Below are 266,165 nucleotides of genomic sequence, written 5' to 3' on the forward strand. Positions count from 1 at the left end.
TCGCTCCCCCCACCAGCGGAAGCGCCCGCGGAGCACAATGCAGCACTGAGGCAGCGCCGCGGTGGAGGCTGCAGCTCCTTGGCAGCTGCAGCATCGGCCCGGGCTGGGAGGGGGCGGCTGAGGGAAGCCAGAGGGCTCTGAGCTAGAGAGCCGGACCCGGCAGCCCCGGCATGAGAAGCTGAGCGTCTCGGGCGCGGTAGGCTGACAGCAGCACCATGCAGGCGGCAGCGACTGCGTCCGTGCCCTTCTTGCTGCTCTGCGCCCTGGGGACCTGTCCCCGGGCGCTCTGCGGCCGGGCAGGTAAGTTCGCCACCCTCAGTGGCTTCGGGATGTACCATTTTTCCGGGAGTCTTCGGAGCTCTCGGGCTCATTGAAAAGGGGCACCCCCATTTCTCAAGTGCGCGGGGAGATTTTTTTTTTTTTTTTTAATTTGGAAGGGTGATAAGAAGGGAGCAAAAATGCATGTATGGGGGCGCGCGGATGCACTAGAAGCCTTGGGTCAAATGCCTGTTTTTCTTAAGAGGACTGGGGAGAATGGGAAAGGGGTACCCTGCCTTTGGGCCCCAATCCTGGATGCTCTCAGATGAGCTGGTCCAAGGTTCTCCAGCTGGTGCCTCTGCGTCCTTCCAGATGGGGTCCGGGAGGGAGGAGGCGGTGGAATTTTCGTGAGGGAGAGATGTAGGACCACGGGAGGGACGAGTGTGGGTCAGAGTCTTTATTTTTGCCTTTTCTCTCCACTCCCTTCTGCCCCCCTTCCTGCCTGGAAGGAGACGCCTCTTTGACGGAGCTGGAAAGGAGGAACGAAAACCGCTTCCTGGAGCGCCAGAGCATCGTGCCACTGCGCCTCATCTACCGCTCGGGAGGCGAAGACGAAACTCAGCACGACGAGCTCAACACTCGGGTGCGGGGCGACCACGGCGGCCGGCAGGTGAGAAGCGCGGTGCAGGAGGTGGTCCTTCGAGCGGCCTGGCCCACCCGCGACCTCACGTTTGCTCTTGGTTGCCCTGGAGACGGGTGACTTGGGTGAAATCAGCGCAATCCTAATGAGAGTCATGCAGAAAGAAGGGGGAAAAGGGACTAAAAATAAATTTAAAAATAAATAACCGAAAGAAGCACTGCTGAGAGCTTTGCTTTGCTCCATGGGAAGTAGGGTACTTTGGGCGGGATACCTCCAGCAGAGCAGTAACCTTAGTGAAGGGGCGGGGAGGGAGTAGACCCTCTCATTTTAGTCAAGCAGAAAAACTTGCATAGGGGAGGAGATTATATATGGGCAGGTTTGCATCATCATTGTTGTTTAATGCTGAAAGCTTAGACTTTGTAATGCAAGATTGGTACTGTAAAAGAATGAGGGGGGGGGGACGGGGGAGGCATTCCTAAGAAACCCAAATTGTAAAAATAAGTTAAACTTAAGTTCTCTGATCACTTAGATTTGTGGAAACCAAAGATTCACCACTACTTTCTACAAAAGGGGTCCCCTCCCCGCCCCTTTCTTCATTAGTAGCAGTTCTCTTGGTGTAATTAGGGCTGTTTTGTTTATTAAGCATCTAAAATTATTTTTAAAAACCTAGCTTATGATTGTATCTGTATTTAGATCAATGTCACATATCCACAGATATGTTTGAAAATTATTTAGAATTTATCAGCTAATTTTAGTAAATATTTTGGGAGCTGTGTAAGTATTTTTGAATTTATAGCTATAAACCTGGCAGGCAGTTCACCCAATTGTAAGTACATATTAAGATAGAACTTATTCATGTAGTTGAAATTTTTTTAAAACTTCACTGAAGCAAAGGCAAACTGAACATTTTCACGTGCTTAAATATACTCACCAATACTTTAAGATATATCTGAGTGAAGTGATATTTATATTGACTTATCCATATATGTAAACTATGTAAAATTAGAAAAATATTATTTACATCTGAATTTGTAGCCAAATGCTTGATTCTGTTAAAATTTTGTCAATATACGCTAAGACATTAATCTAAGGACTACTGTAATATCCATCAAAGTTAGATTATTTTAGTAGAAGATATACTATTCCAAGTCGTTTTAATGGAGTCTATTATTTAAATTAATGTTTGGTAACTGCCTATTTTCCATTTTGACTTGTTTTCATTGGAAAACTGAAAGAGAAGGGAGCATAGTTTCTTAATCTTATTTTTCAACTAATTAGTATTTTTGTGGAGGAATATTCTCATGCCAATTTGCAACCTTTGATTATAAAAAATATCAAACACACAAAACTAGACAGAATAACATAATGAACCCCCAGTTTCAATGTTTAGCAACTGCTGTTTTATCTCTACTCTCTACTTATTCTTTCCCCTCGTGTATTATTTTGAAGCAAAGATTTCAGTAGTATACCCCTGAAAGGTAAGAATTCTTTTAAAACATGTAACCCTGACATTATCGTATTTTAAAATATTAAGAATAATTTCTTACCACTATTGAATAGCCAGTCTTTCCAGAAAAACTTCAAGTATCATATACGTACATGTACATATATGTGTTATGTGTGTATATATATTATATATGGGTATATATATATACCCATATATACATATGTCACATTTGTCTATTTGAACAAGGATCCAGTTAATGCCTAGAGACCACGATTGGTTTATTTATTTATTTTTTTAGGCTTCTTTTAATGTGTGATTTCCTCTCTCCATTTCTTTTTCTTTTTTTTTTTTTTAACGTTATTTATTAAAGACTTGAAGTCTTTCACCGTGTAGTTTCCCACAGTCTGAATTTTGCTGAGATATAGCTGTGCTTTAGAACAAATCACAGAGACTTTCTGGGAGAGGAAGGACAAAAGGAAGTAGAGATACAGAAAAGCCACAGGATTGAACCTGAAAACTCTGAGTCTCTGCCTCAATGCTGGTAATGCTGTCTTCAGTAACTTCTGACCTACTGTGTGTTGGTGAAAGACCAACATTTTGAAAAACAAGCCAATCCTTTTCTCACCATTTATAGGGCACTACTTCTGCAGTTTTTTGATTCATAGACCTGTCCACGTTGGTCAGAAAATACCTTGGGCCCCTGCAGATTTTACTTCTTAGAACAATAAATCTCACAATTGAGAAGAATGACTCTTGCCTTTTGGTGAGGTGTGAATAAATTGGTAGAATTTAGGTTAAGCACCATGACTACATTATTAATTCAAGTTAGAAGTGAAAGTTTGTATTGTCATCAAAGTAATTATTACAATTAATTATTATAAGAAATTGTCCCAGTGCTTGGCACATAGGCCACACAATATATTTTTTTCTTAAAAAAGTTTTTTTAAATTGTAGTTGAACATAATACTTGTATTTTGTTTTGTTTTTATGTCATGCTGAGGATCGAACCCAGTGCCTCACACAATGCTAGGCAAGTGCTCTGCCACTGAGCTACAACTCCAGCCCTCACACAGTATATCTTGTTGTCTGCATCACTTGGGGACCCATTGCAGTTCATCATGTTCCTTAAACTACTGCTGAAATCATGGTCAACTAGGACTGCACCTGGCAGTTAGGATTGCAAAGACCTATTTGACATAGGCCAACTTATACTACAATTAGGAAACTAAGAAGTTTTCTTGCCCTTCTAGTTTTCTAAGAGTTGTCATTGGACCTGAAAAAATAAGTTGGTTTTATATGGCTCTTGCTATTTCTTTGGTAATTAAATAGATATCTTTAGGTATCCACAGATATTTTTAGCAATTTTTTTATGTGTGTGTTGCAGAAATAAAATCAGGATGACTTTTTTGTGAGCTCACAAAGTTTATATATAGATTTTTCAATTTGTTTATTTAAAAGACATTTATTTACATGGGCTCCTGCTTTGCAGCAATTTTTGTGCAAGGCCCTAGGACTTTACAGATAAAAGACACAGTTCTAGCCTCTAAGATGTTCACAGACTAGTGGGAAGATGAATGAATGAATAAGCAATTCCTTTTGCTCTTCCCCATGGTTTTCTGGAAGTGATCAAAGATGGCTGTGAAAATATAGAAGTCCCAGCAATAACCCAAGTAAGCAGTCAGGGTGGGCTTTTTGGAGGATGCACTGTCTTAGTTGTGTTTTGAGGGGGAATTAGTAATTGGCTATTTTAAAGGGAGGGAATGGGTACAGCCAACTGAAGGGAGAGCAAGGACATAGGAATGTGAAGTCTGGACTTGTCTTTGTGAACTGCAGATGGTTAAGGGACCAAAGAGACAAAAGAAGAAAGCAGGGAATTGATGCTGTAGCACTTTCCTGACTTACTGAGGAATGTGGACTTAATCCAGTAGGCTGTCCAAGGATTTCAGTAAGGAGCATTAATTGGTTAGATTCATGCTACAGTGGGATGGTCCTGTTTGTTAGAAATGAATACTCTTAATTTCAAAGAGTCAATGAATATGATTGTTTACTTTTACTCATTGTTAAATACCAGTTCACATCATCATTAAGCCTCATAAGAACTTAGTTACTAAATATACTGAAAATACTGTAGAGGGAGTTAATGTTTGTAAAGCACTTAGGACAATGCTGGGCATATAGTAAGTACTCTGAGTCTGTTAAATAACGTTAACTCCCTCAGGCTGCTTGAGTACTATTTAGAAATTTTATGACATCACTGGAATGCAAAATGGTGTCCTAGTTACGGGAGTGTAACATTTCAAGAAGTGAGTTGCAAATTACCCAAATTTACACGACTGAATGGAACTGATTTGTCCTAGAGAGAACAGACCTTATAGGTCATTTAAATTAGTTCAGGTATCACTTAATACGATCAAGCAATTGACCTATGTATTACTCAATGATTCATAAAACTCCTAAGAACTATGACAGAATAAAAACTTTAATTTTATTCTTATTGTGTCCTTGTTTCAGTTTTCAGCCCTAAATGGGAACAATTTTTATTTTGGAAGAGATTTAATTTTAGTTCTGTTTAAATGCTGACAATTTGATGAGTGTGAAATAGTGCTTTTGTTGATGAGTCCATCTTGTAAAACATTTCATTTTAACATAGTCAGTTACTTCAAAGCACATTTTATTTTTTATTCCAAGTGAGATTATTACCTCATGCTAAAAGCTTATTATTCCATAAAGTCCTAAAAACAGTAGTTAAAATGATTACACTTGACTGTGGGTAACCTTGCTGTCTTCAAGGTTGTCTACTAGTTTGAAGTAATTTCAATCTTGGAAGATGGCACTAGAATAGTCTTTCTTCTGTCTTGAAAGTATTTATGGTGAAAGAATTGCATGTGTTAGATAAAAAGATAGAATTTTTAATTTTTTTAAACTGGTTACCCATTTGGGCAAGATATCATCTACTTAGTCTCACTGATGATTTGATATTGATAATCTTGTAATTGCTATTTTATAGAATATAAGCACCTTAATGATTACTCTTTTTTTTTTTTTTTGCCTGCCAAGCATCACAAATTTATTGTAGCAACAAAGATAGGTTATTTGGTAGTTTATTTTGTTGTGTAGTCACCTTATAAATTATGCATAATTTGTTGTATACTCATATGAGTATATTTCTCTACAAATAGCGGACATTATTTTTGTCAGTGAATTAGGCGGGTCACTTTTTTTTTTCCCTTTCTTCCTTTAGAAAGTGTTGTACCTTCTCAAATAGTTGGTCAGGTGCCAAGGACATAGCTTTACAATTTATCAGAGTTTTGAAAACCAATAATGACTGGAGAAAATGCAAGACGATAGCAAGATTGAAAGTAGAAGGTGTGCTCTATTCTGTTTGAATATATTTATATATATATTCCTAAGCATGGATGAGCTGTACTTAAAAGTGTGCTGTTTCATTTGGGAGCACTGAGTCAGCTTGACAGTAAATTGTCTGCAATACTGCTTCCCTGGTGGTAAAGAAATCCTAGGAATTACAACTTTGGTGGTATTTTGCAAAGATAACACAAACATTTTTTTAATTGTATATTTGTTAAACTAAGCTGGATATTGATTAAGGTTTGCTACCAATCAAAACTTTGTTATACTGCCATAAATAGGACAGGAACATTTCACAGTACATTTTGGTTCTCCTACCAACCTTCTTTTCCAAGAAAGTCAAAATCAAAATTACGAAATTTCCTTTAAGTCCTGATTCAAATTTACATAACTAAGTGGAATTGAAGAGTCCTAGAGAGAAGAGACATTATAAGTCATCTAACCTAATTTAGGAATTACTTTGTTTCTGCTCTGTGAGATCCCCCCCAAAAATATACATTTTTTGTTATCTTTGAAATTCTATCTAGTAATTTTAGTGTGCACAAAAGGAACCAGTTTTCATCACTTCTTAACTGCTACACATGGAAAACTATAAATGTCTCTATGAGCTTTTGGGTTGATAAAATTTGTTCCTAGTTTTATTCACTTTCTCATATGGCAAAGAATGCCAATTTTACCAATTAGAGTCTGTTTTAGATGTACATGTAGAGAGACTGTCTTTTTAATCTGGACACACTGAGAACAGGAACCTGTAAGGTCAGTATTGTTTAACAGTTCTGTGTTAGTCAGCTTTGCATTGCTGTGACCAAAATACCTGACAAGAACAATTAAAGGAGAAAAAAGTTATTTGGGCTCATAGTTTCAGTGGTTGTGTCCATGGTCAACTGGCTCCTTTGCTCTGGGCTAAGGAAAGTTGCTATCTCCCTAAAAGCAGAGGAGACAAAGAGAAGGAGGGGCCAGAGGGATGAAATCTAATCTCCAACTCCCAGTGACCCAACTCCTCCAGCCACACCTATCTGCCTATAGCTACCACCCAGTATAGTAGTTCTTCCAAATTATTAATCTATAAAATGGATCAATCCACTGATTAGGTTATAGTTCTCATAATCATTCCACCTCTGAACATTCCTGCATAAACACAGGAGCTTTGGGGACAAACCTCATATCCAAACCAAAGGAAAAGAAGATGTTCATAAAAATGGGGTGGGGAGAGAAAAGGAAGGAACCTTGAGGGGAATGATGGAAGGTAGAAGGAAAAAGAAATCAGGAAAAGAGAAAAATATTTGTAATAGAATTTCTATATATGTTATACACTAAAAAATTAATATGTAGTAATTTATGTGGTGACTTTATGTGCCAAATAGTCTTCTTAGTGCTTGATGTATGTGAACTCATCCCATCCTCAAAAAAATCACTTATGATAGGTTAATAACTTATCTGTGAAATCGCAAAGCTGAGAGGGGATTTGAACTCAAGGATTTCAACTCCAGTGCACCAGTTATATGATCAACCACTGTGCTACACTGGCCAGTGGTAGAGGGATACTGACAGTTCTTCAGATGTCATTTAAGACATTTGGATGTCTTTGGCAATGGGATCAAGGATTCCTTATATCAATTCCATTAGAACAACATATTTCTTGCAGTACTTGAAATACACACACACACACACACACACACACACATACACATTGAAGTTTCATTCATTTTACAACTTTAATATATGTATATATAATAATATGTATGTATGTATATATATAAAAAGTTGTATTATATATAGTTTTCAAGCTAGTAAAAGTGGAAAATTCAGAGATATTTGACATTTATAAGGTGAAAAATAACCTCTTTAAAGACATGTAAATATTCGATGGTTACATTCTTTCATTAAAAATCAACGTTTTTGGTATTCAGCAGTCAACATCAAAGTTATATGTACTCTTTTGTGGACAAAGTTTCATAAACAGAAACTTTAAATGCTAAACAGGGATCCACGTTCCTATATCCTTCATCAAAAGAAAATATACAAAATATGTTTTGTGGCTTTATAGAATTAGAAGCTGGAAGGTCCCAAATGTCAAGACATCCAGGTCACAGAGATACATAGCCTTAACCAAAAAATGATAGGTTCTGTGAATATCTAATTGGATGTGTTTAGTTTGGTAATAAAAGCACTAGAAAGAAAAATAGAAAGAGTTGAAAAAATAAGAATTAACTTTTTTTTAAAAAAAATATTTTTAGATGTTGATAACATTTATTTTATTCATTAATTTATATGCAGTGCTGAGAATCGAGCCCAGTGCCTCACACATGCTAGGCAAGCGCTGTACCACTGAGTCACAACCCCAGCCCAAGGATTAACATTTACCAGCTACCAGGCACTATGGAAGTGATTTCCATGTATCATTTCTCATTATGAAATAGACACTATTATATCCATTTTAAAAATGAGGAAGCTGGGGCTGGGGTTATGGCTCAGAGGTAGAGTGCTCACCTGGCATTCGTGAGGAACTGGGTTTGATCCTCAGCACCACATAAATATAAAATGTGTCCACCTATAACTAAGAAATAAATATTTTTTAAAAATGAGGAAACTTAGGCTTAGAAGCTAATTAAGCTGCTCGAGGTCATAAAGCTAGAAAATGGTAGAACTGTAAAAAGACTCTCAAAGAAAATGTTAGAAACCAACATCAAATAATCTTTTTGTAAAATCTTTGCAACTTATTTAACATAACATTTCTCATTCATCTCTATGTTAGAACATTCTTAAATAAATAACATTATTTATTTAGGAAACTGTTGACCCTGCCCAGGACTCTTTGGCTAACTTGCAATTATATTACACATAATTAAAATAGAGTTCAACATGCTATATTTTTAAGATATAAATACGTCATGTAGAACATGACTTTAGACTTCTTGCTGCCCTTTACTTCTGATTACATCATTTGAATTCCCTTTAAGATAGAAATATGTTTTGTTTCCAGCACAAGCTATTATTTGTAACTTGATTTTGAAAATAAAACTCAAAATGCTATACCATGATCAGAAATATCAGTAGTTTTAAGTGGAAAGAGAAGGAATAAGGAATTTCCTTATTCCTCTTGTCCCCAAATCAATTAGTTGTCTGCATTGAAGAGATTTTTCAGGATCATATGTATCAGCAAGGGTAAACAAAGACTTTTCTTCTCCTTTTTAAAAATTTATTTTGTACCAGGGGATTTTAGCACTTAGCCAGAGTTGCCCTTTTTGTTGCATTTTTTTGTCCGAGATCATTAGATAACACTTTGAAGATGAGAAATCAATGATACTTTTCTTGAGATAGGTCTTGAGAGCTCTCATTTTGCAATGGTTTTAAAATTTCTTACCCAAGGCAACGGAACTCCTGGGTGACAGTTTTGTTAGACCACATATTCTCTTGGCACTGCCTCATCTCTCTAGCCTTTACCTTTAGTGGGTCAATTTCTCTTCCGATTTTTTTTTTTTTCCAATTCACCTTTAAAATAGGCTTGTTGGCGAGAAATTCCCTTCATATCCTCCACTAGTAAGATTAGGTGTTGGGGCCAGACTGCTACAGGAATTTTTGCTATCCTGGTCATAGTGCAGACTTTTCTCTAAGGAGTTTCTCTTTCCTTGGATTAAACAGCAAGATGCTGCAGAGGGAGCTGCTACTTGACAGAACCTGATCCTGAAGGTTTCCTTAAATTCTCTAGTGGTTTTAGAATGCTTTTAGAATATCCAGTCAGGGGGAAGTCTATCCAGGCTCCCAGCTGTGGATCCTCAGCAGGCATAAGGGAAGTCAAGGTTATGCCCCACTTGGTGCTATTAATCTAGTTCAGACTGGAGAGTAGGGAAGATCATCAGAATCTGAGCAGGAGCAGGCTTTGGCCAAAGGCTCAGGGAAATCGCAGATCAGTTATGAGAGAAGATACTAGTCCCACTGAGCTGGGCCAATCCAGGACCTCCTGTCTGAACTAGAGAGAGCACTACCTTAAAGAGTCTGAGGGACTTTCTGATTTTTAATCTTAACCATTTAGGATTTAGTGGTTGGTTCCATTTTTGATCCATGTTATAGGTTTTTTAAAAGGAAACTTGTCTTTAGCCAGACTTGCTCTGATGGTCCCTGGGATTGCGTTCATTTCCCCATGAATTTTAAGTGTTTTGTTCAAAGGAAAGAAACGGAATTATTCAGCATAATGGTAAATTTGAAAATGCATATGTTAAAAAAATTCCCAGCATTCTCATTCAATGCTCCCTAAAGTTTTTTTTTTTTTAAATATTTAGCTTTTAGTTGTCGTTGGACACAATACCTTTATTTTATTTATTTATATGAGGTGCTGAAGATTGAACCCAGGGCCCTGCACATGTTAGGCAAGCGCTTTACCACTGAGCCACAACGCCAGCCCCTCCCTAAAGTTTTTCCTAGAATACCCATGGAAGTATTCCTAACTACTACTAAGCTGCAATTCATGCCAAATTCACCTTGAAAAGAACTCATAATCTTTGGGGGGGGAAAAAGGACTGGAAAGAAAAGTATTCAACTCAATAATTACAAATTTTCAAAACTCCAATTTATAAAGACTCTACATTATTTCAACATACATTTATTTAACAAATACTACACACTGTTGAAAATAGCCTATTGCTCCTTTGAAGCTCCTTTTCTCCTCTCTTTTCCCTCTTTCCTCCTCCATTGTCCTTTCTCTCTTTCTTTCTTAATTTTCCTTCTCTTCCTCCTTCTTCCTCTTCCTCCTCCTCTCAGTTGGTCTTATTAAAGTTCTGCAGGGTGTGGGAGAGGGATCTAAGGGGCCCATTCTGCTCCCTCTTATGTAATTCCGACTCTAGACACTATGCCTTTCCTGAGTTGGGAGATGAAGCCTAAATCAATTTCCTTACTCATGCAGGAATTTTTTTTTCTTTATTTTTTTTAGTTGTAGTTGAACTCAATACCTTTATTTTATTTGTTTATTTTTATGTGGTGCTGAGGATCGAGCCCAGCACCTCGAACATATGTGCTAGGTGAGCACTCTACCGCTGAGTCACAACCCCAGCCCCAGGAGTTTTTGATTCTCTAAAAATTAAACTAAATTTGTATAAAATGAGCAGTAGAATAGCACGTGGTATTTGTTAAATGTATGGTGTATGAATGAAAAGTCTTTGCAAACTGGAGTTTGGAAAGATTTAATTATTTAATTGGATATTTTTGGTATCAGTCTTTGCCGAAGAGTGAATAATTTTCAAGGTGACTTTGATATACCCTGCAGCTTATCAGAGTTAGGAATACTTTGATGTGTGTTCCAGAAAATCTTTAGGTATTGTTTAATGAGAACACTGGGTAATTTTTAAAACAAATGCATTTTCATAGTTACCATTATGGTGAACACTTTGGCTATTGTTTCTTATGAAAAGTTTTTATTGACTTTGATAGAAATGTAAATATTATTGAAGATGATGAAAATTTGACTCAGGACTAAAAAAAATATTGTACTTTTTATGATCCTGTATGGATGGTTAATGTGTAATTAGGATATTGCTTTCTAAGTTATTTCCTCATAAAAGTGCCTTTTAAGTTGGACAGATACTGAGTGGGGTGGGTAGGTAGAGGAAATTCATGTTTGTTGTCACCAAAGGTGGAACCATTTCTGAATGAGTAGGTAACTAGAGGTAAGACTATTTTAAAATCACAGTGTACATTTTTGTTGACCCTCAGGATGCCTTAAGGTAAAGGGGCAGGGGGATACTGATGTTGAAATACTAAGAATTCTTATATGATGTACTTTCTGAGATAAGTTGAGAACAGTGTTCTTATAGTTCTTAATGATCTTGCATAGACAATGTTCTTATGGGTAATGAAGAAAAGCACCATTAATTTGTAATTTGAACCAGTTTAATTTGAAATCACTGATGTGAGTTGTTTAAATATTCTGATTGTGAAATCTTGGAGTTTACAGTTGTAGAGTATTGGGGTAAAAGTATTTTAATTTAGTTGCACAGAAAAACATGGAATGTAGTTATGGACCCTAGTCTTCATTTTTATTTCTTCCCATCATTGAGTGCAGACAGTCTTATACACAACGAATAGTCAACAAACAAATGTTGGCTGAATGGGATAGTTTATGCCATGCCATGTAGAGGGCCTTGTTCCATTTTTGTGCTCTCATATGCCTGATGTTACATTAGACTTTCCCTGGTTAGTTATTTCTTCACGTCGTTCTTCATCTCTTTATTCCTCACCTCTCAGTAAGGAAGGCTCTGTCACTCTTGTGTAGTCCTTTTCCATTTGTCATTTTCCTGTGAACATAACTTCTTATTTCCTCTGACCTTTGGTTTATTTTGTATTTTTCCCCCACTCTATTTCTGTCAAGTGTCTCTTTCTCTTAGCAACTGAAGTAAAAACAAGTCTCCAGAAGTTATTTACATTCAGTGTTGGGAACCATCCCTGTTGCACAATGCTGGACTTAACGTATTTTGGAATTTGGAAAATGTGGTATAGTTCAACAAGCTTTCCATTTTACTACTTACCTTTAAATCATATTTTGTGTGTTTTTTTCTTTTTCTTTGATTCCCCTTGCCCCTTAATTATTCTCTTCATTGGGTATGGATTGAAGTATCCATTCTGTTCTTCACTGCTGAAATAATCTCCTTTCTAATTTTTAAAAAAATTCTCATTGCTGCTAATCCCCTGGGTTTTAAGTTTTGAGTTATTTTGAGTTATGTACCTAGTCTATCCTCCTCACTTGGTGAGCATGACACTTTTCAGAGGCTTCAATGGTGATCCATTGCTACAGGATGGTGATCCATTGCCACACTGGTACAGGGTGCATATTTAGGATAAAGGAATGACAGGCATTTTTACACATACACTAAAAGTAGAACTTGTATCATAGGCTTGGCATAAAATTGTGTATGCTTATGTGTGTGTTAGGGGAGGGGGCTAGGGCCCTTACAACATGGGTGTTACTAGATTGTGACCCTATGACAGAGACTGCAATCTTGGCGTGTGTTTGGTCATTCATATTCACCATTGCTTATTCATTGCTTAGTATTGTGCCTGACCTACAGAGGGTACTCAGTAAATATTTATGGTCTGTTTTATTTCAATTTTCTGTCTCAAAGATGTAGAGTAAAAGTTTTTTTGTAATCATTTATGTTAGTGATTTTATTTACTTTGGAGGTATTTCCCATAGTTATAATACCTCTTTCCAAGTGGAATATTCAAATCTTTTTTTGGATGGGGTGAAGAGAAGCATGGTGCTCCTTCCACAGATGCCTAATCTCTGAACTCTTTCTTCTTCTTTACCTCACATATTCCTGTTGGTCCAACAGAGATGCTGAGTCTTTAGTATGCCCAGATTCTGTGGGGATCCTTGGATAGTGAGTGTCTGCACTGATGTAGCTGTCCCTCTTCTTGGAATCTGAGGCAGGGTTTATTAGGAAAGGCAGGGCCGTAGTGATAAGAGGAGAGAGCCTGCCAGAGAAAGTGGCAGGAACTTGGACCATGATTGGCATACTGACATTCCACCACCTAACGCTGCCTTGCTGTCTCCCAGCAACTTTAATCACTGTGACAAAATCATCCGTGTCAGTTTATAGCCCCGTCTCTCCTAACAAAAATAAATCCTAGATGTTTAACCTTTGTGTGTGATTTTATTCACCAGGCTTTGTCATTTGCTGCCTGGAGCTGCATTTTCTTTAAGACAATGATGTGTGTCTACTGAGAGAGTGACATGTAGTGTTCCTGATGGACCTGAATTCATATGACATATTCAGCCAATGATTTCCCTTAATATTTATTTCTCATTTTTTAAACTGTGATATTGAACTAAGGACAACATCTTCTTTTATTTCTAAGCCCTATATAACTGTTGCCTAATATTTGTTTAAGTTTTTCTAATTTTTATCTTTCTTTTATGGACTAACAAGTTAATGTAAAATATTTTTATTATTTATGTGAATTAATTAAGTCAATTATAATGCTATTTTATAGTTTTATAATATAAACATACTATATAATAAAATATTTATATTAGTTAAATATTTGTTAATTATAAATTTTCCTTATAATATTAATTGATGGTATAAGCTAATATAAAACATTTTCTATTTTAAAATATTTCTTGGGAGGTTACCCATATGGGATTCTGGGAAATCTCTATGCTTATAAAAGATCTGTACATGCTGACTTAAATATGAATAAAGCACCAGTAAAGGTAGTCCTTTTGGGGCTGGATTGTGGCTCAGTGGTAGAGCACTCACCTAGCATGTGTGTAGGCCCTGGGTTCAATCCTCAGCACCACATATAAATGAAAGTATTATGTGCAACTACAACTAATAAATAAATAAATATTAAAAAAAGAATAGTCCTTTTAGTATAAGTAGTTTTAACCATGTATACCACAGTATAAATAAGGATCTATTTTAAGGACTTATTCTAGGGAAGAGGCCCCACATCAAAAGTTGAAGATCATGAAGTTGTCTGACAGCAAAGAACTCTGAAACTGTTTTTATGACTTCAGCTGACTTGGTGTAATCTCAGGAATAAAAAAATTCATGTTTTACTTATGTGTATTTAAAAAATAGCTTTATTGAGATATAATTTGCATACCATAGAATTTATCCATTTTAAAATATCTACAATTCAAAGATTTTTGTTGTATTCAGAGATTGTGCAACAATCACTACAATTTCAAAGCATTTTTATTACCTTAGAAAGAAATCCCATACCAACCTCCCCTGTAAATAGCACCTGTAGGCAAACACTAATCTACTTTTTGTCTCTATAGATTTGCCTGTCTTAGACATTTTATGTAAGTGGAATCATGCACTCTCTGGTCTTTTGTAACTGGCTTCTTTCACTTAGCATAATACTTTCAAATTTCATCTATATTGTAGCTTGCATCAGTACTTCAGTCCCTTGAATTACTGAATAATATCCCATTATTTATTCATTCATCTTGATGGACATCTGGGTTCTTTCCATTCTTTGACCATCATGAATGACACAGTTATAAACATTTCTGCAAAAGTTTTGTGTGGATGTGGGGACAGATGGACAGACACACACACATACATACACACGCAAAATCAAAATATGTGTCATGAAACAGATCTTACCCGTATTATATGCAGTAGAATACTTTTCATTCTACTCCATTCTGTTTCATTTTCTAAAATATCCTGATCATGGTATATTAAAGTGATTTCAGAAGCTCTTCTGTGAAAACCAAGATTTGAAATGTACTTATGCAAACAATAATGATTTTATGTTGTTTTAAAAATAATAGTTTATTGATATATAATTTGCATACATAAAATTCATTCTTCTAACTGTGCAATCCAGTGTTTTTAATACAACTTTAATAAAATTTACAGTTATTCACAATACATTGTTTTTTTTTTCTTTTCTGTCTGGCTTCCTCATTTTTTTTAAATATATTTTTTAGTTGGAGATGTACACAATACCTTTATTTATTTGTTTATTTTTATGTGGTGCTGGGGATTGAACCCAGTGCCTCACACTCTATAACTCTGACTGAGCCACAACCCCAGCCCTGGCTTCCTCTTTTTATCATCATATTGTTGTTGGTGCCATTATAAACTAGTTGTGCTCTTAAATCCATTTATTCAGCTTCTTTATTTTATTTCTATGTGGTGCTGAGGATCCAACCCAGGGCCTTGCACATGCTAGGTGAGCGCTCTACCACTGAGCCACAACCACAGACCCACCAGCCACAACCACAGACCTCCTTATTTAGCTTTTTATTAACATGACTCTCTGTCTTGTGTTGGGTTAGCCTTCAGCTCCATGGAAGAACTTCCCTTTTCTTGTAGTGGATTTTCATATTTAATAAATATTTCAACACTTAATCAACCATGTGTTCCTGAGTTTCCAACAGTTTTCAACAAACATTCTTTCCAAAATATGTTATTCCAAAGTTAGTTGTTTGTATAATTTCTCCTTCTCAAGAAATAATTGGGTTAGAAGAAGTCCGTATGCTTTTATTTTTAGCATCATATGTTCATAGCAGAAAGTGTTCAAGAAGAAAAAAGCTCAAGTGCTGATAGTCTGAGAGTATTGTTGCTGATTCTGGTGGGAGTGATGGTGGTGGTGGTGGTAGGTGGAGGATTCATGGGACATCTCTTCTTCATTGGGCCATGGGTCAGTTTTAGTCCCAACTTGATGAGAGAAACAGCTATACTTTCCTGTGCACCTTTGGCCCTTTGTACAGTTGCGTATTTCAGTTATGTTCAAGCTATTAATCATGCCTTTTTTATAGCTTCTGTTCTCTGCAGTGTGTTTTCACTAGAACTAGAGATTCTTGAATTCTCTTTTCATTATCCAATTTGAATAATGAAGGAACTGAGGGGATTGGCAAATATTTAATAGAACTTGATTCTTGTTCCTTTTCTTATAAAGCCTAAAACTTGCCAGCTCTGTAATTAAAAATTTTCTATTTTTTAAAAAATTTCAGGTTAAGACTCAAAAACTGTTTTGGTCAATCTGATGCAGTGTGTGTGTGTGTGTGTGTGTGTGTGTGTGTGTGTAAGGGGGGATAATTATTTCCTGTAATTTGCTTTAGTTCATTCCACAAATATTTGTTGAGGGCCTACTATGTGACAGGCATTGTCCTTGGTCCTTGGGATACATCAGTGAATTAAAAAAAAAACCCTTTATTTATTCTGTGGCCCATATTCTAGCAGATAAACAGAAACATATTAAATGATGAATTATACAGAGTGTTAGCAGGTAAGGACTAAGAAAAAAAATACAGCATGGTAATGAGGATTAGGAGTGTAGGGAAGAATGAGGGCAAAGATTGTACATTTTTTTTTTCCTCCAATGCTGGGGCTTGAACCCAAGGTCTTATGCATGCTAGGCAAGCACTCTACCAGTACACTACACTCAGGACTTGGGTTGTTATTTTTAATAGGGTAGTTCATTAGGCCAGAGAAGATCACATTGAGAAAAATACTTGAAGGAAGTGGGGAATGAGCCCTGTGGGTATCTGAGGAAGAGCATTCCAGGGAAAGAGAAACCAGTTTGATGGCCCCAGGGCCAGAGTGTTTCAAGAATTAATAACAACTTGACTACTCCAAAGAAAATTAATGATAAAGGTCTTATTGGAAACTGTACTTGTGGGGAAACATTGGAATCATCCATACCTGTGGCAGTATTTTTGTTTTCTTCCTATAATTTCAAAATATTGGCTTATTTCACCAAGGAAGACCATACAGATTTTCACTGTGGTGTCTGCATTTTAATTCTTATTCCTCCTCTTTCCACAGTCTCACAATGCAATTCATTTGCGTCTTTCTTTGCAAGACAGTATTACTTTTGTATTTTTAGCACATACATGGTTATAGATTACTCTTTTTGTGTGGTTGGTGGGTATTTTTAGTACCAACCTTCCATAAAGCAGCAGATACTTTCTGCTATGCCTCAGAGATGAGCCGCATACCTCCAAACCATCTCTGAACATATCCTGTTTCGCAAATGGAGCAAATAGCCCTAAATTACATTAAGACAGGGTTTTGTTAGCTAAGAGGAAAAATAAGATGATACAGCATTGGAACAGAATACAAATGGATGTTAAGAAACTGTTTCAAGAACCTTATAAAGTAGGCTCAACAATCTTTGTTCAAAATACTTTTGAGTTAGATGTTCGTTTCCTCATAAGTAGGAGGAAGAATGAATCATATAACTCTTTGAAGCTCCCTAAAGCTCAGAGTTCCATCCTTTTCCCTCTGTACTGTGGATAACACATATTTCAAGGTATGTGGCCAAATGACTGCCAAACTCACTAAAAAATGTTGGCTGAATAAGATTAATACAGGAATGAATGCAGGTCAGAAGTTTCTAAGGAGAATAAGTAGATTCTTATAAGCATATACCTATAAGGGTCGAATTCTAAATGACAGCAGTAGTGCTTATAACTGCTGGAGAAGTAACTAGGCAAGAATCCAATAAAATAGTTTAACTGTAGGAAAGCAACCTTTATATATAGTCCTGAGAACTATTTCTCATTTTTGGCTAAGTACTGTTTGCAGGTTAACTATTCTCATATTGTTGTTAGATAACAGTTGTTGGAGTTGTTTTGAATTTATAAGTGACCACATACTTTGTGTCACAGAAGGTGCCAATTATTGGGAAGACAGTCATACTTGGTACTGGGTTGAGGGTAGAAAGTGGTATAGCTGAAGGGCATGAACCTCAATAGGGAGGGATAGAGGAATTGTCACCTGAAAGTGACCAAGGAAGCAAGAGCAATTCTGACTCCTGATTACAATAAGAAATTCTGTTCGCACAGGCTTTGACTTCTGAAGGGTAACATCCCTAACATCTACGGAACTAGACCATTCTATGTACTTTACATCTATTCAATCTTCATAGAAATCCTCAGAGGTTGGTACTCTTGTTGCTAATTTAATGAATACAGAAACTGAGGCACAGAGAACTAAATAACTTGCCCAAGATCACTTAGCTCAGCAAGGAATAGAGCTAGGCTTTAAACAAGGAATCTGGCTGGAGAATGTAACATTTTAACTACTGTGCTCTCCAGCTTTTCTTAAGTTATCATTACAGTTTAAAACAGAGGGAAATCCTTCTGAACAAAACAGTTGAGCAATGGACTAGCCTTGTACAACAATAGCATGTCTTTCCAGACAGAATAAATCTGTGGGTAGGGATCTGATCTTCTTTGGAGTCTACTTTGGCTCTCCTGGAGTCCTGTACATACAGCAGAGGTTCAGGCTTGGTGGGGAGAGGTATAGAGCCCTCTGGGAAGGCCAGAGAAGGACAAAGAGGACAGCTTGGTGGCAGTTTGCTGAGAATGCTGGTCTGGGGAACATTTGAGTCAGAAGTCCTTGCCAGGAGGCAGCTTCCCAAAAACCCAGTGGGGGTGGTTCAGAGAGACGACCTACACACTTTTGAGAAGTGAATAGATACTCTTGGTGGGGGGAGTGTTAAAATAAATGAAAAGTGATCTCCATGAGGTTTTATTCATTTTTCTCAAAGCAACATTTTTTAAAAAAATCATAAAACACAGAAAGAAAACTGTGCTTGGCTTTTTTCCTTTTTAAGGAAATCAAGATGTCGTATAAGAATCCTTTCTTTAACTCAGCATGTCACAAACACGGAGGACTCATTAAACTGCCCTCATTTGCCCCCAGGAGAGGCAAGAACTAGAGAGTTTAGTTTATTCGTCTTTGTTTTAAAACACATCAAGAGCACAGAGACCTGGGTCACATATAGGACAGACAGAAAATAGTTGTGGGCGCCTATGTGCATGCAGTTTTGTGAAGACTGAGTGAATAAGTGGAGGAAGAAAAGGAGACTCTGATCTCCCTTGTGTCTCCAGGGTGCCACCATTCTGCCCTAAAGAGTAATGACTTCTTAGGATTTTATTTATCTATTCTTTCTGTTTTTGGTACTGTGGGGGATCAAATTTTGTCAGCCTTTGACAGAAAATATTTTCTATTAAGAGTTGAGTTCACCACTGGGCACAGTGGCGAATGTCTGTAATCCCAGTGGACTGGGAGGCTGAGGCAGAAGGATCTCAAGTTCAAAGCCAGCCTCAGCAAAAGTGAGGCACTAAGCAACTCAGAGAGACCCTGTCTCTAAATAAAATACGAAAAAGGTTGGGGATGTGGCTCAGTGATCCAATCCCTGGTTCAATCCCTGGTACCTCCCCCCCCGCACCCCCCCCCAAAAGACTTCATGCTAGTGAAGAAAACAATGGTGAATGTTTAGTCACTCACCATTTTTGCTGCTGTGATTGAAAGACCTGGCCAGAACAACTGTAGAGGAGGAAAAAATTTATTTAGGGCTCACAGTTTCAGAGGTCTCCATCTGTAAGTGGCTGGCTCCATTTCTTAGGGCTCAACGTGAGGTAGAATATCTTGGTGGAAGAGTGTGGCAAAGGGAAGAAGCTCACATGATGGTCAGGCAACAAAGAGAGAGACTTTACTTGCTATATACCAAATAGCCATGCCCGCAATGTCCTACCTACTCCACCCATCCCCTACCAGCCTTCAGTTACTACTCAGTTAATCCCTATTAAGGGATTAATTCACTGGTTGGGTTAAGGTTATCACAACCCAATCTCTGAACCTTCTTGCATTGTCTCACACGTGAGCACTGGGGGGACACCTCGCATCCAAACCATAACAATGAGAATAATAATTTGATTTCCTTTTTGTATTCAAATATGAAGTTGTAACACTAAATAGAAATCTCTAAGAGTATGGGATTTTCTCACTTATCTGAAGTATTTCAGAGCTAAGTGTAAGTCTGCATCTGATTCTGACTTTATATCACTGGATATAATTAGCATGTCTTAGGTCTAAAGATCAGTGAGGATCTCTATTCTACCTCCTTCATTTAGAGCATCAGTTCTATTTCTGGCTGTTCAGAGTTGGACTCATTTGACTACAAAATTTGCTTGTTTCAAATAGTAATATTCTTCCTCGTTGTAGTTAACTATAAGCTTTTGCTGCCATAATGTATGCACCTGTGCACACGTACACACAAGCATTATTGGTTGTACAATGGATAAGGTAAACTGATTTCTAGAGTTATTCTGTGTCTCATAATAGCATCTCTTTCTTTCAGAGATGATTAAGAATGAGAGTATCCACATACCAAGAAATAAATAAAATTTAAAACTTCATCAACAACGAATAAAAATGTTTTTTTTTAAAAGAATGAGAGTATTTAAAAAAAATTTCACTTTTTTAGTGTTTAGTACTAAGATTTAATTACAACTCCATATAATTATATATGACATGAACTTTTTATGATGGGATAATAGGGATCTAGCTTCATTGAATAATGGAAGTATAACTAAAATTACTATTTAGAATCTCCATTATCTTTATGAACAGAATAACTTCCTTATTTTGATACTTCTTAAGAGTTTTTCCTTGTAAAATTTTTGAAAAAATTATTCTTATTGATTCTATTTAGATTAATATGTTTTTGAAGGTAGAATCCCAGAAAAAAGACTATGTACCAAGTACATGTAAAAGAATTTTCTTATTTGGTGTTTATTTTCTTTCTACCATGCATCATGGCCAAAATTCTTTCAAGTTTTTTATAATATAAGGGCAAGAAGTTACACTTAAAAGCACTTAGAGATGCCAGCTAGTAGTATGTGGTCACTCATTAATTAAAAACTCGGGGTACTGATTTATGTCATACTTCATTTTAATAGCTTCTAGCTATGTTCTAACCAGTGGGTGTATGTAAAAAAAAAAAAAAAAAAAAAAAAAAAAAAAAAAAAGCTCCTTTGTTTAAGACAAGGTTTTCTCAGAGCTGGCTGGTAATCTGATCTCCCTCTCCCCAATCTCTTCCTCCCACCCCTCTTCTTGTGAATATCCTTTACTTAGAGACCAATCGCTTTTTCTTCTTAAGCCGAGGTTTTGCTGTTAGAATATTTTAGTTAGATTATTTCCTGAAGGTGTTCTTGGAAAACTTTTGCACAACTGACATGTTAGTCAAGAAAGAATGTGGTCCTTTTAAAGTTTATTGTATGTACAAGCAATAAGTTCTAGAATTAGGGAGTTCTAGTTCTAGGAGAGAAAAGATCTTCTAACCCAATGTGAATTTTGTTTCCTGGAGAAAATGCTATGGAATCCGTACAAGCCTACTGTTCATTATGTCATTTTGTTCAGTGGTATTTCTGATTTTTCTTTCTGTACATGCTTGGTGTTGGCCCTTTAGTGGAAATGAGCCTTCACTCTCAGACACCTCTCATATCTGTAAGCAAGATGAAATCAAGTAAGCAAAGAAGGATCCATTGACATAACAGGACTGGGTGAAGTAAGTCTTGATGTGAACAACTCACCATTCTTAATTTTATTCTTTGGACTTGGCCTATTTCTGATGTTGCCTCCAGGACAGATTGTGACCCAGCTGGCAGAGACAATTCTGATTCCCAAGTCTGCTTTTAAAATTGTATGATTTAGCGCTAAGCTGAATAGTTATTCATTGGAGAGTATGGTAGTTTAACCACTCATCTTCTCTCCTCTACTTTTTTTTTTTTTTTACCTGTCTTTACTTAGCTTTTTGTACTTCTATATTATTCTCTGCAACAAGCTTTTTTATGCTCTTTTCACTGTAAACAAAAGTTTAAAAGTATTTTTCTCACAGTATTGTATAATTATGACTATTTTCAGTTCACATATGGGGACAAGATGAAGCATAGAAAGTTTTCATAACTCCACTCAAATATCAAGTCAATAGCAGGGCCGGAAAGAGCTCTCAGTGTGTTTCTCCCAGGCCTTTTCTGTACTAAGGAAGGGTATCAGTTTCCCAGGGCTGATTCATCTGAGAGATTTTGTGTGTGTGTGTGCTGATTTCCTTGCATCCAAGTATTGGGGTTCTTTATACTCAGATTTAATTACAGCTCAACATAACTACATATTTCACTGTTCTCAAGCCACTACGTATCTTAAAGTCTGCTTTGACTTTCAGGATTAGGTGAGTAAGCATTTTTTTGTTCAGGCCTTAAATTGAAGCCCTAGTAATGGGCAGTTAATGGCCAAGATGATGGAGAGACTGATTTATCAGAAGATAGCTGAAGCATAAATAGGTAATGAGGCTGCCTGACTTCCTGAATGGAGATGAGAAAATAGGCGCTAGTGTCAGTGTTGGCATTCTCTCTCCACTTCTGGCTTATTGGAGCAGGGGCCACTGGAAAGCAGGGGCATTGGCAGCCAGGAAATCACAGAATCTTGGGCTTTTAGTGCCCTCAGAACTGGAAATTTGGCAAAGGGAATGTCTCTTAAGTACTCATCTTGTTTAAGGAAAGCCAGTTTTTTATAGTATGTGTGGCTTTACATAGTTATATCCTGGGTATTAAGATCTATACAACACAATCTTTGTTTTGGGGTAATATGTCCCCAAACAAAGACAATAGATTTTTGTTTACCTCAATTATAAGGCTTTTGAGTTTTTTTGTTTGTTTGTTTTCTGCATTAACTAAAGTCAATAGCAAGAACTGAAACTTGGAGGATAAGTTGGAGAATTAGTTCTACTAAGTGAGAATTCCCTGAGAATTGGTCATACTTTAGACTAACATGGATAGCTCTTTAGAGAATATCATGGGAATTACAATTTCTCTCTCTCTCTCTCTCTCTCTCTCTCTCTCTCTCTCTCTCAAAAAGTACATCGTGTGTGTCTCTGGGAGACACTATGCTAAGGTACTTATAGAGATGTTTGAAAACCTATTGGTCCTCAATTTATCTGGGAAAGTCATCATAGTAAATTATTTTTTCCTCCTTTTGGCTTTCTCTCACTACCTTACCCCCCCACACCTTTTAAAACTAACTTTTTAGTTGTAAATGGATACAGTACTTTTATTTTATTTTTTAAATTTTTATGTGGTGCTGGGGATTAGCGCCTCTTGTATGCTAGGCAAGCGCTCTACTACTGAGCCACAACCCTGGCCCTCTCTCTCCCCTTTAACAAACAAACAAAAAAGAAGAAGAAAAAAGAAAAAATTAGACTTTTTCTGTTTTGGTGAACTCAACAACAAATTCAGGTAGTAAATTGTAAAAAAAAAAAAAAAAAAAAAACAAGATGCAGAGGATCAGGCAAACTTGTGAGAAATATGAGGACTTCAGTAAGTAGATCAACAGTAACAGTTTTCAAAGTTAAACACATTTGGTCAGGTCATAAACAGTGAAGAAGAGGTCAGAAACTATCGTTTACTGAATATATACCATTGCAAAGACCTTTATATTCATTTCCTATTTCTTTTAGGATAAAGAGTAAATTTCTTAGGTTGTTTTGGGATGGGGGCTTTTCAATTCATAACCACACCCTAGAATCTCATGGGTGGCTTTTTAAAAGACATTGATGCCTGGGATCCACTCCAGATCCACCAAATTAATCAGAATCTGTGAATTGTAGGTCACTGCATTAGTACATTAAAAACAAAAATATTATAAGCAAGTCCAACATGCAGCCAGGATTGAGAACGGTTGGTTCAGAAGTTCTTTAATGTCTATAGTTCTAGTTTGATCATCACAATAGATGCCTCATTTTTGCTCCCCTCAAAAATTTAGCATTTTTATAGTTTCCTGACTGGGCTACTGTTGCAATGGGCAAAAGTTGCGACTTATGCATTTGAGGGGGAGAAATAAAGAATGTTCATGCACTTTTGCCTTTTCAATGCTTATTCACTCAAATCACTCAATACAATTTCACTTAATAGGTTCTTTTTTTTTTAAGAGAGAGAGAGAATTTTTAATATTTATTTTTTAATTTTTGGTGGACACATCTTAATTTTTTTTTTTTTTTTTATGTGGTACTGAGGATCGAACCCAGCATGCCAGGTGAGCGTGCTACCGCTTGAACCACATCCCCAGCCCACTCGATAGGTTCTTAATCAAGAAAATGACAATCCTTAATGCTAGGCACTGTAATGGATGTAATCAATTCACAGCAAACAACTCTAGATTAATTCTAAGCACTGCAAACACAATGCCTCTGCGTGCTAAGCTCAAGTGTCAGATCAAAAGTCTCAAGCCTTAGGCTCTAAGTCCAGCAGATGAACACTCACTCAGACTCTGGTGATCAGTGCAGGAACCAGGTCAGGTTTCTCCTGGGGTAGAGCTGACAGCCGGCTGGTTGAGGAGAGGGTTGTAGGGAGAAGTTGTGGCTCTCACCAGGGTCAACATGTGGCTGTAGAGTTTGAGAGCAAGAAGCAGATGTAAGAAGATGCAGAGGATCAGGCAAACGATGAGAAGAGTTGGGAAGTCAGTCCAGGTCCTCATCAGGCTCTCCAGCATGAGGGCATCAGTGTCGGCTGGCTGAATGTCTGTTCATTTGCTCCCTCATTTATACTAAATTTTGGAACTTCTGATCACCCTTTTGATCCCTATCACCTGCCATTGGGTTTCTCAGTGATGTCATTTGCCCTGTGGTTAAAGCATCTGGTTGGTGGTCCCCACCTTGATTTTTTTCTTTCTTACTGATTTTTTCTCCCTTACTGGGGTGAGGACAACATGCCAGAGACTTCAGGATGGGAAGAAGTGACTTATTTATGCCTGAAAGCCATACTGGAGGGCTCTGTTAGTTGTGCCTGGTGAGACTGCAGGTTTCAAACTGGAGTTTAAAATGGAGTTGCTTATGCTAAAGCCTAAGGCCTCAGGCCCTCCTTATAGCTAAGTTGTTCCTTTTACCTGGAGTGCTTATCTCTGCAGTTAGTCTGAAGGGACCAACTCTTCCTTCTCTAACCCTACAGTTAGGCTGCTGTTGTATTTTGTACCTAACATACCTATATTTCACTTATACATGTTTTGTAATAATTTGTTAATAGCTTCCCTTTTTAACTATGTGAGTGTCCTGGGTGTGGAGACCTTGTATAACTGTTCCTCTATCCCTGGGGCATGGGCAGATCTCTACAAAGGCAGAATGGACTTATTTGCAACTTATTTGTTACAACAAATCTACAAAGTGTATCATTATTTTAGCTCTTCAGAGATGAGGACTTTCAGTGCAAAACATCAAACATCTAGCCCCAGACAATTCTACTTGTAAATGGAAAATCCAGAATTCAAACCCAATTTAGCTCTTTGAAGTTCATTCTTTAAAGACTGTGGTTTTGTTTTGTTTCTTTTTGTTTTAAATACCCCGCTGCCAGGAGCTTTTCCGGTTTTTGTAATAGTAATGCAGATGGTTGAATTTTGAAGAACAGTTGAGCTAAAGATAATGTGTAAATTAGATGCAATATATGGTAGAGATTATGAAAACTATAGGGGTGATTGAATTGACCAAATTTAGAGGAAAAAAAGGAAAAGGTATTTAACACAGTTATCGATACAGAAATGTGCATAAAAACCACTTATGTTTGTAATGTATCGTGCTAATTTCTGTATTAGGTAGATAAGTTGGGTAGAATGCTATGTAGTACAATTCTTTTATGAGATTTATCTTGTATCTTAACTGACTAGACAAGGGAAAACTATCTTGCTCTTGTGGCCACAACAAATTCTAGCATGAGGAACAGTAGTCTTCGTACACATCTGATTATCAGTCTTTTAGCTCTTTTGTCACAAGTTCACTTAAGGAGATAGGGTAATTACAGCAAGCCTACAATAATATATTTTTTGATATAAAAGAGGAATAACATTCAAATGGTAACTTGCTATTAGTATTTTTTTTCCTATCAAACTGAAGATATTAGACTTCCAGGAATTGCATTTGTATTTTTTTAAGGGGAGGGGGAGAGTTTTTTAATATTTATTTTTCAGTTTTCGGCAGACACAACATCTTTATTTTATGTGGTGCTGAAGATTGAACCCAGCGCCCTGTGCATGCCAGGTGAGCACATTATTGCTTAAGCCACTTCCCCAGCCCGCATTTGTATTTTTTAAAAATTAAGTTGTAACCTTCAAATGGCAAAGAAGTGTTTAGGAAACAGAGTAGCTAAAGATTTTGTTACATAATTATACACTTCTGCTGCAGTCTGGCTGGGCACAAAATCATGAGGGACTCACAGCCTTGTAGATTCAAACAGCAATTCTTTATTCCCGAACTCAGACTGGCACTCTACAAACACGTTCTGGGGAAAAAAATCCCCAATACTCTCTGAATCCCACGAGAACTCAACGGGAACTCAACGGGAACTCCAGGAGTGGGCACGCCTGAGGCACCAGGATACGCCCTATTCCCAGCAGGGTACACCTTAAACCTGGAACCGCCCTAAACCCAAAGAGAGCCCTAAACCCTGATCCGCCCTAAACCCAGATCCGCCCTGGTCCTTGAGCAAGGTCACCTTACATGCAATGTCACTGCAAACGTCCAAGGCAAGTCCATTTCCACGAGTCCTTCCTCTAAGCAACATGGGGTACGCTGGCAAGGAAATTGTCATACCTTCTTGGCTAATGGCTCTCAGCACACTTCTTTTCAATAATGTTAATTACTTTTACACTTACCATGTTGTATAATATGGTAATACCTGTACTCTGTTCATGTCCATTGATTTTACTGGGGTTGGAGTTAAGAAACCAAATTACCTTTTCTTTTCCCTTATGTCAAAATTCTGATTTATTTTATTTATTTATTGGTACTGGGCATTGAACCTAAGGGCACTCAACCACTGAGACACATCCCCAGCCCTTTTTATATTTTATTTAGAGGCAGAGTCTCCCTAAATTGCTTAGGGCCTTGCTAAGTTGCTGAGGCTAGCTTTGAACTTGAGATCCTCCTGACTCTGCCTCTTAAGCCTTTGAGATTACAGGCATGCACCACAGAGCCTGGCTAAAGTTCTGATTTGATCATGAATGTTTTAGTCAACTTTGCTTTGGGAAAAACAACAACAACAACAAAAATAAATAAATAAAATAAAATAAAATAAAAACTGGTTATCAATAAGGAAGTCTTGAAAAGTTTCTTTTTGCTCTCTGGGATATGAAGGTTGGCCCTGGTTGGTTGACTCCAGAATATGCAAGGAAAAAAGGACAGGTTGCCAAGAAGCTAAGTGCATAAAGAGTTTGGGGTTATATTCATATTTAAATTTCAGCTACTGCCATGAATAATAAACAGGTCTCAATCTGGGGAATGTATCAGGTTCTTCTGGTTCTAAGATTCTATGATTCATTTTTGAAATTAAAAATTAAAATTAATCTTATGTAATTATATTTATTAAGAGCTCTTGCCATCTGGATAGTTATTTTATATTTTCCCCTTGAATCTTTTGTTGCATATCTTGTGTAAATGTCATTTACAATACCTATGTCATTTTTTTCCTTAAAAAATGGATTTCTTTCTATGGTGTGTGTGTGTGTGTGTGTGCGTGTGTGTGTGTGTGTGTGCGTGCATGCATGTGTGTGTGTGTATGTGTTTTCCAGTCTGTGTATTGAACCCAGGGCCTCACACATAACTTCTCAAGTACTCTAACACTGAGCTATACCTCCCAGACTTTTTAAAATTTTATTTTGAGATAGGCTCTTGCTAAGTTGCCCAGGCTGACCTTGAACTTGAGATCCTCCTGCCTCAATCTCCTGAGTAGTTACAATCATAGTCCTGTACCACCATGCCTGGCTCCATGTATATTTTTTTACTGTAGTTCTCAATTTCTAAGGGTGTAATGGTAACATTATTGATTTTTTTCCCCTGATGAAAACAGTTTTAAAGATTGCTTTTCATGTTTGGTTTTTCTTCCAATATCCCTTAAAAATATTGTTTAGAGCATTTTCATGGCTCAAGTGATGATCCTATTATAATAATTACTCACTAGAACTCAGTAAAACCTGCAAGCACCCCTGAGTCACAGATTGAAAGCCAGGAGTTGCAGTCTGATGGAAGGGCCTGCCAGCAGGCAAGATGCCTGCTGTCACCATCTCTCTGTCCTTGGAAATGACTTTTGCCCACATTTGCCTAAGTTTTCTTACTTGTAAAATAAGGATGTTGTATTATATGAGCTCTAGGGATTTTCTTGATATCATTTTGATACTGAAGTATTGGGTGGTTTTAAAAATCACAAATTATTCCTACGTAATAATTTGAAGGAGTATATTTTTACAAAATTTTATTTCCCATATATCCTTGAGAGCCATTACTATTTGTGTGTGTGTGTGTGTGTGTGTGTGTGTGTGTGTGTGTGTGTGTGGCGGAGGGCAGGTAGGGGGAAGTAGGAATTGAACCATTGAATTCAGGGCATTGCATGTGCTAACCACACTCCTCCACTGAGCTGCATCTCCTGTCCCCATCATTAATGTTTTTCAACATTCAATTTTAAAGTTAGTAAGTATTATAATTTTTCTTTGGTGCTGCGGTGTGGTGGTGCATGTGTATAATACCAGTGACTCTGGAGGCTGAGGCAGGAAAATGACCAGTACTGGGCAACTTGGCAAGACCCTGTCTGAAAGAAGAAGGAAAAAAAAAAAAAGGAATAGAGATATAGCTGGTGGAAGAGCACCCCTGGATTCAACCCCTAGTACTAGTATTCAAAAATAAATAAATATATTTTTTAAAAAGGAGAAAATGAAAGAAACATAGAATTTTTCTTTGATAACATGTCATACTTTTTTCTCTACTTCCCAAAGGAAAATCTGATATTATACTAATTCTTTCTTCTCAAATATTTTCTTTTCCTTTCAACTAAAAAGGCAATGTGTAAGATTAACTTTCCAAAAACCATTCTGGCTCACTTTAGTGGAATTGAATAATAATCTGGGTTGTTAATGCAGCAGAAATTCAGTGTGATTCTCTTTATTATTTCTCCAAGTACCATGTTTCTTCTCTTTGGTTTAATTATAGACTGGACACATGGGAAAGTAATCAATGAAAGTCAGATTTGGCTGGATGAGGTGTGACTGTATCTCCCAAAGGTTTGTGTGCAGCAAGTGTGGTCCCTGGTGTGGCAGTGTCCAGGTGGTAGAACCTTTAAGTGGTAGGGTCTGGTGGAAGGTAATTAGGACATGAGGCCACTGCCTTCAGGAGGGATTGGTGGAGTTCTTTTTTTTTTTTTTTTTCTTTTTCTTTTTTGGTACCAGGAATTGAACCCAGAGGTACTTAACCACCGAGCCTTTTCTTTTTTCTTTTTAGAGACAGGGTCTTGTTGAGTTGCTTAGGGCCTTGCTAAGTTGCTGAGGCTGGCTTTGAACTCATGATCCTCTTGCCTCAGTTTCTGGAGCCTCTGGGATTACAGGCATGTGCTATTGTGCCCAGCGATTGATGTAGTTCTTGTATGACCAGTCGGTTTCATAAGAGTGTATTTTTATAAAGTGAGGCCACCCCATACACTTGACCACTTTTGTGCATGGTTCCTTTTCTGATTCTTCACCGTGTTTTGACATAGTTAATGGGGGCTTTGCCTAGATAGTATGCCATTTGAACTCTGCAGCCACCAGAATTATGAACTACATAAATCTCTTATCTTTACATACTACCCAGTATTGAGTATTTTGTTATATCAATACAAATAAACTAATACTACGGGTAAGTCCTATGTTTGAGGCTTTATCCTTGTGACCCCACCTAAGTCATTTCTGTTGGCATGGGTGCCCTGGTTTTAACAAAGCTGTGGAGGAAAGTGACATTGAACACTGGTGCAACCAACTCTTTATTTGAGCTCCTTTTCTAAATGTTCAGGGACAGTGCCTATGAGCTTATATTAGTTTCCTATTGCTGCTATAACACATTATCAGAAACTTGTGACTTACAACAATGAAAATTTATTATCCTACAATTCTGGAGGTCAGAAGCCTGAAATTAGTCTTATAAGGCTGAGATGAAAGTGTGGACTATACTGTGCTCTTCTGGAGGCTCTAGAGAAGATTTGTTCCTCACCTCTAGTTTCTATAGGCTGCATGCATTCCTTGACTTATCACTTCTTCCTTATTTCACTCTGACCATTACGTCGTCTTCTCTGACTGTGACTTTCTTACTTCCCTCTTATAAGGACCCATTTTATTAGATTGGGCCCCATCCATATAATCTAGGATAAGTTCTCCATTTTAAGGAACATAACTAACACATTTGCACAGTCTCTTTTGCCACATGACATATAACATGTTCACAGGTCTAGGAATTAGGGTGTGGGCACCTTGCAGGGCATTTATTCTGTTCATTTTAGATCCCTTCTAATCATTAAGGCTGCCCCTGGAAGTCACCTCCTCAGAGAGGTCTTCTAGGACCACCTTAGATGCCATCTTTCCTGGGCATTCTTGACAGCATTACCCTATTTTATTAAATCTGAGAATAGTGTATTTTACCTTCTAATTTATTTTTATTTAATTGTTCACTTTCTATGTCCTCTACTAGAAGGTAAGCTTCTGCTCTGGTGAGAAGAAACATGGCCAATCTTCTTCACCACCTTTCCCCCCAAAATCTTAATAGTTTCCAGAAATTGGTACACTTCCAGAAGTTTGTGAATGAACCCATCTGTGTACAGTCTGAGGAAGCCTGCCTTACTGAAAACTATATTAACATGCCCCTGTTCATTTTTCTATCAATAATGCAAGGTTCGGGCTGGGGATAGTTCAGTTGGTAGTTAATGCAAGGTTTTTTTGTTTGTTTGTTTGGTTATTTACTGATGGCAGTTAAGCTAGCTGTCAGTATATTTTCTTTTAAATTTAAATATATGGGTCTGTCCTTGGGACATGATTGAGGCCAATAAAATAAAGCTGTAAAATGGAGCTGGAGGAAAAATAAAATAAAAAAATTTTAAAAGAGTTCACTTGAAGTAAAATGGGTGGAAATGGAGGACATTATGTTAAGTGAAATAAACCACAAATAGAAAAAAATTTGCATATTCTGTCTCATATGGAAGCTAAAAATGTTAATTTTAAAGTAGAAGAGAGTAGAATAGTACTTACTAGAGGTTGAAAAGAGGTGTAGGAATGGTGGGAAAAGCTCCGTAAACCCAATAAGCCAAAACAACCATTTACCTGTCCAAGATTTTTATTAGTAGCGGGGGAGAGATATAGAGAGAGAGGAAGAAGAAGGAGGAGGAGGAGGAGGAGGAGAGGGGAGAGAGAGGAGAGGGGAGAAGGGGAGAGTGAGAGAGAGAAGAGAGAGGAGAGGGGGAAGAGAGGGAGGGTGAGAGAGGGTGAGAGAGAGGAGAGGGGGAAGAGAGGAGAGGAGGAAGAGAAGGTGAGAAAGAGAGGAGAGGGAGAGAGAGAGAAGAGAGAGGAGACGGGAGAGAGAGAAGAGAGAGGAGACGGGAGAGAGAGAAGAGAGAGGAGAGGGGGAGAGAGAGAAGAGAGGAGAGGGGGAGAGAGAGAAGAGAGGAGAGGGGGAAGAGAGGGAGGATGAGAGGGAGGGTGAGGGAGAGGGAAAAGGAGAGTGGGGGAGAGAGAGAGAACGAATAGGGTGTTGATATTTATGGGCTCAGTGCAGGATGAGGAAGAGCAAGACAGGTGAGCTGTTACTTCTTCATTGACTGAGAGTTCGTGCCACTTCAGGGATTGGAGGTGTGCCATTCAAAGTTCGCGCCATTCACAGGGATTGGAGGTGATGGTTCGCCCACCATTCAGTGTGTCATGGACCTGAGCTCCTGGAAGAGAAGTGCTTTGGGTGCCATCTTTACCAACAAGAGGAAGGGGATAATAAGTACCAAAACAGGGCTGGGGATGTGGCTCAAGTGGTAGCGCGCTCGCCTGGCATGCGTGCAGCCCGGGTTTGATCCTCAGCACCACATACAAAAAAAGATGTTGTGTCCACCAAAAACTAAAAAAAAAAAAAAAAAAAAAAAAAAAATTAAAAAAATTCTCTCTAAATAAATAAATAAATAAGTACCAAAATAGGTAGGAGGAATAGATTCTAGTGTCCCACTATACAGTAGTCCCACTTTATAATGATAACCTATTATATACTTTATTAAGAACTAGAAGAGAGGAACTCGAAGGCTCCCAACATAAAGAAGTGGTAAGGAACTAGAGATATAATTACCCTAATTAGATTGGTGCACATTTTGTAAATATTTTGAAATAATACACTAAAACTCACGAACTTGTGCAATTATCACATGTTGATTAAAAACAGAAGTTGCCTGTGATCCCAAGACTTGAGAGGCTGAAGTAGAAAGATTGCAAGTTTGAGTCCAACCCCGGCAACTTAGCAAGACCTTGTCCTAAAATAAAAAATAAAAAGTTGTGGGCTATAGCTCAGTGGTAAAGTAGCCCTGGGTTCAATAACCAGTACCAAAAAGATAAAAATTAAAATAATAAAAAAATAAAAAGAAGAAAGAGAACTAGACAGAATTAGTAAATACCTTGCCAAAACAGAATGTAATATTACCTTGATCTGAGCTCTAATTATGATGCCCTGGTAAGTAGCTTGGGCTTTCTGCCCTCTTCACCACAGATTTACAATGCTCGCATTTGTAATTCAAAGGAGACTGAGATAAGAGCTATAATAGTCATACAAGAAGAATAAAGGAGGAAGAGATTCATTTTAATTGAGACATCACTTCTGGTAAGCAGAGCTTTCCTCAGGCTGTTCCCAAAACATGATCCAAAGAGCTTTTAGGCAGAAGGAACAACATCCATTGACGTGGCATTAAGAACAACCCTGATGGAAAGATGGTATTTTAGTATGCAGGTAATTTATAGCTGTGCCCATATTCATTGATGCATCCAGGTGATATATAAAACAATTCTAAAGTACCTAAAGCTGGTCAGTAATGAAGCTGTGATGTGACCGTGACCTGAAATGAGGAGGAGGAGGAGGGAAAGAGGTCGGAAAGACTTCATAGAAGAGAAGTATTTTTTAAAAATAAGTTTTAGGGGCTGGGGTTGTGGCTTAGCGGTAGAGTACTGGCCTAGCACATTCGAGGCCCTGGGTTTGATCCTCAGTACCACAAAAAAATAAATAAATAAAGTAAAGATATTGTGTCCATCTACAGCTAAAATATAAATAAATAAATAAATAAAATTTTTAAGAAAATAAGTTTTAGTTGTGATGGACACAATACCTTTATTTTATTTATTTATTTTTCATGTAGTGCTAAGGATCAAACCCATTGCCTCACACTTGCTGGGCAAGAGCTCTACCACTGAACTACAGCCCCAGCCCATGGAAGAGAAGTATAGACTGAATTGTGTCCCCTCAAAATTCATGTGTTGAAGATGTAACCACCAATGTGATTGTATTTGGACATAGGGCCTTTAAAAGGACATGATTATGGTTAAATGCCATCATAAAGTTGGGGTCCCTAGTCCGATAGGATTGATGTCTTCATGAGAAGAGGAAGTGACATCAGATATGTATGTCCAATAGAAAAGGCCATGTGAGTACACAGTGAGAAGAAAGCCAGGTGCAAACCAAGAAAGAGCCCTCAGGAGAAACCAAATCTGTCAACACCTTAATCTTGGACTTCCAACCTCCACAGCTGTGAAAAAGGAAATTTTTGTAGTGTAAGCCATCCAGCCTGGAGTATTTTGTTATGGTGGCTACAGCAGATATTAGAAGGAGGAACTTGACCTAGGTCTTAAAATGGGTAGGGCCGATTCTGGGAAACTGCCTTGCTGAAGGGTTTGGTTCAGAAAAGTCTTCAGTAAAAAAGTTAGAGGCAGAAATCTGGTAGTTATTACCTTCTTGGTTTATATGTTCCTTATGCCTGCTGCATTTCAATCCTTTGATTTTCTTGTAATTAAAATGTTTCTAACTAAAAAAAAAAAAAGGGAACAAAAGCCATTGAAAAAGTTGGAATAAGCATAGCTTTTGACCTACAGGAGAGAGAACTCAGTGTAGATGGGGTGTAAGGAGGTGCTTGGGAGCTTCTGGGCCATTATGCCTGGGGTGAGTTGGGGACGTAATTATGGAGGATTTTGAAATTAGGGGAAAGAGTTTTGTATTAAGAAAAATCTGGTGTTGGTTAGGAAGAGTGAGGGGAGAGTGAGGAGTTAAGGTTAATGGCAAAAGAGGCTAAGAGGTATTCAGAAGGCTCTTCATCTTTGGGGTTTTATGAGAATGGGGATATGTTGGGAACTGAGGTATAACATTCTTCCACCCCAATCTCTTCCAAAAGCTTGAAACAGAAAAATTATCCTTTCTTTCCAAAAAATCTTCATCATTGTTAAGTCAGCTCTCTCTGCTCACCTAATCCCATAGTTTACTGCAAAGGAAAACCTAGGGGTGGTTGAGGTTCCCTTTTTGCCCCACTGAGTTCTAGGATGTGTCTTCTATGATGTGCTAGTTCTCAGGAGCAGCCTCACATACTATATACATACAGTTGTCATTGATAGTTTTTACAAAGTCTAAAATAATATTTGTATGTTTTTCTCCTTATAAGAGTTATACATGTTTATTTCAGAAAATTAGATGCTATAGAGACACATAAAAATTCCAATAGTTCATAGTCCTATGGTTTAGATATAGCTTCTATTAGTATTTGGGGAGTCAAACAGAATAGAAAGTTTTGGCAGGGTGCAGTGGTCCCTATAATCCCAGCTGTTTGGGAGATTGCAAGTTTAAGGCCTGGACAACTTGATGAGGCCCTTTCTCAAATAAAAAGGGTTTGAGTTGTTTCTCAGTGGTAGAGAATTTGCTATCATGTCTGAAGCCCTGGATTTGATCCAGAGTATGGGGGCAGGGGAGAGAAGATAGTTTTCCTTACTCATATTCACTGAATATGTATTCAGTGAATACACATGATCACTCAATATATTATTATTATATTATTGATGACATTATATATTTTTAGAGTGCCCATGTGATTCTCTGTGGGAGTTTATAAGATGGCATAGAAAACTGATTATTTTTATCCAAGAAAATTTTGATGAGTGATATTTGCATTAGATGTGCAAAGGTTCATATTTTTTCTTAGGAAGATGTGGAAACCTCTATGCAATTAGGTTTGGTAAATTTGAGCTGAAGTATTATTTTTATTTTATTTTATTTTTTAAAAATATGTATTTATTTTAGTTTTAAATGGACCTTTATTTTATTTATATGTGGTGCTGAGACTCAAACCCAGGGCCTCACACATGCTAGGCAAGTGCTCTACCACTGAGCCACAACCCCAACCCCAGAAGTGTTATTTTTAAAGTATGCATTTGAGATATGATAAAAAGTTTGTAGAGGTTGTATCTTTGTCCGTAGATCATATTCACTATATACTTCACTCTTGAATTGAGCATGTTTTCATTTTTGAATGTAAAAGCTTAATTTTAGAGCAGCTAGTCATTCAATATAGAATAAGATTAATGAAGTAAAGTCTTCTTAGAAAGGGAATGTTTAATCACTTGAGACAAAGTAGAAAAGTAGGGCACTTGGCTTCCTTGACTGGGTGGTAGTTCACTTCATATTGGTGAGTACTTGGCTTCTAAGAAGGTGCAAATTTTGCTTTAGTATGCTTTCCTTTACTCTCCATGTTGAACTGGCTCTCTCATTGTGATATTGTAAACCTTTTTGAACAATCATAAGCAGTACTACTCATCTGATTGCTGTGGCTAATGAGCACCTTTTATCTTTTTGATATTGCAGTTGACTCATGTTGACCAGGCAAGCTTCCAGGTTGATGCCTTTGGAACGTCATTCATTCTTGATGTCATGTTAAACCAGTAAGTGTTTGTTGAGCTGCCCTCTCTTTTGTGAGACACACATTGAATCTAATTTCCTATCCTTCTGTGAAATTTTTTCTTACTACATTTTAGTTATCTATACCAATTTAGTACTGCATTTAAAACTGTTTTATCTATTGACGAGAAAGTAGAAAATCTGGTCAATAATAAGAAATAGATATGCATTTGAAATGGCATAGCTGTAACAGATTTAAGAATGTACAATGGAGGCAAGAGTTATTTCAATATTAAATGAGAATATATATGAGTTTTCTATGAATGACAGATATTAAAATAATACTTTGGGCATTAAAATGTCTTTCTGAATAACAGCAGAAGAGATAAAAGTATACTTTTTGACTAATGATTCAGAGAATCAGCTGTTTGATCTGTGATGCTAAATAATGCCTGGTGTCTATTTGATGCTTTGATACAGGGGCATGTTTTGTAGAGGCGTAGAGTAGTAGAAATATTCTGTATTTACAGTATGATTTTAGAAATAGTCAGTTGTTTACCTAGAATTTTAGACTAGAAGATGACTTTTTACCCCCTAGTAGTGAGGATTGAAACCAGGGACTTGTACATGTTAAGCAAGTGCTCTAGCACTGAGCTCCATCCTCAGACTTGGAGGAGGCTTTTGATAGATAACTAGATTTAATCTTTTTCACTAATTTTAAAAAATGTACTCAATTTCCTATCAAAAGCAAATGGGGAGAGGCCAGGGTTCTTCCAGGCCTGAGTTTCTGGGCAGTGATGGATCACAGATTTACTAAAAGCATCTATACAACAGCTCAGGAAGACAGCTTTGAGGTCAGAAGATCAGACAGGTAGACCAAGAGTGAGAACTGGAACCTAAGCAGTCTAGAGTGGGGAACCAGCTATACTGAAGACTGTCAGTTTAATTTTTTAAATGATGTAAGAAGCATAGCTTGAACTTCTCTGAATAAATACCAGCTACTCGTGACCGTTTAAATTTAAATTAATCAATTTAAATAAAATTATCTGGGTGCAATGGCACATGCCTGTTGTCCTAGCTACTTAGGAGACCAAGGCAGGGGGAGGATTTACTTGAGCCCAGAAGTTCGATGGACAACCTTGCAAGAACCTGTCTTAATTAAAAAAAAAAAAAAAAAAAAAGTAAAAATTCTGTTCTTCACTTGTCATAGTTCAAATGTTCAATAGTTATGCATGGCTAGTGGCTACCTTACTAGGTAAGATTTGAAAAGCTGGGTTCCTAAGGTGCTCCATTTCAGTGTCTCTATCCCATATCTCCTTTGTATTCATTATTATTAAATAGTCCCCTTGTTTTCTGGTTCCTGACCCAAAGGAACTCTTTTGACTTTTTGTACTCATAGGAGTGATATTTATTCATGTCCATTCTGCTCAAACTGCCTCACTTCCTTGGAGAAATCTGAGTCCAAAAACTCTCTGTTCTCAAGGAGAAACACATATGGCCATACTTATCAGAGCATGAAGCTTGGAATACTGAGGGTGAAGCAAGAATTTTTTTCCAGATATTGGCAGGAACTTGTATTGGACATTTTTCTTCTTATTTCGATGCAAATTTGAAATTACCAGGAGTATAGAGGATAAAATAATGTCATAAATGAAGTTTGCCTAGGCTGAGAAATATGCAGTATGTTGCTTTTCTTTGCTGGGGTTCTAAACAGTGGTGAGTAGGCAGGTTTTTATTTTTTTATTTTATGGTTTCAGTGTCTGTCATTATTGTGGTTCTATTGGTTAGGAGCTTGAAGGTAAAAACTGAATATTATCTTTAAAAGCGTTTTGTTGTTGTTGTTTCCTCCTTATGAAACAAGTCTAACACTGGGGGACAAGTAGATTTTTTTTTTTTTTTTAACCTCGAGAAAAATTAAATAAGTCTATGTGTAGCAGGATTTCAGTTGCAGAATGGATCCAATAATACTTATTTTTAGAGTGGAATGGAAGGAAGAGTATCATTATATGATAAGCTTTCAGAATGTTTAATAAACAAGATTATCTACAACCAGATTATACCAGAGTTCAACTTTTGGTTGTAATCTCTACAGGAGGAAGATAAAAAATGTGAAAGGTTAAAAAGCAAAAAGTACAGCTGGCTCTTGTTTTGTCAGAATGATGAATTTTTCTTTATTGGGTCATAATTATGAAATTTCACTCTTTAGCACAGATATATTAATAAAACCAAACATATGGCTTGACCTGGCCTGGCCAAACTAGTCCTGAGGCTACACTGGACCTTTCCAGAAGTCTGCAAGGGGTGTTGTGCTTTATTGTGAAACATTCCTCTGGGGGAACAAAGAAGAACTCCATAAAGACATTTAACTATAGACCCTGAGAAATTCAGGCCAAGTCTTTTCCTATAGATCTCGCTCCTGTTTTAACAAAGTTGAATAATTAAACTGCCCCAAACAATGAAAGAATATTGAAAAAAAAAATTTCCCTCAATCCTTTTATAAAAGTGGCCTGACAAAAAACACAGGGAGACACACCCCACAAAGATATACACCCTCCTGTGGACTTTGGCTGGTTGTTTTATGATGCAAAATATACAAGAAAATTATGAAGAAGGAGGTCATCATTTATAGCCTGTTTTTTTTTGAAAGACAAGATTGTGTTGTGCAGCTCTCAGATCTTGAATGATCCAACTCCAAAATTTTAACTGTATTTTACAGATTCTCACCCAATCATTTTCTCATTTCAGTCACAACAATACAGTTTTTCTCTCCCTCTATAATCCTTATAGCAGGCTCCCCCCAAAATACCCCTCATTTCACAGTGGGGATGGGAAAACAACTAGGGTAAGACATGATAGCAGACCGGCTGACCACGCAGAACGGGAGGTGTTATGGAGACAGTGGGAAGAGTGGGAGAAAAGCAGGAACAAGGTCAGGCAAAGAGCCCCCAGATTCTGTTAAAATGGGCAAGTTCAGGCTGGTCTTTCAATAAGGAGAATCATTTGCCAATTAGTCACCTCTGCCCGCTTTTCACTGGGGTCTTGAATTTGTAGGGAAAGCAGGAATCAAAGTGGGTAAAAGGGTATAAATTCAATTGGAATTGAAAGCTAGCTCTGAAAGAGTCTCCTTTATTTAACCATGCTCTATTTGCAGTGTGGTTGATGAAGATGATAAAAATAAGTGGTGAGGATAAGAGTATAATTAAATGATGATGTTACATGATGATGATGAATAACAATAGATCTCTCACTGTTATTAATAAATCTATAACAGAGTATCTTGCTGCTCCACTACATTCATTGTGATGAATATTTATTTATTCAAATGTACATTTAATACAAAATTTAAGACAAATTCATGTTGACTAGTTTGCTATCCTTATTTTCATTTTGAATATACATAAATACATATATATACATATATACACAGTTATCCACACATGTGTATGTACATGTGTCTATACACTTATGATGCACGCAGACATGTGTACACATATATACACGTTTTTTATGTCCCTACCTACTAAGTGCCTAGAGCTCTTGTAGACACTCAGCACTCAGAAACAAGGAAATAAGATCCCCATTCTTGGGGAGCTTGCATTTGGAGTGACAATTAACATGTTAAGTAAGGTAATTTTGAGAGTGACAGTGTTGTTAATAGAGTGCCTGGCGTGGGAGGTGCTATTCCAGCATGATTCTCAGGGATAGGCCATCTCTAAGGAGGTGTCCTTTGAGCATAGTGGGCCTTCAGGTGGAGGAAGTGGTCCTCAAGCCCTGAGGTAGGAACAAGCTTAGTATGTTTGAGGGACAGAAAGATGGCTTCCGGAAGGTGGGACAGAGTGAGCCAAAAGGGTTATTAAATGAGGTGGGAAAAGTAGAAAAGCCAAAATAGCTCGGCAGCAGAAAGACTTTGGATGATAGTCTAAGCAGGGGCTATTGATTTCTCCACACTCTGTTGCATTATTCACTCCTTCCCTAACTGACTTATGATCATTTATTCATCAGATTCGGTTATTCTATATTTTAATGTTCTTTTCAAAGCAATCTCTTCTAAAGATCTATTCATTGATTTGGGAGCCTGGTATTATACTGTTTATTCATTGCTTTGCCATGTGTTTTAATAGCTGGTAGGAAAAAACCTCACTTTCTTTCTTTTTTACACTTTTCAACATGAAAGAACCCAATGATGGCTATAATTCTAAAATGGCATCAATACAACAAATACTGTTTGCATAAGTATTAACTGACTATACTGAAAAAAGATTAAGTATATAAATATAATGTTCTCAATTTGAAATATCACCAAAATAAATAGCAGATGTTTATAGTGAAAGATGCAACTGTGAAGTTTTCAGATTCAAATACCGATTTTTTAAAAATTGCATATATGGAATACCTAGAAAATAGGTTTAATTGGAACCTATAGACAATTTTATAATATTCATGAGCAACAATTTTTAAAGACATAGAGGGCTATTTTAATTTGGAGTTTTAACATCATTTCCCTTTAATGCTTTTGATTATAGCATGATCATAAACCAAAGATTCAAATGATTTCAAGGGGTTGTTGATACTATTTAGGCAAAATTTTTCATGCACCAGTACTTTTAATATTGTGTCCATCAAATTATAACAACAACACAACAACAGCAACAACAGAACCCACAACTATACACAAGATGTAGCCTGTTTTCATGAATAGCACATTGTATAACAATACACCAAGTTTATATTCCATCATCAAGTGTGGCGCTCTCATTAGTTCACTTTGTGATAGATCATTAAGAGACTCTTCAAATCCAATAGGTTCATCACAACCACTCAAAATATCCAGTGAGAGATTGAGCTGGAAAGAAATGGAAGATGTTGAACCTGCTGCACTGTTGAGAATTCCGTGTGTCATTTAGTGGAGAAAATTGCCTCGGTCTGGCTGGGCACAAAATCACAAGCCACTCACAGCCTTGTAGATTCAAACAGCAACTCTTTATTCTTGAACTCTCACCGGCACTCTACACGCACGTACTGGGAAAATCCCACCTCCACCAGGCTCTGCATCCCATATACTCTCTGAATCCCACGAGAACTCAACGGGAACTCAAGGAGCAGGCGGGCGCCTGAGGCAGCGGGACACGCCCTATTCCCAGCAGGGTCCACCTTAAACCTGGAACCACCCTAAACCCATGGAGCCGGTGCCTGAGGCAGCAGGATACTCCCTATTCCCAGCAGGGTCCACCTTAAACCTGGAACCACCCTAATCCAGCAGGATCCTCCCTAAACCCGGATCCACCCTGGTCCTTGAGCAGGGTCACCTTTCTCAAACATTCATGCAATGTCACTGCAAATGACCTGGGTCCAAGGCAAGCCCATATCCACAATGGAGAGTCCTCCCTCTAAGCAACATTGGGTAGGCTGACAAAGAAATTGCCATGCTTCATTCCTACTTGGCTATGGCTCTCAGCAGAAAATACACACTGTGTGTTTCCCAGTATAGAAAAATTTTTGGTTGAGTTGAATTTTTCCTTTTTTTCTGATTACTAATAATTAATAATAAATATTACTAATTCAAGGGGATGATTGAGTGAAAGTTCATTTTTCTTCACACAAGAACAACTTTCTGAAAAAGATCACGACTTTGAAAAGGCCCTTTTGCTGAGTGCAGTGGAATACTGTCCTTTAGCAGAAAGCCACGTCCTCTGGTATTATCTTTAGTCTGCTCTGTTAACAGCCTCTCAGCCCCTTGTCATCAGTTGTCTTTTACAAAATTATCATAGGTATTTTCTCCTTTTCTAAAATGGAAATTCAAAATAATTTTCATCACTTCACCTTTAGAATTTTTTGGACTGTTGTAAATCTATTTTTAATTTGGAAAAAAGAGGGCATTTTTTTACACTATTGACTCTTTCTATCCAAGATTGTAGTGTATTTTTTAAAAAATATAAGTATTTTATATCTTTCAATAAAACTTAATATTTTTGTTTTTATAGGCTTACACATTTTATGAAGCAAATTTTCCTGGAAGTTGTTATTTGTTTTTGTTTCTATATGGATCTGACATTTTCCCATCATATTTGTGATTAGTTGTTGGCGTTATATAAGAAAGCCATTGACTTACTGAATGTTCTAAATATTACTAATGGCTTTTGTTTCTCTTGGATTTGACAATGACATTATAGTTTGACAATAATGTGAATGGCAAATCATGAGAGGTTTTTAATTTTCAAAATGATACTTTTTATTACTATTTTTACACCTTAATGTTTATTCTAAAAGTTTTTAAACTGTGTATTCAGTGATAATAGTAATTTTGTCCTGGTTCTTTTGAAGACAGAGATATCTCTAGTATTCATTAGGTAAAATGTAGATTACTGGTTTGCGAGAGCTAGTCCTTATTATGTTAGTGCTGCATCCTGCATCTTGTTTATTAAGTTTTAAAGGAATGACTATTTGATTTTATTAAATGACTTTTCAGTCAATTAAACTGAGCCGATTAATTTTCTTATTTAACTGTTACTGTGATTTATTATATCAGTGTTTCCCACTATTAAAATTTATTCTTAACTGCAGAGAATAAACTCTGCTTTGCCATGTTGGATATCCTATATGTCGCTGGCCTTCTCAGTTGTAACTTTAAAATGGAATCTAACTTACTGTTTTTATCTAAATTATTATGGCTCAAGACCCTTCTGGTCCTTCTACAGTAAATTACTTTCATCCCCAAGTGTTTCCCTTAAGTATTTCTGAGATTTGGTTTCTAGCCTTTTATCTTGCCCTTATATTGCTGCCACTGACAGATAGCCTGCAGAGACCACATGACAGCTGCTCTTCTGGGTACAGCTGCCCTTCACCAGTGATGGCTACTAACATCTGCCACAGTAGTTACTTCAGGAACCTACACACTCACACACATCTATGGGCCTTCTTGTGGAGGGTCAGTGTCATCACGGGGAGAGCAGATCCTCTGCTCAGAGGCAGTCAGAGAAAAGGGCAAGCCCTTTCTTTTCTTCATTCAAGGCACTTTGCATACTGTCTCAGGGTGAAAGCAATGGGGACATCTATTTTCAGAAAGCAAAGATAGATGATCTGACTCCTGTAGCTTGACAGTACCTTTTCCAAAGCATGGCTTATTCAAGTTTAAACCATCACATGTGTGGCCTGTCTGAAGTCCTGATCACCAAATGTATTTCCTTGTCACAGTCTTCCTTCTATTATGAGATGAAGAATAAATCTGGTCACATAGCTCTCATGCTCAGGCTCTGACTCCTAGTTTTCTTATCTAATGCTTAGAAAAGGTAAGAGAGTGTTTTACAAACAAGCGTGAGTGACACAACTCTACAATTAACACCTTGAGGCAAGTGTAATTGATTTTCTGTACTGGTTCAAGCTTTCCCAAGGGTTCAGAGAACTCCCAGGGTATACTATTGAGACCTGTCATGAAAAAATCAAGGAATACTCAGTTGCAAATTTTAGTTTCCATTGTAGAGTGCTGCATTTTAAGGCAGTTTCTTGCTTAAAATTTTAAGATTCATCTCTCCAGGTACTCTATTTCTAACTGTTAATTGTTATATTATTTAGAATTTTTGTATGTATAATAGTAAATGAGGTTAGTACTATTCTTTGTTTTGCATCATATGTTAAAAAGATGTTTAAAATGAAATTAAAATTAAAATGAAATTATTTTATGTCTTTATAAAAAGTTTCCTGAAAATTTTTCTTGTGTAGTATGGAAATTTATATATCTAAGTGCACATTTGTATCACACACATACACACACACACACACACACAAAGTACATGTACTGTTTCAACTGGTAACATGAAAAAAACTAGCTCTCATAAATAAATAGTCAACATTCTACTTAACAATGAATTCTAGAGATATTCATACTATCAGTATAACCAAGACAAAAATGCGGTTATTACCAAGTAATACTGTTCAGAACTAAATATATTTATGCATGTTTATATTTTAAATGTAAATATTTTACATATACATGTATATATGTAAAGATTTAAACATCCTTATTTTTATCTTGATTAGTCTAGGAACCTTTTTTTGGGGGGGGGGCACCAGGGATTGAACTCGGGGGGCACTCAACCACTGAGCCACATCTCCAGCCCTATTTTGTATTTCATTTAGAGACAGGGTCTCACTGAATTGCTTAGCGCCTTGTGGTTGCTGAGGCTGGCTTTGAACTCATGATCCTCCTGTCTAATATTTGATAAATAGTTTTTGTTATGGTTATTGATGCATTCAGATTTTCTATTTATTCTTAAGCCAGCTTGGGAAATTGTATTTTTTCAAGCAATTGTCCATGCTATGGAGAGTTTCAGCTTTATTATCTGATAGAAAATAATTTCTAAAATTTATTATGATGGTGTTATTATTTATCATTATATTATTAAATATAACATCAAATGTAACATACAGACTTTTAGGAACCTATCTATTGCATAAAATCAATAGTTTTGATTTTTAAGAATAATTTTATTGAAGTATATTTCACATTTCATAAAACTCACTCATTTCAAGTATACAATTAAATGGTTTTTAGTGATTTTACTGAGTGGTGCTATAATCACAATAAATCAGTTTTAAAGCACTTTTTTTTCCTCCAATAAGATTTCTTATCCCCCTTTACATGTAATCTCTATTTCTATCTCCATCCCAGGCAATTACTAATTTAGTTTCTAAGTTTGTCTTTTCTGGATATTTCTTTTAAAAGGAATATAATATACAACATCTGTCATATATATAAAAACATCTGTTCCTATGTCTAGCTTCTTTTAGTTGGTACATATTTAAAATTCCTCTATGATGTACTATATGTCACTTGTTCATTACTTTTTATTATTTCATTATATAGAGATATCTCCTTGTAACTATTCATTCATTTGATCATGGCCATTTAGATTTTTTCCCCATTATTTTTGGCTGTTCAAATAATGTTACTTTGAACATTTGTATGCAAGTCTTTATGTGGATATGTTTGCATTTCTTTTGGGTAGATTCCTAGAAGTGGAATGGTTAAGTCACATTGTAGTTTTGTGTTTAATTGCTTAAGAAAAATGAAACTTTTCAAAGAATACTTTTGACTTTTTTTTCAATGGTGCTGGTAGCTGTTTTTCTATAAATGCTATGTCAGGTATAAATAGTTATTAAGGCTTCAGGCTTTCAGTTTTATAATCATTGTAAGGATGGAAAGAATTCCATAATTCTCATGGCTATGATCTTATGCTGTGAAATGGATACTGAATTTTTGAAACTTTTTAAGGGTTAAGATTCTACCATTGACTGAATATCCTAAGAGACTTTATGTATACCTCACATTTCTTTACACCTTAGATGAAACATGTTTCATTTAGCTCAGTTGGTAGAGTGCTTGTTCTAGGTTGACCAGAGGTAGTTATAAATTGTGAATCCCAAAACTGGGCTTCTGCAAGTCTAATAACTCCCTCTCATAGGCAGGAAATCTTTTTTTTTTTTTTTTTGCCATACGATTTATTTTTATTTTTTTAGTCATACATGACAGCAGAATGTATTTTGGCATATAATACATACATGGAAAGTACATACATCAATTCTGCTGCCCTTCCTATCCCCCCTACTCCTCCTCTTCTCTCCCATCCTTTCTCTCTATTCAATCTAATGTGACACACTTTTTTTTTCTTTTTCTCATCCAACATCATATATGTATTCTGTATAACAATGAGGTTCTCCTTCCATCTTCCATGAAACTCCCCTTCTCCCTCTTTTCCCCTCCCACCTCTCTTCCCTACTTAGTGGTAGTCTTCTTCTCATGCTCTTCCTCCCTATCCCATTTTGAGGCAGGACATCTTTTGAGCTCAGCTCAGGGTTGCCTTGGTTATTATTGGGATGCCTTTGGCTGCAGAGCCCAGAGCAAAGGGGAACTGGATTGGAAGGTACTAGAAAGTCCACTAGAAATGCCTGGCAAACAGCTCAAGAGTCTTCTAAGGCAAAGACCACTACTAAAGCTAAGACCTGGAAAACTGTTTCTGAAGAAGTATCTAGAAGGAATCTCAGAGGTTTTCAGACCCCATGGGCTGGAATCTTCTATAGGGTTCAGAAGGCTGGACTCCTGGGTGGGGAGGATATTGTGCAAGGCTGCAGTCAGTCCTTTCATAAGGATAGACAAGAGCTGAGCAGGGTAGAGTCAGACCCCTGTACATGCTTATGTTATTGGTTAGCTAAATGCTCTGCTTTAGGTTTTTAAAGTATAGCTTTAATACAGACATGCTGTCTTTTTAAAAAAAATATTTTTATTAGTTGTTGATGAATTTTTTAAATTTATTTTTTAGTTGTAGTTAGACACAATACCTTTATTTTATTTATTTGTATGTGCTGCTGAGGATTGAACCCAGGGCCTCACATGTGCTAGGTGAGTGTTCTGCTGCTGAGCCACAACCCCAGCCCTGATGAATTTTTTTTTTACTTATTTGTATGTAGTGCTGAGAATCGAACCTAGAGCGTCACACATGCTAGGCAAGCACTCTACCGCTGAGCCACAACCCCAGCCCCCAGACATGCTATCTTTAATTTGATTATTTAATATGACCTGTCAATGTCTTTTAGCACTACCTGCTCTTTTTTTTTTTTTAAGGGAAATCTGGAGATTATAGCACACTTATAAGCACATTATTTAAATTATAAATAAAAAATAATTATAGTATTATTTAACATAATCAAGACTATTTATAGTTCTTAGTTTTCCAAGGAAAATACCAAATAAAGCCATTTTTATGCTTGAAAAGTGCCGCAGTCTGGCTGGGCATAAAATCAGGAGCCACTCACAGCCTTGTAGATTCAAACAGCAATTCTTTATTCCCGAACTCACACCGGCACTCTACAAACACGTTCTGGGCAAAATCCACACTCTCCACCGGGCTCTGAATCCCAAATACTCTCTGAATCCCTCGAGAACTCAACGGGAACTCAAGGCGCCTGAGGCAGCAGGATACGCCCTATTCCCAGCAGGAATCATCTTAAACCTGGAACCTCTAAACCCGGAACGCCCCAAACCCCCATCCGCCCTAAACCCAGATCCACCCTGGTCCTTGAGCAAGGTCACCTTTCATGCAAAGTCACTGCAAATGACCTGGGTCCACCATGGAGAGTCCTTCCTCTAAGCAACATGGGGTAGGCTGACAAAGAAATTGCGATGCGTCATTCCTACTTGGCAATGGCTCTCAGCAGAAAAGACTGATGTATATTTTTATTACAAATTTATCAATGAGTCAAAAATTTAATTTTCTAGATACAGTCAATATTTTTAGGTGCATCAATGAAACTTGTAATGAAAATAGCTGTTTTTACATACTTAACGTAGAAATTGTTTTCAGTTTTTATAACAATTAGGAGACATATTAAAGATCATATCATCAGTTAATTGCTATTTTCCTTTCAGGTGTCAAATGATTGGATCTTGCTCAATTGTCTACTGGTGGTAGGAACATAGATCAACAACAGGGAACTTAACCGGCTACAGTGAATTGAATTCCCTAAACATTAATGTAATTTAAGTTTATGACAATGGCTATTAAGATATTGGGTATCTTGGGGCTGGGGAAATAGCTCAGTTGGTAGAGTGCTTGCCTACCATGCACAAAGCCCTGAGTTTAATCCCTGGCACCATAAAAAAAAAGATATTGAGTATCTTATAAAAATAAAATATTGGGTATCTTTTAAAATCTCTACAAGGTAGACTGTCTAATTTGGGCAATTGAAAACGTGTTCTGTAATAGCTGTATTTGTTTTTTAGTAAAAATCTTTGTATTAAAGTGAGGTATAAGGTACATGCTTACCCCAGGTGATACCATCTGCACAGAGCTGACTTGTTGCTCTTTGTCTCTGAAATATTTTCCTTATTATGGGTATATCAATCTGTTACCACACACTGTGTATATAAGTATATTCTCTTATACTTCACTTGTTGGCACATCTTCTCAGCCAGTGAGAACTGGTATGGCAGATTGTACTGTACACCCTTGTCCCATGAGCATTGACTGTCATCGTTCTCAAGCATGGAGTGTGACCATGTTATTCTCAGTTGACTCTTATTTTGTGTAAAATTGAACCGTTTTGGCCTAAAATGATATAGAAGTACTAATGCTAGATATACTGCAAAGAAGCAAAGGTTAATATCCTAGTTATTTTTTTAATATTAATTTTTTAGTTGTAGTTGGACACAATATCTTTATTTTATTTATTTATTTTTATGTGTTGCTGAGGATCAAACCCAGGGCCTCGCACGTGCTAGGCGAGCGCTCTACCGCTGAGCCACACAACCCCGGCCCAATATCCTACTTATTAAAATGAAAGTTTTTCAAAGGCTCAAGACTCCTTCTGGAAACTGGTAGAGAATAAAAGTCAGTTTGAATTTCCTCTTAGGAAATGGCCATGGAATACATAGGATAAGAATCCACAGAGAGCAAGAGACGGTGCCATGTTTTGAGGTTAGGAAGGGGGTCATACACACCATTGCAACTTGGTGGCTTGGTCACAGTTGTGTGAATGGTACTATGAGGAACTTTAGCTAAGTTACTGTCATAAAGCTATGGGATTTTGCAGAGAAAGGCACTGTGATGTCCCTCCGTGAGGACCACTGAATAATAACCCCATGTAGGGCCTCTTCATTTAGTGTGCTCCTATTTGCCTGGCCACATCCCTGGCACTCAAGGATAAAAAACTGGAAACTTGATATGGAGGTGTGGTTCAGTAGTAGAGCTCTTGCTGAACATGCACTAAGTTTACTGGGTTTGATCCCCAGCACTGGGGAAAAAAAAAAGAAGAAGAAAAAGAGAAAGAAATTTGTTTTAAGGTAGGTTATATATTAACATTTTATGAAAAGGTATTTGCATTTTGATACAAGTCATATTTGCATTTCTTGTTTTAAGAAAATCTTATGATAATTTGCTACAATAATTATTTCACCTTAACTTAGGTTCATCCAACTCAGAGAAGTTGGAGAAGTGGGGCCTGTGGAAGCCTCGAGTTTATCCTTTGTCTTGCTCTTGTGTTTTTCTCTGCCTTAGATTCTTAGGGGGTCAAAAATGGTAGAAGCACCAGGTGACTCTCTTAAATTCAAAAGCACATATGAGTGGGGAGGTTGCATGGGGGCAGGGATGATGGTGGAATGAGATGGACATTACCCTAGGTACATGTATGACTGCACATATGGTGTGATGCTATATCGTGTACAACCAGAGAAATGAAAAGTTGTGCTGCAGTTGTGTACAATGAATCAAAATGAATTCTGATGTCATATATACCTAATTAAAATTAACTAATTAATTAATTAAAGAGTAATAAAAAGAAACACATATGGCCACTTTTCTTTAGTCCTGGTCTAGAGAGTTTCTCCACTTTGTTCTTCCAAAAGAGAAACTATAGTCACAGAAACAAAAACATGGAATATGTCCCTAAAACAATTGGTTCATTATGTTCTATCTGTTCAAGGGAAGAAAAATTTGCAGGTGAACAATTAATTCTGTATGCATATGCTTTATTGCCAGAGTCTAAAGTCAAGATTTATGCCTAATCAGAGATATTTCCACATGAGTTTAAATTTGCTTCTGTACGGTGAAATGTAAAATGTAGAATAGTTAAAAAATTTATAATATGCTGTCATGCTTTCATTTATGATTGTGCTCTTCAATCAAAATATTATTTCTGAGCCAGGTGTGGTATGCACACCTGTAGTCCCAACTGCTTCGATGGCTGAGGTGATAGGATGCCTGGATCTAGGAGTTCAAGACCAGTCTAGGCAATGCAGCAAGATCCTGTCTCAAAAATGAAAGAAGCTGAACACAAAACAAAACAAAACAAAACCCTAACATTATTCCTTAGATGAAAACTATAGTTATGACAAATTTCCATGTATATAGAATAGAAATAGAAAAAGGTGTAAGGGTCCGGCAAAGCATCGGAGGAAGAGACCACCAAGAGACTGACTTTATGCAATAAGCAGGAGGGAGTTTATTGAGGATCCAATTGAGGCTCCAGGCAGGCTCGCTCAAGAAGGGAGAGCAGCCCAGAGCCCAGAGCAGAGGTCAAGCAGTGCTTAAGTACACTTTTTGGGGAGGGCGGGGGCTTTGTATACATCAGAACAAATCATCATGAGGCACGGGAAAATTGAACAACAACTCTGAAACATGATTAGTACATTCATTGGTGGGAACAGATTGGACGGGGGTGATTGGTCACTCCTAAGTGGGGTACACATTCAAACTGATTGGTTTAGGTCCTGCAATGCCTACATGCCAGGCTTCACAGAGTCCCAAGTTATTAGACAACCCGGGAGTCAATGGAAATATTTACTGGGCAGTTCGGGTATTGTCCTAACAGCTACAGTAATTTCAAGTTTTGGGGGTAGCAGAGGAATTTAACAATACTTGGTCTTTTACTTTTTAATCCAAGCCTTGTAGCTTAAAAAACTTTACAATGCCCGGTCTTTTACACTTTAACTCAGGCTTTGTGGCTTAGAAGCAGCTTAGAAATTTTACCCTTACAAAGGAAAGTTTAAATAATTTTTATTCAGACTCATTTTTGTTAAATGATTAATAAAAGAAATAAAAAGAAAGGAAAACTGATACGAAGAATTAAATTTAAAGTAGAATTTATATGTTCAGAGTTCAGTACAAATTGGTTCAATCTTTCATATATTTTATATTTAGAGCATTCAGCATTTTATAGTCAGAGTTCTTACTGATGACCCTAGTACAGACTAAGATCCTGAAATATCTTTAGAAATAGAAGCAAAAAAACTAAACTATTTGTGTACATGTTTATTATTATTGTATTCACATGTACTATTACTACCCTCCTATATGCTGGTTGATAGAGAATTCATAACATTTTGTTTTCTTTGATACTGTTTTTAATAGAGATGATAAGTAATTTTAAAAAGTGAACTATTTCCCATTTAAATGCATTTGGGCTGGTTGCTGCTTAATGTGTGTGGCTTGAAACTGGAACGTATTGGAAGAGAATTTGTTTTAGGCTTCTTTTAAAAAAAAAAAATCTTTGTTTTTATTTATTTATTTTATGTGGTGCTGAGGATTGAACCCAGTGCCTCACACATGCAAGGCAAGTGCTCAACCACTCACCAGTTCATCCACTGAGTTTCTGTAGAGCACCCACCACATGCTGGACACTCCGTTAGGTTTGGGGTTTTTTGTCCTCAAGTACACGGCAGCCTGGTCTGGGTAGAGATACAAACAGTAATGGATGGGTTGTGACTCAGTGGTAGAGCGCTTGCCTAGCACGTGTGAGGCACTGGGTTCAATTCTCAGCACTGCATATAAATAAATGAATAAAATAAAGGTCCATCAACATCTAAAAAATATTTTTTAAAAAAGAAATAACCACCAGACTTCGGTGATAATCATTTCAATGATTTTTCTTTACAGTTTTATCATCCATATTTTCATCACTAAACAGAAAGGTACCTTTCTCTCTCCCAAAAATTTAAAGATAGAATGGAGTTGCAGATTTTTATGCAATATTTACATTCAAATGAAGTTATTAATTATTCTTTGTGATGCTCAATTGTTCCCAAGTTGACTAGTGGGAGCCTTTGGTTTCAGTGCCATTTTGATTTGACCCATTAATCCTTAAATGCTTCTTTGCTTTCTGAAACAGCAAGAGAGACTTCTTGGTTTTGGAGACAACCAGGTTGGCTTTTTATTTTATAATTGACTTCTAGTTTCTTACAGTGATTGGTTTATAAGCTGATTGTGGTCTTCATTTTGCTGTTTCAATTGTATATCATTATCTTCTCTACTTATTTCATAAGAAAGGCCAGATGACAGCCTTTACTATTTCTTATTGTTAATCAAATATTGAACCAACAGGAAATTTCAAAAAAGCATTTCAGTTCTTTGACTTTTGGGAATATTGCCTTACACTTATTAATTAAATTGATCTCAGATATAATTCCTTTTAGAATGCCATGATGGTTAGCATAGGTGGGGATCAAGGTACTGATCAAAATTTTAAAGAAACATTAGAATTCTAAGGAACAAGTTCTTACTATCCCCAAGATTGAAACACTCTTGAAACCCACAAGTGAAATACTGAATGTCCTTTTCGCTCATAATCATATGACATTTGATCAGAGATCTGTAAGCCCTAAAGTTACTCTTGACCATGTGAAGAAACATGTTGTTTGGTGACCTAGATACAAAATGATAAAAAGCTGTAATTCTAATGATATGACCTAGGGAAGGAATGAACAATTTTGCCCAATAAAGGACTTCAGATAAAGCTTCACAAAAATGGAATGTTTTTCCCTAGGTTTTAAGCTGTGTGAAATTTTGCTAGGGCAGTGGTTTTCTAAACAGAGGAAAGAGAACAATGATATGGTGATACTGCCCTGGGGCAGAGTTGCATGAAGCTTAGGGAGCTGGGGAGGGCTGGGAGATAAACCTTTCTTGTTATTGAAGTGAGACTGAGGTCTTGATTGCCCTATTAAGGACTTCACTTCATTGGTAATGGCAGACTGTCAGTGTTTTTAAGTGAGTTTTAGAATCAGTAGTATTTCCAGAAGGATAACTTTGATAGCAGTATAGAAGTTTGATTAATCATTAAAAAAATGCCTGGTAGGGTCTGAACTATTTAATAAGCCTACTTTGATAAGTGTTTTTTGAGTCACAATTTAATTCCAGATTTCCATAGGTAGTATTGCTTTTTAGATCTACCATAAATAGTGATTTTACTTATTTGTGTTATGAACTTGTTTTCCTATAGCACATTTTGACAATGTTTTGGTCTGAAAGGAAGAGAAAAGTCTGACTCAAAGAATCCTGAACAAAATGAGATTCCTGTCTCATAACTGCGAATCTAGACCCCAAGGGTAACTCCAGATATGTTCCTTTGCCAGTCTTCTGTCCAGAAAAGATGAAAAGACAACCCCCCCCCCTTTCTCTGTCTCACTGTAGGAACCAGACACCTTTTTTATTAAAACTTTTGAAACCTTATTGGCCATAATTGAGTCAATCATCCCCCTCCTGAAGGAGGAGGAGGAAATTCAGCCCTCTGCTGACCTAACTCTGGACACCCTAAACCAATAGCTCAACCTTTGGCAAAGGGAAAGATGCCTTTAGGATTAGTTACTGCTAACTGGGACCACCCTGGAGCTGGGGTAAGTTCACCCAGCTCCACCAGAAGAGAGCATCTTGGTCCAATCAGTTTCTGCTAGCTGACCAGTCAGAGTTCTATAGCTCTAGAATATGGAGGTGATGTTGGAGAGATAACCAACAAAGTCTGACAAAGAGAATTTTGGATAAAGGTGACCTTGAAAATATTAATGGACTTGAGCACTACTGTAATATTGCTGCCAAGTTCATTCCACAGACTGGCTGAAATGAAGAACCCTCTATGGACTAAATATACATCCTTTACACTTGATCTAAGAGGAGTTCCTGTTATTAAGAACAGTGAGTCATGTGACAGTAAAACTGGGGTTTTTAATTGAATTCTCTAATCATTGATCATCCATCTATATCTTATTGTTCACATCCACTGAGATCCTTAAATAACATGCGTTAACATTTTTTCATTTTAGTAACTTTTGCTGTAAATAATCAGATTAGAAATATTGAATTTCAGGGTGCCAAGAATAGTTCTGGGCACCCTGAAATTCGGCCTTCTACTGACCTAACTCTGGACACCCCGAGCCAATAGCTTTCCTCTTTGGTGAAAGTCAGTATGCCTCAAGCCATTCTTGTCTGCATTTAGCCCTTCCATCACTATACTGGCTATGTGCATTTTTTCTGCCCCTGAAGTGCAGTGTGGTCCCCAGATACCTTGGGATTGTCACAATTTTAATATGAAGCCATGGTTGAGATCACTAGGTTAGCAACACTTAATCTCTGATAAATTAATCCATTGTGATGTGCTGGCTAGTTCTAGCCCCCTTCTTTGTACATGTATGTGACTTTTTAGAGATATTCTTGTCTCTTTTGGATAATTCAAAGGATTGACTATAAAACAGGGTATATTTTTAGGACAGGTAGGAGGATAGGGTAGGATTTTGAGCACCATGATACCTCTTCAACTTTACTGTTAAACATACACATACACACCCATGTTTGTGTCTTCCTCAAAGGATGATTTGAGCTCATGAACTCATATTGACACCAGACTTCTCTGAGAGATCCTGGACACTCAAGCAATAATATTTAGGGAAAGAACATAAATGAAATTATTAATAATGTTAGCCATGAAATCTTCAATATTTTGATATGAATATCATACTAAAAATAACCCTTATTTTTTTTACAGAAATTATTAATTAGCACCTAATGAAATTATTAATAATGTTAGCCATAAAATCTTCAATATTTTGATATGAATATCATACTAAAAATAACCCTTGTTTTTTTTTTACAGAAATTATTTTGTAGTTTGTATTAATTGAAGTCTCTTCCACAGTTGTAAAAGTGGTTGGTTGATTGTCATTCTTAAGCCAGGTTGTCTGTGGAGATCTGGTATCATTGTTGTCACTTAAGTTACCTTCCCTCATTGCTTTCGGCCTCTCTGGTTCTAATTTTATGTGAGTCTAATTAATTAGCTCTTTTTTTTTTTTCAAATGTGCTTTTTCTGTCTCTGTTCATACCCTGATTCCACTACTAAAACTTGTAGTTCAGAGTCTAATAGACAACAAAAGCTCAACATAGGTGACAGAAAGTGCCAGTTTTCACTTTGCCATTTTCATGTATGTATGTATGTATGTATGTAGAGTACGGGTGATTGAACCCAAGGATGCTTTACTGCTGAGCTACATCTGCAGTCCTTTTTTTTTTTCAATTATTTTTTTATTTTGATATAGGGTCTTGCTACCTTGCCTAGGTTGGCCTCAAACTTGTGATGCTCCTCCGTCAGCCTCCAAGGCATGTTGCACCATGCCCGCCTAGTACTTTGTATTGAAATGTGCAAACACACAGACTTCCTGAAGTTCATCATGAGTAGATATTCTTCAAAGCCATAGTAGTGAAATGGCTTTGAAATAGCCCTTCCAGCAATATTTTTTTAAAGGCCTTTTATAACTAGCAACACATGGCTATGGATATGAATACAAGAGGATTTGAGATAAATAACAGATGTTGATATATCCCTCCTTCTGCAAAAATTATCTTGGGGATCACAGTGCTAAAATGGAATGGCTACAGTTCTCCCCCGTGTATACTGTTGGTTGCTACTGGGCAATGTTCAGAAGGTCTCTCTCTTTTTTTTTTTAATTCAGAAGGGCACTTCTCACTGGCCATACACTTGCTGCAAACCTGCCCTTCCAAGGACATTTACTCTTCTGGATGAGTCATCCTGTCCAAACAAAGTTTTCATTGTATCTTCCTCATTAGCTGAGTTGCTAACCCAGTGATCTCAACCATAGCTGCATATTAAAATGATCTCGGGAGTTTAAAAAAACAACCAATACCTGGGTTCCACCCCAGACCAACTAGTGAAGTGTCTTCCCAGTGTGATCCTTGGACCAGCAGAGTCATTTTAGGAAATTGTTGGAAATGTACATTCAAGGTCCTCTCCTACATGTACTAAATCAAAATCATTGATGGATGGGACCCAGAAAACTATGTTTTAACAAGCCTTTTGGCTGATTCTGATTTATGCTCAAGTTTAAGAACCAATGATCTCATGTTTTTTCCTCCTAACACTCACATGGTACAGTTTCTTCTCACTATCTTAATGTAGTCCATACCTCAACCCTATGCCTATATGCTACTCCTCCCCTTACATCTAGTCCATTAGAAATTTTTTTTGTTATAGTTCAGTAATTAAAAACTATTTCACTCATTCTAATAAAAATAATATCTTCTAGAAATCTTGTTAAAAAACCAAGACCATTTTTTCCCTTTTTAATCTGGCCAATATGAATTAGATCAAAGAAGATTCCTACTGGACCTTATGTTGCTTCCTTTGAATTGAGGTGTTATATTCTTGAGGTGGAAAATTGTGGATCAGCCATTCAGTTGGTTACCAAGGATTTATTTTGAAATAATAGGGACATGACCATGGTACCAGGTTATCATGGATTTTAGATCCAATAGTACATACAAATTTCCAGAATCTATAATATAATAGTGGAGGAAAGGCAACACAACAGGAGACTCCAGGTAGGAGATTTTGCTGGTTGGTTGACTAATGTACTGTTTTCTGCATGTCTTAGTTTTAGCTGCCATAACAAAAATACTATAGACTAGGTAGCATGAACAACAGAAATAAATTCCTCACAGTTCCAAAAGCTGGCAAGCCCAAGGTCAGTGTTCTTGCTTATTTTGTCCTTGGTGAAGTCCTTCTTCCGATTTGCAAATGACAGCAATCCAGGGGTACTTTACCACTTTACTACATTCCCAGCCCTTTTTTATTTTTTATTTTGAGACAGTGCCTCACTAAATTGCTGTGGCTGGCCTTGAACTCATAATCCTTCTGCCTCAGCTTCTCAAGTCACTGGGATTACAGGTGTGTGCCACTGCATCCACTTGTATGTGTTCTTATATGGCCACTAGTTCCAACTCACTCTCATGACCTAAGCACAATCCAAAGGCCCCCCTCCTCACACCACTGCATTGGAAATTGGGATTTCAGTATGCGAATTATTCGTTCTGCAACACTGAAGGAAATATTATTGGTACACGCAGCCTCACAAGGTCAGTGCAAGGGTTTGTATGAAAAAAAAATAGTGTATAAATTCTGGGGTCACCTAGGCATCCTGTTGTAGATATTTTGTTGTGCCAATTGCAGATGTTTTATTAAATGGTCCATACAACCAACAGAGAGGGAAGGTAGTCAAGTGGCTACTTATGGACTCCATAGTCAATCAGCCTGTATTCAAATCTATTTCAATTACTAGTTGTGAGACCGTGGGCAAATTAGTTAATTGGTCAGTGGCTGGATTTCTCCACTTGTAAAATAGGGATGGTAACAGTGCCTGTTTTATAGGGTACTTGTCAAATATAGTGGTTAATACATATGAAACATAAAATAAATAAATTGTTCTGAATCTTTTCTGTATATTTCTGAAATCTCCAAAGCTCTGAAAATAAAAATTTTATAAATTTGAAGCAACATATTTGGCATTGAACATGGCATTCAACTATACATGTATTGGTTTTGTATTACTGCTGTATTGTTAGCCACTTAAACCAACAAATTTATCATCTCACTGTTTCCATGGGTCAGAATTTTGGGTACAAGCTGGCTTGGCCACATTCTCTGCTTAGAGTCTCATGGGCCTAAATCAAGGTGTTGTTCAGGATGTGCCTCTTTCTAGAGGTTCTGGAAAATAATCTACTTCTGCATGTTTGTAGATTGTTGACACAATTCTGTTCCTTGAGATTTTAGGATTGCAGTTCCCACTGCTTTGCTGATTGTTGGCCATGGATTGTTCTTTGAAGGTTGCTAGAATTTCCTGGCTAGTGGTGCCCTCACTCCACCTTCAAAGGCAGCAGTGGCTGTTTAAGTCCCTCTCAGACTTTGAATCTCAGTCCTCTTCTTCTGGCTTATTTCTCCTCTGCCATCTTCTCCCACCAACTTTTATGCCTTCCTCTTCTGCTTTTAAGGACTCATGAGATTATATTTGACCCACCCAGGGTAATCCAGGATAATCTCCCATTTAAAAAAAAATTTTTAAAGTTGTCAGTGAACCTTCATTATAAAAAATTTATTTATATACAGTGCTGAGAATCAAACCCAGTGCCTCAAATATTCTAGGCAAGCGCTCTACCCTTGAGCCACAAACAACCCTAGCCCTGGTCTCTCTATTTTAAAGTCAGCTGTTTAGTAATCTTAATTCTGTGTGCGAAATTTCTTCATGCAGTATTAGATCAGTATTGAATAACCCAAGAATGGGAATCTTGGGGGACATCTTCAGACTTTTGTCTAGTATGATACATTAGACTATTTGTATTCTTTATATCAATTAGCATGATTGTCATTTGGCACAGAAATATTAGTATGTTTGATTGTAGTTGTTATCCTTCACTGTGCTTGGGGCATTAAGTGACACGTGATATATGCACATGCTACCTTTCTAAAATTAAATAATTTCTAACTCCAAAATACATCTGGCCCCAAGGGTTGGTGAAGGGATTGTGGGCGTGTTATAAAAACTTGCTGGTGAAAGATATTTTTGAAAGCATTTATATTTATATTTTAAAATACTGTGAAGTGGTACATGTGTAGCACTCACTACTTGAGAGAAAGGATGTTAATTTGTTCTCCAGATTCGAATTTAGAAAACTGAAATAGACTTTGGAAGAAAGGTTCATTATTTTAAAGTCAAAGAAGGCAAAAGATGAAAGTAACGTTTACGAAACATTGTACAATTCACGTTACACACAGTCAAAATGGTGGGGTATGTCCTTAATTTAATCCTCATAACCAAAGAAGCTGTTATTTTCTCTATTGTGCTGGGGTCAAGAATCAGGGAGACTAGTTTGTATAGGGTCAATATGTAGAAATGAAATTTGAATTTTGTGCTGACTTCAAAGTCTACTTACTTCGTCAAAGAATGGTGGCAGATCTGCGATTCAAACTCTAGTCTTCTGTCTCACCCTAAAAGCACCCGAATAGCCATTTTAAAAACATAAATCTGTGTTTACAAGTGTCTTTTGAAATGTTTAAAGCATTTAAAAACTTCTGGCAAGGGAAACTCATGATGCTTGGTCTGCTACCAAAATTAATTTTCAATTGAATACTTTCTATTGGATAAATCTTAATTAAAAATTATTTGCCATAAAATGTCATGTCTCAAAATGACAGTTTACTAATTTAATAGCCACTAATGAATCCTGGAAATAATGGTGCATTAACATTGTTTTTTGGGGGGAGGGTTCAGGGATTGAACCCAGGGTCACTTAACTACTGAGTTACATCCCCAGCTCTTTTTATTTTTTATTTTGAGACAGGGCTAAGTTGTGTAGGGCCTTGCTAATTGATGAGGCTGACTTTGAATTTATGATGCTCAGCCTCCCAAGCTTTTGGGATTACAGACAGGTGTGTGCCACCACGCCCAGCAATAATGCATTTTTGATACTGGAACATTTATTTAGATTCAGTCTTGTTAAGTAATGCCTTATTTTATTTTTTAAAGGTATCTAGTTGGCTATTCCTGCTATACAAAATATTCTCTTTTGAAAAATAAACAGCTCTCCTGCTGCTTTATGTTTAAACTCCTCCTCGATGTTTGGGTCTCTGTTTTCTCTATGTAGTAAAGTGTTGACAGAAAGCAAGAGTACAGAGAGATAAAAATATGCATCAATTAGAACAGCAAATCACAGTGTGGTTTTCAAGCTAAGTATTTTAGTAAGGGCATGAGAAACACAGCTGTAATAAGTGTCTGAATAGGAATTTCTTTTGAATTGTTGCTAAAATTGAACCTTATTTTCATTTTATAGTTGTCAAAGGGGATCAAAAACTGGAAGAGGCATACATATTCAGGATCATGCATCATTTTGAAAAATAAATGTGAAATGAAGATTCATGATGTTACTAATGTCTTCATTCTGTTCTTTTTATTTTGTTTTTATATCCACAAAGAAAATAGTCTAGTTTTGCATTATTCATTATGATAAATTATAAAAAGTCTTGGTTTTGAAGGACCAACTTCATGATCCCCCAAAATATATTTCAGCTTACATGACTTTTTTTTTTTAACAAAGATTACAAATGAAGCATTGAGATAGATGACTATTCCGAAGATGACTTGAATATTTGTCCATTTAGACTAAAGCTTAGGGAAATTCTTTACTTTTAGCAGTAATAAACACAAATAAACACAATTTTAATGGACTGTAGTATGTCTGAGCTAAAGGAGTAGAAAGGCATAAAAGAAGACCATGCCTTTGTTTTTACCCTGACCTTAAGGAAGGTGATTATCCATCTCTTTCATTTGCTGTTTATTATTTGTTTTTGTTTTACAGACAGCATTCCAGGTGGGACACTGATGGTATTATCTTGCAATTGCTTCTATTTTGGGGAATCAGGATTGAGATTGGTTAGATTTTATGTGATAACCTCCAAAAAGGTCACTTAGTACTCTGATGCCTGCCTGTCTTCTCAAAAGGAATAAAAATAAATGAAGAAAAATAATGTAGAAATTTTGGGACAAGACAGCATGAAAGGCAGTGGAAAACCAAAAAAGTTAATATTTAGGAATAAATAATTCCTTCTTGTGTATATATCTAGTGTACCATTGTCTCTTCACAAAGGTGACTAAAACTCCATTTTTATGTCTGTGTGGTATACTCATTCCAAAATGGAAAAATGAGATTTTGAACTTTAATGCTAAATTGATGTATGGTACACTGTATACTGCCACTTTATGTTTTTTGATCAAGCTTACAGTATTGTATATACTGAACATTTTCCCATAAGTGGTGGCCTAATAATGTCTGTACTTCAATCAACCAGCCAGTAAGTCCTATAGAGTCTAGCCCTTAGATGAAGAACTAGAAAGGTGCAAGGGCTCACACTGGATAGTTCTATAATATATTTACAGAAGGGAAAAATTATGACAGAGCAGGGACTCAAAAGATGCAGGTTTGGGCTGTTGCTCGTAACTTACTAGTTATATAACTTCAGCCATTGCCATTATAATCTCTCTGGGGAGGAAGGGGGTCAGTTTTCTTGACTTTCAAATGACAAATGTTCTTGTTCTATTTGACCTAGAAAAGTTTTTGTGAAAATGTAATGTTACCAACTGTGCCACATGTGAAATATGATGTGTATGCAGATGACATGCAGATGACAACATTTTAACTCAGATTAGCAAAGGAAAGGATTTATTGACTCATGAGTGAGATCCAAAGTAGTACTGCTTTTTAGTCTACAGTTCCCTGTTGCTTGACAGCTCTTAGTTCTGCTGTGTTCCATCTTTAGTTTCTAACTCAGTGTACACTTCATGTGCCCTCATGTTCAGCCCAGTAGGGAGGACTGCCCTCCTCTGTCCTATTATCTCAGTCTCCTCTTGAACCAGCTCTGATGGAGTCACAGGCTCATTGCTGGTTCAGGCACTGTAGCCAGAAAATATGATGCGGCCATTGGCTGAGGCCAGTGTGGATCTAGGTCTGAACCCATCCTTCCCAGACCAGGGAGCTCAGTGGGGATGAGGGGTAAATTCCCAAAGGACCTCAGGACATACTTTACCAACATGAGAGAATATTGTGCCAGGGGTTGGGAATTGAGCTCTGTGGCAGACAGTTTGCTTAGCACATGCAAAACCCTGGGTTTGAACCTCAGCACTGAATAAAAAAAAGAAAAAATAAATAAATAAAAATTAAAAAACAAGACAACCAGAGAATATTATGCCAGAACAACTTGCCACTGAACAAGATGTTTTTTATTCTTTTTCTCTATGCAGAAAACACTTAATGGCTTAAAAAGAAAGTAAAGAAATAGTCGGTTGACATTCATGGAAGTCAAAAAGGACCAAATTTCAAAGAGATGTTATTTAATAAGAAAGAATAGGGGGAAACCTCCAGAAATTTATCAAGGACAGATAAGTACAATGATCTGTGCGAGGCAGAACCTTCTTCTTGAATATTTGACAAGATTGTTTTCACTTCCTTTTTGATCCTGACCCAAGATGTAATTCATTTACAAGGAGGTTATTCCCAGGCCTAGGAACAGGATTAGTAAAACTTCATCCTAGATAAAATAAGCAAAGCTAATTTGTTAAGTGTGGGAACTTTTAGTTAGAACTAGCAATTATTTTTTTTTAAGTAGTGTACACATTATTGCCAAAAAAGTAGCTCTACAAATTGTGAAAATGATTGTGATTTTCGGTGCTAAGTGGGGTCAGAATGAAAAGAGTCAAGGAGAGAAAATTATAAAACTCTAATAAAATTTTGCTCAGAAAAGGTGAACAGCTGCAGAAGGCATGTCGTTGCTGCCCCTCAGGAAAACAGGGAGTCTTAGGAGATTTGGAACAAACAAACTTAGAAAAGATTAAAAAGGCGGAAAGTTAAAACAGCTCTAACCCAGGAAAGAAATTGTCAATTTAAAATTGCCTTCTCAGTTCCAGTAACTTTATATGCATTTTCTATCTCTTTTTAAGCCTTAGGATAATTCTGTTTTACAAGTGGGGAAACTCAGAGGAATTAAATAACTGGTCCAGGGTTCTATAACTGGGGCCTCAGTTGGGAATCAAGTGAATTGGCCATGCTGCTGCCATAACTCAGGTACTCTGTGGAATTTCTTGGGAATTTCAGTGAACTTTATTCTTTGAGTTTTTCCCTCAAATTTGATATGTCCTGAGAATCACTTTTCAAATTATTCCAAAAGATGGAGTTACATGATAGAGTTAAGTAAGGTATTGTGAAATATTTAGCTATTTCAAATTTGGGAAACAAAGACAAATTATAGTCTCCCAATGGAGGATAATTTTGTTCCTTAAGAAAAGAATATTTTGAGTGAAAAGGCAACTATTTTCAGAAAGCTTAAAAAAAACTTGTCACTGTTTAAGGGCAACTGTTATTCCTTGAGATGGTTTTAAATGTTCCTAAGAAAATTTCTAAGGTCAGAGAAGTGTGGGGGAAAGTTCTGCATCATGCATGCCTATTGGATCCATATCCAAGTGCATGGAACCTGGGAAATTGCCCTTGCATTGTGTCTCCTGTGAGCACAAGTGTCACCCCTGGAGGACAGGCAGACACTGGCATGAGACTGCAAAATAGTTAGGAGGGTCCGGAAAGATGTAATTTAGAAAAGAGTTGAAACTCCCAATGAAGGGAAACTTTGACTTTTAGGTCTTTGAAGTCCTAGGCGGCTGTTCCAATTTTTTAAATGATGAATACACTTACTAAGTACTTCACTTGCATTAGTGTATTCAAAATTCGCAACAATAAACTGAGGCACGGAGAGATTCAGTAAATTATGTAAGGCCACTCATGGAATATGTGATGGATCTAATAGTCTGTTTAGGGTCAGAGTTTATACTCTTAAGCAATACATGTTCTGCCTCTCAGATTAAGAACTTGGGTGCTCTTGAAAATAAAAATGATCTTTTTGAAAAGATTTTTTTCTTATTTTTTGGAAAGAGTGCTGAGAGTTCTTACTTTTCTAGAATCTTGCCAGTGTAGTTTGACTTTTTATGGTACCCTCTGTTCACCCATTCCCTCATCATTACATTTGTATATTATAGAGACAGGAGATTACCTCAATTGGCTGCCAGATTGGCGTTGCATCTTGTTCTGCATGAAGGGAAAAAAATCAGCATGTTCTGGGCAAATGTCAGAGAAGAGAAAATCAGTCTGGGTGGGAAGGCCAAGTCTGCATTTGGACAGGTCATTTCCCACGTTCGATTAAAAGTCATCAACCAAGAGTTATAGTTCAAGGCTTTGGAGACTGTGGGTAGTGGGCTCAGATCGATTGAGAATTCTGATGTCAGCCCAAAGGTTGTTGGTGACAAGGATGACTAGGAATCAGGGCTCAGAGAAAAGAGATTGAATAAGGGGGCAGATTTTTAACTTACTGCAACACAATTCAGTGTAATACTAGGATCTGGATGCAGGTCCTGGGGAGGAGGGGACATTCTGGGCATTGCAGGGGTGGAGAAAACTGTGTGGATAAGCAGATGGTTCCTGTTGAGTAGGCAAATTCTGGAGGCTACTGACCCAATGCTGTAACCATTACTGTGATAGACACCACTTTTAAACTATTTGAATTTCAAGGGAGCAGAACAGTACACTTTTTTAGACCTAAATTGTTTTTGTGGACGTTCATCTTAATACATTGATAGGCTCAGATTTTAGTTCTGGGGCTAGGTGGATAGTAAGGACCTATTGTACACAGATGCTGAGGTGGGTGGGTGATGGGCTCAGGCAGAGAGGGATGCTGAATTTGCTACATGACCTTTATTTGACTAATGTAGGCTTATCTTGGCATTTTACTAATATGATGCAGGGCTAGCTCTACAGTTGGATGCAGGTTTTGTAAGGCCTGAGAGTTACATAATTTTAAGTGCTCTTTTTAAGGAGGAAAAAAATGTAAAATTATAATTACAATGTTAAGAATAGATGTGAAAATTAGTATTAAATAATAAAAGAAGTAATACATTTTCAAAAGCCAAAAAGTAAGAAACTGTATAAAATCCATAAATATGACATTTAAAATTTAGTTTCCTAACATACTAATTCTTCATTTCAATCTACATTTTGTGATTGTTTACTTTCTAATCATCTCTCTTAATGCAGTGATCATTCTGAAATAAATTTTCTATACAGAGAATATGGAGATAATTCAATTTTTTCAGGAGCATACTTGTTGGAAATTTATTTTCCTTTATTGATAGTTTAGAAAAAAAACATCTTTTAGCTTTTCACCTTGTTATGCCTCTTCAATTTTGTTCTGATTTGGTAAAACCTTTATTATAATGAGCTCTGAGATTCGATGGCATTTCCAGTTTCAGGGGAAGAGTGACTGATCATCAATACTTTGAATTAATGATCCTCATTAAGTGGTTTGTCCTCAGTGTCCTCATTTGATAGCATACTGTGATGTTGTCAGTTTCAGGATAAAACCAGTACAAAATGTAGATCTTTTTCTAGTATGTTCGTATGATTTAAGTTCTTTTCATAATTAGATTGTTAAGTCACAAGACAATTCATTATTTGTATTACTTCTTGATGAATTGCTGCTTTTGGTACAGTGAAAAAAATCATATCACTTGCTTCTCTGTGTCAAAATAATTTCAGTTGGTTTTGTGACTGTTCTTTATCAGGTTTGTTTCATATTTCATTAAGTTTTATCTGAATTTTCTTATTTTTTTAAAACAAATTTAAAAAAGAGAAAAGAAAGTTCCTTGATATATATATATATGTGTGTGTGTGTGTGTGTGTGTGTGTGTGTGTGTGTGTGTATCAGATATCATAATTTTTTCACTAGTTTTATTGAAATGCCCTTCTAAATTGTATTGAAAATGGTGTATTTAAATTTTACCAAATATGGAATTTTCATCAAATAAGAAGATTATGGTGCATTTATATGGAGTATATTTCTAATAAGAAAACACTCTGAATTTTGACTAGACATCAATGGTATGGAATCCTCTGCTTGTTATTTTACACTTGAGGTGACTGGAAAAAATTTCCAGACTTGCTTTTATTTTGAACTTTTTATTTCCACTACTTATATCCTTCAGTGTCTGGCATCACCAGGCACATCACTATGGCAATAAGACTTTGGTCCTGTAACTTCCTTTTACTTTTGGTCCTGTTGTATTGACAGTTGAGTCAGCATAGAGGGCTGGAGGAGTATACCTGGATACCATTCCTATACCGCTAAGACAAATAATAACTGTAAATGAAAAGTGTATAAACCTTGTATTTCCCTAGATCTGATTGTTTGTTTTTATGCCTAAAATGCCTACAGCCAGCTGGGCACAGTGGCACATACCTGTAATGCCCGCCCCTTGGGAGACTGAGGCAGGAGGATTGCAAGTCAAAGCCAGCCTCAGCAACTTAGTGAGACCCTGTTTCAAGATAAAAATAAAAAGGACTGAGGGTGTGGCTCAGTGGTTAAATGCCCCTGGTGCAAAAACAGCAAAACAAAACAACAACAAAAAATTCATCCCCATAGCCACCTTAGTGACTCTAGAGGCTGAGGCAGGAGGACAGTAAGTGGCTGGGGATTTAGCATAGAGGTAGAGAATGTGCCTAACATGTGGAAGGTCCTATGTTCAATCCCCAGCACAAGAAAAAAAAATTCATGGAAAGAAGAAATTTTAGCTATATCTGAGCATTACTTATTTTATTATTTACAGACTATAATTCTATATTTACTATATTTAGACTATATTTACAGACTATATTACTTACTATTTACAGACTATATTTCTTGAAATTGAGTCATTTTAAAAATACTAAATAACTACTTTACCCTCCTAAGGAGTATCAACATCTGTGAAATCATAGATTTGATATATTAACCACATTTTTTTCCTTATGTATGTTATCATGGTTCCTTGAATAAAAAGTCTCCAAAATCATCCTGTGTTCAACTAGTGGTTCAACTAGTCCCCACAATGGAAAGAACTGCTATAAGCAACTGAGTAATATGTAACTATAATACTGATTTTTGTGAATTCTTTTAAAAATTGCCTAGTTAAGCATGAAAACATTTCCCGCAGTAGGATAGGAGTAAACTTGGACTTTTTCTGACTCTCCATTGGAGTTAAAATATAATGAACCCTTTTGCTACTTATATCCTAGAAAAACTCACTTTTCTCTCTACCTCCCATCATATACTCTTTTACAAGACTATATCATTATATCATTCTTTAGTTCTGTAAGTCAGCTGAGAAAGTTTTCCTGGCAGGAGCATTACCAAGAAGTTCTACATTTTCTGGCTATCCTGGGCTAAGAAATTGCTGCATCAAACCCAAAGGTTGTTTGAGAGCCTCCTGTCAGCAGGAAGTAAATAGGACTTGAAATATTATTAAGTTCTCATTCTATTGAGGTAAGTGGATTTTCAGTGATCTGCAAATGCTGATCCTCAGACTGGCTGCCGCTGAATCATTTGGGGAACTTTGGCATAAATAATTCACAGTCCAAGCCCCACATGTAGAAATCCCAAGCAGATCTAGTAGGGAAGGAGCTGGGAATTTGCAGGTTTATAGATTCCTCCCCTCCCCACAATCATTCTGACATGAATCATGACTGTGACTGTGTCCATGAATCATGTACTGTGTTCTGGTCAATACAGTGATTATTGATCTAGGGTAGAACCGTATTTAAGAATTTAATATATGCTGTGACTTTTTTCTTCTCATTCTAGATAAAGTAGCAAGGATTTATTTTTTAAAAAGAGACATGTATGTAGATACTGAATATATATATCATTTTTTCTGAAGAAGTATAAAAGGAACTTTAGACACCATCTTGGAGCCATGAAGGGTTAAAGTTGGTTGAATATATTTGACTTGAACTTATTAAACATTAATTATGAAGCATATAAATTTTATATTGCTTTTAGAGAGGTGGGAAGAAAGTAGTAAAATGCCTAAATAATTTTCCCATTTCATGCTATATTATAGCAAAATAAAACAATTGTGAATTCTGTCTCTGCTCATGTAGCTAGTCTGTCTCCACCATTCCTGATGCCCTTGTTGTACATTTGGAATCAATCATCACTGGCATGCATAACTGTAAGCATTTGGTTTCAGGAAAGAAGTTCAGAGAAACTAAGCGGTAAAAGAAATATGGTTAGATCAAATAAAAGAGTTGCATTGATGAAACTGGAGGAGGAAATGGAATCAGACCTCCAACCATCACATTTCATCATAGTACCTTAATTGTCTTACCAGAGTCAGGCAAAGTCCAGGAAATACTGAAAGCTTGGCTTTGGACACCAGGCAGCTTGGATGTTTCTTTAAGCACCTGGTTGCAGCAAATGGTGAAGTTTAATATTCTCATGTTTTGTTCTTATCTAACTAATCCTGTCCTTCATTTCACTAGAGTGAAATTTGTAGGGCAGAGCAGAAACATTTATTATGTTTCCCATTGAATTTTAATTTTTATCCAAGTTGTGTGTACATTTTTAATGAATTTTAAGAGAAAGTTGTGTACTTTCTCTTCCCAAGAGGTAGCTGCTTTTAACTTTTTTTTTTTTTTTTTTTTTTTTTACTGTTTCCTCAAATATAATAAATGGAGAAGGTATGATTGGCCTTGAAAATCTCTATTATGCTTTTCACTAAAACTGTTTTCCAAGTTATGTTCACTAATCATTTATCATCTTAATTAGTTTGTATGATTGTTAAAAAATAAGGAGTTTTACTCAGACATAAAGAAGAATAAAACTATGACATTTGCTGGTAAGTGGGTGAAACTGGAGAATATCATGCTAAATGAAATAAGCCAGACCCAGAAAGTCAAGGGTTGAATGTTTTCTCTGATACACAGAAGCTAGTCCAAAATAAGGTGAAAAAAAGAGAAATCAAAAACCCCACTGGGGGGGAGTAGATTCCATAACACAAGGGAGATCAGTGGGGTAGAGGAGGGTGTTGAGGGGGAGGGAGGAGGAACAGTGGAATGACTGAACTAACTTTCCTATGTACATATATGAATATACCACAGTGAATTTCAGTTGCTGTCTCACCCCGAAAAACAGGGCCAGAGAACAGCAAATGGTTTGATTACAGGGAAGTTTTTATAGCACAAAAAGTTATAAAAAGGGGGTTGTCTTGGGAACTTAGAGCTGACAGGATTCAGGCAAGTGTAATACAAGGGTAGATAGCAGGTTTATGATCTACATGGTTTAACATCTCAAGGTAGGGAGCAAACTCAGATTCTGACTCAAAGTTAATGAGGAGCAGCTAGGATTTCAGGGAGGGTTCTTATTTGGTCAAGGAGAGCCCAGCACTGGTAAGTTCAAAGCACAGGCAGGAATCCCAAGCAAGTTTTTAAAACATCAAATTATGATCAGGCCAAATAGAAATCTTAGTATTTTACAGTAAAACAGAAATGAACTTTTCATGACTTTGTGATGAGATGGCTCCCAATTTCAAGATGGAATTAGGCTGTGTTCATCAGTACTGGGCACTGATTGTAGCAAATTACATTTCGTGCTTGTATAATTATGTCAAAATGAACAATAATATTATGCATAACTAATAAAATTAATTTAAAAAGTAAGGAGTCCTGGATTCTGTAAACAAAACTAGTAAGTGAAACTTGCCTGGACAAGGGTATGGAGCCTGGACATCTGTGCTCTAAACAGCCTCTAAGTGATCCTTATGCAAATTAAAGTTTAAAAGCCACTTTCCTAAAGCCTCCTGATTTTTGCCAGGAAATATCATATTTTATAACTCTGTCTTTCTATTCATTTACATGGGTTACAGTCCTACCTAACAAAGATTACAGCTTTCACCAATAATATTAATACAAGCAAGATAAAATAATAAGTTCACCCCACCTAGAAGAGTGAGAAATCACCCTAGAAACTGAAGTCTGAGTCCTGGACGTGCTTATTTTATTGGATTATTGCTTCTAAGCACTTTAGTGGAAAGACCAAAAAATTGTGACTTACTTTTGAATTATAATTAGGAACATCATAGTTTATTAAACTATCATGTATTTTTTTCTTATATGAAAAATCCATACTTCCTAAAAACAGTAACAGTTATTTCCTGCCAATTGTAAAATTGCTGAATAATACTTGAAGTCAACATTGTATTTCTTTAGATACTTAAGAGGAAATAGATATGATGTTCTGAAGTTTTTTTTGTTTTTTTTTTTTCTTTTCTTTTTGTGATACAGAGGATTGAACCCAGGGCCTTGCATGCCAGGCAAACACTTTACCACTGAGTTTTATCCCCAGTCCTTTGAAGTCATCTTAAATGCTTATTTTCTCTGTTTAGTTATATTACCAATTTGCTATATATGTAGATTGGTTTCAGTTTGTTTACAAATAAGGTTGGCATTTTTATTCTTAGATTTAATTTAATTTTTTAAATACGTAAGACATTTTCAAAACTATATGAAATACATAAAGTATACACTCAGAGAAGTTTCACTTACACCTTTTCCCTCTATCTAGCTGCTACTTCCTCCTCCCTTATAAGTAATCATTTTTATCGATTTCTTTCTTTTCATTGTTTCTTTTTACAAATGCATGAATGTAGGTGTATAAATTCTTGTCTCTCCTCGTTTTGTTTTTTCATAAAACGTGCAAAATACGTTTGCTCTGCATTTTCTATTCACACATATATCTTGGATGTCAAGGAGAGCCCTTGCAAACTATCACCTTCTCCCTAACTCCCCAAAGATTGAGAGGTTGAGTTAATAGTTTGTCTTGTTCTTAGGTCCTCTCTTGTTTCAGGTTTCCAAATTGAACCTTTCACTAACAAAGATTTGTCGTACAAAGTATTTTTTATACCCCATTTTAATGAGTAGGGTTTGAGAAATCACACAGTGTATCTTATTTATGTGCAAATGTGTACATACATGACCCAACCAAGGTTCATTCAGGTGGCCAAGAAGGAAACAGTTTAACCTTCTTTTTGTCCGCTGAAAAGATCCAGAAGTAGCACCCAGAAGCCACCATTTTACTGTTGTTTCATTTTAAGATGCCACGGTGTCTTTTTCTATTTTTTTCCCTCTCTCTTTCTTTCTTTCTTTCTCCTTTTCTTAAAATATTGTTGATGACTGTTGCAGAGAAGTGTCATTATTTGACTCCTCTGTGAGGGACCTTTTGTTTTGTGGGTTAATTATATTAGGTGATCTAGATTTTTCCATGTCACTATTCTACCAAATTAGAATATTTATACTGACTAGTGCTGAAAAACAGTATAAAAGAAGCCAAATCTAACTGAGGAAATGATTAGGATTTAGGTAGAAATATAAAGCATCTGTTTCTTTTCCTTATTTGCAACATTCCTTGACAATAAGGCACACTGTAAAGAAAGAAAGCAGTCTTTCCAAGGAAAGATTTTCCAGTTGAACTCACTCTCCAACACTCCCAAAGGTATGTTCACTTCCTGTTTTCCTGCCTGAGGCACACAGAGTTGGAGTATGAAAACCCCTGGAGGCCAAATATATTTTAAATGGTTCTCATTATGAATTTTTGTTTCTTAGTAATAAGGATCTCTACTTTTTATATAGTAATCCACAGAAATCAAATTGCATGATTGATTTTCAAGAAATCACTAGACATAATGTTTACCTAAAGCTTTAGACAAAAGTGGTCTCAATACACATTCCTTTTAATGGGTAGTTTATTAGCTCTGTGGTTTTTTTTAAAATTTTTATAGAAAACAGCTTACATTTAGTTATATTATCAAAATATGTATCTCATGGTATATATCATGATATACCTAATGATTTTTTTCTAAAATATATAAAAGTATATAAACTATTAAACCAAGAAAGATTAGCTTCAAAATTGTTTTGTTTTTATTTAGTGAAATAAACTCTTTGAAGCAGTTTAGTGTTGACCTAGGAAGACCGTCCATTAACCCATTTTCAATTTATCATGCTGATTTTGATGTTTTTAAGGAAGTAAACTTATTTATTTCTAAATATATGTGAATATATTTCTTTTAAAAAAGATTAACTATAAACTATGAAAACTAATATTCTGTCATCTTCCTTCATACAGATAAAAATAGAATATTAAATTTTTGAACTTTTATAAGTGTTCACAAAAAATGGTGAAAACCATCTCTTACATGAATAGTCATTTTTTTCTAGGTTATGCTAATGATTAATTAGAAATGACTTTGCTAATACACCTGTGACTTATTGTAATTTTCACAACCAAATAATCGCTTCAAGGCAACATATATTTTTCAAGATTTAAATTTTGTTTTGTGTTCATATAATACATAATTTAAAAATGTAAAAAAAGAAGTGAATCAGGTGCTGGGGTTGTGGCTCAGTGGTAGAGTGCTTACTTAGTATATGTGAGGCACTGGGTTCAAACCTCAGCACCACATAAAAATGAAATAAAAATATTATGTCCACCTATAACTAAAAAATAAATATTTTAAAAAAAGTGAATCAGGCAAGGGCTCAGCAGAGAATAGATGACATTCAAAATAGGATTATACTAGGAGAGTTTATGTATAACAAAGCCATTTATAAAAACATGGAAATAAGGACCCTACCACCAACACCAACACCCAGGAATAATCATTACAGATTAATTAGAGATAAGAGGGAGTGAATATTGGAACTCAGAGTATGAGTTCTACTATTGGTTCAGTGGCCCTTGTGAGACGTCACAACTTTCTTTGGAGATGTAGCCAACTCCAGGGACCTAGAGCAAGTACTTTGTCTTCACTCATCTCCCTCTTCCTGATCTTCTATTCTATTTTCCACTGTCTAGTGTCTTACTGTGTTTTGTATTGTTACAACACATACCTGAGACTGGTAAGTTATAAAGAAAAGTTGTCCTGTACTTCTAGAGGTTCAAGAACATGGGCCTGGCATCAGCTTCTAGTGAGAGCCTAAGGGCAGATAGCATCAGCATGGCAAAAGCTTCTAGGGAAGAGATCACAGATTGAGACAGGAAGCAAGAGATAAGGAAGGAGCCAGGTTGCTTGTTTAATAACATCCAGTTCTTGTGGGAACTGATGACTTGTGTGAGACTCAACTCACTCCCTGAGACCAGCCTGACTCCCTTTGTGAGGGTTATCATGACACAGTCACCTCACACTAGGCTGCACTCTTAAAGGTCTCACCACCATTCAAAACTGCCACATTGGGGAGCAATCTTTAACATGAGTGTTGGCAGTGACAAACTACTTCTTAACTACAGCATCCAACACTACCAGAAGCCAGGAAGTGGGGAATTGTTTGCTCTGAACCCTAAAGGTCAGCCCCTTAGGGAATAGGGCAGGGTGGCAAATGGACCTTGAGGGCCAAATAAAACTCAGCATAAAAGATAGACGGGAAGTCTCTTTCCTGCTTGGCACCTCCTCCATGAAAGCAACCAACTTACCAGAATCTTCTGTAGACCTTAATCCACTCTTATTTTGTAAATAAACTGAGGAGTGGAGATTATTTTTATAGACTTTCAAATTTGCCTAATGCAAATCTTGTTGTTGAGAAGGAGCCCCTGATGCATGCCAGAGGTTTGCTGAGGGTCACTCGAGACCATATGACACATATCCTGTTCCTGTGTTCTGGGTGCTCTGTATGGTCCATTTTGGCCTTAAAAGTACTAAATAGGTTAAGTTTTCATAATACTGCCTTGTGTTTCCTATTAGTAAATTTGGCTCAGAAATATATATTGGCTCAAAAAAATATTGGCTCCTTTCAGATAAGCGATTATAATATATTTTTCTTAAATGGACTTTTCAGTGGTTCTCAAGCACAGTTTCCTACCCTGCTGTTCACAGATGAACCCTGAATTTCAGGAATGATGAAAATTACATTCAGAATGTTAAATATGTACACATGTGCATTTTCAGGAGTGTGGGGCCATGACTTTCATCAAATTCATAGAGGTCTTTGAATCATAAAAAACTTGGAAACATTGGCCTGAAGAAAGTTTAATTAAGTTGGAATTTCTTTTTCCTCTCATTACATAATTTTTAAAAATATTTATTTAGTTGTCAAGAGACCTTTATTTTATTTACTTATATATGGTGCTGAGAATCGAACCCAGGGCTCACACTTGCTAGGCAAGTGCTCTACCACTGAGCCACCACCCCAGCCCTCATTATGTATTTTTAATTGTGACCTCTGTTTTCTTAGATTTCAGAAGGCTGGACCAAGTGATTGACACCAGACATTTCATAACATTAAAGTTCAAATGTTCTCAATCATTTGCAAACTACAATTCTCTAGTGTAGTAGGTTCATATGTGTTAAATGATTATTGAAATATAAAATTCTGTGGTCTTTGTCATGAAATCTTATTAAGACCAGTTAATAAGGTGATTTATGTTCAATGAAAATATGTCAATTGAACAGAAAACAAGAGCAAAATGTTCTGCTTGTGTGATGGAAGAGAAAACTGGGGTTAATAAAGAGGTTGTACATCATTTTTTTCAACAGTGAATGGTCCAGACATTTTATATTTGGCTGTTGAAATTTGTGATTTTTTTCATATGTGGAAGTAGATGTGATAAATTAAACTAAGCATAAGCATATTTAAGATTTTTTAAAAAGATTTTTAAATAACATTTTTATCATAAATTATTGTCATATTTTTTATTCCTACTTTATATACTATCTATGGCCAGATATTTTTCTAAGAAATTATAATTTCATGTTAAAAATCATTAAGTTCAATATATGATATTCTAGCAGCACTGAAGGAATTTTTTTTCTCTTTTTTATAAGACACACATAAAATTTTTTTTATAGAACTGGAACTCAATATTGAACCCAGAGACACTTCACCACTGAGCTAGATCCCTAACCCTTTTTATTTTTTATTTTGAGACAGGGTGTCACAAATTTGCTGGGGCTAGCCTTGAACTTGTGATCCTTCTGCTTTTGCCTCAAAGGTAGCTGGGATTACAGGCACATGACTCCACACCCAGCTCACAAAGTAGCTGTTGGAACTATTAGTGGAGCAGTATAATTTTTAGTGTACTTTATAAAGCATTGTTAGGCTCCGTTAGAGGAATCAACTCTTTAAATCATCATCTCCTCCTCCCCCCCCTTCTATCTTGCACTTCCTCCTCCTTCCTCTTTGCTTTCAAGTATCTGAAACCGAACTATCTTTTTTTTTTTTTTTAAGAAGAACCATTTTTTTTCAGTTGTTGATGAACCTTTCTTTTATTTACTTATATGTGCTACTGAGAATCAAACCCAGTGCCTCACAGTGCAAGGCAAGCGCTCTACCACTGAGCTACAACTCCAGCCGCTGAAACCTAAATATCTTAAAGAAGAAATTTATTTATTTTGATTTAGATAAGTTAAACTCAGAGCAATGGAGGTGGGGACCTGGCCTGGTGCTCTACCACTGAGCCACCCCCCCAGCCCTCATGTTATGTCAGGTCTCTTCTTTATTTCTTGACTCTACTTGTATCTGTGTTGGCCTCATTCTCTCTTAATTCATTTTTTCTTCAGGTGAAGAAAGACATTATCACCATAGAAAGCATAAGACTTATCATTCTCTTGCCAAGGAAGAGAACTTCTCTTTGTCACTTATGAATAAATAAAGTCCAAAAATGAGAGGAGTTGGTTGGTCTGGCTTGGGTCACATGTCTGACTTGGGGGCCAATTGCTATAGTCAGCAGCTCATCCCATCATTACCAACCCATTCATGAATTTCCCAAAGCAAGGGGAGGGTTGCTATTATCAGAGTAAGGGGGTAAGATTGCTGGGCTGGCCCATGTCCAGCATAGTGCGTTAATATGTACAGAAAATGCTGCTGCAAGATTACTAGCTACAAAGCTGTCCTCTGTGCTCTGTAAGCTAAGAATTAAACTGCTTGTTCTATTTTAACTATAAAAAGCACAAAGTCTAAAAAAATATGGATCTGTTTGATTTCCATATGTTCTTGGTCTCTCGGTAAAAGAATTTCAAGTAGATAATACTTAAGTATAATCTTCACCTAATCTTCAGTATTGTAGAAAGCTTTTAAGTTCCTGACTAGCTGGCAAAATTGAATATGAATGCAAATGAAAAATAAGTAGCACATTACATTTTATGCTTCTGGCACATTTGGAAATAATTCCTGCGTGGGCATTTTGAATACAATAGACCTTCCCTGCTTATTTTTCCATCCAATTCTTTTTATTTTTTCCTTTTGGAAATTGCTTAAAACATTCACTAAAGAATGAACAGTACCGAGAGTGAAAATTGATAGCAAGGTTTATCGTCTCTTCTGAAGTTCAGAAATCCTCTAGGGTGAAATATCTTTATTCTTATAACTCTTCTGATGGGAAATACCCTCCAAATGCATTCTTCTGTTGTAGCATTCTAATTAGGGCCAGAACAGACACTAAAAGAAATAAAGATGTAAAATAGTTCACACAATCCCAGTTTCAACATAGCATTTCACTTTATCACCACATTTATTATAATTTATTATTCTTTGTGATGCATTAACAAGATATTAACAGAACAGTCGGCTACATAAACAACCGGCACAGGCCAAGCCACGAGGAAGCTTCCTTACCATTCCTTTAACACTTCACTAGAATAGATAATACTGTATTTGTGTCCTTTTCTTTGATGTAAAACCTGTGTAAACTCAGTACATCCTTAGTGCTTGTTGACTTTAATAACTTTTCATTCTTCCTTCCCACCCAAGCCATGAGGAATCCATGAGTTAGGATAAAATGAAAAATTCTCTTGATCTATTCACCCAGTTTTGGAGAATTATTTTGTGAAAGATACCTGCAGTTTATAACAATAACAGAAATGAAAAGAAAATAAGATGCCTCCTATATAATCTTGCCCTCCACATAAACAATTGACTTTCCTCTTCTTGTTTCTTCTTCTTTCCTAATAGTGATGAATGCATTCTATGTCATTGTGAGCATAATGTAGAATATAGTTAGAATTTTTATTCTGCCCTTTGTAGTTAACTGTTATATAAATATTTCTATATAGTCTGCATTCAAATTGGATTCATAAACTCTTTGCTGATAACTGTGTAAGTTGGTAAATGTCTATGATCCCAGGTACTTGGGAGGCTGAGGCAGGAGGATCACAAATTCAAGGCCAACCTGGGAAACTTAGACCCTATCTCAAAAAAACAAAAAAACAAACAAACAAAAAAAAAAAACAAAAAAAGGACTGGATGTGCAGCTCAATGGTAGCGCACACTTTGATCCAATCACCAGTACAAGGGGGAAAAATCATTTGCTTATGTTCTATAATTTATGAAGGAATTTCCCTGTTTTTGGATATTTGTGTTATTTTTTGGTTTTAAACTTTGTGAATGATGCTCTTGTAAATATGTTTGTGCATCAGAACCTCTTTTTTTTGAGAATTATTTCTTCAAGAAAAATTCTGAATAATGGAGTTATTTCATCAAAGATTAAAAGCATTTTTCATAATCCAGTTTTACAGTAAATTTGAGATATTTTTTGGAAATATGTGGCTACCACATTAAAATGTATTTTTTTCCTTAAAGCTCACAAGAATGTAATTTTTATTCTTCATGAAACTTTTTCCATGTGTTCTTCCAAATCACTTGTTATTAGTCTGTTCTCATGAGGGGAAAAAAATGAAAACCTAAAGCCTAGGTTCTTAGTTAGATTCATTTGAGAGAAAGAAAACAGTAAGAAAATGTGTTGCTATTACCTTTCTATCTAATTCGTTTTGGGTCCATATTTTAAAAAATGCATATATATATATATATATATTTACATTCATATTTTTAGTTGTCAATGGACCTTTATTTTATTTATTTATATGCGGTGCTGAGAATCGAACCCAATGCCTCACACATGCTAGACAAGTGCTCTACCACTGAGCCCCAGCCCCATCCCTTGGGTTCATCTTGATGTCTTTTATCCTTTTTATTTTTTTTCCCCTATAGAGAAGGGCATGACTGTATCTATTTGTTATCCTATAAACCCAGCCCTGGTCAGTGAAGAATGATGACGGATATCTTTCTCTTTACACAAAGCTTGGATGGTTACCAGTGCTCTCCCTAATGTAGATATTCCCACACTCTCGGTCCTGGGAATTTTTCATAAAATTAGATCTCTTTAATTTTCTATGATCATAAAATCATATATAGTCCTCTTTACAACTTTCAGTGGGAAACCTTTTGTTGGTATCCAGAGAAGTGTAACATTCAGAAAAGTAAATGTCGGACAGCTTGGAGAACCAAAGGAAAAGGGTTCATTCTGAACCTGAACCTTATAAGTAGTTTTTCGTACCCTATGGACATTGTGACTAACTGGCATGAAAATATTCAGGAGTTGTGAGCTGCTTAATTGAAAGTATTGGGAATTCAGTGCATTTGTATTTCTTTTCATATCTCTTAGACTTAGCTGGTTCCTGGCAAGTCTGACCTTTAGTGTTCTCCACATTCTATATATTCTACCCGCTCTAGGGGAGATACAGACTGTGAAAGACACAGTCCATGGCTTACTTTGACTTAATCTGAAAGTTATTAAAAATCAGTTTATTCTATTGAGAAATTTAACATATGACATAAATTTCTGGATTCACTGCCTTGTAAACTACAAAATGTGATGAAAACTCGGACTGCAGTTTCCATGTATAAGCAAACTCTAAAAATAAGTCACATAAACAGAAAGGTGCATCATTGTTATTTTTTTTAGTAATTATGTATACATATTTCTTGATCCAACTGGAGAGCTCCATGGTTTTCTAACACTGTGGATCTATAAAGATTTGTGGCCATTATCATCAGATTTATGACAAAGAATTTTAAATGGGGAACAAAATCCTTTAGGGTTACTATAATCTGGTTCTGATTTTGTGTCCACACCTTTTCAGATATTGTAAAATTTAAGGACTAGAACAGATAATGAATTATAATTTAAATGTTTTTCATTTTTCATATGTGTGTGTGTTTTCTCTTTTAGGATGGTCACTGGTGATTGCTAGCAGGTATTTATTACCCATCTAAAAGAGGGTTTGGAAAAGAATGAGTCACTTTTCAATTTCTTACTAGTTTCTACTAGTGTTATTCTGCTGCATCTGCTTTTGCTCATGTTATGGAATTTGTTTTCAGATTAGCTAGTTCCTCCACTCAGAGTAGAATCAAGGAGTCATCTGGTTCTCTTCCAGGCTCATTCTGTTGGCAGAGCTCAACATTTCTTGTGGCTGTGTGACTGAGGCCCCTGTTTTCTTGCTAGCTGTTGGTTGGGGACCTCTGTAGCCTCCTAGTGTCACTCTCAGGTTTTGCCCCATGATCCTGGCAGAGGCAGTTTGTTAATATGGTGGTGGCTTTTTCCGTAGGCCAAGAGGAGAGCTTTTCCTGCTGCTTCTCACCTGATTAAGCTAGGCCCTCTAAAGGTTATTTTCCTTTTTTTTTTTTTTTTCTTTTAAACTCAATCTACTAATAAGAGACCTTAATACATCTGTAAAGTCCATTTTCCTACAAGATGTAACTTAATCATGGGAAGGGATCCCTTCATCTTCAAGGTCCTACGCACACTGGAGGGGAAGGAATTATACAGGATGTATTCAGTGGGCGTGAATCTTGGGGGCTTTCTTAGAATTCTGTTTACCACAGAACAGATGGAAGCAAGAATGGTGATGAGTGTCATTATTTAAGTGATAATGTTATACTTGTAATACAGGTGGTGCTAGTAGTGCTAGTTTGGGATTTTTACATTATGTGTGTAATTTGTGAAATTATTAATTTGTGAAATGTGTGCATTTGTAAAAAATTATACTAATTGTATATCCCTATTTACATATATATTTTAAAACATATATATATATATATATATATATATATATATATATATATATATAAAGCATTTTACTACACATTTGTTTAGATGTACACACTGATTGCATCTTTTTTTTTTTTTCTTTTGGTGGTATTAGAGATTGAACCCAGGGATGCTCCATCACATAGCTATGACCCCAATCCTTTTGTTTTGTTTTGTTTTGTTTTGTTTTTAAACAGAGTCTTGCTAAATTGTCAAGGCTGGCCTTGATCTTGCTATCCTCCTGTTTCAGTCTTCTAAGTTGCTGGGATTACAGGGATGAGCCATCATGCCCAGCCACTGATTGTATCTTAAACTGATCTTTAATACTTCTTGGCAAGAATTTCCTACAACTCAACCATACTTTAATGTGAAATTTAATTTTTTTTTTTTGCTGGTGCTTGCATGGGATTGAAATCAGGGCTTGAGCATGTTAAGCAGATGCTCTACCACTGAACTATATTTCTAACCCCTGAAATTTAGATTATTTTTGGAAATACTATGGTTTTTATTGAGAAATACATGCTATGTCTCTTTTGGCTTATGGTTGGTTATAAAATTCTGGACAATTTTACATGCTGTTCCTCCCAACCCAGGTAAGATGGAATGTAAGGTGACTGATTTCATCTGCCTTGCCAGATAAGCATAGTTGCTTCTGGTGAATAATCAGATCATGGCTTTCATCCTACTTCATTCTGACCTTTGGAAGAGGATCATTCTTCTTTTTCTACATTGCGTGTGTGTGTGTGCGTGTGTGTGTGTGTGTGTGTGTGTGTGTGTGAGAGAGAGAGAGAGAGAGAGAGAGAGAGAGAGAGAGAAAGAGAGAGAGAGAGAGAATATGCCAAACCATATTTCGAAAATGCCGTCTTTCTTAGGAAAAAAATCTGTTAAGAAAAGACAAAAATGTAGGTATTTTATTTGAATAAACAGAATAGTGTTTCAGCTCTGCTGTCCTAAAATATATTCATAATAGCATCTGTTTCTCTGTAAATATAGAGATTTGTTGTTAATTATTTTCTGCTAGTGTTGCTAAAATTGGTAGAACTTTTCTTTGAGTCATTATCTGTTTTGTATTCTTTGCTCTACTATATAAAACATTTCACAAATCTAAGAGAAAAATTTTTTCAGAGGAGAACTTTCCCAATATTTTTCATTGATTTTGCATGGATCAGGGTCTATTGTCAATTCTGGCGGGTTATTTTAGGAGGCTGTAAGAAAGATTCATTCTTATTTCCATCCTAAAGAGGAGGGGATTCAACAATTTACACCATTAAAAAAATACGATATTAATAGGAACAAAAGAAAAAATGAAGTTTATTTTAATTGTAATTGATCAGGTATTTAGTTGATGTGAAATTAACTACTGACCCTTGAAGACCGTTCTTGTTTGGAGCTGCTTATTGCTAGTGAGACTGTTTTGTGGAGCATTCTTTTATAAATGTGTCCACAGGTTGCTGTGCTGTAGGCTGTCTAGCTTTGCAGTTGATCTAGAAGAGGTTAAATTGAAATTTGAAATTAATATCCTTGCCTCTACCCACATACACATTCAGTTTTCACTTCTTGATTGACTTAGTATTTCTGTTCTCTTAGGGAAAAATAAAAGATTCATGGCTCAGTAGTGATGATATTCACCCTCCACCTCAAGTCTGTCTCGAGTTTGTTGCAGTCAGGGTGACATTTCACCCTTCATTAAGGGAGCTTTGGTGTTAGACATAAATGCATAAGGTAATGTCTTGTTCCTGAATGTGCCCCAAAGTGCCTCTATCCTAAACCCAGGTGTCCTAGTTATCTTGTCTGTTATTGATTTTTCTTCCTGTCTCCTGGGCATTACTAGATCAAAATTTGAACATATTTGTAGCTTTCTAAGAAAAGGAATATACCATGGCTGTAAAATATATCATTTGTTTCTGGTACCAAGGAGGTGGATGAGACATATTTCCTTGCACAGTGGTCACTTTCCAAGTGGCTGACCTGTTTTTTTCTACTCATGAACATAAAATTAAAAACCATTCTAATATTCATGGTAAGGTTTATACCATTCCATATTTAGAAACTTTGTGCTTAGAAGTTAACGTTCTTTTCTTTTTTGAATCTGTAAAACAGCTGACTAAAGATGTAGGCAAAATATTTAAGAAAAGCATTTAAATGATTTCAGATATACCCATGCACATCCACACAAGCCCATATGTGGGTGGAAATTGTGAAGAAGTTTTCATCAATATGCATGCCATTTACAAGTGCAAGAGATCCCAGGGAAAATAATTTCCATCCTTAGCATCAAAGTACTTCTTTTTATCTATTTTTATGTGTGGATATTATATAAATCAAATATACTATTCTTGTCATCTCTACAATGTGGTCTATATTAAATCCAAATATAATTTCTTTTTGAAATTAAAATAGGAGCTGGGCATGCTGGTGCACACCTATAATCCCAGTGACTCAGGAGGCTTTGGTAGGAGGATCAAATGTTTGAGGTGGCCTCAGAAATTTAGTGAGGCTCTGATCATCTTAGTGAGACCCAGTCTCAAAATAAAAAATAAAAAGGTCTGGGGATAGAAGTCAGTGGTAAAGTGTAACTGGGTTCAATCCCTAGTACCAAAAATAAATAAATAAATAAAAATTAATAATAATGAAGTTAAAATAGGGACGCTAAACAATATGCCATTTGTTAAAAAGCAAATATTTTAATGGTTTTCTAAGTGATTATTTTATTGGTCCTTAGAACTCACACTGTGGTCATATTTTTAGTAAGCTATTGGTAATTCATTTGTTTTAAGAAAGTAATTTTAAGATTAATTTAGAAGTTACTTCTCCCTTTTATATTTACATATTGTTCATGACTATGATGATGATGGTCTTTTTAGGAAATTTATGAATTAACTTGTAGTTTACTCTTAGTGATAATACATAGATGAATGGGTATGTGGAATTTTCTACCAAAATCTACCCTGAGTTGAAAAAATTCATTTTAAACTCATCTCATGGAGGCATTTTTATCATGGATCTCCTTTGCTAATTCTCTACCTACTACAGTTAGATTAATTTTTTTAAAAAAATTGTTGCCTCCCTTTATCCCCAGCTTTATTAAGATATAACTGACACAATAAAATAGTATATATTTATGGTATACAACATGATATTTTGATATATTATGCATTGTAGAATTATTTAATCAAACTAAGTAATATATCCATCACTTGACATATTAATATTTTTTATGGTGAGGACTTTCAGCAGTTTTTGAGTATATAATACACCATTAACCATAGTGACCATATTGTACAATAGATCTGTAGAACTTGCTCCTCTAGTCTAACTGAAATTTTGTAAACTTGCAACAGTATCTCTCCATTCTAGCCCCCAATCCCCACCCTCAGGCCCTGACAATCACCATCCTACTCTTTCCTCTGTGAGTTTGACTCTTTTAGATTCCACATATAAGTGAGGTCATTTGATATTTGTCTTTCTGTGCCTGGCTTTTATCCTCCAGGTTCATCCATGTTGCACATGTCACAGTTTTTCTTTTTTTAGGACTGCATAGTATTCCAGATATACCATATTTTCTTTATGCATTTATCCATTGATGGGCACAGCTTGATTTGGTTTCTTGGCTATTGTGAATAATTTTGCAGTAAACATACTAGTGAAGGTAGTTTTTTTTTTTTTTAAATACACAATACCTTCATTTTCCTTATTTATTTTTATGTGGTGCTAAGGATCGAACCCAGGGCCTCACATGTGCTAAGTTACAACCTCAGCCCAGTTCAGATAGTTTTTGACCTATCGATTTCATTTCCTTTGTATATATACTCCAAAGTGGGATTGCTGGATCATATGGTAGTTCTATTTTTTTTTAAAAAATATTTTTTCAGATGTTGATGAACCTATATTTTATTCATTTATTTATATGGAGTGCTAAGAATCAAACCCAGCGCCTCACACATGCTAGGCAAGCGCTCTACTACTGAGCCACAACCCCAGCCGGTAGTTCTACTTTTAACTTTTGAGGACCCTCCATACTGTTTTCCATAAGGAATGCACTAACTTACATTCCCACTAACAGGGTACAAGGGTCCCCTTCTCCACATACTCTCCAACACTTGTTATCTTTTGTCTTTTCAATAATAGCCTTTTTAACAGGTGTGAGGTGATACTTCTTAGCAGTTTCAATTCTTAGCATTTTCAATTTCAAGAATTTTCTCAATTTTTTTTTTCATGTGTTGTTGCCCATTTGTATGTCTTCTTTAGGAAACTGTCTACTTCTATCCTTTGCCTATATTTAAATTGGGTCATTTTCTTGCTGTTGAGTTGTTTGAGTTCCTTATATATTTTAGATATTAGCACTTTGTCAGATGTATGGTTTATAAATATTTTTTCCCATTTTGTAGGTTGTCTCGTAACTGTAATTTTTCCTTTGGTATGCAGAAATATTTTAGTTTAATGCAGTCTTATTTGTTTGTGCTTTTGGGATCATTTACAAATAATCCTTGCCCAGACAATGTCAAGAAGCTTTTACTCTGCTTTCTTTTACAGTGTCAGGTCTTTAACATCTTTCAGGTCCTCAAAGTATTTAATCTGTTTTGAGTTGTCTTTTTAAAATAAATGACAAAATGATTTTATGTTATTTCCTATGAATTTTATATATTTGTGAACAATGAATAGACTACTAAATATTTCAATTATTAATAATTTTATTAAAATAAGTTTTTAATACTTTCACTTATTTATTTTGGCAGGGTCTTTCACAAAAAATGTGCAACAATTACACATGCAGTGTACTCTGTTAATAAATGGATCAAATAAATAAGTGAATCAATGTATATATTTAAATAAAATTATGTGTACATATAAGAGAAAATGCATTTTTTAAAGATGAAAAACACCCAATTGAGTCAAATGTATGAAAGATGATATATCATGAGCTCTGTAATGTTTTGAACAATCAATAATAAAAAAAAGATGAGAAACAAAATCAGGAATAAAGGAGAAATAAAAGAAATAAAAATGGAAATTTATTGAACATCTTAGTATTTGATTGTTCTGTACTTTATTTAATAAGTAACTCTTGTATTTAGATTTTTAGTATTTTGCTATTATAATATGAATATTCTTGTTCATACATTTTAGTGTTGGCTTTTTTTTTTCTTCCTGTATTGGGTATTGAATACCCGGGCACTCTATCACTGAGTTACATCCTTAGCCCTTTTTATTTTTTATTGTGATACAGGGTCTCATTAAGTTGCTTTGACCCTCGAGAATTTGCTGAGGCTTGCTTTGAACTTGCAATCTTGCTGCCTAGGCCTCCTGAGCCGCTGGGAATACAGGCATGCGCCTCAGTGCCAGGCTTGGATCTTTTCATAGGAAAGTCATTTTGGTGACTGGGAAGAGATCCTTTATGCAACATATGATTAATCTACCTTCTATAAAGATCATATCAGTTTATTCCAGATTAATCTGTGTTCCTGAGTTAATCTTTTAAAATAATTACTATAGGTTAAAGTATTTTTCTTTTAATATTTCTTGTTCTTTTATTTTTCACCCATTTTATTGATGCATTATAGTTGCATATATTTGTGTTGCTTATTTGTACATGAACACATAGAACAATAATTTGACTAATATCATCCCCCAGCACTAATCCACTTTATATTTTGATTCTGAGTATTAATTGACCATTTTTAGACATTTTATGAAGTGTTTGTGTATTCTTCCCATTTTCTATTAGAATGTTCACCTTTTTCTTATTGAACTATAAACCCATTATGCATTTAGGATATTAACTACTTGATACACCAGGTAGTTTCTAGAAACACAGGAGAATATATAATAGGTAATTTACAGATATTATATCATAGTTCATGATCAAATAATATTTATTTCCAGATTTTATGGCCACCCTCTATATTCTATAAATAATTCTCTTTTCTACTTATCTACCAGTATATTATTTATCATTAACTAAGTTTAGTGTTATATGTCAGAGGAACTATTTAAATTTTTATGTAGCCAAACCTACAGTGATTTTTTTTTTGTTTTGATTTTGATTTTAGAAAGGCCTTTCTCATCAAAAAAATTCTTTTAAAATTTCTTTTACTGCTTTTAAAGTATTATCTTAAATAACTGATCATCTAACCCGTTTTAAATTTCTGTAGGTATTATTGTGCAGTAAGTCTATCTTTATTTTTTCAAATGGTCTGCCAGTTGTTCTTGGAGAAGGCCTTTACTGAACCTTTAATGGTACTACCAGGTTACACGTTCCTGGGAAATCCCATAACCTCTCTGAGTCTCAGTTCTCTCACCTATAAAATCAGGAGTAAGAATATTTTTCATCTCAGATTGAAGTTCATGTGACACAAGTGTGCTACCACTGAGCCACAACTTGCAGCCCTTTGAATTAGCTTCATTTGTCCTTTGCTTGCACTGTCAATAAATGACCTAATCCCTACATCATGGACTATGCATTTTCATCCTTTAGTCCAAACACCTTTCTTATGACAACACATACTAAAGGCCTAGTCGGTGTGTTTTTAGATAAATTCATGTCAGAATTTTAGAGTTGAATGGGATCTTTGCAATCATTTAGTCCAACATGTTCACTTCATTAACAAAAAAATGTGTTTTAAATAATGTTCCAAATTCAAAAATATGTAGTTCATTATTTTCTATAAGGAAATAAAAAAAAAAGAAACCATGACTCTTTTTCCTCTGGGTTTAATCAATCAGTATTGTAGTGCTTAATTGATAGATTTTTGTTTTTGTTGTTCCAGGGATGGAACCCAGGGCCTATTACATGCCAGGCAAGTACTGTACCACTGAGCTCCAGTTCCAGCACTTTTTAGTTTTTATTTTGAGGCAGGGTCTTACTGTGTTGCCCAGGCTGGATTTGAACTTGTGAACCTCCTGCCTTAGCTTCTCACGTAGCTGGGATTACAGGCTGTGCATCACCATGCCTGGCTATATAGGGATTTTATAAAGGAATATGCTGTTCAAACTCAGTAAATATCAAGGACATACTTTTGTTTCTTTTTTTAAAATATATATTTTTTTAGACATTGATAGACTTTTATTTTGTTCATTTATTTATATGCGGTGCTGAGAATTGAACCCAGTGCCTCAACATGCTAGGCAGTGCTCTACCATTAAACCACAACCCCAGCTCTATACTTTTGTTTCTTTTATTTCTCCTGTTAATGCAACCATCCTCTGTCTTCAAGACCTTGATTCCCAGGATCTGACCAAGTTTGAAAACACTGACAGAGAGTCAGGAAGCTGGAAAGCAAAGAAACATAGTTTTTAACTGATAAAAGTGTTATTTGTGTTTTCTTGGTTTGTTCCCACATCCTATGGTTATCTCTCCTTGAGATAACCCAGTTTCCTAGTCTCTAGCCTCTAACAACCACAAATGTTTTACTTGCCCTTTGGATTGCCAGTCATCTTCCAAGACTTTAGCAGCTCTCATACCATTTCTCACCACCCAGGAATCTGCACGTAAGAAAAACCCCAGATGACTCTGAAGTATTTTGAGAAACTTCTTTTTAGTCCTGTGCAATCCCTAGTTCTCATGTACATTTAGTTTCATTTCATTGCAATTTTTTAATATTTATGGAGTCCCTGTTAACACTTATAGTTTTGTACTTCTTGGTACATCTGCATAGAATATTCATAGGTTCTTTCTTTGTCATCATCTTTACTTAATAGCCTAGGACAGTGCTTAACTTTTATTAAAATATTCCTCCTCCATGCCTAATTCATTTGATACTGAAATCTAAAATTAGAGTGATAACCAGAGAGTGCCATGGAAGGATGTATCAGTCACATAGATATATCTTACGTCCTTTTCATTTGGATGTTTGTATAGATTATATTTTGTTTCAGAGTCTCTTCTTATTCCCCAATAGCTGATCATGAAGCCTAACCATTATGTGTTGATTTCCTCTCTATAAAAACATAATTTGAAATTTATGGATGAAAAGCAGCAATGAAAACACTGTTTTTCCTTTTGTGGGGTTGGTGGCTGAATTTAGATTGAGAAGAATACAATGGTTCATCAGATAATTGTGAAAAGAAGTGCCAAATACAAAGGCCTTAGATAATCAATCCTCTGTCTGGAGTGTAGACATTCACAATTGATGTATATGACACTTTCTCCCTTTTGTTCCTATCTTCTTTAGCATATTGTCAGATACAAAAAGTTCAGTAATTTTCTACCAGAAAATTACTTATAAAAGGTTTTCCTAAAGATAATATTGTAAAAGCTAAGAGAATAGGACAGAAAGGCGTATTTAACTTTTATGTTTGCAGTTTTGATGTGACTATTAGCTCTTAGAATTTAGAAACTGATTCTAGGTAGGTCATATTGTCATGATCCTAATTCATTTTCTTTCCATTTGTTGCTCATTGAAGCTGGGTTGAGGAGTGATTGTGAGGGAATGAGATGTTTTAACAAGCTTTTAAAAATTTGGACAGCCAGATGAGCTGCCTTCCACCACCTCGTATTTTGTTGTAGGGGAATTGAGCCCAAGACTTTGTAGGCAAATGCTCTATAACCAATCTACATCCCTAGCCTTAGGTGCCTCTTTAATGTTATCACTCTAGGAGAGCATTGCATTTATGACAATAACAGTTCCATTGCTGATATCCATGTTAGATCTTTGGGGGTTTGCTATTAATGTCTATAGCACATTTTCTGAACTGTTTTAGTGATAGAATAACATCAGTTGGGTATATTTGAGTTTCGGAAGCAGCCAGAAAGCCATCCAGAATCATCTTTTTACTAGTATGAATGATTAGCCTGACTAATTATGGATTAAAAATTTCTAATCTGAATCTGTAACCTGTATTTGTTACTCACAAGATATAGTTAGGAAATAATGAAACTGGTTTTCTCATGTGTCACTTTGTCTCTGAAGGCAATTCCAAAGGAGAAATTTTAACAACGTTTTGAGTAATTATAAATCACTGGCATAAGTGAAGATGATCTCAAAATGACAGTTTGGAAATTGGCAATACTTAACTGACTGTTCATTTCTGCTATGTTTTATAAAAGCCTATTTCATTATTTATTGTAACATTCTGGTAGTGTGAAGAAACAGATATTTTAGTAGAACCAAAATAAAATTGCTTGACTTAGTATACTTACCATTTGTTCATCAGCGTAATTATAAATTGACTGATATCATCTAGAATTGAAAGATAGGTAAGGAAATGACATCTAAATGTCAAGTGAAATGTGCGAGGGCAGAAGGTCACCTTTTAAGGACTGCAGTATTCAGATAAATGGTGGAATGTAATTTTCTTATCTTTGGTGTCCATTTCATGCCCATATTACCTATATTTCCTTGGATCAGGTTTAATTCCATAATTTCCCATCTTAAAAAATATGCTTATGATAGAAAAATTAAACACTTAAAATGAGGGTTGGGGTTGTAGCCCACTTGCCTAGCAAGGGTGAGGCACTGGGTGCGATCCTCATTACCACATTAAAACTAAATAAATAAAATAAAGGTTAATTAACAAAAAAGAAATATGAGTCTTAAAAAGAAAATGACCTGGTATTTCTGATTAGGCATGGCAGACTGAACTCTTGTGTATATTTTTGATCCTTTGTAATGACAGTGAGATTACAGTCGCTCTCTCAGGAACAGATAGAGTCATCAATAAAATTTCAGAATCTCTAACAAGAATGGATAACTAATAATTGATTTAACAGAATGGGAAATGCTGTGTTCAAATTTCAATAAGAAACCGAAAAAGATTCTAGAAAACGATTCTAGCAACAGATAACTCAGAAAACTGGGATGTGAGGTGGGTCCAAAAAGAGAAGCAGATTATAGTAATTTTCAAAGATATTAAGCCCTAAAACTTTGTTTTAAAATCAGAAAGCTGACAGTTGCAGTTGTTTTATTTTGTTCTACTTCTATAAACATATGGGAGAAGAGAAAAGTGCCAATACTACTTTTTTTGGCTTAACGATTATTTATGCTTCACAGAAAGCAGAGATATCTGTTTAAATATTATTAATAAGGTAACAAATTATTAAGGAAACCAAACAGAATTCCATACTTTTTGATTTTAGAGGATATGCTTACTTTCAGAGACACAACATATTTTCATGTCTGGATTCTGAACAAGCATCTGTTGTTGAAAATAATGATGTGAAGCCTATCCTATGACGTATGTTAGTCCTTGCTCTCTTGTGGTGTAAGGGAAGGGACATTTTCTTTTCATTGTGATATATTTCCTTTTCCCTGCAGTTGGAAGAACCTATAGAGTCAAAGCTGAATATTGTAATTCCACTGACTAGAAACAAAGCAGGCTTGAAAAACATAAAGCTTATAATATTGAAATCAAGATGTCAGAAAGAGAATTTTAATAAATAGCATATCGGACATGTAATGTGTTACACCTGAAGTTTGAATCTTTATAAGGGGCAGATGGAAGCCCCATTCTCTTCTGACCATTCTCATGGAAGGAGCAGGAGGATTTCTCTCTGAAAGAACAGCCCGCCTCTGGATTGGGGATATAGACAGCAAGGGGAAAGTGTTATGCTGAGAACAGGTGGGTGTAGCCATGTCTGCTGGTTGAATCAGGGGCCCATAACCCTTGAGCCTAGTTTGGTTCTCTGAATGTTGCCATCAGGCTAATTCCATGCAGCCAGGAGGTAGGAGGCTTACTCTCTGGGCAAAATGATTAGTTCTTGGGGAAGAATGCACAGATACTGTCATTCGGGATTTTCCTAATGACGTTTTTGTCCCCTCTAGAAAGGCCTGCCTATCCACAACCTTGCTACTCTTCACTTTACAGGCAGTAGCTAGTGCTTCACTTTGAACAGTGAGAGCAAAGGATTACCAGAGATTTAAGGAGAACATCTACAAAAAAGAAAGAGGAAAGAGAAAACAGAAGAGAATTCAGTTAAAGAAAAGAAAACAGCCTTTAAAAATCCTGACCTGTAATAACATATGCAGAGAGACAATTACTGCATCTGTGAAACAAGGAAATGGTATTAAACATGTAAAGGAAAAAATAATTCGTAAAAATAGTTTAAATAATAAAACATCAGTAGAAGTGTTGAATGATGTAGTTGGGGGAGATAAGTCTCCCAGAAAATAGGACAAAAGATTAAGAAATGAGTCAGTGTGGTGCCTACCTATAATACCAGTGACCCTGGAGGCTGTGGCAGGAGAATGGTAAGTTCAAGGCTAGCCTGAGCAATTTAGTTAAACTCTGTCTCAAAATAAAAAATAAAAAATGTTGAGGGGTTGGGGTTGTAGCTCAGTGGTAGAACACTTGCCTAGCATTTTATGTGAGGCACTGGGTTTGATCTTAGCATCACATGAAAATAAATTTAAAAGAAATGTTGGGGCTGTAGAGTACCAGTTCAATTTTAGGGGAAAAATTAAGAAAAGGAATAGCGGAGAGAAGAGATAAAAATGTTGAGGATCAATCTAGGAGATTAAGTATCTGATGAGTAGGAGTCCCAGAAAAACAGTAGGGAGAAAACAGAGGAAATTATCAAAGAAATAATTTAAGGAAATTAATATAACTAAAGAATATGACTTTTTAGATTGAAAGGGCTAATTGAATGCCTAGGACATTAAATGAAAGAAAATCCACACAAAGGCATACAACTGTAAAGTTTGAGAATAGTAGAGAGAAAAAAGACAATCAGAAAAGTTTCTAGACAGAAAAAACGGATCACATTGGAAGGATCAGAATCAGAATAGGTCAGACTTTCTTAGTACTACTAGAAGCTAGCAGACAGTGGAGCAAGACTATGTAAATCCTGTAGGATTTCTGTGCCTGAAAATCCAAACCATCCATTAAAGTGAATGCTCAAAAACTATATGTGCAAGTGCTAAAATAAATTAGCAGTGTGCATTCCTTATTTGGAAGGTACCAGAGACTGAGTTCCAGCAAAACAAAAGGGAGAAGGTCCAGAAAGTTGAAGATGTAGGATACACACAACAGAGTTCACAGTGAAGAAAGCAGCAAAGGGAATTCCTAGGATCATGATGAAGAGAATTCTGTAGGGTGAACATCAATTCTGATGGCTGAACAACTAGCCTAGAGAGCAGTTAGTCCCTATGTGAGCAGGAGGATGGGAGCTAAGGAAAAAAAAAAAAAAAGGAGGGGGGATGTATTTGCCCATGTTGAAGAAAAATTATTTGTAGAAAAATTGGGGGCTAATTTGGTGGCATATGTATGTATGGCACCAAAACAGAAGTCTATGGAAGTAGGAAAATATACATGTTGGAGTTGGGTTTTGTGGTCAAGAGAATGAGCCTGGGGTCAGGTTGTCTGAACTAGGATCCTGGCTCAACCACTTACTACCACCTGCATGCCCTTGAGGAAGTTACTTTTACCTCTCTGTGCCTCAGTTTCATCACTGTATGGAGATACTAACAAGACCTTCTTAACAAGATTGTTGTATGGATTAAATTGCATGTAAAGCAGCTAATCACTTATATCAGTATTATTAATAATAGTAGTTATAGTAACAAGGGCTCAAAAATTTTAACCATGATTTTCATTATTACCTAGTAATTTTAAAATGAAAAAAAGAATTAGAAGTATAGGCTTACTTCTTTTTGATAAATGTGGTTATGAATACTCCTAAGAAACTGTTTAAAATAAAAAAATTTAAATACCTGTTGTGACACCAGATGTGACATTTATGTACTCTTGAGAGCATTTCCTTCAGTTATTTTTTTTCCTTTGTATTGTTTCATTCACATAATTGTTATATTCTCACTCTATAATTTCATGTTCTGCTTTTCTTTTTACACTTTAAGAGGCATTTTCCCTGTTAATATGAACCCTTATTAAAGAGTTTTTATTAACTATGGTATTTTCCACTAAGTGGCTGAAAAAATAATTTTCTCAATAGCATTGAGATAATGGCTTTGTGAAATACATTTAGAAATTTATTTTTCTTATTATCAATGCAGTATATGTTTATTATAGAAATTTTAGATAATGTGCAAAAGTAAGACAAATAATATTAATATAGTGGTAATTTTGCTACTCAGAGATAAGCACTAGTATCATTTTAATGTATGTCTCTTTTGTTTTTCCTTCACACGTATATGCTTTCTTTTAAAAAATGTGGAACTCTTCTTAAGAAGATATTGTCTTTTAGTATCTTCTTTTCTATGTTAGTTTTAGCAGAATGCTGAATTGTAATTTTTTGTGCCTTATTTATTTAATTGCTTCTTTGATGTTGTTTCCAGAGTTTCTCTATGATAATGTTTTATTGACAATCTTTATAGCTAAACATCTGTCTATATTCAAAATTATTTTATTTGGTTAAGTTCTCAGAATTGCAGTCTTAGAAAGCAGAAACTTACTAAATATATATTGTCAAATTGATCTCTGTAAAAGTTTTACAAAGCTATGATCATAATGTTAGTAGATGCTTGTGGTTCCTCCAATAGCCTTGTCAAAGCTTGGTTTTGGAATATTTTGTTTGAAAACGTAATAAAATCTCTCCTACATTTATTTTCTTCATTAGATTCTTGGGTGCAAAAAATATCAGAAATTTTACACTAAATTTTGAAAGCTTTCTTTCTCAAAGGAAGGCAATAATTAACTCTCACCAAAGGACATAATAATGCCTGTTAGTCTGTAGTCTTATTAATGGTGGGAGTGTTGTGTTCTTCACACAGATGATAAGGCAATCATTGACAGATAATAGATCTTAAGTATTGCAATAAGCCAACCGTGATATCATGATGGCTCAGGCCAAGTTGGTGGCAATGGAAATGGTTTTATTCTGGAAACATTTTGAAAACAGAGTTGACAGAATTCTTTGATCAATTGGATATGGAATGTAATAGAAATTGAAGAGTCAGTGATTACTTCATAGTTTTTGGCCAGGGTATGAAACAGTTGTTTACGGAAATGGAAAGATTGTAGAAAATCTTGTTTCTCAAGCAAGATCAGGAGTTCAATTTGTTTATGTTAAGTGTGATATGCATACATATGATAAGAAAGAGGAGGTGTTGATTATAGAGTTGGATATGTGATTCTGGTGTTGAGAGTATTCTAAGTTAGAGATATAAATCTGAAGACCATCAGTATATAATTATTATTTAAGAGAAAAACATTAGACAAAAATCGCCATGGGAGTAAATGTGAAAAGAAAAGAAGACTCAATCTTGGGGAAACACAGTCTGGGGAGATGAGAAGAAACCAGCAAAGGAGACCGAGAAGAAGCAGGAAGAGAAGTAGGGGAAAAATAAGGAGAGTGTAGAGCCTGGCAGGAAATTTAAAGAACTATTTTCAAGAGAAGGGAGTGATCAGCCATGTCAAATGCAGTGTCAAGATGAGGACTAAGAATCCATCATTGCATTTAACTGAAGGGGCAGGTAATTGGCAACCTTTTTAAGAGCAGGTTTGGTGAAATGTTATGATGAAAACCTGATTAGATGGGTTTGAGAAATAAGAGAAGTGAGAAAGGAAAGATATTGACTATGAGCAGTTCTTTCTGGTGGTTTCAATTAGTGGATGGAGGGAAATGTAGTAGTTGGATAGGGAAATGGTGTCAAGACAATAATTTTGTTTTTCTATTTTTTTTTTGTTTAAAAAGAGAGAGAATTTTTAACACACACACACACACACACACACACACATATTTAGTTTTTGGCGGACACAACATCTTTGTATGTGGTGCTGAGGATTGAACCCGGGCCGCATGCATGCCAGGCAAGTGCGCTACCGCTTGTGCCACATCCCCAGCCCAATTTTGTTTTTCTAAATGGGAGAAATAATAATTTATATAGCAATAGGAAATGTCTAATGGAAAGGGAGAATTTGATGATCAGGCGAAGGTAGAATTTCTGGTATATTATCTTTGGTAGGCAAGAAAGCGATGGATGTGTTGCAAGAGCAGAGTCTGGAAGTGGTTGGGCTTTGGAGAATTTCATGGATAGCTAATTCCCAGTAATAGGAGAGAAGACTGAGAAGGAGAGTGCAGATGCATGTAGGTAGAGAGATGCAGTAGCTGTCGTCTGTGGAATGTATCCTTTTCCTCAGTGCTCTAGGAAGCAGATTCATCTTCTTAAAATGAATGGGGGTGGGGTAGTAGTTTGAAGTTTGAGAGAAGACATGGAAGACACAGTGAGAAGTGAATGCTCCAGTAAGATGGGATGTGATTGTCAGGCAGCTTTAAGGGACTACTCAAGTTTAGTGTCCATTAGGATATAGTAGCCATGGTTTTCCAGACGATATGCTGATCTTCAGCTTCATTTAGTTGCACTGAGCAGGTGTGGAGCAGGTAACAGTGTTTTAATTGAGATTGGTTTGGCTGGATGAGTATCACATGTTAGGTGATGGGTAGAGAGGTTTGCAAAGCAATGAATAGTACTTTAAGCTGAGCAAGGAAGGGAGTGAGATAGGAGGGAGGTGAGGCACAGTGAAGTGGACGTATGCTCAATGATTTATGGCCAAATAATGAGAGACTGGAGATTAAGAATATGGTCGGTGAGAATATGGTTTTAGGTAGATGAAACAGAAAGGAGAAGGTCATTGAATGAGATGAGCTGAACGTGCTGTAAAGCCGGAATTGAACAAGTCACTCAAGTACATGTCAAAATCATCAGTAAGTGCAATAGGAATAGTGTTGCAGAGTGTGATCATAAACCAGGAACCAAATTTTTAGGAAATAAAGGGAAGTAACTAGGAGTCTGTGACAAGAAGAATGGATGATAGGTAGGTCTGATGACATGAGATGTATAATCTGATGATAGGTATAATCTGATGACATGAGATGCAAAGTAGAATAATTTTTAGTGGAATGAAGGAAAATAGCACAACATGGCAATAAAAAGAAAAGTGGGTACATCTTCTGCCATTAGACTCCCATTAGAAGAAGCTCCCTTAAGTGGGGGCTGCAGACATAACAGTATCTGCAAGCAAAAGCTGATTCCCAGAGTAAGACGATGAAGGAGATACTCAAAGAAGAGATTGGAAATAAGGGATTTTGCTAATTCTCATGTGTGAGTTCCAAAAAAACATTATCAAAAGGTATCTGGAGGTTCTGAATTGTGGGAGAAGGGGGAAGAGCTGGAGATGAGGGTGACTTGGGAGTGTAGCTTTTTACAGTGACAGACATAAACTGGGATAAAGGCCTTGATTAGATTAATCTTGACATTTAAAGCAGATCAACATGACGAGGCTGTGAGTGTTGGTGGTAGGTAGGTGGTAGGTAGGTGGTAGGTGCTCTCTTGCCAGGAACAGGCAGAATTTGGGACTCCCACTTGATTTCTGCTCCGAGGGTCATGCAGGTGGGTGTGGAAGCAGTTTTGCTTTGAGCACATAGCTCTTTTTGATTTCTGGTAATGGAGTCTGACCAAGGGATATGGTCTTACTCCCAGAATATGGATGTAAAGAAGAATGAAAAAACAAAGATATAAAGATGCTTAGCAGGTAGTTAGTAATTTATAGAGAAATCTTAAGGCTAGTTCTGTCTTGCTGAATCCAATTTTTAAATAATTAAAATTATAATAATTATAAAATTTGGTGAATATAAATAATTTATTTGAACAACATCCCCAAAGCTCAACATTTTTAAAATACCAAAATCTTTTATTCCTCAGATACTCATAGGAAATCTAAGTCAATTTTGAAATAAGTCCATTAGTTTTCTTCTTTGAAAGTTAGTCCTTGACTTAGCTGTGTTGGAAAGGAGCATGTCCCCCTCTGTTGAGAATCTACCTTGCATTTCACCAGGGCTCCATTCAATTGGTTTGCTGTTTTATATTCCATGGTTCCTTTAGCCTTCTAAGTGGTAATGAGTCACAATGTTCAGAATATGTCAACGCATCATTGTATGTTAATAAAATCTTACTAGACTCTTTGTAAACTGTTAATTTGATTATACTTTCATGTCCTGATGAAATTTAAAAAAAACATATCAGAATAAAGCTAGGAGATTCTGATTTGTAAGGCTGGGGGTACCCAGGCTTTTTATTTTCAGTATTGTGGTTTTGCTGCAAAGCCAGGCTTGGAAACCTTTGTTTTATTATGAATAAGTAGGCCATGAATAAGAGCTAAGACCAACAATGGTGCTCATTACAACTCTTACCTAAACAGGTACACTCAAATTCCCCGAACCCAAACATTTACACACAAAAAGCTCCCTGACAAGTTTCATCAAATTGTGACTTACTCAGTAGAACCTAACTAAAATAGCCTCACCTTGCAGAATAGGGTGTGCAAAAAATCCTTTGTATGTGCATAAATAATCAGGAAAGAAATTTTTGTGTTTACAGATTGGAAAGTAATAAAATGAATTTTTCATCCAAAACCTAAATTGTGGATAAGCATTTGTTTCTCTTTTGTCATTTCAATTTAATTTAGTTTAAACAAAATAGGAATTTTAAATACCAGTTATTACACACTGAGGAAATAGATAACAGTTTTGGCACAAACAGAGCTGAAGGATGGGTGATTAATATTCAGTGGTATGAAGGTCCACAGACCTTTATCCATTTTCTATAGAGAGGATCTCAACAAGATATTACTTTGCCAAAGGATCTGCAGGGTTAATTCTTGATTAAAGAGAGTAAGAAAAAAAAAAAAAAGACGATGAACTGGTAGTGAGTTGGGGGAGAGGTACATAGAATGGAGAAGAATTTTTTCTTTAAAAAAAACAACTTTCTAAACTAAAATTTCCTTATTTTCCTTAGGTAAAAATGAAACTTGGATTTATTTATTTATAGTACCGGGGATTGAAACCAGGGGTGCTTTACCACTGAGCTGATAAAGCCCTTTTCATTTTTCATTTTGAGACATGGTTTCACTAAGTTGACCAGACTGGCCTCAAGCTTGCAGTTCTCCTGCCTCAGCCTCCTGAATAGCTGGGATTATAGGTATGTGCCACCAAGCCCAGCAGAAGTTTGCATCCTTAAAGCTTACATTTTATGAGTTCTTTTCTTTGATAGATGTTTCATTTGTGAAAAGCTTAATAAAATCTTTGATATTCATTGTGACCCATGACCTATGGGATTTTTCCTATTTTCATGGGATGGATGATAATCATAGTTGAAATTTTTATTTTTTAAAAATTTATATTGTCCCCAATAAATTACATTAAACATCTGAAGACTGCTCCAAGGAAAACACAGCAATATTTTTGTGCAATATAACAACCATTGAATGTTAGAATAGGAAGGCAAAATCAGCCTATTGCCTTACAGTGTAATATTTTGCATAGTTCTGTGGGTTGACTGGGTAGATATACTTCTTGCCGTTTTAGCTGATGCACTGTTATGTCCGAAAGATGTGAAATAGCCTCCATCACATGGTTTGAAGTTGTTGCCAGCATTTATTGGGAATTCAAGTGGATTGTCAGCTAGGGACTTTGGTTCTCCTCCAAAAATACATGAATCTTTGTATGTGGTTGCTTATGCTTTCTGACAGCATGGTGGTTGGATTCAAAAAAGGAGAGTTCCAGATCTTAGATGTTACATAGTATCATTCCTGCCTCTTTGTATGAGGGTCAGCTCAGTTTCAAAGGGAGGAGAAATGGTCTGTACTTTGCATGAGAAGAATGACAAAGGATTTGTAGCTGTCTAACATCATCCATAATCCATCCTTTGGCCACAAATTATTCACATTTTTCACATATGCAGAATATACTGAATTCCTTCAAAGACCCCTGAAATATCTAATTTCTTTCTAGCATCAGGAGCAGACCTAAGGTTCAGGTTTTCATCATCTGAATTTGGTCCAAGTGTGAACAAGACTATTTGCATGGGGAAGGGCAGGTACAGTAAAGACCTTTGAAATGAAAAGATAAGTTATCTATTCTCCACACACTCAAAATGCAGGAGTGGGAGGGAGAGGATGACTGCATGAGATAATACTGTTCCAAAAGGGTGGAAATAGGAGCTACTAAGTAGTCACTGGTTCAGTGAAATTCTGATATTGAGACAGGTAAGTCTCCAGTTCCTTCTGTCTCCGGGAAAGGGAATGTGAATTGATTAAGGCTTTGTTCTGCTTCCTAGAAATGGTACTTTGTGGTTCTTGGCTCTACTCTGAGTCACAATATCTTTCCATAAGAAATGTCCCAGGCTTCAAGTTAAATAACTTTCTAGATTTGCTTTCGTGACTTGTAGAAGGTTTGAACTAACTGTTCATTTTGGTCCAAGCTATTGGTGGACCCAGTGATCTAATTCTCTTAAAAACTTGGCCAGTTTCATGTGAATCTCATTTGTATTTACCCTATTAGTTAAAACTATATATGCAAGTCTTTTTTGAGCTAGGCCCCTCTCCACTCTTTACTGTGAATTGAAATTCTATATGATATCCTTCAAGAATTTCAATTCTTGGAACCTTTAAGATTCTCAAGGGCCCTGGAGATGTAGCTTATTGGTAGAGCACTTGCCTAGCATGTGTGACCTCCTGTGTTTGATTCCCAGAAACACACACACACACACACACACACACACACACACACGATCCTTAGAAACCCTTTTGTCTTGCTGAGGAGGCAGGTCTTATTAAATTTAAATAAGACCTTATTAAAAAGGTCTTAGAAATTCTTTTAGATAGATGATGTGGTCCAGATGAAACAGCCCTATGTCTTCCCAAGGTCTTAGGAAAAGGCTATATAGCCACATCTTTGACTTGACTGGACTTGGACTTCAGGGGACATTTTGTTGGCAGCACCTTGGACTTAATCTTACCTCTGAAGCTGTTTCTTTGAAAATTATTGCAATATCAGGTTTTGTTGTTGTTCATTCATTAGTTGCTTTCTTATGCATTTTATTGTGAATATAATAAATGATATGTCCTCCTTAGTGCCTCACTTCAGAAGCACATGATTTTGGTTTGTTCCATTACTGGTGATGTCACTGTGAGGATTGTTTGGTGAAGGTGGTGTCCCCTAGTTTTCTTCAAAGTCGAATTATTACTTAAAGATACATTTTTTAATATAGAATAGAATACTAGGATTTGGTTAGGAGAGTTATGCATCAAATATGTTGTGTCTGAGATGCCTGTTCAACATCCTAGTAGAGACTGACTCAGAAACAGGGGTGTAGATAGATTAGAAAGGTGAGGCAGTGTTCATCTGTTCCCATTTTCCTGTTGAATATAGAAAAGCCAGGTCATCATTAGGGGCCAGTGATGTAGGACCATTCTGAAGATTGGTGGAGAGAGATGTTCAGAAGGGTTTTCTCAGAGTAAGAGATTAGAATGTAATGGGCTTATGGGCAAAGTTGTATTGAAGAATCTATTTATAACTAATTGAACCTGTGATGGCCCAGATGTTCTGTTTCTTGGAGTTAGACTTTGCTTTATATAAAAGTTAAGTTTACCACACTTGACGTTTAGTTGCATTAGTACAACGGAAAGGGAACAGGAGGGAATAAGGAACTTTCTAGTGTGTGTGGCTGGGCAATTACCATTATGGATCCTGGAATGTAAACTGGCTTACGTGGAAAAGAAGAGATGAATGGCAGTGACAAAATGGTAGTAGGGTCATTGGTTATTGATAGTGCTTATGTTCTGATTTAATACCATACCAACTTTATGATGTCAATTTTAAACATGGCAAATTGTATTCATAATAGCTAAATAACTTGACCAACATTATATAGCCAGTAAAGGGCAGAGGTTTTAGATGGAAAAATCAAATGCACTCCAAAACTTTTGTATTGTACTAGCTGCCTCTGATTCATGAGTTGCTCACTAGACAAAGGATAATCATTATTATGATCGAAGATGTTTACATTGTATTTGTTTTGCTTATTCCAGGCTTCTTATGGCATGTAAATGAAAATAAAGTGTTGGGAGGGGTCTCGGAATACATTTTTAATTTAAAACCATCTCTGCCTTTAGAAAATGAGTAGCCTTTAGAATTTGATTGAAAATGGTTTTATTTCTGTCTTTCAAAGGTCACAAGCATTCACACATATCAATCAGTACTGAATAAGCTGTTAGCATGGAGTGAATTCTACCTTATCCACTTAGAGTGAGGTAAAACTTCTATGCTAAGGAGATCCTCTGTTTTTCTCCACTTAACATGACATAAGAAGATCCTCACTGAACAATACATAATGATGTTCTAAGGAAAAGAAGAGCAGGTAGTTTTGATTTTATCTACTTCAGGAGGCTTCAAGAAATTTACTTGTGTTCTCAGACTTGATGGAGGTAAGGAGGATTTTATGGTTCAGTAGAAGGAACAGTGGCATTTTAAATAGGAGGTTTTTCAAGCCTAATAATTAAAATAACAATACTTAGCATACTTTCACAATACTGCAAACAAACAAAACCAAATTGCAGGGACTGTTTTTGGTTTAAATTACATGGAGCCTTTTCTATCAAATCTTGTAGATATAGAGGCTTGGTTGAAATAGCTGCATAATTCCCCAGCAGAGTGTTTTTCTTTGCTGTAATTACATTCCTGCAGTGACTCATGCTCTCTTAATGCCTAGATTTTATAATTCAAAGGACAATGTTCCCTTGAAATTTGAAAACCTGGAAGACTTGAAAATTGTGTTTTAAAAAATTATTATTGCTATTACTACTGCTACAACTGCTATCCTCTGTGGATTTTTTCACTTGGGTGGTTTTGATTTCATTTATGCAAGCTCCATAATGGGGATTTACTCTTGTGACAGTGAGGGGGATAGGATCCCAGGTATGCCCAACAGTAGGGATAGACTGTTTTGGGTTCCTGGACTTCAGCTGCAGAGATTTGGGGCCTTCACTCTGCTATTCACTCTTTCTGCTTCTCTTTCTTTTATCAGCTGAAAGTTGTTCCCCTCACCCACCCTGCATTTACTCTTTCAGATTCCCCAGAGAAGGAACCTGGCTGGGCGTGCTAATAACACTGCCTCTTTGTGGTAGTGTTTCTCTCCCACTTCTGGGGCAGTTGTTTCAGACTGGTAGCAAGGCCAGGGGACTGTCTTTTGCAAAAATCTGGCTGCCACCTCTTCCCTTTTGGCTGTGGGCTTGTTTGGGGTCTGGGCTTGGTTAACAGGGTGCATTGTGGATGCTATAGCAATTACTAGTTTTGTTAAAGGCAAATATTTACTGTTCTGCTTCACTATTTTGTCAGAAACCTTTGAAAATTTTTGAAATATTGTTCAACTCTCTTGAGAAGTCAGGATGTGCAGAGGAGGCCAGGGAGCTGAATCTTGATTGTTCAGAGACAAATGTCCTTGTTAAAGAATTGGTTTAGGTGTGGTCATGTAATGTAATTCTTGCATAAGATACTAGAGAAGATAAATGTTATGTGCTTTGTGTTAAGTGTTTTCTCATTCTTTCAAAGAAATACCAAGACTTTTTTTTAAAATCATGGAATATTTAAAAAAAATTAAGTTGTAGACACAATACCTTTATTTATATGTGGTGCTGAGGATTGAACCCAGTGCCCCTCACATGCAAGGCAAGTGCTCTACCACTGAGCCAACCTCAGACCTACCATGGGATATTTTTAATCTTCATGAGATGTTTTCAATTATAACAGCTATGTTATAGGTCATGAGAACAGCCAATTAAGAGAACAGGTCAACCACTGTACTGATTAATGCCAGAGCAGAAAGTTGAACATATTCTTGGTTACATTAATTGATGCAGAGCTACCACATGAGCCAACCCTTGAAGTGTCCTGATGTGGGAAACATACTTTGATGCAATGATAGCCTCTTGGTATGCTACCAGGAGAGCTCTCCCAGAGGTCAGGAGGCAGAAAACTTCCATAAACCAAATTCAGATCCTCAACTCACAGTTTGCTAAATTAACTTAAGCACACTGTGAGAAATAAGAGGAAAGAGATGGGCATATCCTATATTCAGGATAGGGTATAGCGGGATAAGAAGAAGCATGCCTGCTAATCCTGGAGTATACAGTGTTCATATTTCCTGTTTCTCTGCTGCACCTGTCTTCCCTGCTGATAATGTGGTTATGAGGATCAGAGTTGAAGTTTGTTCAAGTCTCAGAGATAGCATGTGCCCTGAACTAGTGGCACCAACTCGTTGTATCTGAAAGACACAGGACAAGTATGCCTGCTCAGCATCTGTAGCATGCCAATTAACCTGACAGATACTCATGAGTTTTATTTGTGATTTTTGGACAGAGACCATAAGAGACAAGAATGAATGTTAGCAGTTGCTTTTAACCAGAGTGTTCTCCCAGTGTAGAGTTAGTTATGTCTGGAGACATTTTTACTGTAATGACTGGGTGTGTTGGAGCTGTACTGGTATCTAATGTGTAATAGGAAGTCTACTTCTACCCTAAATATAAATATACTATAATGGTAAATGTATTGTAATGCATAAGATGGCCTCCCAAGACAAAAAAAAAAAAATTATCTGGCCTAAATGTCAATAGGTCAGAAATTGAGAAACCCTTGGTAGCCCTAACGGGTGATAGAAATAAGACCTCAAGAATATTGATTGTGCACATTTAGGGTATCCTGGATGTTAAGTGTCTCTTGCTTATTTAGTATATCATGAACATTTATTACCTAGGTGTCTATTGGATATATTAGTTTTCTCTTGACCATCCATTCCTTTCTGTAAATGGGTAATACATAGGAGATTTTACTATGAAGTAATAACATCCTATGAATTCTGCCCACATCTAACAAAATTTTGCTTACTAAATACTCATCTATACTTAAAATGTTTTAAAGATTTTGTCTATAATTTTTATAAACTTCAAATATATTCATCTAACAGAACAGAATATTCTCAAATGGAAATTCATATTACACTTGCCCTGGAATTTCTAACAAGAAGATGATAAATATCTTGATTGTTTTAGCCACTTTTAGTTATGTTTTCAGCAGCTTGAAGCTTATAGCATCCTGGCTGGGTCCATATAAAGTTAATATGAAAATGTATTCCCGAGAGCAATGAAGCATGGACTTAGACTATAATTATAGGTTCTCTAAATGGTAACATAAGCATCAGATTCTAGAGCCTTATGGTGCCTGCATGAATGTAATGCATGTTTGCACATTCCAATTATATTTCAAGCAATTGTAGGCGTGGTGCTTATCACGATGGGCCTATGTGCTCAGATATTAACTTTGTTATGATTGTGACAATTTTGGCTGAGAAACCTACAGAGAATTTGAAGAAAGATTTTTTTAGTTGGCTCAATGACTATAAATAGAGTAACATTAGAAATGTATTAACTTCATGTATTTTTATTTATTGATAACAATTTTTAATTAAAATACTGCTTTAAAAAATTAAAGACTTCTTATGGAAAGTGTGTCTTGTGGTACTTCTCTTAAAGGGAAAATTTTTCACATATATGGGATTAAAGCATATTAAGGTTCTATGAGTATTTAAATTTATATAAGAAGGTATTGTTTAGAAGAGGCTTAAAAAGAAAGTAATTTTAAACTGCTTATGGTACATTCCTTTTCATTTCTTTTAATTTTCCCCTCTCTTTTTGTGTGTGATGGAAACTAGTGATTTGTCAGATAAAAGTATCACACGTAACTCATAAAGAAATGGTAAGATATGGTAGTCAATTAAAAATTTTTGATAAAAAGCTGAAGTTTGAAAAAACAAGAATAAAATGTCTTTAAAATAATGGTGTGCTGAAGCTGTGTGTACTCTAGTCTGAGGCAGGAAGGAGGACCCAGGATTCCCGGTCAACCTGGGCAACTTAGCAAGACCTCAACTCAAACTAAAAAGGGTTGGGGGTATGGGTCAGTGGCAGAGCGCCCTGGGTTCAATCTCTAATGCAAGGGGAGAAAAAAGGTGTGCTTACAGTAGTTTCCTAGAATTACTGCCTGGACCCAGGCAATATGCTGATGGGCAACTGGATCACAGGTGGGATAGCCAGTTCAACCTCCTCTCCTTTTAGAAATCCTGGGTTTCTTCTTTCTGTTCCTATAATGTGTTGATTTTGTTTTAAAATATAGTTAGAGAATTGTTAAAGCAGATGTGTGTGAACTTGATCCTGATTTTCATAGACTTTACCGGTGCTCTTTTGTCATCTTTTCTTCTTGTCATTGCAGTGATTTGTTGTCCTCGGATTACATAGAGAGGCACATCGAACATGGAGGCAAGACTGTGCAAAGCAAAGTAAGTGAATTTTCCTTCTTTTGGAGGAAATTTTGAAACTCTTCAATACACTACTGCACATGATTTCAATTTTCAGTGATACATCTGAAGGATGGTTTTGAGGTTTGAAAATATTTTATTTATTAATAAAGTTTTCACCCTTTTGGAAAAAATGAAACTTTCAGTTATTAGAAAAAAATTCTTAGCACACTGTCAAAATTATTATAGTTATATTTTGTAGGATTAATATAGTTGCAAGTAGTTCTTTTTAGATTATGTCACAGAAAATAATTTCTGGAATTTGCTTTTAAGGTTAACTCTTGAGAATCATGTGGTGAGGGGCTGAGGTTGTGGCTCAGTGATAGAGGGATTGCCTAGCATGTGTGAGGCACTGGGTTCAATCCCCAGCACCACGTAAAAATAAAATAAAAGTATTGTGTTCATCTACAACTTAAAAAAAAAAGCAAAGAAAAGAATCACGTGGTGAGATCTCAGGTGCAGAATAGGTGTGTGGCTTTGCATTTGTGTGTGAAAGACTTTCCCCAAGTAAAGTGTAAAATCATTAGACCTACTAGATGTTTCAGGGAATTTAAACTCCTTGAAAGTATATCTCAGGATACTGGCTATAACAGGTAAGGTCTGAAAACCTTAAAATACAAGTAGAAGCCTCTTCCAAGGCAGAGAATGTGTTTTTCCCCAGGGTAGTGATGGACTAATGGTGTACGTTAGGACATAGGAGACCAAGAGCACCCATGTGTAGAGATTCTGTTCAGTGTGAGGTTGGCCAAGTGTATATTTGTTCTAAAGTGTACAGACATTCTATTCTACCTTATCTGATAATATATCATTTGTCCAAGTTTCTTTTGCTGAATACAAATTTGATACATCCTTATTTAGAAAACTTGTAAGTAGAGAGGTTAAATTTGTTTCCATTTTGTTGCATTTCCTTTTAGTGTTTTTTGTCTCACATATTTATATTTTTTTCATAGTACCATATGTATCTATAATATTATATCTTGCTTGTTTTTTAGTAAATGCTGTAACATATTGTGAACATTTTCCTGTTTTCATATAAAGCCTATGTTCACCATTTTCCTATTTACCTATATTATGATAAAACGTTTTTTATTCAAATTGAATTCTGTTATTGATAACCAATATAAATTACATTTTTCTATTTAAGCAGTACCAGAAGAAATAGAATTTTAAATTATTTTTATATGTTAACAAGAATAATTCTTCTTCGTCGTCTTCTTCTTCTTTTGTGGTGTTAGGATTGGACTCAGGACCTTATACATGCCAGATAAGCACTGTACCACTGAACTCTACCCTTAGCCCATGAAAACTATTATGGGAAATGTCAAACATACAGAAACTAAAATATAATGAACCCCCCTCACATCCATTTCCAGCATCAGCTGCTATCAACATTACAATAACTTTGTGTATTTGAAAGCAAATTTCAGACATTACAACATTTTGCTAGTAAATAAGTCTCTACCTGAAATGCTTACAATCAGAGGTGTTTCAAATTTCATGTTTCTGAACTTTGGAATATTTGCATAGATTTTTCCTGGTTGAGCATCTCTAACCCAAACTCCAAAATCCAAAATGTGATAAAATATGAAACTTTTTGTGCCTTGTTTTGATGATCAGGAATTTTTGGATTCGGAACATTTTGGTCATGGATTTTCAGATAAGGTATGCTCAACCTACATTATCAATACATTTCTAACTGATACAGAGTTAAAAACAAAACCTGTTTATTTTTACAAGTGACCTAAATATAATAATTAGGCTAGTCCCTCCAGAAAGTTATTCCAGCTTAAGGATAATTGAATGGTTGATCTATATCACTGCCTTCCTGCAGAAAAGAATATCAGATACTTCTAGGTAGGACATAGGAGAATGGAGTAATTTTGCTTATAGTTTGAAAAAAGTTACCTAGAGTTAGAGTCTCTGATTCCTTTTGTTCTCATCCCTGTTTATTGGATTCACTTCTCTTATTTGTGTGACACTGTTTTTCTAAATGCAGTTATCTCTTCTTGCTTTGTTGAAGAGGAGAAAAACCAGGCAGTTTCCTATCCATTTCTATCTATGTCTATCAGGGGAGTGGTGGAATGCAAGTATGAGCATGTAGGGTGGATCCAACAAACAGCTGTCTGCCTTCCTTGCTGTAATATCCTTTTTAGGAAACTCACACTTAATCAGCACATTGTACCCTGCTCTGAGGTTGTAAGCCTCCATGAGTATACATACATACAATCCACAAAGCACTGACTTTATTGCACAGTCTGCTGATTTTGCAGCCTGAGAAGTGCATTTTCTTTGTTGATGGTTTTCTCCACCCTTTAGCCTATCAAATCAGGAAAATAGTAAATAGGAACTTAATCCAAACCCTTGTGCCAGAGGATATTTCTCCCTTTAAAAAAACAACTTTGATTTCACCCATCACCTCCATGTGTTTCCAGTCCATTTAAAAATCTCACTCAAAAATTTCCCCTGGGTTTTTTCCAGGAACCATATTGAAAGTGCTCAATCCTGCTCATAAAATCCAAAGCCAGTAGTCAATTACTTCCCTGCTGGTCTCCTCATGTCGTGCCCTCTGTTCTTAGTTCTCTGGGATGTTTCCTTTTTTTGTGGAATCTGGTTGAGTTCTCCTTTTTTTTGTTAATAACTCAGAATTCCCTTAAACTTTTCTTTTCACTATTCATTATAAGTTAAATAAAATTATAACATTTCATACTTTTTTCTTTACTTTCTCTCTACTGCCTTTTTAAAAAGAAAGCTTTAATTTTTTCTACCTTTTCTTTGCTTTCTGTCTTAGTTTGCTATGGTTGCCATAATAGAAAAATAGGAATCTGTTATCTCATAATTTTGGAGGTTAGAAGTCTGAGATCAAGGTGAACGGGGTTTATTCTGGGCTTGTGTATTGTCTTCTCTTATGTCTTTTTATGGTTCTGGGGGTAAGGACTTCAACATAGGAATTGGAGGGGAAACATAATTTAGCTCACAGAACCTTAAGAGACTTACATTTTTTGTTGTGTGTTTTTTTTTTTTTTTTGGTCTCCATTGTTGTTTGTTTTTTTTTTGTTTTTGTTTTTTTTTGTTGTTGTTGTTGTTTGTTTTTTAAAGTTGACATTTGTCTTAGGACTGAGGAAAATGAAAGGGTATATGAAATGAAAGATAAATTTAGAATTTTTGTGTGTGTGTTGGTTGTCATAAACATGGACATATATGTCTTGAAGAAGCAAAATTATAGTCAAAATCATCATGCCAAATTTAAACAGTGGCCAGAAGCCAGTACATTAAATGGTTCTTTTCAAGTGCCATAAAATTTTTGTGAAAACTCAGATGTAGTGCATTTGATTTAAGGGTGTGAGTGTGAATGCAGGGAAAGAAATACATTAGCATAAAAAAATATGTAATAGATGCTTTGCTGAATCTTTCAGATTATAGTTTTATTTTTAAAATATTTTCAGTTGTAAAAATACAACACCAACACAGAAACTCATGTCAAACAATGTATGGGTTGATTAATTAAAAGCATGCACCTGTACATCCTCTGTCCAGTTAAAGCCATAGAGCTTGGCCAGCTTTGACACCTGCTGCTTCATACACCCAAGCCCTGCACCTCCTGTGACACTTGCAAACACCAATCTGATTTTATGAGTATCCCCTCCTGTAGAGTTTTATCATTGAGGTATATATCTTTTTAATTTAGTTTTGCCTGTTGAGGTTTTATAAAATAGATTTTAAAATTTATCTTTCTTTTTTGTAATTTATTTGCTGAAGAAACCAGATTGATTATCCTATGCAGTTTCCCACAGTCTAGATATTTAGGGTTGATTTCACTTTTATATTTAGAGTAAAATGAAATACATTTCAGTGATTGTTCCCTAGCCCATGTTGTCCCATCCTCCCAGATATCATATTTGCCCAATATCCTGTTTGTGGGATGTTTATATATGGAAAAGATACTATAATGCCCCAGTGTTCTATTTAAAGGACAATCTGCATTGTCATTCTTTTTTTTAATTTTCATATTATTTTATTTATTTTTAATTAAATTTTTAAAATTTATATATGATAGCAGAATGCATTACAAGTTTTATTACACATATAGATATAGAGCACAATTTTTCGTATCTCACAGTATATTTACACCAATTCTTGTCTTTATACATGTACTTTGGATAATAATGTCCATCATATTTCACCATCATGCTGCCTCCCTTTCCTTCCCACCTCTCTGTATACATACATACAATCCAAAAAGCACTGACAATAAAGTCACTGCAATAAAGCACATTCTGCTGATTTTGCAGCCTAAGAATTGCATTTTCTTTGTTGATAGTTTCTGCACCCTTTAGCCTATCAAATCAGGGAAATAGTAAATAGGAACTTCATCCAAACTCTTGTGCCAGAGGATATTTCTCCCTTTAAGAAAACAACTGTGATTGGATTATAGTTTGATTAGAGTTCTCTAGCCCTCCCATGCCCGCTCTCTTTATCCCACTATAATCAGCCTCCTTATATTATAGAAAACATTCAGCATTTGTTTTTTGGGATTGGCTAATTTCAGTTAGCATTATCTTTTCTAACTCCATCCATTTACCTTCAAATGCCATGATTTTATTCTCTTTTATTGCTGAGTAATATTCCATTGTGTATTGTATTAGCATTCTTAATGATAACAAAGGATATATAAGCTTTAGATTATGATTTGCAGCCTATTTTTTAAATGTTTATTTTTTAGTTGTAGGTGGACACAGTACCTTAATTTTATTTTTATGTGGTGCTGAGGATCAAACCCAGTGCCTCATGCATGCTAGGTGAGCGCTCTTCCTCTGAGCCACAACTCCAGCCCTGATTTGCTGCCTATTTTAATGTACCCGTGTCAGTTTCACTGACGTATTTGCAAATTTAGAAACTTAGGACTCAAGGGGTTAACAACAATTTGTATTACCTACAGGGTTTTATGTTTCATTGGTCAGATAGGTACACATAATGCTGATTAAAAAGTTTTATTAAAACTTTTATTTAAAAAAAATTCTCCCAAGCTTACAAAGATAGTCTTTATTTATAAAGAAGATAGATACTATTTGTTCCTTTATTAAGGCATATTCATAATCTCATCTTTCATTTATATTTGTTTCACAATCACTCAAAAATTAAGTTCTAAATTTACCCTTCTATTTAGGGAGAAGTATTATGTGTTTAATAAGGACTTTAAAAAGAATTAACTAACCCTAACCCTTAACTAATAAAAAGCCTTAACTAATCAGAATCCTTTGGGAATGTAGTTTTTATTTTGATTGTGGACATCTGTGGCTCTAATTTATAAGACCAAGGAAACTGGAATTGGTGAATAGTGGCAACTGAGCCTAAAGCATGCAGTTTTCTGTTTCATATTTAGCTAGTTTTTATGTCTAACAACTGAAAGCTGCCTGTATTCTGGTTATTTGAAAAATTTGAAATTTCTAGTTATATAGGCTCAGTATTATAATACTACTAATAATAACAAATAACATTTATTACTGAACAATGTGGTAGGCATATCTGTATTCCAACCTCAGAACAATCTGTGATTATAAATGTAACTATTACCCTACTTTACAGAAACCAGGGCATAGAGAAGTTACATAGCTTATAGAAAGCAAAGCAGCAAGTAAGTAGTGGAGCTGTATTTTGAATCTTAGATTACCTAACTCCAGAGCTATGTTACATAAAATAGGATAGTTGTACAAGTTGAAATGTATTATATTTGTCCCTTCCTTCCTTCTCTGCCTTCCTTCCTTCTTTTTCTTTCCTTATTTCTTCCTTCCTCTCCCTCCCTCTCTCCCTCCTTTCTTCCTTCCTTTTTTTCCATATTAGGAATCAAACCTAGGTTCTCATATGTGCTAGACAAGCCCTCTACCATTTAGTTACATCCTGAGCCCTTTCTTTTCTTTTCTTTTCCTCCCTCCCTCTCTTTCTTTCTCGTCTTTTTCTTTTTTTTCTTAAATATAGGAAGATAGCTCTAGCTAAGTTCTGGAGGCTGGCCTAAAACTTGCCATCCTCCTGCCTTAGCCTCCCAAGTATCTGGGATACAGGTATGTGCCACCAATACAGTTGCTATTTATTGTTTTTGTATACCCATCTAACTCATTTTGGATATTCCCAATAATTACTTCTTTATAGCCTTTAATTCTAAGACTGAATAGTCTGTTTAAAGACCCGTCAGGTATATCTCTCAGATTTGATTATGCATTAGGTAATTTTTCTGTAAAGTCAGTTGCTTTGGGCAAAAATGATAAAGACTAACACCCATGCAAAGCCTGTTGTTGTTCACTGAATGAACATCGTGGGGAAATGGCCTTAGTTTTAGAAGGCTGGGAGAGAAATGGTAAATTCTTTTCATATGCTAAGAACATTCATTGATGGGGAGGGAGCATATTTTCTGGGGGTCAAAAAGTAAAACTTGATGTCATTGTAAAGACATGATTTATTATGTCACCAATGAGAGATCATTTCCAGTCATCAGTAGTATTAGTTTTGATAATATTTTTGTTAAATTATTTGATCTCTGATAATATCAAAAGTAATGGTCACTGAGTGCCTATTTTTATTAGTTTGAATTGTTTCTAAACTACTATGCATGAGCATTCCAGCTTGTCTCTGGATTAGGGTATATCTTAAGGTTGATAGAGACACTCATTACATAATACTGACTTTGGCCTGCCCATTGACTGGTTACTCCATCATTTGATTGCAGTGCACTCAGGAATCATTGTCTCAGAATCTTAATTGTGTTCATAGTGGCAGTAGAAAGATGGATAAGAATCTGAGTGTGGGTCAAGGTTGAAGTCTGGAAATGGGTTAAGGAATTGAAGAGAATGATGAGTGTTGGGGAGCAGGTGTCAGAGGAGAAAGTGTCTACTTAGGGGTGAGAGAGGTTATTGTGACTCCAGGGAAACCTTTTGTTCTAATAAAACGTAGTGTAATTGACATTAAAATATTTTGAATGGAACTGAAATGGCCATTGTCATTTCTGGTAACAGAGTAATAGGGCAGTTGATTTAGAAGCAAGGAGGAAGCTTGAGTTTTTCTGCCGAAAGGTTTTTGTCCTGCTGCTCACATCCATCTTCCTCCCCTGAGGCTGCAGTACCATGAAAGATTTCTAACTTAGCACAACACCATCTCCTGGCTGGCTCCTCTGCTTCCAATGGTGTCTCCAAATCCCCTTTGAACTCATTTCTAAAGTCAGATTTCTTCCTTCTTAAAAAAGTGATGCCCTTTTAAAATTTTGCCTTCATCTTTTTTGTTTTCCACAATAAATGTGCCAATGACAGAAAAAACAATACTATAGAATATGAATGTAAGAAATCACTTAGAAAACTTTAAATATGTGACTATCAAAACAATAAATAGTTCAGCAACTTTGTAGTTCCTATAAACCTCAGTGCATTGACAGAAAATTTCTTGTGATCTCTAAACATACTCAAGATTTGTCTTGTCTTTTCTAGATTTTTCTACAAGGAACACTCAGATAATTCAAAAAGGGTACTATGTGTTAAAGAAATAATATTTCTTAATATATTTTTAAGATGTTTTATGTGTTAAAAAACACCACAAATAATTATATGTTTGATATAGTGTTGTGGATGCCTTTCTTAAGTAACAAATGTTTTCAGTTGGTCATTTGTGATAGAATTTAGTTTATGTAAGATGTAGGTTAGGGATTGCATTCTGCATCTTTGCTTCAATTTTAAAATAACAAGATCTTTCCTTAGCATATCCTTTTATGAAAGATATTTTTCTCAAATTCCATTTCATATGTATGAATAGTACAGAAATGCTTGAAATGTTTCCTTTTTTGGCCACACAAATGGAAAATTAGCTATTAAACTGTCAAAATTGTCTCATATATATTTATTACAGCAGGAAAGATGAACAGAGTTAGTCTGCTTTTGTTTATCCTGGATATTGAGTTTCCTTATTGATTCTCAAAACTGCATTACTATACAGAATCTTTCTATAAAACAAGACAAGTAAGTGATTAAGAAGGAAAGAAAAACCAGGCTTTGATGTGCAGTAAATTTTGCTGCATACATTAATACAGAGCCATCTATACCATTGCATCAGCAATCAGTCTTCTAAAGTAGAGACCTGACCTTTTTTCATGTAGCATTTTAGGTTATCTTTTTGTTTTGTAGGCTGCCTTTGAGATGAAATGCAAGCAGTAGTCACTGTTGCCAAGTAATCTATACTAAGGCTTTTTCTGTCTCATTTTTCCTATTTTAATTTTTTTAGAACAACTCAGCAGCAGCATTTTTCTTCCAAGATGACTTTCTTATTTACAACTTTACCTTACATTTGAGAAGGATGCTTTCTATCTTGAGTTCTCACTACAGTAGCTTTTCCAAGAGACTCTTGGATAATACTTAGTCACCTAGACAGGAGTTGAGTCACGTGGCCTGGGAAGATGATTTTAGAAAGGATTTTTTTTAAATAGATCTATTTATAGAAGTTGTCACTTAAGCTTCTAATTTTATCATTAAATTTCTAATTCAAGTTTCAAGCTTTTTCCTTGGCTCCAGGGAGATGGGGAGGCCTCTAGCCAAGTAGAGAAACTCAGTGATGTGCATTTTAAGGCTGGCTGATGGACAGAGTGTCAATTGAAGACCCTCAGTTAATCCTTGAAGGGTCTCCTGCTGCCATGGTAACTGAGATTTTTATTTGAAACAGCTTTATTTAGATATACACACCATAAACTGAGATGGCTTTTGGTCTCCATTTTCTCAGTTACGGGAACATAGATTCTTTAACCGAGTGTGTAAATAAAGTTGTTTAAGTGATCCCAAGTGATGAATAGTGATGAATGAAGCAGTGAGAGAGAGATTTGGCAGATCTGTATGTTTGATTCTGTATTTTTTTCTTGCTGCACTTTCTGAGAAATTTAGGTTAATGGCTCTTACCACTGGGCATGAACTCTGGGAGCAGAACCTCTGGTGCAGGATAAAGGGGAACTTCAGGAGCAGGTAGTACAGGATGTGGTATGCATATCCAGGTTCCTCTTTCCAGGAGAGAAAACTTGAGATGGCATATCTATGCACATGGTTTATTTTTCACTAATAAAATCATGTTAACCACTAATAAACAAGTTTTAAAATTAGATGACTTGGAAAAACTTCTTTTCAAGTCCATTTCTTTAAATAGTTTAACCCTGATTTAATGCCTGTAGATTATTAATAAAACTAGAATGATTTAAAAATATGTATTTGTCAACATATCTACTTTATACATGAACAATTTATTAACTATGCTAGACTAGCTCTAGATTTTATTATATTTTAATTACTTCATTAGCTTGTAACTACTGTCATAAAGTGATTTTTTAAAGAACTTCAGCATATGAAGATCCTACATAAATGAGATATAGACTTTCATATATATATATAAATATATATAGACACGTGCATGTATATACACATGTAGACACACATATACGCACACATAAAGTAAATTAAATCTTATGGTAAGTTAATATGAAATTATGAAATTTTGAGGATGGTCAAGGAATTCAATTCCAGGAGCTTTTTATTTAGAGATGACCAAGCAATTGCAAATAGGGCTAGCACAGGAAACCTTGTGCTCTGTGTCCTGTGGGTTTAAGCTTCTGCTCATTTTTAAATAATTTCATTTAAAATAGTGAATTTTAACATAAGGAGGACTCAATTTCCTGTTACTAGTGCAAAAGCCATGATATTTTCATAGAAGTGTTTTAAATTCTGAATAAAAGTCAAGCTAGTAAAACCATATTTTTATGGTTAGTGTGTGAGAGTCCCAGGGAGAGTCATAATTGCCACATAGTCCTGCCTTTTCTTTTGCTGTCTATTAACACAGGCTCTGAGAGTAAGTCTTACCTTAGGGGCACATAACTGCTATGCTGCTACTGGTTTAATGCTAGTTGCTTGGAAGAGTTAATCTCTTCCTTCAAATCCAGACCCATTTTCTTTCCTTAAGGCATATTTTCTCCAGTGAATGAAAGACTCATCTTAATGGTAATAAAAAGAATGTAATGACTTGCTATATTTCTGAAGTACATCATTCCGGAAATTTTGTATTTTTACAAATTGATAAATAGTATATCCCTGTAGTGCTTATTTTTATTACTAGGGATTTCCCCTTGACACACTCTTGACCTCCTAGAATCATGTGATATCCTGATAGGATCAATATCAATAACTGGACTGAAGAATAATAAAAGTACTTGTAGTAGCTGGAGCAATAACAAACACACATAAGGTGCTTAACTGTGTGCCAGGCACTAATCTAAGTGTTTCACTTAAGTTAAATTGCTTAAACCCCCAGGAAGTTTATGCTAGAATTTGTTCTGTTATCCATTATAATGTACCTCTATGGAAAAAAAAATTATAATAGCAAAGGAATTAGAATGCTAGTATTTTAACAACAGCACCCACAGAAGTTGCCATTTGAAATTACATCTCCTTTAGCAGTTGTTTTTAGTAAGTCATAAATTGAAGGTGTGATTGGTTCAGATGAGTCTCATTTATTCCAATGTAAAATTTCCATTATTCCAAACAGGACCAAATGTCTTCTAAAGATGCCCTGATATTTTTTTTTCAACTATTTACTGTTCCATTTATTTTTAGTCCTTTGTTCTCCATGGGAATTGGATTGTGCATTGTGCATTACAGGGGAGCTCTATGGCTTCTAAACTATTACTGTTTGAAATATGTTGTTCTCTTACATATGGCACACATATGGCTCAGTTCTTATGCCTATCTGATGCCTATGTATACATTTATCTGCATCTGGAGAAAATGTGTAGTTTTATAGGCAATAGTAACTAAGCCAAAAGATGGAATCATCCTGCTAGAAGACTAAAAGATATTTGGTTACATCCTTGTCAAGGTGCTTTAAAATGCCCATCCCCCTACTTCTTGTTCCTTTTCACCCCCTCCCTTGCCTTTCTCAACACTCTTTATATAGGAAGCGAATATAAGAGCTACACAAATCTTATAAACAAACTGAGCAAATGTTTGTTTCCTCCTCACTTGTAGCATTGGTTATTCTAGGTATGTCTCCTAACTTTACTTTTTGTCCACCACTAGGCATCTGTGAATTTAGAGTCTCCCTGATGAGCTTACTGGTGTGTGCATTTTCCCCCTGGCAGGCTCAGGCAGACATATGCTCCTCTGCCATCTTGTAATCAGTGTGGTTTCAGGAAGGTCTCATATTTCATTATTTAATTCTTTTTACATTATAGGAAAAAAATATTCTTTGGGGATTAAGTAAATTTTGCTTTCTCTTGGGACTGAAGCAAGGTTGCTCAAGGTCCATCATCATGTATAATGCATCAGCTGCCCTAATGGCATTGTGAAGATTCCAAGTGGTCTTAACTCTGTAGCCTGCAGAAAATATATTGGCCCATTACCAGTTGATACAGGTCAGGCATCCTAGGGCTAGGAGTAAGGAAAAATGAAAAGTGACAGCTGCTGTCAGCATGGGTTCTGTTCCTGAGCTCCGTTTGTAACCTATCGAGTAGAAAGGCCCTTTATTTTCTTTCTGGTATAAGATTTTTACCTCCAATTAAGTTTCAAAGTTATTTCATCTGTTAATACTCAAGATGTTATCTATAGAATTAAAAGACATTTTCAGCTACAAGTTTTTTTAAAAATTGAAGTGGCACTAATGGTATTTCTATATATAGAACTAATTATAATAGAGTATATTTTCTATTGTAATTCTAACTATCAAATCAGCTTTTTCATGTCTTTGCAAGTCTACTACTGCAATTTCTTTTTAAAGTCAGGGTGAACTGTATTTATAATTGATCAGCAAGTTGTAGAATGTTGTTTTAGATAAGTTTTAACTGGTTTAAAACAAACAGACAAAAAAAAAAAAACACAGCTTATTCCTTTGGTGTTATCCTAAACTACAGCTATCTTCTTGTTTATTGATAAAAATTCTTGCTTTCCAGTGAATAAGTAGCTATAATAAAAATAAGAGCAGGTAATAAAGGCCAGAGAATAAGTATCCTTGGTATATTGAGTGGTTTGAGTGTTTATTGCCATTTTATGTGTGGGATGGTAATTGATCAGGACTACATTTGACATTTTATTATAGCAGTCTTTTCTTTGCACCTATGAGTCTTGTCTTTGCACCTACGGAGGTATATGCAGGTGGGCTTGATTATCTCCAGAGGAAACTCCTAAAAACTCAGGCATATGGAGTTAGAAAGCTATCAGTAGTGATTTGTGGCAGAATAAAAACAAGCCAATACTCTCAGATACATTATTTGTGTTTTCCACCCTCATTCATTCAGTAAATATGATTTGAATGCTTGCCATGGGCCAGGCATGGGGATATAGGTGCTAACAATAGATGATGCAAATTTTGCTTTCCTGAAACTTGTCTATTAGGAGTGGCACACATAGTACAAATAATTGCCAAAAAATCTTATAAATTACAGAAATAATAAGTTCCCCAAAGAGAAATACACATTGCTCTAAGAGCATCTGATGGAAAACCTGACCTATTCTGGTTGGTCAGAGAAGTCACCCAGTCCCCTGGTCCTGGGAATGGAACTTTGGGCTTTGTGCACGCTGCATACATTTCCCTGTTCCGAAGACATTCTTGATGAAATAATATTAACTCTGAAGTTTGAAAGGTAAGTAATGGGCAGGTGAAATTGGTGTGGAACAATTTCTCAGGCAGTGGAACTAGCATGTGCAAAGGCCCAGAGGCCTTAATGCTGGATCTTGGTGCAGGAAAACAATAGAAAGAAACCAGAGAGGGGGAAGAGTCAAAGGTGGATCAAGTGACACAGAGGAGGAAGGATAAAAATAGGATTGCAGTGGTGCAGCCTGAAGGATTAAAACTGTTCATGCCTGTGGACTGCACACATTGGCTCTCTGTTTTCTCTTCTCTCAGTAGTCTGAAAATCTGGAAATGTGTCTGTGATTGTGTCTAGAAGGTAGAGAGCTTGCTCTGTGATTCTGAGGGGGGTCATAGATGTTCCACATGGCAGTTAGAGCTTCAGGCTGAGGATGTGCCATCTCCTTAAGACTGTGCTACTTTGCTCATTGAGATAAAATAAATAAAGGGCTTCTTGAGAAGCATGAACAGATGGGACCAGTCATTTCTTTTGTTTCTAAGTCTAGGACAAATCTATAGTTTGGAGGCAATAAAGCTTAGATCTAGACCAAGAATATTGTTAGGGCTCAATGGACCTAAATTCAGTCCTGACTTTGCCAGTTCGTGTTAGTGTGGCCTTAGACAATTTATTTATGCCTCCTGTGTTTCAATTTCCTCTTTTAATAAGGGAGCAAAACAAACACATAGCCAGAGCTTGGGTGTGGGAAGCGCTCCATAAATATCACTTCTGATACTTTTAGTGAGGTAAAGTGGCAACTTGAAAAGAATTTCTGGCTAAGTCTTTGGTGGCTTCTGTCAATTTTTACTGCTAACTTCTGAATCTGATCATGGCACAGGGGATATGTCAGGATCATCAACAGCATCCCTCAATCTCCACTTCATAACAGGACAGACAGTCTTCTGTGCCCTTAGACTATAAATTGCATAAGATGTTACTCCAAGAGAAGCTTATACTATATGCATAGTCAGTATTTAGCACGAAGTGTGTACCTAGAAGATAATAAATATCTATTGAATGAAAAAAGTAAGTGAATGAATGAACTCAAGCATTAGTAAGTTGGGTGATATCTCTGTTCACCCAACAATGTGTCAGTGTGCGGGGAATGTCCAGTTTTGGACAGGTCTGGGAGGATATTTTATTTCCCTTGCAATGATTAAAAAAGGATAGTGATTTAAACAGGAAAAATAAAAACCAAATAGTGATCCTTATGCTCACCTGATGCTAAGTTATCTTTTTTTCTGTATGGAAACTCATATTTATGTTTCTTTCGCTCTTTAGGTACTTTAGAGCCACTTTTAAATCAACGTTAATTCAAGTAATAAAGTACCAGCAATTTATTTATTTATTTATATGTGGTGCTGAGGCAAGCGCTCTACCACTGAGCTACGAGTCCCAGCCCTGTAATTTACCTTTATTAAATATATATATATTTATATTTAATATATATATATATATATATATATATATATATATATATATATTATTTTAGTTGTAGATGGAGACAATATTTTTATGTGGTGCTGAGTATTGAATCCAATGCCTCAAACGTGCGAGGCAACCACTCTATCACTGAGCCATAACCCCAGCCCATACCATTGATATGTTTTTATAATTCTGAAATATTTAAACATATAAAATTATATAAATGTCAAAAGATATCCATTTGTAGATTCAACGAATGTTAGTATTTTGCTATGTTTGCTTCCTGTCTTTTTTTGTTCTATTTTGTTTTGGTGCTAACACACATACTTCTAACTAAGCTAAGACCTCAACCCAGGCTTGAAATTCTTTGATGTTTATAAAGTCAACTTCTGAATCAGCCTATCTCCTATACCATTTCCATTTGGCTTTATTCATTCTTTTATTTTGTCAATCTTGTTAGACTTCTTTCATTAAATTTTTTTTCAAAGCACCATCTTTTACTTTACTATTGTTTATAATAATTTCTTACATTTGTAATTTCCTTTTTTTTAAGTTAAAAATTATTATTTTTTTCTCTGTTGTTCTTTGGGGAACTCATTGAGTGAAATATTTAACTTATTACCAGTCTTCTTTTTTTCTTTTTAAAAATCATTTTCTTTTCTGTAAATATTTAAGAATATAAAATTTGGTTTGAAGTAGTTTTTTAGCACCATCCAAAAATTTCTAATACATAGATTTTTTTTTCATTGTTCAGGTATACAGATTACAAAAAAACTTATTCTATTACTTTTATGTGACTCATAAATTATTTAGATTTTTAGAAATAATGTTAATAGTTTAAAAATTTTTATATTTAGCATTTAAAAAATTTTCAAACATATAAACATCTTTTGTAGTTTCTAATTTCATCTCTTTATGGTAAATGCAGCCTACAAGATATTGATTTTTTTGAAGTTGTCCCTGTTCTTAAGAAAAAAAAGGTTGATTTAAAAAAAAAAAATTTATATAGCTTGCAAATCATAGTCTGGTTCTACTTCCTCCTTCATTTTAAAGGAAAGATAACAGAAATGATGCATGATCAACTTATGCCTATAGAAACAGCTACTGAAAAAAAGAGCACTTTATTTGTTATGCTTAGCACTATTATTATTTTTAAATCAGAGAAAACCTTAAATACCTATTCGCCTTCCCTAAAGGACGTTGTTTTGGCCAACTTTTGCATCGCTGTGACCAAAATACCCAACATAAAGATCTTAGAGGAGGAAAAGTTTATTTGGGGCTCATGGTTTCAGAGTGGCAGTTCATGATCAGCCAGGTTCATAGCTCTGGGCCAGAGATGAGGGAGGACATTAGAGGGTGACAGAGGGTGTAGCAAAGAAAAGCAGCTCAGGACATGACAGCCAGGAAGCAGAGAGAGGGAGCTCAGCTTACCAGGAACAAAATATAAACCCCATAGGCATGCCCTCAGCGACCTGTTTTCCTCAACCACCCCCACCTGCCTACATTAACCACCCACTTAATCCACATCAGTGGATTAATCTACTGACTTGTTTATGGCTTTTGTAATCTAAACATTTCATCTCTGAACATTCTTGCATGGTCTTACACAGGAGCTTTTGGGGGATACCTCATATCTAAACCATGACAGGCATTGTTTGTGAACTTCCTCCTTAGTAAGATAACCCTTTGTTTGTACCTTTAAATCGGTCCTGAGCTAACCCAAAATCATTTATGGAGGGGTAAAAATGATTTCTGAAGGCTGTGTGGACTTCTTAGGCATAGAGTATAATTCTCAAGGTGCAGGAGAGAAGAAAAATGCTACAACAGACTCTTCTTTTGACTACTGAAAATGTCTCTTTATTCTTCCTTCAAAAAAGGAGCAAATGGAAAGAGGATAGGAATGAAATTAAAAGAGAATAATCTCATGGCAAAGGGCAAAGATAGAGGAAAAACAATTTGCTTTTTTCCCCCTCCCTCAACTCAGATCCTCATAGAGTAGTTATGTTTTCTTTCTTTCTTTTTGTTAAGTAAGAAAGCAGGGCTGGGGATATAGCTCTGTTGGTGGAGTGCTTTCCTCACATACACAATGCCCTGGGTTCAATCCTAGCACCACACGCACACACACAAAAAGAAAGCAACAAAAATATTCTTTTCAGGTGGAACAAAAATTTTATTCTTCCTCTATTTTAAGGCTTCCAGATTTTTTTTTTTTTTGTGTGTGTGTGGGCAGTTATTTTTTTTGGCCAATTATATTTTTTTCCTGTTAATATTCAAACATCAACTAGAAAAATATTTTAGGTAATATATATCCCGTATGCTAAAAAAAAGTCCATATAGAGCTGCACATTTAAGGTTTATTATTTGTAAAAAGGGTACAATGATGTAGTGGTTTCCTGGAAAGAGTTATAATTTCATGAGTTTATAATTATACAGTCACTGTATGTGGTCCACATTGATTTTCCATTCTCCTAATTTAGAACTGCATCTCACAGAACCTGGTAAGTACTCTTTGCATTACAGTAATTTGTTGCTGAGGAGCACTTTGTGGGAACCTAAAATTTTTCAGTAGCCTGATAAGACATCTGTTGTACTAGTGGGTGTGTAATGATTACCTGACAGCTGAAAAATAATTTCTCTTGACTATTTTGTGGTTAAAAATAAGCAATTTGGGAAGTCCTGTTTGACTTAGTAATAGAATGGAAGATCTGGTTTGCCATACTACTTGTTTGAAAATTAGGATTTTATTTTTATTTTTAATATTTTTTTAGTTGTCGATGGACCTTTATTTTATTTATTTATGTGCGGTGCTGAGAACCAAACCCAGTGCCTCACACATGCTAGGCAAGTGCTCTACCACTGAGCCACAATCCCAGCCCCAAGGATGTTTAAATAAAGTTATGGGAAACTAAATTGGCTGGCTAAAAATGATTAAGATGCAGGTTAATTCTATTAGATGTCCTAATAGACACCTCCAGTTTTTACCTTTGGGCCAAACTTCTTAGAAGCAAAATCCTTGAATTTTATGAATATAAAAATTTGATTAACCATGTTTAAAGAGATGAGAAAAAGTAATAGGTTAAGTAGAATCCCCACAAAATTTATGTCTTAGACCTTTGTTTTTCATAGACCAGTATCCTATCAAAATGATTTTGGGGGATTAATACAGGGTTGCAAGTTTTTTATTTTGCCATATATGGAGACACCCTTCTCAAGACATACAGATATTATTTACTTTTGCTGCCAATTAAAAATGAATGAGGACATCATTATCCAAAGTCCATGTATGAAGACTGGAATTGGGTGTCAACATACTTTATATACAGAGATATGAAAAATTGTGGTATACATGTGTAATGAGAATTGTAATACAAAAAACCCACAAAATACATGTATAAAGACATGAATTGACGTGAACACACTTTATATACAAGGATATGAAAAACTATGCTCTATATGTGTAACAAGAATTGTAATGCATTCTGCTGTCATGTATTTAAAAAAAATAAAATCAATTTGAAAAAAAGAAAAAAAGTTTGGCTTAGAGGAAATCTGCTACTGTTGTCTCTGCATAGAGGCAGTCGGTCAGATTCTCCTGACAATAAACTTGCTTCTACTTAAAAAAAAAAAAAAAAAAAAGAATGAATGTGAAACTAATGTAATATGGTACCCCAGATTATTTCATAGAACAGAAAGAGGAAACTAGTAGAAAAAACAATGAAACCTAAATAGTCAAGAGTTTAATATAAAGTAATGTATGTACAAATGTCAGTTTCTTGGTTTTGAAAAATGTACTAAGGAAATATAAGGTGTTACAATAGCAAAAACGGCATGCTGGAATTCTCTGTACCATTCCATTTTGTTTTTTTATAAAATTATTTCAAAATTTAAAAGAAAAAAAACTGGATATTTTTAAATAATCAAAGAAACTAATCTTAGAACAAAGGACAGATTTTTACAAATTAAGTATATTTAGTTTTAGAATTGACTATGTTATAATTATTTTGCTCATTTTGGCATGAGCTGGTAAAGAACCATGATGTGACAGCTTTACTTAATTTTAGATGTAGTACAGATTAAAAAAATAAAAGTAAAAATAACTATGAAAATCCAGAGAAGGAAAGAAAGTAATTTATAAAGAGGTGGGAGTCTGAGAAAGCATTTTGGAGGAAATGGCCCTGGCCCATCTTGGAGTTGAAAAAGTCGGGTTTCCTTTGCTGATCTGGAGAGAGGGGAAAAGACTGTGGCCTTGATGCTGTGTTCCAGTTGTTTGTTTTTTTTGGGTTGTTTGTTTTTATTGGGTTTAACTTTCTTTGCATTATCCTTTTGTCTTATGTATAATAAATTCTATTTTTCTTTTGTGATATTGCTGGTTGTCTAATAAAAATATGGTACCTTTTTGAGTCTTGCAAATAAATGCCTATTTTGATTTCCTTGGAATAAAAATTGCAACAAGGATTTTTCCCACTGGGAGGCTAAACCAATAAATGGACACATGAACTGGCATATAATTAATTTTTATAGAGGTGAATGTTCTTTTACTTGTCACTATCTAATTAGCTGACAGTAAACATTTGTAATGTTATGACTATGTTATTACATCAAGGTGTTTGAAGAAAGTTTCAAGGACAATGGATTTATTTCTGGAACAAAGAGACAATAAGGAACAAAGCTTTGACTGGCAGTAGGATAAAGAGCCCAACTCTATCAGAATGTACTGGCTTTTTTTCTTTTCCTACAACATCTGTCTTACGTTACTATATATAATACCTGCTTATCTAGAAGTCACTTAAAGATATGGAGAGATGTTATAATTGATAAGGTTTGAGTAAACTGGCTTAAGTCAGCAGTCTTTATTGAAATATATAATTTTTAATAAAATGCAGTTTTTATTTTCAATTGCAATGCATATTTTATGTGCAAAGAATTATAATTGTATTTGTCTCCAAATATTATTAAAATTTAATTTGCACATTTAGTAATGCTACATACAGACTGACAGAAGTATATGTGTATGAAGGGAGTATTTTTACTCTTTACCTTGTATACTCTAAATTCTTAGAATTCTTGTTGCAAGTGTGTGTCATTTAAAACTGATAGGAACTGGGGATTTAATTCAGTGGTAGAGCACTTACTTTGAAAGTGTGAGACCTTGGGTCCAATCTCCAGTGATGCAATAAATAAATAAATATAATGAATTAAAAATGAAGTAATGGATACTAATTATTTGTAAAATAAAAGTTGACTAAATGTACATAATAATTTATTTTAATAATTTTATAATAGATATATAAATTAAAGAAGCTCATTACCATTGAATCCTCTATCTTGGATTAAAAAAAAAATTCCAGAAATGTTAAAGGGAAAAAAATCTTCATTACTTCTTAGTTTAAATAATTACTGGTTCATGGTGAATAATGTCTGAAAAATATAACATAAAAAATATCCACTGATATTTAGAAGAAATAAATATATCACCAATTGAAAGCCTCAAGATGTGAACGATAGTAGTCCAACTGAGGAGATATTTCCTCCTTGGTGTTTATGCTTTTTTTGAAGTGTCATGGAAACATTCGATAATGACTCAACCATATTGAGCTCTTCTGCACTTGTCGTGTTAGGCTTTTGTGCAGATGGGTCCTGATCATATGCTGTTGTTGGATTGACTCCTATTTTTCTGAATCAGAAATTAGTGCAAGATTGTTTTTCATTATCTAATCAAATGAATTCCTTGTCCTTTTTATGATGTAATATGACATGTTTCCCAGAGTTGGTATTTTAAAGAAAACATCAGTAATTTATAAAACATTCCTGGTAGGCTTTGCTACTGATCTATCTCCCCCACATAATATTGACTGCTGGTATCCATTGTTTCCTAACCTGGTACCTCTTTTTGTGCTCTTGTTCCTACTTACTTCTCTTTGTTTCTTTTATGTTTATGTGTTGCTATTCATTGTGAGTCTTACACTTCTGAGAGAGAAGTTCTGGTTGAGCTACTCAGGGTACAGCCTAGGGAGACACATTTAAACAGTTCTTTCTCTGTCCAGTTCACCTTGACGACTGTTAACCTTCCATGTCTGGCTAGTGCAAAGCTAGAGTGTTGATTTCTGGTCAGATCAGCTGTGTTCAGAAAATCGGGGTCATCTGAGTCAATGTCCTCAAATGCACTTAGAATCTAGTCTTAATGACTGTTCATCAGTCTAACGGCAACAGAGGGTACTTAAACTTCTGTAAATTTACCCCCATTCCTACTAAAAGAAACTTGTTCAATTTGCATTGCATAACCCATAGCTCTAGATCCAACTCATAGCTAGTGTTAGGGAAGTCACACAGGCTTTGCCTTCGCTCAAAGTTCACATCCCTACTTGGCAACTTTGTAGGTTTAACTTGACTTTAAGAATTGTAGCCTTCAGGGTGGAGTAAGTATAACAAAATTTCTTTGTAGGATTGATGTGAGATGTAATGTGATTGTGTATATAAATTTAGTAGAACAGTAGTTGACACACAGTATTTACAATTATAGCAAACATTATTGAGTGCTTACCAAGGACCAAGCATTATTCTAAATCCTTTATGCTTATTAGTTCATTATTAATCCTCATAATAACCCATGAGATAATTATCTCCATTTGACAGATGAGGAAACACACACCGCAGCTTCCATGACTTGCTTTGAGATCACACAATTTATTAGGTGAAGAAGCCGAGAATTTATACTGTCAACACTCACACCACACCCTTTTATATGCAGAATCACTGCAGTGGCTGGGACCATGGACACATATCCCGAAAACTGGTGGGCCTCCAAGGTCCTCATCACTGTTCAGTATAGTGGAGCTCAGATCCACGTGCTTTCTGCACCACGCCATTTCTACTTTGACCAAACCAACTGCACCCTGAATTTTTCTGCAAATTTCTTGCTGGCAAGTTTCCAATATTTGAGGGTGACAATGGATTCTGTGTGTTTGAGAGCAATGCCATCTCCTATTGTGTGAGCAATGGGAAGCTGCAGAAAAGTACTCCAGAGGCAGCATCCCAGGTGGTGCAGAGGGTGAGCTTTGCTGATAGTGACATGGTACCCCCAGCCAGTACCTGGGTGTTTTCTACCTTGGGCATCATTGTACCACAACAAACAGGCCATTGAGAATGCAAAGGAGGAGGTGAGGCAAATTCTGGGGTTGCTGGATGCTCACTTGAAGACAAGGACTTTTCTTTTGGGTGAATGAGTGACACTGGCTGACATCACAGTTGTCTGTACCCTGTTGTGACTCCAGAAACAGGTCTTGGAGCCTTCTTTCCACCAGGCCTTACCCAATACCAATCATGGGTTCCTTACCTGGCATTAACCAGCCCCAGTTCGGGGGGCTGTCTTGCGGGAGGTGAAGCTGTGTGAGAACATGGCTCAGTTTGATGCTAAGAAGTTTGCAGAGAGCCAGCCTATAAAGAACATGCCATGGAAAGAGAAGGGTTTACCATGGAAAGAGAATGTTTCTCCACGGAAAGATAAGTGTTTATGGGAAGAGAAGTAGAAGCCCCAGACCAAGTGGAAAGAGGAGGAAAAGGTAGTTGTCCCAGCTCCAGAGGGAGAGATGGATGAACATGAGCAGGCACTGGCTGCTGAGCCCAAGGCCAAGGTCCTCTTTGCCTAAGTGTGCCTTTGTGTTGGATGAATTTAAATGCAAATTCTCCCATGAGGACATGCTGTCTGAGGCGCTACTATATTATTGGGAGCACTTGGATAAAGATTGCTGGTCCTTGTGGCATGCTGAGTATGGCTTTCCTGAAGAGCTCACCCAGACCTTCATGGGTGGCACCCTCATCACTGGAATGTTTCAGCGATTGGACAAGCTGAGGAAGAACTCCTTTGTCAGTGGCATCCTCTTTGGAACCAAGAACAGCAGCTCCATTTCTGGAGTCTGGGTCTTCCGAGGGCAGGAGCTTGCCTTTCTGCTGAGTCTAGATTGACAGGTAGAGTAGGAGTCACATACATGGCAGAAACCGGATCCTGCCAGTGAGAAGACCCAGCTGCTGGTTCAAGAGTACTTTTCCTGGGCGTGGGGCCTTCCAGCACCTCTGCGAAGCTTTCAATCAGGGCAAGTCAGGTGAACATCTCTTGCTATCGTCTAGTTGCCTGTATCCGCCCTTCAGGGAGATGGAGGTTTTTAAAGGAAACTGAACATTGAAAAAAACACACAGCACTTACACCACACCAATTCTTCTCACATAGTCAGTGTCCTATGTCCTTTTGTCAAGACTCCTATCTGCTCCCAAGTCCTTGTGACCTTCTACGGTCCATCATTGTCTGACCCATATGTGAAACACCATCTGTCTTCTCCATTAAATCCAACCACCGTCCTTGGTTCACGGTGCTCAGTGACTCCTCTGAGCTTTTAGAGGTATTACAGGGCCAGGGATTGCATTGTGTAGGATTTAATCTGCTCTCCACTCCCTCCTCAAAATTGAGACTCATCAACTCTTATGGAATTATCTCATGAACAACGTTAGTCTCAGGGCAGGCTATTTTCCTTGCAATTCTGGTAAAGAAAATGTCTTTGGACTTGTTAAATCTTCATTTTTTTTTTCTGTTTTCTCCCCTTTTCTTGTCAAGCACTGAATATTTGAAGTAGGATTAGCACTTAAGCCAGATTAAAGTAGGTAACATTTATTTTCCCCTTTAACTACCCATTCTATCAGTCCTTCCTCTTTTATTTTTTCTTGTCTCAATGAGTCAATTTAATTATAAGCTTTCAACTACTGAAGAAATAGGAGCTTAGTAGGAGAATGGGAAAAGGTCATTTAGAGCAGAGCTTCTCAAAATTTAATGTGCCTAGGGACCTTGTTAAAATGCAGATTTTGATGCAGTTAGTCCAGGATTGGCATTTCTGAGAAGATTTGGATGATGTCAGCGCTGCTGGTCTTTGAACCAGGTAGCCTAGGGAGTATTTTAAAGCAACATTGTAAGATGTCAGAAGATTTACCCTCTTTTCTTTTCCAAGTACATTTAATCTAAACAAATGAATCTTAATAGAATTTAATGTGACTGTCTGATAGAAGACACTTCACCATCTCAAACCCTGCTGCTGGACTGCTTAATCGTAAAGCCATTCCTGGTTTTAGAAAAGAATAACATAAACTTAGATATGGTCACTTTTTTTCTAATATTTTAATTACTAGTACATGTTAATTCTTTGTGACATTTTCATACATACATACAACATTCTTTGCTCATATCTACCCTCCCTATTATGCTCTTTTATCATTCTATCACCTGACCCCCTCCCTCTTCCCTACTGACCCCCCCCTTCTGCTTTAATGTCATCTTTTTATTCCCCTCCAGATTCTATGTATGGGAGAAAATATGTGATACTTGTCTGACTCTGGCTTTTTTCACATAACATAATCATCTTCAGTTTCACTCATTTTCTTGAAGTAACATGATTTTGTTCTTCTTTGTGGCTGAATAATACTCCATAGTGTATATATAACACATTTTTTTAAAAATCCACTCATTCACTGATGGGCATCCAGACTGATTCCATAACTTGACTAGTGCTGTGATGAACATAGGTATCCAGATATCTCTATTGTGTGCTGACTTTAGTTCCTTCAGGTGTATACCAAGCAGTGGTAGAAATGGATCATATGGTGATTCTATTTTTGTTTTTTTGAGGAACCTACATACTGATTTCCATAGTAGTTGTACTAGTTAACATTCCCACAAACAGTGTCACAGGGTTCCTTCCCCTCTGCCACCCACAATGTCCTTATCTGTGTTTGTTATTTTTTACTTTCTTGATAATAGCCATTCTGAATGAAATCTCAGTTTAGTTTTGATTTGCGCTTCCCTGATGGATAAAGACTTTGAGTACTTTTTCACTTAATCGGTCATTTGTGCTTCCTTTGAGGTGTCTATTCAGGTCATTTTTTCATTTATTGATTGGATTACTTGTTCTTTTGGTGTTACATTTTTTGAGTTATTTATATGCTCTGGATAATAATTCTCTGTCAGCTGAATAGCTGGAAAAGATTTTCTCCCATTCTTTAGCCTGTTCCCTTACTTTGAAGATTGTTTCCTTTGTTATGCAGAAGCTATTTAATTTGACATAATCCCATTTGTGAATTCTTGCTGTTATTTTCTGAACTATAGTCTTGCTCAGGAAATCATTGTTTATGCTTATATCTTGACGTGTTTCCTCTCTGTTTTCTTTTAGTAGTTCCCAAGTTTCAGTTCTTACCTTAAGGTCTTTGATCCATTTTGAATTGATTTTTATACTGGGTGAGAGATAGGGCTCTAGTTTCAATTTTCTGCTTGCAGATATTCAATTTTTCTAGCACCATTTATTGAAGAGGCTATCTTTTCTCCAACATAGGTTTTTCATTCTTCTGTTAATAATTATATGAACATAGATGTGTGGGTTTGTTCTTAGACCCTCCCTTCTATTCTATTGGTCTTTATGTCTTTTTTTTTTTCAATGCCAGTACCATACTGTTTTTCTTATAGTGGCTGATAGCGTATTTTGAAATTGGGTATTTGATGGCTCCAGTATTGTTCTTTTTGCTCAGGATTGCTTTGGCAATGAATTTTAGGATTGCCTTTCTTAGTTTGGTGAAGAATGTCATTGGTATTTTGATGGGGATTGTGTTGACTCTGTAGATCATTTTTGGTGGTATGACCTTTTTAACAATCTTCATTCTCCCAGTTCATGATTAGGGAGGTCTTTCCACTTTTTGGTGTCTAATTTCTTTCTTCAGTGTTTTACAATTTTCATTGTAGAAGTCTTTCACATTGTTAGATTTATTTCTAGATATTTTGTTTTGTTTTCTTGAAGTGTTGCACATGGGATTATTTTCCTGATTTTTTTTCAGTGAGTTTATTATTGGTGTATAGAAAAGGTGCTAATTTTTGTATTTTGATTTTGTATCCTGCTACTTTACTGAATTTATTTTTCAGTTATAAGAAATTTTGGTGGACTTTTTAGCATTTCCTAGATATGGAATCATATCATCTGCAAATAGGAATAATATGATTTCCTCTGTTCCTATTTGTTTTTCTTTTCTTTTTGTTTTTCCTTGTATGACTAAAGTTTCCAGTACTATGTTGAGTAAGAGTGGTGAGAGTGGACACCTTTGCCTTGTTTTTGATTTGGAAGAAATGCTTTCAATTTTCCTCATTTAGTATGATGCTGACTATGATTTGTCATGTGTAACCTTTATTATGTTGAGGAATGAGCCTTCTATACCTTATTTATTCAGGATTTTTATCATGAAGAAATGGTGGATTTTATTAAATGCTTTCTCTGCAGCTATTGAGATGATCATGTGACTTTTATCCTTGATTCTGCTATGTAATGAGTTACATTTACTGATTTGCATATGTTAAAGCAACCTTGAATCCCTGGAATGAAGCCAGGGATTACTTGATCAATCATGATGTAGGATCTTTTCACCCTGCTATTGAATTTGATTTCAGATATTTTGTTGAGGATTTTGTATCTATATTCATCAAAAATATTGATATATAGTTTCTTTTTTTGATGTGTAGCAGTCAAGTTTTGAGATAAACATCATAAAAACAGTCATTTTTTTCTCCATCTTTATAATTTAGTAACTCTTACATAATTTATAGTCCATTTTACTTAGCTCCATGTGAAAGCATTCCTTTACTGCTGCTTGGGGTTGAATATCTCATAACTCGGGAAATAGATGATTAAACTTACTCTGTTGCATGGAACATGTATGTATTTTAATATCTGTTTCTTTGTTCTCTGCTACCACATACATAAAAAGAAAATGAAGTCAACTTTTACTTCCCTCTCTTTGGGTTTGAAGTCATCTCATTAGGAATATTTCTGAATAATTCTGTTAGAAGTGGTTTGATAATGCTAATCTGAATAATGACATATTGCATAGAACTTTATGGTACATGCAAGTGCAGTGGGAGCAGAAACCTCTACTGAAATGATGCTGCTGGTTCTCCTTGTCCTCTGTTTCTGTTTTCAGGGAGGAGAGCACTGTTACTACCAGGGCCAAATCCGAGGAAATCCTGTCTCATTTGTTGCATTGTCAACATGTCATGGACTTCAGTAAGTGTCCAAAAGTTTACTTTTCATTCATTCTTTCCATATATATATATATATATAAAATTTTTAAATAGAAGTTTCTATTTTCTTATTTTCTTTTAAGAAATAATTTTAAATTAGTGGTAAGTGTGTGTGTGTGTGTGTGTGTGTGTGTGGTGTTTAAACTAAGGAAATTTTTAAATTAAAGTTGTTGGGGGCTGGCTTGTGGCTCAGTGGTAGAGCACTCCCTTAGCATGTGTGAGGCCCTGGGTTCTATCCTCAGCATCACATAAAAATAAATAAATAAAACAAAAGTATTGTGTCCAACTACAACTAAAAAATAAGTATTTTTAAAAAATAAAAAAATAAAATTAAAATTATAGAAACCAGAGGCTTTGGAATTATAAATATGATGCTCAACAGTGATACAGGGAACATTTTTCTGGTTTCATCCAAATTCCAACAGGAGTGGTTTGGTAACTTCAGTTTCTGTGGATGTTTAGCCCCTTGGCACCAGTTTCACCCCACTCCTCCTTCATATCAGTTTTTATATGTTCATGGAATAATGGAAATGTCAGTAAATGGAAACTCTGGGCTCCTTGCATAAAGACAGAAGGCTGCAAGTGACCTCAAGAGCCCTTTTTTTTTTTCTGCCAGAATTCCACCTACCTCATAGCTATTGTGGGAGGATCCGTATATTCTCAGAGATCTCCAAAGCACGGAGTTCATCCTTCTTGCTTCCTTTCTCATAACCTTCATGATCACAGAGTGTTTTCTGATGTTTGACATGGGAATACATCTCTTTCCTCTGTCCTGTCAATAATGGTGATACACAGGTGGCCATCACTTATTTGTTTCGCAACATCTTGTAAACTAATGTGTCATTACTTGGCCTTCTATTTAAACTGAATCATCTCTTTTCCTTTTTGTTTGTTTTATGTTTTTTGGTACTGAACAAGTTAGCACTATAATTTAGTTTTGTTAAATTTTTTTATTGGGAAACTTTAAAATATTTTCTTTCCGTTGCTAAATTAGCAATGTAGCTCTCTTGTCTCACAAGCAGTTATTGAGTGTTTGCTGTTTACCAACCACTAGGAAAATATTAAGACAGTTGAAGCATGAGTCCTGAGAGATCAGTCTGGTGGAAAGGTCAACCTCAGCAACTTGGCGAAACTCTAAACAACTTAATGAGACCCTGTCACTAAAATAAAAAGGAACTCGGCACAGTGGCACACACCTATAATCCCAGTGGCTTGGAGGACTGAGACAGGAGGATTGTGAGTTCAAAGCCAGCTCAGCAAAAGTGAGGTGCTAATCAACTCAGTGAGACCCTGTCTCTAAATAAAATCAAAATAGGGCTGGGGATGTGGCTCAATAGTGGAGTGCCCCTGAGTTCAATCCCTGGTACACACCCCGCCTCCCCCCACCCCCCAAAAAAAGAAAGCATGAAATAATTATTTTCAGGAAATTTTATAATGAGTCTGGATCAGGAGTAGAACACATATTTCTGCTTTTGGACTTCAGTTATTTTAACTAAGTAAAACTTACTTCTACCTTTGGAAACTTTCATTTAAAACTAAGCAAAACTGAACACAGAAAAGTCAGCTTGTGTCTAGAGACACTGTCAGAATTTTGTAAAACCATGTTTGGACTTTCTTGATATTTTGGAGCACGTTAGATGTTGTACCTTTTTGTTATTAATTATTACTTTTCATCTTGATTTTACCTTCTGAATAAAAATTGCTCTCAGGAACATTTTGTTACTAAGCATTAAATAATATGGGTTGTCTCAATTACAGTGATTTAGACATGAGATATATTAGTTTATACATGATTCATCTTTTATAAATTACCAAGCGCCTATTAAAGTTTATTCGTTTTTATGATTTATGGTATTTAGTTAAAGATTATAAAAAGGGAAAAATCAGATTCATATGTCTTTTCCATAAGAAGCATGTGATGGCACATTTCTTAAAAAAAAAATCAAAGGACTAACAGGTAATATTTTGGTCCTAGGATGTTTGATGTTATGACAAAATCTTATAGTTTATTGCCCTCTTGTGGAAATTTGTGAGAATAGCTGATGTTTCCTTCCAAAATCTTGTTTTGATTCAGCTTTACAAAGTTTTAGCTTAATTGGTCTGTAATGACTTGGTCCTAGCTACAGATTTTTATCAAGAATATATTGTTATGGACTCAATATACTCATTAGAATTTAAACTATTATAACAAAAAGGTGTCAATCTTCAAATAAAGGAAATAAAACACATGTATCTTTTGATTATTAAGGAATTAATAATGGCATATTTTCACAGGAAACCAGTATCTTCAAATTACAGTGTCAGGATCTGCTTTTCATATGTTGTATACATAATGTTTAGATTCAATAAAAAGAACCAATTTTCATATTGGATGTTAACCTAATGCAAGGGCAAATAACACTCAGTCCTATTTAAACAAAATAATCTGCTTGCTACTTAATCACTGTTGCCATGTAAACTTTAGAAAATGGTGATGGTTTTATTTTCAGTTCTCAGCAGGGGTCAAGAGAATGTCCACTACCATATTTGGTCTACTGTTTTGAAAGGATCTCCCTTCTGACTCCTTAGGCATATATCTCCAATGTTATTTTACTAAGGACATCTGTTTATCTTTAAATTTCAAATGCAGTGTCATCCAAATTCAGAAAGTGCACTGTGTTTGAAAACTGTACAGATGTGAGAATAGCCATCCCATGGATATATAAAATTTTAGGACATGTGGAAGATGTTATAGCAGGAATGAAAGAATTTGGATAGAAGCAGAACTGGAAGCCATTATAGTTATAGCTCAGGGAAACCAACTGATTTCATTAAGGCTTCTATGGAAGACAAATACCATTCTAAGAGCCTGGTTGTCATACAGTCATTTCTACCTCAAACTGAAGAATTACTGCAGAAGATCACAGTTTTGCTTTCTTCAAATGCCTGAATGGTAAGGCAAGTTTTTTTTAGTATTGTAAAGGGCTTGATTTCAATAAAAGGATCATGGCCTTCAAAAGGAGTGTCTATCAGAATCTCTCTGAGTGGAAACTGAGAAATCAGAGGATTTCTCAGATGACAAAGAGCCACATGCACCCTAAATGTCCAAAACCAAATCTTGATTTTTGTTCTGCTCCTTGCTCCTTACTTTCTTGACCCAGCCCTATTGTGCTATTCTAGTAACCTTTTTTATCTTGTTAAATGACAACTCCATCTCTGATTTTTCTTTTCTTTTTTCTTTTTTGCACTCCATATCAAATCTATCAACAAGTTGGTTTTATATTCAAAATATATCCAGGCTGGGAGTATAGCTTGGTGGTAGAACATGTGCTTAGCCTGTGCCAGGTCCTGGGTTCAATTTCCAGAACCAAAAAAGAAAGCTAAAAAATAAATAAATATACCCAGAATTTGGTTAGTTCTCTCCACTTCTTCCATTACTGTCCTGATCTAAGCCACCATCTTCTTTCTCCTGGGTATTTCGGTAATCCCTGCTTCAGTCCTTGCTGTTCTAAATATGAGTATAACACAGCAGCTGGGATGATCATTTCAAATAGCAGAAATTGTGTTTCTCTTGCTGAGAAGCCTACAGAGGTTAACTCTTCTCCCCTTTTAGAGTAAAAGCCAAGGCCCTAAAAAGGGTCTACCTAATATGGTTCCCACTAGCCCTCTGATTTCATTTTATGGTACTCTTTCTCTCACCCACTCCAAGATTCTCTTCCCTTGGACTTGAAATGTTCTTTGTACAAACATAGTTATGGATCATCCCGTTTTTAGGTTTTTGCTGAAATGCCATCTTCTCTGTGAAGCCTTGCTTTAACCACCTATATAAATCAACAGTCCTTGCTCTCTGGTCCCCCAGACCCAATTTTTGGAACCATTTATTGACCTTAACCTGCTTTATTTTACTCCCTAAAATTTATCACCATCTAATATATATTTCTTTGTTTATTACATATTTATTGTCTGTTTTTCATAGATTGCATATTAGCAAAAAAAAAACTATGAGGATAGAGAATTAATTTTTTTGTTCACTACTATATTCAAGCACCTAGAAGAGTGCACAGGTGCTCTGTAAACACATGTTGAATGACTGCATGAATGAAGGAGGGCAGCAGGTTGCAAATGGGCAGTTCATAGACCCAGCTGCCTGGGTTCCATTCCTACCTATATCCTTAATGGTTATATAATCTGGAAAAGTTACTTCATCTCTTTAGCTTTTTGTTTCCTTTCCTATAAAATGACGGTATACATTGTATCTACCTCATGTATTTGTGGGAACAATTAAATGAGTGCAAATATTTCGCTCATGGCAGGTTGTTAATATGTGTTAGTTCTTATTAGTAGAACATCTTTCAGGTATGTGGTAGGGAAGCCATTGTCAACTTGGTCCCGACAGCCTCAGAATCCCCTGGGGTTTGTTTGAAATGTACCTTTCTAAGTCCTCGCCTAGAAATCTGAGAAGGGTTCTAAAATTCTAGGTGAACTTTTGTATATTAAAATCTTGGAATTATAAGTTAGAGGGAGAAGTACTTCATAACAACTAGAGAAATGCAATTTCAGGATGAGAGAGCCCATTTCAGGGAGATTCAGAGGAAGGGGGCTTTTCCTCTTAGCAGAGTATGTGTGGTGTGTGATGTGTGGTTTACCTGGAGGTGATGGATGGGACTGGGAAATAGGCATTGAAAGTAACTGGTTCTCTGCTACTAATTTTAAAATGATCTTGTCCTGAGATGACAGTTAATAGCCATGCCTAATGATTTTCTTGTCCTTGGCAGTGGAATGTTCTATGATGGGAACCACACATATCTCATTGAGCCAGAAGAAAATGAGACGGCCCAGGTAAGTGCTCTATTTGCAGTAGCAAATGGAAATATTGATGTTGAGAGCTTTCCCTCCCTTTTTCCCTAAATTTTATTTTCACATTTTGTATGGCTAGGATAGTATACACAAACACATTAAGATTCTTTTAATTAAATATTAGATAAGTCAAAGCCACAAATTTTTAAAAAGTTTTATTTTATTTTGTCTCTTTCTCTTTTTATGTTGGAAATATTTTCCCTGTGAAATGTTCTGAAGCCTCCATTTCTAGCTTTGATCTGTCTTAGTTTGGTCTACCTTAAAATACCATAGACTGAGTGGCAAAGTCAGCATATTTTTTTTTTCTCTTACATTTCTGGAGTCTGCATGGTCCAAATCAGCAGGGTTGGTAGATGGTGAAGGTTCTGTTTTTGAGTGGCAGATAGATACTTTCTTGCTATGTGCTTACACTGGGGGAGGAGATCTATGGATCTCTCATTGTCTCTTCTTGTCCTTGTAATGTCATCAGTCACACTAAATTAGGGCCCCCTCTTCTGATCTAATTTAACCTTTATTATCGCCTTACAGGCTCTATCTCCATGTATAGTGTTAGGGCAGCTCTAAAACTTCAACATGTGAATTGATGGGGGTTTGGGGACATTTAGTCCATACAGATAAAATCCACAGATGTGTGATTTTTAACCCATCCTTTCTTTTCTTGATTTTAAAATTTTCTCCATTGTTCATTCCTTTTAAGGCTCTGTGCCAATGGAGTTTAGAGAAACCCAAGATTTATTAAAGTTCCTCCCTTACTTTAGGTGAAATATTTCCTATGAATTAGAGAAGAATTGAATAAAGATTATAGATTAGAGCTGGGCATGGTGGTGCACACCTGTAATTCCAGGAGCTTGGGAGGCTGAGGCAGGGGGACTGCAAGTTCAAATCCAGCCTCAGCAATTTAATGAGGCCCTAAAGAATTTAGCGAAATCTTGTCTCTAAATAAAATATGAAAAAAGGCTGGGGATGTGGCTCAGTGATTAAGCGCCACTGGGTTCAATCCTTGGTTTAAAAAAAAAAAAAGACTACAGTTTAGAGAGAAATATAATGCGTTCATTCTAACTCTGTACATACAAGTGTTCTTTCTTGTATCATGCAACATTGGTTAAATGGAGAGGCAAGTAATTTCAAACAATGCACATTGTTTTGTCCCCATAAGTAATTTTGATTGTGTATTATTGTCTGGGTATGCACTATTGGCTGTCCCTGTCACTTTATTTCAAGTGTGATTTTTAAAAAAAGCAATATCATGAAACTTGCCTATTTATGACATTCTCATTTTTTTTCAGTAATTGGATGAAGCCAGATGAAATTAATTTAGTGTTCATTAATTTTTCTAAAAAGAAGAATTTGATTTTAAAATCTCTTACTTCCTAGGAGAACTGTGTATAACACTTGAATTTTGGAGCAGGGTCTACTTTGGACACCTCCTTGTATGAGTCATCCTGCTGCTCATTACCAGAGAGATTTCTAGCTCTATAGTCTTTCTCTACCAAAGTTATCTGGCTCTTCCAAGGGCACAGAGATCTGTGAAAGGAACCAGTTGTAAAAAAAAAACATTAACCCATTTTCCCAGATGTCTTACTTTTCCTTGGGGGGGATAAGTCCATTCATTTATTTTCCATTACTGTAAGCTTTGGCTTCTCTGTCTGTGAGGCATTTATAATTGGGTATAGCTCTGGTGCTGGGGGAATGCACTGTGAGCTGGAAGCCTTGTGCAATGGCTTCTGGCTTCTTTAAACCCAAGGGAAATGTGTAGTCAAGTTACTGTTCTCTTAGGGTTCCATCTATTTTTGCTTGAGGCTAGAGATATCTGGTTATGCATGTTTAATTTCTGTTGCTGTGTCATTTCAGGAGGATTTCCATTTTCATTCGGTTTACAAATCCAGACTCTTTGAATTTCCCATGGATGATCTTCCATCTGGTATGTTACTCATAGAGTGACTTTTGTTTTGTTTTGTTTTAAGGACAACTTCAGTAATTCATTTACTACTTTAGAACTAATCTATATGTAAAATACTATTAACCCACAATTGCTTGTGACATTTTTAGAGGGAAAGTCAAGTTGCAACAGGAGAAAAAATAAAATGCAAACTGGTTTTGTATTTATAGTTAAGTTTGGAAAGATATGGCTCAAGCACTTTGAAGAAAAACTTAAAATTTAATACTCAAAATAAGGAACTAGAAGAGAAATATTAGAGTAAGAATTGATCTGCATAGATAAAGTATGTAAAATTCATGTTTGGTGAAATAATTATCTTGTAAACAGGAATGAAGTCTTTTTTATTGTTTCTTTTTAGTTATACATGACGGTAGAGTCCATTTTGACAAAGTTATACATGCATGGAATGTTCTTTTCTGGTTAGGGACCAAGTCTTGTGGATGTACATAACAGTGGGATTCACTGTGGCATTTTCATATATGTACATAGGAAAGTTATGTCAGATTCTTACCACTGCCTTTCCTATTCCTATTCCCCCTCAAGGGACAACTCTTAATTATTTATGCAGATTCTTATTTTCATATCTCTTTTTGAATCAATATTTTAATAAAAAATTAGATTAACCTTTTATATTATTATGTGCTCTTTGTAAAATTAGTCCTTTCTTTGCATGTAGGTTCTTTATTTATATATTTGATTTGAGAATTGCACCCCAAGTCGTCAGAGCAGCTTCTCATACCTGGGCCTTATTAGTGGGGCGGAGATCATGTACGTGCAGCACTTTTGGTTATGCTGGGCTCATCTGTTTCCCTCCTTTGAAAACAGGGCACACTGAATATGTGGTAGAAAGATGCTCCTTCCTCTATTTAGTGAGCCCTGAGCATACTACTATTAATCATAATACAAACTTTGCAACAACTCTGTAAGATGAATGTTATTCCTATTTAATAGATGAAGAAGAGACTTAAATACTTTGTCTTTTCCAGGGTCTTACTGCTCATAAGGGACAAGGTGGGGCACTGGATAATGATACTATAAATGTGTACCATGGGATAGAGTCACAAGACAAAATGGAAAAATTGTCAGCCTGAGAGCAAATCCCAAATTACAGCTTAGAAAATCACTTAGAAGTTCATATTGCTTCTTCATTGAAAAATGAAATAAGTGTTTTGTGGTTACCTTCCTCTGAAATAAGTATATACATCCTTGGTCTCCTGCAATTCCCCTAAAAAGAAATGAGTTCTTTTTCCTTCTCACCTACTGCCAAATAGATACAAGATCTTATTTCACAGAATGCACTATTTTGAAAAATTCTCAAATGGACACACAGATGCTTTGACTTTACACAGACTCGTTAGACTGTTCTTTCAGTAACCTTTATGCCCATTATGACCAGAAAGTAAATCATGATTAACTGCATGAGAATAAAGCTACAATTTAATAGGTATTACTGGAAGCAATCATCATTAATTTTTAAAGTAATAAGTAAAGATTCCTCCAAAAGACTTGATTATAGGCTTGCTATGGCTCAAACTTATCATTTTTTAAAAATATTGTTCAGGATTTTTTTTTAGAAGAAACTTTGAAGGTGACTTTGCAGTATTGCTGTTGTAATTGATTTTTTAGATTCATTATTTAGAAACTCAGGTCTGTCTCAATCAATTTCTAGTTTTCTTTTTTCATCAGAAATTGGCACTATCACTGGCGTGCAGTGGCACATGCCTGTAATTCCAGGGGCCCAGGGATCTGACGCAGGAGGATCATTAGTTCAAAGCCAGCTTCAGCAAAAGTGAGGTTCTAAGCAACTCGGTGAAACTCTGTCTCTAAATAAAATGCAAAATTAGGCTGAGGATGTGGCTCAGGGGTCAAATTCCCCTGAGTTTAATCCCTGGTCCCCCTCCACCCCTGCTCAAAATAAAGGAAATTGGCACTGTCAATTTTAAGAGTGGTCTTTCAAGATTACTTATAATTTATTATGATAAATTAGATGATGATGATGTAAATTAATGTCAAAATTGCAATTTTTGTGAAATAAACTCAAAATAAACTTATTTTTTTAGGTTGAATGAAATTTAACAGTTATGGAATTTCAGCACATCCGTCTTTCTGTATATTATGTGTTCCTGAGAGATAAAAGTATAATCTAGTCTTCTCCAAACTTGTTTGACTCTAGAACTTTTTATTTTACGTGGCACATATCAGAGGACTAGTGTTCTTAGGAAAAACAGTTTGGGAAAAGCTGATTTTATTTCCTGTGGACTCCTTAGCAGTTTTTAAAAAACGAAATGCCCAAATCTTGTGTATTACTCTTTGAGTTTTGATATGTACCCCCATTGACATACAGAGCAATTCTATTATCTCAGCAACTTCTTAGTACCTTTCCCAGAGTCTTCTACCTCTGCAATCACTTTTCTATTTTTGCCATTTTGTAAACTTCAAATAGATGGAATCATATATTGTGTCCAGCACCTTTTGCTCAGCATATGCCTATGATATTTATGTTGTCAGAAGTAACAGTTTATTCTTTTAAATTATTGAGTATATTTTATTATATGAATACACCATGACTTTTTATCCATTATTTTTATGAACATTTTGGGTTGTTTCTAGTTTTTAGCTATTACAAATAAGCAACTATGATTATTCTTATGTAAGTCTTTTTTGTAGACATATGTTTTATTTCTCCTAGAAAATACCTGAGAATGACATTGCTAGGTCATAGGATATAGGATTAATTGTATAACAGTATTTCCAATTTTTAGCATGTATTATAAACATGGGGAGGGCCGGGTAGACACAGATTGCAGGACTCACCTTGAGAGTTTTTAGCTTGGTATTCTCATCTTGAGAGTTTTCAATCTTGGGTGGGTTTTGGGAATTTGCATTTCAGGGGAAGTCCCCAGATGATGCTGATTTTATTGATCCTGGGATCCTGCTTTTGGAACTCTGTTCTATGAGAAATTGCTAAACCTTTTAGCCTCACATCAGCACTGTATCAGAGTTCTAATTGCTCTATATCTTGACCAACACTGTGCTGTTGTTGTCTACGTTTAGCCATTCTAGTGTGTGTAGTGGTATCTCACATTACTTGAATTTGCATTTTTGGCGGGGTCTGGTCACATCTATATGCTTACTAGACATTAATAAGAATTTTTCTCTTTCTGTTGTTGGGTTGTAGGAGTACTTACATATTCTCTCCTTGATCTTAGTCGAAAGTCCAAGAAGTAATTACATATTTTGGATGTAAGGCTTTTGTTAGATTTATTTTATGATTATATTTTACCAGTCTATAGCTCGATCATTCACTTTTCTAATGGTATCTTGTCATGAGCAGTTGTTTTGATTTTGATGAAACCCATCATCATTTTTTATGATTATTGCTTTCTTTTTTAATATATAGTTTTATTTTGTTTATTTTTATGTGGTGCTGAGGATTGAACCCAGAGCCTCGAATATGCTAGGCAAGTGCTCTACCGCTGAGCTGAGCCACAACCCCAGCCCAATTATTGCTTTCTTTATTCTACAGAGTCTTCTTCTATCCTCAAGTTTTCAAGATATTTTCCAACATATTCTTCTAAAAACTGTATAGTTTTATTTTTATATTCAGATATGTGATCTTCTTCAAATTACTTTTTGTGCATGGTGAAAGGTAGGAGTTGAATTTTTTTTGAAATTTGAATATGGATATTCAGTTATTATAACACTATTTGTTGAAAAGAGTTTCTCATCTTCATTGAATTGCTTTGATGTTTTTGTCAAAAATGATTAATAATAAGTCTTTTCCTTGACTCCATTCTATTTGGTTGCCCGTACCACACTTTTTTCTTACTATGTCTTTATGGTGTATTTTGAAATCATGTAACATACATCCTGCAATTTTGTTCTTTTAAAATATGTTTTGGCTTTTCTAATCCTTTGTATTTCCATTCCAATTTTAGAACCAGCTTCTCAATTTTTGTAAATCCTCTGGAATTCTTATTAAAATTGAACATATAGATTAGTTGTGGAAAGACAGATATCAGAATTGAATCTTCTAATCCATGGGCATAGTAGATCTTCTTGTGCTTTTAGGATGTTGGCTTAGGGGATATGGCTCAGTGGTAAAATACATGCTTAGCATGCCTGAGGCCCTGGGTTCAATCCCAGTACCAGCAAAACAGATCAAAACACAAACTCTCAGCCCCACCCAGATCTTTTGAATCATAAGAAATAAAATAATTTAGAACTTTTGTGTGTGTGTATGTGTGTGTGTGAGAGAGAGAGAGAGTGAGAGAGAGAGAGAGAGTGTGTGTGAGAGAGAGAACTGGGGGTTAAACCCAGGGGTGTTTAACCACTAAGCCACATCTACAGCTCTTTTTTATTCTTTGAGGCAAGTGTCACTACGAGTAGCTTAAGTCCTGGCTAAATTTCAGAGGCTGTCTTTGAATTTGTGATCCTCCTGCCTCAGCCTCCTGAATTGTTGGGATTACAGGTGTGTGCCACCACACCCCCTAGGACTTTTAGAATTTATCTTAGTGTTGGTCATTTTTAGTACAGCGGTTCCATTAGTTCTCTGTTACTATGTGATGAATTATTCTAAAATTTAGTGTCTTTAAGCAATAAATTACATTTATTATCTCACCATTTCTGAGAGTTAAGATCTGAGTATGGTTTAGCGGGTGCCCCTGGCCCACAATCTCTCACGGGTTTGTAGTGTAACTGTTAACTGGGTCAGCAATTAGTTTTGAAGTTTTGCCTTGGAAGGACTCACTTCTAAGTTTAGTCATATGGCTTTTGGTAGGAATGTTGCATCTTTTTGATGAATTGATCATTTTATTATTATGAGATATTCTTTGTTCTGCCTGATAATATTTTTTGTCCTAAAATTACATGATCTGGGGGCTAGGGTTGTAGCTTAGCGATAGAGTGCTTGCTTAGCATGTTTGGGGCACTGGGTTTGATTTATTATTTTATAAATAAATAAAGATCCATTGACAACTAAAAATATTTTTTAAAAATTACATGATCTGATATTACTATTTCTAGAAGAGCTTTCCTGTGATCAAAGTATGAAAGACATATTTTCTTTAGTACTCTACATTTAAAGTGTATCTCCTATAGTCAGCATGTAGTTAGGCCTTGCATTTTATACAAGTTTGACCATCTGAACCAATTAGCTCTAACATTTGGTCTATTTGCACTTAGTGTAATTATTGATTATGATTTGGTTTGATTCTGCCATCTTGTTTTTCTGTGCCTTAGCTCATTGTGAAAGAACTTACTCTTCTTCTCACCAAATTTCTTGTGTATCCTGGCAAACATTTTCATAAGCAGAATGATGGAAGCATATTGAAAATGAACTAATAAATATCCAAGATCCTGATCTTCTTTCTCTGATTTCATTATTCATCATTTCTGTCTCAGATTTCTCCAACCATGATTATTTTCCCTTTTGACAGGATTGCTTTGCTATCTCATGAATATAAAAAATTTCAGAAAAAAATCAGAAATCAATTTCATTACTTATTGCCTACCAATCCAGTTAAAGTAATGAGAAAGAAATCTAGATGAATTCACTTAAATGAATCTTGGCCACAAGTTTAGATAAAAAGAACTTTCATAATTCTTTTGATAAAATAGTGACTTTTTAATAAATAAAATAATTCATTCATAGGATCAGGAAAAAAAAACACTTTAACATACTTGGAGACAGTGTTGTGATTTCAGAGAACTTCTCAGTTTGTACAAACAGTACTCAAGAGTCATGATAATAGTTTACCTGTACCTTTATATAGCATTCCTCCCATAAGAAGCTCACATCAGACTACTACATGTTGTTCAATCAACCATCAATGTTTTAGGAAATCTGTATCACAGGGAATGATTGCATTTTTACTTTGTAGGAAATCGTCCTACACAAATAACCTAATCTCTTTTTTAAAAAATATTTTTTTAGTTGTTGATGGACCTTTATTTTATTTGCTTATTTATATGTGGTGTTGGGAATCAAAGACAGTGCCTCACATACACGAGGCAAGCGCTCTACTGCTAAGCTAAATCTCCAGCCCCAAATAACCTAATCTTATATTCAGAGATGAATTTGTGTCCATCAATAATTGATGTCTAATTCTGACCTGCAAGTTAAGAGAGGTTCAGATTTTCACATTTGCTCCCAAGAGCAAACAAACCCTGGGTGAAGAAGAATGTGAATGAATTGGAAAAAATGAAAACCTTGGTGGCCTATCATAATTTTTAAATAAGTCATGAACTTATGAATGTGTGATTATTTATTCTACTTGCTTCTTACTGTTTCTCTTCTTTAATTTATTTTGCTTTCCCTAGAATGTTAGTGACAGAAGTGAAGGTCAAGTTGGCTGTTTGAAGATTCTTGATAAAGAATGTGATGGTGTTTATAGGAGAAACAGAGAAAATAATCAATATAAATTAGAACAGAGATGATGTTTGAGATTTTTTGAATTGTGTTTCTTTTTACTATATATTTATTTAGAACTAATAGAACACAATTAGTTTAATGTTCTGCATGATCATTAAATGCAACATTATTATAAAATTCATAAGAGAGTCAAGTGAAACTTTGCTTTGTACTAAAGAAATTTGACAAATGTGCTTTTAAATTTAATTTATTTTTATTTCCTTTTAGAATTCCAACAGGTAAACATCACTCCACCAAAATTTATTTTGAAACCAAAACCAAAAAGGAGTAAACGGCAGGTATGTAGGTGTATGTCATAATATTTTAAACCTATCATTTGAATCCACATTTGGTCATTGTGAGAGGACAAGTACTATTTCAGGTATTTTTCATTGTGAGGTAGGCAGTACAGGTGACAAATGTGTAGAAACAGTAAAAATGGACTATATTATTGTATAGTTTCAAAAAGGATTCAAAACAGTGGTGATAATTTAGTTCTTCATCAGGTAAATGAGCTACCAGATCCCGGCTGGCAGCATCGCAGGTTCTTCCTAACATGGGCCTTTTCCCTGCCCAGATGTGCACCACATCATGCAAGCTGCTTCAATGGTATCCTTGTATTTATCCCTTTGAAGCTAATCCCGTAAGAATAAACCTATTGGATTCTGAGAGCACAAAGCCTTTTTTTCTCACTTAAGTTACTTTGGCATTCAGATATAAAATTAGGATGTAAGCTTTATGATTGCTTAACCAGATCTTAGACTGAGTAATAACAATCACAACTCTTCAGACAGTGCTTTATATCATATGAAGTAGGTACTATTATTCCCTTTCACAGGAAAAAAAAGATGGCTATGACATATGGAAAAGACCCAGAATCACTGAGTTGTAAATGATTTAGACAAAAAAAGAACTCTGGCCATCAGAATCAACATATCCACAGACTGTGGTGGTGGTGATGTGTGAATGTGTTTATGTGACAGAAAACTACACAGGGTAAAGGAATAGAGACCTGTTAAGATCAAGCAGTTGAAGGATACAGTTATCTTCCTTTTATTATCTTATAATAATTTATGTATATAAACAGATTCTTACGTATATAACATTTGCTAAATTTTATTGAATACTTTCCATGTGCCTGGCCCTATCGTAATAATTTGTAACTGTTGTAACACATTTAATCCTCTTAACAACTTTATGAGGAAGGTGATGTTATTACTCCTATTTCACTAAAAAACATAAGGAAGCACAAGATTCTGAGGAAACTTGCCCAGGTCACTCAGTAGTGAAGTTGTTATTCTTATTAGGAAGTAAGTTTGGCCTCAGAGATGTGCATAGAAACACATGCTCTGTGTACTGCTTCTCAGAAGCCTGTGTGCTCTATGCATTACTACCATGAGCTTTATATATGTTGTGAGATACAGAGACACATATATCTTGAGGATCAGTTAGATAGATAAAATACTTACCATCAGGTTTTAAATTGAAACTATATTTGTTTTCATGATTTATGAATTGAGAGACTATAATACTGTTCTTTAAGAATGTACCTTAAAGTTCTTTATAAACATCTTAACATCTAGTCATTTGCTAAGTAGCTTGATTTCTCTTAAAGACCCATGAAGTTAAGGGGCTATTAAATTATGTAGCCAATATGGCAACTCTGTGACATTAAAAAATGTTGGGTCTTATTGGTAAGTGCTACTATATTAATTAGTAAGCCACATAGTTGGCAAATCAGATCCTATCATCCTGATAATCCACTTATAAAAAGACTTATCTTATTCTTTGGTTTCCAGTCTCAGAAATATAATCTGTTATTCCCAGTCAATCTGGTGTTATAAGAGATTTCTTAGCTGGGTATATTGGTGCACACCTGTAATCCCAGACGCTTCAAAAGCTGAGACAAGGAGATCAGAGTTCAAAGCCAGCCTAAGCAAAAGTGAGGTGCTAAGCAACCCAGTGAGACCCTGTCTCTAAATAAAATACAAAATAGTGCTGAGGATATGGCTCAGTAGTTCTGTGCCCCTGAATTCAATCCCAGGTACCTAACCCTCCACTCTACCAAAAAGAGATTTTCTTGAAAAGATTTTATGTTTAGGTTGCATTTAGCAAGAGATGAAATCCACTTGGCAACATATTTTTAGTTTGTTTTAAATGTAGCACTCAAAACCAACATACATGTACTGATTTGGGTTTGATTAAATGTCCTTATCACAAAAATATCTCTTAGCCAAATGAACAAAAAGATGTGCTTAAAAAAAAAAAAAACCTCATGGGTATTGAACCGTAGCATAAGGGAAAAAGTTAATTTTAGAGGTCTTGTTAAAGATTTTGTTATAGATAAACTATAAAAAACCAAGGGAATGTCCATCTTAGTGGCTCTTCCCTGACATAGTCATTGATCAGGATTTTGAAAGGAGAGAAATTTTTTTGTTGTTGTTGAGCAGAGAGATCCTGCTGTTTTAGATAATCGATGCTGCTTGAGAACTCTAAAAGCTATTCTGGGAAAACCCCTGTATCATTTGGGGGATCCCTTGAACCATATAGGAGAGAGAGGCACATCTCAGTCCTAGATCTGGGGATTATAGAATAAAGTAAGTTAAATCAGGAAAATTTAATGTTACTGTTCATATGTTACTGTTTCCATGATGTTCTGTTAAATGAAAATAACTTTATATAGAAGAGAGTAATGTAAGTGGAAGTATAAAATAAAAAGTAGATTCATATTAATCTTTTATGTATAAATCTTTCTAGAAGAAGCTGGTAACTCCCAATACTGATTGTGGAAGAAGGAGTAGGAACTGGGTAGATGGGGAACTTTTATGCTTGGTCTTTTTATACTCTGTTGACTTTTTGAGTCATGCAAATGTATTATTATTACCTACTCAAAAACTAAGTAAATTGATGAAATTTTTTTTAAAAGTCTGAAGGAATAAAAAGTGAATGTTTTGTTTTTTTGACTTCTTCTGTATTTCTTAGTTTTTCACAACTAAGTTTAGAAAGGCTTATTTGGGTTTTGCTTCTTTTACTGTACTGCAGCTTCGATATCCTCGTAATGTAGAAGAGGAAACTAAATACATCGAACTGATGATTGTGAATGATCACCTCATGGTAGGATTTGTTTTTGTTTATTTTAACTTGTCCACCTCCTTGGGTAAAACTGGAGGGTGCAAAAATTTGTTTAAGAGAAATTTAGAAAGCTCTCAAGTTGTAATCTAGAGGGTCTTTTTTTTTTTTTTAGAATTTATTGTATTTCTTATTTTTATTGGTGCATTATAATTATACATAGTAGTGAGATTTATTATGCCACATTTGTGCTTGTACATAATTTAATTTGATCAATCTAATTCCCCAGTTTCTTCCCTTTCCCTCCCTTCTATCCTCCTGATCTGTACTTGACAGATATCACTTCTGTTATAATTATTTTAATTAATGCATTATACTTATATATAAGTGGAATTCATCGTGGTGTATTTGTACATGGACGTAGCATAGTTTGGTAGATTTCGTTCCCTGCTATTTCTCCATGCCTTCTCCTCCTCCCTTCCTCTTGATCCCCTTCTTCTACTTTATTGGTCCCGGGGGAGGTTTTAGCCTAACCAAACGTATTTATTAACTAACAGTCAACCACAAGTGGAAAATGCTCTTAAGTAGAAGTAATTAGCAATAATTATTGAGGTTCCAAAAATATTTCTGTGACCCATAATGTCAATTCTTTGAATTTGATTGACTAATATGGGTACTAATATTTGAATCTCTAAAGTGACAGGCTTAAGAAAAGCAAAAATTTTCATTTTATGTGAAAAAAAAGTGAGGCATCAATTATGTGACACTTTAGTTTGCAGTGTACGACTTCTTCATAATAAAAGTAAAGCAATTTTCCTGTATCTGCCTTGCCATGCAGAAAATCACATGGAAAAAGCACACATAGCGAGCCCGAGGAGTCTGGCAAAGTCTCCTTCTTGTTGAGTCACGTTATTTCAGTGTGTGTATTTAATTAATGGGCATATTGCAGTATGGTGGCATTCTTAGCATGGCAGTAAGTTATAATGCTAATTTTCCATGGAAATAGTTTTAAACTACAAATATTCAGTATTGAATTGGACTTAATTTCGGATACAAGTCTATTCTAATTTACTTTATGTATTTGAAGGAAAATTTGATCAATTTATATATGATTACATATATAATAACATTCTTCTTTATTATTGTTGCTAATAATAGTAATAATAATCATGATTGAGTAATGTTCTCTTGTTCAGGCTAGGCCTGTTTTCTTTCATTGTATTTGAATTCAGTGAATGTTACTCCTCCCTAGGATGTTTATAAAATAAGAATAAACAGCAAGACCATGCAATCTGAACATTTTAGATAGTTACAAATTCAGTTATCCATCGGTATCTGGAGGAATACTGTAAATGAAGTGACCCAGGAATAAGCAGCCAGGAGAGGTGAGAGGGTAGCAGCCAGTGTTTGTGAGGGGGCCGATACCTCTTGCTGCTCGCAGTTATCACCATTGTAGGCTTGCTACTTTTAAATGAAGCCAGAATCAGGTTTTTCCATATTATTTCCTGATTTTTAAAACATGATTGGGGCCAAACAAAATGTGTGTGAGACTTACTAAGCTTGTAAGCCACATCCTTGAAGCCTTTATCTTAGGGCTTTCTTCTTACTGAAAAAGTCTTGTAGAACTTGTAAATTTTCATAACTTGTGGCAGTGTTCACGACACTTTTTCTAGCCATATCCCTACTTAGATTTGTAGGCCTTGCAATTTGTAGACAGCTCTCCTCCATGTTACTGTTTTGAATAACAGTCCTGGAAAAAGAAACAAACAAAAAAGCCTGTGAAATGCAAGCAGAGGGTAAATTTTTTACTTTATCACATGGATGAGTAAATAGAGGTCTCAAGATTTTAAGAGATTGGCTTCAGGCTACAGAGCAGGTAAAGAACTAGGTCTCAGATCTGATGTTTGTTCCAGGAAGTCTTAGGGATCTTCTGTTACACCTTGTTTTCTCTGGTGATTTTTTTTTTTTTTGCTCTGCATTTAAAAAAATTTGTTTTAAGTAGTTATACATGATAGTAGAATGAACTTATATACTTTGATATATCATACATAGATGGGATATAATTTCTCATTTTTCTGAGTATACATATTGTAGAATCACAGTGGTCATACAGTCACATACATATATACAGTAGTAATGACTGTTTCATTCTACTATTTTTCTTATACCCACATCCCCTGCCTTCCCCTCCTTTCATTTCCCTCTACCTAATCTAAGGTAATGTTATTATTATTATTTTTTGCATTACAATTCTTAATACACATAAATACCACACTTTTTGTATTTCTATTTGTATATAAAGTATGTTGACATCCAATTCAAGTCTTCATACTTGTACTTTGTATGATGATGACCATCACATTCCACCATCCTTGTTACTCCTCTACCCCCCCTTTCCCTCCCACCCCTCTCTCCTATCTTGAATTCATCTATTCCTCCCATGCTCTCCCTCCCTATCCCACTATGAGTCAACCTCCCTATATCAGAGAAAACATTTGGTATTTGTTTTTTGGGGATTGGCTGACTTTACTTAGCATTATCTTCTCCAAAGCCATCCATTTACCTGCAAATGCCATGGATTTGTTCTTTTTTAATGCTGAGTAATATTCCATTGTGTATATATGCCACTTTTTTTTTCTTATCCATTCATCCACTGAAGCACATCTAGGTTGGCTCCACAGTTTAACTATTGTGAATTGTGCTGCTATAAACAATGATGTGGCTGTGTCCCTGTAGTATGATTGATTACTTCTGATGACTTTGAAAGCCCATCACTTTTTTCTTTTGCTTGCAGTTTAAAAAGCACCGCCTTTCTGTTGTGCATACCAATACCTATGCCAAATCTGTGGTGAACATGGCAGATATAGTAAGTATCACGGTGATTTGCTCATACACAGTTGCTCATAGAAGGACAATATGGCTCTTACCTTTTCACTGCTCTAGTTTAGCCAAGGTGTCCTAAAAGGCCCTGGTGACCTGGCAAAGGAATTTATTGACTTTGATCTCTTTCTGGAAAGAAGAAGTGGTCAAGATCACCCACAGATAGGCCTGCCCTGAAATTCCTTCCTGTGTTTCACTCTGTGAAAGACAAAGGATGAGTCATAGCCCCAGCAGAGATGTGTGTACTTCTGAAGGTGGAGAATTTGGCCACTTTTTCTTCTTTTCTTGGTGGAGATGGGGGAGTGGGGAATGGGACAGGGAACGAGTTTCACCACGTTGCCCGGGCTGGAATTCCGGTCTCAAGTGATTATTCCACCTCAGCTCTGAGTACTGAGACTACAGCACTTGAAGAGTGTTAGTTGTACCTTTTTGATGGTACCTGGTGCTGGGTGATGAGGCCACGGAGTCAGTCCACAGTACCACCTTCCATGTGGTCCCTGACAAGGCAGTGCCAGGGCCAGTACCGCCCCATAGGTTTAGTCAGGGCCAGTCTGTTGGTATAGAAATAGTTTCCTTGGAGAATCTGCATTGTTCTGGGTTTTTTTTTGTTAGGGAAACTCAATGCATAAATTCTCTTGTCTAGGGTGCCCAAAAATGGACTCAAGGGAAACCTTGAATTGGATGCAAGTATTTGTCAAAAAGGGACCTTATGTTTACTAAAAACTGTTTTGTACGTTGGGTATTACTGGTAAATAATTCGATTCTCTGTTATTCAAGTAAAATGCATGCAAATTTGAGGAAAAATTATCACCTTTAAAAATAGTAACGTTTTATACCTTTAATTAAAACTCAAAGAGTTTCCATGAAAGAACTCTACCCTATTCATAAACCATTTAATTTTATCGCATGTATAGCTGGTGTGTTCATTTTGTTAATATACTAGATATATAAAGACCAACTTAAGACAAGGATAGTATTGGTTGCCATGGAAACCTGGGCGGCTGACAACAAGTTTGCCATATCTGAAAATCCATTGATCACCCTACGTGAGTTTATGAAATACAGAAGGGATTTTATCAAAGAGAAAAGTGATGCAGTTCACCTTTTTTCGTACGTAACTTTTGCAATGATTTCTTGCTTTTTTTATGGTTCCATATTAAATGCTATATTACTTGTGACTGAGATGTATCCTTTACAATTAGTATTGACATTGCAGTATTCTTGAAAGAAAGTTTAAAGTATAGATTATTTTAATTATTGTGAAATTTTAGGTGATTTGATTTTGAGCTATTTTATCACTGCATTTCTATTTCACTTAATTTTTCAAGAGATTTAATCACAGTCTTTACTGGTAAAAATACTGCTGATACTCAGAGAGTAGTCTTAACAACAGATTAAATTCCTTAAGTTTGCTGCCTTTTAAATGTTAATGTTATCTCTGTTTTTGGTTTATTTTTAACCAAAAATAACTAAATTTCTGGAGTTTATTTTTTCTCACTTGTGTATTCGTTTTTTGGCAATATACATATTTGATATAATAGCAATATATATATATATATAGTAGCATTTTAAGAACCCATCATCTAAAGCCTGAGCTGTGAAGACAGCTACAATTGGAAGTAAAAGATGTAGTTTTGGGGTAACTTAAATTTTTACATAATTTCAAATTTAGAGAAAATTTGTGAGAGTACTACAAAGAAATTACACATGCTCATTACCTGGATTCATTTATGTTTATCCCACTGATTTTGTGATTTTTTTTCCTTTCTCCCTTTCTTTCTTCCATTCATCCATTGATTTTTTTTCTTGAACTTTTTCAAAATAAGTTGGAAATGCCTACCTACTGGCCTTTTATACTAAGTACTTCAGTGGATATTGTCTAAGAAGAAAGACATGCCTTTACATAACTATAGTAAATCAATAAAACCAGGAAATTTAACATAGGTGCAGTACTTCTATGTATGCCATAGTTTATATTCAAACGTCACCAAGTATCTCAATAATTCCTTTACAGCTACATTTTCCCCATCCAGTATCACACATCATGTTTGATCATGATATTGCTTTAGTTTCCTTTACTCTGAAAGATTTTTCTCAGCCTTTCTCACATTTAAAGAATGTAAGCCCATTACTTTATAGACTGCTTCCATTGTGGGAATGTCTGATCTTGGGCAGTAGTATTATAGCAGTGAGTTTGTATCCTTCTCAGAGTGCATCATATCAGCAATTCTTTTTCAATAGGTATTCTTCAGTTGAAGACATTTATTGATCATCTCGGGAAACATCCCTCAGAAACCTTTTTCTTTGGTTCTATATGTACAATTTTTGCTTTCCTCCCTAACTTCAGGAACATATAATATAGAAATTTTGTATGCATTGAGAAAATGTACTATGTGGTGAATTAATAATGAGAGATGCTAAAATGTTTGAACTGTGAGCAGTAAGCATTTTTCATTTCCTTTTCTAAAAGGGGAAGTCAATTTGAGAGTAGCCGGAGCGGGGCTGCTTATATTGGTGGGATTTGCTCGTTGCTGAAAGGAGGAGGCGTGAATGAAGTAGGTGTGAACATCTATACAGTACAAAGTGGTATGATGGCTGAAAATGTTTTCCTCATACTTAAGAGATAATTTCTTGGTGTTCCCTATGCTTCAGGTGTTAGATTGTTTTATTAGTGATCAACATGACCAAAGGATAGAATAAGCAAATAATAGAAGACGATACCTGATAATTCTGATCCTGTTCTACTTAGAATAATTTCCAGATCAAGCAGTTTACAGAATAAAAGTACATAGAATTTTTACTTTACCCGTTGTTGGAAATAAGGCCCTCTTTATCATTGAATGATTTCCCAGAGAATTGAGTAATTCCCTGAAGCACTGGATTGCTGCCTAACAATGCAACTAAATATTTTTTTTCTCACTATTTGACAAATTTTAGGAGACAAAAAAAATAGAGGAGCATTACCAAAGGGTTACTTTTACCCTCTACACACACTAACTTGATGGAAATGATCTAGAAGAAAAATAACTCAATCTTTAGAAGGCTGCATATTGAAAAAAAAATTCCTCAGTTGTTCTTAAATTTCTTTAGGCCAGAGATCATGACTACTTTCTGTTACTCATTATGTTTGTTTTCTAAAACTATTTTCTATTCCATGAGGGGGGAATTTCAAGTGTCAAATAGACATCTAAAAACAAACAAGTTCCAAATAATTTTTACACATTTATTTTTATTTTGTGTTATTCAAAAGACTTACTTGATCATATGCAAGTACTAAATTTTTCAGTAACATTGCTGGGTGAAATGTGGACTCAGATTAAAGTTTCCAAACTCAAGAGTTGATGATTCTTAGAATTCTAGTCTTTCCTATGAGATCTAATCAAATGTGGATTTATTTCTTGCTGTTTCTTCCCATACGGACATTCAGTGCTAAGTACAAGGTGTTTAGCCTCTGCTGAATAAATGCTTTGAAACTACTTATTTCTAATTATATTGCAACATTTTTCTCTGGCTCTTCTTAAAAGCAGTTTGTATTTATGTATCGTTTATTTTTGTTTTGTTTTTTCAGTTTGGGAAAACCGATTTAATGGCAGTTACACTTGCCCAATCATTAGCCCATAATATTGGTATTATCTCAGACAAAAGAAAACTAGCAAGTGGTAAGTTTTAGTACATGTGTGGTTTATATATATATATTTTAAAACTGTGTCATGTTTTATTTCTTAAGATAAAGGACTGAATATTAACATTTATTAAATTTGGCTAGTTTAGTTATATTTCAAAGAATATTGATTACATATTTTGTAGAATAAGATTCTTTGATTCAGTTGCTTGATCAAAAGTATGTGGGTGATAGTGTAAGAAATAAGCCATGACACAAAATACTATTCTTAAAAGTAATGCAAGGTTATATTTACATTCTTGATGAAAACCTCCCTTTGTATGATAAACACTTAAAGTCAAGTGATAATAGATTCACTGCTGAATTTAACCTAATAAGGAGCAAAATAAGCTCATTTTGGCATTTTGGGATGCTCTAGTTGAGAATCCTAGCCATATAAGTTTCAGATATAGTGTTTTATTTTGATTTATTTGAAACAACTCTAAATGTAACCACAGAATTAGAATGTTCTTGTCAGATCAGACCTTATCACATGAGTAGTAAAATATAGACATAGTAAATATGCCAGCTTTATCAAGTAGGTAAAATTATTTCACCAGTTATTTTAATGGTCAAATACTATGTATTTGTTGTAACAAGTTGATTATAACCATATTCATTTTATTATTTTAGTAACAAATAATATAAATATGGTGGGAAAATTATAATAATAACTTCTGCCATTCATAGAGTACTCATTATTTACCAGATAACTGAAAGCCATATTATGTACATCTATACTCAGTTCTCAAAAGAGTCCTTCAAGATGCCCATTTTTACCCCTATTTCACAGAGGAAATGATTGCATCATTTATTCAAAAAAGAATAATATCTCCAGGATTATACATATGTTAAGTGGAAAACCAAGCTTTAAACCCAGGAATTCCTGATTCTGAGGTACTTCTGCTTAGCCAGTATGCACAGAGGCTTTTAAAAGTGGGCAAGAAGTTGTATGTGATGGTGCAACCCTGTAATCCCAGTGTCTTGGGAGGCTAAGGCAGGAGGATCACAGGTTCGAGGCAAGCATCAACAACTTAGTGAGGCCTTAAGCAACTTACCAGACAGACCCTGTCTTAACATGAAAAAGGCTGGGTATAGCTTAGGGTAAAGTGCCCCTGGGTTCAATCCCTAGTCAAACAAAACAACAAAAACAAAAAAAACAGGACATGAAATGGTAATAATTCTCTCAATTGTCTGTGAAACTGGGATCCTATCTTTATTCCTCAAAGTTTCTCACTATCTCATTGGTACTGGATTTTCTTTCATTTAAGTCATTGTAAGTGACTTGTTAAAAAATATGGTCATTTGTTTAGCTATCAGGAAGTTTTTAAGTAAAAATTATATTATCTTGATAGAGTCAAAGTGTATTTTTGTTGTTATGCATTACGTAGAAAACCTCAAGTGTAACAACCAAAAAATCAGACATACTTTAAAAAAAAGTATTTTAAAATAACGTGAGAACGATGTTTGTTTTAAAAACAAAAATTACTTGAATGCAGCTGCATTTACTTTATAAAAAGGCATGTGTATTTATTTTTTTAGGTGAGTGCAAATGTGAGGACACATGGTCCGGATGCATAATGGGAGACACTGGGTGAGCCACTTCTGTTCAGAAACAACTCACTTTTCCTTTACTTGCTGTGCTCTTATCCTCTTAGGAATACAACATTACATAAATGATTGCACAGATTATTACCACAGGAATTCATGAGAAAAATCAGAAGTAAATATTTTTAATGGCTCTATGTAGATGATATTATCACAGAATAGTCCCTTATTTAAGAAAGTAACTGATGTGAATTAAATTAGTAAACCTCAGAAAATGTGTTAGCCTTGAATCTAAGCTAGAAGTATAATGAGAAACAACGTTGTTCTCAATGAAGTTGCCTTTCCTTTTATCATCTCCAGTTTCAGTTTAATGGGTTATGAGTAGTGGTGTGTTGGTAAGTTCACTCTCAAATACAAAAACAAAAACAAGAAAGTGGAATGGATTTGTCACTTTCTCAGAGTTCCATGGTGCACATAATCCCACTGTGGCTGATTTCAGGTCAGTACTGGTGGTTCCACAGTGTGACGTCATTTAAAGAAGAGGTGGGAAAAGAAGTGTACAGTTGCCTCTTTTCAGAAAGATTTTAATTTTTATACTGTTCTTCCTTTGCTCACAATCAGTCACCATTTCTTGTATTTTATTCTTTCTAAATAAATTTTACAACCCTTCCTTTTATTCCAGTTTAATCTCCAATGCCCCACCTTAAATTCTGGATCTTCATGTGCTATTAATAGACAAATAACATTACAAACATCAGGAGGGTTTCAGGCTTTGTCTCTTCTTTTGAACCCTACTTCCATCATCACTAAAAAGGTATAGAGAACAAACAGTGAATCCATGTATCACCCATTTAAAGAAAAGTGAAATTGCCTACATGGTAAAGTTCCCTTGTGTTCCCCCTTATTAGTCTCTAGCCCTTGCCAAGCTAGCCGCCATCTTGGATTTGGTTCAGATTATTTGCAGTACCTTCTTTATACATTTACTGTGTATGTGTGTAAAACATAGCCTTGCTTCACATTTGCAGTTTGTGAGAGGTGGCATGCTGTGTGTATTTTTCTGCAACTTACTTATTTTGATCAATGTTGTTTGTGAGATTAATCCATGCTGTTCATTAAATGCCATTGTTCATTAAATGCCATTCTCTTGTTCAGAATTTTTGTGAGTCTCTATTTTCTGAAGAATAAAATTCAAATTTCTTATCGCTAGTTAGATGCCTGCAATCTTTATCCTCATTTCAAATCTTATTTTCTCCTGCTATTCTGATCCATTTGCTTACCATAATTGGACATAGGTTTTCAGCTTTTCTGACTTACTAACCATATCCTACAAAGATTTTTAGCTTTATGAAAATTTGCTTGTCATAATTGTTCATGAACTTCCAGCTTCTTTTGGTTTCCTGAATATGTTCTCTGTAACATCTTTCATCCTTTTCTCTTTCTAACCACATTTGTAACCATCTGAAGTTTATTATAATTTTAATGCCTGCATTATAACTTAATGCTATACATTCTTCTGCTTCCTCTCACCATTTAGTTACACATTTTTAAGGGTTCATACTAATTTATAGTTCATACCATACACCATAATCCTTTGTACAAACTTGATTTTAAAAAATATTTATTGTTTAAATTTGAATTTTGAATTATCAGGACAAGGCAAATAAATGATGGAGGGAATGTGTATGCAAACATGTATTTAAACATTTTTTAAATTTTCTTTGGACATTTTATTTAATAATGAGAAGAAGTGGTACAGTTATAATTTTCCAACAATTACTGAATGTTATAGTGGAGATTCCTGTTCTTTTACAGCTATTTAATATCTTTTATCTGATTGTTCTGGTTAATTATTAAAACTTTTATAGACAATCTGCACAGTACTAAGCCAAATCAAATGGTGCTGGGCACAGTGGCACATGCCTGTAATCCCTGCAGCTCAGGAGACTGAGGCAGGAGGATCATGAGTTCTAAGTCAGCCTCAGCAACTCAGCGAGACCTGTCTCTAAAAAAAATATAAAAAAGGGCTGGGAAAGCAGCTCAGTGGTTAAGTGCCCCCGGGTGTAATCCCTGGTACAGCCCCCTACCCCACAACCCCCCCCCAAAAATCAAATGGTTACCTTCAGATATGTATAGCTCTTTGAATTGGAATTCTTCCTACATTAAGTAGATGTAAGCAAGAGAAAAATCCTTTATATAAAAAATATTATCTGATATGACTCTATAAATTTGATTTATGCCAAGTATCACCTAACATTACTAATTATGGATGTATAGTTCCCATGAGTATATCCCTTCCATTTTTGCTGTCTGAAGTTCCTCTATATTGCTTAATATTGGAAACCATGGTTGAAATGAATACCATCAGTTTCTATTTAAAGATATAAAAAGTAAATTTTTAAGAATGCTTGAATATAATAGATATACAACCTTGTAAAACAGAAGTTTGAGGGCAGAGACAGGGGAAAGACATATTTGCCTTCAGATGCATGAAGGGTCATATTAATGGTAGAGGAATTAATGTCTATTTGGTACAGTTAAGAATACAGAACTGTGTGAGAAAGTTATGAGAAGTTGGATGTGTCAAAAATAAAAGGTAAGAGCAATTCATACACTTCAAGTATCCATATATAAAGAGCTTCCCTGTAAAGGAATGATTTTCTAACTCCCTAGTTATGGGGTAATGACTGAGCTCCCCACTGTGAAGGGTGGAGGAGGATGGGCTGGGCTGTGGCAGCTGTAGGCATCCTGGCAGAGCAGAGGTAGAACTAGACTTTGACTTCTAAGAGTCCTAAAAGTTGGACTTTTTACTTCAGTATTAGAGAACTTTCTCAAGTTTTGACCAATTAAATGAAAAAGGAACTTGGAGAGAGCTCTGTTTACATTTGATAACTGTGGCAGGATGTGTGATAAGAATTTAACGAAGCAGGCATTGAAGAAAAGGAATAATATATGAAAGAAACTTTTAAAATTAAGAATAAAGTCTGTGTCTTATTAGGAAAACAGCATGGACAGAAACAGAATAGTTTAGATAACTTATACCCAAGACAGCTTTATTTGGAGAATTTGGCATGAAATACTTCAAAAAATGAGTTTAGCCTAAATAATCATTATAAATTCCATTATAATTTATGAAACATTAACCACTGTGCTAGACAGAGGTATGGTTATAAATGGACACTGTCCTTGCAGGCTAGCAGGAAAGACTTTATAAAAACCATTCATTATTATCTTATTTTTTTTCACTTTCATAAAGATCAAAGCAAAACAGTTTTAGAGAAATATAGAAAATAAAATTCTTATTTTTTCTCCAATGATAACTATGTTGATATTAAAATACTAGTGTATTTTAACTCATGTTCTTCTTTTTTCATTTTTATTGTTGTTTTATAAAATCTTGTTCCTGTTGGTCATATAATGTTTATTCACTTTTTTTTTACTTAACATTATATAGTCAGCATTTTTCCGAGTCTAACTATTTTTTATTACTATGATTATTAATTCATTTCATGTTATTCTATTTTATCCACATATCACAGTTCAGCTAATTGTTCTCCTACTATTAAATATTTGGGTTATTTTTATGTTCTGTGCTACCACAAATATCTGTGTTTATATATCCTAGTGTACATAGCAAGTTATTTCTTAAGAAAAATTTTCTGAAAAGCTGAATTACTAGATCTAAGGGCATTTGTGCTCATCTTGAAGGTGTCTGACCAAGTTTCTTTTTTCTCTTGGCCCTTCATTACTTTTTATTCTGGCATGAATTTTTTTAAAACAATTTGAAACTTGAAAAAAGTTGCAAGATGAATAACAAAGATCCTTTTGGTTCCTTGAATCATAAATTGCCAATCTGTGCCCTCTTACCCTCAGATACTTAGGGTACATTTCCTATGACAAGAACATCCTCCTACAACCTAGCCAGTAAAATCATCTGAGTCTTAGCCCTCATTCAAGAATGGCCTATATGTCAATAGTGTCTTTTACAGTAAAGGATTCAGAGTGAGGCATCACATTTATTTTTATGTCTTTTTAGCTTCCTTCAGTCTGCAGTAGTTCCTCAGTCTTTGACTTTTATGACCTGACACATTTATAAGTTAAAGGTCAATTATTTTGTAGAGTTCTCTGTTGTTTGGATTCCAGCCCAGATTTAGTATTTAAGACTATGAAATATTTTTTTCTAACTCTCTCTTATTTAAATTATAGTTGCTGCTATATGTGTTTACTTTGATTGCATAAGCAATCAATGAACCGTTACTATCTGTCACCATTAGTGACTGAATGAAGAATTTAGAACTATACTGGTTGAATAAAAATTCTTGTAGGTTGAATACAAATGTTGTACCTAAGAGGAATTTATTCTTTCATCTTGAAAGAATACTGTATAATTTTAACAATGTTCAATTTTAAGACTAATGAACAAGCAAGGGAGACTCACACTGCATCCCAGTATTGATTTTCTTCTCTCCCACAGCTATTATCTTCCTAAAAAGTTCACCCAGTGTAACATTGAAGAGTATCATGACTTCCTGAACAGTGGGGGTGGCGCCTGCCTGTTCAACAAGCCTTCCAAGGTAATAAGTGTGAGCAGAGATGTTAATGATTAATCTTTCTATATGCTCATACACACCATTAGTTTAGCCCTTGGGTGTATAAAAGAGAGCTTTTCAATTTGGCCTAGATGTACGTATCTAGATATGCTAAAATGTCTGTCTATATTTTCAAAATCAATTTTAAAATTGGGCATTTTGGCCTATTCTGATGATAACAGCAGAAATGAGTTCATTTTTTTTATGTTTTATTCTAGTTAGTTTGTGTGTGTGTGTGTGTGTGTGTGTGTGTGTGTGTGTGTTGACAGTTGTGTGTACACTTCCATTTTATAGTCTGAACACTTTGATTAACTTTTTCTTTTTTGTGGTATGGGATTGAATCGAGGGGTACTCTACCACTGAGCCACATTCCCAGCCCTTTTTGCTTTTTCTCTTCAGTACCGGGGATTGAATCCAGGGCCTTGTGCATGCTAGGAAAACACTTTACCACCAAACAATATCCCCAAACCCTTTTTTAATTTTGAGACTGGGTCTCCCTAAGTTGCTAAGGCTGGTCTTCAATTTGTGATTCTCCTGCCTCCATCTTCTGAGTTGCTGGGATTACAGGCAGGTGCCCCTTTGCCTGGCAACTTTAATTAACTTTTGAATGAATATTATGTTCCTAGCTAATAGTAGTTAGTCATTATTTACCAACTGCCTATCACCATAGGATAAATTGTATTTGAAAGGTAATAAAATTGATAGAGAGTTAAAAAATAAAACTGACCTAGAACGTACTCCTGGATAGTCCAAAAGTTGCTTTAATATCTGAGGCAAATTATTATTGCTTTTCTCTGCAAAGCTATATACTAATAGTAGGAACTATATTTTATATTGAATAGTTCAGTGGGTATATTAACTTTGTGATACTTTTCTTTTTGTTGATGAAGTAACTTGGAGAAAAAGATGATTAATAAAGGGCTTTTCAGATGATTAAATTTTATTTTCAGAAAACTTTTGGACAGCTGATTAATTTGATGATCAGTTAATATTTGCTGCCCCCAACCCGCGTAGGCAGCTGAAATTAAGGTCGTTCCTGTGAATTTCCAGGGACACCAAATAAACCATAGATACACACTTTACCTTTAAGCAAGCTTCAGGATGGCTTCTCCGCTCTAGGCTTCAGGCTGTCCAAATGGGAAAACAAGAGAAAGTCACCAGAGGCTAGCCAGAGAGAGCGTGACACGGAAATGGGCTTTTACTGGGGAGAACCTTATTCTTAGAAAGTTCTATCCAAAAAAGTTCAGAAGGAGCAGGGTTACAAAGGACAGGTGAGTGTAATTCCACCCAAGGGGCCATGGGGTGTCTTGCCTACCTCTGAAGAGGTGCCCTCAACTTCTGGGACCAGGGCAATGTCCAGGTCACTACAAGATGTAGTGACGGTCAAAGCATCTCCGCTCCAGGATGGAAGATGTGAATCATTCATAGCAGCTCCCCACAAATATTATTATTCCTGTTAAACATAGTAAAGTCTCTGAGATGTTAAGTAGTTGTTCCAAGCTTTTATTTCATTTTATTTTGATCCTGGGGACTGAACCCAGGGCCTGATTCGTGCCAGGCATTATGTGCTACCACTGAGCTATTCTCCAGCCATGTGCCAATATGACAGATGTTCTGACTCCAAACCCCTTACTTCCTGACTGCAATGGAATTTCAGGGGTCAGTCAGTCTTAGTTTTAGTCAATGACTAGATCCTCTTTTATTTTGGTGACTTTTACCAGATGCTACTTGGTGTGTATGTTATATAAATATTTGTAAAGTATATACACATATTAAATATGAAATGGAAACAGGAGGAGACACTTCTAAAGTTATAAGTTGTAAAAAACCATGCTTTCTAGTTTAGCTAAATAAATATATATTTGGGATGACTGGCAGGCATGCAGAGGTGTGGGTGTAGTGCTCAGGTCTCTCAAAGTCTTTGCTGTTAACTTTTCTATGTTTTAGTTCCCTTTTTTGTTTTCCTTCCATAGCTGCTCGACCCTCCTGAGTGTGGCAATGGCTTCATTGAAACTGGAGAAGAGTGTGACTGTGGAACCCCTACAGTAAGTCTCTGGTGCTTTTGAAGATGGTTTGCAAGTGACTCAGGGTTGTTCCTGGTCCACACACATTGAGACATAACAGAGCAAGTATTATGCCTAGAAATTTTATAGTATTTGTGTATGAGAGGTTATTGTGAGCTTTTACATTTATTTTAGGAAACATGCTGCTACTTTTTAGGAAATGATGTTGTTTTCTGATGTTTGGCAAATGTTTATGTTCCTTAGGAATGTGTCCTTGAAGGAGCAGAGTGTTGTAAGAAATGCACCTTGACTCAGGACTCTCAATGCAGTGATGGTCTCTGTTGTAAAAAGTGCAAGGTAATGAATGCTGCTTAATGACGAATGGACAGAAGGAAGGACACATGTGATTAAGTTGTTAAGGCTGGATAAATCGCACCTAATAATCACACTATCTAACACATAGTTAATGACTAAATGCCAGATGCTTACAGGACCCTCATAGAATCTTGTGAGGTGTAGTTAACGTCTTTCCCTTCTAATGGTAGTTTTCCCAAGGTCTGACACCAAGTAAGTCGGGGTTCTTGCTGAACCTGCTCATCCTGAAGCTGTTCTCTCTACAGCCTCCCTGAGGAGCAGGGACAGTAAATGAAACTAGGTGTTACTTATCTTTGAATATGCCTACATTTCTTTGGAAAGCCAAGTAGAGACTCAATAGATCCTCCTTTTCTTCTCACTCAGATAGATCTTTCCTCCTCCTCCTTCTCCTCCTCCTTTTCCCACTCTTCCTCCCTCCTCTTATTTTCTTCCTTCTCCACTCCTACTTCTTTTCCTCTTTCTCCTCTCCTTTATCTTCTTCCTTTTCCTGTTCCTCTTCCTCCTCCTCCTCATGTTTTTATGGGGAGCACTGAGTGGTGCTGTACCACTGAGCTATACCCTTTTTGTTTTTTATTTTGAGACAGGAATTCCCTAAGTTGCCTAGGCTGTCCTCTAACTCATGATCTGCCTGCCTCATCCTTCTGAATAGCTGGGATTATAGATGTGCATTATTGTACCCAGCTAAATCTCTTGCGTTAGCTGTTGAGGGAGTGAAAGGAATACTTCAGGCATGATAGTACCTTACATAGTTTATTATACATGGAAATTGAGAATGCATTTTTTTACACTTTTTCTGAGTTCGTCTTCCCAATACCATCCTCATCCCTGTCTCTAAGTATTTAATTCTTTACATCAAGACCCACAATTTGGGGCTTACTTTTTCCAAAGAAATGAAATTCTTTTTTCTTATCTCATATGATATTTGATATAATATTCTGTATTATGTCTGAGGTTTAATATCTGTCTCCAGTTTGTACATTTTTTGGAGCAGAGCCAAGCATTTACACCATTGTTGTTATAGGTTCTTAATAAATATTTGTTGAACAAATAAATAAATAGGCACAGCACTCTCTTTGTGATTATTTGCAGATTGAATATCTTTAGTGAGTTAAAGGAAGGTGAGATATAAAGCTATCACAGTAAGTCTCCGCTGTGTGCCAGAGATTGTGTTAAGTACTTTGAATTCATTATCACCCTACATCTGAATTTCTCATTGACATCCTTGGCTGGATAAATCTTTGTTGTGAGAGAGTGTCTTGTGCATTGCGGGATGTTTAGCAGCATCCTCAGGTTCCACCCATTAGAAGTGAGAAGCAATCTTCCCAAGAATGACAACTAAGAATGTCTCCAGACATTGCCAAATATACCCTTGGGGACATAATCACCCCTGGTTGAGACCAGTGTCTTAGAGAATGCACACAAGCACACTTTGGGGATAGGCATTATTATCCTGATCTTTATAATCGAGCAATCCAAGTTCCAAGGAAGTTAAGTCACCTGCAGGGGCCCACTCGGCTCCTAAGGAAGGGATAAGCAGTCACATCCAGATCTGCTGGCAGCCCTTCCATCCCAGATCTGCTGGCAGCAGTTTCTGTTGTTTCCACTGCACTGCTGTGTCTTCTGGCAGCTTTTTAAGACAAGCACGGCACTGGCAGAGATCTCTGAAAGCAATCTCTAAAAAAGGAAGATTCAACCAAATGTGAAACAGACATTCTTTCATTTTGGCGGCCACAATTGCTTGCTCTGTCAGCTCTTCCAACTGCTATAACAAGGGATCCTGAGTCATTTATTCTGATCTTTGATTAAATAAATGTCTGCCCATCTGTTAAATGCATGTAATTGTACCTTTTTTCCCCCTTTGGCATACAGAATTAGGCTCTTTGTGATAGAATCATTACAAGGAACAAGTATAGAATAATAACATACCTAAAATATAATGACACAATTAATTACTGTACTACAATATAGTATACCAGTCGAGTGAAATCATTCTTGACACTTTCTCTACCCCAAAACTCCCTTCACCCTACCCTGGGGATCCAGAGGCAGGATAGTAAATGGAGGAGGGGGAAGAGAGGATCAAGATGAGAAGTTGTATGTATCTTTTCTCTCTCTCTCTCTCTCTCTCTCTCTCTCTATATATATATATATATATATATATATATATATATATATATATATATGTTATATACATTATAATTATGTATGTGTATATATATTATAATGTATATAACATATATAAAATAATGTATAAGCTGAGGGTTGGCAAACATTTCCTATAAAGGACTATATAGTAAATAGGTTTTCCTAAAGCATCACAATTACTCAGCTCTGCCTTTGAAAGCAGCCATTGAAAATGCAGAAACAATGTGTGTGGCTGTATTCCAGTAATACTTATTTGTAAGGTTAGGTAGTCAGCCAATTTGGCCTTCAGGCCATAATTTGTGGACCTCTGCAGTAAGATATATCTTGCTTACTTGGTTATTATTTCCCTCCTCCCATTATAAGGTCTAGTACAGCAGGAATTTTGGTTGATTCATTTACTGCTGTATCCCAGCACTTAGAGCAAATCTTCCTTTACTGTGCTTTTTTTTTCCTAAAGTTTCTTGGAAATTCTTGAATATTTATAGTCTCATCTAAACTGTACCTCAAATCTGCACATATTTCTGCTTTATATTCTAATTGGCTTGCCCCAATTTTGAGAAAGAAGAGAATCAGACATGTAAAATTAAATTACTTTGCTCATTTCCTTATTTTTATGGCCCATTTACCCCCACTAAAATGCAGGGTTTTTGTGAGCAGATTTTTTGTGTTTTGTATTCCACCAAGTCTCCAGCAACGAGAACAGTGCCTGGCACATCCTAAGTACTTAGTAAATCCTTGTTGAATGAGCACAAATTTTGTTTGAGTCATCTAAAACTATCTTTTAAAATCCTGACTGGAGCTGGAGGGCTGCACATGATCTAGAAGCAGAGGAGACTCAAGTGCCAGGAGGATTCTGAATGTGGGAAGAAAGTGTGGTTTGCACAGAAGTCAGGGAAGCCTGATAATAAGTATGTTTGTATAAACAAAGAGAAAAGCACAGAAGAATCCAGCCCCAAATGTCAGTGTTTTAGAGAGGGAAAAGAGAGGCATTGCACAGGAAAGGAGAAGTATAGCTTTATTTATCTCTGCTTGATTTTGTTACCATGAGTATTCCTGCACTTTGTAAATCCAATGGGATTAAACATTTATTTGTTCAAATGCATACTTCCAAGAAGTATTTCCACTGATTGAAAAGAAAAAAATAAGAAAACCCCAAAAAACAACAAAAAAAAAAAGCCAACCAACCAACCAATAAACCCCAGAACTCCAGACTCCAATTCATATGCACCAATAATAGGAACATTAAGAACAAGTAAATAACCAAGATTTAAATCTTTGCATGATGAGGCACTGAAAAAGAAGGGAAGAGAAAGCTTGGGAGGATATGGCTTTGCCAGAAAACCTAACTTTTGTGATTCAGCCCCAAATGTAGCTTTTCCAATCTTGGCAGATAAGAGAGACCAAAAAAAAAAAAAAGTTATGTGATAAAGGTGTGAATAAGAAAGAAGGATAAAGCCTAAAAGCTTAAAACCTCCTTGCAAGAAACATCACAAGAGCTTGGACAAGCCAAGCATTCTTGTGGAGACGTACCATCAAGTCTTGTCCAATTTTAGCATTTTAGCAAGATATTATGAGACTTACGTGTGATGAATATGGAAGTTACTTCATATACAAGAAACTGTTACTTAAAACTATTAAAAAAGCATTTTGTTCAATAACTGCAATTTTCACACACTGTGATTTTAAAATAGCTAAAGGTATTCCTATCCAAACATTTTTCATTTTGCTTTTTTAAGATGATACTTTGAGAGCTTTTGTTCCTTCTGGTCTTTCACATCGATTTTTGTTCATTTTAGTTTCAGCCTATGGGGACTGTGTGCCGAGAAGCAGTGAACGACTGTGATATTTCTGAAACATGCTCAGGAAATTCAAGCCAGGTAATCTGCAAAATAATTACTCTAAACCATAGTGGAAAAAGTAGGGGTATCTTTAGTGCACTTGACCCTTAGGAGAAATGTACATGGACAAAATGCGTGTCTCTTTCTTATCACCTCTCACTTTCTTTTTAATTTTTTAGAAATTTAAGTTTTAGTAATCAAAGCTTGAGCAGATGGTCAGCATAATCTTGTTTTAATGTTGAATTCCCCTAAGACTATATGCTGTCTTAAGTATTTTGTTTTTTATAGTAAGTAGGGAGCGAATGGCATTTTCTTTTTATCTGTCTAGGAAAGAAAAAAACAAAAGGCCCTCTATTCAGCTGACTGAAACAAGAGCCAGCTGAGGCAGAGATCCCTAGAGCACTGGGTTCTGAGAGGGGACCCTTTTCTCTCTCTTGTTTCTTACGTTTCTGATATAGTACATCATCTCCAACATTAACAGTTATCCTTAAATTTAATAGTGTTTATTTGTAGATAAACATGCTGGGGAAATTGCAATCTGTGATGCAGGTTCACAGATTTAAAAATGATCAGTTCTCACTTTGCACAATTGTGCTGAACTATAAAAATGACCATGCAAGTTGAAACCATGCAACACAGTCGTAAGGATCAGTGGAAAATACAGTTGTTCTGTCATCTTTAAAAGATTCTGTCAAAACTTCTCTTACTGATAGTGTTAAATGCACAGGGAAATGAAAAATATTAACTGGTGTTTATATAGCATACTGTAAATTAAAACAGAAACATTGAGAGTTAAAGTATTATATTTCTTTATACAAAACTTGAGGTGTAGTTTGAACTGTGCCTGCTGCTGCTCCTTGTGAATTTTACGATACAGAGTAAGCATTATTCTGTACCTTGTCACACTCCTTTCTAAGTTTGAATCTGCTTTCAATGTCTTACCCTCTGTGCTTTCAATGTCATGAAATATCTCTTGAGGGATGTGAAGCCATGCAGATTGAGTGTCTTTTCAGCATCACTTCCTCTGAAATGTCTTCACCTGTTAGGTCGTGCCCACTTCGTTTATGCCAGTGAGTTCCTTCATTAGGTTTCTCAGGCTTCATATCTGGAATCTCCTGAGCAATAGTCATCCCCACAGTTAGCTTGGTTTTTTTCTGTAATTCCATTTGCATTCAGTTGGAATTTCACTTCTGGTGTTATTGCTTTCATTGCTTGGCTACATTTTCATCTTTGTTGGCCAATTCCCTCTTTTGATGATCCATTTTTCCAAATGCCACATGATATTACTAAGTCAAAGAGACAGCACAACTACACACTTTGCTGTCTGTGAATTGAGTAAGCAGATGGTCGGTGACAATCACTGATAGGGATTTAAAAGAAGAGACAGGATGGGTCACTGGTCATGATGGATATCTGTTATTTGCACAGTGGCCAGCTGACTGAAGAGCTAATAGCAAAGTTTGTGTTTTATGCAATTACTCACATTAATATGGTGTGATAACTAAAATTGAAACCATGTTGTGTGGGAGGTTGATTGGGGGACAAAAACAGAGAAACTGAAATTCATGTATAGTTGAGTCAAGACTGCCCACATTTATTTTTTCTCCAGATAAGAAGATATCAATAGTGGTAAACTTACATTAACCATTAAAAATGATTTATTTTAAAGGAATCATACAAAGAGATTAAAGATCTCTATATAAAAGTATTGTTCCATTCTTTCTAATCAGTGGGATTTTCTAAGTTCATACTTAATGATGATGATGACTCAATGAATAAATAATTACCTGCATGGCGTGTGTGTGTATATATATATATATATATACACACACACATAAATATATATGTGTATATATATAAGCATTGTGATGAAATAAAAAGCATAAATTTTAAAAGAATCAAAAGTCTAAAAATGATGTCTGTACAAAAATGCTCTTTTGCTTTAGTTTTAACTGTCAAAATTAAGTGGAGCAGATAGTCAGCATAATCTTGTTTTAATGTTGAATTCCCCTAAGACTATATGCATTTATTTGTTCAAATGCATACTTCCAAGAAGTATGCATTTGTAGTACATTGTTAGTACATTGTACTACTACATCATTGTAGTACATTGTTAGCTTAAAGCAATGCATTTTATTTATTAAAGATGGTAGCTACAAAAAAGTTCACTTTGACAGGAGGTTTATATGACAAAAATAAAGCAAATAAGCAAAATATAAAATATTATCTATAATTTGATCTGGGATTATGGCTCAGTGGTAGAACATCTGCCTGGCACCTGTGAGGCAATGGGTTTGATCTTCAGCACCACAATAAATAAATAAAGCTATCGTGTCCATCTACAACTAAAAAAAAATTTAAAAATTATTATCTATAATTTGACCATACTTATGCTCAAAAATCAGTTTTTTTATAGAAAAAGGTAGAGATAAATTATACTAAAATATAAAAAATAGCAATTTTGAATGGTGGAATGTGATGAACCTCTCTTTTTTTTTCCTCCTTTTTTCACATTTTCCAATTTTTTCCCAAATGACTACATAATTAGACATTTTTCTATCATTGTAGTAATACATTTTAAAATTACTGTCTGTTTATAGCCTGACAAAATGCTCTATAATTTTCTAGTTGCTTCAAGAAAATATAATGAATTAATTGTAAAATAATTAATATTATTTTTATTAATTTAAGTATTAAATATAATATATAAGCCATGTCTTTTTTAGCATTAATTCTAGAAGCAGACTTCTTGCCTGAAGCGAAGGGTCTGCATTGCTTCTCATGGCAGAAGAGGGGAAACAAGTTGGGCTACTTTTTGCTTTGTGTTCTTTCTTTTCTTGCTCAGAGGAATAGTGATCTGTATGAAACATATCTCTTAATATGTCATTCACTGAGCCTACTGCAGTCAGTTCCTTCTGTTTGCTTCTGTGTAATCAACTGTATTTTCCTGTCATAGAATCCCATTTTTAGGAGAAAGTGTACCAGTTGTTGTATTTCCTCTTGCATTCTCTTATTCTTCTGTTTTTATATAGAGATGTTTCAAGGGACCAAATGTATTATCAAATGTGATTTTTAAAATGCAGACACTAAACTGATTAGCTCAGCCTGATATTTTGCTCTGTGTTTGGTTCATAGTTTGTTCTCTTTTTCTAGTGTGCCCCTAATATTCATAAAATGGATGGATATTCATGTGATGGTACTCAGGTAGGCCATTTTCACTTTTATCTAAATTTTTCATGTGGCACCAACATAAAAGAAATACTGAGATATTGTCAAAATAGGAATATCATTTAAAAAGTTTCATAATCAATTCTGAAGATAAAAGGGTTTTATAATACCTATCTGCTGTTTTTTCCCAGTCGTATTTCCTTTTCTGTCAGTTTTCTGACATAAACAGACATTGCATTGCTAATGGGTATTTGCTTTTCCATTTAGGGAATTTGCTTTGGAGGAAGATGTAAAACCAGGGATAGACAATGCAAATATATCTGGGGACAAAGTAAGTAAACAGTGTGGCTTGATAATCATTTCAAAAATATTTTTATTGGTGTATAATGATTATAAGGGTTGATCATTTTAAAAGTAGAATATTAGGAAAACTTTATAGGGACATGTGGGTTGGAAGCAAATATTTTTGCTTTATGACTGGGGGACATTCAAAGCTATGACAGGTGTTAGTGTGGGCACTTTTATGGAAATTAGAGAAAGACACCTCCTTTGAGAAGACATGACTGCACACTTCCTGACTAGCTGGCAGCGCCTGTGGACGAGACAGAGACAGAAGGTGTTTTTGCTGCCAGGAAGGCGAAGCGATGCCAGGGCGCACAGCTTGAAGAATAGAACAGACCTTGATTTCAGCTCCTCAGTGGAGTGCCCTAACAAAACTTGTATAACCATATGGGATGACCATGGATCCTGGATAGGCCTTCCTTGACTTAGAACCTTGGGGAAAGTGCACCCGTTGTTGTATTTCCTCTCACATTCTCTTATTCATCTGTTTTTACATATAGTTGGCTTCAAGGGACCAGGTGTATTATCAGATGTGATTTTTAAAATGAAATCACTAAACATTTTGGCTAGAGTTGCTTCTTCTTCCTCAGTTATCTTTCTTAAGCTCTAGCTGGTTTTCCTAGTTACAGATGACCTTCTGCTGAGGTTGCTCTTATGTATCAGAAAGACATTTTATCATTAATCTCTTCAACATTTGTCAGTTTCAGAGGAAAATATATAACAATTATATTTTGATATTATTTAAGTTATACTGTAATTAAATTTATATTTAAATGTTGTATATATACTTTTTCTAGAAGTTCTACTGACCCATACTTTTGGAAGCAATTTTTGTTGTAAACTCTTTCAGAAGGTAATTTGTATCTGGAAAAAAAAGCTATAAAAATAATGAGCATTGTTAGATGTAATAGGTAGTCGATAAAGTCCTATTAAGAGGGGAAGTGTATGCTCTTTCGAGTTACTGAAACACTAAGATGGGAAGAAATTTTGTCATGCAAGTTTATACTTTAAGCAAAGAGATATACTTTGTTTCTTCTACTTCAGCAAAAATAGCTGACAATGAAAAGTAGGAAAAGAAACTACCTACATAATTATTTGTTGTTTAATATATAAAGTTGAGTATCCCTTATCTGAAATTCTTGTTACCAGAAGAGTTTCAGATTTCAAATGTTTTTCTGGTTTAGCAATATTTACATGTAGATAGTGAAATATCTAGGAATGAGACCCAAGTCTAAACACAAATTCATTTATGTTTCATATGCACCTTCTGCATATAACCTGAAGGTAATTTTATCTACTCTGTGCCTTTGTAGTATTATATAGTATGTGTTTGACATATGCTTGCATTTTGACTATGACTTGTGACAGAGATCAGGGTGAACTTTTCCACTTGTTGTATCATGTTGGCACTCAAAAAGATTCAGAATCTAGGGAGGTTTGGGATGTAGCCCAGTGCTAGACCACTTGCTTAGCATTTTAGATTTTAGGTTTTTGGAATAGGGATGCTCAGCTTGTACCAATGAGTTGTCTTTTGATTAGTTTTCAAGTTATTTTTCTCTAATTCAGATAACTTCATCAACTCACCCTTGCTTTAGGAAAGATAAAAACCTGACAAAAAATGCTGACATACTTTAAAACTATATTTGACTCTCAGATTTTGTATGAATTCAGTCTCACCTAAAAGCAGTAAACTGAGATTTTTTTTTCTGATGGCTGTTAATAATGAGTAAGCATAGTAGAAATTGGACTGCTGTTTCTTGAATCTAATTATAGTGTATAACTTTTAATAAAATTGACTTTTTGATGAATAGTTTTCTGAGTGAGAAATTCATGCATTATATTTGGCAAGGAGATTACAGCATCAAGAATTTATTCAAGCAAATATTTGGTAGCGTTGTCCTGTAACTGTTAGCCATATCCTAAAGAGTGTTCTTGCAGTCTAAAGTCTAAATCCCATTAGATATCTAAGTATATTTGTTTCCCAAATTTCAAATGAGCATTCATGAAAAATGCATCTGAACCAAGGATGTCTGATATAGGAGAAGTCTTGTAGGCCATGGGTATAGTTTTTGATTATGATGTTGACAACACTGAAGAGTCTTTAACTCTCAGTTTTCCTTCACTGCAAACATTTTGAATAGCTTACATGTTGCCTCCCTCACTGATAGAAAATTCTGTTCTGCTTCAGAGGTGACAGCATCAGACAAATACTGCTATGAGAAACTGAACATCGAGGGGACTGAGAAGGGAAACTGTGGGAAAGACAAAGACACATGGATACAGTGCAACAAAAGGTGAGGTGGACACATTAGCCCAGAGTTCTCCCCTCAGTCAATTTTGAGCATATGTTTCTGAGGGACCAGGATGTTTCAGTTTTCTTCATCCCACAAAGAATGCTCTTTCCTACTCCCTTCAACTCTTCCCAGGGTTGCTGTATCCTGAGGGCTCCCACATCTTGGCATGTACCCTGACCTCTCTCCCAAGGCCAAGGTCATTCTTGCTGCTCCTGTAGAACCTTCTCATTTAGAGGGCACCTCCCAGCATCTCACAAGCAGCAACAATTAAAGCTGCCAGAATAGATACAAAATGCTGTTCAGCAATTAGCTAGTTCTGATCTTTCATTCTGTTTTTTCCAAAGGTCATAAGTCTCACTGTCCTCTGTGTAGAAGCCTGGAGGGATTCTTGACTCTGCTTTTCCTCTGTACACTGTCCAAATACCAAATCATGACTATTCTACCCTTTTGCTCCTCTACCTTTGTGTTTAATTCATCCCTTCTTTTCCATTTCTATTGCCATTACCCCAACTAAGACCTAGATCAATCTTCAGCTATTACAAAATTTTCTAATAGTTTCTATGCCAGCAGTGTCTTGCATAGTTCTGTCAGAATAATCTTTTTTGGAATCTTTTTGATTATGTCATTTTTTTGTTCCAATTTTACTAGTTCCACATAGTTAATAAGTAGCAAGAATAGGACCCAACATTTACTGAGCACACACTGTGTGCTAAGCACTGCATCACACTTTGCATAAACTATGGCACTTAATCTTTGTGGCAGTTCTCTTATTTTATGGATGAGGAAACTGAGACAGTCGATTAAGTTGCCCAAGGACATGCAGGCAGGATGTAGTAGGAATAGAATTAGAATTCAGGCAGTTTTATTTGAGAACTCTGTTAACCATTTTGCTGAATGTCATGCTATCTTAATTAATGAATACAATGGAACCTTAGTTTGGAGCTCTATCTCCACCATATTTTTGCCCCAATCTACATTTTTTTTTGGTCTGTTTTACTCCTTCAAAATCTAGAAAACCTTACAGTTTGTAATAAATACATTACATTATCCTACCTTCATACCTGTTTTGTGCTACCGATTCCTCAAAAACAGTCTTTTTTTTTCCTTTTAATTTATTTTTGTTTTGAGATAGGGTCTTATTAAGTTGCCTAAACTGTCCTTAAACTTGCAAATTCTCCTGCCTCAACTTCCTGAGTCACAGAGATTACAAGTGTGCACCACTACACCCAGTTCCTCAGAAGCAGTGTGTACACCCATACCATCACCAATAAAAAGTTCATCCATCCTCAATGCCCAGTTGGAAAATACTTTCTTCCTAAATTTTTCCCCAAGAAATAAATCATCTCCCTCTTCTCCTCTGAACTTTGTCAGGCCTCTGTGCTATTCTTACAGCCTTCCCCCCCCCCCGCCACAATTCCATGTTTTACAGTTGTTTATGTAAGTGTCTTAACTTCTCATCCAGTGTATAATTTCCTAAAGAATAAAGATTACATCCAATTTTCCTTATATATTTTAAGTTACTCAGAAAAGTTAATACTTACAAACGAAACTCAGCAAAATATCAAATGATTATATCTTCTGTGTTGAAAAGAACTGTTTATGATAGCAAGAGTAAAATGATGATATAATTTTAAAAGTTATTTTCAAAGACTGAATTAAAACATTGTGATAAATATGGATCTTAATTTTTATCTGTTTGATGAAGTCTGATATTTCCATGTATAGTCTGGCTTGACTGCTAATAAATCTTCACAGATATTTACTAAAATATATTTTATTATTATCTCTACCAATAAGTAAAATGTGTTAGATGTAAAGAATATATATCATAGTATTTAATACCAGTGAAAATATCATATAAGTTGAATTATAATCATATGTGACAATAGGAGAACTACTGAAATATTTCAGTTAATTAATTTATTTATTTCCTCCAATATTTAGAATTAAATCCAGGGACACTCTACCACTGAACATCCCCAGTTCTTTTTATTTTGTTTTCATTTTGAGACAGGGCCTCATTAAGTTGCTAAGGCTGGCCTCAAACATGCAATCCTCCTGCCTCAGCCTCTGAAATATTTTAAAGATGCACTGGTGAGCCTTTGTGCCTGAATATCTATAAACTACATGTAAAATATTTAACTACTTCTTTGATTCTGGGAGTTAGGTGGCAGAAATGTCTATATTCTAAAATATACTTGTCCTAAGGTTATTCCTTAACTTATGAATACTAAAAAAATAGTTTATTATATGCAGTGATGTGTTACAAGCAAAGAGATTCTGATGTAAAAGAAGTCTATTTGATAGATAATTTTCCATAGATAAACACTTGAACCAAAGAGCAGTAAAAGAAACAATTGGAATTTTGATTCACCAACAAGAATTTCAGAGAAGACACTTTTTAAAGCAGGAGGGAAACTAATTTGGGCTTATTTTATTTTGCTTGGCATATGAGTAAGCAATATTGTTGATGGAAAACAAATCCTAAAATAAGACAAGATTATCATTCCAACTGTGCAAGGTTTGTTATATCTTTGGGGAAAGAAGTAAAATAAATAATTGGTATTCTCTCAACACAGGGATGTGCTTTGTGGTTACCTTTTGTGTACCAACATTGGCAATATCCCAAGGCTTGGAGAACTCGATGGTGAAATCACATCCACTTTGGTTGTGCAACAGGGAAGAACATTAAACTGCAGGTAACTAACAACTCTTGGAGAGCATTAGTCATCTTACCTCCTAGGAATGCAGCTAGGTGTATGTTTTCAGTTCACGTGCCTGTTAGTAAAGCCAAATAGAATCTAATCCATGAAGGTGATTGAGTAAATTCAAACAGAAAAGAGATAAAGGGAAGGTAAGAATTAGTTGAATGTAGAATATTATGTGGTTGCTAGGAATGTGTTTAGTTGGTCAGTAAAATAAAGCAGGGTTTAGCTTGCATTTCATTCTATGAAGGAAAGTGAATCATGACTTCTGGGTAAAATCAGCTTGTTAAATATATCCAAATGCCTTTGCTCCCTTCTGAATTCCTGCTAAAAGGATTCTAAGTGGGTCTTATTATTTTTTTTAGAGCTTATATGTCCATTAGAAGGCAGAGAAAAGGGAGACAGCAACAATGCAATTTTGGAAGAAGAAAAAGCAAATAGCTGTATGACAGACAACTTACAGGAGCTAAGAAAAATAAGTTTCTCAATAATGGGGAAAACTGAGGCCCAATCAAAGATATAGTGTCACTTCCCAGAAGACTTAGAAATTGGTAGTAACATCCACCTTTGGAAGAGGGAGAAAAAGAATTTGGAAGAAAGGGGTGAAATAAGATAGATGAATGAATGTATGTGAAATAGATATACTGATTATTTCTTCAACTCAGCTAAGAGTTGATTTGGGCTTTATACTTACAGAGAATAAGAGACAAGGTTTCTAATAGGGAATATTGATATCAAGGTTGCATGGAAGTGGTCTAATCTCAGTGATGCTCAGTCAGAATGTCCTAAATTTCCAATAATCTATTTGGTTCCCCAATTCAGACATGAGCAGACTATCAGACACAGGAAGAAAGTTCTCAACATGAAAAAATTGGGGGAAAAATTACTTATTAATATTTATGAAAAAAAAACAAGATTTCTATCATTAAACAAGGAAATAGGGTATTACCTTTAAAAAATGTGGGGGAATATTCAGAGAAGAAAAAATGCTGTTGAAATTAAAATATGAAAATATGATGGTAGAAGTGAAACTCAGTAATTGTTATTGTCTCCCTAAAAGTATTCAAAAAAGGCAAAAAAGGGAGCATAGAGGAAAACCCATAAAATTAAAATAGAAATAATAAAGAGCACAGAAGGGAGGAAATTGTCAATGTGAAACTCTAGAACTGAAGGGCTTAAATTTCCATTTTAACAGCCTCACTGAGTATCAGGTACAGTGGGTGTAATAAGAGGCACATCTAAACATATCCTTATGAAATTTTAGAACCTTGGAGTGAAGCAAAGAATACCAGAAGTTTCCACAAAGGAGGAAATCTTGAAGGCTTAAGACTTAAAATGACTTAAGACTTTTATCAACAGGACCCCTGAGAGTTAGAAGACAACAGAGAAAATTATTTGCAAGTTGGAATTTTATAACAAAATATCAAATCTGATGTGAGAGTAGAAAATAAAGACATTTTTAGATTTGCAAATTTTTCCAAAGTGTACTATTCAATACTCTTTCTCAGAAAGCTACTGGAAATGGTGCTCCACCAAAACACAGGAGTAAGGTAGTAGGTATAGGAAACAGGGAGAGAGGGGGGTTGGAGGGAGGGAGAGAGAGAGATGGAGATCCTCACATTGATAGGTTGGAGAATCCTGGATTTATAGCTCTATGCCAGGTACATGGGGGACAATCAGAACAGATAGGAGCAGAAATCAGAAACTCAAGGGGAGATTTCTACAGAAAGGTCAGAGATGTCTTCTGTGGAATTGGATTAGTTTTGAATTAATTGATGGTAAATTCTTAGAAAAGTAGGCAAAGAAACATCAAACAAATGAAAAACATCAATCTAAGGAAAAATAAAAAGTAGTACAGGCAAAGAAATGGTTTATTCTTGGCATTACAATATCATGAAACCTATTTATTATTTTAAATTAGTAATAATGAACTTATTGGTTTTTCATGATAACCAAGGCAAAATAGTAAAACTGTTTCAATTCAGGCTGGTATGTTTAAATCCTAAGCTATATAAATGTATCTGAAAAATTAAAAGATCCAATTATTTTCTCCCTTTAGATGTTGACATACTTATACTACTTGTTTTTAATTAAATAATAAGTAGAAAATAATAAGAAATGATATCATTCAATTTTTAAAAATTAAGTAGAAAATAAAAGAAGCAATATCGCCAGTTTTTAAGTATATTGTCAAGATGAATGTGAATTAATAGAACCCCATTTTCTTTTTGCTCCCCATTTATTTTTAGTGGTGGGCATGTTAAGCTTGAAGAAGATGTAGATCTTGGCTATGTGGAGGATGGGACACCCTGTGGTCCTCAAATGATGTGCTTGGAACACAGGTGTCTTCCTGTGGCTTCCTTCAACTTTAGTACTTGCTTAAGTGGTAAAGAAGGCACTGTTTGTTCAGGAAATGGAGTAAGTATTCGGGATCTTTGCCATGGGGAACTATTCATTTCTTTTACATCACAGAAATAGACATGATCGTAAAATGCTTTTTCCAAAATTATGGAAACATGATTATCCATGTTTGTAGTTGGTATATGAACACGCATTTGATCATAGGCATTTGAATAATTTTTATTGTGTACTCTGAGAGAGTTTGGGAATAAGAAAGAGGATAAACTTCCTAACCAAGTTCTTATATCTTCTTTCTCATGTTAATGGGATTTCATATAGTATAATGCCAATTTTTTTGTACAAGTGAACTAGAAAATAAATTTCAACAAACTGGAATAGGATTTTTTTTTTTAAAAAAAAAAGAATAAAAAGGAGGGACTATGGCCACAATATTTAAGTACTGGTGTGATCTGGGCACTGACCTATCAGAACAGACCATAAATAACTGCTGTGCTACCACTGTTAGTACCAACTGAGGAACTATAAAAGAATAGGGAAATGTTTCTCATAGATGGAGAGCAAGAATGGTGTTTGAAAGACTTTATTCTGTTCTTTCAGTTATGTATCAGATAATGTAGTTCCTATGTAAATAAGTTTATAGGTTAAGTATTTGCCTTCTATTAGTACCAAAGTTTGTCATTTTTCAGCTTGGAATTTCTATGCTAACAAAAATTTTGGTTCTTTGTCTTTTAGCATGTGATATGATTTTCTTTTTATTCTTGTTCTCAGTTCTTTGCTTGAATTGATTGTATTATCTAGGTGAGGGAAAGATTTTGTTTTGTAATTTTAAGTCTTCAGTCTTGGTATTACATGTAATATTCCTGAGAGAGATGCCAAGAATTTTCTTAGGGAAGTAATGTAATCATCACTCTTTGACAAAGGATAGGAATTCCTTTGGCACATTAGAAAGGGAAGACACATAGTAGGTAGTTCTGCTGCTATAAGGGGATCTGTTAAATCATCTTTCCTTAACTATAAACAGGATTTTAGAGAAAAATACTTTTGGAGGGGACAATGGAAAAATAATGGAATTATTTTTGATTATGCAAAATAAATTTTCATATCTTCTTTATCTTAAAATTTGGGATACAAAATGCAGAGACCAAACAGTTCTATTAACCACTGGTTTAATGAATTTTAGTAAAAGAGTGATAGACACAAATAAATCAGACGGTAAATAACATCCACATAATTTACAAAAATTATGCATAATACAGAAGTGATATATCCCAGATAACTTTGAGTAATTCCACTCTCTATGACAAAAATTAAAATGGAGTATAGACAATATTTTTATGTAATATATATCTTGTAATTGTGTATGTGGGCTTGCAATCAGATGGTTTAGAATCCCAGCTCTGCTTCTTACTAGCTGGGTGACATTGGGTAAACGATATAGCTTCTCTGTGGCTAGATTTCTTCCTCTATAAAATGGGAATGATAATGGTTCCTACTGTATAGGATTGTTGTGAAGAACAGTGAATTAATACTTATAAGGAACTTAAAACAGTGCCCAAGACATGGTGAGTACTCAATGGGTGTCAGCTGTGCCATTTATTATAATCACTGTACACTGGTATCGCTGTCTGTTCTTGTCACTGTATCACTGGTACTGTCATATGATATGGAAACTGATGCTTAGAGATCCAGGTGACCTGGTTAAGGACCCTTGGTAAGACAACAGTAGTGAAACGGGGACTCGGGTCCAGGCCTTTTGACTTTAAGCCTAATTTTTTTTAATTCCTGCATAATTGTTAATCTTAGTCACATGTAGATGTGGATGTATGTTGTCTTCTGCAACATTAGATTGGATAAGGCAGAAATACCTGTGCATTGAAACCTGCCTCTCAGTTAAGCCTACTTAGTTCTTTCCTTCTTCTCAATACATCCAGTTGATTTGAATAATAGAATCTAAGTGTAGATTCTCTTTCTGAGATGGATAAATGAAGAGATTATTTTCCTATGATTTAGTGGTTGCTGTCATTTTTATGTGAATCTTTCTACTTTATTTGTGAGAGTTCTTAGTTCCCATGACCCTGTGGCAGCTGGCTTCTATAATTTGGGTTGAGCTGACAGGGTTATAACCTTGTGAAGCTTTATTCTCAGACCACTGCAAAATAAATACTAGGACTTCCTATTTCTTTGTGGTCTTTTCTTTATCTCATTCTGCTTCCTAAAAAGTTAATAATAAAATTTTGGCATAAAGAACCTTTTATAGAAGAAAAGCAAGACTTCATATTGGATAAATAACAAATAGCTGTATTTTTGCTTAGTTTTTAAATTTCTCTCATAACAAGTTAATAAAAGTCAAAATAGGAATTTCATTGACTTTTTTTGGATGTAAGATTAAGTCTTCTGCTGACATTTATTATGCCCTTTGGGCTAGCTGTTAGTCTAAGTGAGAAATAAAATAATTATTAGTAGGAAAAAAGTATTAATAATTTTTCAGTGTCATCATATTCTCAGCATATTATTATCAGAAGTTAATTAGAGTTTATCTTTCATGCCTTTGTACCAGAGAGTTGATACTTACTCTAGCTTGATTTTGGATTTCAGGTGTGCAGTAACGACCTGAAGTGTGTCTGTGATACGCTCTGGACAGGTGCAGACTGCAGCACTTTGTTACTTCACAATGAAGGTCCAAAGACTAACAACGGTAGATATTTAATTTGATGTTATTATGTCATCTTTATGCACAAGTAAATAGAGAACTTCCCTTTGGTCATTTTTATTTATTTTTTCTTTTTTAAACTTTATTTTTATTTGTTCATTTTTATGTGGCACTGAGGATTGAACCCAGTTGTATCTCATACGTCCTAGGCAAGTGCTCTACCACTGAGCTACAGCCCCAGCCCTATTTAAGTTCTTTTATGATAACTCAAAATAAATTATATATATATATATACACATAATAATGAATTATACTATACAAGTGGGGTCCACCTTATGAAACTAATAATTTTTATCAAATTATAATTATTTATATGTTGAGTATTACCTTGTTTAATGACTTAGCCTTATCATGTCCTACTTCAGAGAAATTTTTCAAGTATTCCACTTAGCTGAGGCTGACAACAAACCCTAGCATTTCTTTTAAATGAAGAAAATACTTATAATTTAAGGGGAGAATTTTATTTTATTTTTATCTATTTTGGTACCAGGGATTAAACCCAGAGGCACCTAACCACTGAGCCACATCATCAGCCCTTTTATTTATTTATTTATTTTATTTTGAGACTGGGTCTAGGCTAAGTTATTCAGGGCCCCTCTAAGTTGCTTAGGATGTTCTAGAACTTGTGATCCTCCAGCCACAGACTTCCAGGTCATTGGGATTACAGGTGTGCATCACTGTGCCTGGCAAAGGGAGAATTTTATATGTACACACTTTATAAATAAGAAAAAGAAACATTTAAGAATGGATTTTTAAAATTTTATTTTTAATGTTCTTTGTTATAAAATCTCACCAACCTTTAACTACACTTCTTCAACCTGAACTAGAAGTAGTACATTGGCCAAGGTGCCTGAAAGCAGTTGTTGGATCAGAAACAACTGGGAGGCACATTTCTTAAAGCTGGGGTTGCTTGGGTGGAGAAGTGGAAATTAAATGCAGATAGTTGTAAGAACTCATACCTTAAAGGTAAATGTCTTCTTTTAAACCATTTTTATTGCATATTCTTTTGCATAAAATAATGCTCAAATCCTGAAGTCCATTTGCCTCCAAAGGATGAGAAACTAAAGAAATGTATTACTTCTAGTCATCTAGACAGATTGGAAATGTTAGCTAGTGTGACTTTAACAAAGAAAGTCACAGAATGATTAAGATTTTAGGATCCTCAGACTTAGCAGCAGTAAGTGGTAGTGTGGAGCTTGTTTCCATAGTTAATGCAGAGGTGAGGATATTTATAAGTACATGGGTTTAAGTGACTTACCAAAAGACATACCATTACTTAGAAATAATCAAGACTAGCATCTAAGTTTATTTGTCCCTATTAAAACCCTTCATGAAAAGGAAATGAGGACAGACATGCAAGGTCTTGGAATAAGAAAATCCCAGTAACCCAGAAGATGCACTGGCATCTGCATCCACCCCTCTTACAGGGGACCAGTGCAGGTTGGAGCTGTCCACTCTCCTCTGATGCCCTAGCATTGCTGTCCTGCATGACTCCTGAGGGCTCCCAGACTGGGAGACTGCTATTTTCTGCCATGGGAAATTGAAATCTCCAGTTACCCTTGATCACTAACCTTTGCCGTCTAGAAGGATGATTCAGGAAGAGACAAGGAAAGGTCTAAGCTGCTGTGGATGAAAGCCCTGCATACAATTAAACGTGGTATAAATCATAATTAGCAGTGTGGGAGCCAGGCCTTGAATGGGCCTTCTCTGCCTTTAGTCCTTTACATGGACTTACTGACTATGGGTTGGATTACTGCCATGATCCCTTAGGGATCACATCTCAACCTGCCTGTTGATGGGTGCTGACAATGCCATCGCTCAGTCCTGAGTTTTGTCTGCCCTGTATTCTGCTCCCCTTTCCCTCTGCCCTCCTGGTGCCAACTCCCTCTTGTGCCACAATGACACCAATATCCCCTCACTAGACCATTTTTCCCTTTGGGTTTTTCTCCCCTAGGATGCCACAGCCATTGTTGTCCAACTGGGAGTGACAAGGCAGTGCTTCTATCATCTGCACCCCTGAGTACTGATCATAGAAACCTGTAGATGTATTTTCTCCCTTAAGAAGCTTATATTCATTTTGAGAGACAAAATATCACACACATAACTTACAGAAGCAAGGGTCTTGCATTAATTGTCAAAATGGAGTAATTTAAGTAATACATTTCTAGAATTTCAGAGAAAGAAATAAGGGTCAAAAGGAACACTATAGGGGATGATGGTCAGTGTCTCGTTGGGGGTTCTTCTTCCTGCTGAGGAGGGTGTAAGCCACCTGAGAAATTAAAGTGTAGAATAATTAGTGAAGAACAAAAGACAAAGAGTCAGAAACACATTTTCAAAAGAAGAGCCCTGATGGGTTTAGTCCACATGGGAACTGGAACTAGACAAGGCAAAATGGCTCCAGTGCTTTATTAAGGGGGTACATCAAAGGCAGGGATAAGGTTTCAAGGGTGGAATCTTGCTTTGTGATGTTTTGCAGTCAGCAGGTTGATTGGCATCTTGGCTGGTCATATCCATCTCAGGTGTTGTGTGGGACATGGCAAAGCGGAATAGGAATTCACAGTGTCTCTGGGCAGTCTTACACAGAGGAAATGACCACTGGAAGTTCCCAGACATCAGATGTTCCTATTCAATGGGCTTCAATGCGCGGTAGCCCACACATAGCACATGGATGGCTCCCTACAGAACAGATTTCTTAAAATTCCTTCCTAAAGGGTACTTTCTTAGTATCATTCTTCTTCCATCTTTTAGTTTAATGACATAAGGTTTCCCAGAAAAATACATGGGAAGTACAACTATGCAAAATGCACTTGGGCAAGAATTTAAAAGGAGCGTAAATTCGTTTTAAAAGGATTGATATGGCTTGCTGACTTATGGTTGATTTTTCTTTCCTTTGAAAAATCTTACTTTTTTTTAAAACAAATTGTTCTTAATGTGATGATTACAAATCTGAAGAATGAAGTTCTGAAGGAATTTTATCTCACTGATATTCTTTTTTTTTTTTTCCATCCAGGTGTTGCTGGCATCAATATCATAATAGGCATAATTGCCGGCACCATTTTAATGCTGGCCCTCATTTTAGGAATAACTGCCTGGGGTTATAAGTAAGTGAAATGACTCAGTATTAGTACTATAAGACATACTTTGAAACACATTGATTAAATGAAAACATCTAGAAAGTTTTATCTTATTGGATAAATATGCTTGCATTGAAAAAACAGTCTGGCTCAACAATCAGTGATAACCTTTGGCATAGTTAGAGGTAATATTTAGCAGTTTTTAGATTTTGAGACAATTCCCTTCTGTTCTGAAAGTGCTGAATATTTTTTTTCAAAATCACTGAAGTGAGTTAAAATCAACTTAAATTGTGTCTAATACAAAAGCTAGGTTTCTTTGCTTTTTAATGACAGAGTTTCCTTTACTTAAACCATACTCAAAATCTAGGCAAGACAGTCAGTTAGAGAGCAGCACAATAATAACAGTTATCAAGGAACAGAAGCATCAGATCTCTTATTGAGCCATGCATCTCACTAAGGTGATACCCCTTGTCCTCAGGACCATTATGAAGGAGGCACAACTTTTTGTGGTGTACATGAGTGTTTATGTAAAGAAAAGACTGTCATGATATTTGATTTGTTAAAATGAAAACTCCGTGTTAAAAAAATCAAAAGCCTAATTCTTCCTTAAGTTTTATAGTTTAACTTACAACTTTTTGATTCTATATGTAAATTTTAAAAAGTTAAAAGTCATACTGCTTTTGAATATTTGATACTGTTAAACCTTTTCTTAAGTAAATGCCTTCAAGCATTTATTTATAGATTTAATGTGTTCAGTTTCCTCTTTAAATACTTATGATGTGAAAAATTTCTTTAGTCTACAAAAACTAAGTTTAGTAAGTTAAAACTTAAATATGGTTAACCTTTAATTCTCTTTAATATTTAAACTTAAAGTCATATTCTGTCCATCTCCAATGACAATATTCCTGTCCACCCGCCTTGGGTTTTTCTCCATTTGGAAGCCCAAGCACTTTGGCTGGGCATTCCTGGCATTATCTCATTTCACAGCATATTTTTCAGCATGAATTGAACTTGGGTCAAAAAAAATGGGAATTAGAATATTTGGAATTTTAAAGTTATGCCATATTTTTAATAGATTCATCTTTGTTCTGTGGGTTGATACATATCAAACTTTCAATACCTTGCCCACAGAAAGCATTATGTAATTGCTATAATTATTATCACTTAACATGGAGATGTGTAATCAAATTAAAGGAGACACATTTGAAAGACTATATAGCAATTGCTTGTAAGCTCTAAACCTTCAAAGAGTATCTTTGAAAAGGGAGCACAGTGACTTTATGGCCAGGATAAATGTTGTATGCAGCAGGCATTAAAGACAGAAAGACTCTCATAGAAGATTGTATTAACAAGTTGTCCATACACCATACTAGAGTGTAGCAGACTGTAGCAGGATGACATAGTGAAGGAGCACACAGCAGAGGAGTAAGCTCTGCCCTGATTAAATCTGCATCACTTATCTCCATACTAGTTCATAGCAGATGCTTATGAGCCTTTTTTATGTGCAGGTCATTTGGTATATTGCACATTTACATTTGCACACTCTGACTTCAGCAAAACATTTTAAGTTTTAAAATCATATATGTCTAAAAAGAAAGCTTTTCATCATATGACATCCCCTTACAACTGCAGATGGGTAAGCTGCACCTTAGGTCACACTGTTTCCTCTACCTCCCTGATGCAGGACTTTCGAAGTAATTGCCATCACAAGCGTTGCTGTCTTGAAGCAGCTCAGTGGTTTCATTTGGTCACACGAAAATAGAAAGGATAATTGATAGCTCTGGAGGGTGTGATTTTCTGCCACCTACTGATGCATGTGGATATTTCATTTTTCCAATCTTGGTAGAACTTCCTGTTCAGAAAACATGAAACTTTTAACACTTTCCTTTTGCTTATAAAATTACCTCTATCTGTTTATTGAAATAACCTGCTTTCTATTTGTTTCATTTGGGATTTTACTCTTTAAAATACACTTCTGAATACATACATTTTGCAGGTAGATTAAGGAAAAAGATAAATATTGTTCATATTACAGTATTCTCCTCATAAGTAATTTGAACCTAAATGATTAACACTTTAATGTTTCTAAATTTATTTGAATACATTTAGAAATAGAATGAGAATTTAGAAATTTTAATAGAGAAATTAAACTAATAAGTGATATTTCATATATTCTCTTTGAAAATCAGAAGCAGATTTAGGGTCTGGGAACTCATTTTTTCATTTCTTAGTTCTGCTTGTTAAACTTTCCACTCTTTCTTGAAGCCCTGAGTGGCGAATAGCAGGAATAAGAAATGAGAAATCCTTATCTAGAACTGTATGGCTCAAGTAATCAGCTTGAGGGAATAAAAAGCAAAACATACTGAATGGAAAGATACCAGGCTTATATTCCCCCCATCCAAAAGTCTTCAAAACTGAAACTAATAACAAATGGGCACTTTTACCCTCCTGTGCCTGTTATGATCCTGATAATGTGGGTGGAATGGGTCCACAGGTGGAGGTGCCAGGAAGGACATTCACATTTAGACATTGTCCTTGATCTTAGAGGAAGGAGTCCCAAATAACTCAGTCTTCCATATATTCTAATTATGTCAAGAGAGAAAGTCAACAACTCTTGAAACTCACTGGTATTGCACTGTTACACCCTTCAGAACAATTTTTTAATATCAGTTTATTTTATCATATGGAAAATAAACATAAGTTTATTTTAGTATTTATTTGGTCAAATAAAAAAGAGACTAAACATCGAGCAGGTATTTCCAATGTGATACTTGAGTGAATAAGTAGTAATAACTACAAAGGTCATCCATAACAGCTATGAATTAACTCACTCATTTGTCACACATGATGAAATCAAATGTTCTGGTGTGTATTTTTGTTTTCCTATTTGAAATTCTTAGGAACAGCTGTAGTTGGGGGTTTGTATTCTAACAGAAATACATTATGATTATTATTTCTATGAAAATATAATTAATTTTTGCAAGTAACTGGATTCATCAACTTTATTATTTAAATCAACATATGTGTCTGAAAACCTGTATTTAAAATAGGATTAGAATTTTACTAATTAGAATATTACTAATGCTCAGTGTAGTACATTGATGTTGTAGAAAGTTACTCTTTAAAGATTATTTATTTGTTTAAAAATGACAAATTATCTGACAAAAATGTCACCAGTCTTTTGGTGTGACCTTTCCTAATGATAAAGTGGAATTTTTTTGTGTATTCCCCGTTTTAACTCTGCAATTCAGAATCTCCTAGCAAAGTCCTTTCAATTAATGCCAGAGCTTTTATGTTGAGTGCTCTGTTAATGTGTTTCCCTAGGTAACTAATTCTTGTGTTTTTCCCCTCTCTCTTCTTGTTCATGAAAAGAAACTATCGAGAACAGAGGTATGTGATTAGATTAATCTGAACATGTAACTGAAAGGTTTAACCCCTGATTCATATCACTGGAATTCATACATGCAATTATAAATCAAATTCACTTTATTTTTATTCTACATTGATCTTGATTTTTCATGATATTGAAATAGTTTTAATTGTGTTATTTTTATTATTATATATGTACAGAAATTGAATTTTTCCATCAAAAACAGACTTCCTTCATGTTAAGTTGTCATGTTTGTTTACATTAGTTTATTGACTTTTCTTTATGTTTATGACACTCTTATTGCCTAATACTATCTGAGGAAATTTATTTTTCTTTGTTACTGTTGTTATATTAATAACTTTCATTCGTAAGTGACAATTTATTTGGCTACACTGTAGCTACCAGTGGAATGTTCTGGCACTTGGTGAAAATGTTATTTGTTCATGAGAAAAAAAAATTTACTCTGATTAGGTGATCACATAGGTAGTTAAAGAAGGAATTTGCATAGTTGGAATCTCTGATTGTCTCCTGTACATTTTTTATTAAATAAAAATTCCCACAGAGAAAATTATTCAACATAACTTTATAATCCATCTTTGGCAACCATATAAAAAGACATACAAAGAAATTTTGTTGTTCTGTAAGAATTGTTAATTTTATATAAATTACCACATAGTGCTGGGGCATACCATTCACTTTTCACATTTAAAAAGTTACTAATACTATTAACTATGGATAGAAAAAATTAAAATGTCCTGGAAATGAATAACTCAGACGAGGTCTTATGTATCATACAGTATTTAGTTCTGCATTCAGGGTATTTGTGCAAATTGCTACCTACTTATCTTTTTCCGTTGTTCTATTACTTGCCTGAGGCAGGTTAAGAATAAGATGTAATAAATGTGGTGATACTTTTCCAGGCTCTAACCACAACTTTCATTTTTTCAAAAAATTGAAAAATTAAACTTTATTTTTCTGTATATTTCTGTCTAAATCTAAAACCCCTAAAGACTTTAGCCATAAATATCTGTAGACTATCTGTAATTCTAAGGTATCCACAAGGTACCAGTTAGCATAGGTTTAGGAAATATTGACCTTGCCCTGGAGTAACTAACACATCATTAATAAAAAATGTGAAACTGAGACAAAATTGACTAAATTTTGGAAACAAGTAGATTTCTTTGTGACTTGTTTTAAACTCTTTTAAAAAATATTTTTAGTTGTAGATGGACACAATACCTTTATTTTATTTATTTATATTTATGTGGTGCTAAGGATCAAACCCAGTGCCTCACATGTGCTAGGCAAATGCTCTGACACTGAGCTTCAGCCCTAGTCGTCTATTTTGAACTCTCGTGTCTATAAGCACTTGAGAAAGAGCCATTTAGGTTTTTAATTGGGTAGAAATTGATTTAGTCATATCAGAAATCTAAGGTTCGTAGCTTTCTTCAGTGGAAGACAGTGGTTGATATGACAGAGAATTTATGTTTGAGCTCCATTTCCATAGGAACTAAAGCAATAATGTAATTTAATACTGCTGAATATATAAAAAAGAAAGCAAAATGACTCAATTATGTAGCATAAGCAAAACCAAAAGAGTACTCTTAGGTTTTGTTGTCCCTAAGAATGCTATCCAGAATAAGGAAATTGCCCACACTTTACAAAAATGCTTTGTTTAAAATTATGCACCAATTTTTTATTCTAACTCAACATATACATGGATACAGTTTAAAGCATTTTCACACTATGAATCTCCTATATTTGACTAATAAGTTTTCACATCTTCTAGTGTTACTAAGTCATCATTTCATTGATATGACTACTCCTTTGGAATCTAGTACATGTTTTGAGAGATGTCACATCTACAGTAGGTATTTGTTTTATATATTTGATATATTTCACCAAAAGCTTTTTCTTTTCGTCCTTGTCTATAGCTAATGAATGTTAGACTTGTACAGTAATTCTCAAAATGGAGAATAGCAGTGAATGGACTTAAACCAGGAAGTTATGAATATATAGGTATCTTTTGAAGGATTTTTCTTTCTGAAGATATGTTAGGTTTTTGTTTGTTTGTTTGTTTGTTTTTCAAGTGCCAGGGATTGAACTCAGGGCCTCATACATGCTGGGCAAGTGCTGTACCATGGAGCTACACTTCTAGCCCTGACAGTACCTGTAATGATGGAGAAGGGGTCAGGCCAACAGAACAAGCATGCATTAGGAAATTTTTAATCTTGTACAATTATTTATAGTCATTCAAATAAATATCTGTGAATTCCAAAGGATGACAAGAAGTAGAATTAAGAATTTTGGGTTGTCATTGTCTTAAATTAGGTTTTTCCTTGGGGTTCTGTGATGGGAGGAGCAATTGACAAGGAATTAGGAATCTAGTATGAGACGTTGAAAAATCACAAGTTTCCTCAACTCTATAATCAAAAAGAGTTCTTTGTAATCTTTAAAGCATTATGGTAAAGAGAAGTTATTTGTATGTGGATTCTAAAGACTTTGTGTTTCTCTGATCTTCAAATAAAAGAGGTGGATGTTGTTCTCAAAGAGGAATGTAGCTATCCTCAATCTGAATGAGGCCCACTCCTACCAGCTGAGCTGGTAAAGGGGTTGGTGAACATGAAGGTTTGCTTTGACACCAAAAGCAAGATCTAATAAGTATGTAGTGTCTCACCATTTTCTTATAAAAAATGTCAAATGATGCACAACTTTCAATTTATTTGAGAAGACAGGCAAGTAATTCTGTAATTGAATGTGACAACCTGATAATTTTCCCTCCTGAGAATGTGTCCTCAAGGTTTTAAGTATATTAAGGATTGTGTTGTCTGTTTTCTTGCAAGTTAACAAAAAGATGAGAAGCAAACCTATTTTCTTTCTTTTTGTTCACAAATTGCTTACTTAAAAAATAAAAGCCCTGTTCTGGGACCAGTGGAGGCAGAACCCCACACATGTACAATCAATTGAAACCTATCAGTGTCACCTTATGAAGCATAGATCCATGGAACCAAGGAGCCATGCAGAAGCTCCTTTATCCTTTTTCTTTAAATTTCCAGGAAAAAAAAAAAAAAACACTCCACACTTTTCACTTGATGTTATTATTTGTATCATAGTATAATAGCTTTAGGATTTAGCAGTTGTGACAAGAATTATAAGTAGGTTTTAGTTTTCAGGCCTGTTTGCAAATAGAGTAAGAAATAATAAGTGAACTTAGATTTATAAAACATCCTTATTCAGCTGAAATCCTTTTCTTGTCTGAAATGAACATACATTACTATGATTAATGAAAAATAGAATATAATAAATCATCTTTCTGACCTATGGTTTTATCTTAAGCAGTCTACTCTTTTCCACCCCCATTTCTTTCTTTTTTTATTTGTTTTTCTTTTTCTCTCTCATGTTTTAGGCACTTTGTTTTCTGCTTGTGGACTTCCTATCTTTTTTCCAAACCTTTCTTGGTTTCTTTTAATATTATTATTATTTCAGTGATATTTATACATCTGTTAATATACTATTTTAGGAAATATTGGTATACCTTGAACAATACTTCTTAAAATAGTAAATTAACAATTTCAATAAAAGAAAGATTAAGACTTATTTAAATTTTTTCTTTCATGTTCAGTAAGCATAAGTATTGTCAAAAGTAATATTAAAGATCAATGGATGCTTTTAGGAAAGATCAGACTTCTCTTATAACAGGATCAACAGTTTGCTTAAAGACTTTTGAGGTGATCCCAGAAGTCTCTTTGAATGTTTAAATTTATAATGCTCATATAGCTAGATGATTTATGAATATAAACATGTTATCTTCTAAAATAGAATAAGAACAAGAAAACAATAACAATGAATACTGTAGTCCTAGAAATAAATAATAATTAACAGTTTGTATGAATCAGCTCCTCCAAAGTCATTAAGTTATAGGGATTGTTCCTTGTGTTAGAGAATAAATAGGATTACCTTCAAAGAATGTTATCGAATGAGATGCATCAATTCAAAGCACAAATTGGTATGAAAATGTGTAGAGAGGAAAAAAAGACAATCTGTAATTAATGTAGGAAGGGATGACCTTTGAGGAAAAAGAACTTAATTACATAGTATTCATTTTGGTTATTGTTTACCAAAATCAAGTACATGTCTAAAATGTTTGCATATAATATGAGAAATATGAGGTGATTTTTCCTGTTATAAAACCACTAGCCAGGCCATCTACCAAGGTAATCACTTTCAAATTTAGATTTGAGGGAACATGAAAAATACTCAAAATGTAGGAAGAAATCTGTAAAAATTATTAATAAAGAATTAGGGGGAAAAGTTCAGTTCAAAATTTTTAAGGGCATTATTTAATTGATTTTTTATGATGTTTCATAACAAATGATGCCAGATTATTTTATTGACCCTGGGGACCTAATATTCTCTACTTCCTCTAAAACAAGAAGAAATAGTTTTTTAAAAATGCATAATGAATACTTTTAGAAGATAAATTTATGGATAGTAAAGAATATTAAATATTATTCCCAAGAGATTTTTTTTTAATTCAAAACCTGCCACTGAAAAAAGTATGAAAACAAGTTGCATCCATTCCTTGTGGAATTTTCAGGAGAATGTGGAAAATTAGTTTCTCTATGTTGGAGACTTTATAGGGAACATAGATAAGAATCAAATCTTGCTGGATTGTTAAAGAAGGTGGTGCCCCAGAAGTACATTAAATTGAAACTCCCTTTCAACTCCTTGACTGAAGCCCAAGGCTTTCATGTTTACCATTTAGGATGTTTGTGCACTGTGTAAAAAGTGACTGTGACCACAGAGAAGTTACCTTGAAGAGGTGGTAAAACATTCTCAGTCTAAGACAAAACAGAACTGGGTTCCAATCTTGGAGGTAGTCCATCCGCACCTGCAGTATCAGAATGCCAGGGTAAATACATGAAAGCCAAAAATCTGTGAAGAAAAGGTCATTTAGGGAAAGAAAGTAAAAAGAAAGGTTTGGTGTGGTTCTGAGCTCTTATATAATAGCCTGTTTTTGTTTCATTTGAATTTGTTGAGGCACATCTCATTGCCTTCCTAAAATCATCATTAAAGGTAATAGGGACAGAAGGACTATATTGGCCATCAATATTGTTATTGGACATATGATGCTGACATTTTGTGGTAATCTTTTTAACATGCTTATATAATACAATAGGGAAGTTTCTTCCTTGAGACAAAATATGGAACTCTGATTTTATTAAGGGCATTTTGTTTTTCAAGTATTGAAGGAGTATGTTCCTAATGTGGGATAAAACAGAAAATATGAATAGAGATCAAAGATCTCTTACATAGGAAAATATATTGTTGTTACTATGAACACTATAAGTATCAAGGCTTATGTATTTTCCCTATAAAATTAATTTCTCATAATAACCAGGAAAAAGAAAGAGTAACTGTCATGAGCTGAAGTCACTTATAGAATTAAAAAAATATTTTGGAGGAAACTGTATAAAAAAATTATGGGTAGAATCAATATTATAAACTAGTTAGTGAGAATTCCTTTTTTAAGTTAAAATATAGAGAAGTAGCTTAAATCATACAAGTTAAAGTACATACTTTTTATTTCCATTGAAAACTTTTTGAGACTTGTAGAGATGTGTTCACATAGCATTGACATAATATGACATGGGATGTACAGTCATCAGAAAACAAATAATGAAATATTTTAAATATTTACAACAATGTGGGAAAATCAATATAGACAAGCAGACATCTGAAAGTGGCATTTTGGGGTTGAAATTTAGCATCAGTAAGTAACTAAGCTTATCATAGTAACTAAGGAGAAACCAAACATGAAAAAGGAATTAGCAAATTTGTGCTGTTGTTGGAGATTTATTTATTTAAGTGTAGCTCTGTTTAAAATTCTTAGTCCAGTGCTAGTTTGTGTCACCTTCAGTGATAGCGCTGGATGAATTGAGTCAGGTTTGGGTGCAAGTTGTCTATTTGGGCGACACACATTGGCAGGTGATTGGATTGGCACGGTGAGAGGGTTGACTGTGGGGGCGGTGGGGCTATATAAAGTTTCTATCTGGTTCACTTAGGAGAAGTAATAAAAATCTGTACCAATTTTAGTTTTTTCAAAGAGAGATGAGTGGGTTAATACCTGTGCAGATTAAATAGCCATTCTTGTTGTTCTCCTACCACAGTGGAGTTGGAGGACTGCCACCCACTGTCCTCCTACAAATGTCCTTCCATAGTCTCTACAGAAATTCAGTTAACTGTTCAACCCTTTCTTCCTCTATTAAATGATCTTCCTTCACATATTCAAGTGTACAATTATAAAATTACCTTTTTGATTCAACTTTGAATCTTCTTTTAATTTTTTTCCTTTCTTTTTTTAATTTTAAATGAACAATGGAGCTCCACATGGAACATTAAACTCTAATGAGAATTTATCTGGATTCAATTATAAAATAGCTTAGAAATTAATCAATTCTTTTAAAATTAAATCAAGATTATGTTCATTTTGTTATGTTTAGAAATCATGAATAGTTTATTCATTATGGTGCAAAAAAACCCCTCAAAACCCTTGCTTTGTCTGGGTAAGAACTGTTCTACTATGTGTGCTTCAACATCAATTTTTTAAAATTGATACTCAGCTAACATCTCTGAGTATAATGAAGTTACAGCGAAAAAACAAACAAACAAAAACTCATCCTCCCATGTTTGCCCTCTCAAAGCAACACTTTATTCATCTAACCTATAAAGACTTCAGTGATTGCATTTCTGACCTCAACAGTTAGAACGACTTTAATTTGTCACATTTATTAATAACCTTATGTGTTGTTATAGATTTGATTCATGTAGATCATTATCCCTACCTCTCTTTTTCCTAAAATAAGATTTGTATATGTCTGTGTTCATGTGTGTGTCTTGTTTTCTGACTCTGAAATGTTTATTATGCCTTAGACAGTTACCCCAGGGAGATTATGTAAAAAAGCCTGGAGATGGCGACTCTTTTTATAGCGACATTCCTCCTGGAGTCAGCACAAACTCAGCATCTAGTTCTAAGAAGAGGTCTGCTTTTCTGTCGCATTTTCAGATTTCTACCTGTTCCATCACACATTATTCCATTAGTCAGAACATTTCATTATTTTGCAGCAGGTTTGATTACTTCTTCCTTCTTTCTTGAATGTTAAAAAATAGTATCCTTTGTTCTTTGATTACTCTGCTTCAAAATGCCATATGCTCAAAACCACTTGACCTACAAATCAAGCCACAAAATTGAAACAAAAACAAAGTAAAATAAACAATAATTCTAAATCTGTTTGGAAACCTCTGGGTCTTTCAGTCTTGCTCTTATATAGCTTAAGAAACTATGCATAGTACTTAATAATTTTAAATGGTGAGCTTTATGTCATGTTTGGTAGTCAAAGAAAAAGGTTACTGTCATGCTTCAATAAAAGCAGTTAACATAAATTGGTAATATAAGTGCTGCATTGACTATTTTTTAATTTTATATATATCAAAGCTAAGCTCGCTGTGAAACAAAGATTGCTTCTTTGTGAATCATGTATTGAATATTATAATTTTGCCTTTTTTTGGAATGATTATTTGCAGACTTTTATAACTTACACCTTAGTTGACAAATTAATTTAAGTATGCTTAATAATTGCCTGATTTTTATAATACTAGAGGTGGGATTTATCTATTATTTCTGTCTTAAACTCTGATGATATATTCTTATTCTAGCATCTTAAGGTGTATGACACCATTTAAAATTCTGCATGCTTTAAAATTGCTTGAAAATAAATGTGTAGAAGAAACAAATAGTTGGAATGTTGTAGGGAGTGAGACATACCACATTGAAGGAAGCTAAAATATTCTTATAGAAGAATTTCCTTAACTAAAGAAATGGAAGTAAGGGGAAGGAAAAACGTTTTGGTAGCCCCACTCGTGACTTCGGCACATTTGTTGCTTTGCAGTGTGAGGGTGAAACATCTAGTTTATTGAGAGGAATCTGATCTCTTCTGGTATTCTAGGGAGAGTGAATAATCTGTAAAAATTCTGCAGTGGTGCTCAGTCTTTATCAACATTGATCAGAAAGGAGGATAGAAGGAATTGGTGAATTCTATGTGGGAACTCTATGCGAAGGATAGTTTTCACTTAGATATCAGAATTCAGTGCAAAAGATGAAATGCTACATTTTGACCCACAGAAGGGTGTTTTAAATTTTTTAGTGTTTTAATTTATTGAGGGATTGATGGCTAAGAAAAGAAGATGACAAAGATCTACTTGAATTCTCTCATTATATAAGTATTTTCTTGGTCAAATGCAAAACTTTATATAACATAGAAAAAAATAGAGAAATCAGTGGGTTCCAGAAGGATTTCTGTTGTCCTTTCTTACAAAATATGAGTCATTCTCTAAGAAGCAAATCATGTTGAAAAAGTTCCAACCTACAGCATTGATGTGTACCAGTTGTGCTGAGTTCCATGTTTTCACCATCAGCAGAAGACTCCCTTTAAAGTAGATATTATTAGCAACTAACCAGAGTGACATATGAAAAATATTTTTAAGTATAGTACTATTTTATCAAATACCTAAAAAAGAGCTTGAAATATTCATTTGAATTGTTAGAAATTTTTCAGTGGGTTACTATTTTTAACCAGTTAAAAATACATCCAACTGTTAGGCATTTAAGTATATGTAATTTGTCAAAATTCTTTTGTTATGTGGTACAAGGTAGGTGTATAAATTTTGCTTCTTGTAGCTAATTCAGTTAAAGATGGTAGGACACAATTAGCAGAAGGGCTGAATGGTACATGGGCTTTGTGAGAAAGAGTTCCATGGTAAACATCTGATTTCAGTTCAGTTATCAAACAACTAACTGAAATGTACTACACATCTTTGGAATATATTTGGGGAGTAAAATGCCAAATCCAGAAAACTAAATATTACTTTGATAAAGGTTAACTAGGTTCAGTTAAGCAAATCTTAATGTAATCTCTTGGAAGTCCATGTTCGCATAATATTGGAATGGAATCCATTGCTTTACAATTAAGAAACATCTATGGTGGGACCCCATTATAAATGCTGCTGCTGGGGTTATGTAACTGAAATACACAGCGAATTTGCCATTTGTGGTTGCTGTGTTCTGGGGCAGGTAAATTGGCTTGTATTATGTCCTGATACTTTTCATGTATAGACTATTGTAATGGGGTTCCATTGTATTTGACTTTTCTTAAATTGAATGTTGTGTATTTCTGCCTTTTTCATGAAGACTTTCATGTTCTCGTCATTCTTTCATTTCAGATTTTTTTTCTTGATTTATTTTATTTGATGCACAGTAATGCTAAGAAGTTTTGCTTACTAATTTCAAAAAAGTTAATTTGCTTACATTTTTGAACAATATGTAAATATTTTCAATTTCAGGTCAAATGGGCTCTCTCATTCTTGGAGTGAAAGGATTCCAGACACAAAACATATTTCAGATATCTGTGAAAATGGGCGACCTCGAAGTAACTCTTGGCAAGGTATTAGGGTAACATTCTGAATTCATCTGTAGATCCAGCCCAAGTTTTGTGTTCTGTGCTCCCTGGATGTAAAGATATGTTATTTCCTGTAAGCTCTTTAGCTCTTCTCCCAACAGAGAGGAAAAGTATTTGGAATGAGAGTCTAGTTTTGTTTTCCATGGATGGGAAATGATGGGATTTGTTAGCACCAATGTACTGGATACATTGGGAAGGCTGTAGAGTGTGCAAAGCCCCCTGTCTTCTAGAGTGGTGCTAGTTTTGAATTATACCCATTTGAAATACTGTATAATGAGTGATGGAGCAATCATTTATTATTTGGAAATCTAGCTATAAACCTTTTTTTTTTTTTTCAGGTAATGTGGGCGACAACAGAAAGAAAATCAGAGGCAAAAGATTTAGACCTCGATCTAATTCAACTGAGTAAGTCTGAACCTCTAATGGAAAAAGGCACTGCAAGGTCCTGGGCAATTAGTGTCAAATGCTAATTAAGCTGATCGTCAAAGAACAGTAAACCATGCTTCTGGTCTTGGTTTTGTCTTTAAATTCTTTTTGCCCTTTAAAAATTAACCATGGCTTTTCTCTTTTACATAGGCATCTCCGCAACTGTGCCCATACCAATATTCACTGCTAGTGGGGGGCTCGCCCTCACTGTGAGCCTTTCCCTCCAGTCACCTGCCATGTGGTGTCTTGGTTCCCTTTGAAGGGAATTTTGATAACATTCCTTTCTTCTCATCACCTGGGGTCCAGCCATTTCAGAGGGTCACCCTTCCTCTCCCCAATACTCACACAGCCCTGGAAGCATCAGGGGAAAACTCCCACCAAACTAGAGCATGATGGTGCTCAGGTCTGAAACCACCACTCCAAGGTCTTCATGGCTGCAATCTAAGCATTCTCTCAGACTAATGGAATCAGTTTCCCTTTTAAATTTTCCTTCTGAGGACATTTAAAAGGGCATTTACCTAAACTTGCACTTTAACTGAATCATTGTCACTAAATGCAACATTATTCATTTTAAATGATAGCCACAATTTTTTTTTTTTTTTTAGTGGAGGTGGGGTTGGAAATATATTTATTTGAAATCTTTTATAATGAAGTAAACACCATGCACTTTTTTCTTTGTTTTTTCCACTTAAGAAAGTACAATCAAAACAAAGCTTCCTTAAACCTTTATCTCCCTTCATGGAATGAGATGCACTTTTAGTCACCTTTTGGACCCACCTTGCTACTTGGTTTTAATTACTTGTGCTTTTTAAAGCCACCTAAGTTTTTCCACTAATTTTTCACTGTAGTGGTAGTTATTAACCCCAGGATCTCTACTGCTTCTTCATGCCTTAATATTTAAAAAGTCTGAATAGCAGGTGTTTGTTAACTGCTCATCAGAAAACTTATGTTAGCTTTTTCCATCGTATACCCTAGCTTTTTCAGTCCAGGAATAATAACATTGCCCTGAAATTTGGACCTTCCACCTGAATTATATTGTCTTGTAAGTGACTTATCCAAGTTTACTGGAGGATCCTTAACCTTAGAAGCAATAGACAATTTCAGATGATACCATTGCATGGTCCAGAATGGCATCATAGAACTCCATCATAAGTAACTAATCTGTTAGAGTTTATCTTATGCATTCCCAAAGCGCTTGGATGCTTTAGGGCTCATTGTGGATAAACTCTTCTTGGAATGTTATTTGATTTGTTTTGCATGAGGTCACCTGGTAAGAGCTCCTTAGCTTCTCAGTTGCTTATAAGAGTACAGATAAAACTGTAAAATGTTCTATAGAACTTCCTCTGTATATTACTTAGTGTTTTAATAATATTTCCTATAACAAGGTTTCAACAACTCCCTAGTGGGGACAAAAAAAGTTCCATAGTATGTTAAAGCTATGAGTTTAGCACCCAAAGAACATTTGGTGTTTAACAATGTTTATACAGTATTTCCTAGAGCAATCATTTATTTTTTAAAATTTTGGGCAAAATTTGCACCCACAACATGAGATAAAAAACTATAATACTACTGATAGCATTTGATAAATCTTAATAAAAGATAAGTCAGTTATAATATTGAATAAAATGTCATAATAGAAGTATAGTTAGGGAGAAATATTAAGGATTCCTTCAGATTTTTCAGCATTTTCTGCTGTGGCTTCATGACTGATGCTAAGTTAAATGGAGCCAAGTTTGTAATGCTGATCACTATTCTCATATATTTTCTTGTATGGGCATTCTCTCTATATATATATACACACATTTATATACTTCTTTAGAAATAAGGGTTCCTAGGCTGGGGATATAGCTCAGTGGTAGAGCGCTTATTTAGCATGTATAAGGACCTGGGTTTGATCCCTAACATCATAAAAAGATAAAAAGGAATCTTGATACATAGCCTTTCAAGAATAAACCTGGCAAATTTTTTATGTGTTCCATATACAACTAATCCCATTTGCTTCTGATATAGTAATGCCATTTGTGTGACCATAAGTGCAGGAGAATGACCACAGGAAAACGTCTTTTGTTTTATTTATTTATGTTTTTACATCAGAGGTATTTTAGGTCCATTATTTCAACATTCCCTTTAGTACCTTATCATCCCAAAAGATGATGAAAAATTGGGACAGAAATTAGAACATGCATCACAAATACATGCTGTGCTCATTAACAAAATAAAATGTCCTCATTTGTTATTTTATTTTCCCACTCAAACCTCTTGCATCTTCCTCACTGTTGTACATGATGTAACATTTTTTTTTTTGGCTTAGACTTTGTATTATATATTGTGTTTTTACAGGAGGGAGCCCCAAGCACCTGAGCCTGGGCACTCCCTCGCCCAGACAGTCCCATCCCAAGGCATAAGCCCAGGGGGCTCTGACAGCCCCCAGACAGGGAGTCTGGATCACAGGTCAGTCTCACCTGCCCCTTTACTCTGGGCTGCCACTTAGTCTCCCTCCAAGCCCCTTCCTTGGCTGAGAACAGGGTCATTTGATCTTTGGCCGAGCCCCCATGTCTGCTCAGAGGTGCTCCTGGTCCAGCCAGCAGCAGCTAAATTTCCTCTGCCTTTTCATCCTGGAGAATGTACTGAGCTCTCCTATCCCGTCTGATGCATTTTTTATTTTTATTTTTTTATTTTTTGCATGTTGCGCTACAAGCCAAGTCAAAGCACGTAGGCAGGTTTATTGCAGTTTGATAAAATCCCATCACTGCAGCCACCATGACCTAGAGATGTTAGGAAGCCCACTATGAAGGCACTTTCATGGGCAGGTCCCCAGAAGGACCAAACAATTTGGAGTTCTCTTCAGTGGCTCTGGTGACGTGATCACAGCCTTCTGAAATGCTCCCTGAAACGGAGGACAGTGTCCATCAACTGCAAGACCAGCCATGTGATTGTAGCTTTCATGGAACCACCATGGTACCAGCCCTTTGAGTTTCTAAGGTTGTCAGTGAAAGGAACAAATGTCTCCTCCAGAAGTGGCCGTCTGCCTGTGGGCAACTCAGTTTGCTGTGGGGCTATGTTTCACCTGATGACAGCTGCATGGGCTTTTTCTACAGTTTTCCCCAGGCCAGAGCATTCACAAGCCTTCATCAGTGGCTGCACTTGCTTTTTGACTTTTTCTTTTGGTTCAGAGTCTCAGTGTTAATCTTTATGCAAGTTTTCATTGGCTATCTCTGTGAAAAGTGCAAGTTGGCAATGGTTGTGGCTAAAGGCAAAATTAGTGTGAGTTGCTCCTGAGTCAGGAGACCTTATCTTAGCAAAAATGGTCTTATGAATCTAAAAAAGATGCAAAGCCCTTCTTTCAGGAGGGCATCACGATGCTCTTTGGTAGAATACCTTGGTTATGGCTAAAAATGAAAGAAAGGGCTATGGAAGAATAACCTAATTTTTTAATGTAACTGTGGAAATGTGATTTGGATCTAAATATATTTGCAAACAGCTCAAGAACTAAATGTGGAGGAAAGAAGCAAATGTTAAAAACAAACAATGTGTTTTTTAATTCCTTCTTTTTTGTTTCCACATAATTTAAGTTTTATAAGGCTTGGATCTTCATTGCCTATTATATCTCTAAAAGTCATTTTTTAAAAGTGAAAACCCATTCAAACCCTCAAATTCTATCAATACTGAATTTATTAAATTTATATTATTTTACGAGGGCAAATTCTAAGGGGATGTATTTTTGCTTGGCCCCCAGGGTAAAAATAAAAGGAAACTCTAGGCCAAAATACAACTACAGCTCTGACAATGCTGTCCTTATTGTTTGCATAATAATTCTGATGCAATAATTGCCATATCCATCAGGGAAATTCTCACTAAGGTCATCATTATTCTCTGACGGTCATTCACACAGTGTACCATCAGACATTCGGAAGGCACCTCTGAGGGCCATTTCCTTCATGGCACCATGAACACTTCAATCTGGAATGCACTGAGGAGAAAGGAACATGTGGCCACAATTAAATTACTAAACCCAGCTTCAATATCATGGAGGCCTATTTGGACCCACTTTGTGGGGCTCTGGAGCAGAAGAGCGTGGGACCTTTTTGGCTCCTCAGAGTGCTGACTGGGGGGGTCCTATCTGTTGATTCCAGCTTGGGATATACTTCAGGGACTAAGACAATGGCCATATAAAAGCCTTCTTCTCATGTTGTAATGAGAACTTTGCTCTTTTAAATTGTTTTTGGGGTTTTATATGCTCAAATGCCAGGTTAAAATTGCAGCTGCCTGAATATTTTCAAAAAGCACCTTTATTATTTGAAAACCAAGCTGCTGCATGAGAGGTGGCCTGGGCAAAGCCACTTTGGAGGAGGGTGAATGGGGCTGCTGACAGTGCTGTGATTGAAAGTGAGTTTCTGATTTACTTTGGGAAGCCACTGGAAAAAGCTTTCCCAGAATTGTCAAGTACGTTCTCGAATGCCCTGAGCCTGTTGTAGCTGAGATTATTCTCATGCCATTGTATAAACTGCCTCATAACCACCCAGCATCTGTCCTGGTTTATTTGCCATAGTCACTTGCATATGGAGGGTGAAGACCACTTGCTAAGCTTGTGCTGTGTATTTTCAGATTTTCTATCTTGTTCTGCTTTCTTTGTTCCTTCCATTGCTTTCTGCAGGTATTTAAATCCATGGTTCAAAAGAGACTATAATGTAGCTAAGTGGGTAGAAGATGTGAATAAAAACACTGAAGGACCGTACTTTAGGTATTTTATAAATTAATTTTATATCCTTTTCAAACTCTCCCAGCACATACAAATACTGTAGTGTGACTGGTTCTCTATCTTGTATCTCCTAATACAAGTTCCTAGAGATGGAAAAGGGTCCTTGTTTATTTGCTGCCGTTTGGAAGGGTTGCCATTTAGTGCATGTCCCTATCACCATCTTGAGCTTTTAGTAGCTTTCTCTTCATTTTACGCTGTGTAGTGTTCTATGGGCATGAAACATACTTTCCACTAATAAAGAAGCACTATTAACCTCAACAATTTAATTTCTAGAACTTAGCAGTTTCTTAATGCATTTTTTTTTCTACTTACTGCCTAAGAGGGCATAGTGCATACAAAAACTCAAGGAAAAAAACACACAACGAAATGTAGTGGATTTCACTTGAAGAAGAAACAATGATTTGATCTACCTTGAAAATCATTGAGATAATATGGACCACATGAGAGCACGTGGAATGAGTTTAGGTTTTCTTTGTTCATTTCAACCATTTGCTACCAGAGAAGGTGTGTGCTGAGAAGAGTGTTTTATGGATTCTCAAGAAAGCACTTAAGAAATTTTTTATATAAATCAAAATGTTGTCTGACACATCAGATAGAACAGAAAGCAGAGAGGAAACATGTTCTTGACTCACAAAAGAGAAGAACATTCCTCCATTTTAGAAACTGTTGAATTTATTCAACTTGTCACAGCTCTGTGTAACATTAGAGATCAGAGAAAATTTCCAAGAGCTCTTAATGGATTTTTTCTTTTTTGCTCTTTATAATATCAAAATGGTTTCCTAAAGGTAAATGTCCACTCTGTATCTGACAGATTCATGGACAATTATGTGAAGAAGAAATAGGCTCAATTACCCTCTCGTTTGAGAACAAGTCAAAAATGAGCTTTCATAGTACTTTTGACCATGACTTGGGTCAGCACTGAACAGATACCAAAATATGTCTGTATATTTAACTCTCAGCACCCATGTAAGGTGGACTTTCTCTTCCAGTGTACCATTTAGTTTAGACATGTATAGTTTGAGAAAATGATTAGAAGTACCTGCATTCTAATTTGATCCATAACATTTGCATATACTCCAAGGAAAGCATAACTCCTGCCTGCTCACAAAACTACGTCCTGCTTTTATACCCCATCCTGCCCTCCTGCCCCGTCCTCTGCTTGTCCCACACTTTGCCACACTGAACCTCATACACATACACTCACATTCAAACATCCCGCCCTCACCTGTAGCTCCCAAGATGGCCAACGTCAGGAAGACAGGTAAGATAATTTTGAATGTTCTTGGGAATCTTGGCTCACCTGCAGTCCTATTACTTCTTCCTATTTTACTCAGGCTTGTGGGCAGATTGTAATTTGTACCAGCAATGGAACCAAAATGTAACAACTTTGGTCCTATGTGGGTTAGGGCTTTTATTCCCAAATGGCCTTAGCATTTTGGCAGCAATAATCTGTGAAATGGTACCCCGGAAGAGTTGATTCACCTCCCCTGGGTGAGCTGAGTAGTTTTTTGTGATTTTAAGAGAAGAGTTCACATTTCTTAAAATCAGCACCCAGGTCTGCCCAGAAGCTGCATGATTAAACGCAATTTGGATGGGGAAATGCTTTTGCACCCCCGTTGCACGTGCAAAGCCGCAAGGGCAAGTTTAGAGGGTTCCTTTATCTCCTCTTTAATATGAGATGTTGGTTCCTACAGTAGATCGTCCCATTAAAAATTTGTTATTAAGAATCTGTATTTTTGTTTAAATTTCAGTGGATGGCTATGACTTAGTTTTCATGTTTGGATAAAAGTTATACTGTTAAGACTTGAAAATCAACACAGAATTTCTGTAAAAGTGGTAAATAATTGAGGTGACCTAGAGTTTTAACACCACAATTCTAACATAACAGGACAAGCCTTGCATAGGAGGCCTATAGTGCATCCACATCTTGGCTTATGCTTTGCCAACCCTATGCTTCAGCTCAGATCTGCTTCATCTGCCCCCAGGTCATTCAGGATTATCTCTCCTACCAAAACCAGCAACGAGGGCAAAGTTCACTTTCTTAATCAGCCAGAGGTGTTGGGTTTGTGGCATTCTTGTCAATAGGCAGTGAGGACTTGGCGACTGCATCAGACTGGTCCCATTTGAAATGCATTTGAAACATAGCATTCGCTCACTATGAAGAGCAAAGCAAATGAATGCCTACAGATTTGGAGGGATCAGAGTACCTCCACTGTGCTCCTTACCCCATTCTCAGATGACAGTGGTTGGTCAAATTGTCCTCACCTTGTATTCAGGGCATCAGAAGAAGCAAGGGAAAACAGGGCAAAAGTATTATCTCACCAACCCAGATACTGGCAGCAGTTCTGCTGGTGCTGGTGCTTTACAAGCTCTTAGAAGGTATCTGGGGATACCAGCTGATTGCTTACTTCATCAGTGGGTTTTGAATCCATTTCCATAATCTTATGAGAAATGTAGTGTTTCTGGAAATAAATGAACCACAGTAACTATCACATATCAAGTGCCTACTCTCTATCTTTATTTCTCATCTCGTAAGGTGTATTCTTATTCCCTTTTTATGGATAGAAATCAAGGCACAAAGAGTTACTGAAGGTAGCCTATCAACTGATAAAGGTCAGAACTAGGCTTTGAGACTGGCTCTATCCAATTCCAAAATCTACTCCCTCTTTATTCTATTGCATTGACTTAAAAGGTGGATACTGACTGCTTAGATCCTATCCAAGGACAATTAAATCTTTCTGATCTGGCTATTACAAAATTTGCATATTATCATAGTGTATTAGTGGGCTTATGTCCCTGCCATGTGACTGGCCTGGTTTTGGTCATTCTGAGGGGTAGAACTGACCTGAGATTGCCTTATAGGCCTATCTATAAAAAAACAACCCCAGAAAGTCTGATGTGGCTCCAGATGACAACACTCCATTGGCACATAAGCACAACCTTTATTGTGCAATTCCAAAGTGTGCTCAGTGTAGTTACGAGGGTTTTTAAAGTGTAGTTACGAGGGTTTTTAAAGTGTAGTAATGATAATGGCTAACATTCCAGAGACTATCTATGCTTTGTAAGTGAATGAGCTGGTTTGGTACTGGCTATAAGTGATAGCCAGACTGGAACTGAATGTCTTCCTTAGACCTTTGTGAGAAATCATGTTCATTTTCCCTAAACATTTACTCTCCCCTGTTCTCCAATTTTGACTCCTACCCTAGTCTTCTCCAACACCCCTCCAGGACCTGTTTCCTCCCTCCCCCACTAAAACTGTCCTGGTTGGTATTTCTTTTTTCCTCTCAGGGTTCAGGAAAGTGTCAATTAGCTAGACTGTTAATGTGAGAAGTAGTTTAGTTTAGTGCAATTTCCTTGGGGTTCTGGAGAATATCTCCTGTTCTTATTTTCACTCTTTATTGACTTTGCCCACAGAAAGATATTTGAGAGGGGAACTGGGCTTTAGCTCCTCTTGTAAATGAAAAGGCTTGTCATTTGGACCCCTGGCCAAGTCAAGCCTGATATGGCTTGACTAACAGCTCATGCTAACAGCTAACAGCTCATGCTAGGCACACACACAAGGCAGCAAGTTAAAAAGAGGACTTACTTGGCATAATCCCTAAAAGAAAGATTTGGTTATTTGCTTTTATACCTCACTAGCTTTCCTGAACTTGGGTTTATTATAGGTAATGATTAGTTAAAAAGATGAACCCAGGTTAATAGCCTTCATTTTAGAAAGATGCATTTAATAAATGTCTAAATGCAAAAGTTTGTCTTCATTTTGCACATACTGAATTTGTTTCCTGGAGGTCATAGTCCTATTTAAAATGTTTTACTTAAATTATTTTTAAAAATTAATTTCCAAATTAGAAAAACACATAGTCTTATGTTGCATTAATAGAACTTTAGAGGATTTGAAATACTAATATTCTTAGTTATACCTATCCTCTCAGGATGGAGAGCATTAACATAAGAGAAATCTAACAGTTGCTTTGTCCTAACAATTAGTGCTAAGGAGTGGTCCTGGACATTTTTCAAAAATGGAAGAAGTGTTAGGAGTTATGGATTAAAAGTAAATGGAACCACTCTTGATCGATTCTTAAAATCAATTAAGGATGTTCACTTGGATCTCAAAGTTAGTAAGGAAAATTATTTTCAAACTTTAGCTTGAATTTAACATTTATAAAATGGAAATAAGTTTGAAAACTATGGCAGAATCAGAGCCAGGGACTTCATATGAATGGGAACTAAATGCAGTGTAGGCAGTAGACCTTGCCCCACCCAGTGCTATCCCAGGATACAAACACCTGGTCTGAGTCAGTCTCAGCAGATGTGATGCATCCTACTGAAATATGTACTTGTGTTATAATGTGGCAGTGTAACCAGTTTGGTGATATGTGTCATTACCACCTTGCACCGGGAATTAAGGAATCATGAATGTGTAGTGGTAACATTTGCAAAGGGGGTATCTATTGCAGTTATCTCATCTGTTGTTCATTACAATATTTTAATGGGAAGTCTTTTACTTGCTTCCACCCCACTCTTAAAGATAAGCTAGCAGCAGGTATGGGCTCATCTACTGTGCCACCAGAGTCACAAATATTACCACTGCACATACACAAATCAAACAAGTTCAGCATAACACACCACTCTTCCCCAGAAATGCTGATTGTAGGGATGAATCAGACCATTTTTGTATGTTCTCATCAGACTTTGTTTGGCTGGAACTCTGCACTCCTTACTGCTTGCATGTTTACTAATTTATTATTAAAATCCCTGTATTTGCCTTTGTTCCTTCACAACTAACACACTGGCCTCTGAATGCATGAGTTTTGTGTAAATGAGTATGTGACTTAGCAACTAATATGTCATTGGTAATGTATTGTAAGATCTTAACTGGAATTATTATACTTAGAAGCAATTTTACATTAAGTGGTAAAAATAAGGCAGAATATTAATATGTAATATACTTAATTTACCATTATGAGCTCTTAGAATAATTTTATCCCTTCTCCATATTATCTTTTTAATTATTCTATAGGAAACTTCATTGTTGGCTTTCTAGTTGCAAAGTATGATTCTATGTACTAACATTTAAGTGGTTCATTGCAATCATGGAATTAGAAAGCTAAAATTCCAGAATTCCAGTTTGGGGGATGACAGTGTCATCTTTCCAGTAGTTAAACTTTGGAGTAAAAGCTTATGGAAGTAGAAGTCAGAGGGTTTGTTCTTAACTCACTTTTTAAATATTTGAAAATGATATTAAGCAATCGCCTGCTATTTATTTCATATGTTCTCAACGTCTCAGGACTTTATCTCCTGCCAAGTCTCCTTCTTCATCAACTGGATCCATTGCATCCAGCAGAAAGTACCCTTATCCAATGCCTCCACTTCCTGATGAGGAGAAGAAAGTGAATCGACAAAGTGCCAGGGTATGTGGCATTGTTTCTCCATAACCTTACCTAATCAGTCCTTAGCACTTCTCTGTGAATTCACAGTGTAAAAGGTATATTTTCCTTCTTCATAAGAAAATTAAATATGAAAATTAGAAGATTCTTGGGGCTTTGGGGTTCAGATTTGTATTTGCAAATAAATTTAATCTGCATTGGTATATGCTGGAGATATTTGGTGTGGATTAGTCATTAATATATACTTAAATTGTTTATTATTCATTGTAATTAATATAGTAAAACCTGGAATAGATAAAACCAAAGGATATATTTTGCTGTATCAGTTTTTTAATATTCCTGGAAATGCCAGAGACCAAATAAATTAGCCACTTTTCTATGCAAATTTGCTTGCTCTGCCCTTTCACTGGCTAACTCCTCAGTAGATTGTTAGAAACAGGAACTTACGACAGAAATTCAGATTATTGTTTTAGGGATGGGAGTGGAATTTGGATACTGGGAAAGGGAATTTGAAAATCTATAGTATTAGCCAGATTTGGTAGCACATGCCTGTAATTCCAGTGACTAGGGAGGCTGAGGCCGGATAATTGAAAATTTGAGATCAACCTCAGCAACTTAGTTACATCCTGTCTCAAAATACAAAATAAAAAGGACTGGGGATGTGGCTCAGTGGAAAAAATATCCCTAGGTTCAATCCCTAGTACCAAAAAGAAAGCAAGCAAGAAAGAAAAGTTCAGAAAAATCTGTACTATTAAAAGAATACAGCAGTGTATGGCCAAATTTATTTATTTGTTTGTTTATTTAGGTACTGGGGATCAAACCCAGGGTCTTATTCATGTTTGGCAAGTACTATGTCACTTAGCTTGCTCCCAGCCCCACAGAGATCAAAATTTTTTTAAAAAAATATGAAAGTATTTATCCTGTTCACAATAATATGATTCACAAGAAGTTTTATTTAGCTATCAAGTCTCTTTTTGCATTTTAATCATATACCACTCTCTTATGATATTCCTGGAACCTTACTTATTATGTGAAATTTGAAATACAGTGCAGTTTAGAGAGGCAAACCAACCTTTAGAGGTTTAAATAAAAGATACAACCAAAGAATAATTATCTTTATAGATTTTCAGACTCTGTTGTGGTCAGTTAATACTGTAAAGTTGACTTTCTCAGAGATAACATTAGAAAAAAAATTAAATGAAGCTTTAAAAGCCTTGGCAGATGTATCTTTTAGTGAATCCTAGGTTGCTAGATTATTTTTGGTCTTCAAAGATATTTAAGAGACTCTTTGCTCTTCAACCTAAGTTATGGAGTTCAAGATAATTATGGATCAAATTGAATTCAGTCAACCCACATCCAATAAGAAAATACAAATCATTATATGCATTATATTCTATAATAATAAAAAAAAACTTTGAAAACAACTATGGTGTTAATCATAAAAAAATTACTTCTCCATGTTAATATGGAAAGTGGTAAGCAAAACAACTCAGATTGCCAGCACTTGGCTTTCTAGCCTTAAAAAAGACTTGCTGATAGACAGTCATTTCTGATACGTGGTATTGAAATCTAAGGCTGCTGTCATCCTTCTCCTCCTAGGAGAATTGTCTAAGTACAGCACCCCATTTTTTTTTCCTACTAAATCATCTACTTCTCTGTTTTACTGCATCAACTTGGGGACATTGTTCAGCTATTGTTATGCTGGAGTGTGGGTTACTAGAGATGACAGTTCCTCTGAAAAAATGGCTGGTCCATACCCCTTCCCTGGGCTGAGCAGGGTGACTGTAAAGACTAGCTGCTGGGGACCGGGGCTGTAGCTTAGTGGCAGAGCACTTGCCTAGCGTGTGTGAGACACTAGGTTCCATCCTTAGCACCACATAAAAAAGTAAATAAAGGCATGCTCCATCTACAACTACCAAAAAAAAAAAAAAAAAAAAAAAAAAAAAAGACTAGCTGCTGGGAGAGTTGCTTGAAAGATCTGATTTCTTCTTCCCACTATGAATCAGCCACACCTTTATGAGTCCTGCAGAATAGGCGGCCCCTGTTGCTGGGCTTTCTTTGTGGGCTGTGGAGACTCAGATAAGCAGATCTTCCTATCAGCAGCCCCTCTGGCACAGCCACACAGGCCTGGGCAAAGTTGTGCCTATTATAAAAATGATGTCTTGGCCAGTCTTTTCTCCTTTTTTCGTCACAGGGATAATCATGACTTTTAGGTTGCCTCAGTGTCATTCATTTGTTATGTAATACTCATAACCATATGCAAAGATACTTCAGCTCTCTGAATCCAAAGTGTTGTCTCTTTACCACTACAGACCATTATCAGGGTATTGATCCAGATACTCTTTGCCTCAGACACCCCTGCCAGCCCCGTTACACTCTGCACCATTAGATGTCATCCACTCCCGAAGATACTCATAGTTGAGAGAGACCCTTTTGGTTTCTAAGAACAAGAGGATGGGTGTCTTTTTAATGATAAGGGCATACAAAGCCAACCTGAGGTAGATAGCACAGAAGTCTTTATCACAGTCCTGTGGTGTAAGCCAACATGAGTGTTGAGAACAAGATTTCCATGAAGGTTTGAAAGAACATCCTAAGGTAACCTATAGAAACAGCTGCATAGTTGCTTCCTTTCCATTTCTTTCCCAGAAACCTATTGTGTATACCATAATATGCCCCATGTATCCAGTAAAAATGGAATTTGGATGGAAATGGGTGTAATTTAAGTCACTCTCTTAATAGGCTTTCTTTGTTCATGTTTGTAGTAAGTTTTAAACATCATATTGCCTGAAAATATGTTTCATCAGCTAGATTTTTTTTTTTTAAATTGACCTTCCTTCTCTGGTGAATTGATTTACATTCACATCTGACAGTGACCACATTGTTTGTGGTCCACTAAGGCAACTGCTGAAGATTGTAGAAGTTAGATCTGATCGGGCTCAGTGTATAGAGCTGGTGACAGAAGCCAGAAAGGGAAAAGGTGAGGGAATGAAGGAAGGGACCTCCTGCCTTGCCCTCATCCTTCTTCACTGAAGGGTCAGCTCCTGAGAGGATAGTGACGAAATTGCAGAGTATGTGGTCTGGTCCTATGGCTATGGCCTAGGACAGTGATTCGTAAATGGGTGGTGGTAGTGTTGATGGAATCACACTTCCCAGAAGTCAGCAGTTCTTAGCATTGACTGCACATTGGAATCATCTGAAGAGCTTTAAAAACATTCTCAGCCCAAGTCCCACCCAGAGAGGTTATAATTCAGTGGTCTGGTGTGCTGCCTGGGCAGTGGAAGTTTTAAATATTTCCTAGAGAATCCTGAGCATGTGTAGGTTACAAATAATATCTTTACAGTCTTTCGTTTCATTTGAGACAAAATATTTATTCAAAATTTTAAGTAAAATTAAATGAAGATGTAAAGTTTTTTTTTTTTTTAATTGAAAGGTGATATTCATTAAAAAGGTTGAGACACAGGCTTAGAGGAAAGAGCTAAAAGCTGAAGTGTTTTTTTAATCCGTGCACTAGACATTGTAAGAGTGTGTTTTCACAGTCACGTAACTATGGATGGAATCACCAATTTATTCATCTTTCTAACTCAGAATATGTCTGCTTCTCCTGCTTTTACAATGTACAACTTTGCTTTTCTCTGTTGTGCAGCTATGGGAAACATCCATTTGAGATCAACTGTTTACATGTGACACATCAAAACTGTTTACTTCAACTTTTATAGAAGCCCAGCCTCACGGAATCACTGCAAATCTATCTGCTCTTCAGAGGACACCAATACCCTCTGAGATGCCACAGAGGAGAGGAAGCTGTTTCACATCTGGATACCATTTTTTTTTTTTTTTGTCATTGGCTTAGGATTTAACTGAACCATGAAAAGAACTACTGACATGTCACATTAGAACACGGAACAATAAGGGTACTGGTATGTTAATGGATAATCCGCATGACAGATATATGTAGAAATATCAATAAAATTAACTCACATGACCCCAAATGTAGCAAGTTTCCTAAGGGACAATAGTGGTTTCAGAACTTCACATTCTGAAGCACATCCTCATTGTATACAGTAATGCTATATGCATGAAGCTTCTGTTTATTGTTTTCCATATTTAAGGAAACAACATCCCATAATAGAAACTAGCATGCAGGGCTACGGCATATAGGATTTTTCTGCAGGACTTTACAGCTTTGAGAGGCCAATATCCATATGCTAACTTTAAACATGTATTTTTATTTTTGTTTTTTACTTTTCATATTTATATAAGCATTCAAGGACAATTGTACATATGTAAACATTTTTAAAATTAAAAAAGCAGCTGTTACACACAAGTGTATTTTGCCAAATGCCTAAAAAGAGTCAGTCACAATCACATCATCGTCCACCATCCAGTGGTCTTCAAAGAGTATAAGCAGATGATGTAAATATAGTGGTCAATGCTGTAAATGTGTCTCTCCATAATTGGTATTTGTCGAAAACGTGATATCCCTTTAAACTGTGTGTAGTCTGGAGGCAGTTTTATTGAGTCAGCAAGAAACAAAATGCTCAGCAAAACTTCTGGCCTCCATAGCTTGCTAAAGCAGGAGTCCAGTAGTGTGGCTGCCTTGCTGCCTTGAGACTATGCTGGTGGTTGCTCTCTGGGCCCCCATCTGCTAGCCCATGCACTTCTCTTCTGGGGGTACATGGTGCCTGCCGCAGCAGCTATTCTCTTCCACTTCCAGAGCATATCAACCAGTCTCACCCTGGAGGCTATGAGTCCCCAGCAGTATGTTCTGCTGAGGTTAAGCAGGTGAACCAAAGACAATCCAGACCACAAGCTGCTGGAGAACTGGTAGCTTCCATCTTGCCAATACTCTATCTAACCCTTCTGTGTAGCCTGAAGTTTTTTTCCTTGACAAAACTTTTCAGCCACCCTTATCTGTGAAAGAATGACTTGTAACAAAACAACTTCTACACTGTTTATTAAGGGTATTTGTTAACACTGGGATGTGAGTCCCAACAGGTCATTCTGCGCTCACCCTGGAGCAAGATGATGGATGGTTCTGCTGTCTGAGCTGGGAAGCCTCAACAGGGCATAAAGGGTTAAATGAAATCTAAAGCCACAAAGATGCAGCAACTGGAAAATTATACAAACAGCAGCAGAAAGAATCTGATGTCTTGAGCCCTTTCATCTTTAATCCATAGAAAAATGAGAATTTTATGTTCAAAGCCCTATTTTTAAACCAAAAGTTCGATAGCTGTTATAAGGCCAGTCTGTCAGTCCAAAAAAAAAAAAAGAATTAAAAAAAAAGGCACTCTAGTGAGGTCAGAAATTGATGGGATCAATCGTGATCTTTTGTGAAGTATACTTCTGATTTCCTCTTTTTAATTTTTATTTTTTTCTACATTTACGTGAGAGGAAGGGAATCACCTAACAAGATTTCAGGAATGCCTTCTAAGTTTGATTTCTTCTGGTAATGTCCATGGACAAAATCCACTTCATCTCCCTGTGTGATCACCCTGGTTGCCCAGACTTCCAGTTAGAAGACTGTGTTTCATCCTCAGTGTTCATGTCTTCTGTAGAAGCCCTCTCTTCTGCAAGTCTTTGAAAATGTTTTAAAAGTGGTTTCATCATCCAGAATTATATATTTAATCATCTAAACTTTGTGGAAAATAGCAGTTTTTCACAACAGGAAATGATGTGATTGTTGATACCTCAATAAAACAATCCGTCAGACCAAGGCTGGTGTGAGTGGTGAGCAGTGTTGCCACAGAGCTCTAGCCAAGGACAGAAGGGCAGACAGATGAAAAGATGTAGCAAGGTGACTTGGCCAAGATCATTTTAAATGTGCACTGAATGTTTTCTGGTATTGACTGTATAAAAGGCTAATAAGGTTTATTTTGACTACAAAAGAGTTTATAGATTTGAATGTAAGGTGCCTCATGTAAATATCCTTCCTAGTTATAGTTCCATAAGCCCTATTTGAAAGAATCCACAAATGGCTAGCTACTCCATTGGTTATCGATCTTTTTCACCTTCTCAATTATTTTTACTGAAAATGATTATTTCCAAAAGAAAATAATTATCATGTGCCTTTTGGGAGATATGGTTGTTGTAGAGGTATATAGTTTGTAATCATACTCATTGATAATAACCTTCTTTTGAAACTGAGTGAAAAGTGATTGTTTTGTTTGCAGAGATTATGATTTTAGAAATATAATAGAGCTTCAATGTTCTGTGCTGAATATCTACTCTATCTCCCGTGTTTAAACATTCTAGAACCGTTTGTGGAATTCTTTGACAAATTTTAGCCTCAATGGATAGTTTCAAGAAGTATCTACATGTACACTCATGATTGATGTTCTAGAGCATTATGTCTAAATATTTATGACTTTTCATTCACTGAGGTAGACAGAATGGATCCATGGCACCAAATAAAAGCACAGATATTATATCTTTTAAAATATTTATTTTGGAGAGAAACTTTGAGGACACATTGCAGTTCATATCATGCAACTAATATTTGTATTCCCCAGTTCAACATGGGATTGTTACTAAGCTGAAAAGAGCATTTATTTGACCCTTACATTCCATTGTATGCCTTTCCCCCCACTTTCTGAAGTTCTGTGCATAGTTAGGACTTCAGATTGATAACCCTGCTGTTTGAGATGTTCCATTTATCCATATTCATCACAGTTCTGATATAAAAAGACTTTTTGATGTCTCCACTAAGAGTCAACATGGGAGTTGTGGGATGACAGGGACCCCTTAAAGAGTGGACTAGCTAGACTAACTGTTCTCTGCATCCAGCACTTACTCCCCACCCCGACTCTGCCTTCTTTCCTAGTACTGGGGATTGATCGCAGGGGTGCTCCACCACTGAGCTACACCCTCAGCCCTTTATGTTTTTAAATTTGAGACAGAGTCTCATTGAATTGTCTAGGCCAGCTTCAAACTCGCTATCCTCTTGCTGCAGTCTACTGGGTTACTTGCCACCATATCTGGCTCATCCAATTTCCTAAAATAGGAAGCAAAATCCTCCTCTGGAGTCACCAAGCTAGAAAATGACCCTCAGTCACATGCAGTCTGTGAAAAGGGAAAAGTCAGTATGTCTCCAACAGATCATCACAATGAGGGCTCCCAGACTTACTTTAGTGATTGTGTGTGTGTGTGTGTGTGTGTGTGTGTGTGTGTGTGCTGGGAATTTAACCCAGGGGCACTTTTACCACTGAGATACATTCCCCAGCCTTTTTTATTTTTAATTTTGAGACAGGTCTCACTAAGTTGCTTAGGGCCTTGGTAGGTTACTGAGACTGGCCTCAAACTTGGATCCTCTTGCTTCAGCCTCCTAAACCTCTGGGATTACAGGCATGCACCATCACATCCAGTGAAGTTGTATTTTTACAGAAGCTCAGCACCTCAATTAGGAATAACCTACCCTAACAATTGTTATAAAAACTAATTGACCAGCCAGGTGCAGTGCCACATGCCTGTAATCCCAGCTATTCAGGAGGATGAGGCAGGAGTATTGCAAGTTTGAGACCTCCCACATAATCCCTTCCAATTGACTAATAAATAAAAGATAGGGTTAAAACTCCAAGCCTATTTTTCAGTTTGATATGGTGTTTATTAAGTGATACTGCAGTTCCTCTTTTTCCCTTTTGCTTTAAAAGGCTTTGAGAATTGTTTTTGTGCATAAGGTCAGTTCAGCATAGAATTTCTGAATGTAAGATTGATATGGTTTCTAAAAGAAGCTAGTGTGAAGATAAAATTAGATATTCTGTGCGCTTCTAAGGAGAGGCTGTGTTTGAATTCTATAACAAGCTTACAGTTCTCAATCTTTTCTGTTGAAGCTCTTGCATATTTGCATCATTTTATCCTGCCCTAGATCTTTTGTGGACACTTTACCTGTTACCTTTTTTTCAGATTTTATTTTTTTGTTTAGATACCTTTGAGCCAGAGCAAATAATAGTATTTCTGTTCACTTCTTTCAGTGTTTCAAAATCATGTTTGTTCATTTATTTATGTCATCCATTTATTTCCTGTTGTTAGTGTTCCGTTTTTACCTTAAATACACACACACACACATACACACACAAACACATGTATGCACAAACTTTCTTTGTTATTCAACATGATAACAGATCCTAATCTAAAGAAAAGACTATTTTACTTATCTTAAAGGAAAGGAAGGCTAGTAATTAAGTGGCTTGTGTGTGTTGGGGGGGGAGTGGAGAACAAACTGTGGAACTGCAGAGAGGCAAGACAGTTGCCCTCACAGCCCGATTTGGAAGCTGCTCGCTGCTGCCACTGGATGCCACAATAAGGGGCGTATTGTAAATATCTTCTTCCAGTTGGTAAGTTGGCATGAATTTTCCATGAAACACTCTCCCATTTGTATTATAATTATCTATTTTTCCTTAACTTTATGTTTTCCTTTAAAATTGTCACTAAATACATTTCCCTCCTTCAATGTATGGAGTCAAGATAAATTTCTCATTCTCTCTCAACCAGCTTAAAAGATTTAAAAAGCAACGTATCCGTGGAATAGGGTTTAATTTCAAACTCAAATGTTTATTTTCCTCTTCTGAGATACTTTCTGAATGGATAAGATTAATCTGATTTTGGATGCAGCAAAATCTTTTCTCCTTGCACTGAAGAACTAAGCTTTCATAAATATCTTTCCCTGGTTATTACATTGTGAGGCACCTGGTCTTCGATTGTGGCAATTGCCTGGTGCAGGAGCCCCTCCAAGTTGTGTGAATGGGAGCTTTTAAAGTGCACCTGCTGGGAACTGCTGGCATGTGCTTACAGCATATGCTGTCAGGCAGGTGTTTTGACTACCAAGAGGAGCGGATCTACCACACCTGCAGGTGCAGAGCAAAGATGGTTAAGGCTTTAGAAAATGGAAGATACTATTTCTATTCACATTTTATTCATGGTTTTGTCAGAATCAACATGGAACATCTTTGTTTTGTAAGCAGTACAACAAAATAAATTTTCAAAACAAAAACCTACCTAGTTAGTATTTCTGTCCCTTATATCTATGGCCTGACAAACAGTAAGCAACCTCACTAGGGGATTTGAGGAATGCTTCAGAACCTTGCTGTTTCTGAAGTAGCTCCCCCTTGAGTAGCTGTGCAGCACTTTCCTCCTAGTTAGCTTTCCCTGTCATGGAGGCTAGTACTTCCATGTGGAGACTGGAAGGACACCAGGGGTGCAGAGTGGGGTGGGAGGCATTGTTAGCCTCCCTTTGACACATTAGCATGGATTTTGCAACTTGGAAAGTCACTGAGAGACAGGCCCTAGGGTGTGAATTTCAGAATGGGGAGGAGATAAGTAATAGTAAGATTTGGGATATCATGGGGCATTTGTTTAGTCCTGGCTTAGAAGAACCTGAAAGCCAAGCAGGCATAAAAGCTCTAAATGGTCTCTGGGCATGTGGTAGGGAAAGAGATAGTGGGAGCCTAAGGCAGATTTGTGTGCTTTACAGCTTTCGCCAGTGGTGGCTCTGTAAGTGCTTCATGGTCCAGTGGGGTGTCTCCTGTTGCACTGTTTGTAGAACCTGCCACATGACAGAGAGGTGCTTCAAGGGAAGCAGGATTTTGGTGAGAGGCATCATCATTTCATGTTCCAAGTTCCTCTAGAATCAAAACTTAGCAAAATGTGTTTTGTTCTTTTTTTTTTTTTTTTTTTTTTTGGTACTGGGAATTGAACCTAGGTGTGCTTAACCACTGAGAAACATCTCCAGCCCTTTTCACTTTTCATTTCAAGACAGGATCTTACTAAGTTGCTTAGGGCCTTGCTAAATTGAAACTGACTTTGAACTTGTGATCCTCCTGCCTCAGCCTCGTGAGTCACTGGCATTACAGGTGTACGCCATCATGCCTGGCTCTGTGTTTTTTGTTTGGTTTCATTTTATAAAAAGGCATACAATGAGAGTACACAGTCTTGTTAAGATAATGTGCATACAAACCATCAATCATAAAATTTAAAAGAAAATTAGTTTCCCCTTTATTTGTGTGTGTGTGCGTGCACACACTAATCCGCATTCACCTGAGGGCTTAGCCTTTTATTTTATGAAGTTTCAGTCTGTGATTTGTTTTGATGGTTAAGCTCTAAAATAACACTAATTTCCCCAAATCTACAAATATAGCGGTGCTAAGTTATATCAGATAACACAATACAGAGAGTGCTGATAGAAATTAATACTTAGTAATAAGACAAGAATTCCTGCTAAATTATACATGTGTATCACTGCCTGATTAGAAACCCCACTTTTTTTTCTAATCCAGCACAAAATCAAACTGTGATTCTACAACCAGTCTTTTTAATGGGTAAAAATGACCCAACACCTTTGTTTTGTATGGGGAACTTTTTTTCTTAACACTAACTTCAAAAGCTTAACAAAAGGATCTTTCAGAATAACTCAGCATGTGCTCCTTTTTAACTTGTAAGAAGACTTGTCCCTCCAAACTAGAATCCCCAACCAACATCTTTCAGAAACTGGGTGTTCTATTTAATCAAAGCAGTTTATGTTAGCCTGTTTAGGTCTGTGCTAGTATTTTCCATATCTGCCATCCTAGAGGGGTGATTCCATCTGCACATGATGGAAGTCACCCTGCAAGGAAGTGTTACTAGCAGCACGGTTTCACTTTTGGTAACCAGGTATTCATGTGTATATATTTAGATTTGCATCATTTTAACATTCTCTCTGCTACTCTGCACTTCAGGTTCTTACGCTATTTTAAAAATAATTGGGTTTTGGCAAACACCAACTGAAATGTATATGGCGACTGCTTTCCTGGGCAAGTGTGATTTGTTTTATGGCCATTCAAGTTATAAAATTGTTCTTGCATTGTAGGTAAACAAAATCTTGCTGTTTTTAAAGGTCACTGTAACTTGAGGTTCAAATTTCTGACGCAATTTTATTAGTATTCACTTCTGAAGCTAATAAGATACCAGTTTTCTATGTTACTCTCATTGTAACATCAATAAAGTGACTTTCAATAAAAGATTTATGTTATTTTGATGCATGACTCCCTTTAATCTCTTTTCTCCCAGCCAGATGCTCTTTCAGGTTAATCAGGATATTGTTACAGGGTGTTCCCCCCCCCCCCTTCTACACAGTCCTAGAAGAGATCATTAACTTGATAAGAAATAGAACAATCCTTTAGTAAAGCCTGGGTACTCAGATTTGCTGAGCATTTTCCTCTATTTCCCCAACTGCCTTGCTTCTTAAACACTTTCCCTCACCCTAATGAGGATTCATGTCTTGTACCGTATCCTACAGCCCAGGCAGTGGTGCTCACCTGTGCTGCATTCTAAAGCAGTCTTGGATGGGTTCAGTTTAGGTTCACCAGTTCATTGCCTACAAACGGTTCTGCTCTAGTCTTTTCGTCTCTTCCCACACAGCCATTTTAGTTACCAGTCACTACACTGGCTTTGCAATTTCCTTGCCTTCAGCTCCTAGTCTGCATAGAAAAAAGTAGTCAAGTCTGTGTTACAGTGTGAGAAAAATGGAAGGAAGTTGTTGATGAAGGGCTTGTATATTTATTATGAGATTTTAAAAATTATGGTGATCACAAAGAACTCCATTACTTACATTTGAAGCATATAATAATTCATTTATATGAGCACTGAAACAATGATGCACTCAGGTGAGGCAAAGCAAAGCCTAGTCCAGAGACAGCAGAAGTTTTGCTCACATGCCCCCTCAGGGGCTGATGGTACTACCTGGAGTATCATGCTAGAGTCTCAACTCCAACTTGGCTCAGTAAGAGCATGAGTTTTAACTTAATGACTACTGTGGCGCAAATCTATGCCGGTCCCCAGGAAGTACCAGGCCTCTGGCAGCCACATTTCTATGAAAATTGTGTGAAATGTGTTATGAGGACTTTGTAAATCATGAATCTTTTGAACCATAAGACTGAAGCACACATTTCCAAAATAAAATACAACCCTGAGTGGGAGTGATCTGAGGAACTTATTTCTCCCAATAATTCCAAGAATTCAAGTTTGAGTTCACAGCTTTACCCCTTCCCAACTGTATGCTTTAATAGAAGATCAAACAGACTGAGAAACAGTTTTAAAGAAGTGGTTGAGGCTACACTGGAAGTATACAAAGAAATGAAGCACAGAACCCAACATAAAATAGAAACAAAGTAGCCCAAGATTCTTTTGTAATGAAGACTGCCTGAAAGGGGATGGCTACCTCAAATCCATCCAGGAGAAGGAAAATTTTTAACAGCAGACACAGACTGAAGAGGAAGCGCCATGCCATGCTTTTGGAAACAAATTGTACGAGCAAAAATAGAGGAGGTAAGACTTTTTTGAAGTATCAATAATTAAAATTGAATTAATTGATATAGAAGCATGGTTTATAATTATTTAGCACTTATCCAAAAGCAAATTCAGAACCATGATAGATGTAGCACATCTTGGAATTCATAAAAGCAACAAGGTGGTTCAAATAAGGGCTGTGACCTTGGGTTAGCAAGGATGCTTTTTCCTAAATGCAAATGATCACCCCAAAATTTATCTTCCCTTAAACTATGTTCTCAAGAACCTGGTGAGTTTTAGCCGAACAATAGGGACTGGAACTCTTTAAGGACCATCCCTGCCTCTTTGTCCTCTGGACACCCTTTGGCCCATTTTTGGGCAGCCCAGGCTCAAGAGAAGCTTTGTGGCCACACATAATATATCTGGGATGAAACCTGGACTTACTATGTAAGATACAGCAGGACCATCACACCCTAACATGTAATCGAGGCATAACTACTTCACATATAAATTGCCTCAAATGCTTAGGCCTCCCCGAAGCTCTTCCCCAAGGTGCATCATCATTTTCCCACATTCCACATGTTGTGCAGGTCCTCAGTCCTTTAGGTGGGAGGGTTACACCAATTTAGCTCCAAGTTCTTGGCTTCTGGGTTTCCAGCCTGCTCTGCATTTATCATTTTAGAGAACAGTTGTTAAGGAGAGCAGAATTTGAGGATTTTTGCCTTCGCCAATTAATGGTGTAGTGTTTTTTCCTAAAAACCTTTGACTAGAACTAATTTCAAGAATTTAACTAGATTTTTTCTTTACTACTCCTAAGGAACTTAATATTGAAATTCTGAGCTTATATACTTGGGTCTCAAAAGAGTAGGACATTCAAAAGGAAGCAAAATAAAGGGTCCCAAAATATAAGTCTATAGGTGATGATTAAATTGATATTTAGTTTTGATTTAAAAGCTTTATTTTTAACCTCCCACCAGATGTTTGACTAGATTAGCATGGCTAAAATGCTAAAAAATATTAGAATGTCAGCATTAATAGTCTTCATATTAATATTCTATTTTTACTTTGAAAAATATTGTCAACAGACTACAGTATAGAAAGCAGACAATACTTAAAGTGGCAACAACTGCTTATTTCAATGCTATGTTTATGTAAAGAGAAGTGTGAAAATATTAGCTCAATTTTTGAGTTTCTAGGTCATTACCTTCTAATTTCTGTAATTGCTTTAGGTATCTTTTGCCTATTTAAATATCTTGTGAATAAACTGAGAATCATTTACTCAAGTCTTTATTGAGACTTGAGGATCATATCTGATTAGAACCTTGGCAAAACTATTAAAAAAGATTTTTCAAATTGGGGCTGTAGATACTAAACCAAAGTAATCTTTGTTTTCAGTTTATGGTTATTTACTCTCCCTTTACAAGGATATAATTTAGTTACATACTAATATGAACTATGCATATGTACTAGTGGGGGACAATGGGTTTGCTGTGTATGTGGGTGTTTTAAAATAAATAAATATTATCTAAGCTCTTCCCCCATATATAATGTATATATTATATAATATATGTATATATAATATATATTATATAAATTAGGGTTGAAAAGTATTTATGAAATATATATCTTAGCATTTAGAAAACACATTAGTGAAATGAGGCTAAAGAGACTTAAGAAAACTTTTATTTTCATTAGTTGATAACTAATTGTTCATTTGAATGGTAATGCTCACATTGTGCCCTCAAGTAAGACAGATACACTGCCAGCAAGGAGGAACTATAATAACATCATTTTTTTTTAATCTGTTAAGCTTTCTTGCAAAAACAAAACAAAACAAAAAAAAACCCTCCCCCCCAAAAAACAAAGGCAAATCAGGACAGTTTTAAATTTAAAAATCAGAAATGCTGTTTCTGCTTGTTATACCAACACACCTTTTCTGTTCAGAACTACCAAGATGTAAGTGCTATCTCCTTTTCAAAGACAGGAAACTAAGATCCTAGGGGTTATCTAAAATGATCAAACCACACAGTAAAAGGTGCAGCCAGCAATAGAATCCAGATCTTACTGAAAGCGCATGGTTTAAAAATATTATTGTTTAAATTGATATTGATATATATATTCAATACCTGTTTATTAGAGACTATTTGGGAAAGTAGGAGGAAGGAAGAAAACAAACCCATGATCCTGACGCCAGATTAACACTTTAGAACACTCATTTAAGTCTTTTTGCTGTGTGTTTTTTTTTTTTTTTTTTAAAAAAGAGAGAGTGAGAGAGGAGAGAGAGAGAGAGAGAGAGTGAGAATTTTTTTTTTAATATTTATGTTTTAGTTTTCGGCGGACACAACATCTTTGTTTGTACGTGGTGCTGAGAATCGAACCCGGGCCGCACGCATGCCAGGCAAGCGCGCTACCACTTGAGCCACATCCCCAGCCCCTGCTGTGTGTTTTTAAAAGCATAAACACATGACATAACTACATTGGATGCATCAATATTTTTAAAATCAACACATCTTTGACTTTAAAATGGAAGCATATATCTTATACAAAATTTGGAAAACACTGAAATGTATAAAGAAAATTAGTCATGAAGCATTCCATTAGCCAAAAATAACTATAGTTAATATTTTCATATATTCCCTTAGTCTTTTTCTATGAACTTTCTTTTTACATAGTTAAGCTTATAGCATATAAGATTCTTAAGTATAGTTAACAAAGGTTTGAATAACAAAGAAAGACTTGGTGACAGTATTTGCCACTCAAATTATCCATACATTTTAAAAAGGCAGAAAATAATCACTCAATGTTCCCTGTCCATTCACAAGGCTATGAAAATATGTATAAGTCTAAATCCTGTGCTGCTAACTTTCTAGGAAGGTAAACTCTAACATGGATTACTGTTTTTTTTTTTTTTTTTTGCATTCAAGTGGGTGTATATCATTTACTGAAGAATGTTCCACACAAAACTTTCAACCACATCCTTCAGGAGAGGAAAGATAACATTTGTAGCCTGATTAAGTGTTTCATATCTCATAATGAAACGTAAATAATGTGCCTTAAACATTTTGCATACTCAAATTTATAATAAAAGAGGCTTAGTAGGAAAATAAGATATGACTGATATTGGCTCAAGGAAGTTCTAGGTGGTATAACACACTTGATCTTACTAAGTTCCAAAGAATTTATTATCAAAACTAAAACCAAAACTTCAGTTGTGTGTAATGTAATAGACCTTTACAAGAGCTATCAGGGGAAGTAGCCATGTAAGCTACACACGGTACTGAAGGCAAAGAGTAAGCAAATGCGAACTCCAGGTGGAATGTTGATTGACTTCCAGCAGCTCCCTCTCAAACGGTCATGACACACTGAATGAACTAAAAGAGAGAAAAGCCAGTGTTATGCTACAGACCACAAAACACTTAGTTCACTATAGCTGATTTGTTTCAACAGTTTACATTTTAGTTCTCCAACTTGGAATTAAGGATTAACACACACACATACACACAACCTCTAATATATGAGTACATCATGGATGGAAAGGTTCATTTTTTTTAGGAAAATGCTCTACTATAAAACCCAATGGAAAGCTGGGTGTGGTGGCGCATGCCTGTAATCCCAGTGGTTTGGGAGGCTGAGACAGGAGGATCGTGAGTTCAAAGCCAGCCTCAGGAACAGTGGGGCACTAAGCAACTCAGTGAGACTCTGTCTCTAAATAAAATACAAAATAGGGGTGGGGATGTGGCTCAGTGGTTGAATGCCCCAAGTTTAATCACTGGTACCAAGAAAAAAAAATGGGAGCCAGGTATGGTGGTAAACACCTGTAGTCCCAGAGACTCAGGAGGCTGAGGCAGTCTCAAAGCCAGTCCCAGCAACTTAGGCCTATTCTCAAAAAAGTGAAAGACTGAGGATGTAGCTCAGTGACAAAGCATCCTTGGGTTCAATTTCTAATATAAAGGAAAAAGAAAAAGAAATACCCAGTGGGGTTCTTACTTCTTACTGGTATAAAACATTACTTCAACTGATAAAGGATTATTTAAATCCTGGATAATATTGAAGATTCTACAAAAGGTCACAGTCAAAGGTACCTGCCCACAAATACAAATAACTGGAATTTATACTGTCATATCATGTTCCAAATTGCACAGTTTGACCCCCTTTACTTTAATGGAGCATTTTTAAACAATGTATTCCTTTAAAATCTGCTTATTAAAATAAACCTAGATGCAAATAAAACCTGAGTTTAGAAGCACAAGCCTATGCTGTAAAATGTTGGGATCCCCCACTAAACACACAGAAATAACTCTGCCCCTTCTATCAACTTTTTCTTTGACTCTCCAACACTGATAAGGCCCTGTGTGCTGCTAGTCCATGCAGCTGTTCCACAAGGCCAAGCTGATTATTCCTATTTTAACAGAAAAAGAAACTAATGATCAGGACATTTACAAATGTCTTAAATGGCTGCATTTGAGGCCAAAGCCCATGCTTTTTTCATTCCCCAGTGTCCTTGCTCTCTAATGCAGTGACAGGACTGTCAACTGAGAAGCTAAGCTAAGGCACACTAAAGAGAAAACACCCTTAAATAGAAGAAAGAAGCATTTTATACTTTCACATATACTACGCCTTTCCAAAGTGCACTGACAACCACAGTAGCTGTTAGAAATATTTTAGAATATTCAGTGATTACAGTGATTTCAATTCTCAAAGCGACTTTGTTTTTTAATCAATGGCTAAGCAAAAACATGAAATAACTAAGCATCTCCTTACTTTTGTTATACACATCCAGTGAATGATATCAGAGAGGGTAGTTGGTTATTTCACACTGGCCCCATCCTCTCTTGTTTAGTGTGGCTATTCAGTAAAAATTTCCTTTAAATTGTTATTTAAGCTGGCACCTGCTCTTTGTTCTCAATTAAGAGCATAGTTGTGCAAAGTGCCGGTTTGAGCTATTAAAGCTACTTCTCAGTCACTGAGATGGTTTGTTTGTAGAAGGGAAAATCAGATACAACACCTGCAGCATGTGTTTTGAGGATATTTCTGACTGAAATCTTAAAACAGCCCAGTGAAAGAGGTACTACTATAATGACATCCTTCTCTTTATTCAAAAAGTTTCAAAGCAATTAAGAAACAATATCAGTGACATGATGCAGCTAATCAATGCAATAGGCTAGACTTGAACCCAGGTCTTTAAATACAAATCAGAGATCCAACTTATGGAGAAAACTAATAGTAAATGAATTTTTTTTTTTTTTAAAGAGAGAGGTGAAAGAGACAGGGAGAGACAGAGAGAAAGACAGAGAGAATTTTTTTTAATATTTATTTTTCAGTTTTTGGTGGACACAACATCTTTGTTTGTATGTGGTGCTGAGGATCGAACCCGGGCCGCACGCATGCCAGGCGAGCGCGCTACCGCTTGAGCCACATCCCCAGCCCCAGTAAATGATATTAATATATTTTAGGGCTGAGGTTATAGCTTAGTGGTAGAGCACTTGCCTTGCACACCTGAGGTTCTGGGTTTGATCCTCAGCACCACATAAAAAATAAACAAAATATGTTTTAGAAGGTAACTCCTGATCACTTAATCTCTGATTTCTCTCACATCTTTAAGATGTTCTTAACATCTAAATTCAAAAGGGATGCCCATTTTTTGTGCACTGTATCCATCTACATAGCTCTTAATTTACTTAGACTTACATCATCATATGAGAAATTCACCATGCCTTGCTGACCAGTGTCCCGTCTTCGAAAGCTATCTGTAAAATAACACAGTAAAATTTAGTTTTTTAAACAGCTTTTCTAAAATCACCATCATTGATTATTTTAACACTAGGATGAAATTATAGTAACATATAAATTGTACAAACTGTCAACAAGGTCAAAGCAAAGATTTACTATGCAACAAAGTGATATCACAGGCAGAAGTTAACAGCTGTCTTTTTTTTTTTTTTTTTAATTGTGGAACTTGGAGGAAATACCTCAAAGTGAGTTTTAAAAAGCTGTGCAACTTCCAAGATCTTTACTTAATTGTGATGAAAGCATAAAATTTCAAACTTAATAAAACAGATATTGTTGAATTAAAGAAATAGATAAGAGTTCATATATATATATATATATATATATATATATATAGAGAGAGAGAGAGAGAGAGAGAGACCTATATAAATTTTTTTTTAGTGGTCAATGGATCTTTATTTTATTTATTGATATGTGGTGCTGAGAATTGAACCCAGTGCCTCATACATGCTAGGTAAGCGCTCTGCCACTGAGCCACAATCCCAGCCCTAGAGTTCTTAATATGATAAATGGGCTATGATACAATATCCCACCCATTTCATCCCACTTACAAAACAAAGAATTTATTTCAATTTTCAAAAATTTCACATTCTAAAGAGAAATCACTCATAATCCCACTCCAATAAAAATTCTCAGGTTAGGGCTGGGATGTAGCTCAGTTGTACAGCACTCACCTGGCATGTACATGGTCCTGGGTTTGATACCCAGAATCACAAGAACAAAAAAGAAAAGAAGTAAAGCACAAATTAGCTCGTTATGTTTTGGACTATTTTAGTAAAACTTATTTAAGATTATTTTAATGGCAGATTACCCACTAACCAAAAAAAAATTCTGTAAAACAAAATTATCATACTATGTATGTGTAACAGCAATGTCACAAATTGACTAAAGCAACTACTGAAGCATAGAAAAAACTGGGGAGAATAAAAGTTCAGAAGCACTGAGAAATAAAATGTCAACTGTATCCTTGTGGCTCTTGATGACCACAAACCTCACAGAACACACCTGTGAGTGCTCTCAGCTTGACACAGCAGGCAATATAGTCATCGAAGGTGATCTTTCCACTGGTGCTGTATCGTTTTGCAATTGAATTCACAGTTTGGGGATTCAACCTAAATCCTGAAAGGCAGAAAAGTCATCCATTAAAAGTTTGAAAAAGAAAAACCACTGAAAAATAATCGAGCAAAATTTTTAAGACTGTGGACTTTATTTATGAACACACACAATTTCTAAGAAAATAGAAACGACCTTCAAATAGCACTTACTATTAGAGAAAAAACAAAAAAAACTCCACTCTACCTACCAGTGAACAGAGAGGTCCAGTTAGTCATACGCACCCATGGTTGTCAGCGCCTTCTGCAATTCTTGAGGATCCACAGTTCCACTCCGATCACTGTCAAAACTGATGAAGTGTTGTCTCCAGCCATTCAGTACAGACCAGAGTTCTTTAAACTCATTGAACCCCATTGTGCCAGACCTGTCTCTCTGAACTGTAATCAAGGATCAGAGCTTCTTTATTTTGTAACATTTTCTAATGATTAAATGAAAAAGTGGGGGGGTAGGGGGAATTCAATATTTTTTCTGCTAAAATATCTTAAAGTTATTGTACATTTTTCTTGGTATGATAAAATAGAAAGGTTGATGATAGCACATAAAGATTCAATAAAAAGGACCTATGGAGAAAAAGCTCTTAGTACCTATTTTTACTATGGGAAAACTAAATGGTTTAAGTAAAAGGTAGTCTTGGTTCTGGAATTGTGTGCACTTCCTAGGCAGCCCAGGCTATGTTGTCTACCCTTCTGTCCTGGAGTCCTCTCTTGTCAAGTTCTCCCAGACCTAAGGATTTCACCCCTGGAAGGTGGACTGGAATGGAGGGCACTTCATTTAAATAAGTCCAACACCTGGGGTGTGTATGATCCCCTCATTGAAGGTCAGGTGTGGCTCCTGCAGAGCCATCAACACTAAAGGGAAAAAGCTTTTTGGTCCTTGTCTCCACACTTACTCTACTTTGATGCCTCCTTGGATTCTTAAACAACTGACATTCTGTTTACTAAACTTCCTTCCCATTTTTACACCAAACCATATCCTAAAAGCCAATTATTTCACCAAGCTTTTCAGGGATTGTCACTTGGTGTTTTAATTCTGTGATGAATTCCTTCAGGAAGGAAATTTCTTGTCAAGAAACAATACTCTAGACAACCATCGAGGTAAAGGATACATCCAGCATTGAAACCATAAGCCGACAGGTCTCCAGGTTAAAAGCTGTTAAATCAAGAAAAGTACAGACATATAAACACAATTTCAAAAGTTCACATTATATTAGCTATCTTCAGATTAACTAGGGATGTGATTATTTGCTTTTTTTATGCTACTCAGTTTATGTGGAACTAAACTATATTCTATTCTAAGTAGATTTTTCCAGATAAAAGGATTTCTTCTTCTAGAATACAAATTTGATTTTAACAATCTTAAAACAAATATTTTTTAAAAGTACTATATAGTACTGTTAACCTTTCTTGCCTTTAAAACTATAATATAGTGAGTCCAATTAGCCATACGGGACCAAAATTATTATATCCACCATAGTTATGTGGGAAGGCAGAATGGCTTTGTTCATAAGTTACCATATGTAATTAGCTCATAAATTACCATAAATAGCCCGTTTTACTATTTTTATGTTTAATCATTTGTTTTTCTATCTTTTTTATTTAATGTTAGACACTGAGCAGTAACCTCTTACCTAAAATAATCTATGACCTCTTTTCATATATAGTAAGTTTATAAATGAAACCAAGTAAATGTGCTTGTTAAAACTGTTTTGAGTAAGAGTACTCTGCAGTAAGAGCCACTGACCCCTGCAGTGGTGGCCACCATTCAGAGGGGTTTTTAGTTCTCCTACTGTTTATGAGCAATCTGAGGACATGTAATAGCACACTTATGCAGCCAAACCAGAATACGCTCAATGATTGTGGCCAACTGGTAATCTAAGAATTATGAAGTTAAAAATAGAGAATCCCTTGCAGCTTACACTGCATTCATGGAAATCAATTACTTTTGAGGAAATTCTGTGCAGGTACAAAGAAGATGTATATCTAGAAGGCAGAAGTAACAAGTGTCAAGTGGGAAAAGCTAGTATAAATTCTGCAAGTTTAAGATGCACACAGAACTAACCTTTTCCATAGCTTTTGCTAGTTTCTTTTATTTCCTCTACCCAAACGGAAATTAGAACACAATTGGACTAACTTAGTATTACCATCTCCAAGCAGTATAAATGATAGTTTTCTGTATTTAATGAATTTTTGTATTTGGCATATTCTCTCCCAGAAATAAAAGACTAGCAACTATTTCTATCTTGGTATTCAATATTCATTTGATTGACATACAATTTTCTTAAGAAGAAAGAATGTGTCAACATTTTCTACATTTTTTAGAAGAATCTTATGGATTCTTCATTCTGACTTTTAAATTGTGTAGAGGTATAAAGTCCCTTGAGTCTAGAGCAGTGATTCTCAGCTCTGGTGCCTATAAGAATCACCTGGAAAATTTAAACAATCCTGAACATGGGCTGCATCACTGAGTTCCAGTGTGTTTTAGAGCTTCTCAGAGGATTCCAGTGGGCAGTCAAGGTTGAGACCATACTCTACTCAAGTGTGATTCCTGAACCAGCCATATTAATAACACTTAGGATCTTGTTGGAATTGCAGAATCTCTATGTACAGATATGATGCATTAATAAAAACAAAAAGTGGAGGAAAAAGGAATTGCAGAATCTCAACCCTTATTCAATAAAATACAATCAATAAAATCAGACTCTGAATTTAAACAAGATCCTCAGTGAGATATATTCACATTAAAGCAGCTGGTCCAACCTAGACCAATAGTATATGGAAACTTGTTAAAGGTGACAACCTGGACCCATATCACATGGAAACTTGTTGGGGTGATGTTTTTACATCTTACCCTAGACCTCCTGAAAAAACATCTAGGGTGGGGCCCAGCAATCTGATTTTCTGTGATCTTTCTAGAAGATGCTGCTGCTGATAAAGTCTAAAAACCACTGCCCTAGATGGCTTGACAACCACAGGACAGAGGTCACTATGTCTGGCTTACATCGAGATTTCCAAGGGGCTATGAGACAGCTTCTCTGCTTTCCAGTTCCATGAATGGTACCGCCATCTACTCAAAGTTCACCCAAGACAGACACCTGGGAGTGTCCTCCATTCTCTTTTCTGATATTCAATCACCTTCTACATAGCTTCAGGATCCATTTTCAGTTTCATCGTCACTTCCTGGTTTAGTTAGCATTTCTGTAACCTATATGACTCCATGGAGACTCTAAAATGCACCCCTGACTCTGTTTAACGGAACCACTGTCTCCCGGTTTAGTCTTTACCTTATAACCAGGATGCCATGTGCTTTCCTATACAAGACCCTGTACGTGTGTGTTCTGCTGTCATGGTAAAGGCCAATTGCCTTACCTGACTTGCAAGTAAGGTCATGCACGTGTGTTCCCAGTTCAGCTAGTCTTATCTTCATCAATTCCCAGACACTAGGCTTAGGGAGATTTTTGATTCCTTCCCTGATTGATGAGCTCTCTGCGTCTTTCATTATGTACTGTTCTGTCTGCCTGGGGCAGTCTCCCCACCCCACTCACTTCATTTTAGTTGTACTGTCACTTCTTCTCAGTTTAGATACTAATTCTGCAGGGAAAACTTTCCTGCCTCCTGACTGAGGTACCATCTTATAACTTCCCTTATCTAGACAAGATGACTCTGGGTATGCCTAGAGCAGTTATAGCCACTTTTAAACTAGTTCAGAAGGAGGCTGTGGGTGCTGATTGGCATATCCCTTCCATCTACCTGTCCACTCACTTGGTTCTGTTCTTTTTGGTTGGAAGCTGGGCTTAAAATATTGATGTACAATTTCTGTGATTAAAAAACCACCTCACAAGTAGGGTGATTTATTACAGGCTAGCGGAAGACATTAAAGAAATCAACTAAATCAGAAGGTCCTCATGTTTCACAAAAGGTCCTCTATAATGCACTGATTTAAGGCCATCATTACATGGGGTTTTCTCAAATAAAATTCTTAAAAGGACAGCTAAGGATATATAATCTACTTTGTTAGATTTTAAAACCTGCTGCACCTTTTCTATTACAAGTGTATAGAATAATAGTTTATGAACGACACTACCTCATATTGTTAAACCCTGCTGTTATAGGATAAGATCTACCCATGGAGCCAAGTGATCCTAGGGTTTTGTGACCACTGTTTCTTGCAATCTTGGCTGAAGAATTTCAAATGAGTCATATATAGTAGCAGGTAGGAGATTATCAGAAAGAAAGGAAAGTGGGTAAAGGAACACTCTCATGGTAAAGAGTGGATTCTCTCAAAGAGGAGAGGGATATCCTGCTTTTCCAGTTCTCCAGTTTTATTGAGAGTCCTAGGGAAGTTTCCAGAGAGTCCCGCCCTGGTCTACCTTTAGATTTTTGACCGACAGCAAAATTGCCTCAGACTTCCATGTCCCCACTACACACAATGTTATCCCATAGATGAGGAATTTTACTAGTATACTGACAGGCTAAATATCCGAAGGCAACTCTGGGTCATCTTGGTCCTTGCTGACTGGTTCTAATGGGAACCTGTTCTTATAGATTTTATGGTTGGGGCTTTGCTCTAACTGTCCTGTCTTCCTGAGTCCTGGAATCTAGTCTGCATAAAGGTCACAAAGGTCCCCCTTCAGGGTTACCTGTTTTTTCTTATTGGCAGGGAGGCACCTTTGAGCTTCCATTTCTCCTGAAGATAGCAGGTTATTTACTGAGGAATGTGACATATTCTACTGACTTAAACCAAGAGGAGGCCAGAGTGGCCACAGATAAATAACTTTTTAAAAGAGGAGGGTCAGCACAGTAGGCCCAGTGTATATAATTGTCCCCTTAAACCACTGTTGCCACAGCTCATGTCTGTCTGCTGTCACTGCTATGAGACCTGCCTTGTTCACCAGCGTTACTACTTGAAGTTAACAATTAACCATTTAAATGTATTGCCTACAACAGTGAAAAAAGGAAAAACAGGCAAACAAAAAACAATTAATCTAGAAAGGGCTTCTTTTGTTTAGGACCAGATTAAATGACAGAAATTTAAAAAGTTCTTTTGCATTAATCTCCCACCTGGGAAATAGTAGGTCATATAAAAGAAGAAACACTACCAATAAAAACATAAGTAGTTCAAAGAGAACCATCTAGTAAATATGTCATGTCAAAGAGTCAAAAATGCCACTATAAATCCTCAGGTGTGAATTCGGGTTTGAGTATTTTTAATTCATAGCTTACCCTTACTGAAATCAAGCCCCTTATGATACTAAAAACAATGAAGCCAAGGCTTCATTTTGATGTTCTGTCTCAATTACCAACTGGAAAAAAAGTTGGCAGGCAATGGACTGGAACTAAGACACTATAATCTATCCTAGAAATTGGTCATGGTCAAGACTGGATTTGAAAATTAAGTACAGAGTACGTATGCGGGATGATGAGAAGCCTGGTCAGGATGCAGCATCTCTGCAGTATTTCTCCATCTACTACTTGTAGCAGAGACCTCAAAAGGCAGGAAATGGAGGGAAAAACAAAATTACAGGGCAGCAAAGTCAGTCTTTGAGGAACTAAGAAGGGAGAGAAGAATGACTAGTTAAGGAGTTCAGAAGTAAAAAGGGCACTTTCCACTTGGCCTGAGTACATTTTCTGAAACAAAAGAGGAAAGACCCCGGGGATATCACATAAATGTTCATGTGGCCAACAGCCTGTCCAGGGCTCAGAGATCAGGAATGAAGGACTAGCCACTAAAAACTCTAAGTGCCATCAGGCATAAACAAAGTAAGCTCTTGGCAAATAGTCAGCCATGACTATTAGCTCCTACCATTAATAATACCTGACCCAGCAGATTTCATTTCAGTACCTCAACTTGTCCTCTTGGCCACCCAAATTGTCTTACTAGTTTGAATGGTTCCAAACCCACTAACCTGGTAGGTAGAATAGAATGACTTATTTAACTGTTTCCAAATCAACATTTAGAAATAATAGTCGTAAGTTAGCTTTTGCAATTCTAAGCTGGTTGAATCAGGATAGCTCAGTTTCCTTAAAGGCTATAATGTCATGTAATAGCTAATGTATAAAGAACAAGAGGACTTTAAGAGAAACTTTGGAACTTGTCAACTTACGTTTATATCCTCCAGCAATGCCCGATTGTGTCAGACATCTCTGCAATTCATCAGCATCTATTTGTCCATCCTTTTATGAAAAATAGGAAGAGGGATCACAGTTGTAATTTGTATTTTCAAGTTATTTGTTTACCCTCAATATTCAATGCAGCAATACTAACAAAGAAAAATGAGTATTATCATGCCCCCCTTCTTTTTTAATAAAAAGAATGTCTTCCAAAAGTGGGCAATCTTTTCCTCATCCTAATTCCAAACATAATTTAATGAAGAAAGAGAGCTTGTGTTCGCAACTTTTGTTCTCTCAGTCAGAGCTAGGAAATTGCCCAAAGTAAGCATTTTAAAATAAAATGATTTAAGGAGTTGTTTAAAAATTTTTATTTTCTTTTTAGGGGCAAAGAGCAGGGTACACAGCAGACATAAGTAAATAAAAGGCCTGATTCAAACAGAAAGAGACTCTTTGATCACCTTATGAGTTAGTGAATTTTTTTTTTTTTTTTTTTTTTTTTATAAAAGAGCACAATTAGACCTAGAAAATATGTTAGGCTCCCGGTTACCTGCTCACTGACTATACTAGGTCAGAACTAGAGATATGTGTAATTTCTAGGGATTTTAAAATAGAATATTTAAATCCTCAAGTTTTGAGTATAATAGGTTACAAATAAGGAGCAATAGTAATAATTTGATCATGAATATGCTGAATACAGGCCAGGACTGCTGAAAGCTAAGCAGATAGGGTCACTTACACACTGGAGACTCCAGCAATCTAAGAATGCTAGTCTTGAGGCGTGCCCTGTCTTGTGGTTTCAAAGATACAGATCAATAAAAGATTAAGCAGATACTCAAGAGGAAAGTCTTGCAGTTTTAGACTCAATTTTCCATTCAAGTTCTCAAAGCTGTATTTCTTAGAGTGTTACTTTAAAAGGTGATCCATAATATGCTATAGCATTTTTTCATATTATGATTTTGCTCTTTCTAGCTTTTTACCAAAACAAGATTAAGTTGAATTCATAAGAATAAACAGCCCCTCTGGGTGTGTCTGAGTTATGTAACAGTGTATTTACTATATTCAGTGACCCTGGAAGCTAGGTAAGTGTCTTCCCTTGGGGCAACCCAGCAGCTGTCATACAACTTGGGAATGCAGAGAAGTGGATCTTGGGGAGTTGACCTGAATTCTTTCTCTGGGTCAATAGGCCACAACACCTAATAAGGATGTGGAAGAGCTGAAATAGTAACAGCATTTGCATCAGAGAGAAAGTAAACTGCTCACAGGATTAACTTCCTGATACTGAGAGTAGTAATTTCTTATTTAGAAGCTTATGGGTTTTTACCATACATACCTATTTCCTAAGGATAGGTAAAAATTAACAATCAAATTCAACAGAAACTATTCACTAGAATCTGGCTACATAATTACTAATACATGTCTTTAAGTTGTACAGACCAAGGTTTATGTACATGAATTTCTTCTCTTGAAACCACCCTGGACTCACAACTCAGTTCTAAAGACATTTTCTACCTTACAGATCTTCAAGTATACTTAGAATCCCTACTCTGTTCAATCTTACCCTCATTCAGTCACAGGCTTATTTTCCAATTCAGCTAACTTAATTAAGTACAGATACTATTTTGTCTTAATTTGTTCTGAATATTCAGAATGAAGAACTAAAATAAGAAGCTAGAATCCCCCTACTCAAAGAGGCTGAGGTAGGGATAGCAAGTTTGAGGCCAGCCTGGGCAATCCAGTCAGACCCTGTCCCAAAATAAAAAGGGCTGGAGATATAATTCAGTTCAATTCCCAGTACTACAAACAAACAAACAACTGTCTTTCTTTCTATCTTCCTTTATACAGGCAAAGAGATTCATTTCCAGGGCAAAGTTCATTTTTGTGTCACTATATCAAAAGGTCACACAAATGTGAATCTGACAGTTTTTTAATATTAAAAGGAAAAGCTAACCTGTCCAGCAACGGAAGCGAAGTAACCATACAGTGGATCCTGAGTTTGTCCTGGAAACGTAGGCCCTCCAGGAGCCCCTCCATACTGTGCAAAAGGAAACACAAACGCATCATTCCGCTGAATCAAGTTGTATTCTTTCACCACAGAGAGAGCTTTTGTGCAAAGCCAGGCAACTGTGTGCTTGCCCTTCACATGACTTAGCTCCCCACCACCAGCACACTCTAACCAGCAATCACACCACGTCTTTTTTCCACTCTCACCCTTTTATAACTTAAGGACTGGTGACTTGGATCCAAACTGGTTTTCATGAAAGTGATAGCCTGTATATGTGAAGTCACTTTTAAAAGCCCTTTTAAACTGCAGGTTACAGCGATGAATATAACCTAGGCAAGGGCAGAACTCCAATTGTTTTCCTTGTTTGTATAGCTTTTATGGTGTTTTAAAAGTATTTTAAGTACTAGGTATGGCTGGAGTTGGTACAATGCTGAGACAGGTGTGGCCTAGGGAAGAGTTTGGGACAGGTTGTCTCTTAGGCAGGGCAACATAGTTTCAGAAGGGGCTCCCTAGACGATGCGCTTCCTTGATGCCTGGCCAGGTAGACTTCCTCCAGGACTTTTATGCTCACAAATTTTCCCTGACCTCCGCCCTCCTGCCATCCTCCCTCACACTTTCTTTTAAAGGGATGAAGACAGATCTCAGGACCATTCTCGATCAAAATGGCTGTAGTTGCTTTGGGGGGAAACCGAGAGGGAGGAAGAGGAAGCCAACACCCCACTTTCACAATTTCATGCCGCGTATCCGAGAGTCACAGGGTGGGCTTCTTGGATCCCATTTCACTCGTGCCTTGGTCCCACGGGGCCACCCAGGAGAAGGGACCGGGGGATGGATGAAGAGAGAGGCAGAACCGCAGGGGCCCGAGACTAGGCGGGGAGCGCGCAGGGAGAAGTCAGGGCAGCCACCCCGGGATCCGCGCGGCAGCGCCCCCTCCCCGCGGGCCGCAGCGCCTCCAAGAACGGCCTGTCGGCATCCTCGGTGCCCCAGGCTCGCGCTGGGGCAAGCAGCACTTACCCCACCTGGGTAGTACCCGCCGGCGCCGGCGCCAGGGTGCCCCGGGTACGCCATGGTGCAGACTGCGCCGCCGCCCAGTGCGCCTTTCCTCCCCGCCCCGCGCGGGGCCGCCCCCGAGCGCACCATGCCGGCCAGCGGGGGACGCGCGCTGCAGCCACCTCGGTCTCCCGGGTGCTCCTCGTCGCGGGCTCTACCTGACTAGCGCGCTTCCAATTCTTTGCCGTTTTCACGTCAAGGCTATGCATAATTGAAGGTCCAGTGGTGACCTAAGATCTGCGATGAAATTCACACATGGGACTTTCTTCCCTTCGAAACTAATGGCACATTCCAACACCACTGCACCGCCCGGGGAATTCATTTTTTTCCCCCTTCCTACTTGGCTATTTTCTGGCACATTTGTTATTTAAAATAACGTTATTGGCCAGGGCAGACCCGCTATGAGCAGCGTTATGGGGAAGGGCCTGAATGCATTAGAGCAACTTTATGGTGCCGGCGGGTGAAGGGGCGTTGAAAGATTAAGGAAGCGCCTTTGGAAAACAGGAATAAACTTCTGGAACTGTGTGTGCAAGGAGGCACTTGGTTTGCGTTTGCACAAGTCATTGAACAACAATGGCGTTTTTCCCTGTCATAGGGATAAATCATCACCGGGTTAGGCTGGGCGTAGCTCAGATGCTAACTAGGGAAGACCGGAGTATTTTCTGGGGAGAGTAGCCTCACCCAGATCGTTCCTAGGAAAATGAAATGTTTTCATGCAATAAAGGAATTATCTGGATGATTCTAGTAAAACCAATCCCTTTTCCCATAACTGCTGAGCTACATTTTATACAAGAAAAGTTTAGAGCAAACTAAGGTCACAGGGCGGCCATGTAGTTGGTATCAAGTCAAACCCTAGATTGGTGGAGAGCAGGTTTAATCTAGGTGCAGCAAGTGCTGCCCAGGCAGACCTGACCTTAAGGAAGGTGAAAGATGGGTCGTTCACCTGAGTTTTTCAGAAAATATTTCTCAGCTCCACATAGTTTTCTTTTCATCTAATTGAACAGTCAGAGGCAAGACACGAGATTTAAGTTTGGTTTTGTTTTATGTAATTTTGATAATTCAGAAAAATGCTTACTTGTCTTTGTTAAGGACTAGACAATGTTTTCTTTTTTTTCTTTCTGACTTTGAGAACTGTGTTAATAAGCAAGACTCACAGAATTTGCTATGAAGTTTGCACTAAAAGACTGAAAAAGTCATCAACATTTAAAGAGCACCTGACCAGTAAGTTATTTCTCATCTTGGTCCTAGGGGTTCCTCCATTCCAAATTCCTTCATTAAGTTCATTGTTTTCCTTTCATGTGTAACCTCCTTCCCAGGTTCTCATTTTGGACACACAAGCTCCAAAAATGAAAGTTCCAAAATAGAAAAAATTCTTATTGTCTCAGAGCATGTTATTGTCTTTGTTATCTTTGAATCAGGAAGTAGACAGTTGCTTTCAAATACCATGGTGATCATCAAAGTTAATTAGGTGATTTGAGCCCTTTGGCCCCTATTTTGAAGCTTTAATCAACAGAGGATCTGGGTTAAACTCAAGAGTTGAGTCTAATCGCTCTTTCAGTATGCAGGTTTGAAAGAAGTGTATAGCATGTAAAATATTGGTAAGTAATACAGAATTATTTTATGGATAAATGGCTGTTCTAATTGTCATTTCAATAGTCTAGACATCTTCCTACCTACCCATACTAAAGAATCCAACTTGTGTTTATGTGCAGGCTCGCGCACTGCATGTGGTGATGTGGCTTGAACCCAGTGCCAAGACTTGGGGCCTTGTGCATGCTAGGGGAATGCTCTACCACTGAGCTATACCCCCAGGCCAAGAATTGTATTTTAATGGAGTATAAATTCTTATACTGCTAACAAATTGGTTAAGCTGCTGCTGTTTTAGTTTCTAAAAAAATCTGTGGCAATTAATGACAACAAACCATATTTGTGTGTATGTGGGTGTGTGTGTACACATATATATGCATGCATGTATATGTACTTTGTGTGTGTGTGCGTGTGTACTCACATACAGCATTTTACATATTTGCTTAATCCTCATAAAACCCCATGAGATAGGTGCTATTTTTTATCATCCTCAGTTAGAAGTTGAAGAACAGAGGAGCTGAAAGAAGGCAACCAAGTGGAAGGAACACAGAACTGAGCTTTGCTGCTAGGCTCTGACTCCAAAGTCTGTGCTCTGGACCCAGAGCAGCAAGCTTTTAAGGGTGCAGATACTAAATATTTTAGGTCACATCCTCTCTGTAGCAACTACTCTGCTCTTACAGCCCACAAGTATCTGGGGATGATACATAAATGAAAAATGTGGCTGCGTTCCAATATAGCTTTATTTATGCACACCAAGGATGAATTTCCTATAGTTTTTGTATGTGATGAAATCTTCATTTTTCCCCATCCATTTAAAAATGTAAATATCATTCTTAGCTTCCAGGTGTACAAAAAGAAGAAGTAGGTCAGAACTGGCTGTCAAGCAATAGTTTGCCAATCACTGTAGGAAAATGGCTTATGACTCAGGGGATATAGCACTTCAGCAAATGATTTGCTGACTTTAAGATAAAGCCTATGAGTAGCTGTGTCTGAGTCACCCTGAGAAATGGTAACCCCCCTGGGGTGGGGTCTTATGAATAGAGTGGCTACTCTACCTCTTCCCCATTGTCCAGTAGGATAATCAAGAGGAATACTGTTATACTGTGTCTTGTGTCTTGCCCTATGCAGTAGTAGCCAGGGGGCATGTAAAATGACAAAGCTGAATGCCAGGCTATCTTTACATCCTTGTTCATGGAATATGGGTTCTTTTACTCATAGGCTGAATATTACAGAAACTAAACAATTCAGGAAAGAATAAAGACTCAATAGTAACTCTTAGAAAATACAGATGCAACTTTCTTTTATAGTTTTAGTATTCATTCCAACAGAAGGTGTGGAGGTTCAGTGAAAGAAAAGGTAACTTTCTAAGTTCCTGGTATGTGCCAAGAGTTTTTTACTACATGCTTCCTTATTACATCTAAACCACCTCACCTTCTAAATAACTGTGTTTTATAGATTAGGAAATTGAGGTATAAGTGACTTTCCCAAGGTCACATGCCAGTTTTTGATTCCTGATCTATAAGTCTAAAGCACAGGTGTTTTGAAGTAAAAACAATATACAAAGACACTGAACAAAGCTTGAATTTCTTTCCCTTAATTATATTGCTTCCTGAGAAATTAGGGCAAAGGAGAGGCTACAGAAAAAGTCTTAAAGATAGGTAACCCCTGCCTCAGGCAAGATAACAGAAAAAAATTAAAGAGGGATGTTTACTTCTGCTATCCTAAATATAGGGTAGAGAGAGTCCACTCTTCCATTGTGTCCATTTTGATTCTGAACCAAATAAAAACCCCAGTGGAATAAGAATTCATTCTTATCCCTATACCTCTAATTTGTGAGTTAAAGAAACTGAGTGACAGAGCACACAGCTATATATGTACAATGTTACAAGAAGATTTTCTAACTGGTCTGGACAATCTGGGAAGCTAAAATACTGTGTTATTTGTCCTAACAATTTACTAAGTCCTAGAAAAGATGAAAGGAATGTGTAACCACTTCGTTTGGATTGAGGGTTGTGGCAGCAGCCTGACTTAGGGAGAGAGCTTTATCATGTTTTAGATAGGAGATGGATCATAGTTATTTGGGGAAGTCATTATAATCACAGAAACTTTGGTGATCATCTATGTCAATCATGCTGTTTCACAGATAAAAAAAAAAAAAAAAAAAAGAACCTGGGAGAAGCAAACACTAGTCCAAGTTCTCCATCCATCTGATGTAATATTTTATCCTTCCGAATTAAAGATATGACATTATCTGATTTTGCCTCTTAGAGAGTGTCATGGTTTTGATCTTAAATGTTCCCCAAAGGTCATGTGTTGAAGACTTGGTCATCAGCCTGTGATGTTCTTGAGAGGAAGTGAAACCTTTAGTAGGTGGGGCCTAGAGGGAGAAAGTTAGGTCACTGGGGACATACCCTTAAAGAAAATATTGGGACTCTGTCCCCTTCCTCTCTTTTTGCTTCCTGGTTACCATGAAGTGAGCAGTTTTGTTCCATCATGCATTCCCCACCATGGTATATTGTTTTGCCAAGGGAACAAAAAACTACAGAGTTAACCAACCTTAGACTGAAAACTCTGAAACTGTAAACCTTTGTTTCTTATAAGTTGTGGATCTCAGGTATTTTTTCACAGAGATGGAAAGCTGACAAACACAGATAGGATCCTATTCTTTCCTGGTATACCCTCCCCAATCCATTTCTCTTCATGTTTTCAAGACAAAAGGCAATGTGGACACTCCCTTTGTGCCTGGAAAATAAGGTAACATAAGCATTACCTATAATACCCAAGCAGAACTTCCTTATTTAGATTGGTGAAACTATGTAGTTAAATAACTGCAGGTGTTTCATCCTTTCCTGAAGATGAATTAATTGCAGGTCTAATGTATTTGGGAGAAATAAACAATGACAGTTGCCAGATTAAAATTTCAACTCTTTTAGTTTATGGGTATGGCACCTCATGATTTAAAGACTTTTGCCTTAGAAACTCAATCTTCAAGTATGAATGAATGATAGCAATCAAGGTAATCAATCAATACAATCTCTATTTTCTTAAGATTCCGAGGAAAGAGTGTGAAGACTGGGATATTAATTTGGGAATAAGAGACAAATTTTTCCTATTTTTTTTCCAGAATAAGAGCTCAATTAACACATAATTAGATAATTATTTCCAATGTATATTAACACTCCATCACTGGTGTTTTATTGCTTGCACAATAAGCGTTTAACACTTCTTGTCACATCGGGGGTGATGATGAACCATCAACCACAGTGTTCAATATAATTTTCTATCATGATGGAAATAGTCTATATCTGTGCCATCCATAAACTAATAGTTTGTGCTACTGAGCACATGAGATGAGGAATTTAAGTTTTAGTTTCAATGAATTTAAAAATAAATTTAAATTTATGTAGCCTTGTGGCTAATGACTACCCTGTTGGACAATAGAACACTTTCATTGTGCTGGTTGCCTCCTCCTTGGATCTCAAGGATTTGTGGGAAAGATTTTTTTTTTCTGTTCCAGAATAGAATGTGTTTTAGAAATCAGAATATTAAATTTAAAGCAGTTGCCTAAAATAATGGACACCTATGTAGCTCCATTGCTATCAATTATAAGGATTAATTGTAGGATAGAGAATTACTTTTTTGATAAACAGGGTATAAACAGGGAGGTTAAGGACTGCAAGAACCGGCTATAATCATCCCTGAGGTTTACACTGATTCTCAAGCCTCTACAACTTCTGTATTCAGATACTAACCAAGCCAGTCCCTGCTTCAGCTTCTGAGACCAGCGGTGCATTTAGGGTGTGATGGCCACTCAAGCCTCTACAGCTTCTACTTGTTGCCATCACCATATGCAGGACCAGTTAGAGAGGAAAAACCTTGAATGCTGGGGCTGTGTCCCAGGTGGAAAATCTCTTGTGTTCAAATTCAGAGTTTCATGAGGATGAACGTTCCTAATGCCACTGGACCAGGGTGGTACAGTCAGTCAACTTTTACAGAGGTTGTGTCCTAGAAGCTGGTTGTTATGGGCTGTGTTCTCCCATAAAAGTCATTTCATTATGGTTCCCAGGCAAGTCTTTTCAGCCTCCTCAAAGCCCTCATTGCTTTTCTGTAGAAGCCTGGTCCTGGATCAGGACAGAGAGGAGTAGGGAGGACCTGGGGCTGATGTCCCTATAGGTCTTCGTCCCTATCTCAGTCCCTCGCCCTACCAGTGTTGATGTCCCAAGGTCTGCACAGTATCAACAGTGCAGTGAGACCAGGCGGGAGGGGCTGGAAAGGGCCGCAGTCTCCATCCACTGGATTAGCATGCGTGGGGTGAGTTGGAGGAGGAACAAAAACAGAAGTTCCAAATTACACCTCTGGGAAGGAAGAATGACTGCTCATGACTCCAGGAACTTGGATGGAGTAGGTGTTTCTAGAAAGTCAGAGCTATAAAAGTCTATATAAGTCAGCTATATATAAATTAGGAATAAATTGGGATTTTTTTTTCTCTCTCTCTCTCTCTTTTTTTTTTTTTTTAAGCAGAACTGTGGTTCAAACCCAGGGCTTAATCATGCTAGGCAAGTGTTCTATTACCAAGTCACGGTCCTTGGAAATTTCTTAATTAAAAGTAAGGTATTTCTTGGGAGAGGATGTAGCTCAGTGCTAAAATATACTTGCTTAGCATGTTGCAAGCCCCATCATTAAAAAATAAAAAAAAAAAACAGTTAAGATTTTTAAAAATTCATCTATTTTTTCCCCCAGAAAGTTACTTTCCTGTTTTCATAGAGTGGGAAGTGATAGGAAAGCTGAGGAAGAAACCTGGGCTAATTGATTACCATTCCTGTTTTTTTGTCTGAGAAGGCACAAATTGTGATATTACTATTTTAGTAAACAAGGATCAGGTAAGCAAAATTTTAATGCTGTGTTCAAAACTGGTTTATTATATGCCAAACAGCAATTGTTGCCAGGCGCGGTGGCGTTCAAAATATTAAAAAAGGTCTGGGGATGTGGCTCAGTAATTAAGTAGCCCTGGGTTCAATCCTCAGTTCTAAAAAAAAAAAAAAAAAAGCAATTGTTTGTCAAATATCTAAGATTCTCGGTAAAACCATCAATCTTTCTAAATCTAAAAGCATATTCTCAGAAGAACTAGATATATTTTGGATTTAATTGCATTACATGTTTTGTTGAATTTGCTGAATTCTTGTTCTGTGAAGGAAACTGTACTGTTTCCATTGTATCAAAATGGGGAATAGGTGGGTAACTTAATAAATTACATCTAAGAGCAAGAGTCAAAAGGGAGGCTTTTCTTTGGAAAATGAAAGTAATTTGAGGGGAACTGACTTCTGGTGGAAGCTTACTATTCCATGAGCCTGTACTAATTTTCTCAGTGGGGAAAAACCACTCACCATTCCTGTATTCCCTTGAAGGCTGAGAACACATTTTTTTCATTCTTAATTAATTTCCTTTATCATGATTATTAATTTCTATGCTTCTGTATTAAATTTCGGCCACCCCACAGGCATTTAGAAAATATTTTTATAAAAATAAACTTTACGGATATCTCTCATCTGAAAAAAATGGGTCATTAGAATTATGTAGATTAAGAACTTTCCTATTTTGATTAATAGAACATCAGAATTGTGTAGATCTCTCTAACATTACATACTATCTTTTCCTTACCTGCATCTTGAGGTGAGGTCTTACAGGTAGAAGCTGTGATTCTTAGAGGAATGTACCCTTGCAGTGTGGCCAAATGGAAGAATCAAGAAGTGTGAACTGTAATAGCAGATGAATCACATTACCTTCTTGATCCCTGGTAATCAGTAACCAACTATAATCACTTCCAGCAGTTAGGCAGACTTCCCATAGGTGCCAGAAAGGCTTTCTACAAAATGTGTTTGCTTCAGGGTTAGAATGACTCTAGCTTAAAGCAGGAGCCAACAGCAACAAGCAACAGCATTAAACATGCACATGAGGCAATATTTTAATTCCTTTGGAATTTTTACCTTTTTTTTTTTTTTTTTTTTTTTCTAGCTTTTTAAGAGTCTTCTGAAGACTGTGCATTGCTCCAACGATGGGTGAGAGCTGGGCTCATAGTGGCTAGTGAGGGCCTGTTTTCAGGAATTTTGCCAGATCATTGTTAAATATTGTTAGTATTATAAGCTAATTTTTTTTAAAAAAACACATTTATTTGGGTTTTTTTTAGAAATATATGACAGTAGAGTGTATTTTGACATACTATACAAGCATCCCATTCTTGTGGTTGTACGCGATGTGGAGTGACACTGGTCATGTATTCATATATGAATATAGGAAAGTCATGTTCAGTTCATTCTACTGTCTTTCTGTTCCCATCCCCCCCTTCCCTTCATTCCACTTTGTTTAATCCAATGAATTCCTATTTTTCCTTCCCCCCTTATAGTGTTAGCGCCCTCATATCAGAGAGAACCTTCAGCCTTTGGCTTTTTTGGGGATTTGCTTATTTCAATTAGCATGATAGTCTCCAGTTTTATCCATTTACCATCAAATGCCATAATTTTTTTTAAAAAAATCTTTATTTTGTTTATTTATTTTATTTATTTTTTAAGAGGGAGAGAGAGAGAGAAGAGAGAGAGAGAGAACTTTTTAATATTTATTTTTCAGTTTTTGGTGGACACAACATCTTTATTTTATTTTTATATGGTGCTGAGGATCAAACCCAGTGCCTCACATGTGTGAGGCAAGCACTCTGCCACTATGCCACAACCCTTGCCCCACAAATGCCATAATTTTATTCTTCTTTATGGCTGAGTAATAGTCCATGTATATGTATGTGTGTGTGTGTGTGTGTGTGTGTGTGTGTTTGTGTGTGTGTATATATATATATATATCACATTTTCTTTATCCATACATTTATTGAAGGGCACCTAGGTTGGTTCCATAGCTTAACTATTGTGAAATGCGCTGCTATAAACATTGATGTGGCTGTTTCACTGTAGCATGCTCATTTTAAGTCGTTTGGACATATGCCAGGGAGTGGGATAACTGAGTCAAATGGTGGTTCCGTTCCAAATTGTGAGAGGCCATTCTTGCATGTGATTTGAGTTACCTCCCTGGTTGGGTGAAAGGCGCTTAGGCGCATCTTGTGTCCAGAGCTTTCCCCACCCTTCTCAGGTCTGAGGACTTCTCCGTTGTGGAGGCATGTCTGGCCACTACCCTGAAGACCCAATCGTTCATTGCCCCTGATCTTGGAACGCTAACCCCCTTAATCTTCATTGGATGGAATTTTCCCCAGAATTTTTTGTTCCCCAATAAAAGTCCACTCCCTGGTGTGTTCTCTCTCTCGCTGGCCTCTTCAGTAAACCTTGCTACCACAATAGGTGGCTGGAGACTGGAGCTAGGAGGAGCCATACTGGAGCTGGTTTAAAGGTAATTAGAGTTTTGTTTTTTTAATTCAAAACTCCCTAGCGGTTTCTCACATTTTTCGAACTTTCATTCATGAAGCCGGTGCTAAACCAAATTTTCTGAGGAATCTCCATACTGCTTTCAAGAGAGGTTCTCCCAATTTGCAGTCCCACCAGCAATGTATGAGTGTACCCTTTTCTCAAGTCCTTGTCAACATTTATTGTTACTTTTATTGTTGATAATTGCCATTCTGAGTGGAGTGAGGTGAAATCTCAGTGTAGTTTTGATTTGCATTTCTCTAATCGCTACTGATATTGAACATTTATTCATATATTTGTTTACCATTTATATTTCTTCTTCTGTGAAGTATGTGTTCACTTCCTTTGCCCATTTATGTTTTTTGGTGTTAAGTTTTTTGAGTTCTTTATCTATCTTGGAGATTAATGGTCTATCTGAGGTGTAGGTGGCAAAGATTTTCTCCCATTCTGTAGGCTCTCTCTTCACATTTTTTGATTGTTTTCTTTGCTATGAATAACCTTTTTAGTTTGATATTATCCCATTTATTGATTCTTGATTTTTACTTCTTGTCATAAGCTACAATTCTAAGCTTATTGAAAGAATAATAAATACTCAAAACATGCCACTTACTAATGACTTTGCTCCGTTTATACTATGTAAAGGTGTGCTGCTGGACATTAATTCCAATCCAGGCTCAGTCATACATTGTTAATAGCTTGAACTTGACATGGTGGAAATATTGACACTGTGGAAATAAATTTCCAGTGCAAGTGAAAGGTTCATTGTGTGTGTGTGTGTGTGTGTGTGTGTGTGTGTGTGTATTGTCTGCTCTAGACTTGGAGTGGACATGTTGGAAAAAATGTTAATGGTGCAGATTATAGTTGAAAGTGTGTGTGTGTGCAGCCATTCCCATATGCAGGACACGGATAGTTGAGGAAATATTCTTCTACCATTTGAAGTTACTTTGATTTACTAGAACCTTTTACTTGGCTTTGTGAAAAACTAATTTTACCATAATTAGCTATGAAAAATATAGTACCATTGAGTTTAATTTTTAAATATGTTGAATTGAATGATTTTTAGGATTTTATAGATGATAATATAAAATCAAATAATACTCCATTCCCTGCAAAACATTCAGAATGTGATTGTAATCAGTAGTCTTGAAGCTAAAATAAGCTCAGTTTAATGAAAGTACTTTTTTTAAATACTTTTTAGGTGTTGATGAACCTTTATTTTATTAAATTATTTATATACAGTGCTGAGAATTGAATGTTCAGCAGCACACATGTGAGGCATGCATTCTACCACTGAGCCACAACTCCAGCCCTGAAAGTACTTTTTTTTTAATATTTATTTTTTAATTGTAGTTGGACACACAATCTTTATTTCATTTTTATGTGGTGCGGAGGATTGAACCCAGTGCCTCACGGGTGCTAGGCAAGCAGGCTACTACCGAGCCACAAACCCAGCTCCTGAAAGTACTTTTTGACAATGAGAAAAAGTTTAACTAAATCACATATCAGATTAATTTCCCAATAAATGTAATGAGAAAGTGTTCACAGATTGGGATGCAACTCTGTTTTTTCAAATCATGGTTAAATTTGAACCATTGGTTGACTATGGATACAAAAATGTTTTGCAATAAAAGCATTCTGTGAGAATCAATTGGCTACATGAAATTGACAAGAAAAACTATTATGTATTTTGTCATTTGTAAATTGTGTGCTACATACTGTTATTGACAGAGTATATCCTTCTAAAATGCACATGTTGACATCCTAGCCCCCAGTGTTGTGTGTGTGGGGTGTCTTTGGAGGGTTATTAGTCATCATGCAAGGATTAGGTCCTAATTAGATATATTCCATGCCTTTATAATTATATCATAATGGATTCTACTGTCATGTATAACTAAAAAGAACCAAAAAAAAAAAAAAAAGTATTAGTGCTCTTAGGCTCCAGAGAGCAGCCTGGTTATTCTTCATGTGATAACATAGAAGGCACCGTTTATGAACCAAAATGTAGGCCCTATTGGACACAGAATCTACTTTGATCTCGGACTTTCTAGGGTCCAGATGTGAGAAATAAATTTATGTTGCTTATAGTCACCCAGTTTACTTTGTTATAGTACCCCCAATTAAGACAACACCGTTTATGTGGGTAAAATTTATAATAATCTTATGTATGTACATATGTACATGTAAACCTCCAAAGTGTTGGAGAACCAGTTGTTAAACATTTACTAATTAACCACTGGCTACAGCCTAAAGGGCAGAAGAACATTATTTTAACTAAAAGACTTAGAAAAATACATCTGGGTATCAGGCTTTGAACTTGATCTTGACTGGTAAACCAAAGACAGGGTTTTTGAGCACAACTAGGCAAAACATTTGTGTTGAGTTTTATGTTTTGCTTTCTGTTCTCTGCCAAGTTCTAGAAGCAGCTGTCATCTGCCTTAAGGTCCCTCGCAGGCCCTCAGTGACTGTCCAAAATTCATTCTTTATAGTTCAGCCCTCTTTGAAGAGCCCTTGAGCTTCAAAATCACCATTATGCCCTATTTAAACCCGTATCCTGGATGCAAAGATCACTTATAGTTGTTAAAAAGCAACTGGGTAAAAACATAAATACTGCATGTTATGGTTTTGATGTGAGGTGTCTCCCCAAAGTTCATGTGTGAGACAATGCAAGAAGGTTTAGAGGAGAAATTATTGGATTATGAGACTAATCAATGAATTAATCCCATGATAAGGATTAATGAGTGGTAACTGAAAGTGGGTATGGCTGGAGGAGGTGGGTCATTGGGGGCATGCCTTTGGGTCTATATTTTCTATATGGTGATGGATTCTCTTTCTGCTTCCTGATCATCATGTGAGCTGCTTCCCTCTGCAATACTCTTTCACCATGATGTTCAGCCTCATCTTGAGCCCCAGGGAATGGAGATGGCTATCTATGTACTGAGACCTTTAAAACTATTAGCTCAAAAATAAACTTTTCTTCCTCTAAACTTGTTCTAGTTAGGTCTTTTAGTCGCAGCCTCAAAAAAGCTGACAGAGACACTGCAAAATGTTATACTTTGCCATATAATTTTTTTAAACCAAAAATTTATCTTTAATAATAGAATATCTGGGGAATTTAAAAAAATAAAGTGTACATGCTAATGAAAACTTATACAATACAAATAGGAAAAGAAAAATCACTTATCACCGAGAGAAAACCATTGTTAATATTTTTATTTTTATCCTTTCACATTGATTTTAATTATTTAAAGAAAAAACTGAAATGAATTAAATTTAACAAAGTTTACTTGAGTAAGAAATAGTTTGTAGCACTGGGCAGCTTTCTAGGCCAAAGTTATTTCAGAAGGCTCCATCCCCAACCCTTCACATCTCAAAGTTGTATTTATAGTCACAGAAAAGGAAGTAATACACAGGAACAACGTTATTGGCTAAAGAACTTAGAAAATGCTGCATTTGCCTTGGATGATCATAGTCTGATTACTTGGTACTCTGTGGTTGGCTGAAACTAAATTACTGTGAGTGGCTGAGTCTCAGTTGCTTGGTTACAATGTTAAACTCTTAGGTTAAGCTTATAATTTGTTTACATATCAAGATGGGATAGTTCACTTTTTTATATACCTTTATTTTATTTGTTTTTATTTTTATGTGATGCCTGGGATAGAACCCAGTGCCTCACACATGCTAGGCAAGCACTTTACCACTGACCCACAACCCGGACCCTAGATTCACTTTTATATAAAGACAACTTTGGGCTAAACTTTGTCACTCGAGTATGGAAGCTGGTTTAGACAAATTTTATTTCAATTTAACACTATGCATAAAATCAGTCCTATATATTATTTTAAAACTTGTTTTTCTTATATTGAATGAAATTTTTCATTAAATATTTCTAGTATGCACCATTTTTTGGCTGCAAGTATTAAATTGTATGATCCTTCTGCACTTTACCTAACTGATATTATGTTATATAGATTGTTTCCAAGTTTTTATTATTACATAAATGCTGAAATAACATCATAGTTAAAATTTTGCTCCCATCCTGGATTGCTTTCATAGATATATTCTTAAAATGATACTTTCTGGAATGAGGTTTTTAAAATTATTGACAGCTATTGCAAATCACAGGAATATTGCAACTAATTTATACTACCATCAGTAGAATATCAGAATATTTAGATCTATATTTAGGGAGGGGTATGATGATGTTCGATGATATAATTGCATATTTCTTCCTCTATAGACCTATAGACAGAGTTGTTAAAGAGCTTATTGTTGGGTGTTGAGTTTATGTGCATTGTTTCTTTAATTTTCTTTATGTGTAATGTAGTATCTTGCAGTGAACAAAATTAGAAGTATGGAAGAGTCTTGTTAATTAAAACCAATAAATAAGATTTGTTCCCTTAACAAAACTCTACCATTCACTTAAAAGGCAAATGACAAGACAGAAAAAAATATTTGCAACATCTTAATGTGTGGGGATCCACTCCACATGCATACATATTTAAGTCCCCATGGGATCTGAAAGATCAATGTAGTCTGGTGTGGTAGTCCCATGACTCATGACTCACTCTGATAACAAGGCTAACAAGGTGCGGCCCTAGGAGTAGGCATATCCTTGGGGTTGAACTACACTCACCTATTCCTTTATAATCCTACCCCACTGCCCTGTTTAGAATCGAATGTTTCATGGTAACTCCCTTTTTGTCCCCTTCTCTTACTCTGCCTTTGGGTGTGGCCTTTCTAGTGGTCAGTCAATTTGCTAACAGCAGACATCATGAAGCTAGACTCAACCCCCTGAAATATGACCCTTTGCCTCATTTGAATGGCCTCTTCCCAATAAAAGGGTTCAGCCCGTGATTCTTGCTCTCTTTCCAGGGACCCCTAAGGGTTGTGGAGCCGTCACAGGACCTAAAAAAAAAAAAAAAAAAAAAAAAAAAAAGGCATTTCTCTGTCTCTGTGTGATTATTTCGTGCAGCCCAGTTCACCTGGAGTGACCCTGAGTGTTTAGTTGTGGAACATGACATTAATATGTTTGCTTTATACACACACACACACACACACACACATATCCATAAAATAGGTTTTTTTAAAAAAAATTATTTATTTATTCTAATTTATTATACATGATGACAGAATGCAATTTATTTCATATTACACATATAGAGCACAATTTTAGAGAAGGGTTTTTGATAGATTGATCTCATTCCTGATCTACTCTGAGCTTTGCTCTACCACCCCCTCACTTATAATCTACACACATACACACACACACACACACACACACACACAAACCTTGTCTTCACCTACCCACATCTACCATTACCTACAATCTAGTATCAGCCTACACACACACACCCTCATGATCCTGCAACCCTCACACCAAACCTGGTCCTTTTTCACATTTACCCACAATCCACACACAGTCATAAAAATGGGTTGAGGAACATGGATCCTGAATCCTATGGTTGTCAGAGTAATAGATTCCTCAACCATTCCACATGGATGGTAGTTAATTCTCAAAATCAGCCATCCCATCCCCCTTGCTGGTACCTGGTATAAGAATAAGCAAGACAATCAATGGAGTGAAAATGCACCATCCTATGTGCAATGTGGGAAGGAATTAATGGCCAGAATATAGAAAGAACTATTGCAACTAAATAACCAAAAAAAAAAAAAAAAAAGATCTGATTTTAAAATGAGCAAAGAACTTGAATAGACCTTTCTTCAAAGAAGATATACAAATAGCCAAAAACATATAAAAAGATGCTTAGCATCCTAATTATTAAGAGAAATGCCAATCAAAACCACAATGAGATATCACCTCACACCTCTTAGGATATTAAGATGGAAACTATCAAAACAAACAATAACTGTTGGTGAAGTTGTGGAGAAACTGGAACCTATTGATGGGGATTGTAAAATGTCACAAGCACTGTGGACAGCAGTGTGGAGAACCTCAAAAAACTGAAAATGGAATTACCATATGATCCAGGAATCCAGTACTGGATCATATATTTAAAAAGATTGAAAGTGGGATGAGGAAAACATCCGTGCTTACATGTTCACTGTGGGATTATTCACAATAGCCATGATGCAGAGGTACCCCCATGTCCCTGAATGGGTAGATTTTTAAAAAGTGATATATATATATATAGGGCTGAGATTAGTTCAGTGGTAGAATGCTTGCCTCACATGTGGGAGGCACTGGGTTAAATCCTCAGCACCATATTAAATAAATAAATAAATAAAGGTATTGTGTCCATCTACAACTAAAAAAAAAAAAAGTGATATATACACACAATGGCATCTTAAACATCCATAAAAAGAAGGAATTCCTGTCATATGCTGTAACATGGATGAACCTTGAGGACTGTGTGCTAAGTGGGATGAGCCCATCATAAAAAGGCAAATACTGCATGATTCCTTTTATAGGATGTATCTAAACTAATCAAACTCATAGAAATAGATATACTCAAACTAAAAAGTTTCTTCTCAGCAAAAGAAACAATCTATGAGGTGAATAGAGAGCCTACATCTTGGGAGCAAATTTTTACCCCTCACACATCAGATAGAGCACTAATCTCTAGGGTATATAAAGAACTCAAAAAGCTAAGCACCAAAAAAAAAAAAAAAAAAAAACAACCCAATCAATAAATGGACCAAGGACCTGAACAGACACTTCTCAGAAGAGGATATACAATCAATCAACAAATATATGAAAAAATGTTCATTATCACTAGGAATTACAGAAATGCAAATCAAAACCACTCTAAGATTTCATCTCACTCCAGTCAGAATGGCAGCTATTAGAAAGACAAACAACAATAAGCGTTGGCAAGGATGTGGGAAAAAAGGCACACTCATACATTCCTGGTGGGACTGCAGATTGGTGCAGCCAATATGGAAAGCAGCATGGAGATTCCTTGAAAAACTGGGAATGGAATCACCTTTTGACCCAGCTAATCCTCTCTTCGGTCTATACCCAAAGGAGTTAAAAAAGCATACTACAGGGACACAACCACATCAATGTTTATAGCAGCACAATTCACAATAGCTAAACTGTGGAGCCAACCTAGATGCCCTTCAGTAGATGAATAGTTTAAAAAAATGTGGCATATATACACAATGGAATATTACTCAGCAATAAAAGAGAATAAATTCATGGCATTTGCAGGTAAATGTATGGAGTTGGAGAAGATAATGCTAAGTGAAGTTAGCCAATCCCAAAAAACAAATGCTGAGTGTTTTCTCTGATATAAGGTGACTGACTCATAGTGAGGTAGGGAGGGGGAGCATGGGAGGAATAGAAGAACTCTAGATAGGGCAGAGGGGTGGGAAGGGAAGGGAGGGGGCAGGGGGTTAGCAATGATGGTGGAATGTGATGGACATCATTATCCAAAGTACACGTATGAAGACATGAATTGGTGTGAACATACTTTATATACAGAGATATGAGAAATTGTGCTCTATATGTGTAATAAGAATTGTAATGCATTCCACTGTCATGTATTTTAAAAAATAAAATTAATTAAAAAAATAAAATGATTTATGAAATGTCCAGAACTGTTAATGTGGTTCATGGTCAAGCTAAGTGTAATATACAACAGGCTCAGTGGAAACAAACCAGACCACTGACTTACTTCAGGGAAGTTGCCATACTTTTGAGAAATGGGATTTCCTTGTTACTTAATCTACCCAAGTCAGCATTTCTGTTACTTGGGGTACAGAAACAGAGAAGATTTTAAGACATTATTTTTGTTCTTTAAATCTCCCAGTAAGTTAACTAGCTTATATATCTATTGTAAAAATAAACCTACATTAGATCTAGGATTAATCTACCAATTAGGATTAACTTGTTTAAAAATAGAGAGGACTTTTTAAAAGTCTGGTTTATTGAAGTTTAGTAAAGTCTCCCTTTTAAATTACATGGTTTTGATTTTGGCAAATGCATGCATTTTTATGAATTAATTTTCATGTCCATTTATCAAGTAAAAAATTATGAAGACTCTGCCCTAACTTCAGCTTTTATTTATCTCTCTCCAAATGGGGTAAAATTCCTTTGAAATTTGTTGCACCAATTTACCTACAGAAGGAGCGGTGAAGCCCTGTGTAGAGGTAAAAGGCATGCATTCCATTTGGGTTGGCTTCCTGAATGCCATAAAGTGCTCTGTCCTGAAATAACCAAGGACTGTCCTAGTATTTGTGATGAATGTCTCTAGTTCAGAAAAACCCCTCAGTCTTGAGTAAATCAGGATGGTTATCGCTCTAGCAAGGTTTCTCAACCTTATAATTATGGACATTTTGGATCAGATAATTCTTGGCTGTGAGGCACTTGGCCTAAGCATTGCAAAATAATCGCAGCTACTGTGGCTTCTGGGCACTAGAGGGCAGTGACATCTTCCATCTCTGGCTGTCAGTCAAAAGTGTCTTCAGACATTCCTGACAGTGTCACCCAGGGTAAGAATCATTGCCCTTAATGTAAATGCCCTTACAATTCACACATTGAAACCTATAATCTTATTCTGTTCTGCTGTTGTAAAGCAAACACAAGTTGATTCTGTTGTTTTTATAGTAGAGAACTTAAAACTGAGGAACTGCTCCAAGGTTCTCCCCATTTTTAAGAGGCACCCCTTCATCTTTCCACCCCCAATCTTTTTTAACATTGTAAGTGACATGAGAGATGATTCTAGGTGCTTCTGTACTGTAGGTTCTGGGAAGCTATCATTGTGGTTGGTGTCCTTCTGACTCTTTGGACTAAAATGTTTTCATGTTTGTGTCTTTGTGATTTCTAATGCTTCTATGCTTGCAGAATCATGACATAATGATGTTTCCTACCCATTTATAGAATTGAATATGCAAATGTTTCAATGGAACAAAAAAGGATACAGCAAATTTAAAAGTACATTTTAAGGGCTGGGGATGTGGCTCAAGAGGTAGCGTGCTCGCCTGGCATGCATGCACCCGGGTTCAATCTTCAGCACCACATACAAACAAAGATGTTGTGTCCTCCGAAAACTAAAAAAAAGAATAAAATAAATATTTAAAAATTCTCTCTCTCTCTCTCTCTCTCTCTCTCTCTAAGAAAAAAGTACATTTTAACACAGTGCAATCTATGGTGGTTTGTGTAATTATTTCCAGTTCTTCTCATCCCTTTATAGGTCTTCTTTGTCATGTAAATTTGCAGTTTCTCCTGGAAAAGACAGAGTACATTCTCTTCCATTTCTGATACTGGACAGTTATGTAACTTCCTTTGGCTGTTGAGCAGTAAGGATAGTGCCGATTTTGAGTTTAAGGGGTACCATAAATTTCACTTTTCTCTCAGGCATTTCTACCATCCTCATGTGAGGAAGGAGTCTTGGGGTAGCCAGCTGGTCCAAAAAAGATGTGGGACTTGTCTTCAGATGTGGAGTTACACCCAGCCCAGCCCAGCTTAGATCAGCCATTGCCTAACTGTCCTGTAGTTATGTGAACTCAATCAAATGTTACTTTCCTCCACCAAGTCTGGGGTGGATTACTGCCCAGCAGTATTGCAGCTATGTTGACAGGCACGCTGTGTGTGTTACCAATAGGTTTGAAAATGCAGAAATGCAAGTAATGTTTTTAGAAAAATATTTTGACAAAATGGATCCTTGAAGTAAAAAAATATGAACATATGAAGTTTCAGAAAAGAAAATAGTATTGTAAAATTCTGTAAAATAGCATGTTCTACGAACTCTGTAAAGAAGAGATTATTTCTGTCTTATACAAACTATAGCAGAACATAGGAAAATATGAGAAGCTCTCCAATTTATTTTGTTTTTAAAGCTGGTATGCCATGGGTAACAATGCCGGACTATAACAGAAAAAGAACATCATTGTTGAAGCTCCATTAAACATATGTGCAGACATCTGAAACTGAATAGTAACAAATCAAGCCCATCAGTGAACTGAAAGAGCGATGATGGCCTGTGCAAGGGTGGCACTTGTCCCTGGTGGGAGATACCACAGAAGAAATTGAGAGAACAATGAAAAATATCTTCAGCATCTGTAATGCATGAACAATCAGTACCTAGACTTTGTTTCTTAAAAACTTGCACAAAACATTAACAGAGAAAAAACTAACCCGATAAAATGGGCACAGCAGGCATTTTCACAGCAGAGGGAATAAAGGTGGGCAAAGAGCTTATGAAAATTTTCAACCTTTTTAGTAATTGAGGAAATACTAGTTTAGAAAATTAATTATTCTGTGCCATCAGACTGACCAAAAATAATAAGTGAATACTAAATACCACAGAGATGTGGGGAAATAACTTCCATTCTAGAGTGGTGGGACTACGATTCATTACAACCTCAAGGGAAATCAAATGTTTGTCCACATTTGGTAAAGGGGAAAATGAGCACCTTCTATGAAGTCATGGTTCATTCCTAAGTAGGTATGTAGGAATACAAGAGGTGGGGGAAGAAAAGGTGATTAGTAGGGCCCTGAAGTTTTGAAAGAAAACTGGGCCTCGATTATGCTTCATATAAATAAAAATAGCATAAATATATATTTGAATTAGTCCACTTTCTGGGAGCCTTCACGGCATGATTGGTGGTCATATACATACTGAGAAGCTACAAAGGAAATATTTATTCGAGCATTGTTCATATTAATAAAAAAATCAGAAGCACTCTAATGTCAATCACTAAGAGTATGATTAAAGAAATGATCACGAATGCTGTTCTGTAAAGGAGCAATCACATTTGTGAGAATAGAACTTGAAGACACGTTGGATGGAAAAAGAGGAATATATATATATATATAATAAATATAAATATATATATAATAAAAACATTATAGAGATCATCTTTTTGAAACGAATTAATTTTAGGAGCTGTGTGAGAGCCATGTGTGAACTGGGCAACGTTTGAGTCATTAAGGCAGGGAAGCCACTCTTCTGGGAACTAAAGCCCAGATCATGCTGGCACCCTGACCTAGCTCACAGCTCCAAGTTCAAACACAGCTCCCGGAGATGGGCATAACCCACCCAGCACGACCTGTTTATCTCCGCCCCCATCCTGTGCCCCCTGAAGGAGATCCCTATTAATCCCCTTTGGTCCATACTGATATAAATAAAGCAAGCTTTCTTTGTTAGAATTCAGACCCCACTGGTCAGCTCAACCAGTCACATCCCTGCTTTGAAAGCATATAATTCTTGCCTTTGTTTCTTTGTTTCTTGATATATTATTTTATAGCTTTTGTTTCACAGCCAATCCATCCCTCTGACGGGTACCTACTCCCTTGCCCAGGTGGGATGTGGGTGGGACTTTCCCACCTGGGTCTAACATGGCTTGGAAATACTCATTTTCATTCTTTGCCTATGAAGTGGTCAATTGTTTTCTTGATACAACTACTGTCTTAAAGGATATAAACTGAGCATCCATTTGCCTTCCTCAGGTATTTGTTTTGTGAATGTTACCTGTCTTAAATAAGCATTGCTCCGTGGAAGAATAATTACTATTTTACAAAATTACTATTTCACAAAATGGAACAAATATTATCCATGAAAAGATAGCATCAGGTCTTCCTGATATCAAAGCAGTAAAAGTTCTAATGTGATTCTTAGTTGGCTTAACTGCCCCCTTCCTCCCTCCACCCTTCCTCCTATCGCTTAACTAAAATATTCACTTACAGTCTGCCTTTTCTCTATCAGGCACAGAGTGTTGGGCTGCTATGTTCAGTTCTATGAGGGATGGTTCTTTGGAATCATGTTCAGTTTTCAAGTCTTTGTTTCTTTGAAGGTATATAAAAGTGGGTCGTGCTTATCATAGACTTTGAAGAAATTTGGGTTCAATCTTTTTCATCTGGGATCCCATGTCTCTAAAAATTGGACACGAATGTACTTTCACACTTTTTCCTTCCAACTGGTCTGGATAATTCCAATGGGACTAGCAGCCTGTTCAAACCTACATTTGTTGTTGTTGTTGATTAGTTCATTCATATATTGAGTATTGCTGTAAAGTTAATATAGAGCTCTGAGGTCAAAATGTGAACAAAATGCAAGGATTGGTTTGTGCTTTTTTTCTGAAGCTAATGATCAGTCACCTCTCCTCTGGAATTCTGAAGTATTTTGTGTGGGCTCTGGAACAGTTTTTTTTTTTTTTTTTCCATATAGTATTATAGTTAATTACCAAATAGACTGTTGATCTCCTGCACCTGGTATAATTTAGGGCCTACTTTAGACCTTTGTGACAATGTAATCTAGAGAGGGAAACATAACACATCAAAACATAACTTACACAGTACTATCCAAACAAGTTCCAGGAGGCAAGATGGGTTCTGTTAACAGTAAATAATACAGAAGTGCTAAAACAGGGACAATCAAAGCATTTCTTTGTAATGCTATTCTCCTCATTAAATCCTACCTCATCTCTGTTCTACCCCCAAATCCAGCCATATGTACACTTCCCTGTGATGTCACCCTAGGGCATAGCTTTGAATACTTCTGGATTATTTAAATCTCAATTGTAATAGCTTCTCGAGGACATATGAATCCTCAAAAACAATAAAATTAAATTAAAGAGCCACACCTCTCAGTCTTAAAAGAATATATACATTCAGTGATGATGTGATGGCTGACAGATGCATGGGATGGGTGGTTGTCAAGAACAAAGTGTCTATTTATCCCTCTACTCACATCACAATCCATAATAACAAAGGATGTACTTATTTCTCCCCACCAGGGAGAAATTCTCCAACAGTGGACACCAACTGGGCACCTTTTAATTCAATTTAATTCTGACATGCTCTCTCTGGAAATAGCATCCAAACCCCCAGATTGAGGGCTCAGTTCCAAGAGTGCCTTCCTCCTTTAGAGGTCAATTGCAAGTATCAGGATGTTTTACCTGAGCTTCTGACCAACTGGCTCTAAATGGAGGTTCCCATAATCGCCTCTGTTATGTCTTAGTTATTAGGGTTCCCCCAAACTTCATGTGTGAGACAATGAAAGAATATTCAAAGGTGAAATGATTGGGTTATGAGAGCCTTCACCCAATCTGTAAATTAATCCCCTGATAAGGATTAACTGAGGGGTAACTGAAGGCAGGTAGGTGTGGCTGGAGGAGGTGGGCATTGGGGGAGTGCCTTTGGGGTGTGTGTTTTGGGACAGTGGTGTCTCTCTCTGCTTCCTGGTGTGATGTCTTGAGCCACTTTCCTCTGCTACACTCTTTGACATGCTGTTCTGCCTCACTTCCAGCCCCAAGGAAGGGAGTTGACTATCTATGGACTAAAACCTCTGAAATCATGAGCCCCCAAATAAACTTCCTTCTTTGAATTGTTTTTGTCAGGTAGTTTAGTCACAACAGCATAAAAGCTGATTGAAACACCCTCCTTGGGTTCAACCCATTTGTGTGAGTGGCTCACATTATTCAGGGAAACATAGGTTTACTGGTTTATTATGAATTACCTTACAAAGGACACAGATGAAGAGATACACAGGGCAAGGTACCGTGAAGGGGTATGAAGTTTCATGCCCTTTTCAGCAGCTACTCTCCAGGAACACCTATGTGTTCAGATATCTGGGAGCCCTCTGAATCTTGTCATTTGGGAGTTTTTATGGACACACGACATGCATGTTATTGAAGTATAGGCAACTATGTCAAAAAGTGATTGAACAACAAGGGTGTGGTCTAATGCTGGTAGACCACATGGCGAAACCCAACAAGGGTCCAGATTCTCCTTGGCCTCTCTCTGCAGCATTTCTTCCTCATGGATAAGTGGCAGGACCCCTTCAGAAATGTGGGTCTTATTGTAAAGTGTTTTATGGCCAACTCCAAGATGGAAAGGCAGGGGAAGATGATTTTAGTTTCTCTGTCTGCCTTGGGGAAGAGAAATTCTAGTTTATAGGACCTGCTTTGGTGAGAAAAAGGAGCAGGTAAAAGAAAGGAGGGCATCAGTCACAGAGAGAGATGTTGCTTTCAGGCTTGATTCTGAGGTTATGGAAGAAATAAAAAATAAGTCAGAACTATGGATGTGGAGGGGAAGACTGTGTGTGTGTTATTGTATTGTAATATCACAATGGGTTACTTTAAGTTTCTTCCAAATAGAATTTGTTAAAAGCAGATTTCTCGAATATACTGAGCCTAATGCAAACATACTATTTCAATTTCTTTTTTTAAACATTTTGCTTGCATTTGTTTTTATTTTTTATTGATTTTTTAAAATACATGACAGTGGAATGTATTACAACTCTTATTACAATATAGAGCACAATTTTTCATATCTTTGTATAAAGTATGTTCACGCCAATGCATGTCTTTACACATGTACTTTTTTTGCATTACAATTCTTATTACACATATATACCACAATTTTTCTTATCTCTGTTTGTATATAAAGTAGGTTGACACCCAATTTATATCTTCATACATGTACTTTATATCTTATATGCTTTAGAGTATATATAAGTTTTACATATAACTACTAAATATTTTTAACATTGTGAGTCATATTTGTAATCCCCATTTTACAGATAATTATGCTAAGGCTAGTTAAGTTGAAGGAACTTATCCCTGGTCTCATTAATAAATATTAAGAGCAGACTTGAATTTAAGTCTTCTCAAACTAAGTCTCTTGCATTGTCAGTTATTATATGGTCTATTAAATTTCTTTCTATATTAATTTAATTGTGAAATATGAAAGTTACTAAATTCTTCTGAAGTAATAATGGACACAAAGATTGTAAATAGTAACAAGATTATTTTAAAACAGTTATTTAAAAAGGGGGAAATTTAGAAAAACTTATGGTTTAACTTTGATCACACTAGAGCTAATTTTCTCACCTGACAAAAAACAGTTAATTTACTAGAATAGATTGCCAAAATCTCAGTTACTCTTTTTGACAAATTAAAAATTTTTGAATAGCAAGATAAAATTCTGCAAAATGCAACCAGAAAAAAAAAGCAATAAACAGGAAGAAATGAATTTTGAGAAAATGATGAGGACTGCTGACAAATAAAAAAGAAAACAAGATCTTTAAATTTGGGAAACTTAATATGCTAGTAAATTGAATAAAACAAAATAAAACAAAAACAACCAAAAACTAGTCTTTGAGTAGTGACTAGTGACTGCTACAAAGGAATATAAAAGATTTTTATTGATTTGTACTTATTCTCAGACATTTACTTTTTATTCATTTTTTTTTCCTGGTTTAATTAGGTTGCCTTTTTAAAAACAGTTCTAAAATACTATCTGTGATGTTTGTACAATGTAATGTTATGGTTCTCTAAAACTTGGGTTAATGCTGTACAGGCAAAATCCACTAGGTGACACTATAATACCATATTTGGTTTGGAACTTGGCTTGCATTTTTTTTTTTTTTTCTCTCCTACTTTTTCATTTTCAGTAAGATGCCAAATTGAACTTCCTAGGGGGAGGGCCCTGGGGAGTGCTAGTTGCTCTAAGGGGACAAACTAAAGCTGATATTGGGAATTTTGAAAAAAGGATGTGTAATGCTGACCAGAACTGGAAAATTGGAAGAAATGCTTCTGTCTTCTCCTCTTACCTTTTACCCTTCTCTGTTCTTCTTGCAATGGAGTACAGTAGGAAGTCTGGGAACAAGGGAGTCTGGGAAACTCTGTAGCATCCAAGCACGGAGCAGAGTAGAAAAGAGGCTTGGAGCCAAAAAGCAGTAAGTAAATAAGCAGCATAAAAATGTCAAACACCAATATATAAGAAGAATGGGAATGGTGGTTGGAGTCTTTGTGTTATTCAGGAGAATAAAAACACTGATTATATTTAATTTTTTGAAAGTTGAATATGTACATCACACAGGGCAAGGATATCCACCTTTACTGCTCTTATTCAACATAGTACTACAAGTCCTCATCCTTAGCATATGCACAAGAAAGAGAAGAAAAAAAGGCATCCAAATTGAAATGCAGGAATTCAGATATCCTGTTTGCAGATGACCTGATCCTATATATAGAAACCCTTAAAATTCCACCAAAAAACTGTTAGAATTAATAAACAAATTCACTAAGGTTGTAGGACACAAGATCATCATATAAAAATCAGCTGTGTTTATATATACTAATAATAAAGTAGCTGAAAAAGAAATCAAAAAAGCTAACTACCAAAAAAAAAATTAAAAAAATTAAGGACCTAGGAATAAATTTAGTCAAGAAGGTGAAACAACACTACGATAAGAACTACCAACACTAACGAAAGAAATTGAAAAGGACACCAAAGAAATGGAAAGATACTCCTTGTGCATGGATTGGAAAAAAAAGTCCTGTTAAAATTTCCATGCTACCCTAAGCAATCTACCATTCCATTACAATCCTTATCAAGATACTAACGTCCAGATTTCACAGAAATAGAACAACGACAATAAAAAGACTCCTAAATTCATTTGGAACCACCCAAGTTCCTAAATTGCCACAGCAATCCTGAGCAAAATGAATGAAGCACTCCCCTGACTTTGACAACTGGGCCAATGTAATATTTTAAGACATCTATCATTTACCAAAGTCATTTTGAATTCATATCTTCCCTTCTGAGCAGTGGCTCTCTGCACTCTCCTGCTTAGTACTGGCTGCTGTCTTAATTATAACTTTTCTCTCTGAGAGCCCTATGAAAGAATACTCTTCAGCACCAAGACAAGCTGCTGCCTCTTCATGGGTAATAGGCTGCTTCTTTATACAGGCCTGGGGAATGATCCAGAGATAAGAAAGCTGGGAAAGAGCAGGCCTGCCTACGTTTTCCTGTCCTCCTAATAATCAGTGTGTCATCTCTCTACAGTACAGAATCCACAGCCTTGCCAAGACTGAAAACTATCAGAGCACTCGAATCTGACATAAAACACTCGATTATTTGGTGGGACCATGACTACACCTACTATATTTCATAGAATTTTAGAGCCAAGAGACATCTTAGAGACAATCTAATCTAACCCATTTATTTCCCCGATGGGAACTCAGGGAGTTTTTTCTGATTAAGCTGCTTTTTCGGCTATCCAATTCCGTGCCCTCTGTTCGCCAGCAAAATGGCATCCATCTGACTGTCTAGTGAGGGAGGTAGGATAATACAGCTCATCTGGTGTAGTTCCACAACTTGATAGATCAGAAAAGATTTAATCACTTATCCAAATCCAAAAGGTAAGTGTCGGGGCCTGGACCCATGTTTTCTTCTCATATGTATTCTAGGGTACTCTATACTTGAATGTATATAGAATTCTTAAATGGTTAGAAAATAAATATTGTGAGTAATCTAGATCCTTCCATTGCACTTCTTCAAAAGTAACATGAAATACTTTTAAACAATTGATTAAGTTCTTCTTTGAGCCTACTTCTACTTTTAAAAATATATTTTGAAACTTTATTTTTATTTATTTACTTTTTGGTGGTGCCGGGAATTGAACCCAGGGCCTCACACATGCCAGGCAAGTTCTCAGCCACTGAGCCACATCCCCAGCCCCTGAAAATTTAAGTGTCCATATGACAGGTTTAATAGTCATCAACATTTTACCTCACTTGTTCCTTCTATGCATTTCTTCTTCTTTGATGAAATATTTTAAAACAAATCCCAATGTTGTGTTGTTCTGCCCCAACATATTTTAGTATGTTTTTCCAAAACAATGAACTTAAAATACCATGAAACAATTATCACCCCTGGTAAGATCAGTAATTTCTTGGTATAGTTTAATATATTCAGTATCTATAATTCTTGAAAGTCTCAAAAATAATCTTTTTGTTTTAACTTTGATTTGTTCAACTAAGAAACTCACGTAAGGTTTATACTCTATACACTACATTTGGCTCAATCTCTTTCTGTTTTGTTTTTTTGTACTGAGGCTGGAACCCAGGGGTGCTTTATCATGGAGCTACATCCCAGTCCTTTTTCATTTTGAGACAGGGTCCCTCTTAAGTTGCTGAGGCTGGCCTCCAACTTGCAATGTCCTGCCTCAGCCTCCCAAGTTGCTAGCATCACGGGTGTGTGCCATCACATGCCTGGCACTGAATCTTTTTAAATGTAGAGCAGTTGCACATCTTGCATGTTATTGACTTTTTTTGGATAAATTGGGTTACTGTATTCTGTAGAATGTTCCACACTCTGGATTTGTCTGTGTGATTCCTGTTGGTGACATTTAATTTGCTATCCTATCTCCTGTATTTCCTGTTAACTGGAGGAGTGAGGCTCCAGGTTTGATGATATTCAGGTTCACTTCTTTTGGTAAACATTTGTGATGCTGTGTGCTTCTTAGAAAGCACATGATGTTAGTGTCTAGGCACACACTTTTATGATGCTAACATGAGACAATAACCTATCAAGTTTTCATCTAACAATTTTATCTACTGATGAAAGATACTTATTTACCTTAAGGGATGTGGAATGGTAATTTTCCAATTTTCTTTCTCTTCACTTTTATTAACTGAAATTTTTCTCTACAACTTTCCATTGTGAACTAGAGCTATTTGGTTTCTCTGTAGTATAGAAAAGGCAGTATACATGTTTAATTCTTTTCTTTCTACTTTCTACTTCCAAGTTTCAAAGTAAAAGATTATCTAAATAGTGAAAATGGGACCAGCTGGATTTGTGTGTTTACTTTTGTTGTTGTTTGCTTTTTTAGTGATACAATGAGCCTATGAATTGTAATAAGTTAACTGCAGTCACTATTCTTGTCATCATCCTCATTTTGGCCATTGGGATTTCTTTCTCATATTTGTTCCTGTGTCTTTCTGACACGTCCCACTAGTCTTTGATTTCCTTAGTTTTACTTTCCAGCACAACTTGTTATAGATTCATTTCATGCATGTCCAGCCCCAAATCTGGAATCAGAAATCTGCCATACAAACTCTGATTCCTTTTTAGTGAGAAATGCTACTTAATGACCAAAATATGGGCCCTGGTGGTAATCTTGCTTTTGAGTGGTATTCTCCTCTAGATCTTTGCAGTTATAAAGCTAAGGCATACATATTTTGAAAATAAAAACAAAATCATGAAATAATATTGGAATTTCCAATGCAAAGTTGACATTATAGAATTTTCATTTTCATTTATCTTGAAACTCTTTCTTAGGATAGTAATTTTTGTTTCTTAACATTGACTCTATGACTTATTTGAATTACCTTCATGCAAAAATGTATGTGTATTTGTATGTCTACATACTAGTTTCAAAATAATAATACTAATAGTTGCTAAGTTAAAATTTACTTGAAACTGTGATTAAAATGAATTCTACTTAGGATGCACATCCAAAATACTTTAAATAAATCTGTTTTCTAGGTAGTAATCCCCTTAATTTGGTAGATTTGCAAGCTTAATTGTTTTCATTTATTTTCAGCTTGAGAGCAAGTGTGATCTTGCCATCACCTGAGTATTAGTCAGAAACAGACTCTCACAGAACTTGTAGGTCAGAATCTGTGTAAGTCTAATATTTGAGAGCCATTCATTGATCTACCAATGTACATTGTATTAGTTTTCTTAATACGAATTAGATACAATTCATGTATCTTTTAACAATCTCCCTTTTTTTTAAAGTCCCAAAGTTATCATATAACATTCACACTATTCTAAATCTTGCTATTGGAAGAATAATCAGTAGAAATCATTTTGTGATTTTACCGAAGTACCTGGGGGGTAGATTTCTAGAAGTGAGATTTCTAGATAGTCCCCTAACTCCAGACATTATCAAATTCTTTGTCTGGGGTTATATCAGTTTGTATTCTTATCAACTGTTTCCTACAAACTTAATAGCAGAGACTTGGATATTTGCTGGTGTGGTAAATGAGAAACTGTGGCTGCTTCCAGTTTTTTGTCTTCCCCTTAGCAAGAGTGAATTTGAGGATATTTTCATACATTCAAGTGACATTTGCATTTCTTTTTCTGTGAAACGTCTGCTCATGGATTTGCCACTTTCCTAGCAGGTTGTTAGTCTGTTTTTTCCTAAATTTGTAAGAAGTCTTGATGTATTAAGATTATTGGCTATTTAAGTGCAAATATCTTTTCTCATTCTATCATGTTTTTTGACTTCATTGTTGTTTTGTGTCACGACAACATTTTAAGGAAACGATGTAAATGAGCTTATAAATTTTATGTCATCATTTCCAGATTTTGAGTTATTTTAAGGGTTCCCTCAGCCCAGGTGATAAGGCTACTGTGGTCTGAATGTGTACTACAAAATTCATATGTTGGTATTTAATGGCCTGTGTGACAGTAAGAGGTGGGGCCTTCAGGAAGTGATGTGATGTGAAGGCAGAGTCTTTGTGGGTGGGATTAGGGCCTTTATGAAAGGGTTTAAGGGGGTGGATTTCCTCTCTTCTGTCACATGAGGACACAGTGTTAACCCCCTTTTAGCTCTTCTGCCTTTCACTATGTGAGGACCCAGCATTCAGGGTGTCATCTGAAATGGAGAATCAGCCACTGCCAGTCAGTGAATTTGCTGGAAGCCTTGATCTTGGACTCCCCAGCCTCCAGAACTTTCAGAAATAAATTTCTGTTCTTTATAAATCACTCTACCTTAGGTATTTTGTTAGAGCAGTACAAATAGATTTAGACAAAGGCATTTCCTAGGTATTCAGTATAGTTTTAATTTTTACATTAAAAATGTGATTTATTTTAAATGTACCCTATTCTGTAGTACTCACATGTTTTTTTCTTTTTCCCCCAAATTTGTTGGTCTTAACATGATTTGTTTTTACTGTGCTAGCCATATTGCTTTCTAGTTAAACACAAATGACTTCTGTGATACAGAAAACATCTAGCAAACACACACACACACACACACACACACACACACACACACACACACACATATATATATATATATATACTTGTATCTAGAATTAATGGTGATCATCTTTTGCCTTCTTTCTTTGTATCTGCATTTTTTTAAGATTTCTTTTTTTAGTTGTAGATGGACACAATACCTTTATTTTGTTTACTTATTTTTTTAACATGGTGCTGAAGATCAAACCCAGTGACTCACATGCTAGGTGAGTGCTTCACCACTGAGCCACAATCCAGCCCTGTATCTGCATTTCTTTTAAGTCAATAAGGACACAAAAAACAGACCAAATAAGAAATGTAACAGTAACCATTTGCATCCTTCTTAAGTTCCACTTCATACCTCTCCATTATGATTTTCTAAGATGTTCAAATTTACATTTTTAATCATTTGCTGCATATAGCTAAACTATATGTAGAACAAACATAATTTATTATAGTTCATCTTTTTCCTTGGTAATGTGAGATGCCACATTTCTCAAATATGAGATTTGATAACCACACTTGAGGCTCTTGATATACCTTCTATTCTGTTTTATTTGTGTATCTATACCACACATAAATTCCATTGCCCCATCATTCTCTATATAGGGACATTTATAAAAACTCGAGCAATTGTATAAGTGTTCTATAAATTTTTATAGGGTTTTGGAGTTTTCCTATCTATAGAATGATGGGACAAACACCTTTTAATTATAGTGCCTTTAAAACACATCTTAATATCTGGTGATAATAGAAATAGTTTAAAAGTTTACTTTTATGCTAATAATTCCCATGGTCTTTTCTTTCTTTAACTACTGTCTCTTAATTTGCTATGAGAAGCAACACTTAAAATAGTTACTTCTTCCTTTCCTTTGCTCCATCCCCCAATTTTATTGGATAGTTTTGCCTCTTAAATACACTTATACTACTGTTTTTTAGTTTATCAGCTTCAAACGATATACTTAACTCACATTTATTTTTTACTGGTTTTCTTAAAATATGTATCTCAAAAGCTAATACCTTGTATCTGGTTGATTTTTATGTATTCTTTTTCTTCCTTTCAGATTGTTGATGTTTGCATTAGAACATTTGGAATTCATATTCTGTTTTGGTGGCCTTATTTCTCTCTCTCTGTCCTGGTTCTATAGTTGAATGCACTTAGTGCTCACATCTCAAGCCTCTCCTGACGCTTTTGCAATTCTCTTGTGCTGGATTGTTTTCTAGTACCTTCTTCACGAAGGGCTGGTAGGGACATTCCCTGAGCGCTAGTATGTTCACAACTCTTTGTGTTCTTTATATTTGAAGAAAAATTTGACTAGATGTAAAAGCCTAAGCTCATATTTTCTGTCACCTTGAAAATGTCAAAATCTTAGAAATGTTAAATATATCTTCAAACTGTTGCTCCAGTGTTTTCTACCATAAAATGTTACAGTTTAGAAGATTGATGCCAATAAGTTTTTTTATTTTTCCTGAATGCCTCAAGGATTTTTCTTTAATTTCAAAGTTTAATAATTTTATAAGGTATGTCTGGTATTCACCAATTTGAATCATTTCTCCATTTCTCCTTGGTATGCAGATTCAGAACTTCTTAAATTCAGAAAACATGCTTGAGTAACAGTTTCAAATGTATTTTGTTGTTGTTGTTTCATTTTCTAAGTGTTGCTTTATAGCTCACTAGTTATATTTAATATTGGATTTCTGTTATCTGCTGCTATTTAGATTACTGTTTCCTGAATCTTAAAAATTTAAAAAAATGTGAATATATAAAACCAGAGATGTGAAAAGAAATTTTTGTTTTTAAAAATCTTCGAGGTCCTTCACTCTTCCCTTTTCATTTTCTATTTCAGGGAGGTGGGTGCTGGGAATTGAACCAGATCTTCAAGCATGCCAAGTACCTGCTCTCCCACTGAGGTATACCCCTTTACATTACCCATTTTTCTTATCATGCATTCATGCCATCTATTTGTGTATTTCTTTTAATTCAGTCCTTATTTCTCAATGTTTGCTGTTTTGTCCTCTCTCGTTCTTTCTTGTGGTTTGTCAATTCTTATTTTCTCTCCTTCCATGAGTTTTGCTGCATAGATAGATGGGCCTGGTGTTGCTTGCCTATAATAATGGTGACTTGGGAGACTGAGGTAGGATGATTGCAAGTTCAAGGCCAACATGGGCAACTTAGTATGACACTGTCTCAAAATAAAAAATTAAGAAAAGGTTGAGATGTGGCTCAGTGGCAGAGTGCTCCTGAGTTTAATCCTTAGTAACAAAAAAGAAAAGAAAGAAAAGAAAAGAAAATTGTTATATAACTCGTGGGTATAAGTAATGCTATAATTCTTTAATTCTCTACAGCAGAATAATCACACACCTAGCCAATATCACACTCAATTTAAGTAACTTTTTTTTTGTTGTCTTCTTCCTCTTCCTTTCATCAAAGCAGAATCCAGGAACTGTTTATGGCCAGGAGGATGGGGATAGGTCTGGTAACAGGCCTTTGGTGGTTGATATCTTTATTTTGGTTTCTAAGTGCTTCTGTTAAGAGATGATTCAGTTTAGGCATTTTGCCTTGGGTGGCCTTGGGCTGTTTTTCAGAGCATGTCTGTGCTTTGACTGAAGAATTACAAGATGTTTGTATCTTACTAAAACTTGGTAAACATCCCTTAGCATTTGGGATACCTTGTTCCACAACTGTCATTCTTCTGTCTATTGGAGATTTGAAGGTTAAATTCATCCCTTTCTCTCAGATTTCAAATTTATTGTTCTAGCATTTTCCATTCACTAACTCCTTGCCACATTTTGCTCCTAAGAATATCAACTTTGTAATGTTCAGTGAAATGGAAACATATTTTTACTTTTGTGTGTGCATTTCTAAGGACATTTTATATCTTTAGACCTTTAGAAAGGCATATTGTCTTTTCTTTTTTTGAATAGGGGAATGATGCTTGGGAAAGAGATGTATTTTTCTAACACACTATTAAGTGCATTTTAA

At 36.0% G+C, this 266,165-nt stretch overlaps 2 protein-coding genes and 1 pseudogene across 5 annotated transcripts; 2 read left to right on the plus strand and 1 right to left on the minus strand.

The window, feature by feature from the left end:
* Nucleotides 1-215: 215 nt before the first annotated feature.
* Nucleotides 216-208,935, plus strand: Adam22 (ADAM metallopeptidase domain 22). 4 transcript variants are annotated; one of them, XM_076860809.1, is made up of 32 exons: nucleotides 216-300; nucleotides 768-928; nucleotides 35,649-35,725; nucleotides 103,525-103,591; nucleotides 129,657-129,739; nucleotides 134,511-134,574; nucleotides 136,444-136,513; nucleotides 143,172-143,242; nucleotides 145,986-146,057; nucleotides 148,807-148,878; nucleotides 149,836-150,002; nucleotides 151,363-151,447; nucleotides 152,461-152,551; nucleotides 154,096-154,147; nucleotides 158,573-158,672; nucleotides 160,661-160,732; nucleotides 160,955-161,047; nucleotides 165,007-165,087; nucleotides 168,202-168,252; nucleotides 168,484-168,547; nucleotides 170,747-170,852; nucleotides 173,432-173,551; nucleotides 175,807-175,975; nucleotides 178,514-178,613; nucleotides 181,639-181,729; nucleotides 185,075-185,092; nucleotides 192,006-192,200; nucleotides 194,472-194,572; nucleotides 194,926-194,992; nucleotides 199,668-199,754; nucleotides 205,060-205,183; nucleotides 208,803-208,935. In XM_076860809.1, exons 1-32 carry the CDS (start codon nucleotides 216-218, stop codon nucleotides 208,821-208,823), a joined length of 2,877 nt encoding a protein of 958 aa, XP_076716924.1. In that variant the 3' UTR covers nucleotides 208,824-208,935. The 4 variants fall into 4 exon arrangements, with proteins under 4 accessions (XP_076716924.1, XP_076716952.1, XP_076716942.1 ...); XM_076860837.1 differs by lacking the exons at nucleotides 192,006-192,200; nucleotides 199,668-199,754 and adding an exon at nucleotides 145,707-145,709; XM_076860827.1 differs by lacking the exon at nucleotides 199,668-199,754.
* LOC143411736 (elongation factor 1-gamma pseudogene) lies at nucleotides 124,430-125,832 on the plus strand (annotated as a pseudogene).
* Nucleotides 208,936-219,079: 10,144 nt separating the features above from the next.
* On the minus strand, nucleotides 219,080-233,515 carry Sri (sorcin). Its single transcript, XM_076860849.1, has 8 exons — nucleotides 233,438-233,515; nucleotides 232,370-232,453; nucleotides 230,415-230,484; nucleotides 225,420-225,463; nucleotides 224,539-224,686; nucleotides 224,207-224,320; nucleotides 223,103-223,161; nucleotides 219,080-220,785 (listed from the first exon to the last, which is right to left on the minus strand). The coding sequence occupies exons 1-8, from the start codon at nucleotides 233,489-233,491 to the stop codon at nucleotides 220,759-220,761; spliced, it is 600 nt and encodes a 199-aa protein (XP_076716964.1). The 5' UTR covers nucleotides 233,492-233,515; the 3' UTR covers nucleotides 219,080-220,758.
* Between the last annotated feature and the right edge of the window lie 32,650 nt (nucleotides 233,516-266,165).

Source organism: Callospermophilus lateralis, chromosome 1 (genome assembly GCF_048772815.1).
Source record: "Callospermophilus lateralis isolate mCalLat2 chromosome 1, mCalLat2.hap1, whole genome shotgun sequence".
Classification (NCBI taxonomy): domain Eukaryota; kingdom Metazoa; phylum Chordata; class Mammalia; order Rodentia; family Sciuridae; genus Callospermophilus; species Callospermophilus lateralis.

Bases quoted from the DNA above. Each gene is read 5' to 3' on its own strand.
- Sri (XM_076860849.1), bottom strand. From the start codon at position 233,491: ATGGCGTACCCGGGGCACCCTGGCGCCGGCGCCGGCGGGTACTACCCA. The intron at 232,454-233,437 runs GTAAGTGCTGCT...CCTTTTGCACAG, and splicing joins GCGGGTACTACCCAGGTGGG to TATGGAGGGGCTCCTGGAGG. The intron at 224,321-224,538 runs GTGCGTATGACT...TCTGCCTTTCAG, and splicing joins GAAGGCGCTGACAACCATGG to GATTTAGGTTGAATCCCCAA.
- Adam22 (XM_076860809.1), top strand. From the start codon at position 216: ATGCAGGCGGCAGCGACTGCGTCCGTGCCCTTCTTGCTGCTCTGCGCC. The intron at 143,243-145,985 runs GTATGTAGGTGT...ACTGTACTGCAG, and splicing joins CAAAAAGGAGTAAACGGCAG to CTTCGATATCCTCGTAATGT. The intron at 205,184-208,802 runs GTATGTGGCATT...TCTGTTGTGCAG, and splicing joins TGAATCGACAAAGTGCCAGG to CTATGGGAAACATCCATTTG.